Below are 224,301 nucleotides of genomic sequence, written 5' to 3' on the forward strand. Positions count from 1 at the left end.
GAAAAACAAAACAAACCAAAACAAAACCACAAAAAGCAAAGAAACAAAGTCAAACTGTCAACAATAGGAAATTGGTAAAATAAATTATGGTAGGGTAACTTAATGAGATATTATACAATCGTTAAAATGAGAAACATCAAGGCAGGAGTGCCTCAAAATGTTTTTAGAACAAGGAGGGAGTATTTATTTACTTATAAAGCAAAAAAAAAAAAAAAAAGGAAAATATGAAGCAATGTGAGAAAGTGTTTACAAAATAATATTAAGCCAAAAGAATAAGAAATTGCATAGTTACCATGCTTAACGACTTCAAGTGAAAATGCAGATTTCTTCTCAGTAAAATGGGGTTAACACCTACCTTAAGGGGTTCTTGGAGCATTAAATAAGTTATTGGAGAAAAGTGCCTGATACCTAATGGGTACTCAGCAAAAAGTTTCCATTTTCCTACTCCAGAAGAACAGATGCATCTAGAATCACAAATACATCCTCATCCTAGCCCAGTTCTGCTGGTTTGACCACCTTCTCTTCAAATGTAGGGTAAGAGAAGGAGTTGAACAAATGTTGAAGCACCAGGTTAAAGTGAAGGGGAGAATCTAGTTAATAAGAATAAATGCCTAGTCCTCCCTCAGGCCCAAATGCCCAGCAATACAAGTTAACAATGGGGGATTTGGCTCAGCAGCAGTCCATATCAAAATATCTTAGAGATTTTAGTTGGCTACCAGCACAGCCTGGTCAGTGCCCAAAGGCTGAGTTAATTCAGCCCAAAAGCTGAATGACACTGCAATCTTAGCCCGAATTTATACTCTTCAATCATCAACTTACAATTGGAGCAAAATAGTCAAATGTCTTTAAGAAAACATCACTCCGAAGAGCTATTGTTACTTCCATTTTGAAGATGAAGAAACTGGTTAAGGTGTATAGGATTGGGCAGCTAGGAAGTGGCAGAACAATGACCTGAATCTGATCAGGTTGACCACTGCCAAGCTGCTTTGCCAGTGGGTCCCAGTGTGTACATCTCCCACTAGAAGTATAGGCAATGCTTTTGAGTGGTACACAGACAATGTTAAATAACAGTGGATCACGTGGTGAAAAAAGTTATGCTCTCTTCCATTCTCTTGAACCTATGGATGTTAAGAAAGAAGTATCATTTTTGTGGTGCTTTGTCCTTACACCTCTCAACACTTGCTAATCTCCTGTTCTAACAAAGCGAGAGCCTGCCTCAGGATCAGCACTCTTGCCAGGCAACAGTTCCTGAGTAGAATTTAACATCATCACTTTCTCTTCCTTCTGATATTATTCCTTATGCTGTTAATTTCTAATTGGTGTGGGTTTTTCATTTACAAGGTGATGTAGTTTCCATTTAAGGCAAAGTTACTTGGCTAAGAAAGTTGGGTAATTTGAAAGGGAGATATTAAGGAGCTAATAGGACCAGTGATTCTTAGATATGGTAAAAAGGACAAAATGTGGAGGTGGTACACAGGTGCTTGATGTTTGGGAAATACTGCCCTACACTCTGTTTTGATCAGTGGGTGCAAGGTATGGTGAGGCGGGTTTCAGTTCAAAATGAATGAGAACTTTCTGACAATCAGAGCTGTCTAGGAAGATGAAAAAGGGCTGCCTTGGGGGTGTTAACCACATTTCCTTCACTCTGGGGGTTGAAGCAGAGGTTAGATGCCTGTTTGTCATGAATGATGCCATGAGAGGTCAAACACCAGATAGACTAGAAGCTTTATAGTTTCTGTGAACCAGAATCTGAGATTTTTGAAAGCAGAGCTTCCCAGGGATCTGACCACCTGAAAGACTGGATTTTGGAGTAAGTTACATTAACTTCCTTTGAGGACAAATCCCAAAGAAGAGTTCCAAGTGAGCTTTGAGCAATAGTGGCACCACTGTGACAACTGTATGATTTATGGAGCACTTGAAAATGTTAGGATGCTTGTTTACAATTCAATTATTTACTCTCTAATTACACTTTCTTTTGAGTAGCCTGTATTCACAACCATCCCCAAGGGCCAAGAGGGTGGGGTTGCTCCTTCCTTCCACACATCAGCATCTGCCAGCTCCAGGCTTTTGTGGTGTCTGCTTACCCCAAAGCAGCTGCCTCTGCTGTTCATTGTAACCCATTTTGACTGGAATAAAAATACGTGTGTGGTGAAAAAGGTAAATAGCAGTTAAAAAGTTACTTTGCTGTAGGAAATTTACTTTGCAACCATTTAGCCTAAAATTTATGATGTATAGACCACGTTCTGACTGCCTTAAAGTTCTAGAATACTTTGCACATGAGCTATCTTAGAGGTCACCTAGGTCCATTGCCTCAAAGGGCAGAGATCCTCTTAGGAGCTTGTTTGGCAGGTGAGCTGGAGGGAGAAGAACATTCAGAGGGCCCCATGAAGGAATAACTGCTTCCACTCGGATAACTGCATCAAGGGAAAGCTCATCTAACTGTCAGACAGCTCTTTGGGTTAGGAGGTTCTTTCCTGAGGCATTCGTGATACCTTTCTTTCCCTCACACTCCATATCCAGTCCATCTGCAAGTCTTGCTGGCTCTGATTTCCAAATACATCCAGAATCATCCTCTTTTCTCCACCTTCACCACTGCCAGTTTCTCTAAGCCAGCATGATCTTACTCTTAGAAAACCTCCTAACTGGTCCTGCATCCACCCTTGCGGATATCTCTATAGTCTATTCTTCACACAGCAACTGGATTGATAGATTTGAAACAACTTGGATGTGTAATTTCTCTGCTCAAAACCTTGTCTGTAATGGCTTCCTATCTCTCTCAGAGTAAAATCTAGTAAAGGCCATGCCCCTTGGAGACCAGCATTATCTGGCCCCTTGCTATTTCTATGACGTCATCTCCTACAGTCTTTCTTGGCTCCACACACATTGGTTCCTTTACTGGTTTTTGGATGTGCCCAGCATATGCTGCCTTGGGGTCTCTGCATTTACTTTTCTCAGTCTGGAGCACTCTTCTCCCTAACTTCTTTTGCTCTCAATTCTAAGTGTTACCTTTTCAGAGAGACCTTCCTTTGGGATTCCTGTCCTCTAATAGCATAGCCTCTCTTTCACCCCTCTTCATCACTGTTTATTTATCCTGCTTTACTATGTTTTAAAGATGTTGTAAACTTTACTGATGGTTTGAGAGCAGTAAATTTGGGGCGTGTGTGTGTGATGGGGTCATAGAGAGGTTAGAGCAAATCACGGCACGGAAAACAACTTAAAAATGAATATTAAATACTCTGTTCTTTAAAAACACTTAAGGAATCCAGCTACTGTGAATTTCTCATTGGCTGTCTTTCCTCCATGGTTCCCAGTCTCCTGTTTCATTACTGTCGGGTTTTCTCACACTCTCACTTGTAGCCCAAGTGCTCTTTTTATTCTAACCCTGCTCAGGATACTCTAAAAAGCTCAAATGGGGCCTATGTCTTTTGCTCATTTTTGTTTTAATTAACTAATTTCATTTAAGTATAACATATGTTTAGAAACATGTACAGTTTGACCAGCATTTATACCATTTTCCATCCTCTAAACCCTCCAGAAAGTAACCACTAGCCTGACTTCTAACACCATAGATTATTTATATTTATACCAATGGAATCATTCAGTAAATACTCGTTTACATCTAGCTTCTTTCACCCAATAATTTGTGAGATTCAGCCATACTGTGCAGTAGTTTGTTGCTTTTTCATTTCTGTGTCCTATTGCAATGTGTGACCATGTCACAATTTATTGATTCATTTTACTATTGATGGGCATTTGAATTGCTCTCAGTTTTCAGCTATTATTAATAATGCTGCTGTGAAATTCTTGTATATGTCTCGGTGTACATGTGCGTGCATTTCTCTTGGGCAATATGTAGGAGTAGAATTACTTGGTTAAAAGATATGCATATGTTTAGCACTAGAAGATATTGCCAAAGAGTTTTCCAGAGTGGTCATACCAATTTATATTTCCACCAGTAGTAAATGAGAATTCTTACTTATCTCCTTACCAACACTTGGTATAGTCTTTTAAAAAAATACTACTCTTGTGTGTGTAAAGTGATGTCTCATTGTAGTTTTAATTTGCATTTCCCAGATGACCAGTGAAGTTGAGTGCCTTTTCATATGTTTATTGACTGTTTAGATATTCCCTTTAATGAAGTGTCTGTTTATGTCTCTCTCCCCCTTGCCGTTTTAAAAATTAGGTTATCTTTCTTTTTCCTTACCAATATATGTTATTTTCTGATATGCTAGGCTTATATTTAGGTTTTTTGGGTCAATTATTGATATTGAAAATACCTTTTCCATTTCTGTGGTTTGCCTTTTCACTCTTTTTTTAAATTGAAGTATAGTTGATTTACAATATTGTGTTAGTTTCAGGTGAACAGCCTTTTCACTCTCTTGATAGTGCCTTTTCATGAAGAGAAGTTCTCATTTTTAATGTAGTCCAATTTATCTGTGTTTTCCTTTATGGTTAATGTGTTATGGTCCGGCTTAAGAAATCTTTGCCTACACCAAGTCATGAATATATTCTCCAGTGTTATCTTCTAGAAGGCTTTTTGTTTTGTCTTTTACATTAAGATCTGCAATCCTACTGGAATTGATTTTTGTATGGGTCAACTTTCATATTTTTCCCAATGAATTTCCAATTGACTTGGCACCATTTATTGAAAAGATCAACCTTTCTCTACTGTTCCATGTGTCACCATTGCTTTGAAGTACCCATATATGTGTGGTTCTGTTTATGAACTCTCAACTGTGTCTGGTTAGTCTATTTATCTATTCTTTTGCCAAAATACCATACTGTCTTATTTATTGTGGTTTTATAGTAAGTTGTGAAATCTGGTACAGTAAGTTCTCTAACTTTATTCTTCTTTAAGATCATCTTGGCTGCTCTTGGACCTTTGCATTTCCATATACATTTTTAGAATCAGCTTGTCAACACACACACACACACACACACTCACAAATTTTTCATTGGGATTATGTTAAATCTCTAGAACAATTTTGGAGAAAATTGACATCCTGAAAATATTTAGACTACTAATGCACAAACACAGGATATCCTTCCACTTATTTAAGTCTTCTTTAATTTCTCTCACCAATAATTTACAGTTTTTTGTGTATAAGTCATGCACATATTTTGCTGGATTATTCCTAGGTATTTGATGCTTTTTGATGCAATTGTATTTGACATCCTTTTAAAATTGTATTCTTAATTGTTTGTTGCTGATACCTTGTTATATTTATCTTCTTAGGATACATCACCTCATCACCTGATATACTATATATTTATGTGTTATTGTCTATCTCTCTTCCAAAATGTAAACTATGTGAGAATAGATAATTTTGTCCATTTTGATCACTTCTTTATGTCCAGTGCCTTAACCAGTTCCTGACACATAATAGACTTCATATATATTTATTGAATTGGATTGACTTATATTGAGCTGAAATCTTCTTGCAACTCATACTTCCTTCCTCCAGAACAATACAGAATAAGTCTCCTTCTTCTTGTATACTGTGGGTTGTCATCTATCCCCCAGCACTATTCCTTTCCCAAAGCCAAGCACTTCAGTTCTTTCAGCAGTTCCTCATGAGGCAGGTTTTAGAATTCTCTCATTACATTGTCTGCTTCCCCTTAGTACATGCTCTGGTTTGCCAATATTCCCTTTCAATCTGGGCTCCCAGAATTGATCTGATCAATGTGTATGGTAAATTTGAATATTAATTGCCTGAGCTGGATCATTTTTATTTGCTGTGTCACAATATTGATGCATAGTAAGATTGCGGTCAAACAATATCCCCCAGCCTGTATTTTTGAAATAAAGTTTAATTATTTTAATATAGATGAAGGAGTATTGCCAGAAGTACTTACACCCTGAAGCTAAAAAAGTTTAAGCTTCAGGGTCTTTTATTTGTATGGCCCCTGTGAATGTAGGGAGATGTTGGGAGTTGGATAAAGAGATCTAGCTCCAAGCCTGGGGTGATTTCTTTACCATGCTGATAAATATTCACTTTTGTATTTTATTTCTTTATTTTTTTTGTATTTATAATTTTTTTAAATTAAAGAGGCCCCTCCAAATTCTGTAGGCTTCAGGCCCCACAATTCTTGGATCTGCTCCTGCTAAATTTTAACCTAGCATTAAACTCATTGAGATCATTTTGAGTCTTGATCCTGTCATCAATCATATTATTAAACCCTTGTGTATCTAGAAAATTTGATAAGCAGGTCCTCTTATACATTATTTAAGTAACTGAAAACCTACAAACCTAGATAGGGTTAAAGACCAGGCCCTGCAGGTCTTCACTTATTTACATCTTTGGGTAAATACCAATCTCTTTATCAACTCTTTGTAGATACACTTGGTCAATCAGCTGCAGAATTGCTGGCTATATTATCATCTAGCTCTTATTTAACCATACAAGTAACATTACTATCATGAGAGACTTGCCCAACTCAAGGAATCTAATAACACCCTTCCTGTTGTAATCCTAGTAATTCTGTAAAAAAAGAAATGACATTTGCTTGTTTCAACTTGTATTATTGAACCGAATGACCCTTCATTCTAAATACTAAAAAAAAAAAGTTTAATTTTTAAAAAATTTTGTCTAGAATCAACACCTACCTTATTTGTCTTTTGTGTCCAGAATCCATTTGTTGCCCCTTATTTGAAAATAAGGAGAGTATTTGCCTTCTTTATCCATTCTTTACGGTTTCTCAGTGTGGCATACAGGGACTTTTAGATCATACCTTTAACGTTTTCTACCTCATTAGAATGAAGTTTTCTGGAATCTGAGGATTCAAACCGGTTCATAGGGGTTAGGTATCTTTATTATCTCTCCATCTACCTCAGACTTTCTTTCCGATGTTAATTCTCCCCTTTTCTGTTGGAAGGCCACTTTGATTGATTGAGAAGATAGAGGCAAAACAGATCTAGAATAGTTTTGCCTTTTCTGCACCGGTAAACAGCTACCTAGGCGTACGGTTGGAGGAAATTTAGTTTTCCTCTCTTTGCTCCAGTCCCAACACAGTGTCCTCCCTGAGCTACCATCCTTTAGGAATGTTAGGATTGCTCAACTTTTCATATTTACCAGGTTCTATTGTCCTAACCCAACTTCTTCCCACAGTTTTTCATGACTCAGCACTGATAGCCTGGTTATAAATTATTTTTGAGCTAGCTATTAAATTCCTTTTCCATAGAGAGTTTTAATCTCACTGGGAAAAAAAGACCACACTCATGCAAGTATCAGAGAATTAAAAAAAAACAAAACCCACACAATGAAGTCTTTTGTTTAGCAGAACTGGCAAAAGTCCTGGGACAGACAGACACTACTCTTCAAAGGTGTGTAATTTGCAATTTGAGACAGCTCTCTGGACCCAAGCTGTTGATCGTCACCCTTCTCCAGCTTCTATACACGTAAGAACATTCCTTCACCTTCCTAACTCCAGGTACCAGTCTTGATATCATCTGTAACAATACAGGGGCCAGCTGGGCCAGTGGTAGATGTGCTGCAGAGAACATACACCTTCTCCTGACCTCTGCTTCTCTTTCCTCCCGCTGATTCCACCTTTGCTTTTGTCTTTTCTCTCAAGTCTCCTCCTTTTCCAGCTTGGAGGAGAAGGGGGAGGAGTTGGAGCAGCTCCCAGGTACTGGAGAGAAGATGGAGCTGAGCCAAAGAAGCAATTTGTAAGTTTTCTTCCTCCAATTTTATGGTGGCAACAAAGGAGGGCTAGGAGATAACTTTTTAAAAACCATTAGAGGAAAAAAAAGTGAACAAAGAAAACTTGATTAAGCAACAAAAAGCAGGAAATAGAAAAACAAGACCCAACAAGAAAGCATAATAAATAAGGAACATAAAAGAACATGACTGGAATAGATCCAACACATCATTAATCATAATAAATTATTAAAAGACAGAAAATCTCAAGTATAGTTTTAAAAGCATCCAGCTATATGCTGTTTCAAAAGACACACCAAAAATAAAATGACACGAGGATATTTAAAATTATAGGAATAAAAATATACCTGATAAATGCTTACACAAACAATAGTAGTAACAGAAAAGGCTGAATTAAAAGCTAAAAGCATCAAATGGAAAAAAATTTACACTGGTAGAAAGTATGATCCATCTAGAAGATAGGACAGTTGTCAATTCTTTTTTTTTTTTTTTTTTAATTTTTATTTATTATTTATTTATTATGTTTATTTTTGGCTGTGTTGGGTCTTCGTTTCTGTGTGAGGGCTTTCTCCAGTTGCGGCGAGTGGGGGCCACTCTTCATCGCGGTGCATGGGCCTGTCACTATCGCGGCCTCTCTTGTTGCGGAGCAGAGGCTCCAGACGCTCAGGCTCAGTAGTTGTGGCTCACGGGCCCAGTTGCTCCGCGGCATGTGGGATCTTCCCAGACCAGGGCTCGAACCCGTGTCCCCTGCATTGGCAGGCAGATTCTCAACCACTGCGCCACCAGGGAAGCCCCAGTTGTCAATTCTTTATGCATCTATCAAGTTAGTTTTGAAATAGATCTTGTGGGTATTTTTTTACAACCTTAGGTATAAAAATTAAAATGAAACAAATTTTTCTGTAAGTGAACTTAAATTTTGTTTCAAATGTTCATGCTGCTAGATGGCAGAAATGTAATCTTATTTGGTTCAGGAGAATCTCAGTTGGTTCAGATTTTCCATATTCCATTTATTCTACCTGACAAATTCTTTGAGTTGAATTTGTGTTCCAGGGGACATACTTAATGTCAGGGGGGCATCATTTTCTGTCTGTTCTTAGCATCTGCTGAAATGCTTGTTCCTGATAGGTCTCTAATCATTGGTCCATGTGAATCAGTGAGGCAGTATTCTTCTTGTCCTCATTTCAAGACCTCTTCAGGTCCGACCCTCTCTTGGTTACTTCTATGCCCCTCTTGGGAAAATTTGGAAACCTCTACAACACTGTATGAAATATTTGCCTAGTCAGTGAATGCAGCCACCTCTACTCTACTGCTCCCATTCCATATTTCATGATAGAGAACTCTGAGTATTTGCCACTTCTTCAAGCTTCACTCAGGAAGCAACGTGCAGGTCCTCTATGCTCTGAGATCTTTCAACCCTGTCTGGAGTTTTTAGTGTGTCCTCTAACCAAAGTAAGTTAGCCCAGAGTGAGGAGGGGAGAGGGAGCTGGTCACTTTCTCAAGGAGGCACACCAGTCTCCAACTCTCTTAATTCCTTTCCAGTCTCCTGATCCTAGCCCAAGGAATACTGATCTAGTCTGAGAGAGTAAAAGCTAGCTATTATAACATCAGGAATTCTTGCAAATTTGTTTTATGGCTTTGGGCTTCTAATCCATCATGATTTAGACCTTTGAAACCCAGGTATGTGCAACTCAAAAGCTTTTGACTGATATCGGACTTTATTTTCTTCTGTTTTTGTGTAGCAGCCTTCCTCCTTCAAAGAAATGAATGATTCAAGGTCTAGTTTGAATGGGGGAAGAAACACTGGGAAAAAAGACATTACCAAGTGCAAAAAGCACATCAGCTGATGCACCAAAAATTATCTTGAAACATATAAAAGAATATGTATTAGAAGCACAAAGATAATTGTCAAATTGACATTCATAGAGGGAGAATTGACACCTTTTTTTTTTAAAGATACCTTTTTAAAGAAATTAAAAGATCAAGTAGATTAAAAAATGAGTAAGAACATATGCTATGTGAGTAGTACAATTGAGGTTAAACACACACATGTGTATGCATAAAACTTTGGGGTCCATAGAGAATATTAATTCCTTTCGCTCACTTCTAGAATATATTTTTTAAATTGTCCATGTATTAGATCACAAAGAAAATCTCAACAAATTCTCCAAAGTAGACATCATAAAAGCCACATTTCTTAATTATAATAAAATAATGAAATACACAGACATTTAAACTCTCTACAGTTGGATTTTTTAAAATCTTTATTTAATTGAAGTAGAGTTGATTTACAATTTTGTGTTATTTTCAGGTGTACAGCAAGGTGATTCAGTTATACATACAGTATTCAGTTATACATACATATATATCTATTTTTTTCAGATTCTTTTCCCTTATATGTTATTACAAAATATTGAGTATAGTTCCCTGTGCTATACAGTAGGTCCTTGTTGGTTATCTATTTTATATTTATTAGTGTCTACAGTTGGATATTAACAAAAATTATTCTAAATAACACTTAGATTAAAGAAGTAAAAACTGACATTATAGATTGCTTAACAATAGTTAGAACATACAAAAACCTGTTGAATTTAGCCAAAGCATTATTCAGAGAAAAATGTGTAGTCTTAAATTTTCTCCTTGGGAAAAAAATAAAGACTAAACATAAAATACCTAAACACTTAAGTCCATAAAAGGACAGTAAATTGTCTAAAAGTGTAGAAGACAGGAATTAATAGACGTTAAAGACAGAAATTAATGAAATACAAACATACAAAAAAAATCCAGTGCTTCAATTAAATCAGATACTATTTTTTCTTGGGGAAAACCAATAAAATAGATAAATGTTGTCAATCAAAAAAACAAAAAAAAATCATGAAGTCATTAGAAACAAAAAAGTACACGGAACTACAATGGTTGAAAGGAAATTCATTATATCAATATATTAGACAATGTGGATAAAAATGGAAAAATTAATAGGAAATCATAAATGATCAAAATTTAATCAAGCCCTTGACTTCTGGAATGACAGAGTAAGGACTTCTGAAAATCTCCATAAAAGCAATTAATTAGAACACTGGCAAAAATGGACAGACCAAGTTTTTCAGAACTCTGGAAATTCACTAAAGTCTTACAACAATCAGAGGAGTGTTTATTCAAGAAAATCTGCCGAAGCTTACTTGGAATGGCAAATCTTGTGGCATTTTACCTTGCTTTAATCCTATCTCCCTCTCCCCAGTTGTGTGGTAGCCTTGAAAGCCAAGACTAATGCAGTTATGGTAGCTGTGAAAACCAGCAGGCTAGAAGCTACTGAGTGAACAAAAAGAGTTTGGAGCTCCCCAAAGCCTCATCCCCAGAGAATAATCACCATTTTACCTGCCTAGAAACTTGTTTAAAAGCTCCATTCTCAGGGCTTGCCTTTATTAGACCTCAGAGCTCACTGCATGCAAACTGCCCTGCCTTCTGGGTATTCCTTGGAAACAAGCAGCAGTAATTAACAGCACAGCTGGCTGATGTGGCATTATCAGTGAGGCTAACAAGAAGTTGAAAAACTTGATAAAACATGGGGAATAAGATGTCCATAGGGAACTTTAAAAAGCTGTGACATATTCCTTGGACTCTAATGTGCAGGGCTGTGTGGGAAAGATCTGAGAAGGCTCTAACTTCTCACTTCTGGCCTTGAGATTCTGTGCAAACAGGAAGTGGAGGCTAAAACAGAGTTGTAAACTGCCTGTGGGAGCATTGAAGGCATATCCCAACATACAGAGCCTTTCAGCAAAGGCTGAGGCTATTGGTCCCAGGCATTTAAGGAAATCCCTGTCCAATCATTAGCTGACCACTAAACTAACTAAGAGATTTCAGTGGCTGTACACCACAAAGAACATAGACTTTACAGAATTAGTCCAGGAATGTTACCAAGCAAACAAACAAAAAATAAATAACAACAACAGACTTTGCAAGAAGCAGGATCTGATTTCCATAATTGATACACTATGTTATTTTAAATGTCCAGCTCTCAACAAAAAAATTACAAGACATGCAAAGAAACAGGAAAGTATGGTCCATACAAAAGAAAAAAGCAGTCAATAGAAATTGTCCCTGAAGAAGCCCAGGCATTGGACTTAATTAGACAAAGACTTTAAATCAGCTATTTTATATGTGGTAAGAGAACTAAAGGAACCGATGCCTAAATAATTAAAGGAAACTTTGAGAACTATGTCTCATCAAATAGAGAATATCAATAAAGAAATGAATTATGAAAAGAAACAAATAGAAATTCTGTCACTGAAAGGTAAAGTAATTGAAATAAAGTTTTTACTGGATGGACTCAACAGCATATTTAAACTAGCAGAAGAAAGAATCAGCAAACCCAAAGTCAGATTAATTGAAATTATTCAGTTCAAGAGAAAAAAAAGAATAAAGAAAAAATAAACAGAGTCTCACAGACCTGTGGGATAATATCAGGAATATCAATATACACATGATGGGAGTCTCAGACGGAGAGAAGAGACAGAAAAGGGCATAAAGGATTGTTTGAAGAAATAATGGTGGGAAACATCTCAAATTTGATTTAAAAAAAAAAACAACTATTAATCTGCACATTCAAGAAGCTCATTGCATCAAAGTAGAAAAACTCAGATAAACCATATCTAGACATCATAATCAAACTGGCAAAAGGCAAAGACAAAGAGAAAATAACTAGAGAAAAGCAACTCATCACATACAAGGGATCCTAAATGAGATCAACTGCTGATAGAATTCTCAGAAACTATACAGGCCTTCAGGCCCCACATGATAAGGCAGAGGGATGGCATGTTCAAGTACTGAAAGAAAAAAAATGTCTAACAAGAATTCTATAATCAGCAAAATCATACTTCAAGACCAAAAGAGAAATTAAGACATTCTCAGATGAACAAAAAGTGAGAGACTGGCCCTACAAGAAATATTAACTGTTATACTTTAGGTTCAAATGAAAGGGCACTAGAAGACAACTCAAATCCACATAAAGAAATAAAGAACACCAGTAAAGGTAATTACAGAGATAATTATAAGAGGGGATATAAATGTATTTTTGTTTGTAATACTTTTCTTCTCCTATCTAATTTATTATTTTTTTTTTCTACCAAGGAAAAAAATAATGTTTTTTTTTCTTCTCCTTTCTAATTTAAAAGATAACCACATAAAGAATAATTATAATGTTGTGTTGGTGAGCTTTGAAGGAATTTTATACACTATTGAAATTAAGTTGGTACTAATCTAAATTAGATTGTTTTAAGTTAGGATGTTAACTGCAATCACTAAGAAAATAACCAAAAAATATATAGTAAAATAAACAAAAAGGGACTTAAGGTGTTATACTAGAAAATATTTTATCCGATAAAAGGCAGTACTGGAGGAATAGAGAAACAAAAAGACCTAAGATTCACACATAAAACAAACAACAAAATGGTAGACATAAATCCTACTTTTGCAGTAATGTAAGTAAATGTAAATGGATTAAAAACCTCAATCAAAAGGCAGAAATTGGCAGAATGAATTAAAAAAACATGATCCAACTATATACTGTAATAAGAGACACAAGATTCAAAGACACACTTAGGTTTAAAATAAAGGGATGGAAAAAGATGTACCTTGCAAACAGTATCCAAAACAGAATTGGAGCAGCTGTACTAATACCAGACAAATATGCTTTAGGACAAAACTTATGACTAGAGATAAATAATGTTATTCTTTAGTGATAAAAGCGTCAATCTATCAGAAAGACATAACAATTATAAACATACATGTACATAACAAGAGACCTGCAAGATACATGAAGCAAAGACTGACAGAACTGAAGAGAGAAAGAGACAATTCAACAGTAATAGTTGGAGATTTCAGTACTCCAGTTTCATCAGCTGAAACAACTAGAACAACTAGGAAGAAGATCAACAAGGAAATAGTATAACTTGAGCAACAGTGTAAACCAATTAGAACTAAACAGATAACTGTTTAGAACACTCTACCCCTAAACAGCAGAACATGCAGTCTTCTCAAGTACACGTGGGTCATTCTCTAGGATAGATTGTGCTATAGACTAAATGTTTGTATCTCCCCCAAATTCATATATTGATCCCTACTAATTGATCCCTACTAATCCCTAATGTGATGTTATTTTCAGGTGGGGCTTTTGGGAGGTGATTAGGTCATGAGCGCTGAGCCTCATAAAAGAGGCCCAGAGAGCTCCCTTGCCTCCTTCCCCATGTGAGGACACAGAAAAAAGACAGTCATCTCTAAACCAGGACGCAAGCCCTCACTAGACACTAAATCTGCTGGTGTCTTGATATTGGAGTTCCCAGCCTCCAGAACTGTGAGAAATAAATTTCTGTTGTTTACAAGCCATGCAGTTTATGGTATTTTTTTTTTAATAGTAGCCTGTATGAACTAAGACAGACCATATGTTAGGCCATAAAACATACCTCAATTAATTTAAAAAGATTGAAATCACACAAAGTATGTTTTCTGACCATGATGGAATGAAGTTAGAAGTTAATTACATTAAAAAATTCAGGAAATTCACAAATATGTGGAAATTAAACAGCATTACCCCTAAATAACCAATATATCAAAGAAGAAATCATAGGGTAGATTAGAAAATTCTTTGAGATGAATAAAAATGAACAACATACCAAAATGTATGAGATGCAGGCAAAGCAGTGCTTAGAGAGAAATGTATAGCTGTAAGCAACTCTATGGGAAAGGAAGAAAGATCCCAAATCAATAATCTAGTTTTCTACAATACCTTCCATAAGAAACAACCCGCAAAATCAGGCAAACTAAATCTAGAGCAAGCAGAAGAAAGGAAAAAAGGACTGGAGTGGAAATAAGTGAAATAGAGGCTAGAAAACTAATAAAATCAGTAAAACAAAAATTTGATTCTTTGAAAAGATCAACAAAATTAACAAACCTTTAGCTAGATTAACTAGGAAGAAGAGAGAAGACACAAATTATTAAAGAATGAAAGAGGGGGTATTATTACTGACTTTACAGAAATAAAAAGATTATAAGAGAATATTATAAAAAATTATATGCCAACAAATTAGAAAACCCGGGTGAAATGTATAAGTTCCTAGAAAGACACCTACCAAGACTGACTCAGGAAGAAATAAAAATTGGAATAGATCTATAATAAGTAGATATTGAATTAGTAATCAAAATTCTTCCTACAAAGAAATGTCCAGGCCCAGATGGCTTCACAGATGTATTACACCAAACATTTAAATAAGAATTAACACCAATCTTTCACCAACTCTTCCCAAATATAGAAGAGGAGAAAAAACTCCCTAACTCATTGTATAAAGTCAATGTTACTCTGATATCAAAACCATTGAAAGAAATCACACAAAAAGAAAACTACAGACCAATATCCCTTATGAATATGGAAACAAAAATTCTCAACAAAATACTAGCAAAGCAATGTTGGGTTAACATCTGAAAATCAATTATTGTAATACACCACATTAATAAAATAAAGGACAATGTTCATCTCAATAGATGCAGAAAAATTATTTGACAAAACCCAACACCCTTTTATGAAGATAAAAACACAAAAAAACTAGGAATAGAGGAGAATTTCCTTAACCTGAAAAAGGGCATTTTTGAAAAATCCACAACTATCTTCACACATAAAAGTGAAAGACTAGATGCTTTCTCCTTCAGATAAGGAACAAGACAAATATGTCTGCTCTCAGTACTTCTACTCAACATTGTTCTGAAGGTTCTAGTAAGAATAGTTAGGCAAAAAAAAATAAAAAGCATTCAGATTGGAAAGAAAGAAGTAAAACTATCTTCATGACATGGTCTTCTATATAGAAAATATTAAGAAATTTACAAAAAACTATAAGACCAAATAAATGAGTTCAACAAGTTTGAAGAATACATGATCAATATAAAAATCAAGTTCCTATACACAATGAACAATTTGAAAATGCAATTAAGAACAAAATTCCATTTACAATAGTATTTTAAAAATGAAATACTTAGCAATAAATTTAACAAAACAAATAGAAGATCTGTACTTTGAAAATGACAAAACATAGTTGAGAGAAATTTAAGAAAACCTAAATAAATAGAAAAACATATCATATTCATGAATCAGAGGAGCTAATATTATTAAGATGACAATACTCCCTAAATTGGTCTACAGATTCAATGTAATTCCTATCAGAATCTCACCTGAACTTTTGGGTAGAAATTGGTGAGTTGATTCTAAAATTCATATAAAATGTCAAGGCACTCAGAATTGTCAAAACAATCTTGAAAAAGAACAAAGTTAAGAACTCACATTTCTTGATTTCAAATCTACTATAAAGCTACAATCAAGATTATGTGGTACTGGTATAAGGATAGACATATAGATCAATGGAATAGAATGGAGAGTCCAGAAATAAACCCATGAATCTATGGTTAACTGATTTTCAACAAGGGTGCCAAGACCATTCACTGGGAGAAAGAATAGTCTTGTCAACAAATGATGCTGAGAAAACAGGATGGCCACATGCAGAAGAATGAAGGTGGATCCTTACTTCAGATCACATACAAAGATTAACTTAAATAGATCATAGAGCTAAAACCAAAAAGCTCTTAGAAAAAAACATAGGAGTAAATGGAACACATGAAAAGATGCTCAATATCATCAGTCATTTGGGAAATGAAAATCAAAACCACAATGAAATACAACTTTATTCTCACTAAGATGGCTATAATAAAAAAATGGACAGTAACAAGTGTTGACAAGGAGTTGAAGAAATTAGGATTCCCATAAATTGGTGGTGGGAATGTTAAATGGTATAATCACTTTGGAAAACAGTTTGGCAGTTCCTAAAAGTGTTATAAATAGAGCTATCATATCACCCAGTAATTGCAGATATATATAGGTATAAGTATATATGCCTATATCTATACCCAAGAGAATTGAAATCATACCTCCACCAAAAACTTGTACACAAATATTCATGGCAGTATTATCGTAATAGTCAAAAGTGGAAACACCCCAAAATCCATCAACTAATGAATGGATAAAGAAAATGTGGTATATCCATATAACAGAATATAATTTGGCCATAAAGAGAAGTAAAGTTCTGATAACATTCTACAACATAGATGGACATTAAAATCATTATACAAAGTGAAAGAACACAGACACAAATGGCCACGTATGATTCAACTTAAATGAAATGTCCAGGATAGGTAAATTCACAGAGACAGAAAATAGATTAGTAGTTGCTAAGAGCTACGGGGAGGAAAGGAATGGGGAGTGACTGTTAATGGGTATGAAGTTTCTATAAGTAATGATAAAAATCTTCTGCAATTAGACAGTGGTGATCAATGCACAACTCTATTAAGACACTAAATGCCAGTGAATAATGCACTTTAAAAGGATGAACCTTACGATACGTGAATTGTATCTCAATAAAGCTGTTATTAAAATTTTATCAAGACAAAGTGAAAAATTTGAAAATACCAATAAAAATAAATTGAAAAGTAGTCCAGTAAATAAATGAATGGAGAGTAATGCCATTTTATGCATAGAAAGATTTAATATTATAGCAAGGTACTATTCCTCCCCAAATTAGTATATGAATTCAGTGTAGTCTCAAAGAAATTAATTGTTTAAAAAAAATGCTCTTCAGATGATTCTAAAGTTCATCTGGAAAAGTTAATACACAAGAATTACCCATAAAATTTTAAAACAGGAAAAATATCAAAGAGTAACTTGCTCTAGCAGAACAAAACCTATTATGAAGGTAATAATTAGAGAGTATAACACTAGATCCAAGGGAATTCCCTGGTGGTCCAGTGGTTAGAACTTGGCGCTTTCACTGCCAGGGCCCAGGTTCAGGGAATTAAGATTCCCTCAAGCCACGCGGCCCAAAACAAAAAAAAGCTAGATCCAAGAAGACTATGAATTTATTTTGTGATAAATGGACAATTGCTAATTTTTTTTGAAAAATAAAATGAAATCACACTTTATACAAAACTAAATTCCATATAGATTAAATAGCTAACTATAAAAAACAGAAATATTAGAATAAATCTTCTGAGAATATTTTTATAATCTTGGATGGGTAAGACCCTTCTAAAATAGGTAAAAAACACAGGTGTTCAAAAGGGAAAGACGGATGGATCTGACTACATACAAATTAAAATCTTCTGTACAATAAAAAGCATTAAAAACAAAGAAGGAAGGAAATATTTGCAATATATGTAATAGGCAATATATTTTTGTAATATTTAGAGGTCTTCTACAATCAGTAAGTAAAATATGAACAATCTAATAGAATAATGGTCAAGGTATATGAACAGGCAATTCACAGATGAAAAAAATACAAGTGGCTGATAATATGAAAAGACAGCCTCTCTAACATTTGTGGAAATGTTAAGTTAAAATAATAATAAGATATCTTTGACCATTAGATTGACCAAATTAGTTTTATGATGAATTTTATAATACCCATGTTTGCAGAAATGTGGAGGAATGAGTATTTTCATACATGGTTGATGAGAGTTTAAGTGGTATAGCCTATTTGGAAGGTAATTTGGCATTATCTACCAAAAGTTCAAATATGCATATCTTTTGACTTAGCAATTATACCTCTAAGAATACCAATCAGTCTTAAGAACATCTCCCTCCAGAGAATAAGTGGAAGTTAATAGAGAGCTTCTTTTGTGTAAAGAAAATGGGATTCCCCTAGTATTGATGGAAGTAGAAACTACTTTACCAATATTAACAAGAGTTCAAAAATTTCATATCATCTGAACTGGTAAATTCCATTGCTGGCAGTTTATCATGAGGAAATTATCATAGCTGTGAAAAAGCTTTATACATAAAGGTATTCATAGCATCATCCTTAATAGCTAAAATTTTGAATTTATTTAAAAGTCCAAAATAGGGAAATGTTAAGTAATCCATGGTAAAGCTGCTCAATAGACTATTATGACACCACTGAAAATTATATTCATGAAGATAATATTAACATAGAAAGTGCTACTGAGATTATATTTTGCAAAAATAGTCAAGGTACTAGATTTTCATGAATTATCATCACAAATGTGTTAAACAAGTACATGCCTATCACTTGGAAAGCCCCTTTCCATATAACAGCCCCAAGGCCTTCTAGCCCCATCTACCTGTTTTCCCTTCCCTGTCCCCTCGACTGCAGGGTTTCTCCTGTGTCTGTCTCTCTCTTAGTCTGTCCACACTGCAGCCAGCCTCTCTACTGTTTCCTGGCTTCTACCCTGTCTTTCAGCATCTGTAGCTGTGGTCCTGTCTCCCCCTGCTTCACCCCACACAGGCACCACCTTTCTTCCTTTATTCCCCAACTCTTCAGGAATACAAGGCGGCTGTCTATATTAGGCTCTGATTGAGGAATTAGGGATAACAGAGAGGAATTTGAAAATAGCGCTGGAAAGAGCATCAACATGAATGTACATTACTGTTGCGAGAAGTGGTTGACTCTTCCCTTAGTGGAATTCTGGTGTCAACTATTAAAATAGTAATGTGTTTTCTCCTCCTAGTGAATAAAAAATATGCATCTTTGAACTGAGGAAATATATGGTGGTTTCAATCACACATGCCTCCTGTGGTTGATGGGGCTACCAAGAGCTCTGTATTCTGAGATTGGAGCGAGGTTCAGCGAGAAGGATCCGCGCTGCATCTGTGGTGGCCCAGGGCTGGCCATCTTAGTAAGGTTAGTGTTAATAGTTTGTGATTAAATAGGTTTATATGCTGAACCCATTTCCACAGGTAAGAGAGGAAATCAAATTCTCTCGCCTCAGATTAGGGACAGCTTGTGCTGTCCCAGAACCACGTTAGACAAAATAAAACAAAATTGTGCTTTCCTGTGAAATGGTGCCGCCCTCATATCCATATGCTGGAAGAAAGATGACTCATGTGGCTCTGTGCCCTGGTCAGCCATGTCCACAGGCTGTAGCCGGTAGTCAAGGACAAGGCAGGAAATGACCTTGAGTTGCTCACCACAATTTGCTGCTGGAGAGGTAAGCGGCTGGTGTCTTCAGGATATTTAAAGGGTCTGCAATCTTATTAAGCTCCTGTTAATAAGCACAACTTCCTTATTTATCAGGATAATACGGTCTGGGATTAGAGAGAGAGCCTGGTCTTTAGCTTTCAGGAAATAAACTTTTCTTGCAGTCTTACCCCACAGCTGTGAACCCAAGATTAATCATTTTACTCTTCAAGTATTGTCCTTAACTGCGATGTACCAAGCTCATATCTGAGTGTTTAATTCTATCTCAGTTCTCGATTTTTAAAATTATTGTCAGCTGATTACTAAGAAAACCATAATTAGAAATATCAAACTTCCTTTCCAAGTAGTGGTTCAGGCTACTTTGAGAAGGAAAATTGTGGCCTTAGTTTTCTTTGTGGTAGAAGAAAATCTCCTTGAGTTTCAGATGATCTATTGATTGGGTCCATCAGAATTTCCACCAGAATATCTAGGATGATCCTTACCCTTTCAGGTGGAGATGTGCAGACTGTCTCTCTACTTCTCTGAGCAAATCCCTTCTTACTCCATGTCACAGACTGGTTTGGGACTGAGTGCAGTTCAGAGGGAGCTCCTTCTGGGCCCCCGTGAGCAGAGTTCCCTGCAGAGCTAAAGCTTCCATTAAACAATCAGGGAAGCAGCCAGAGGTGGTGCCCTTGCAGGCAGGCCCCGACCCCATCCTCTGACAGCTCATGATTTGGCGTGGGGTGGTGACGAAGCAGATGACAGAATAGAGAAGATAGTTCCTGCTGCTCCACTGGGAAAGTTAAAACATGTGAGCTGACTGAAGACCACCAGGGCGTGGGATAGAGCTCTGGTTAGGAAAGAAAGCTCCAGATCCAGGTGTGGGGCTTGGGACAGGGTCAGTGTCCAACGAGCATCATACAACCTTATGTGTTGAGCAGGTGGTTGGCAAAGCCTCTGGCCAGCTTGAGCTTTCCTTTTAGGTAAACTTGACTAAGAGTGTACAATATACATTACCCAGTGCTTTTAATTTATTCATTTAGGCAAAGCATATCCATATTGCTCTCTGCTTTTGTGACTAGGTCTGCCTAGGAAGTTGGAAGGTAAATAAGTCCAGCAAGGCACTTGAGCAGGTCAATGGAGGAAGGCTCTTCTTTTCCATCCCTGAGGGCCTTAGCTAGGCTCAGCTGTCTTTGAATGCCCCTGAGTCACTCTTTGTAGACTTATCACCAGGCCTCTGAAAGCCTCTGTGGGGTCACAGGGACCACCTACTCATTTATCTCAGAGATGCAGCCTCAGTATTTCAGAGAGACCCCAGTAATAAAAGCACAGCTAATCAAACAATAAAACATTTATTGGGTACCTAATATGTGCTCAGCACTGAGCTGGGTGCTGAAAAAATTAAATATTATAAAAGTGTAATGCCTTTCATATATTAAATATTTAAAAACCCCTAGGATTCTTAATAAAACTGGGGGGGGGGAACCATAGGAGACCCATTATTATTCACATTTTATGCATGAGGAAACTGAGCCCAGGGTGAGTAAGGTTAAACAACCTGCTCAAGACCATGCAGCTGGTGGAGCAGAGATTTGATTGGAAATGCCAGGCCCTGAGTTCAGGGAAGACACTGGAAGGCACTTTCCTGTCATTTTAGGACTTCTAAGGTCCTGAAACCCTGAGGCTATAATGGCTTGTTTCCCAGATGATGATGACAGAGAAAATGTGGATTCATTGACTGCATGTTCTATTTTCTGTTTTTTTCATAGTCCATATATTTAGGTTTGGTTTTGTGACAAGATCTCCCCTATTATTGTGAGGGCCTTTCTCAAGGTATAGGAGGCATTTACATGCCACTGCTTCAAACAGTACTCAAAATGTACTTTTATTTACCGCACTATCTGTTTGTTCATCTAAGCACAGAGTATTTTATCTGGATCAGGTTCATCTGACAACTCCAGAGTGATTTTTCCACCCCTACATGCTCCAAATCCCTTACGCTAGGAGTTTTATTTTTCTGTCACCTGTTTGTTGGCTCAGTTTTCTCAGAACTTTGTTTCTCAGAGCAAGAGTGACCCAGGCCATGCTAAGTCAGCAGGGCAGCCAGAGAGAGGGAAGCAGAGTCAAACTAGAGTCTATCCCTGTTAGGGAGGAATGGTGTCAGGCAAAATAATAGCCACAGGGATCAGACAATTAGAATAAATCATGATGGGAGCTGTTGTGGAGGTGAGCCAGGCACAGTGGAAGCTCTAACACTCATTCTCTCTCACAGCACCTTGTTTTTCTCTTGCATCATATTTACTACAATATGAAATGAATGTGCTTGTTTAATTACTTGTTTAATGTATGTTCTTTCCACTAGACTGTGAGCTCCATGAGAGCAGGGGTCTTGTGTGCTTTTCACCACTGTATATCCAAGGCCTAGCACTGTGCCTGGCACATGGAAAGTACTCAGTAAGTATTAACTGAATACATGAATGAATGCATGGCAACCATTACATCCCGAGAAGGACCAGGGATTATATCTCATAGTAGGTACAATGTCAACATGTTTAACAGCAAATTAGATATAGGTAAAGATATATTTAGTGAATTACAAGATAGGACAGAAAAAAATGTCTAGAGGAAAAAAACTGGGGGAATACAAACGAAAAGTTAAGAGACAAAGGAGGATAGTATGGGAAGGTCTAAATCAATTCATCAGAGTTGCAGTAGGAGAGGAAAGAGAAATTCGGAGAAACAATATATGAAGAGATAATGGATAACTCACTGAAAATGAAAAAGACACAGCAATATACCAACTTAAGAAGCTAACAAACATAAATAAAAAGAAATCCATACCTAGGCACATCATAATGAAACATCAGAAAGACAAAGACAAAGAGACTATCTTAAAAGAAGCCAGAGGGGGAAAAACACAGACTGCTTTCAAAGGTGTGACAGCTTGTCAGTTGACTTCTCAACTTAACAAGGAAAGCTAGAAGACAGTGAAGTAGTATCTTCAATGCACTGGGAAAATAATTGCCAAAATAGAATTTTATGTCTGTCAAGAATAAGGGTAAATAAACAAAAACAGAGAGTTTTTCAACAGCAGAGCATCACTAAAAGAAATGCTAATGTTTGAAGTGATGGTTTGACTGGAGTGTACTTATCTCCAAACTCATTAAGTTGTATACGTTAAATATGTACAGCATTTTGTATATTAATTATATCTCAATAAAGTGGTTTTAGAAAGGAAAAACTTCTAAAACATGTACTTCAGATAGACAGAATATTATCCTACAGGGAAGATCTGCAATGTAAGAAGAAGTAAAAGACGGGCTTCCCTGGCTGTCCAGTGGTTAAGAATCCGTGCTTCCACTGCAGGGGGACCAGGTTTGATCCCTGGCCGGGGAGGTAAGATCCTGCATGCCACGTGGTGTGGCCAAAAAAAAGAAAAAAAAAAAAAGAAATAAAAGGACAATAAACTAATAAATATGTGGGTAAATTGACTATATAAAACAATAATGACATCTTGTGGTATAAAAAAGATAAGATATTAAAATGCATCATAAAAACAATAAATGTTGGAGAGGGTGTGGAGAAAGGGAAACCCTCCTACACTGTTGGTGGGAGTGTAAATTCGTACAGCCACTATGGAGAACAGTATGAAGGTTCCTCAAAAAACTAAAAATAGAACTGCCATACGATCCAGCAGTCCCAATCCTGGGCATATTTCCAGAAAAGATGAAAACCATAATTCAAAAAGATACATGCACCCCAATGTTCATTACAGCACTATTTACAATAGCCAGGACATGGAAGCAACCTAAATATCCATCAACAGAGGAATGGATAAAGATGTGGTACATATATACAATGGAATATTACTCAGCCATAAAAAGGAATGAAACAGTGCTATTTGCAGAGACATGGACAGACCTAGAGACTGTCATACAGAGTGAAGTAAGTCAGAAAGAGAAAAACAAATATCAGATAATATCGCTTATATGTGGAATCTAGAAAAGTGGTACAGATGAACTTATTTGCAAAGCAGAAATAGAGACACAGATGTAGAGAACAAACTTATGGATACCAAGGGGGGAAGGGGGAGTGGGATGGATTGGGAGATTGGGATTGACATATATACACTACTATGTATAAGATAGATAACTAATGAGAACCTACTGTATAGCACAGGGAACTCTACTCAGTGCTCTGTGGTGACCTAAATGGGAAGGAAATAAAAGAGGGGATATATGTTCACTTTGTATACAAAGTGAATGTATAACCATTTCACTTTGCTGTACAGTAGAAACTAACACAACATTGTAAAGCAACTATACTCCAGTAAAAATTAATTTAAAAATAATAAAATGCATAATAAAAACAACATGTAAGTTGGAAGGGGTTTAAATGGTATTAAAAGTGTTCTGTGGGCTTTGTATTGTCCAAGAGGAGATAGTGAGTAACTGTACACTTTGGTAAGTTTGGCTGTTGTAATTTCTATAGTAATCATTAAAATAATGGGAAAAAAATTGTTTAATTTCACACCTAGTAGAGGAAAAAACTAGAATGTTGGGAAATAATCTAAAAGAAGGCAAGAAATGATAGAAAAATATACACAGAAAAGGTGGGACAAATAAAAATCACAAAATAAAATGATATAAACTGAAATATATCAACAATTACAATAAATATAATAATAATTGATAAACTGGATTTATCAAAACTAAAAGTAAATGTTTAGACACATCTAAAATATAAGGAAACTGAGAGGTTAAAAGTTAAAGGACAGAAAAAGATACAGTATACAGATACTAACCAAGAAAAGCTGGTATGTTCATTAACATCACGCAAAGAAGACTTCAAGGCAAAAAGAATTACTGTTAATGAGAATCATTCTATAACAATAAAGGGCTCAATTCACAGGAAGACATTACAATTTAAAATTTATAATGCACCTAATTATATAGCCTCAAAATATACAAAGCAAAAATTGACAAAATTACAAAGAGAAATAGAAAAATGGACAACTATAGTGGGAGATTTTAAGTTTCTCTCAGTAATTGATAGAACAACAATCCCCCCCAAAATTCAATAAGGATTTAAATGATTTAATTAACATGATTAAGAGATTTTTACATAATGAACTTATATAGAACACTGTACCCAACAACTACAGAAAGTACTTCCATTTCAAGCCCAAACAGAACATATTAAAGAATTTGACCACATGCTGAGCCATAAAGAAGTCACAACAAAACCAAAGGCTGGCAATTATGCAGATCATGTTCTCTGACCACAATGTAATTAAGCTAAAATTGGTAAAAGCAAAAAGAAACAAAAAAACTAAAAAATCCCTAAATATTTAGATAAGAAACACATTTATAAATGACCCATGTGGAATTTAGAAAATATTTTGAACTGAACAATAATGAAAATGCTTCATAGCATATTTTGGGGATACAGTTAAGACAGATTTTAAAGGGAACTTTATAGCCTTAGGTAGATCAGAAAAGAAGAACGAAAAGACAACTTATGGAATGGGAGAAAATATTTGCAAGCAATGCAACTGACAAGGGGTTCATATACAAAATATACAAACAGCTCATACAATTCAATATCAAAATAAACAAACCACCCAATCAAAAAATGGGCAGACTTAAATAGACATCTCTCCAAGGAAGACATACAGATGGCCAACAGGCACATGAAAAGATGCTCAACATTGCTAATTATTAGAGAAACGCAAATCAAAATCACAATGAGGTATTGCCTCACACCTGTCAGAATGGCTATCATCAAAAAGTTTATAAATAATAAATGCTGGAGAGGGTGTGGAGAAAAGGGAACCTTCCTACACTGTTGGTGGGAATGTAAATTGGTGCAGCCACTATGGAAAATAGTATGGAGGTTCCTTAAAAAACTAAACTAGAGCTACCATATGATCCAGGAAGCCCACTCCTGGGCATATACCCAGAAAAGATGAAAACTCTAATTTGGAAAGATACACACACCTCAATGTTCACAGCAGCACTATTTACAACAGCCAAGACATGGAAACAACCCAGGTGCCCATCAACAGACAATTGGTTTAAGAAGATGTGAGATTTTATATATATATATATATATATATGTGTGTGTGTGTGTGTGTGTGTGTGTATATATAAAATGGAATATATATAATGGACTATTACTCAGCCATAAAAAAAGAATGAAATATTGCCATTTGCAGCAACATGGATGGACCTAGAGAATATCATACTGAGTGAAGTAAGTTAGGCAGAGAAAGACAAATATCATATGATATCACTTACATGTGGAATCTAAAAATTAATACAAATGAATCTATATACAGAAACAGACTCACAGACACGGAAAACAAACTCATAGTTACTGAAGGAGAAAGGAGGGGGGGGATAAATTAGGAGTATGGGATTAACAGATAGAAACTACTGTACATAAAATAGATAAGCAACAAGGATTTACTCTACAGCACAGGGAACTATATTCAATATCTTATAATAACCTATAATGGAAAATAATTTGAAAAAATATATGTAACTGAATCACTTTGCTGTACACCTAAAACTAACACAATATTGTAAATCCACTATATGTCAAAAAAATAAATAAAAAATTTTAAAGATTTGAAAAAAAGAATAAGTGGATTCTCCAAATTATGCTGAGTGAAAGAAGCCAGTAACCAAGCCAACACACACTGTATGATTTCATTTATGTAAAATTCTTGAAAGTCAATCTACTATCTATAAACTTATCTTTAATGACAAAAAGCAGATCAGTAATTGTCTGGGATCAAAAATGAATGAGATGAAAATTGAGGTCAAAAGCCCACCATTCCCCCTCAAGGTAGTCTTCATCCTGCCTTTGTGATAAACCTTTTCTTGTTCAATTTATGGTTTTACAGACTATGTATGCACCCTAATGAATATAGTCTAATTTGCCCAGAACTCCAAATTTTATATAAATAGAGTTATACTGTATGGTTTTTTATGTGTGACTAATTTCTTTCAAACAATATTATGTTTCTGAGACTTATATAGTGTGTGTGCACCTATAGCATCCTCCTTTTAAATGCTCTATGTTGTTCTATTGTATGAATATTTTATGCAGGGTCGGTTTCATGGGGCATACAAATAGGGCAGTCACACAGGGCCTCTGATGGCAGCCTGTCTCCTTTCCCCCAGGAATACTGTGTTCTATGAGCCATCTCTAGGGATCTCTGAGGCCCCCCTGGCTGCTGTTCCAAACTTGCTGCCCATCACCTTAACTATGACCATTACCTCTGTTGTTTAAGTGCCACCCCTGGTCTCTGCTATTCCAGAATTTTGTCATTCCCATTGATACTGTAAAGCCCACTTCTGTAGAAGTGTCTTCTACTGTCAGTCCTGGCCTACAGAGAACAGATACTACTGGACTTTTGAAAACGTGTGTCCCTCTCTCACCAGCATGTTTCTCATCGCCTTGTTAATGAAGTATCTTCCAGGCCCTGCTGAGAAACAGAGACAGTGATAGGTTTTCAGGTTTATAAGCAGGCTTATTCTAGCATTCCAACTTCCCAAAGCCCTTTGAGACTTTCCTCCACAGTTTGCATCTCTACTTCATTTGCTAGGTACGTGTCATGTTTTTTTCTAATCTTCAAGCACCATCCCAGTGGTCTATTAGAACTGTCACTCAGAACCCTTTAATAACCAGATGTTAAATCCCTTTTTTAGATTTTTATTCTTCCTCCCTTGATCCAGCACCCCCAGGATCTACTCCCAGTTCCTGCCAGTACATGCTAGCCCGGTCCTGCAGTTCGTTTGGTATATTTTCTCTTTCTTCTCTTATCAAGCTTGTATTCCCTCAGTCAGGTTTTACAGAGTCTTGGTCTTAACTGTGCATCTCGTGACCAGATGGAGGTGGGAACAGATCCTGAAGAGGGCAAGGATTGCCTTGACAGTGTGGTTGCCAGATTTAGCAAATAAAAAAATAGGATACAGGAGATTAGGATACTAAAATATTATTCATTGTTTATCTGAAATTCAAACTTAACTGCACATCTTGCACATTATCTGGTGACCCTACTGCCTCAATTGAGGCCTCTTTATAGCCTTTAAGCAGCGGAAGTCCTCTCTCTTCCAACAAGGGAGAGTTGGTCACTTCGGTAGGCCGAGAGGGTTCAGGCAATTCCAAGTTCTCATTAAATCCTCAGCCGTGCCTCCCCTCCAGCTGCAGGGGAGTGAGCAGGGGCTACTCTTGTAGCAGCTCCAGTTGCAGTGAGCAGGGGCTACTCTTCATTGCAGTGCGTGGGCTTCTCATTGCAGTGGCTTCTCTTGTTGCGGAGCACGGGCTCTAGGCAGGTGGGCTTCAGTAGTTGTGGCACGCAGGCTCAGTAGTTGTGGCTCGCTGGCTCTAGAGCGCAGGCTCAGTAGTTGTGGCACACGGGCTTAGTTGCTCCGCTGCATTTGGGTTCTTCCCGGACCAGGGCTTGAACCCATGTCCCCTGCATTGGCAGGCGGATTCTTTACCACTGCGCCACCAAGGAGGCCCTCTCTCCAGGCGTAGCACCTCTCGGCTTTAATGAGCGTGTCCACGATGAGGCTGCAGCTGCTCCTGGCGGCCACGGCCAGGGCAGTCTTCCCTTGCTTGTCAACAACCTTTAGGTCACCGCCTGCCTTCCGCAGGGTTTCCACATTTCCAAGATCAGCAGCTACATGCAAAGGAGTTTGCGGCCTCTGATTTAAGATGTCAGTATCATGCTGTGCACTTAATAAGCTGTTTACCATTGTGATATGGTTGTTGATAACAGCTGAATGAAGAGGGGACTCCTTTTTAAATGCTGTGAAGGAAATACTCTGACTCTTTCACTGCTTAAAGTTGTTGATGAGTACAGCTGAGCCTGTGATTTTCTCTCTGCAAAGAATCAGTAGTGATTACCAACAACTATCTGATCCCACGGTTCTTCCTTACAGTTATTATTGCTCCCATACCCCTCAACTGCCTGACACAGTAGTTCCTAAATTGGTCAACACATTGGAATCATCTGGGAGCTTCTAAAAATACTGGTGCCTGTGTCCTACCCAAGAAATTGCGATGTCATTAGTCTTAGGTGTGGTCTTGGTTAGGAATTTTTAAGAGATTACCTGGTGACTTTAATGCTAGGACACTGTACCAGTTAGTACATCCCACTGTACCTGTATCCCTCTATAGCTCATTACAGGTAAGCCTTAGTCTACTACCACAGCATCCAGGCAGTCTCAAAATCTAGTCCTCATTGTCATCCAGCTGGTGAGTAATCCAACTACAAAATCTCACACTTAGTGTCTACTTCCTAGGACCTTTTTTGGTATCAACTATCTTAGGTAGGGGTCCCTGAAGACAGGGAATCTTATCCAAGTAACTTGCCATGAATGCTCTTAGAAAAAGAGAGTGAGGAAGGCAGGAACAGGGCAGGAATAAAAACCAGCAGGAATGTGGTCCTAGCTGAAGACTAGCTGTAGAATCTGATCCCATGGGGAGTTCTAGAACAAAGTTCAACTGCAGAGTTAGTCCTATCTTGAGGCAAGGGGGCTAACCTTTTGTACCCCTACATCAGTTAATCATTGGCTGAGGTCTGCTCCCAGAGGGGATGGCAGAGGGCTGGAGTGCAGCTTCTTAGCCAGGGCTAGGACTAGGGTGAGGTGAGCAGGGTAAAGTTAGAGGAGTACCAAAATCTCAGTAATCAAGGTGAATACTTTTTTAATGCAATATTTTAAATAAATCAAAATTAACCCCCAAAACTCACAACGAACAAAGTCAAATTTTAAATAAAGATAATTAGGGGAGGAGGTTCCTATTTGGCCAAGGGCAGGTCTTAAAGAGAGGGCAGCTGTGGCTCGTTGTCAGTCAACATTCACAGCATCTGGGGGATCCATGCAGATAAAGGGGGCCTGGGCGGGGCACCAGCAACATCCAGTACACCACCTTTCCCCAATTCCATGTATTTAAGTTTGGGTTGACTCCATTCCCCTAGCATTTTGGGGAGGGAGAAGAGGAGAATAATACTTGGACCTGTTTCATAAGGTCAAAAATCTCTGGCCATGGTGATTACTTTAGGGATGAACATGTGACCCAAACAAGCCCAATCAGCTTCCTCTCAAGGATATTTCTGCTGGAGCTAACAGAAAAGATGCTCTGGACAACATAAGTTAGAGTTGCTTGTGGATGTCTTTTCTAGCTCCACCGAAGGAATCTGCCTGTAACAGGAGAAGAGATCAACATGCAGAGAAAATCTGAGCCAAAAATGAAGCTAGAGAGAGAAAGAGAGTGGCCTAAAAATATTGATTGTGCTGGACTCAGGTGAGCCAAGGTTTTTCTGTTCTATGATGTTTCAATTAGGAATATATTTGTTGTATAGAACAGAAAGTATGACTTAAAGAATAAAACCAACTTGAGGAATAAAAAGGGTGGGAGGAGAGGAGAGGGAGAGAGAGAGAAAGAAAAACATAACTGGAGAGCCCAGGAGTACATTTGTTCCAGGTGTGGTGGGAACAGTGCCTGCATGAAATCACCAGGATCTATCTCCTGGATCTGCTTCTTAGGACTGGCTCCATCTTCTGGTTAAACATGAATCAGACCATAAGCTGAGGGACAGATACTCTGGTTTCCTCAAAATCTACTTACCTCTCTTGGCAATAGTTCCATGATTCTTGAATCAAACATCTATGCCTGGATTCTCTCTTTTTTTAGGATGAATTATTGCCTAGCAACACCAGTTCTTCCCCACCAATTCTCTCCTCATGATCACTTATACCTGCCTTAGTGTAGGACAATTTGGGTTTAGACTGCACCTCCCCAGTCTGCCCCACTACAGTAACATACTTGCTCACTGTTCTGCTGCTCTCATAATTTTTTTTCTTCTCTAAATTCTCATACTATCTCATATCACTACACTTTCCTTTTGGTTCTCCCTTCTCGTCTTAAAATGAGTTCTTAAACTTCTACAAGATGATGCACCCTTTCTTCCTTCTTCCCAAGATAATATATGTAAGCTGTTTAACACGGTGCCTGGCATGTAGTGTGCTCAATAAATAGCTATGATGATGATGATGACGATGACAATGGCAATGAGGCAGCATCGACCCCTTACCTAGTGTTGGGAAGAGTTGACAATTGTTTCCAATGCTAAACACCCTGATACGAGATCTTTTTCATATCTTACCTATATTTCCTGCTGCAAATAAACCATTTCTATTAAGTTCTTAATATAAGCAATTACTCAGGGAGAATGAAAATTCTTAAAATTCTCATTGATATGTCATCTTGTTTCTTTGAATCTTGCTACAATATTTTTTTTCCAGCCAGAGTTTAAACCCTGGGGACACTCACCCATGTTAATATGCATGGCTGGTTTGGACAAAGGAACAAGATTTATTTTTAATGTTAAAAAAGCATTCCTTCTTTTTCCTTTCTTTTTAAATGGATAATGAGAGTCTCAAATATAACTCTGAAGCTGTGACTCCAAGAGAGTTCAACAAGTAAATTGAAAACTGGAGAAAAAAAAAAAAAGTAAAGGACTGATTTAATTGTTTGGTTTGGCTTTTTTTTTTTTTTTTTTTAATGGAATGGGCTTGATGTTTTCCCATCAAGTGGACACAGCTCAGCTGTTCTTACAGAGGTTGTGAGGCCTGAAGCCTGAGGGTAAATACTTGATGTGTGCAGTTAAAAAGTGGCAGGTGTACTGGTGGAAACAGCATGTAACTAGTTTGTGTTACCAGTTAGCATGGTGACCATACCCTGGCCTGTTCTAATAATAAGCTTCAGGTATATGCTCTGGGTTGCAAATATGAATTTAAGGGAGGGCTTTAATTATTAGGTAACCAGTGTTCTGGGAGCAAAGATCCCCTGCTTTCCACTCTGTCTCTGGGCTCTCACATCTGAAATTAACCTTTGCCCTAACCCCATGCTGGGTCTATGGCATAGAAAAAGGTTTTTTCACTTTGGTGACTAAATCAAAGACTGTGATTGATAATACTATTTTCAGTCTGCCGGCTATGCCTGAATCATATAGTTTTTCTAATATCCAATGTTAGGATTTCTTTCCTCCCATTATGATTGAGTGCAGAGAACTCCTGTGGTCCATCCCTCCTAAAGCAGCTCACTTAAGTTTTCATTTCCCTGTCATTTGCATCTGCTTCTGTAGTGGAGTCTACTTGATCCTGTCTTCGGTCTGATGAGCCTGGGCACTGGGGTCCAGCCTGGAAATATCAGGAGGCTTCTCCTAGTTCATCTCCTTAGAAATGCCAAACTTGTAGGGGTTAATTGTGCCAGTTTCCTGTTTTTCCTGCACACCCCTCCCCCAACAAACCGTCCTCTGCACGACTACCCTTTAAGACGAAGTCCTCCAAAATCTTAGCAGGGAGGCCCTAGCCCTTGAGAGATCCCCTTTTTCCTCTCAGTCCGGCTGCTTAGAATCTCATGTTACACTTAGTAAGGACAGAGCTCTCTGCCACCATGACAGAGAAGTAGAAATTATTACATGTCTGGAAATAATCTTGACAAAGGAAATATAAAGGGAGTCTTAGAAAGATGGCTTTGGCCTCAGACGGTAAGGATGGAAAAGTCCCATGTGCATAACATGATTACATGAATCATCTCAGTCCCTGGGTTTAGATGCTGAGAGACTTCTTCAAGTGAGGCTGATGCGGGGGGTATTGTAGGAGCATTTCTGGCTTTCGGCAGGGTGTGGGGGGACTTCTGGGCTGAGTGTTATATGAAAGAACCCACGCCTACCCCTATTACTCCACGATGGCTTCCTGTTCCCATTCTCCTGCTTCTAATGCTCCCTCACCACCGCCAACCCCACCTTGCTGCAACAAGGTACCCAATTGCTTGTTTGCTGAAGCCCCTTCCCTTCCCTTCTCTTCTTTAACTGTATAATCCTTGTATCTTTTGGATTGCCCCTGATTCTATGAGGTAGGTAAGGAGGTAGTATTAACACTATTTTACACATAAGAAAACCTAGAATCAGAAAGATTAAGTAATTTGCCTAAGGTTACATGCCAACTATAGCAGTGTCTGGTCTACTTGACGGAAAGTCCATGCTCTTGCTGCGTTATACTCTGTCAATGCCCATTTCCCAGATGGTCCAGGTAACAGGAAGCACGGAAAGGCACAGTAAGGTGGAAAGCACCCTTGACTGAAGCTGGGGAACCTGACTTTTGGTCATAGCTCTCTTTAATGTTTGGTGAATCCCTCTCCTCTGCCCTCATTTGCCACATAAAATGGAAGGGCTCTACTGGATGCTTTCTATGTTTCTTCCATTTCTAATAGACTGTTAGGACTATTTAGTGACTCTTTACTCTGTACTCTCTATATTTAGGAAATCCATGAGTTCACAGCATTTAACCTCAGGAACAATGATTTACAATCAGATCATGGGAAGAGATGCCACTTTGCCACATGTGCTGAGTAGTATCAAGCTGGCACTGCTGCCAGGGTGGAGAGCTACTTTCTGAAATAAGTTCATGTGTATTTTTAAAAGGCATCTTTTCATAATAAAAACACTTAAAAGGTACTGAGCACTCTAATCTTTGTTGAGTTACACTTGTTTATAAAAATACTGCATTGTTCTTGTGTACGTATGAATAGGGAAGAACATAATTGGTGCCAGCATGAGGAAGGCTAGGTATTAGTTTCCTCTGAAAGTGTCATTAGTAGACAGCCTTGACCTAAGGCATAGCATCTATGGTTCCCCGAACTCTGTGATTCTGATTTAGACTCTACTAAAGTAGAGTACTACTTTAGGACACTATACATACTGAGATGTATTGCCCTTGTCCACTAAAGAAAATTTATTAATCACTCTAATTGAAAGTGTAGATTAATAAGAAATAAGTTGAGCAGTGGGAAATCTTTTTTTTTTAAATTAATTAATTAATTTATTTATTTTTGTCTGTGTTGGGTCTTCATTTCTGTGCGAGGGCTTTCTCTAGTTGCGGCAAGCGGGGGCCACTGTTCATCGTGGTGTGCGGGCCTCTCACTATCGCGGCCTCTCTTGTTGCAGAGCATAGGCTCCAGACATGCAGGCTCAGTAGTTGTGGCTCACGGGCCCAGTTGCTCCGCGGCATGTGGGATCTTCCCAGACCAGGGCTCGAAGCCGTGTCCCCTGCATTGGCAGGCGGATTCTCAACCACTGCACCACCAGGGAAGCCCGAGCAGTGGGAAATCTTATGTGCTTCTTATAAGATGTGGAAACTACTGATTCTGATCCCTTTTTGTTTCCTTCATTATCATGCCTTTTATCCTCAATGTTTGTTAACGCACTGTCAGTAGGAAAGTATTTTCTTAAGAAAGTTATAAGGAACAGATAGATAACTGCCTACATAATTAGAAGCATTTTGTTACATGCTGGCAAACAGAGTGTAGCAAGGTTCAGAAATGTTGCTCTAATGGACATTTTTCCTTTTCTAGTCTAATTTAACCTTGCCACCACCCCACCCATCTCTGAATGAATCTTCACTTTCTTCCCCATCTCTCCAGACCCTGCTTCCCAATTCCTGTGGTACCTAGCCTCCATCTCCCATGAGGGCCAAGGACTATTTGACTTCTTTTAAGCTCTAGAATTATATGATTTCATGAAATGAGAGGTTTTACTTTAGTTAATAAGGATCTCTACTAAAATTGAGGGGTAGATACAGGGTAGATACCTCTACCTCCTGTATAGAGTCAAGTATGTACCCTGTGATCCTGCTTCCTGTTGGCTGGGAAGAGCTCGTCTGGTGTGAACGCTCTGAAATAATGGGTTCTGAAGGCTGAGATGATGGGGGGATGATTATCCTGGGTGGCCAGAGGCAGCTTTTTTAAGGGAGTAAATCCAAGTCATTCTTAGAGTGGGAAACTAAAGTTCTAACCTGGGAGGTGGAGCTGATTGTCAGGTCTGAGTGTTGTGGCAAGGACAGGAGGCAGCTGGGCGGTTGAGAGCTAGGATGGTTGGGGTGAAGATGGCAGGTAGAGCATGAAACTACCGAGACCAAGAAGTTTAGGACTAAGGCTGTGAACAAGAACACTTGCTTATTCGGTGGCTTGAGGTTCCCCTTGGGATACCTGGAGCTGCTCTAAATACTGGCCAGTGGCCAGAGTCATGGTGCTTGGTGGGGAAAGGAAGTGTTGGGACAGGAATGAATTATTGCTGGAATGGGTATTCTTGGATCACAAGATACTGTGTCAATTGTGTGCAGCCTGGCTAGTGGTGAGGTATGTGACCCAACAGAAGTAGTGGTATTTGAGCTGAGCTCTAATGATGAACAAGAGTCCAATAAGCAGAAAGAGATGGTGAGAAATATTCCAGAGACACACAGAATAGCACAAGTGAAAACAACCCAGATAATACAAGCTATATTTTGGAAACTATTAGTAGTTAAATTTGGCAGCATCATGGATATCCAATATGAGAAGAGGGAAAAATAAGGTTGGTAAAGAGTTGAGTTAGTTTTGAGTCACACTGTTGATGACTTTGGATTTTAGGCTGAAGGCAGTCAATGGTAGAGTCCTTGAAAATTTTGAATAGTGGAGTTCCAGGTAAGAGTATTGATTAAATACACACATCTAATTCCATTACCTCCTGAACTTCCACTAAAACTAAAGAAAAAATATTTTTTAATTTCAAGTACAAGAATAAGAAAGGAGACAACAGTTTGGAATCTGAAAAACAGATGGATGCCTGGTAACTAACTTAGGAAGGCAGAATAGCCAAATCTTTCCTGTCAGTGTAGAAACCAAGAAACAACCCAATTTGTACCCCAGAGTCATCAAAAGCCTCAGGAAATGGCAAGACTGGGAACCAATTGACAGTGAGTGTGAGGGCCAAAATAAGGAATACTGGGTAAAAGTTGTTTGAGAAGCTGAGCTCTCTTTCCCACTCCATAACACTGGGCAACTTTCCGCTCCCACCCTGGCAGAAATCTGGAGTTTTATTATCTGGAGAGGGAAAAGCAGAAAGTGTTTGAAAAGAGGGACATCTCACACATTTGAGGATGGAGTTACCCTACTGAAAACATAGGGACAGAGTAAATTTATACATACTGAATAAAGATTGCAGAGACTCCACCACTAACACACACACACATACACACACACCCCTCTTCTCTCACTTGTCTCCCAAAATTCTGACAGCCAGACTTCTACCTTTCAGGCAAGATACTGGAAAACTACCAGCCCAACAGGAAAGACCTAAAGATGGTTTCCTGACAAAGCGCTCCTGCCAGATCCCTTTACAGTAAAGCTAAAGTTAACAAGGCCATCCATAGACTCAGATCCTCCAAACAAATCTTCAGTTCTGCACTTTTAACATGAACAGGCAATCAAGGAATATTAGATATTTAAGGAATCCCCCAACATGGATGATATATACCAAAGCAAGAAGAAACAACTTGGAGTATACAAAGACAATGCAGGAAAAAGAAAGCTTAACCTATCATTAATATCTTCAGAGAGTTGATAGATGATATTGCAACCATGAAGAACAAGGTCCTTGGAAAAAGAAATATTCAGAGAACAAAAAAGAGCTCTTGGAAATGAAAACATGATAGCAGAAATTTAAAAATACAACAGACAGATTGGAAAATTAAGTTGTAAAACCTTTAAGACATAGAACAAAGACAAAAATACAGAGAAGAGGAGAGAAAGATAAGAAAATAGGAGGATCATTCTAGGAGGTACAACACTGGAATCCAATAATCTAGAATGAGAGATGAGAGAAATAGAGGGAAAAATAATCAATGAAACAATTCAGGAATATTTTCCTGGAGTGAAGGACATGAGTTTCCAGATAGAAAAGGCCACCTCAGTGCTAATAATAGTGGGTGAATAGGTATTTCATTACAAAATTTAAGAACGCTGGAGGTAAGAGAAGATCCTAAAAACTTCCACATAAAGATAAGGAATCAGAATATCTACTGATTTTTCAAGGGCAACACTGGAAGCTAGAGACAATGGAAATGATTTCTAATCCAAAATTCTCTATTGAGCCAAATGACTGAGTGAGAGAGTAGGATAAATACATTTTCAGATACACAAAATCTCATTAAATTTAATCCCTACATACCTTTCTCAGAAAGTTACTGGTGGATATGTATGTACAACCAAAGTGAATGTACAACCAAAGTAAATAAAGACAAATACATGAAATGTAGGAAACAGGAGATCCAGTGCAGAATTTATTCACCAGACCTAGGATCTAGCTTGTTCAGATTGGAACAGGTTCGGAAATTTGTGTCTAAAGACAGTGCAGGACTCTGTATCTATATGTATTTTTTCTCCTGGTGTGAACAGGTAGCCATGGTGAAAGCCAATGGAACCTCACTTTTATAAGATCCATAATAATTCTGGCATATGGGTGAGACTGAAAACTGACACACGAAAGAAGTACGTTTTTAATTTGAAGGGTCGTACTAAAGACTGGTATCTCTCTTAATTATCTTTGCAAGATCCTTAGTTTAGGCTCTTTAGGTTGCTTAGGTATAGAGTAAAAGCAAATCTGCCTGAATAAGGGGAAAACATACACACAAACACACACCCACATATAAATGTATGTGTATGTATGTATATGTATACACATACTATATATGTGTGTACATATGTATACACATGTTAAACACACATGCACACTTACCTAGAGGCATAGTGTATCTATAGAAAGATGCATAAGAAGCGGAGATCAGTGCTGCCTCTTCGTGGCTACGGAAAAGGAATGTGAGGGAGACCTTCATTTCACTATTTATCTCCTTGTTCCTTTTGATGTTTTGGACAAAATGCAGGGTAAGAGAGATAGTAGACTGGGATTATTTGGTTGGTGATTGTCATGTTCTTGGAATGAGGAAATAAGGGCTTGAATGAGAAAACAGTGGCTGGATGCTAAAGCTGGAGGAATCTTTGCCTGGCCTGGTGATGACCAGATGTGGCAGGAGGGTGGGGGTGGGCAGCGGGCGCCAAGGGAAAGGTCAGAGGGCAGTGGTCAGAGATGACTCCTTGCTTTCTAGCCTGGGTTCACAAATGTGAGGACACTGAGTAGATGAAACTGGCTTCAGAAGGGCAGAGGGAGGAGGGTGGATTGCAAAAGTATAATAAGGGGAAGAAGTTAGAGTCAGCAACCGTAGCTCATGTTTTCTCTGACCAAAAACATATTCATTGGTCATATCACGTGCCTTATCATCCACAGCTTCTGGACTTACGAGATGATGGAATGGCTTCTGGAAAACTCAGTGATGGGTCTTCTGGAGGCACCACCTTGGAAGGCTGAGGTAGTGTAGTGTAAGATGGAGTGTAGGCACTCAACCTGTAACCAACCAAGATGCGGCCTCTTCCATGGCCAGAAAACACAAGGTTGGGAAATAAAGAGGTGGAAGGGATGATGATTCGCAAAATTTTCCCCAGCTCTGCCACTTACTAAGTTAATGACCTTGGGTAAATCACTGTGACTTCTCTGTCCCTATGTTTCCTCATCAGCAAAATGGGCATAATGGCCCAGTACCTTCATCACAGGGTTGTTGTGAGGATTAGATGGGATAGTGAGTTTAAAGGTTTATAAGAATGCCTGGTACAAAATAAACACCAGTAATATTAGCCAGTACTGTTTCACTTTTCACCTTTCTTGGGGTTCTTTCTCTCTGACTTGGCACACAGAAGGCCTAGAGAATTTAATGTACAAAGAGCGGATGTTTTCACCAGAGGGCATGTTAATGTTTTATTCAATCTTTATTTTTTATTTATTTATTTTTTATTTAATTTTTTTTAAAATTTTTAATTATTTAATTTTAATTTTATTTTTGGGCTGCATTGGGTCTTCATTGCTGCATGCGGGCTTTCTCTAGTTGCAGCAAGCGGGGGCTACTCTTTGTTGTGGTGCGCGGGCTTCTCATTGCGGTGGCCTCTCTTATTGCAGAGCACAGGCTCTAGGCACACGGGCTTCAGTAGTTGCAGCACGCGGGCTCAGTCGTTGAGGCACGCGGGCCCTAGAGTCCACAGGCTTCAGCTGTTGCAGCACATGGGCTCAGTAGTTGTGGTGCACGGGCTCTAGGGCGCACGGGCTTCAGTAGTTGTGGTGCGCAGGCTCAGTAGTTATGGCGTGTGGGCTTAGTTGCTCCACAGCATGTGGGATCTTCCCAGACCAGGGATCGAACCCATGTCCCCTGCATTGGCAGGCGGATTCTTAACCACTGTGCCACCAGGGAAGTCCCTTTTAAACAAATAGTTTTGAGGTACTACCTTAGGTGCCTGGGATCCACTGGTGAAGAAATTAGACACAGTCCTGCCTTCACAGAGCCTGGACAGTTTTCTTTTTTCCATAATTTCCATAATGACTCTTCTCACATGCCATGTATTTATTTTTAATTGAGATATAGTTGACATATAACATTGTATTACTTTTAGGTGTACAACATAATGATTTGATACAGTGTATAGTATGAAATGATCACCACAACAAGTTAACATCCATCACTACACATAGTTAAGAATTTTTCTTCTTGTGATGAGAAGAAGTTCCTTCTTAGTAACTTTCAAATATACAATACAATTACATGCATTTATTTTATAATCGAAGTATTTTCAATGAATAAATTTTTATACTAAGCTTTTGTTTAACGTACATGCAAGCACACATTACATGGTATAAAACATTACAAACTGAAAAGCAAGTATCCCTTCCTTAACTTCAGATTTCCTAGTTATCCGGAGAAACAACATCCCTTACCTGACATATGTCTCAGTAACTAGATAAACATAGAATCGTATGAGACACAGAGGAAAGGGAAGAGGAGAGGGTTTAGGGTGAGTCAGAGGCTTTTAGCTAGGTGACTGGAGAATGGGGCTACCTTAGAGCTGTTAAGAGGAAGGACATACATTAGGAGGACAGAGGGAGTAATATCAGACTATAAGTACTGTTAAAATAGAAGAAGAAAATTTAGACTTTTACATCATTTTAATAGAAATTTATTGAGAACTGCTCTGTATAAGAATAGATACATGTATATGTATAACTGAATCACTTTGCTATACACCTGACACTATCACAACATTGTTAATCAACTATACTCCAATATAAAACAAAAAGTAAAAAAAAAACATGTTACAAAACAGCAAGATGCTTAGAGCCTAAGGAAGGCAAGGGCAGGGCAGAGCACACAAATGGTACGATTACAAGTACAAGCATGGCTAGCACAGCTGTCTATAACCCTTTAGGGTCCTTTATGTAGAATAAGAAGAACTACTATTTCTGTGGCTTTCCCAAAGTTCTCTTTAGGTTTGGACTGAGGCTTCTCCATCCCTTAGTGATGCTGCCTTAGAGCCAGAGTCTCCTAGCTCATTTTTACAGGGCTAATATATTCCTCTCTTGCGCCCAGGTTTCCCATCATTGAGAATGACGCATAGACAGTCCTCAGACACAAGTTGGCTAGCCCTTCTCTGGGCCAACCATCACCTCCTTAGGACATCTGCAGGCTAAGTCAGCCTCTGGGCAATTTGTATTCTGGTCCTTTTAATTCTGCTCCAGCTCCTTCCCTCTCGGCCATTCATTGAAAGAGCCCTAAGCCTCCTTCCATTCACCCCATTATTAAGATGATAGCTCTCCCCACCCAGCTCTGCTTCCAGCCAGATGAAACATCACAACAACCTGGCTATCATCAAAACCAATCACCAACCTCCAAGGAAACTGCAGTCGGCCTTAAGTCCATTTGGACAGACTGTCCATCCGTTGCTCTTCCTATGGCTTGTCGAAGGACTGGACAGACTGAACGTTCATGTGTATTTCTGTTGGTCAAGATCTTTCATTTTCTTTCCTGTTTTGAGTGTTGCGATCTCTCTCTTGGCTCTTGAACAGTTGCCCCAGGCCATTGTCTCAGTCATTTTCTTTGAGAAGAGAAGCAGGGTTTATGATGCACAGCGCTCTCCTGCTTTATCCAGCACTCTTTGCTAAGGCTCAGCAGCAGCTTCTTGGGCAGGTGGATCCTCCTTAACATTAGCAACAGCCCAGACGGTAATGGCTACAGAACTGGTTCCTTCTCTGTCTCTAATTTCCCAGATTTTGAGTTGGTCTGCTCACTGTTGTCAGCACACTGGGCCACCACTTTCCTTACTGACCCTCACAGAGGGACAGGAACTCCTTAGCAGAGGGTGGACTTTTCTCAGTAATTACATTATTATAGTACATATTTCTTTATACTTCAAAATATTAATATTAACACTATAAGGCCATAAAATACATAACTCCCACCCGGACTGAAAAGGTAGTTGTTCAGTCACAGGTATACAGGATGGAATGAGGCACTACCTGAGATTCAGGGTAGATAAAAGCCACAATTCCAGGAATTGGGAGTTTTACATAAAACACAATTTATAACATTAAGAGACTGAATCTGAAACAGGAGGTGTTAGTCTTACACATGCTTCCTGAGCCAGGAACCAGTTAGGTGGGCTTGACCCACAAGTGTGCTCTGAAATGAAAAGAAACAGTTAAAATCTGCTCCTGGCATAGAGAGCAGAGCTGGCATTGTAGGGAGGCTATTTCACTTAGAGGGAATCGTGAAGCCCCCTCTATTATTAATAGTAATATTCTCTTGCCTTCTGGGAAGGCTTAGAGAGACAAGAAAAAGGTCAGTCAAAACTTGAAAAGAAAAGCATATAAAAACCGGATAGTCATATGGCATTTACTTTTTAATTAAAAATGTGTAGCACTTTTGTCTCCTGAGGCTGTCTTTGAAATGTTAATATCACACTGGGCTTCATCAGATCTTTCAGGTTCTTGGAGTTCTACTCTGGAAAAACAGAAAAGAATTCAGTGAGATTTCACAGTAGAGCCACTTTCTTTTTCTAGATTTCAGTGATAGGGCAGAATATAAGGGGACATTGCATTAGCAATGAGGAGAAATAAACTACTGAAGAGAGGTGGAGAAGTACCGTCCACACTTCCTAAATTACTATCTTTGATTTTTGTCTGGGCCTGCCCCTGCCCTATGCTGATTCCCTGCTGCCTTCCCTCTGCAGCTCTTCCGGACCACTTCTGAGCTAAGTCTGACAGGGCAGGCAAGATCTCAGCACCTGGGCTCACCATCCTGGATTCCGAGACTCACAGTGGCTGGTGTATCCAGATAAGTGCTGGGCACACTGGGAGCTGTGCACCCTGGGATCATGACTTGTGTCTCTGTGACCAGGTTTTTTTATAAATTTATTTAATTAATTTATTTTTGGCTTCATTGGGTCTTCGTTGCTGCATGCAGGCTTTCTCTAGTTGTGGTGCGCAGGGGCTACTCTTCGTTGAGATGCGCGGGCTTCTCATTGCGGTGGCTTCTTGTTGTAGAGCGTGGGCTCTAGGCGTGCAGGTTTCAGTAGTTGTGGCATGCAGGCCCTAGAGCGCAGGCTCACTAGTTGTGGCACACGGGCTTAGTTGCTCTGCGGCATGAGGGATCTTCCCGGACCAGGGCTCAAACCCGTGTCCCCTGCATTGGCAGGCGGATTCTTAACTACTGCGCCACCAGGGAAGCCCGGTGACCAGGTTTTTGACTTAGGGTTGCTTTGACCCCATGACTATGTGACCAGAGCATTGATATTCTTGAGAGTGCAGCTTCTCAGGGTGGATGGAGGTACAGACAATCTGATTGCATGCTGTGAAAGGATGGATCACCAGGAATCTTTGTGTATTCCATCATGCATACATTCATTCTTTCAACAAATATTTATTTTAATAGCCAAGATATGGAAGCAACCTAAGTGTTCACTGATGGATGAATGGATAAAGAAATTGTGACACACACACACATACACACACATACAGTAGACCATAAAAAAGAATGAAATCTTGCCATTTGTGACAACATGGATGGACCTTGAGGGTATTATGCTAAGTGAAATAAGTCAAACAGAGAAAGAAAAATACTATATTATTTCACTTATATGTGGAATCTAAAAACAAAGGAATAATAATAATTTTTAAAAATCAGTTTATAGATACAGAGAACAGATTGGTGGTTGCCAGAGGTGGGGGGGTATGGAGGTGGGAGAAATGGGTAAATTTTTTTTTGGTTTAAATAAACTGAATTTTTAAAAACAATCTGAAAACTTGCACTCTTAAAGAAAAAAAAGCACCTCACCAAATTTTGCCTTCCACAGCCCTCGTACGTGAACAAAGGAAAATATAAAGAAAAGGATATACACACTTCTCCCTATGCCATATTTAGGGTTACTTAAGTGCTGTTCTTATTTGGATTTGATTAGGTAAAGAATCTAGAAAGAAAGCCAAATAAATGAAAAATAAGTACAAATCAAACAAACAACTTAAACTATTGCTCAGCTGAAAGCAAACGTAAGAGAAACTAAAGCCCAGAATAATGTTTACTTTTCCACAAAACTCCTTTTCAACATGTTATATACTTATCAAACCATTAGAGTGTAAATTCTGTAAGTCCTATCATCTTTCAACCAGTATTCACCATGAAAATTACAACTACTGAAAACTGTTAGTATTATTAAAAGGCTACTTTCTATAGGTTCAAACATATCTGCTGCTGCAATTTCACAGTTTAAAAAATTTATTGAGCACTATATGCCAGGCACTGTACTAGGTTCTGGCAGCACAATGATGAGCTTCACTGATATGTTCCCCGCCCTCTATAAAGTTTGATTTAGTTAAGTTTATAGAGCTTAATAATATAATTACACCAATATATAAGTATAACCTGGTGTTATGAAGAAAAAACACAAGGATCCACATGATACTATAACAGGCTGACACAATCTAGTTTGGGAAGGGTTTTTAAGAAAGTGCAACTTGAGTCAGGATCTGAAGAATGAGGTGAAGAAGTGGCGAAGAACATTCCAAGCAGAGGGCACAGGAGATGCAAAGACACTGAGGCTAGAGGGTACATATTATCACTCCTCACTTATTTATTTATTCATTCCACACATGTAGGACACCCAGGCACTGTGCCAGGTACTGCGGTTACCATGGTGAATAAGATGCAGCCTATGCTCACCACATCAGACCCTTTTGGTATTAATTTTTTACTTGACCACAACTGAACTTGCCATGACCCTTGGGCATTGTGCATAGGGCACACTGCCATCCATTTATAGCTAGGACATTTTCCTCCAAGTCCTAACTAGTCTGACTTTCCTCTTCCTCTCCATTAGTTCATGTATGCTGAGGTCCCAGCATGCCTCAGACCAAGCCTAGTTAAATTATAGACTCTCTGGGCATTGTACCTCTTTCAACAATGTTGTAGGGTCAGGACTCACCTTTTCTCAGTCTGTTCACTCTCTTTCCCCTCCACTTTGATGGTTTCTGAAAGAGACAAAAACAACTTCAGAAAACGTATTGCCCATAAATACTAAAAGAGGGAAAGTTTGAAGAGGCTCCTAAGTCCTAGGACTCAGAGAGAAATTGTTGTTGCCATATATGTGGAATAGATGGTTCCTTGATGAAATTTCATGGGGACTGAGAAGGAGCTTCTTTCATCCAAAAAGCAAATGCCTTCTTTTGTTCATTGTGCCTTAAGTTCTAATGTTGGGAATAGGTTTTACTTACAGCTCTATTCTTTACTAAAATAAAAATACTACTGGGAGGTATAATACATTTAGTTTTAGCAATCATTTAGTGATGGGAAAAAAAGTTTCCAATCCTTTTCTGAAAGTAAGGTTTAGAAGGAGGAGGAAAAGGAAATCTTCCAGATGTTGGTGCCTAAATGGGTTAGCCAGCTGGTGCTACCAAATAATACACAAGGTTGCATGGAGAGGCTCAAGTGGGAAATTTCTAGTGGGCTGGACCTCCCAAAGCCTGAGTTCCTACTGGCATGGACTTACTACTGAAGCAACTTCGGGTGAAAATTCCTCTATGTTGACTGTTATGACCGTGCTGTTGTCCCACTCTCAGCCTTACAGCAGGCGTTGTTAACCCAGGGTCCATGGAGGAATTTAGGGACCGCAGCAATCCTTTCAACAACACCCCTGATGGTTTTGAACACTTCCTATCTTTGGCAGTTCTCTTTGTGTGTGCATGTGTGTGTGTTTAAAAATAATCAGTTTTATTGAGGTAAAATACACAGTAAAATCCAATCATTTTCCATACAGATTTTGATGAGTTTAACAAATGTATGCAGTCATGTAACTACCACCACAACCAAGATATAGAACATTTATATAAGCCCAAAGAGTTCCCTCCAGCCCCTTTTCAATCAATTCCTTCCCCCCACCCCATCCCCTGTAACCACTGATCTGCTTAATGCCACAGTAGTTTTGCTTTTTCTAGGATTTCATGTAATGTGTAGTCTTTTCATGCCTAGTGTCTTTCACGTAGCATAATGCTTTTGAAATTCATTCATGTTGTTTCATGTTACCAGTAGTCCATTCCTTTCTATAGCTCAGCAGTATTTCATTATATATATAGAGCACCATTTGTTTATCCATTCACCAACTGCAAAAATTCAGGATGCCAGGTTTTCAGTATTATGAAGAAAACTGCTATGGACATTTGTGTGTGTGTCTCTGTGAAGACATATGTCTTTATTTCTCATGGGTAAATATCAAGGATTGCTGGGTTGTATAGTAGAGCATAAGAATTTCAGTTGTTTAATAGCCTCTCCAGCATCTGACATTTATCAGTCCTTTTAATTTTAGCCATGTTAGTGGGTATGGGGTGGTATCTCATTATGGTTTGAATTTGTATTTCCCCAATGACTAATGGTGTTATGACTGTGTGGCTGTGCTTATGGGCCATTTGTGTATATTTTTATGTGAAGTATCTATTCAAGTCTTTTACTTTCTGCCTTTTGTTATATGGATTGTCTTTTCATTACTGAGTAGTATTATATAAGTATGTATTCTGGTTATAAGTCCTTTATTATATTTATATTTTGCAAGCATTTTGTCCCAGTCTGTGGCTTGACTTTTCATTTTCTTAACAAAGTCAAAAGGCAAAAATTTTTAATTTTGATGAAGTTCAGTTTATCAATCTTATCTTTTTATAATACAGTTTGTGCTTACTGTGTCCTATCTGAGATTTGCCCAACCTAAGCTCACAAAATTTTTCTTCTATGTTTTCTTTCAAAAGTTTTTTAATTTTAGCTCTTATTTTAGGTTTATGATCCACTTCAAGTTATTTTTTTGGGTGTCTAGGTTCATACTTTCCCATGTGGATATCTAACTGACCCAATACCATTTGTTGAAAAGACTATCCTTTCTGCATGGAATTAATTTGACACTTCTGTCAAAATCAGTTGACAAAATCATATTTTTTGACTTTCCATTTTGTTCCATTGATTGATATGTCTGTCCTTTCACCAGTGTCACACCTTGACTACTATAGCTATATAATAAATCTTGAAATTAGGTTGTATAAGTCCTCCATCTTTGTTGTCATGTTTCAGAATTGTTTTGGCAATTGTAGATCCTTTGTATTTCCACATAACTTTTAGAATAAGCTTTTTAATTTCCACTAAAGAGCCTGCCAGGATTTTGATTGATGGTGCATTGAAACCAAAGATCAGTTTGGGAGAACTGGTATCTTAATAGCTAGTCTTCTAAACCATGGACACGGCATAATTCTCCATTTATTTAGGTCTACTTTAACTTCTGTCAGTAGTAATGTTTTTTAGTTTTCAGTATACATACAGGTCTTGTACTTGTTTTTAAAAATTAATTCCAAAGTCTTTAATATTACTTGATGCTACTGTAAATGGTATTTAAAAATTCAGTGTACAACTGTTTGTTGTTAGTATGTAGGAAAACAATAGATTTTGTGTATTGACCTTGTATCCTGCTACTTTGCTACACTAAATCAGTTCTAATAGCTTTTAATGGATTCCTTAGGCTTTTCTACAAACATGATGTCATCTGCAAAATAAGGCAGTTTTACTTCTTTCTTTCCAATATGCATGCCTTTTATTTCTTTTTCTAGAGTTGTGGCACTGGCTAGGACCTCCAGTACAAGGTTGAACAGAAGCAGTGAGAGTGACATCCTTGCCTTATTCCTGATCTTAGGTGAAAGCAATCAGTCTTTTATCCTTAACTATGATGCTAACTAAAGGATTTTAGTAGCTGTTCTTTGCCAAGTTGAGGGAATTCTTTTGTATTCCTACTTTTATGAGAGTTTATCTTTCTTTTGAAAAATTATGAATGGGTATTAATTTTGCCAAATGCTTTTTCTGTATCCATTGACATGTATTCTGTATCCACATGATTTCTCTTTTCAGTCTTTCAATAGGTGAGTTTTATTGCTTGATATTTGGATGTTAAACTTACCTTACATTCCTGGAATAAACCCCACTTAATCATGATGTATAATACTTTTAATACACTGCTAGATTTCAGTTGCTAATTTTGTTGAGCATTTTGGCATCTATGTTCACAAGGGATATGTGTAGTTTTCTTTTCTTGTAATGTCTTTTTCTAGTTTTGGTATTAGGGCTCCCCCTGCCTTCAGAGCAGCCTAGAAACTGACTCCAGGCAGTAAGTTGTGGACAATCATAGGGCTCACCTCATCTTTTCCCTTCTCTCAGGGACTATAGTTTTCTGTAGCCTGTTGTCCAATATCTGAAAACAGTTGTTACATATATTTTGTCTGATTCTAGTTGTCTACAGCAGGAGGGCAATTCCTGTAGCAGTTAATCCTTAATGGGAGGAAGGAAAAGTCTGTCTCTTCTATATAATTTTAAAAGAGCTTTAACTGTTAGAAAAGTCTCTTATTTCTTTCTACCTTCTTATAACCTTCATCAAGATACCCTTTAGAGCCTCAGTTAAGTATGATCTTTGCACCCTATGGCAGTTTTTAGATATTTAAAGGCAGCACTTGTGTCCTCCCCAAGGCATTTTTTTTTCCCCCAGGCTGAGCATTCTGTTATTTCAGATATTTCTTTTTTTTTTTAATACATCTTTATTGGAGTAAAATCGCTCCACAATGCTGTATTCGTTTCTGTTGTACAACAAAGTGAATCAGCTGTATGCATATATATATCCCCATATCGCCTCCCTCTTGAGCCTCCCTCCCACCCTCCCTATCCCACCCCTCTTGGTCATCGTAAAGCACCGAGCTGATCTCCCTGTGCTATGCAGCAGCTTCCCACTAGCTATCTATTTTACATTTGGTAGTGTATATATGTCGACGCTACTCTCACTTCGCCTCAGCTTCCCCCACCCCACCCGCCGTGTCCTCAAGTCCACTCTCTATGTCTGCGTCCTTATTCCTGCCCTGCCACTAGGTTCATCGGTACCATTTTTTTTTTAGATTCCATATATATGTGTTAGCATACAGTATTTGTTTTTCTCTTTCTGACTTACTTCACTCTGTATGACAGACTCTAGGTCCATCCTCCTCACTACAAATAACTCAATTTCGTTTCTTTTTATGGCTGAGTAATATTCCATTGTATATTTGACTGATCTTCCAGATACTTTGTAAATCTAGTTACAGTCTATTTTTGTCAAAGTTCCTCTTAAAAATAACAGTGCTTATAGCTGAATACAGTATTTCAGGATGTCTGTACACCAACACAAATAATATTATCCTTTCATACTCATGACAAAATCACCACCGTTATTTTTTTAAAAAAAGCTTCTATTTTAAAATGAAAGTAGACAATAAAAAGACAGCTTCTAAACTTTTGGATTTGATTACAAATTTAGCTTTTGAAGAGCAGATATGATGATATCACCTGGTTTCAGTTTTTAAGCCCTGTGAAACTTTCTGTTTAAATGGTGGTTAAAAATGATTTATTTTGGAAAAGACATTTTCCCTTTAAGAAATCATTCCTGAAAGAGCTGAGACTCTTCCAAGTTTGGAGGAGGGAGGCAAGCTGTACAAATTGTAGGTTGCTAGGCACTATTACAATACAGATTTTAGTCAGACAAGAACCAAATGAGGAAGTAAAACTTCAGGAGGAGCTATTTTAGTCTTTCTCCCCACTGGGTAAGCTGAGAGGGTAACTTCTGATTGGGAAAAGACAGTAATTGAAGGTTACAATTTCTCATGCTTTAACTGCCCTACTTGACAAAACAAAAAAAGAGAAGAGAGATTAGAAACCAGCTAGAACAACCATGGCATTTCCCTTTTATTCATTTAACAGCCTAAACAGGGTAAATATGTACGGTTGAGGAATAGAAAAACTTAACTACTGAAAAATCACTGGAAAGGACTTTTGACACCAAGTTAGTTAGTTGGAGGACTGTCTCCTCTGAGAAAAGGATTAATATTGGATTAGGAGGAAGCTGCATTGTTGGAGAAATTTCTACTCATCAGTAAGCTTGTGTCTCTGTGGATGGGTCATGACTGTTTCCATGTTTGTCTACTGGCAGAATTTAGTTCCTTGTGGACTGAGATCCCCATTTCCTTGCTGGCTTTCAGCTGGGGGCCATTTCCAGTTTCTAGAGGCCACCCACATTTCTTGGCTTACGGCCCCTTCCTCCATCTTCAAGGGCAGCAGTGGTGCGTTGAGCCTGTCTCAAGCTTTGGATCTCTCCTCCTTCCATTTCATCTTTCTAATCCAGGTGGGAAAGATTCTGTGACTCACGTGATTAGATTGGGTCTACCTGGATAATCCAGGATAAACTCATCATTTTAAACTCAGTATGTTAATCACGTATGAAAAGTCCCTTTTGCCATGTAGGATAACGTGTTATAGATTCTGGGGTATATGAGGTGGATATCTTGTTGGTGGCATTATTCTGCCTATCATACAGCCAATGCCAGTGGTATCCACAAACAAGTGCAGACATTGCTGAAGTTACAAAACCCAGTTTTACAAACATCTCATATCTACGTGGCATGGTTACTTGGTACATCTCCCTCCTCCAATGATATCAAGGCTCTTCTCTTTGACCAAACTTACTGGCACATGTGACTATCTGACCAAACAACTTTTTTCTACCAATATTCTTTATCACGTTCTTGAGGGGTTCGTATATGTACTATGCTCTCTTGTGGTCTTCTGCCTTTTAATACTCATAGCTCAATTTGACCATCTCAAATGCAACAGACACCCTTACAACTCTCACATATATACAGACACACCCTCTTTAACTCCCTTATCTAGTCTCCTGAATTTTTCTGATTGCATTTTAGGGGAAGAAACATTTTACTTGGCTTTTCTCCATCCCTTTTCTTTGTTTCGTTTGTAAGCTAATCATTCCAATGCAAAACCAAATTTAGGAGACAGCTTATTTCCAAGTAGAAGGTTGCTTCTGCACATTTAGCTAATTCTAAATAGCAATGAGATTGAGAGAAAGAGAAGTTCAAAACTCTCGCTTTGAAAAGTCAAAGCCTAGACAAGCATGATATAACTGTACATCTGACCCTGCACTGTGAATTTTACACTTTTGTATCATAGAAATCTCTCAGTATACCCCGTACTTTGGCAGTTTGAATGGCTCTGTCATATGCTTTGTGTTAATGTATTGAAACTGGATTATCACTCCTAAATTTCTTGTTTTTTGGAATACAGCTAGAATGAAATGAATGACTGCTAATGTCATCCATCTATTCTCTAGATGGATCTTAAAATCAGTACCCTGAAATCTTAAGATGCTGACCAGAAGCATTACTCATCTTGTGCTTTTTACCATAAGTGAGTAAGAAGGTTTTACCTTAATTATTAGCACCAACCAAACTTTTACTGGAGGCAATTACTGAGATAAAGTCCAAGCTTATCTTACAACTTCATTCAAACCAGCCCGAACCACAAACAGGCATGGGATTCTTATAAAGTCAGGGACCACTTTGCCCCCCATTAAACACAGGGCATTTTTACAACAGAAGTCAATGGGGAGGCTGCTCAACGCAGTGCTGTTTAAAACAGCAAAACTATGGGAACAACCCAACTGTCCAACAATATGGACTTGGTTAAATAAATTAAGATGTATCCACGTAACGGAGTATCTTGCAGCCATTTTAAATGATGCTGTAGAATAATACTTAGTGACACTGAAAATATTCTTCCAACATTTAGTATAAAAAAGTTAGAAAACAGTACATGTTATATTATTCAAATTGTGAAAAACAGTCCTCCTAATACTATCCCACTTATGGAAAAATAACAGATTAATACATAGAAAACTCTGGAAGTTATACACTAAAATGTTGGCATAATCATTTTTTCTTACTAGTAGAACTATAGGTGATTTTTATTTTCAGTATATTTGGTAATGGATATGTACTACTCGGTAATCCATATGAGTTAATATTATTTTTTAAAGTCAGTGGGGAATAATTCATCTAACTTAGTTCTCAGTAAGCCGAGACTTTTAGAGATGAGAAGGCAAATCTTATGGTCACCTAATCCTCCCCTTCTCCCACCAAACATCCCTGCCTGAACATCATCAGGTCCATAATCGTGAACATTTAGAAGTGTTTTCACCATTTTACTTCATTGAATTCTCACAGTAACCTCATGAAATAAAGTAGGTAAGGCAAGGAATAATCAGCTTTGTTTGGAAACCAGAAGTACATTTGTAAACCTTAGGTTAGAAGTGTTGCCTTTCCTGGAAATCCAGGCAACCTTATCAGCTGCTGAGTCCCGTCTATATGGGCTCAAAACCCTGAGGGAACCTTTTCCTCCGAACGCCTGCTGACTTTTTGCCAGCCTGGGCTCAGCCAACAAGCTCCAGAAGGCAGCTGATTAGAAGTTAGCTGCAAAGTGGCAATCTGCAGAGAGGACAAGCACTGACTCACCACATTCTTTAGAGGGGCCAGGCCGCTTCTTCTTCCTTTTCTTTAGTGTTAGAAAGAACACCATCCCACACACAACGACCAATGTTACAAGTAGAGCTGCAATCCAGAGGATGTGGTCTGGGACAGGGGGGCTTGGCACAGGTGGCTTTGCATCTAAAAATGAACCCAAGTTTTCAATCAGCCAGGAAGGTTGATTATAAAAGCTTTATAATTGCTGCTCTTCCCTTTATTTACATGCCAGCATCTCCTCAGGGCTCTACTGCCAGAGCAGCCTGAAAGCCACATGATTTGGGCCATAGAAAATCCAAGTCTCAGGGCCTCGGCAGCTGACTGAGAACCAAGCCAGTGACTCTGACCAAGTGTCTGGACTGAGCTGCCTTGCCTTCCCTTCCCAGAGACTGAGATGACAATGACCGTGATCTAGAAGAGGGTCACCTTGGCCCTCGGTTCTGGAATCTGGGTAATGTACCTGTACTGAGGCTCTGAAGGTACAGTCATCTGGGCAGCATCCGGCTTCCTCCCCCCCCTGTGTGGTCAGGCCCCAAGTTTTGAAGTTTCTCTTATAGTAATTCCTCCATCTACTATCATCTCTAAATCAGGCTCCAGACACCTCTCACCCGGACAAACATAGCAGCCTCTTTACAGGCCTCCTATCTCCAGCTTTGTTTGTTCTTTCCCCTGATGTCTAGGTGGACTTCCTCAAGCATGGCTTTCAACCTGTCTCTTCTACTGGAAAACTTTTGATATGTCTTCATGCCCTGAGGATCAGGGTCAGAATCTGCTCCTGGGAAGTCAGGACTTACTTCCTTGCACAAGGACTCCTAAACTTACAGGAAGTTAAAAAACAGGCTTTGGGCGGAAAAATTAGGACTGAGTGGCCCATCTTATAGACATTTATGGGAAGAGGTCTGGTAGTTAATCTCAAATTACAGGAGAATAGGGCCAGCTGACCTCCCATTAGCTTAGGGGCATTTTGTGCACCCATGCCCTGTTCCTGGTACCTTAAGAAAAGGAGTTGTTGGTACTGCAGGCCACATTCAACACGTTTTGAGTCTGTCCCAGTTTAATCTCACTTGAACCTGTTTGGCATCCCAGTTAACATGGAGGCTGCTACCTTTTGATACCCAAAAAGATTCCTTGACACAGGGCCTAACCTATATCTGATCTAGCCATAGAATAGGGACACAGAGAGGCAAGCCCCATCTTCCTGAGGCAGCTAGAGCTGAAACATTTCTGAAGATGGCGACAGCTAGGAAGGTTTTGGCAGCAGTTGAGAAACGGCAGAAAGGTGAGCCACGATGAGGCTCTAGTGGTGGCGAGGCTCTGTTCCCGTGGGAGTCATGGCAGAGAGCCCCAGGGTGTGTCATGTGCGGTGATGTTGGCAGCGCCAAGAAGGTGCTAAATTTCAGGACAGCATGGGAGAGGCTTCTATCAGGCCAAGAGAGGCTACAGTGGAAGCAACCAGGACAGGCAGGGTGACCTCGCCAGTTACTGAACTGTCAAGAGTCAGAGGTGTCTGATCAGAAGGAAATCAGCACCTGCCCAGGGGACTGGCCCACTGGTACAGCTAAGCTGGCTGGTGGGGACTGGCCCCAGGGGCTGTCCGTAAGAATGCATCAAGAGGCCAAGTTATGTTTGAACAATGAAACACGAGGAGAGGGGAGGCATTAAAGCCAGAGGATGGAGCAAGGAGCTGGATGGATGCCTTAGGAGGGGGCAAACCAAGGGGCCAGAGGTGGAGGAGGGGCCAAGGCAAACAGAAGGCAGATGGGTGGGGGGAGGGGTCAGGATCAGAACAAGCAGTGTTGAAGGCAGTGTGGGTACAGAGTGCCTTTATTGCAGGAGAGACTCTTGCAATTACTGCTCCTCAAAAGTGGGGTCTCAAATATGGATGTATTCTAGGGCAAAGCCAGGAATTTAAAATGGCAGGCTCCTATTAGTGTACACTGCTTAGTTTCAACCCTTTCCCAGTGGGATTGGCCCCCATACTACACTGTCAACATGCCACAAGCATTTCTGCTTCTGCGTATTTCCTTGACACATGTGTACTGATGGCCACCACTGCCTGTGCCCATGGCAGATACTGCTAATAGATTGTGGCCCTCTCACCTCCCAAGCCTGAATGCTGTTTCAGAATTTTTCAGAAGCTACCACAAGTTTGAGTACCTGTCACCTCTTGCCCACACTTATTAAGCCCAGTTATTTCTGTTATGGTAATATAAGGTCCCATGTCCTTTAGGAAGCCTTCACTGACCCTCAAGGAACTTGCCTATCTCTGAATGCCTATAAATCTTATTATCAGTCACTCTTGTTTTTAAATTTAGTTGTATATTTCCATGGGATATAATTTAGATTCTAATTCAATCCTTTTACAATCCAATTTACCATGTGTGTCCATCGTGGAGTTCTGATTCTATTAGAAGGGCAGAGAGCGTGTCTTATACCTTTTAGTTTTCTCCCCTGAAACCAACAATGTCTAGAATGGTTTTGTACTCATAACAAGTGCTGTATGTATATATGAATGTGTGTGTGTGTGTGTGTGTGTGTGTTTTAATGAGTGGAAGAATTTTAGCCTGGAGAAATCCTGCATCTTCTAACCTAAGCTCCAGAATCTTCTATCTAAAGGTAGCCCAAAAGACTGGGCCAGTGTCAAGGCTAAGAACATGCTTCCTCAAGAGCAGCACAGGTTCATAGCCTCTTGGACCTTGTAGCACTCAGATGAAACAGGAGCCCTCTGTCTGGGTCTTTCCTAACAGTATCAAAATGGCCCAGTTGGAGGTTTCCTGGCAAGTAGGGGACATTGGATGCTCTGCCTTACCCATCTGTGTATAATACCTGATAAAAGAAACTGTCAGGCTTACCTATATTGCAAGGTGGCGAGAAAAGCAGTGTCTTCGTTGGCTCAAGTTGCAAGACACAGAAGATGCTCACGTTTGTTTTAGGAGGGATGGAAAAAGACATGCTGATAGAAACGTTGTACAGTTCTGTGATATTATTTTGAGATTTCTTCATGACAGTGTCATGCTCAGTAGTTGAATTCTTAGTTTTTAGCAATATATACATCCTCTGAGGTTCTGGGTAACCTTGTGTAGATGAGCAGGTCAAATTTATGATGTTAGAATTTTCTGTTTGATTAGGAATTAGATTTATTTCTGGTTGACTGAAGTTAGCTGAAAGCAGAATAGAGATACAAAAAAAAAAAGAAATCAGTTTAAATTTAGATGTATCTAGAAGGGAACAACAAATAACTAGGTATCCTGGGAACTCACTGGGGACACATCTGGCAGGCCTCAGGGTGTCTAAATTGTGGGCCTCAGCCCACGGTGAGAGCCACATAATGATCCCACATTTATTTTTCAGGAATGGAGTTTGGGGCCAGCATGCTTACTTCCCGCTTACCCCAATCAAGGAGGTGCTCTCTGAGCAACAAGAGGGCTAGCCCCTTGTGCCAGCCAAATCCCTTGCTCTTCTTCTGTAGTCAGTAGGTGCTGTGCAGGTTCTACATACTAATTTATAATTTACTATATTGTTTCTAAAACTTCAGTGATTCGCATGATATTGTTACAAGTTTTGCTATATCCACCCACTCCTTAAGCACTCTGCTTGTACCTGATGTGGCCGGTAGAAGGTAGATTGCCATGGTGTTACCTACTTTAAACCTCATTAACAATAATTAATCTGGACCTAGTAATCCCACACCTGGGTATCTACTCTAGAGAAAAGAAAACTTACATTTACACAAAAAATTTGTACATGAATTTTTACAGCAAATCTATTCATAATGGCCCCAAACTGAAAACAACCCAATGTCTTTCCATGGGTTGACTGGATAAACAAAAATGCTACTTAGTAATAAGAAGGAACAGATTTTTGATACATGCAACAACTTGGATGACTCTCAAAGGCATTACGTTAAATAAAAGAAGCTGGTCGTAAAAGGTTACATACTGTATGACTTCATTTATGTGACAGTCACACAAAGATAAGACTATAAGATGCAAAACGGGTTATGGGTATAGAGAGGGTATGACTATAAGGGCATAGCACGGGGAAATATTTTTAGGGTGCTGAAAATGAGCTGTATCCTGTTTATATTGCTGGTTATATAAATCTATACATAAGTTCATGTTAATAGAACTGTACACCAAAATAAAAATAATTCTACTGTATTTTAATTTTAAAAAATCTGTAGTGACATTTAGGTTTTTCAAGGCCTGGAAAAACAAGGGAGCTGGTTTGTCAGCTTTTGGATTGTGTGCCTTGGGTTATTTCCCTCCTGTCTACTGGGCTTATGGTTGGGCAGCAAACAAGTCATAAGCAACCTCCAGGAGGCTGAAGGGAAATCCCAAATCAGCCAGCTGTCACCCTTGGTAGGAGCTCCAGGCAAAGATTTAGTAGGTGAGAACTCTTGGACTAAAGGAGAAAATGAATGTAAAAGAGATTTGAGACCTATATGGTTCATATAAACTTAAGGGCCAAATCACCCATGGTTTTCACTTAGCCACATTACCTTGGTTTAGTTAGCTCTATCTGGTCCCCAAAGCAGATTCTTACAGATCATTCAGAAGTAAACTATAAAAAGTACGAAGGACTCTTAGTTCCCTACTCCCAAGCCCTGCACTCCCTTCAAACGGGCTTCCCAAAATTGGCTGTCCTCTGCCTCTCTCGAGGCAGCCCTCTCCCCCACCTATTGCAGTCTCATCTGAGAAGGCCCCGGATCTGAACGCGCCATTGGCTACATACCCAGCACTGACAGGTCAGAACTCATCTGGTAGATGGAAACCAGTCCTTGGGGTCCTTTATAATGGATGAAACATTGATAAGAGCCCTTGTCCTTGATCTGAACGTTGTGGAGTCGCAGTGTCCAATTGTCCTGGTCAAAGCTCGTGCGGCCTATATACTTGGGATGAACATTGTGAGGCTTCTCTTGGCCTCTGTACAGCTCATAGAGAACCAACTTATTCTGGTCCTGCCAAAATATCACCAGCTCATCCAGGCTTAGGTTTTCAGAGTTTGGAAAGTGGCATGGCAGGTCTCCAGTCTCGTTGAAAAATGCCTGACTTTCCAAGGAAGCAGCACCTAAAAGAAGGAAAGGTGGAAAGTGGGGAAAGAGACACAAGAGGGAAGAAAGAAACCAGAAACTCCGTTTCTCTTTATATAATACCCAGATGCTATCTTATCAGTAATGATCTTGAAGAAGTAGATATTAGACTCTGGAACTGTGCATACACATTGACGTGTGCAGAAAGGAAGGGGCTTTTGTCCTTACCCTACTGCTAACTAACTAGGTGGTCTTGTGCAAACTGCAACTCCTATGAGGCTCAGTTTCCTTATCTGTTTAATGAAGGGGTGGACTAAATGTTCTAAGGTTCTTTCCAGTACTATGGTTCTGTGAATTTAAATCCCAGAACACAGAAAATCAGCAAAGTTAGACAACTCATTCACCCATTGGTTACTTCCCTATAATCTGAATATTGATTCTCTTCACTGTAGCTGTTACAGGCTCCATTACTTCTTCACCATGACCAAAAGCTCCCTTCTCCCCTCCCTATCCCCTTATCCCTTGGCCTGCTGTGGTGAAAAGAGTTCCGATATCCCTCCTTTCATTATGCCTCGGTAGCTGGGGATCACAGTGAATAATATCTTTGAAATTCAAATAGTTCCCTTTATAGAGTTTCCCTCATGACTGCTGCTCCCATGGCCAGCTCTCCCAAGGGTATAAAACAGTTTGGAAATGACACAAATGGTCAAACAAGGCCTCTATTCTGTGACCTCTCTAAGCTCTTTCAGAGATCAGAAAGGGAACTGGGCAGATTTGATGGTTGTTTTGGGATTGTGGTGGTCAAAGACCATTTAAGGTACATGAATGAAATGCTGGAAATGAATCATAAATGGGAAGGTGAGGATGTACTTTTGGAGTACTGGGGAATCCCCAGGTACCACAAATTTGCTCTCCCCAGGATGCATTGCTTTTGGAAATGTTTTCAACCCCTGGAGAATGTGCTGGGAGAGTTCAGAGAAAGGCTTTCATCCCTGAGGGCATATTGGGGTTTATGGAGGGATTTGGGTCTCCTCACTCCTTAAATGTGATTGATTATAGGGTCTCTGTAAGACCTATTCTGGATCACAGAATTGCTTGAGACCCGGCCAAGAAATTAAGTAGTGGTGAGTGAGAAGTGCAGGGTTAGGGGAGAAATGCTGTTTCTTAGTTAATATGAAGTTAGACACCACCTTGGGGAGGGAGTTAGGATGGGTTCTAAGTAAAGCTTCATCATTCCAGACTTCAGTAAAGGGATGTTGATATTAAGGAGGAAAGGAGAAGCAGGTTGGTGAGGGAGATGAGAGGAGTTATCTGAGGTGTTCTTTCAGGGGTGGTAGGAGAAATTAAATTGATCTGATCAATAGGTTTCTCTTCTAAGAGGGAGTAGAAGAGAAATAACAGTGACATGCACTTGGTGAAATTGAACTGTGTTCAGAGTGGCCCAGTGAGAACCGTAATCAAGGGGGTGGGTGCCTGGGGTGGTCTTGAACTCTATGGGAAGGGACTCCAGTCATCAGTGAGAGTCGGCACAAGTTTGAATCACTGCCTATTGCATTACACTCACTAGAAGCCTGTGAAGCCCTTGAAAGCAGAAAGTACAGTCTGTACAAGATGCATTCCCATATTGGAGGGAGGCGGGAAAATCTACCTGGGTACCTGGAACAGTGAAAGGGGGACCTAAAGAAGAATTACTGTGTTCAGTAACTACTTATCAGGCACTCCTGGGGTGCTGCTACTCCTCTGCTAAACTCTGAATGATAATGTAAGGGTGTCACCTACTGTAAAAGCTTCTAGCAACTATCTCTGGGGAAACTCATGCTGGTTTTATCACTAACTTGCCATATGATATAGAGCAGATGACCTGGTGGAGAAACCAAACACATAGTTGAAAATTCTGCCAGTTAACAGTCACCATTATGTTATTATTCAGCAGTGCCTCTGGCCTGGAAATGACTTTGCCTTTGGCTTCTTCTGTCTTCCTGACTTAGGATTGCTTCCCTACAGAGCCTCACAGAGCCTCTTCTCCTGCCCACCCATTCTCTCCACTCACAGAGGGGTCCAAGACCCAGGCTGCCTCTCCCAAAGATTATGCGGAATTTTTCCACCCATGTAACTGCTCCCCCTCACCTGCCAACCGAAAGTGTGGTCTGTGCTCTAAAGGCATCGGCATCCCCAAGGGGATGCAGAATCCCTGGCCCCACTCCAGACCTTCTGAGTCAGAATCTGCATTTTGAACAGACCTCCAGTTTGAGAAGCTGCAATAGAGTATTTCTATCTCTGCCTCCAGAGTGGAACAGACAGATGACGGAACAAGAAAAATTTGTTTCCATCCACCCTTCCCCAAACCCTGTCTCTTCACCCTGGGGTGGAAATCACTCTGAAGTCCATTCTGAGTGGAACTGAAAGTATTTCACAACTTACACTCCATAGTTCCTCACCAACCACTGGCTTCCATGACATCACTTAGAGCTATGCATGCTAATTGCCTCTCTGACGATATGGAGAAGATTTAGCTCAAAGTCTGTTTTTTCTAAGTGGCTTCAGGCCTCCCCTGTTATGACCCCAAACCTTACGCCACCCAGCTACGGGACTTGCTGGGCTCCACTGGAGGGTAAGCATTGAGATTCTCTCTCTTCCGTAGCACTTGAGTCATAGAAATGGTCTGGGTCTAGTTATAACTGGTTGCTATGATGATGTTAGGAGCTAGGCACTCAAGAATCCACCTAGACACCTCCCTAATCAGCTGGAGACATTTCTTTCAAAGGATACTTGAGGACGTCATCAGCAAGAAACTGTTTGGCTGTCAGACAAAAACTACAGTCTTCTAACTTTGTGAGGTTTCTGACCCCACCTGGGACTTCAGTCTTCCCCAGCTACTACCCCGCATGCATGTCTTATGTATTCTAGGGTCATATCTTCCTCATATTACTATGCTTATCTGTACTCATGAATTTCCCTTCTTTTACTAAACTTCCTCCAAAGCTTTACTAGGCCCTCTGGAAGCCTCATTCCATTGTAATAAACTCCTCTATGTCTTCAACCTCTTCATCAAATGTTTCCCCCAGGGTTGTGCTTTCACTGAAATCTGGCCCAACCCAAAGAATGTCACATGCCTCCAGCCACTGCTTGTTTTATCACACGTCAGAGGGACCTTGAGCAACACTCTTCCCCTTTTGAGGTGTTCTCCTCCCTCACTGCTGTTAGCTACTAATCATTTGTCACTACTTCCTTGCTCACTGAAGATTTTTGGCATTAGATGTAAGGTCTTTCTTTCCAATCAATTATTCCTATCAAATTGGGTGACTTTGGCATGGATGAGTTTACCAACACCCCTGCCTCAAAGTTCTTTGATCTTTCCCACTTCAAAGATCTTCATCCACAGGCTATTTCAGCAACCCCTTTCCCATGACATAATCCTAAACCTTATCACCAAGAACACCTCTGCCCCTAGAATCTTAAACCTCAATGTACCAATCTCTGTCCACAAGATATTTTCCACCGAGATTTGCTCTTGATTACTCTACCTACATCTGTTCTTCAACTTTATCAAGACCTCAGCTCTGTCCAGTCTAGACCCTATAATGCAGTGCTTTCCAAAAGCAGTCTCTTAATAGGTAGCTAGTATGACTGAGAAACTGAATTTTCATCTTATTTAATTTTAACTAATTTAAATTTAAATAGCCACATGTGGCCGGTGGCTGTCATATTGGATAGCACAGTGATAGAATATTTTTTCAGTCATTCTCTTGCAAGCAACTTCAATAAACTTGCCCCTTTGTGCAGATTTCATCCCAAGAACAATCTACTTTTGATCTACATATCTGTTCTTACGACTGAATGTTTGAGCACTCCTGGAGGAAATTATGCAGTTGATCAGACTGGTGACATTACAAATTGGTAGTCTCTAGTTCCACTTAACTTGGCCTCTGGGCTGCTCACCCGGCTCTCCACCCTCTCCCTTCCTCACAGCAGTTACTTCAGCAGTACCCTCTGCTACTACTTTTAGTTTCTCTTTCTCCTATTTTTTTTTTTTACATCTTTATTGGAGTATAATTGCTTTACAATGGTGTGTTAGTTTCTGCTTTATAACAAAGTGAATCAGCTATACATATACATACATCCCCATATCTCTTCCCTCTTGCGTCTCCCTCCCTATCCCACCCCTCTAGGTGGACACAAAGCACCGAGCTGATCTCCCTGTGCTATGCGGCTGCTTCCCACTAGCTAGCTATTTTACATTTGGTAGTGTATGTATGTCCATGCCACTCTCTCACTTTGTCCCAGCTTACCCTTCCCCCTCCCCATGTCGTCAAGTCCATTCTTTAGTAGGTCTGCGTCTTTATTCCCGTCCTGCCCCTAGGTTCTTCATGACCATTTTTTTTTTTTGATTCCATATATATGTGTTAGCATACGGTATTTGTGTTTCTCTTTCTGACTTACTTCACTCTGTATGACAGACTCTAGTCAACTCTCTGAAAGAGTAAGTGGAGATTGCTGCCTCCACCCCCAGCCTCTGTCCCCACCTCTCTGCTGAAACTTCCCTGGCAGATGTTGTCAGTGGCTTCCCCCCACTGCCAAACGCAGAACACTTTTCAGACCTCATCTTCTCTGACCATGCTGTTGAACGCCACACTGTTGGCTGTCTCTCCTTCTGAAACTCTATTCTTTCCCAATCTTTGACATCCTGGTCAGTTTTCTCTCATCACTCCTTAAATGGTGACTAGGGCAGGGATGGTTCTCCAGGAGTTTTCATGGCTGAGATGGTATTTCTGTTAAGATTAGCTTTGCTTTGATCTCATGCTCACCATGGATCCCACTATAGATATAAATATGATGTATATACAATTATGTATATTTATATATTATAGATATATAATGTCTGTATATTTTATAAAATATAGAACTGTATGTTATATGAAATATGATCTATTAAAATATATGAAGCATCATATAATATAAAATGTAAATGTAAAATGTAAAACACATCATTACATGTCAAAAAATTCAGCTCCTGGTAAGTCCAAGCCATCAGATTACACTACCCACTGCTCCCAGTATCCATCTCCTCCTAGGCACCTGGCTTCTCCATCACTGCCCTTGCCTAGGCGATTTCAGCCTCTTGCACACAGTGCCTAGCTTCTCACTTTCTTGTCCTCTTTTCCTCCAGTATCTTGTTGCCCACTCTACCCCAGCCATTTCCTCCCTGGACCAGACCCCAGACCCTATTGTTACCACTGCACCCCATAAAAACTCTCAATATCAAGCGTCTCACCTTGTGACCACCACCTCTTATCTTTTCATTTCATTCTTTCTTCTACCGCCACTCCATCAATTCTCCCACCTCACTGGGGTATATTATGAATTGGAATATTTCTCACTGTATCTGCAGATACTACCCTAGGCCAAGCCTCCATTACCTCTTGATTAGATAGTTGGCAATTGCCTCCTAACTGATCTACCTACTTCCACCCTTGCCCACAAATCTAATTCCTTAAGCCCAATTGATCCTTTAAAATATGTCTCAGATGGTATAACCCTCCTGTTCAAAAGTCTCTGATGACTTCCCACCACTCTGAAAATTATATCCAACTCCTTTCCCATCACACTGAGAACTATACCCCCAATCCTTCCCATGACCTACAAAGTCTTATGTAATCTGGCCCCTGGTACCTCTCAGACCTCTTCCCTTCACTTACTCTGCCCCAGCCATACTGGCTTCCTTGCCATTCCTCCAAAATGCCAGGCACATTCTATCTCAAGGCCTCCCCCTTTCACTCTTGTTGCACAGCCAAGAAGGCATTGCAGTCTCTGAAGGGAGTTGCAGTCAAGGACTCGGCCCTGTCACTGGCCAGTCACGCTCCTTCACATATTTATATTTGTAGCCCAGGCACCTTCGTTCCTCAGTTTCTTTATTTGGGGCCTTGGGCAGAGGTCTTCTTCAGATGCTTCTGCTCAGGCTGCCTTATGGTAGGAGGGAAGGAGGACCTTGGAGACACTTTCCCCATGGAGACTTACTTTTCCCCAGCTGACTCAGTATTTCTACTCTTAGCCCTTTCCCCTCATCCTTCCCTTCCACCTCTCCCCAGGGTCCATAAAACTGCTGGAGCCTTTTGTCTGGGGCTCCCTCAACAGTGAGAAGAACCCCCATGTCTGTGATGATCCACCTGACCCTTGACTGGTGTGCTGCACAGAGAGAGAAAGAAATAAAAATGTGGAAGAACAAGTTAAGGGTCAAGAGGAGTTAGTCTGAGAAGCTCTAGTAGTTTCTAGAAGAAGAGAATGCGAGGAATGGTAGAGAACCAATATTTAAAGAGATAAAGATTGTGACTATTCAAAATGGAGAAAGACACAAGTCCTCAGATCAAAAGTGTATTCTCGGGACTTCCCTGGTTGCGCAGTGGTTAAGAGTCCACCTGCCAATGCAGGGGACACGGATTCGAGCCCTGGTCCGGGAGGATCCCACGTGCCGCGGAGCAACTAAGCCCCGTGCGTCACAGCTACTGAGCCTGTGCTCTAGAGCCCGTGAGCCACAACTACTGAGCCCACGTGCCGCAACTACTGAAGCCCGTGCGCCTAGAGCCCATGCTCTGCAGTGGGAGGGGCCACCGCAATGAGAAGCCCACGCACTGCAAAGAAGAGTAGCCCCCGCTCGCCGCAACTAGAGAAAGCCCGTGTGCAGCAACAAAGACCCAATGCAGCCAAAAAAAAAAAAAAAAAAAAGTGTATTCTAAGTACTGAGTAAGATAAATGAGAATAAATCCACACCTAGATATGTTGTGGTGAAGCTGCTAAACAAAAAGCATAAAATATTTTTTCAAATTTACAAAGAAGAAGAATTGAATTGAATCTTTTCATTCTTTAAAAAAACGAAGAAAGAATACCTATAAAACAATGACAGAATGAAAGCTCCTTAGCAACCATAAACCAAAGAAGACAATGGGGCAATAACTTCTGAATGAGTAAAACACACACACATACAAATAAAGCAAATTACAGCATTTCAACCCACTGGACTAATACAATTTCAAAAATTATAAAAATGAAAAGAATTTAGAAACATGAGAAAGTGTGTATGAAACAATATTGAATAGAACATATTCAGGGATTTGCCTATATATTGTGGTCACAACTATATATAACTATTTTTACTCTCTTGTCTGTTACACTGTAGTAAGGACCAGAGGAGTGACTTTTTTTTTTTCTATTTTTTTAAAGTTTTTTTTTTTTGATGTACACCATTTTTAAAGTCTTTATTGAATTTGTTACAATATTGCTTTTGTTTTATGTTTTGGTTGTTTTGGCTGCGAGGCATGTGGGATCTTAGCTCCCCGACGAGGGATCGGACCCACACCCCCTGTCTTAGAAGGCAAAGTCTCAACCACCGGACCACCAGGGAAGTCCCAGAGGAGTGATTTTTAAGTAGTGGAGGGAGTTGAATACTTTTTAGTGGAGACATCTATAGGGAGAATGAATGAAAGAAAGAGTGAAAATGAAACCAAGAATGGGTAAATACTCTTAGAGACTGTTGAAAGAGTTTTCATAATTTTGAGGTCCTGGAACTTGGCCCTATGACTGGCAATGGCTATAAAGGAAGGGCTACAAGTGTTTTTGTTTCTGTAAATCTTAACAGTACTGAGGGGGCCAAAATCCCGAGTTGCGTACTCTGGAAATGGTATTAAGATCTCTCACAGAGTAAAAACAAGCCACAGTCTCTCAAACTGTTGCTCCTTCCCAGAGTAGTCTGTTTGCCATTGGAGCCTCTCTTGTTCCCTACAAATTTCACTCTTGCTCCCAATCAGCCCTCTACTTATCCTATTCAGTGACCATCTTCCACTAAATTAACTTGTCTGACAGCCCATTCTCTCTGGAACCTACTAAATACTCTACTAAAATGATCCACTACTTCGGAAGTAAGATACTCCCTACTGGGGAGCAAACACCTATTTCAGAGGCCTCTGAGACAGTACCTTAACATGAAGGGGTGACTCCAATAGGAGAACTACTAGGCTCCATGACAATTCTTTGGGAATTTGGGAATTACATCTGAACTATCTATCTATTCACCTCTGTGATTATAGTGACAACTATCAACAGCAACAGGAAGTGGGAGTCAAAGTAATCATATAAACATAATCCTCATGCAGCCACCCATGTAGGAACCTGCAGAAATCTGGGAGGAAACAGTAGGCCTTTACACAAGATACGAAATGAGGGTTTGAGCCAATTTCATGTAAATCTTAAAGTGAATGAAGACCCCCAACTATACTCCTGGTACATTAATTGAACCAGAGGTATTGTTCAAGAGAAATGAGAAGCCTTAGGACCCAGAAAACCCCCAGACAATAAGAGCAACCATAAAGAGTCAAACCAGGAAGAAACTTCCTCCTGATACGTGAGCTATTGATTTTCCAAATACCACTCTGACTCCAGCTTTAAGTACTACTGGAGGTGCTGGGATAGCAGTCAACAGAGCTGGACAGTTAGAGGTGCCTTTGCAAGTGGCACTGCAACATTCCTTTAGCTTTATGAGTACAAAGCACAAATTATAACCTAATTCTGCAAGGCCATGGCTGCCCTCTCGCCCTTTTAGGTTTTAAACTCTCATCCAATTTTCGCCTCATGGGCCAGGGCAGCAACTATAATGTCTGATTTCCATGACTAGGGGAGGACACAAAACATATGGAGGGAAAAGGAGAAACGGAATTATTTCACTGTACTGTTTTATCTCTGCTGTCAAATGAATTATTCAGCCCTGCATTTTTGCTGTGGGTTATCTGGGTCAATTGCATCTCCTTTCTCCCTTTGGATGCCTGCCTGTGGGCAGGTCACTGCTTGCCAGCCCAGCAAGCAAGAGATGTGCCCTGAGAAGATACTTTTTCATTCTTTAAAAAAGAATGAAATCTGTTTTATTGTCATTTTTAATCGTGTGTTAAATATGGGCAATGTTATCTTCCAATCAGGTGTCACCATTTTCCTATCCCACTTTAAATTTCTACTGCCAAAAATATAACTACTATTCTCTCACCACCATAAAGCTTAAATGACTTCCATTTGGGGGAGTTATTTTTAAAGTTTCAATATTGATAACTCTCTTTTTAGAACTTAGGAAGTATCCAAGCAGTTTCAAATGCAAGGCAAGGGCAAAAGTGACACCTGGACTCAGTTTTGATAAGGTTTCTCAGTTTTATTCTCACTTTCCATGTGCAGAGTCAGAAAGTTTGGGGTGGTGGTTGTGGTGAATGAATGGTATCTCAATCCAGACTTTCCTGAAAAACTGTTTCCAGGACATTTTTCTTTCTTCTCTCCCAAGTCATAAGAGCTGGGCTGGTCACTGTATGAGAAGGGCCAGGGCCCGAGCTCTAGGAACAGCTAAGGTGTCAGCTGGGAAGGTAGAGGATGTACCTGGTGGGGAACTTGTGAATTTGGCTAAGGCACAAGCCACCTTATCTATCAAAGTTGTTTGAGTCCCCAAGGGACAAATCCTAGTATTATGGAGAGTTCCCTAGCAAGAGTTAGGAGGAACAGCATAATGTCAAGGTGAAGTGAAGAGAGGCTGAATCTATACCGCTGGGTGTGAATCCAAGCTCTGCCACTTCTTAGCAATGTTGTCTTAGGCAAATTACTTAACCTCTCTGGGCTTTAGTTTGCACAGCTGTAAAATGGGGAATCATAACAAGACCTAAAGCAGAGAGTTATGATGATGTTTAAGTGAGTTAATACTTATAAAATGCTTAGAACAGTACCTGGCACAAAGTAAGCACTACATCTGTGTATTTGTCAAATAAATAAAATAAGAAGTGGGATGGGAAGGGGTTCTTGCTGGATAATGTCCTGCAAAGCTTTGTTTTATCCCCTTTCTCTCTTGCTCTTGCTCACACATAACTTCTACCTCCCCAAGAGCTAGAGTAACAGGTCATATTGGTGCTGGGAGGTGGAAGCTGCTGTTATGACCTAAGTCAGTAAAGTGATCAGTTAGCCCATCTATAGATCAGGCAGCTCATCTATAGCACAGACCCAACAAGCTCCAAGGTGCTAAACAGAAAACACATCACAAAAGGCCTGTCCCAGCCAGCATCAATCTGAGGGAGCATCTCTCCCTTGTAGCCTGACTCCTTTTACCCACAGCAGGGACAAGGACAGTGGCCAAGGGCCTGGTGTGTGGCTATCGGAAGGAGGTAAGCTCGTGGCTGGGCCAGTTAGTCAGGGGCAGCCTGTGTGCCGTCGTAGCCAAACAGCAGGCTGGGCTCCCCCTCCCTGTCTGCCCCACACCGGGACCGGATGCCTTCCCTCTCGGTGCTAAGGGTGGGGAAAACAAGCGGCAGGAAGGGGATGGGCCAGGAGAAACTAAAGGCACCCAGTCGCAGGAAGGGCCACAGGAACCTGGGCCAACCCCAGTTTACAGATGAAACTGAAACTCAAAGAGAGCAGTAAACAGGGAAGATCTGAGTTTTGTGAGGCCTGACACTTCTAAAATTTCTTTTGAAGGGAAGAGCTCTTTTAGAAAAAGAATACAGAACACAAAACAAAATGCCCATGGCCACTACAGTGCCACTCAACATGGGGAGAATGTGATAGAGAGAAAAGTCGAAAAGTTGCAGTGGAAAGAGACAGTGGTCTTAACTTATTGTGGTTAAAATATCTTATTAATGAACATTTTACTAAGGCTTAAGACACAGGACCACACTGTTAGGGCTCCTCCTGGGGTCTCGGAGGGGCTTGGAAAAAGCTGTGCAAGTGAGGAGCCCTGAAGCTTAGTCCCTTAGCTTGATGGTAAATCAGCTGATACAATTAGCTGAGGGTCACTGAAGCAGGTGGTAGCAGAGCTGGGTTTCTTGATCCTCCCAGTAATCAGTGCCAACTATGATCTATGGGCACGGGCTGGTGGGGAGGGCAGTGGATTGGGGGGGTAGAGGGAAGGTAGGGAACCAGAAAAACAATGATCGCTAGTGGAAGGAGACTTTTAGAAGCCTGTCAGCCATTTCCTAAAAGTGTGAGAATGCCAGAAGTGGGAACAGAGGAGCAGAAGAGTTAAGCCTCAGGCGTGTCAGAGTAGGGACCCTCCCCCAGCTCCCTGGGCACCGATGGACAGGCCAGTCTACCCTCCTCTGTGCATCCAGGACCACGGGTGTGAGACGACAGAAGGTGTAGGGCTCCACCTCAGGCTGGGCCCGCCATCAGCTGAGATACTTGTTCTCGATTGTGATACTTCCTTCTTCTCCATGAAAGTCTTTTGCGTGTGGTATTGTGAACGCTGAATAGAAAGTGAGTAAAACCCATCAAGTCTCAAACCCCAGCTTGTAGGTCAGGATCATCGGGAGACAGTGGGAGGATTCTAGGACTTTATAAAGCCAGAGGGTGCTTACCAGACAGCAGGAGGGCCATCACAACGAGAGTGTTTCTCAGTCCCATAGTGCTAAAGTTAAAAAAGAGAAGATAAAACTTGATTAGAAAATGAAACCAAAAACCAAAATATAACAAGTGGAGTTTGAAATTCATTTCGGCCCATGGGTGTGGCAGAGATCAAACAGTGTGTACACCAAAGCCATTTTCTTTTCCTCCTAACCCCACAGACACGCCCTATTTCCCAGTCCCCCCACCCCATGTTAGGTGGGCCATGTGACTGGTTTTTGGCCAATGGAATTGTGGGCAGAAGTGACAGGTGTTACTTCCAGATACAGCAGCACTAAAGCCTCTCTCTTGCCTCCTTCCTCTGCCTTCTTGGATGCAGAGGATCCAGAGGAGGAGTCCAAGGGCCTAGAAGATGGCAAAGCCTCACTATGAAAGAAGCTGGTTTGCTGGACAAATTAATAAGACAGCTCTCAACACCCCACAGTGATCTATATTGGACTGTGACGTGAGCAAAATATAAAACTTTATTGTGTTAAGCTAATGAAATTTTGGGAGTTGTTTACTGCAGTAGCTAGCATTACTTATCTTGACCAATAAATGGGTATGGCGGGGCAAATAGAAAGTATTTATGTTTAGAAATCAATTTTTCTTTGGCTTCCTTGTGGTTTTCAAACTTTATTGTGCACAAAAATCATCTGGAGGGCATGTCAAAGCAGTTTCCTGGGCCTTGTCCACAGAGATTCTGATTTAGTAGATTGAGTGAAACCCATGACTAACAAACTCACAGGTGATAGTGATGCTGCTGGTCTGAGGACCCCACTTTGAGAACCACTGCACTAGAGTGTTCACTTATCTACATGATGGAGCCAAGGAAAATGACAGGCATTGCTCTATAAACTCCATCCTCTCTTTTTAACTCTCCTGCCCTCTGTCTTTCTTCATTCACCCACTTACCCCAACTTAGACCAAAAAGGCTGTAGAGTGGCTTACAGGGAAGCACAGAATAGGAAAGATGACCAACCTTACAAACAGGGGAAAAGCAGACCAAATGCAGGAATATAAAATGGAGCCCAGTACAAGGCAAATGCTAAATGCTTACCATAGAACTCTGCCCACTTTGCATGGTGTGGGTCACAAGTTTGGCTTGTAGCTTTTTTAACAGCCAAAGAGAAAAGGTAAACCTAATTGGTACATTAATTTACAGATCTGTCCATGAGATAAAAACAAACCAATGCTCAGGGGTAAGTGTGCAACTATTCCTGATGCAATAGCAGAAATTTCTTTCTTAGGGGTGATTTGTCTAGAAGCCATCCCTGATGACTTTGGGCTAGGCTAGACACCCTTCGTTTCTTTTCCCATAGCACCCAGCACACAGCTTTGGGCCAAAAGTGTCTGTTTCTTCCCTTCTGGACTATAACCTTTCTTTTTTAATTAAAAAAATTTTAGTAGATCATACCTGCACATGGTACTAAATTTAAAATGTAAAGGTGATAAATAGTGGAAAGCAACTCACTCCCAACCCTGCCCCCTAGCAGTCTGATTTTCCCCCATAGAAATAACTGGAGTGACCACTGATACCTGTTAGCAGTTTCTTGCCTCTACTTGAAGTTATTTTAGGCAAAACGAAATGAAAACTTATACCCATACTTTTTTTCGTTTTATTATAAAACACAAGTGTTAGCATACTATAACGCAGTTTTGCACACTAACCACTCCCCTGGAGATTGTTCTGTATCCGCACGTACTGAGTATCCTCATTCTAACATTCGCATATTATTCTGGTGTATTCTATTGGATGGCAATAATTTACTTTACCAGCCCCTATCAATAGACGTTTAGGTTTTTCCAATCTTCTGCTGCAATGAAAAACCTTGATCATATGCCAAATCACATATGTGAGAGTAAGCTATCTTCCTAGAAGCAGAATGCCTTGACCAAAAGGTCAAAAGGTAATTGCAATTTTAATCTTCACAGATACTGAGAAATTGTTCTCCCCTAAAATTTTGTGTTTATGCTCCCAGCAGCAAAACATGAGTGTGCTTAGTTTCATGTAGCTTTTGCCAACAAAGGTTTCTAATTTGCGATCTTTATCAATAGGGAAGGTTAAAATGACATATTGTAATTTAAAAAAATTTTTTGTTGTCATGAAATACACAAATAAATAAAATTTACCATCTTACTCATTTTTTGAGTGTACAGTGGTATTAAACACATTCACATTGTTGTGTAATTATCACCACCACCCATCTCCAGAACTTCTTTCATCTTGCAAAAATTAAACTCTGTACCCGTTAAGCACTAACTCCACACGCTCCCCCACCCCTTCGTCCCTGGCAACCACCATTCTACCTTCTGTCTCCATGAATCTGACTACTCTAGGGACCTCATGTAAGTAGAATCAGACAATATTTGTCATTTTGTATCTGGCTTATTTCACTTAGCGTAATGTATTCAAGGTTCAACCATGTTGTAGCATATGTCAGAATTTCCTTCCTTTTCAAGGCTGAATAATATTCCATTGTGTTATATGCCACATTTTGTTTATCCTTTCAACTGTTGATGGACATCTGAGCTGCTTCCTCCTTTTGGCTGTTGTGAATAATGCTATGATCATGGATGTGCGAATATCTCTTTGAGACCTTGCTTTCATTTCTTTCAGGTATATACTCAAAAGTGGAATTACTGGATCATATGGTAATTCTATTTTTTTTTTTTTTAATTTATTATGTTTATTTTTGGCTGTGTTGGGTCTTCGTTTCTGTGCGAGGACTTTCTCCAGTTGCAGCGAGTGGGGGCCACTCTTCATCGCGGTGCACGGGCCTGTCGCTATCGCGGCCTCTCTTGTTGCGGAGCAGAGGCTCCAGACGCTCAGGCTCAGTAGTTGTGGCTCACGGGCCCAGTTGCTCTGCGGCATGTGGGATCTTCCCAGACCAGGGCTCGAACCCGTGTCCCCTGCATTGGCAGGCAGATTCTCAACCACTGCGCCACCAGGGAAGCCCGGTAATTCTATTTTTAATTTTTTTTTGGAACTGCCATATTGTTTCTCATAGCGGCTGCACCATTTTACCTTCTCATTAACCATGCCCAAGAGTTGCAATTCTCCACATCCTTGCCAACACTTGTTATTTTCTGTATTTTTTTCTTTAGTACCCATCCTAATGGGTGTGAGGTGGTTCTCACTGTAATTTTAAAATGAATTTCTTTTATTTTGAGTATGAGCGTCTTTTCAAATGTATGAGAGATAATATTTCCTGTTCCGTATCTGTACATTTCTTTTTCCTACTATTAACTTGGGTCTTTGGCCTTTTTTTTTTATTGATTTCTAGGAGCTTTTATATTTAAAAAATTAGTGCTGATTAGTAAACAATTAGAAAATTAGTGCTTTGTGACAGTGAATTGCGAATATATTCAGTTTGCTGAAGCACACAGTAGGTGTTCAGTCTATGCTCCTCATGCTCTCTCCCAATTGCTCTGCCTTCCTTCCAGTGATTTCAGTAGGTTTCAGAACTCGGGCATTATCTGTTGGGCCAAAGCTGGCACTACTCAGTGGTAGAGTCTGGAAAAAGAGTTCTCTGTTTTTTTAATTGAAGTATAGTTGATTTACAACACTGTGTTCATTTCTGATGTACAGCCTAGTGATTCAGTTATATATACATCTATATATTCTTTTCAGGTTATTTTCCATATAGCTTATTACAAGATATTGACTATAGTTCCCTGTGCTATACAGTAGGACCTTGTAGATTATCTATTTCATATATAGTAGTTTTTATCTGCTAATCCCAAACTCCTAATTTATCCCCGCCCCCCTTCCTCCTTTGGTAACCATAAGTTTGTTTCCTATGTTTGTGAGCCTGTTTCTGTTTTGTAAATAAGTTCATTTATATCATTGTTTTTTAGATTCCACATGTAAGTGATATCATATGATATTTGTCTCTTCTCTGTCTGACTTACTTCACTTAGTATGATAATCTCTAGGGCCATCCATGTTGCTGCAAATGGCATTTTTTCATTCTTTTTTATGGCTGAGTAATAGTCCATTGTATATATGTACTACATTTTCTTTATCCATTCATTCATCTGTCAGTGGACATTTAGGTTGCTTCCATGGCTTGGCTATTGTAAATAGTGCTGCAGTGAACATGAGGTGCATGTATCTTTTTGAATTAGAGTTTTATCCAGATATATCCCCAGGAGTGGGATTGCTGGATCATATGGTAAAGGGGTTCTCTATTTGATTCCTGTGCACTTCCTCATCCTAAATCACCGCCAGCATCCTATTTATCATAGAATCTGAGGACTGGGAACCCTTTGAGTCTGAACTCCCACCTAGTGTAAAAATCTCCCATTGTTTGCAAACCAAATATCAGTATGCTTGACGTAATCAAAGATTTCTTTCCCCTGGGTGATGTGTCGAACAGGGACACACAATCAAAATTGTATTTTGTTATAAATTTAACGAATCACCCTTAATTCAAATAATTACATGAAATTGGTACGGCCTTGGGAAATCCTGGACAGATGGGCCCTGTAATTCATGCAGTGGGGAGGAGCACTGGGTATGAGAAGGAAGTCAACATCGCTTCTGACTTCTCTGTTTGGAAACTCTTTCTTCCCCTGAGTGAGAAGCTGCCTCTCCTTAACTTCCTCTCATTGATACTGGTGGTGTTCTCTCAAACTATGCAGAGTAAGCCTACCACACTTCTATCTAAGCCCTTCATGGATTTGGGGGATAGAGATCATGTTTGTTCTCAAAATCCTGGCCCAGCAGTGACATTCCTAGTAAACTTCACTAACATCAATTTGGAGACTGCCCACCATCCTGGCCAACACTTTAGACACTTAGTTTATCTGAGGCCCTATTAAAATATAGGGCTAAAACACTTAAGATTGACATGATTCTCTCTTATCCAGTATAAATGCCCCATGTAAAAAATTTCTCTCACCTCTAGCCATGGAGTGTGCGTGAGGGTGGAGGCTTGACTTAGGAAGCCAGTTTTCTTCAATGTCATCGGCTCTGAAGAAGAGCAAAAATGTCACTGCTTCCTGTGCAATGAACTCTTAACCCCAACTACGAGTCACTGCTTTTTCCAGAGGGCCTGAGAAGTAGACACTCTAGCCTTTGGAGGGAGAGAGCAAAAAGGGGAATGGGAGAGGAAAGAACCTAAGAATTTACAGGGAGGATTCTCTGAGAGGAGATTTCTGTCAGCTCTGAGCAGAGTAAAGTCTGTAGGTGTGTGAACTGGTCAAAAACCTAGAATGAGTAGCTTCCATTTAGCTGGAGGTTCACTTCAGAAACCAAAGTAAAGTACCCATCAGACACTACTTTCCCCTGCTTTACATACCTGGCCATCATAGAATGTGAGTGAGAGTCAGCTGAATGACTAAGTATATTATTATGCCTCACAACAAGGTGAGATTATTTCTCCCCATGTTACAGATGAAGAAATGGAGTTTCAGAGAGTTTAGAGAACGTTCCAAGTCACCCGGAGGTTGAGATTGAGATTGAGAGGTTGAGATCCGAGGTTGAGATTTAAACCTGCACAGCCTCCTTGCATTCTTTTTAAATTCTTTTGAGGTAACATTTATAACATTATATAAGTTTCATGTATACAACATTATATTTCCACTTCTGTCTTGCTCACCACCAAAAATTTAGTTTCCATCCGTCACTCACTGTGTTCTTTTTAACACTGGTGTAGTTCCTTTAAAAGTTCCAGCTGGGTTCAGATGTGCTGTAGGACCCAGTGAAAGGATCCCAGTTCTACCCTCTCAGGACAGCAGGGGAGCAGCACATCCCTGGGGCCAAGTGTGATGGTGGCTCCTGGAATCAGGGTGTGACACTCAGGGGGCCCGGCCGGGCTGGGGGTAGGAGGGAGCCATAGTGTTCCTGTGTATCAGGAAAAGTTCTGTCCTGAGCTGCCATTCAGTCCACAGATATTGCTTGAGCATCCACTATGTGCCAGGCGGAGAATGCTCCTCTCCACTCCAGCCCTAGACAGGTAATCAGTTTCCTGGCCTGGGCTGACCTCCAGACACATGTTACTGTGTTTCAGCTAAGCTTCACCTAGAAGAGCTCGGGCAACTACAGGTATTGGGGCAGAAAAAGGAGAGGATTAAGAAGAGCTCTTTTTCATCTCAGGTCTGCAGGAGGATGTGGGATCTAGTTCAGGCAAAAGGCAGTATGCAGAGGTGTGGTGCAGTGGTGGCCAGCCATGGCGTGGGACAGGGGAACACAGACATGATGACTCAGGAAGTGAGAGAAGGATTCCAAGGCAGAAGTTGGGGAGCAACAAAAAAAAAGTTCCCTATTTCTCAACTTTGTCTAGAGTATTAGTGGTGATCAGGGCACCAGGAAAAATGCTGATAGGTTTGCTGGTGTCTAAGGAAGGTTGTTCATTGAGACTGTCTCCTGCAAACATGTAGTGAATTTGCTCAGCGTCAGGCTTGTTCTAGAGGTTATGGGGGAGTGTAAAGATGTGCAGGCCTTGGTCTCTGACCCAGCACTAAAAGGAGAAACAGAATGTCCACAAATAGCTACCATTCAAGCTCCAGGCCAGTGTGGAAGGTGGACTCATTTATCTCCTCCTGGCACATACGAGAGTCCTTGCTCCGAGCGAAGCGGGAGACGCCACAACCTCCGTGGAGGGAGGACTAGATGGGCCTCAGCCCAGTGCTCGGGCCCTGGCCCTTTGCCTTCTGCCAGCTCACACTGTGACTGGACAAGCCAGGTGTGCTCGATGGGCACAGCCAGCCGGGTGAGAGGAGAGTGAAGGCCAGGAGGAGGACAAGGCTGCCCGGGGCTTTGGCTGGCCTCGGGGTGACGTGCTGCATGAATCACTTCTCAGGGCACCAGAACCTGAAGCTCTACCTTTAGAGCAGCTATGATAACCTCTGAGGCCCTGGGAGGAATAGGGTAGGCTTATTTCCTTTTTTACAAAGTTTCTGAACTGCAAAATAAGAAGGTTGCTGGGACTTGACTGTATCTGAATTTTAACTTCTGACAGGGTGTCTCATGATATGCTTGAGAGCAATGGAGAAACATGGGATATATACTCGTACAGTTACTTGGCTGAAAAGCTGTGCCCTAATGTCATTCATTCATTTAACAAATATTTAGGGAGCCAGGCCTTGTGCTAGGTGCTGGGAACAGAATGATGAGCAAAACCAGAAAGGACTCCTCTTCATGTGGTTGCTTACGGTTTAGCAGAGGAGCAGGATAATGATCATACAAATAAATGTAAAATTACAATGATGACAAGTGCCACAGAGGAGAGGTTCATGGTACTTTGAGGGCCCATAGTAGGTCTAGTCTAAACTTTGAAGAATGATGTGGTAGATTAAAGATGGACACATAGTCTTTGCTAATCTCCTCTCTTGAGTCTGGGCTGGCCTTAGACGCTTGTTTGACCAATAGAGTGCACTAGAAGGGATGTTTAGGATTTCTGAGGCTAGGTCAAAAGAAGCCTTGCAGCTTCTGTCTTTCTTGGAGTACTCGTGTAAGATGTCCCACTACTGAGACCACCATGCTGGAGAGGCCATGTGTAGGTGTTTGTGTCAATAGACCCAGCTGAACCCAGCCTTCCAGCCATCTCTGCCAAGCCACCAGACATGTGAATAAAACCTTGAATCATCTAGATCAGAGGTCAGCAAACTGCAGCGTGAAGACCAAATCAGGCTATCACCTATTTTTACAAATAAAGTTTTGTTGGACTACAGCCGTACCCATTTATTTAATTATTATCTATGACTGCTTTTGTACTACAATGGTAGAATTGAGTAGCTGTGACACAGACCATATGGCCCGCAAAGCTGAAAATATTTTCTATCTGGCCTTTTATAGAAAAAAATAAATACTGACCCTTGCTCTAGATCAGCACTGTCTAACAGAAATATAATGCAAGCCACATACGTAATTTGAAAATATCTAGTAGCCGCATTAAAAAATTCAAAAAGAAATAGGTGAAATTAATTTTAATAATATGTTTTGTTTAATCCAATATACCTAATATTATAATCTCAACATGTGATCAATATAAAAATTATTAATGGATATTTTACATTCTTTTTTCTGTACTAAATCTTCAGAATCTTGTGCGTATTTTATACCTACAGCAAATCTCAATAAGATGAGCTACCTTTCAAGTGGTCAGTAGCTGCATGTGGCTAGTGGCTACTGAATTGGACAGTGTACTTCCAGACTAGCCCATTCATCAGTTTAATACCACCAAGTGACCTCAATTGATGCCATGAGGACCAGAAAAATCACTCAGAAGCCTGCCCAAATTTCTGATTCCCACATTGTGAAAGAGTAAGATATTCATTGTTGTAAGCTGCTAAGTTTGGGGGCAGTTTGTGATGCATCAATAGGTAAACAGAACAGATTGAATAGGTGCTAAGTAGGTGAAGGGTTGGGGGGGTGACTTGGAAGGATGCTAGGCAAAGGAAATAGCATGTGCAAAGGCACTGAGGGCACATGAGAGGAGGTCAATGTGGACAGAGCAGTGGAGGACAAGATTGGAAAGGTCGGCAAGGGTCAGACCATACTCATTTTATGGGTCAGTTAAGGATTTTGGTCTTTATTCTGAGAGCAACATCAACAGCAGAGGAGTGACATAATCAGGTTTGCATTTTGAAGATGACTGGCTGCTGTGTAGCAAACGGATAGTAGGGAAGCCAGGGCAGAGGCCAGAAAACCAATCAGTTGACTACTCTAGTTGTTTAAGTGACAGAAGATGGCCTATGGTTGTGGTGGCAAAAGCAGATAGTAGTTTATAGGTTCAAGCAGGATTATAGCCAACAGGATATGGTGATGGGTTAAATATGGGGAATGAGGACAAGGTATTGATTGATTGATTCACTCAACAACTGAGTGCCAGGAATCATTCTTGTTTAATAGACTCATACCATGGTGGATGCTGTGGGGCTCTGTTTTTTACTTTTTCACTTTCACATATTTAGTAAAACTATGAATGAAAGCACAGAAATCATACTTCTGCTTTCAAATGTGCAGATGTGCATAAAAATGTGCACAAGAATGAGCCAGATAGCTACTGGTCAGTTGGTAAGCTGAATTAATGTTTGTAAAGCCTGAAAAGAAAGTGTGATACTAGCATGCTGAATCTCAGGGTACACATGAAGATCTGCACTTAAATGAAGTAGTTAAGTAGACAATAGAGAAGTAGCTTATCCATAGTAAATGTAAAAATCATATAAGCATTCGCATGGCAAGGCTTACCAAAAGTTAATTCACTCTTAGTGTAGAATGTGGTCACTGTGCTCTGTGCTAATCAGACCACATCACTTGTGGTATCACGGTCGGTTATACTTGAATGACAATGACAAGTTAGAGTTTATCAAGGGATTCACCAGGGAATAGTGAAAGTATGTCAAATGAGGAACAGTTAAAAGGCCTGGGGTGAACTAACTTAAAGAAGAGAAGCCTGCAAGTACCTGATGGCCCTCTGCAAATATTTAATGGCCCGCCCACAGGAAGACACATGCACTGTTGTTAAAGGGCCAGTAGTTCCAATAATTGGAAGTCACAGGGAGCCAGAGCTCAGCTTCAGATAGTGAAGAACTTTGAATAGAGTGGTACAACCAAGGACTGGACTTTCTTGTGAGGTAATGAGCTCCTCATCACCAGACTTGCTCAAGCAAAAGTGGGGTAATAATGCAGAGAGACATTTTAAGAGAGATGCTTGAATTGGGTGGGTGGTTGAACTTCATAACTTTTAAGTTTACCTTGAAGCTTCTCATTCCATTCCCAGGAGGAAGGAAAAATAGGGAGAAAACCTGGACACACCACCTTTCCCTGCCCCCACCCAATCCCATTCCTCATATTTTTAGCATAGTATATGGTAGGGTGCATTTAGAGGATCCCAGGGTCTGTGGAGGGTCTGCTGAGCTGACATGTGGTCTAAGGCTTCAGAAGAGATGGAAAACAGCAAGCACTCCTATAGTCCGGAAGGGTGGGGTGAAGATGGTGATAACTGACCTGGGACTTAAAAGTAGGTCAGATTTGGTCTCAGAACTGTCCTCTGGTGACAGGAACAGAGTGAGCTAGGGGTGTTAGTGCTTGCTGGAGAGAGTCAGGTTCTGTTAGAGCAGGTGAGGCTTCTTCCCAGTGCTCCACCTAAGCCCACTCATTCTGATACTCCCACTCCAGAGAGCTGTCAGCCTCGGCCACTGCGTAACAGAATCTTTCTCAGAGAATTTCTGTCTTCCCTCCATATTAGCAATTGTTGACTGTCCAGAACTCGATGTGGTGGCTATCTGCCTCTGTCCTTGAAAGCCTTTGCAAGCTTCCAACAATTCTTCCCAGGATAGCCCTTCAAACAGGTTCCTGAAGAGGTACCATCCTAGGCATCCAGTTAATATGTCTCAAAAAACTGCTGCCTCCTGATGAACCACTTTTAAATGTTTGATTGAGTTTAACTGGATAAACATTTTAGCCATATTCTTGAGGTGCACGCACATGTATAAGAACAGAGGCAGGGCTTCCCTGGTGGCGCAGTGGTTAAGAATCTGCCTGCCAATGCAGGGGACACGGGTTCGAGCCCTGGTCTGGGAAGATCCCACATGCCATGGAGCCACTAAGCCTGTGAGCCACAAGTACTGAGCCTGGGCATCTGGAGCCTGTGCTCCGCAACGGGAGAGGCCGCGACAGTGAGAGGCCCGCACACGGCGATGAAGAATGGCCCTCGCTCGCCCCAACTGGAGAAAGCCCTCGCACAGAAACGAAGACCCAACACAGCCAAAAATAAATAAATAAATAAATAAATTAATTAAAAAAAAAAAAAAGAACAGAGGCAGAACCCTGTGTTCAATGTTTCTTACTAGTATAAAAGTCTGGCAACTTCCTAAGCCACAATCAAATATAGTAATGTTATGACACCTGGAAATAGGGGAAGGACCATGGTCTTTTTATAGGACAGTAAGAAAATCAGGCTGGACTGGAAGAGAGGTTGTTGGTTGACTCTGGACAAATAATGGGAAATGAGTTTCTGTAAGCAGCGTAGGATAGCTTAACAAGGCCTAGAAAGTCAGATAAAGAGTTTATATTTGATAGAAAATTGGGAGTTTGGGATTAATAGTGTGGGAGCAAAGAAATTATGTAATGAAAATTTAAAGAAAATAATCCTGTCAGTGGCCTGAGGAAGGAGGCGAGGGCTGATATCAGGGTGATCAAGAAAGCCAATGTTAAAGGCTTGTAGACCTTGAGATGAAGAGGCTGAACCAGCTTAGGGGCAGCAGGCATGACATGAAAGAAGATGGGCATGAGCAATGCCTTGATGAAAACGTGAACACTTCCTGGTGTCTGGTGGACATGGGAGGTGATTGGTACGGATACACGTCACCCATCCTGAGCTCTGCTTTCCTTGAGCTTCCCCACCAGCCACATCTCCTAGCTTAGGCTGGATCATATGTCTGACTTGGTTTCCAGTCTCTTCTTGGAGCAAATCCCTTTGGGCCCTCATTGGCGGAGAAGCTTCTTGCCTAACACTGCCTTCCTTTCGTTAGCTGTCCTTTTCCTCACCCATTTGGGAGCACAGTGTTTCCACACAGCTATGAGGAGAGCAGCATCAAAGATGCCTAGGTACGAAGAGGAAATGTCTAGGCAGATTCATAAGGAGCAGGGGGATGCTTTTCTCCACTCCCCAATATTGTAGGTAACTAAAGTCTTAAAACTGAGTCCATTCCCCTCACTTGCCCAGAAGAAGGAGCGTAACATGGCAATAGTAATTAGCTTTTCCAGTCTCTCAGCAGCAGGTTTGTGTATGAGACAGATGCCCAGTTTTCCTAGTCGTGTCTAGAATTGGACCTTTCTGAGTCAAGAAGCACTGCTTTTTCAAATTATCAGTGGTTTTGGAAACCATTTTTCCCCTTGTGCCAAAAAGTTCCTATGGGTAAGTATCATGCAAAGTTTTACAAGTTCCTCTCTCTGAGTCTGTAAACATCCAATCAAGGGTTCTGCCTGCCATGAATAAGACCCACAGAACTTACCAAAAGGCAGCCATGCCAATTCCGGCAACCTAAGGGAGCCCCTTCCTGTTCTCTCAGAACCAGAATCATGGTCAAAAAGAGAAAACCAAAGTTTCAAGGGCACAATCTGAGGGACATTCCCTTCTCCCCATTCCATGTACTAACCCTACCCTGGTGCTTGGAATTCCCAAATTACTCATTCCTTGGGTAAAGGCATTTTTTTGAAAGCCCCTGTTAAAATGCAAATGCTATCTGGAAAGGAGAAATGTCTTGTGTTTTTAGCTATTAAGAGTTAAGTTTGGGCTTCCCTGGTGGCGCAGTGGTTAAGAATCCGCCTGTCAATGCAGGGGACACGGGTTCGAGCCCTGGTCCAGGAAGATCCCACATTCCGTGGAGCAACTAAGCCTGTGCGCCACAACTACTAAAGCCCGTGCTCTGCGACAAGAGAAGCCACCACGATGAGAAGCCCGCGCACCACAATGAAGAGTAGCCCCTGCTCCCTGCAACTAGAGAAAGCCCGCGCAGCAACGAAGACCCATCGCAGCCAAAAAATAAATTAATTAATTAATTTAAAAAAAAAGTTAAGTTCAAGTTAATTTATCTAAATAGGAAATGGAACTCGGAAAGAAATCATATTCATGAAAGGAGGGAGAAGAACAGGGAATGGGACCTTTCCCATTTTGATGGGGAGACAGAAAGTGCTGGACACTTTTCTTCTTCTACATATATTCAAAATGGTGTCTCTCTCCCAAACCTCAGCCTAAGTATACTCTGATGTGCAGCTCAGAAGTTCTCTATATCAGATTCGAGATGAGGATAAGGGTCTAATAAAGGGTTATATGCTCAGCCTAAGGCCTATCCATCCTTCCTGACCATGAAAGGTGAAGTGTCCCCACTTGCTTGTACTCTGAATGACTCCAGGAAACTCCCCACCACCTCCTCGCTTGTTTAGACATGTTTGCTCTAGTTCTGTGTCTTCACAGCTTCAATCTCCTGGCCCAGAGACCCCTAAACTCAACTCCCACCTCTATCTGATTTTTTTTTAATAAATTTATTTGTTTGTTTATTTATTTTCGGCTGCGTTGGGTCTTCGTTGCTGCACACGGGCTTTCTCTAGTTGCAGAGAGCGGGGGCTACTCTTCGTTGCGGTGTGCGGGCCTCTCATTGCGGTGGCTTCTCTTGTTGTGGGGCACGGGTTCTATAGCACAGGCTCAGTAGTTGTGGCTCGCGGGCTCTGGAGCGCAGGCTCAGTAGTTGTGGCGCATGGGTATGTGGGATCTTCCCGGACCAGAGCTCGAACCCGTGTCAGCGGATTCTCAGCCACTGCGCCACCAGGGAAGCCCATCTGATTTTTGAAGCATGGTATCTGAACCTTGATTTTTCTACTAAGGAATCTAGCTTGGCTCAACCTTTCACCTTTCATGTCCTCTCCCCTCCCACCCTAGCCTCAATTTCATGAAATCCAGTCCTCATCTCCACCAGGAGGGGACATCTGTTATCTGGGGATATTAGAGGAACCAAAATATCAAGCTCAAAGACATAGTTATTGAACAGTGAGCGCAATCACAAAGAACCATTTCTTCTCTTCAAAGCACTGTTGCTATACGGTAATTTTTTAGTGTGACTATTTAATTAGCACTGTTTTTCCACTAGGTTAGAAGCTTCAAGAGGACAAGGACCATGTCTTTTATGCTCCCTGTTAGAAACCCGGTACCTAGGATGTAGGAAGCATTCAATAAATGTATTTAGAACACACAAATGAGCAGAGATTTGAAAAATCTTCCATTATACACAGGATAGCTCATGTAAATAGAGTTAGTGGTATCTGTAGCAGCAAACAGAAGATATAAAACTGTGAACTTGTGCAATTAAATTGACTTATTTTAGTCCAGAGCCTGAGTCCCAAGATTGAGGTTGGGAGGAACAGGTCAACTCCTCACTTATTATAATTTGAGAGGAGTGGGAAGTTCCCTTGGCCAAAAATTATTTTCACCTGTCTCTCCAGAGCCTTAAATAACTGTTAGTGAAGTTGCTATTTTAAGCCTATTTGCAAATGCAAATATGTTCATGGTATACAGAACACGATAAACCACTGCCTGGGCTCTCTTTTGACCTCGGACTATTTCTTTCCAAATAAGTTATTGGTCTCTGGTGCCAGAAGGGGCCAATATTGGGATGGGGCACTTGGATGGGAGGAAGAAATGGGCAAAGGTTTCTGGACAGGAGAAGGGAAAGGCCAATCAAGAAAGCAGAGGCCATTTCAGAGTGTGTAAGTTTTGTCCCCGTCCTCTGGACTTTCTACTGGCACAAGGGGCTCAGTCAGGGCTAGCATACTTGGACAGCTTCTCCTGGAGCAGAGCTGCTTGTAGCCGCCAGCACTCCAAGGCCAAGAGCGGCTGCCAGTTGTTTGGTAAGTGGTGCTGTCTATTTCGTGCCCGTCATGTCTCTTAGCTCACCAAAGCAGACAGAGGGATCTGACTGGAAGAGACACGTTTCGATAATATCCCACCTCCGACGTAGCCAGTCTGAGAATCAAGCCTGATGGTCAAAGGTTTTAAGCACGTACCCCTCACCCCTTCTTACCCACTCCCTTGTTGGCTGTCAGCCCCACCTCTGAACATCTGCCCCAGATGCAGCTTGATCCCATACCATGCTCCCCCAGGCATACAAGCTTCATAAGAACATACCTGTCACAAATGCCCATCCACTGCAGCTCCCAGAGACCAGAGGCATAAGCCCAGTGGCATTCCCGAGGAACACAGAAGCAAGGTATTAAGAATAAATGAAGAGGAGCCTTTGTGAGCTCCCCATACCTCCTAACACTCCTAGTAGAGAAAGAATGTCAGGGCTGAGGCTAGATCTCAAATTCAGAAAGGGGAACTGACTAGAGAGAAATAACACCACAGACAGTGGCAGTGTTCTCGCTGGTTCCAGATAACTTCTGCTGACAGGTGGGCATTTCCACTGATGAGAATGACTACAAATGCACTCCTGAGAGCGAGTGACTGTAAAGCCCTGAGGAAACCCCCCAAAGACAGCCCCGCCACAAACATGGCAAAGACACCTTCCCTGACAGATTACAGAGGTCCACAGGTAAAGAGTCAGCTCAGTTCAGCAGACGTTTTACTGGGCAGCTAGGTGCCAGACGCCGTGTCTGGCTCGGCCGGGTTGCAGGAGACAGTCCTCAACGAGAGAGAGCAGAGAGACCCAGTGTTTCAACTGTCACCTTCCCCACAAAAGCATTCACTGAGTACCACTCCATAGAGCCTGCGAGAAGCCAATGAGCCTACACAGCCCCTATTTTCAGATTACCCTAATCTAATCCTAATTGTCGTAGCCTAGAATGTTTCTGTTACCTTGGTTTGCTATTCCTGGAAGCGGATGGTACTCTTGAGTCTGGGGAAAAGTCACAAGAAGAAGTACGAAAGCATGTGAATTCCAAGTGGATTTTTCCAAATCCAGTGCTTAGGCAGAAATAGGCCTCACATATATAATCCTGCCCCAAACGCATAGCTTCTTTTTCTGACCCGATCAGGCCCTACAATGCCCTCTGCTCAATTTTGGGGGCAATTATGTGCCTCTGAGTCTGCAGCTCAGGAGAGAGGCAGCCCCCTCTGAGCATGCCTCCCCGCCTCTTGGAGGCTAGCTGTGCCCTGCGAGGCTGGAGAAATTAAGAGAGACAAAGTGAAAACTGCTTGATGTTGTCTGGGTGGAGGAGGTCCACCCAAGCAAGGGCGTGTGGTGCAGGGGAAGTAGTGTGGGTTTGGAAATGATGGTCAGCCCAAGGGCAAATCCTGGCTTGAGCCACTGGACCCTGGGCAAGTTATTGAACGCCTCCCAGTCTCAGTCTTCTCATCTATGAATTGTCACTAGTAATAGCTTCCTTGCCACGTTGTTGTGAAAAACAAATGAGGTCTTGCATGTAAATCACCCGACACAGAGCATGCTATGCGCTATTTAGTCTCCATTACTACTTTCCTATCTTCTTTTTGGACTTTCCAATTCTCACTTTGACCTTTCCACAAAGATCTTCCTTCTATCACTGGAAAGGTGATGATCATTCTTCCCCACTACTTCCCCTCAGCCACTCTGTGTGCATACCTTGGAAACGTCATCCTTTATTCGAATAGGCCCCACCTGGGGTTTTCCTCTGGATTTTACAATCATATAGTTTTTAATTTGAAAGTGTCCATTTGGTTTCCTTATTGTAACACATGAAATTACCCCACCTATCAGAGCACAGGAGACTAATTCACATTCCACTTACTCTTCAACTTTTCTTCTCTTCCTTGTACTCAGCTATCAAAATATAAGATTGACTAAATTGGAAAGTCCTGCTATCAAAACATTTGGAATAGTATTTCCCAAACTTCAGTCATTCTAGGTACTAGTACCACTTCATACCCATGTAAAATCTGTACTATTCTCTGTAAAATATTTTTCTCTTAACTTACTTTAAGTAAATTTATTTTAAAAGGAATCCTTACGTCAATACTAAAAATTTTAAAAAGCAGTATCATTTGCCATAAATAAAGAATGAGTAAAAATAACACGTCACACTGGACTTTGGAATCACAGAGACCTGTGTTCAAACCCCAGCTCCAATAGTTAATAACTGTGTGTTCTTGGGGAAGTTACTTAACTTCTCTGAGCCTTAGTTTCCTCACAGAAGTAATACTAAGTATCTTATAAGCTTGTTGTGAGGGTCAAATAGGATGACATATATACATATATATACATGGTACCTAGCACAGATTCTGGCATGTAGTAGGTCCTTTTTTAAAAAAGGTTTTTTGTTTTTGTTTTCTTTTTTCCATATCCCTTCTTTCATCCATTTATTTTAGTTCTTGCTTAGAGCAGCCTCCTCCAAAGCTGTAACATAGAAGTGCAGGGAGATGAGACAGGCAGCAGAAATAAAGGATGATACAGTGTCATGGAATTCTACTCTATGACTTAATTTGAGTTGCAGGGTTGTTTAACGGACCTCAGAAGTCGTTCCAGTCTCTCACTCAAGTAACGACCCCCCTCGATATCATCTCTGATAGATGGATGTCCAGTCTTTGCTTTTTCACTAATATTAGAAAACTCACTACCTGATAAGACAGTTACAAGACAAAGGTCTTCTTCAGAGAAAGACAAATACCATACTATATCGCTCATATGTGGAATCTAATTTTTAAAAACGATACAAATGAACTTATTTACAAAACAGAAACAGACTCACAGACATCAAAAACAAACTTATGGTTACCAAAGGGGAAACATGGGGGGGAGGAATAAATTGGGAACTTGGGATTAACATACACACACTACTATATATAAAATAGCTAACCAAGAAGGACCTAATGTATAGCACAGGAAACTCTACTCAATATTCTGTAATAACCTATATGGGAAAAGAATCTGAAAAAGAATGAATGTATGTATATGTATAACTGAATTGCTGTGCTGTACATCTGAAACTAACAAAACATTGTAAATCAACTATCCTCCAATAAAATTAATTTAAAAAAAAGACAAAGGTCTTCTTTATAATAATCCCAAATCTCCCACTCCTTACTCCTCACCCCCATAAGTACCATCTAGTTGTCCTTGACATGTTTTCTAGAACTACCAGAATATATGTATGTGTGTGTCTATATCTACATCTATATCTATATCTGTATCTATATCTATCTAGATATAAAATCCTCCAAATAGTCAAAAGCAGATATTATAAATTTCCTTAATAGTCTCTTCTCTCAACTAAATATGGTCAGTGTCCTCAACTGTTCCTCATATGATTTGGTCTCTAGAACCCTAATCAACTTGGTGGCTCTCGCACTGGCACCCATCTCCCTGAGTTTGTCAACTGCCTCTTTGCTCACAGAATGAAAGGGGCAGTGACAAGATCACTTTTGTTAATGAGTCAGAGATCAAATTAGCCTGTAAATAGTTGCATCGGGAGGTTGGCTGACCATGATTTTTTTCACATGTCGAGTCAGATCACCACCCTCTGGCCCCATCTTGTTTGTGTATCAGTATTTGGGGCCAGCGTTCAGCCAATTGAAATTACTCTGAATCCCACGTATGTCATCCATTGTAAATTAGCCATCCCTCCAAGCCTGTGCCACTCGAAAATCTGATAAGGAGGCCTTACCAAGGGTCATCAGAGCCAAGGACAGAGAGGGTTCAACAGTGATGGTGCTCAACAGTTTCAAATGCTAAGAAGAGGTCAAACAAAATGAAGATCAGTTCCTTGTGTTTAGCGAGGAGGAAGTTGCTGGTAACCTCAGAAACCTGCCTTCTGTGTGGGGCTGCTTCCTCCACTGCCTCACTCCCAGATGTTCTAAGGTCTGAGGAGGCCAAGGCTACCAGGGAAGCAGCAGGAGGGGAGTGGCTTCTAGATGGTGGCTGAGTGGAGGAAACAGATCCCTTCCCTATGTCCTTGCTCAGCTTTGCTCAAGAGATGTTCCTCTGGGACCACATCGTTAGGGTCCACTCTGGGAGGCAAAGCTAGAAACCTGTGGTATTTGGAAACAGCCAAACACTTAGCTGAATTTTCCAATTCCATTCATATTTGTTGCTTTATATAAATGGCTTCCTGTGGCCAGTGGTCAAGAGGCACTCTAAAAGTATTCCAGGTGGTGGTTCTGATACCGGACAAAATAGTTTCCACAAATAATTGTAGAGAAATGATTTATTGAAATGTTAATTTGTGTTTGTTTTCTGAGCTTCCTTGACACAGAGATTTTTGCAGAGAAGAAAGCAGAAGAGACCTAAAGTCAAAGGCACTCCTGGACTTTTGTGAAAGCCCCTGGAAAAGACAATACAGGTGCCCTAGAGGGTGAGAGACAACACAGAGAGTGCTTTTGAGATGCAGAAGGAAGGGAGAGAGGGCAGAGGGGCACGGGGCCCATGTGTAGCGGGAATCAAACACCCCTCTCGCTGCTCCCAAAGAGACAACAACCTCAGGAGCAGTGGCTCATGCCTAGAGAGCCAGCGCCCTTGGCTCAGGGAACCCAGCCTCAGTAGGTGACCTCATTCCCCACCGTGGCTTGGGGCAAAGAGCTGCCAGACTTCACGGACCGCTGTGGGCTAGAAAGTAAGGCTGCCAATGGCAACCAATACAGACTAGGACTTCCACCACTTCTTAGGCACCAGGTAAACTTCCTGAATTCTGACTGGCCCACAAGAGGGGAAGGGCACCCCTGTATGATCAAGATGGAGTCTCCTGTCTGACTGGCAGAATGGGGGCTCAGAGTTGGGATTAAGAAATAGGAAAAGTGATCATCTCTTACACACTTGGATTCATGGACAGAAATTCATAGCCTACACATGGTATAATCCATGCAGGGGGCCCAGGATTGGACTGTAAACACAGTTTCTGAATTTTTCTTTATTTAGAAGTGATGCAGCCTAGGGCTGGGTCCTGTTCTTATTCCCAGCCTTGTCGCACAACCTCTAATAATGCAGGATGGTCAGCCACCCCAGCATCTGACTCTACTTTTAATGAAACTCTGCCGGGTCCACAGACAGGATTCCCTGACACCACCTGAGAAAGAGCATAGAACATTTGCTATGATATTTGCCTTTTACTGCTGTTGTAAAATTGTATTTTTAGAACCTTCCTCCTTAAAGCATAAACACACTAACCACTAAGAGAATGAAAAGACAAGCCACAGACTGGGAGAAATATTTGTAAAACACAAATCTGATAAAGGACTGGTATCTAAAATGTACAAAGAACTCTTAAATCTCAAAGATAAGAAAAGAAACAACTCAATTTAAAAACGGCAAAAGATCCGATTATACAAAGTCACCAAAGATATACTGATGGCAAATAAAGCATGTGAAAAGATGCTCAGTTTCATATATCATTAGGGAATTGCTGATTAAAACAACAGTGAGCTACTAACGACATACCTGTTAGAATGGTTACAATTCACAAAACTGACAGTACCAAGTGCTGATAAGAATGTGGGGCAAAAGCAACTCTCATTCATTGCTGGTAGGAATGCAAAATTATATAGGCGCTTTGGAACACAATCTGACAGTTTCTTATAAAACTTAACATAAGCCTACCATATGACCCAGCAGTCATGCTCCTAGGTATTTACCCAAATGAATTGAAAACTTATGTCCACACAAAAACCTACACATGAATATTTACAGCAGCTTTACTCATAATTGCCGAAACTAGAAGCAACTAAGATGCCCTTTAATAAGTGAATGGATGAACAAACTGTGATACGTCCGCACAATGGGATATTATTCAGTGATTAAAAAATGAGCTATCAAGCCACAAAAAGACATGGCAGAACTTTAAATGCACATTGCTTGATGAAAGAAGCCAGTTTGAAAAGCATACCTACTGTATGATTCCAACTAGATGACATTCTAAAAAAGACATAAACCATGGAGACAGTAAGATCAGTGGTTGCCAGGGTACTTGAGGAAGGATGAATAGGGGGAGCACAGGGGATTTTTAGGGCAGGGAAACTACTCTGTATGATACTGTAATGGTAGATACAGGTTATTATAAATTTGTCAAAAGCCATAGAACACAAAGAGGGAAACAATGGACTTTAGTTAATAATAATGTATCAATATTGGTTCATTAATTGTAACAAATATACCACAGTAATGCAAGATGATAATAATAGGGGAAACTGTACAGCGTAGGGGGTATACGGGAATTCTCTGTATTATCTGCTTAATTTTTCTGTAAATCTAAAACTGTTTTAAAAATAAAATCTATTAATTAAACACACACATGCACACTCACCACATGCAATGATTCCTGGTAAAGCAACCAAATGAACGATGTGACATTTTAGAGGGCTTCTAGACTAGTGGGTAAGAAATTAGCATGAATTTCACAGTCCAGAGGTTCACTTCTCCATGTTGCACACTTATCAGATGCCATGCATAAAATGTTGCAGTGAAAAATCTCTAGTTTTGTGGTTCTGCCCTCTCTTTTGACATTTTCTGCATCTTTCTGGTGCAGAGCCATAGATTTTTATGTCAATTCCTTAGGTAAATTAAAGAAAAAGCCCCCGTTGTTTTCTAAGGGCCAGATCAATTAAAAAAAAAATAGCTTTCAGTTCCATGTTTCTGGAGGAACATTCTTAGAAATAAAATGTTTCTTTTTTCTTTGAGGGGGAGATACAATCTTGACCTACACTTAAAATGGATTTTATATAGTTAAGCATCAGTCTTTTTCTCTGAGCCCAAATTCTGCAGCCTCAGTATTTATATCCTGCAAGTGGGTCGACAAGGTAGGAGAGACCCTCACCCTTACAACCTCTAGCACGGGCTCCCCTCCTGTCCTAGGCTGGCTTGTTTGGTCTCCCTAGCTGCCCCTCCTTCTATTCACTTTCTCATGATGCAAATTCACACCTATCATTCATGCATGCTAAGAAAGAGGCCATGTGTATTGTTTCTTAACTTGTATTTGATCAGCTTCTGAACACCGAAACTAGGACCCAGTGATACACTTTTGCCTAGATGTCCTCTAAGAAGTCAGAAAGGCAAGAGGCACCAACAGTTGTTTTGCAAGATTCTATCAAGTGAATACAAAGCATTCTTCTCTCAAAATCACACGGTGGCTTAATATTCAGCAGCAAAATACGTCTATTTGGATTGAAGATTACATTAGCATGTATTGGAAAGTAGGTTAAGGAAAAAAACTGTCGAAAGGGTAAGCGTCAGGGTACATGCATGTTAGAAAAAGAAGTACTGTTGTACCAGAGATGGCGGTGGCCTTTAGATGAGCTCTTACTTTAGTGGTCTGGGTGAGTGAGGAAAGGGAGGAAGATGGAGCTGGGGCGACAACCCCAGCATGTGAGGAGCCAGCCATCCCACACTCAGGGTCTGAGAGGCCTCAGTGGTCTGGTGGAGACAGGGCAGAATGGGGTGGCGGTGCGCTACGACACACCCAGAATCAGGAGTTTCTGAGAAGTGTGATATCTACAGTGCGGTGAATGGAGATGCTTCCTTGTTTGTCCCCATGGAACAGGGCCCTTCACTGCGGGACAGGCCCTAGGGACCAGCGGGGAACTGGACCACAGGTCAGAAACAAGGTTAAGCCAGAGAAGAACGGCAGCTTAAGGGAACCAAGGAATTCACAACTCAGTGCACAGAGACCAGGATTATACCAGCAAGATCACATCCAGAGCATCCGTCCTGCCTTGCCAGCCTGCTGTGTGTACAAACACCTCCTGGAAGGGCTGGGCAGAGCATCAGGGCTGGTGCCAGAGCATACATGGGAACTGGTAGTAACTATAGACTCTAGTGACATCCAAATACACACATTTTATGCTTCGCCTGTGTTCCCACTGATCTTTGTATCTCAGTTAACATTTCCCATTTTTCAATAATTCTTAAAAATCCACAGATGTAATTGCACTATTTGGAATTTCTACTTTTTAATTTGCCTTCATTCATCAACAAATGCTTAACCAGCCTTGATTAAGTACAGGCCCTGGGCTGGTCCTGGGATCCAAGGTGAGCAAAAGCAGAGGGTCCCTGTCCTCCCAGATCCTGCAGGTGAGTGCAGGAGACCTACGCAATCTAATAATGTCAAGGTACTTGCCACCAACTGATTTTCAACATAAACAACTTCAGTTACATATGATGTCCTAATGATCAAATACCATCTTAAAAGCATGAGGCAGATTCTAACTAGATCATGTAGGCCACGGTTAAGAAAAATTTCCCCAGGCCCTCCATCTCAAGGATAGGCTCTCTGAGAGATATTTCATATTTTAAATGGTCACAGTGTCTGCATGACCATTAGTCATGGGTGGAACAATTGAGAGAGCTCACTTGAGGGAGGGGTAGACTCAGTGATCCTTAACTAATTTAATAATTCTATGCTCTAGCTATTCAGTAAGGTTTACAATACAATTTTACAATCCCAGGACTTTCTCTGATAGTTTACTCAAAAGATGGCCTATTAGTTAACAAATAACAAAACCACGTAAAATCTTTCCAAGAGGAAGGAAATATATACAGTGGCAAGTTTAAAAATTGATACAATAAACTGCCAACATTGGTGATAGGACTTTTCAGAATCTAACAGTGAATATCTGATTCCAAACTTACATCCTTTCAATCTTTAGCATTACCTGGGAACATTAAACCTCAGTTCAGAAGAAGATTGTGCTCTCTGAATTTAAAGGGGCCCCTTGCTTAAGAGTATGCACTTACGCATTCTGAGAAACTGTCATTTCTTTCACAAAGCGTTTGACATTTGCCATTTCCTTTATAACCTCGGTTAGAAGAAATAAAATGAGGTAATATTCTAAACGTAAAAGATGCTAGAAAAGTTAAGTCCATGTATTTTTTCCTGTGTGTGCAGAGGAGGGAATATAATACATAACAAAACTGACACGTTTTAACAAATGGCAGTATATTTCAAATTTAGGGAAGCACAAAGACCTGAGAAAGCACCTTTTTATGCAAAATATTTATATAGGAGTATAAATAAAATGTGCACTACAAAGTAAAATAAAATAGACTGGGGCATACAGAACACAACTAATATGACTAAGCTTGTTCAAAAAAAAAAAAAAACCACTGGATTTTTTAAAGCTTCCATTTCACAGCAGGGTTGAGGGAGGGGGTACTTCATACCCAAAGGCTCACTTCCCTGTGTCATCTTTGTAACCAAAAGCAATGCACATAAGACTTCTGTGAACCCTTAAAATACGTATTTGTCAACTTGAATTTGCAATTTTCAAGTTGGTGGTGCAGAACCATAGAAGTGTAATTTTTGCAGTTCCCTTCACACACCTTTATCTGGAAAATTCTAAAGGTCCACCACCACGCAGAGGTGTTGCTATATGAAAGAAATTTTCCAGTGAAACAAGTAGTTGCTCTTCCTACTCTGCAGCAATGTTAGTAAAGCTTCCTTTGAAAAGTGCCTTAAATAGATTTCCACATATCTGGTTTAAGACTGAAAACAATTTCAAATAAGGCTTGCTCTGGTTAGCTACAGCTTTAACGTGAGGAGTTGGAATTTTTAAGAAGGACAGCATTTGTAAACCAGTTCCATCTTCATGTTTCATGGATTGAAGACAGAATATTGTATCTGTCGTCACACTTGAGTTGCATTTTCACTGTGCATGGCCTATTTGCATACAAACAAAAGAGATTATTTTTAAAAGAGGTTTTCTGTGTTTTTGTTTTGGTCCTTTGGGATGACTGTGGTAAGACGGGACCAAGCCATTTTCATACCTTGGATTTCACACGTGTTTAAGTGACCCCCTCACTTCCCCTTCCTCCCCACCCACTTCCAATTCAACGGCGGTCAATGTTAGGATCTTTGTCACCATTTGTCCGGACTATTGCAGCTGACTCCAGGCTGGTTCCCTCTCACTATCCTTTACCCTACCATTATCTTTCATCAAAAACAATCTGATTATGAAACTTCCTTGCTTTAAAGACTTACTCCCTGTTCCTCATGGGCAGAAGTCACACTTACTTAGCAAGACACATGAGGCCCTTGACAGCCTGAATCCAAGTTTTCTCTTCTGCTTTTATCAGTCAACTCATATAACTTACCCTCTAGTCACACTTGAACTGTTCACTATTCCCTGACCCTCTCAAATCCTTTCAAGACTCTTTTGCCTTCTTTGCCTTTGCACAAACTGTTCCTTCTGTCTGGAATGCCTTTCCTGCCTTCTCTGTCGGCAAAATGCTCCTCTTCCTTTAAGATCCAGATCATTCCACAGTTCACAGCTGAAACCTTTTTTTTTTGGCCGTCCTTCCCCTCCTCTTTTCACAATATCTATATCTTCCTTGCTCCCAAATCATATTACTTATTCTTCCATTATAGCTATTTCCTCATTGTGCTACAATCTCACTGCTCATATGGCTCTCCTGTCCTGGGTTCCACAAGGGCAAGGGACATGTTTCATTCCCCTTTGCGTTCCTGGTGCTTAGCAAAGGAACAGGTCCAGTAAATGTTATTAAAGTTAATATCTGTTAGCTGATTGCTTATAAGCTAGGTGCTCTGCTAAGTACTTTAAATCTGTTACTTCATTTAATCTGCACAACAAACATACAAAGTTTTACAAGTGAGGGAACTAAGTTTCAGAGAAGTTAGGCCACTTGCTCAGGGACACACAGCTGGCAACCTCAAGGTTTTAGTGGTATATAGAATTGAATCTGTTTTAATTTCTAACATCATACTATGTGACTATCATTAGAATGTCAGATGTCAGCGTACTTTTTTGGTGTGGTTTGGCACTTTTTTGAGTACATGTCTCTACTCTGCCCCTTACTAATTTTGTGATGTTGAGTAACTTACTAAACCTCTCTAAACCTCAATTTCCTCATTTTTTTTCAATGGGGAAAATAATACCAGGCTCACACGGTCATCGTAAGGATCCAGGGACAACACCTACGTAAGTTCCTAGCCCTGTCCCTGCTCATCACAGCCGTCACTGTTCCTTCCTACTTCGAGCCACGCATTTCATATTCCTCCATTAGTTCACTTAATCCTTACCCTCTGAAAAACTGAAACTATTAAACCTTTGAACAGATGAAGAAACTGAGGCTTAGAGAATTAAGTAACCTGCCCAAAGTTCCTTTAAGCAGATGTTTTTCCTAAGGCCCCCCAGAACTGAATGAGCCCCTGATATCAATAACTAAGTAGTGTTTAAAGGGATCATTGTGCCTGTATGTGTGAAAATTCAGCTGGAGGCATTAAAGAGCCTGGGTTTGAGCCTGTTTTCCTTTTTCTAACTTTTATTTTCTGGCAACCACGAACACTTAACAAGCCAGGGAATTCTCTTGGAAATAAAGTCTTGGGTGAGCCACTGAATGGGCACATTAACTTTTCTACTCCCTACTGTCTAAATTCTCCATGTTCCTCGAATTTACACCTTCTCCACTGAGCTCTCAATCAAGTTCTCCCCTCGCTCCCAATCCACTTCCTTCCAACCCCCAGGGGAAGATCTTGGGAACACTCCCAACTCAGTCAGAAGAGAAGAAGATAAGTGGCCTCTGCCTTAGGATCTGGCTTCCTTAGGGAAGTGTCTTGCTGGGTCCACACTTTCAACCCCCTTAGCTTCTGTCTCCCAGCTCTCACCTGTCTTGTTCCATCACTCACTTCTGTTATCTGAGGGTCTCAAAGGTGTTCTATGTTTGCCACTCCTGACTTAGAGTCTGTATCCCTCTAGTAGATGACTTTTTACCTTGATTTCATCCTCCTTAGCAGAGCAATGAAATCCCTATTTCTGCAATCCCACCAATCTAGAGGTAATCACTATGACTATTTTGACGTATTTGCTTGCTATCTTGTTTCTCTGCATTATTTTCTTTATAATTCCATAGCCTTGTGTTTTCTTCTGTCATCAAGAAGTCATCATCAACTTCACTTCACTTTTAGTTTACTTAACCATTCACCTACTATGAAAAATTTAGGTTGATTCTTATTTTTCATTATATTAAATAATGGTGTAATAAACATTTTTGTGCACAAATCTGTTAACATCCCTCATTATCTAATTATATAGATCCCTAAAGGTGAAATTATTAGAACAAGATAAATAAGCATATTTTTATGGTAAAGAAAAATGATAGTTTATATATCTTCTAGAATTAGAAGTGTAAATTTGAATATGTTACCCATGATGACTAATGAGCAAAAACGTCTTTATAAATTAAAAGCACGCAAGCAGAAATAAAATATTTGAGGTCCAAAAGGCTAAAAAGGGGGTTTCAAGGACAACTTCATGAAGACACTCACTTGATTACCAGTCACAGGACAGGGTTTCATTTTAATGTTTTTGGCATCCTACCTCATATAAATATATTTTAGGTGGCTTTTTTGTTTGGCTTTCACCTTATTCACTTGCATTGAGCCTGGCCTTCTCTTATCTATAATTAGGAGGTCTATTATAGCAACTTTCGAGTTACAGGTAAAAATCCATTTGCTAGAACTGAGTCAGGAAAGGCAGAGCCAAAGAAATTTAAGACTTCATTTAAAAGATAGGAAATAATAGATTTTAAAGAAAAGAATGTGAAGCCTAAAATATTTCATTTTCACAAGACTTCACGTCCATTATAAATTCTTACAGCCCTCATAGCATTGGTAAGTACCAGTAGCCTCATTTTACAGATGAAAGCACTGACGTTCAGGGAGCTGGATAGCTTCCCCAAGGTGACTTCGCTAATAAGTACAAAATTACTTATTAACTAGTTATTATTTGACACCAGCCCGACTGACTCAAAACGCTGGCACTTATCTAAGACACAATACTACCTACAGACAAACGGAAAACAGACACCTTTGTGCTCCTGGGGAACCTCACACACTTCAGTCATAAAAATAACACCACATTTAATATATTTACCACTAAGCTGAGCTCTTTCAGGACAGAAATCATATTTGCTCGTCTTTGGTATATTTCAAATGTGTGGCATAGTGCCTGAAACAAAGGTGCTGAATGAACTTAAAAAATTACTTAGAACATAGAGAAATAGGCAGTGGCCAAGTTTGCTTGTATCTGCATTTTTAAGGCTCTTGATACAGCGTCTTAAATTGCTTTCCAGAAAAGTTATAGCCATTCACAATCCCACAGTCAGTAGTATATGAAAGTACCATTCTTCCTGTATACTCTGAGCATTAATACCCCCATCCCCTAATGAAACATAAATTATTAATTTGATAAATGAATATATCTCATTGGTGTTTGCACTGGCATTTCCTTAATATTTAGTGAAGATGAAAATTTTGTCTTTTAAAATTACATTTTAAACTGTTTATTTTGAAATAATTAAAGATTCAAAGGAAGCTGAAAAAAAGTGTACAGGGAGGCCCTATATACCCTTCAACCAATTTCCCCCAATGGTAATGTCTTGTATAACACTAGTACAATGTCAAAATCAGGAAACTGACATTGGTTTAATCCACAGAGTTTATTAAGATTTCACCAGTTTTATGTTTTATGTGCACTCCTCTGTGTGTGTGGTGTGTGTGTGTGTGTGTAGTTCTATGCAGTTTTATCACACGTGTAGATTCATGTAACAACTGCCATTATCAGGATACAGAACTGTTCCATCACCACAAGGCTCCCTGGTGCTATCCCTTTGTAGCCACACATACCTCTTCCTTTCCCCACCACCCCTAACTATGGCAACCACCAACTTGTTCTCATCTCCGTGATTTTGTTGTCTCAAGAATGTCATATAAATGGAATCACACAGTAGCATTTTGGGATTGGCATTTTCACTTAGCATTATTCCCTGGAGATTCATTCAAGTTTCTGTGTGTATCAGTAGTTCTTTCCTTTTATTGCTGAGTAGTATTTCATGGTATATGTGTACCACAGTTTGTTTAATCATTCACCCAAGGAAGGACATTTTTCCCCTTAGTTTTTGACTATTAACAATAAAGCTGGTATGAATATTCATGTAGTGTTTTTTGTGTGAGCATAGGTTTTCATTTCTCTGGGATAAATGCCCAAGAATGCAATTGCTGGGTTATATGGTAAATGTATGTTTAGTTTTGTAAGAAACTGCCAAACGGTTTTCCAGAGTGGCTGTACCATTTTACAGTCCCAGCAGCAACGTATGAGTGATCCAGTTTCTCTGCATCCTGCCAGCATTTGGTGTTACCATTATTTTTTACTTTAGCCATTCTGATAAGTGTACGATAATAGCTCACTATGGTTTTAATTTTCATTCCCATAATGGATAATGATGTTGAACATCTTTTCATGTGCTTACTTATCATCTGTATATCCTCTTTGGGGAAATGTTTTTATGTCTTTTGCCCATTTTGTAATTGGATTATTTGTTTACTGTTTAATCTGATAAATGAAAACATCTCATTTGGTGTTTCTTCGATGTCTACTGAAAATGAACATTTTTTTGTTATTTGTATATTTTAAAATCACTTAATTATTAACGGCATTGGATTGCTTTTGTCACTTCATAATTGTTGTTTTCCATTCCCTATTAGATTATAAAAATTGTATGTCGGCTTTTTCTTCTGTATCCTCCATACTGCCTTAAAACTATCAGGTTCTTGATAAAGATTTATTGTTTACTTGGTTGAAAATAGTTGTAAGATGGAGATGATGATCTAGGTTTATCTTTTGGGTACTTATTTATTTCAGGTTTTACCCCATGGTTATTTCCTGGCTGCTATTGACTAATTCATTTATTTCGCTAAATGTTCATTTAAAAAAATTTTATTAGATCTTTTAGTAGAGTCACACCTGATTAATTTGATCCCCAATAATATAGAAGTGTGACATTTGCATTGCTTGGCCAATAATATCCTGAGGCTACAGAAGGCAAATTTTAGACTCACTTTGACTTCAAAGCTTTCTAAGACAACGCTTTAATACTTCCCTATTCCAATTCTACTATGTTTTTTCCTGCTTATTGACCTAAGCTATAATGATCCCCCAAATTCCACTCAGGCTTGTTTTTTCCTTTACATCATTAGATTCACCACAGTCTTACAACATCCCCCTTACAACATCAGATTCATCATAGGGTTCATCTCTGAGAAGCTTTGAAAAACACATTTCTTATGGCTTAACAAAAGAGAATGGAATCTATGTCAGTACCAAAAATCCAACATGTAAAATGACAGCTGCAGAAAGCAGAGGAGACTCCAGGTCTGGCCGATTGACTCTAGGGTGTCTCCGTGTGGCTCTTTATGGACAGCAGAGGTGAGTTTGGTTCAGTGAAGAGGTCCCCTTTCATCACCTAATGTTTTGTGGGAGTGATCTATCTGCTGTCTCTGTTCTCAGCTCTCTAAGATCTACCCCCTCTACTCAGCTGGGAGTGCTCCGCAAAGGTCACCACTGACCTCTGGAGTGACGTTTTCAGTCATTCTCCTACTTCACCTTTCTGCAGAATTTGACACCGTGACTACCCTCTACTTTGTGAAATATTTTTCACCTCTTAGCTTAGGTGACCTAATCCTTTTTTGGTTCCTCACCAACCTCTCTGAGATACTTACAGTTTCTTTCTCTGGCTATTTGCACTTTCACCAAAGGATTATGTACACCCACCAAATGTATTAGTTTGTTAGGGCTGTGATAACAAAGTACCACAAACTTTGTGGTTTAAACAACCCTCCTTCTGAGGATTTTAAGGGAAGGATCTGTTCTAGGCCTCTCTTCTTGGCTTGTAGATGGCCATCTTTTCCAAGTCTCTTCACATGGTCTTCCCTCTATGCATGATTCTGTGTCCAAATTTCCTCTTACTTTTAAGCATATTAGTCATCTTGGATTAGGGCCCATCCTAATGACCTCATTTTAGCTTGATTATCTCTGTAAAGACCCTATCTCTACATACAGTCACATCCTGAGATACCATTAGGAAGAATGGTACTTTCATATACTATTGATTGTGGGATTGTGAATGGCTATAACCTTTCTGGAAAGCAATTTAAGACTGTACCAAGAGTCTTAAAACATATAAATTTTGAGGGGACACAACCAACCCTTAACCCTTAGTCCCTAGAGTCACTTGTTCTGTATCTCATGTGCTCAGTGTAGAAATTTGGTAAATATGCTTTGTCTTTCCATGGACATGTCCTCCTCTTTTTTTAAACTGAAGTACAGTTGATTTATAATATTATGTTAGTTTCAGGTGTACAGCTGTCCTTCTCTTTCTTACATCTCTCTCCTCCCCTGGTTCCTATGACATCACTTTTCTCCTGCTCTGTTCCATTCTCTCTAGTCCCTCCTTGGTGTCTACTGTGGACTCTTTATCCTCATCTACCTCCTTAAATGTCAAAATTTTCCAGCTTCCATCCTTGGCTTCTTCTCAATTCACCATCCCCTCTCCCTAGTGATCTCACCCACAACGAGAATTTCAACTATCACCTATACTTATGCTGAAGACTCTTAATGTTTTCTGCAACCCATACCTCTTTCTTGAGCTTTACACCTGTATATCCAGTTGTCTACTTGGACATCACCATCTAGCTGCTCCAAAAGATCTCAAATTCAGCATGTTAAAAAATGAATTCAACTTCTGTCCTCTTTCCCCTGGCCCAAACCCAATCCACTTCCTATATCCCTCATTTTGTGAAGGATGCCACTATATACTTAGATGTCTCCTTCCAAGCTCCATATCTGTCAAAAACCAAATCCTATCAATTCTAGTGCGTAAATATCTCCTAAATGCATCCTCTCCTCTCTCACCCTACCATAACTGCCCTGGTTTCATGTCCTCAACACCTCTCCTTGAATTAGTTTCCTATAGTCCTATTAGTCTAATAGTTTCCTAAATGATTTCCTTGTTAACTCAGTTCTGCACTCTGCTGCCCGAGGAATTTTTAAAGCAAATTTTATCATATTTTTGCTTGTTTATGGTTCTTCAAATGTAGGCTGTGACTTTAGGATAATCACAGTGGATGCCTGGGCTCAGGGCAGTGGGGAGAGAGTGTCCTTGTTCTGACCCCTCCCAGTGTCCACCTCATCCTCTATGAGTACTACTTGTCAGGCATCTTCTCACAGCTATACCTGCAATTCCCCCATGCACCCCATTTGTCTACTTAATTACCCAGACCTTGGGTGTTTAAATTATGTTGACTTCCCATGAAGCCCACAGCTGGTGGTCTAAAAAGCCTCAGGAGGGTCTCTGAGCCATCTTTTCTCTCCTGTACTAGCTCTTTGCTCCTGGCTTCATCCTTGCATCTAACTTGGCTCTCGGCTTCCCTACCCTCATCCTCCTTTCCAGTATTTGGCTTCCCACTGTGATCAAAGTCATTTCCTGGAGGTGGCTGGTCTTGTCCTTGGGCTCTGCCTGTTTCATTGTCAGCTCCCCTGGGAGCCCAGCCTAGGGTTGTCCTGACAGGCTCAGAGGGGATTGAACACTTCTGCTGGGAAAAATCTTTCCTGAATTCTAGTCCTAGCATTGACATCAAGTAGCTGTATCATCTTGGACAAATGACCTCCCTTCTATTTCTTAATCCTAACAGTAATAGTAATAAACAACAACAATAATAATAATCACTGAGTACTTATCGCGACAAGGTTCTAAGTACCTTACGTGGATTATCTCATTAAAATCTCACAATTATCTTATCACGATTATCCCCATTATACAGTAAAACACTAAGGATTTCAATTGTTAAGCAATTTGTCCAAGGTCACACAGCTAGAAAGTGAAAGAATCCAGGACAGAAACACTAGTACTTTGGTTCCTAACCGTGGCCACTTAACCCCTGCACTGTTCTTTCACCGTGCAGCTCACTCCAGAGCCATGAGATCCATTTGTAAAATAAGGAAATGAGCACTCTGGTCTCTTCCACATAGAATATTCTATGAAAACAGGCTTATCAGGATCTAGTGATTTATGGGTAGAGTGAGTATATTTTGAGAAGGATTCAAGAGACAAAAAGTTAAACACAAAGGGCCAAAGCCCTAACAATGGAGCTCCACAAATTATGAGTGATCACATACCGCTAGACAGCTGACTGCTTTTCTGAGAGAAGCCAGCTATTGGTTACTTTTTCTTAAATATCTAATTTTATTTTTCTGCCTGCAGATGTGATCCAAGTTCAAAAGCACAAGTAGAAAATAAAAATCATCTGTATTTCTAATATTGTGTGTATAGAGGTATCATGTATAAAAGTAGTAGCAGTGTACATTCTGGTTTTTTTCTTATACAGAATACATTAAGAATTGTTCTACAATACAGTTTTTAATGATTGCATGGTATTTCATCATGGATGTTCCATAATTAACCAACTACTTATGTTTAGATATTTAAGTTGTTTCTAAGATTTTCCCTATGAGAAACAATGGCAAGAAAAATATGCTTGCGTCCTTACAATAAATTCCTAAAAGTTGAACTACTTGGTTAAAAGGCGTATACATTTTGCTTTTGGTATGTATCACTAGATTATTGTCTAGAAAGATTATATTATCATCAACAGGTAATAAGGGTGTAAATGTTCCTCCCTCCTTAGAAACACATAGGATTCTTACTTGCTTGCTTTTCAAACAAAATATTTGCCAAGTTGATAAAAGAAAAATGACATTTCACTTTTAATTTGCATTTCTTTTATTTCAGGTAAGACTAAACAGTATTGGCCATTTATATTTTAAAATTTCCTGTTCATGATCAATTTTCAGGCACTGTGAAACAAAGAGAATCTTAACAAGAACAGTGTAGACAGTGGCCTGTGGTTCTATAGACATCTGCAGGCAGTGTTAGCATAAGGTACCACTTCTATGGTTCCACAAAAATTATATATCCTGAAATTGCTCACTTCATACATGGGTAACATTTCAAAATTTCACTGGAGGGAAAAGGAGTCTTTACTTGGAAATTAAATTCTAATCTTCTGAAATAAAAGCAGCAAAGCTGTCTACCAAACCAGTAAGCACTGGATAGATGAGGGCTACGTAGATTTTCAAAGAACAATAATAAATAACCAGTGACCCCAGCTGCCACCATCCAAGAGAAGGGTGGATGTGACTTCTTCCAGTAAGTCACTGCCATGGGGGCCTGCCAGGACATGGAGAAACCTTTTGGTGCAGGACAAAGTGGAAAGAAAGATTTTTACTCCTTGTGACCAGCGTGTCCTTGAGTTAATTATTTAGCTGCTTTAAGCCATAGTTATCTCATCCATAAAACACAATGATGATATCATCTGCCTGAGAGTCACTGTGAAGATTAAAATTCAGTGAAATCACACTAGTAAACTACACAGCATATCATGCATGTTCAATACCCGGTAGCTAAATGAATTACTCTACCTCCTTCTGCTACCTCACCCTGCTCAGAATCTCCCATGGCCTCTTTGTGACTCATTATCTGGGTTCTGCATTTTCTTTTTACACCTCTTATTCCTCTTCCTTTTCCTCGGCCTCTCTCTTTCTACTTTCTCTATCTCATTCCCCACCCCCAGGCCAAACTGACCTTGGTGTCCATTGAATTTACTCCCTGTCATTTGTTATACTTGTACAGACATTTTAAAATTTCCTGATTCTTGAAATCAATAACTGTAACATTTAAATATCTGAAAAACAAATTTCAAAAATCAAAATTAAATCACTTAAAAAACCCCCAACAACCAATAAACATTTTGACATTTCCATCTCATCTTCAATTAGTAGTCAAATATCTTTGGTAGACATTTTTTAAATGTCTACTGAAGACATGTATATCTTCGGTAGACATTTTTTAAAAGCTCCCCTGCCTTGGAGGTATGGGATCATCTTAGAGTGATGGAGCAAGAAGGTGCAAATGGCTTCAAGATTCTAGCTAACCTTCCATAGCATAGATTGCTCTTTCTCCCAGATATTCCTGCTGCATAAATACGTCCTTAATACATAATTAGCATTCTTGGGCAGGAAGAACAGAAAACAGCACCATCCTCGACCTCAGCCTGACACTGAGGTCACTTAACTCATAACTGCCTTTCAAGAATAAGAATGATCACTCACCATCCGAGACCCATCTTCACTGGTTTCTGCTGTTGGGGTAACTGTCTGGGAATGACCTCGTTTGTCTGTCTGTCTGTGCTAGTTGGCAGTGGGAGGAGGAACAACCCCTCCTACACCCCTGAAAGCTTTCCTCCTCAATGACTGTTTACTTTGTAACTTTCTTTATTAAAGGCTGTTCCTCTTTTTTTCTACAGATTTTGCCAACACTTGTGGAAGAAATTTAACCCTTTTCTTGCATTTGAATTTGTTGACCTAGGTCTAAATATATTTAAAAAATAATAATTCAGTGGCTTGAGTTCCAGACATGGCATTAAGATGAAGCTGACTAAAAATCCCCCCTCTTGAAACTCCCTCAAAAAGCCTAGAAAATAAGATAATTAAAAGAGAGAAAAAAAAAAACCACTCTGCATCTATAAGATGGAATAAGAACGTTCTATAGATTTTGGTAAGACAATAAAAAGTGTGATTTATTATGGATGCGTATTGGCAGTGGGTAGCCTCCCCCTGTGATTTCCACCACAAGGATGATGGAAGACTTCACTGAACTTCAAGGGCAAGGGGGTGACCTCCTATGAGAGCTGCACAACCAAGGAGGGCAAACCAAAACTACGACTTTTATTATGTCATTCCTACTATAGCCAAAAGTTAGATTGGTCAAAGAGAGGATTCCTGAAATAGAGACCTGAAAAAAAAAGCAGAACCCTAAAATTAAAAGATGTACTTGAGAGAGAAACACAAAATTCATCAAGTGGAATCTATTACCAGAAGAAAAGAAATTTCCACGGATGATCTAAAAAAGGCACAATTAAGGAACTCAAAGGGTTCAGATGGTCAAAAAAATGTTTTTAAGAAAATGGATTTTCATCCAGAGAAATCATTGTGAGCATTTTAAATTCCAAAGACAAAGAAAACTAAAAAAAGAGGAAAAAAAATTAAAGTAGGATGACTGCAGAGAAAGTTAAACCAGCTTGGCCTCTTAATCAACCCTAAATGTCAGAAAACCACAGAACAATATCCATAGTGTTTTGAGGTAGCATTCTCTTCCCAGATAAGATGCCAGTTAAGTGTGAAGTCAGTAGAAATATATTACCAAGCAGACAAAAACAACAACAACAAAAATACCACCACTAAGATAACCTTCCAAAATAAATTACTTAAATATGTGTGTTCCCAAATAATTAGAAATGAATTAAAATTGAAAGCCTAAGAATGGAAAAGCTATGATTAAAGAAAGAAATAAAACTTTGGTAAGCTTGAAAGCCAGTAAAACATATAGAGATAACACTAAAAAAAATTGTTGTAAATTAGTTTAGAAGATCAGAATGTTAACAAAAATTATTAGAAATAGATTTCCTATATTATTTTTAATGAAGTTTGAAAATAACAGGTGATAGGATTCTGGGAAGATGGCAGAGCAGGAAGCACCAGGAATCTCTCTCACCACCTAGACAATTGCACTGGCAGAATCTGTCTGTTGTAACTATTTTGGAACTCTGTAGTCTATTGAAGGCTTTCAATTTCCAAGGGAAGGCTTGGACTGTAAATTGTGGTTAATTTCAATCAATTTCAGCTCTTGGCACAGGGGAGCAGCTACCCATCTGCCACTCCCAGTTCCACTGCAGGCAATTGTGCACAAGTTCCTGGAGCACCTTGCACACAGCTTGCATGTATCAGGGTGGGCAAAACAAGACCCTGTACTCCAAATATCTGGGATATATGTCCTGATCCCCGACTGCTGCTTCAGGTACAGAAGTGCAGACAAAGAGATGAGAAGCCGTTTTTGTTGCACCTCCCCCGCCGCCAGCTGAAGTGACTTACAGTGGATTTAAAGGACTGGTGCCCTTCCTCTTCCTTCCTTTTTCTCTTTTTCCACTCTTTGGAGCCAGACATTAAAGACTAGGAAATTCAAAAACAACTGCATATATGGGGAAAATTAGAAAGTGGGAAAGGCAAAGACTCAAAAAAGACCTGAAAGGACCTTAAGTTTATACCTCAGTGTGATCCTTGGCACAGAGACAGCCTACAACAACTTAAAAAGACAAAAAGAATAACAAAAAGCAAACAGTGGGAAAGGTGGCTAATCTGATCTCCAGAGTTACCACATTAGATTCAAATGTCCAGCTTTCAACAAAAAAATCATATCACAATGTATATAAAGGAAAATATAAACTTCCCTCTTAGAATTTTCCATTAAAAGGAAAAAATAAATCAACAGAAACTGATCTTGTTAAAGCCTTGATGGCACATCTACTTTAAAACAACTATCTTAAAGATGCTCAAAGAACTAAAGGAAGATGTGGAGAAAGTCAATAAAATGATGTATGAACAATATGGAAGTATCAATAAAAGAGATAGGAAACCTAAAAAGAAACCAAAAAAATTATAGAGCTAAAAAGTACAATAACTGAAATTTTAAAATTCACTAGAAGGAGTCAAAGGAAAATTTCAGTAGGCAGAAGAAAGAATCAATGAACTTGAGGATAAGACAAAAGAAATTATCAAGACAGAGAAACAGGAAAAAAGATGAAGACAAATTATCAGAGCCTAAGGTACCCATGGGACACCATGAAATCAATCAACATATTCATTGTGAGAGTCCCAGAAGGAGAAAAGAGGGAGAAAGGGGCAGAACACTTCACAAATTTGATGAAAGATATGAATATAAACATCCAAGGAGCTCAACAAACTGCAAGTAAGATGAACTCAAAGAGACCTACACTGAGACATATTATGATGAAGTTTCTGGAAAGCTAAATACAAAGAATCTTCAGGGCATCAGTTGAGAAGGACTTGTAATATACAAGGGATTCTCAATAAGGTTAGCACCACATTTCTTATCAGAAACTTTGGAGACCAGAAGGCCATGGGCCAATATATTTTAAGTACTAAAAAAAAAAAAAAAAAAGAAAAACCTGTCAATCAACAACCCTATATATGGAAAACCTGTCCTTCAAATGTAAGGGAGAAATTAAGTCATCCCCAGGTAAACAGAAGCTGAGAGAGTTGTTTCCTACTAGATTTTCTCTGCAAGAAATGCAGAGAAAGTCCTGTAGGGTGAAATGAAAGCAAACTAGAGAGTAACTCAAAGTTGTATGAAGAAATAAAGATCTCAATAAAGGTTAATACACTGGCAATTCTAAAAGCTAGTATTATTGTAACTTTGATCTGTAACTCTACATTTTGTTTTCTACATAGTTTAAGAGATTAATGCATTTAAAAGACTCATTAGTTTATGTTTTGGAGCACACAATGAATAAAGATGTAATTTTGTAATATCAACAACTGAAAGGGGTGGTGACAGAGTTGTAAAGGAGCAGAGTTTTTGTTTATTATTAAAGTTAAGCAAGTATAATTCAAATTAGAATGCTACAGCTTTAGTACGTTTAATTGTAATCTCCATGGTAATCACAAAGAAAATAGATATAGAATATGTATAAAAGGATATAAGAAAGAAATTTAAACATTTCACTGCAAAAAATCAACTAAACACAAAGGAAGATGATAATGTAGGAAAAGAGGGACAAAAAAATCTATAAGGAAGGTAGAAAACAAATAGCAAAATGACAAAAGTAAGTCTCTCCTTTTTAGTAATTATTGATAGTTGGAGACTTCATTAGACCACTCTCCATAATGAATAGAACAACCAAATAGAAGATAAGTAAGGAAACAGAGGACACAGTAGACTGACTAGATCCAACAGACATACATAGAACACTTTACCCAACAACAACAGCATACATCTTCTCAAGTACACTTAAGATATTTTCCAGGGTAGACCATATGTTAGGCCTCAAATTAACTTTCAATAGATTTTAAAGATGTCATACAAAATATCTTCTCAGACCACAGTGGGATGAAGTTAGAAATCAATAACAGAACCAAAACTGGAAAATTCACAAATTTGTGGAAATTAAACAACATATTTTTAAGCAACTGCTGGATCAAAGGGGAAATCACAAAGGATATTAGAAAATACTTAGAGATGAATGAAAACAAAAACAAAACACGAAAACTTATGGGACACAGTGAAAACTAGGACTGAGATGGATATTTATAGCTATAAACACTGATGTTAAAAGACAAGGATCTCAAATCAACAATGTAGGGAACTAGAAACTTTACATCTTAAGGAACTAGAAAAAGAACAAACTAATCCCAAAAATAGCAGAAGGAAGGAAATAATAAAGATTAGAACAGAAATGAAATAGAAAAAAATAGAGAAATCAATAAAATCAAATTTGGTACTTTTTAAAAGATCAAAAAAATTGACAAACCTTCAGCTAGGTGGATTAAGAAAAAAGACTAAAATTACTAAAATCAGTAGTGACCAATGGGTCAAAGAAGAAATCAAAAAAAGGAGTCAACTTTGCAGCCAGTTAAGCCGACCGTGCTCTTCTCCCCGTGGGGGCCCGGTGCGCAGTGGCTGCAGACAGCAGCCTCCTGGGTAGTGTATGCAGCCTGTTGCCTGTGTGGGTTGCCCTAAGGGACCTTGGAGACAGCCCTTTCCCGTGGACATTAATGACTGGCATGCTGTCCCCAATCTAGGCTCCAGACAGGTATGCGCGGTGCCTTTGGAAAGCCCCAGGGCACAGTGGCCAGGGTCCACATTGGCCAGGTCATAATGTCCATCCGCACCAAGCTGCAGAACAAGGAGCATGTGATTGAGGCCCTCCGCAGGGCCAAGTTCAAGTTCCCTGGCCGCCAGAAGATCCACATCTCCAAGAAGTGGGGATTTACTAAGTTTAATGCAGATGAATTTGAAAACATGGTGGCAGAAAAGCGGCTCATCCCAGATGGCTGTGGGGTCAAGTACATCCCTAATCGTGGCCCCCTGGACAAATGGCGAGCCCTGCACTCGTGAGAGCCTTGGCGCTGCCCCCTGCCTACCCATGCCCACCAATAAACTCTACTTTCTTGTCAAAAAAAAAAAAAAAAAAAAAAAAAAAGGAGTCAAAAAGAAACTTTGAACAGATAAAAATGAAAACACAAATTACCAAAACTTATGGTATGAAGCAAATGCATTTCCAAGAGGGAAGTTTATAACAATAAATGTCTACGTTAAGAAAGAAAAGAAGTTCTTTTTTAACTAGGTCTTTTAAGAACTTATCAGTAAATTTTAAAATTGTGCTATTTTATCATCTATTTTACTTTTACTCATGTTTTAAACACACTACTTTGTCATTTTTTGCTTTATATGATCAGTTATTTTTTTAGCACATTTAATTCTAAGAAAAAAAGATTTTATTTTCTTTCATTTATTCCATTTTATTTATTCTATTATTTCATTAAATTTTTTGTGTATACAGCCATACCTCATTTTATTGTGCTTTGGTCTATTACACTTTGCAGATACTGCATATTTTACAAAATGAAGGTTTGCAGCAACCCAGACTTGTCAGATAAAGGTTAGCATTTTTCGGCAATAAAGCATTTTTAAATTAAGGTATGTTCATTGTTTTTTTAAACATAGTGCTATTGCACACTTAATAGACTACAATATAGTGGAAACATAACTTTTATATGCACTGGGAAACCAGAAAATTTGTGTGACTCACTTTGTTAAGGTGGTTTGGAAACAAACCAGTGGTATCTCTGAGGTATGCCTGTTAATTTCTGACCAATACATATTCCTTCACCTAAAGGGTTTTCTGTTTGCTTGTTTTCTGCTCTTTGTGTGTTTTTACATTTCTTGGGGAGTATGCATACTGGCAATGAATTTTATCAACATTTGTCTGAGGGCTTCCCTGGTGGCGCAGTGGTTAAGAATCCGCCTGCCAATGCAGGGGACACGGGTTCGAGCCCTGGTCCGGGAAGATCCCACATGCCGCAGAGCAACTAAGCTCGTGCGCCACAACTACTGAGCCTGCGCTCTAGAGCCTGTGAGCCACAACTACTGAGCCCAAGTGCCACAACTACTGAAGCCCATGCGCCTAGAGCCCGTGCTCCACAATAAGAGAAGCCACCGCAATGAGAAGCCTGCGCACCGCAATGAAGAGTAGCCCCCGCTCGCCGCAACTAGAGAAAGCCCGCACACAGCAACGAAGACCCAACACAGCCAAAAATAAATAAATAAAATAAATAAATTTAAAAAAAACAAACAAACAAAAAAAAAAAACATTTGTCTGAAAAAGTATTTCTCCATCATTTCTGAAGAATATTTTTTGCTGAGCAAAGAATTGGAGTTGACAGGTTTTTTTTACTTTCAGCACTTTAAATATGTCACTCCATTGTCTTCTTACTTGCATGGTTTCAGGGGGAGAAAAAGAATTACAGTCTGCTGTAATTCTTATCCTTGTTCTTCTGCAGGTACTTTTTTTTTTTTTTCCTATTTTTAAGATTTTCTCTTTGCTTTTGGTTTTCAGCACTTTGAATATTGGTGTGAACTGAATTGTGTCCCCCCCTCAAATTTATATGTTGAAGTCCTAACCCCAATTACCATGGATGTGACTGTATTTGAAGATATGGTCTTTAAGGAGGTGATTAAGTTTAAATGAGACTGTTAAGATGGTTCCTAATCCAATCTGACTGATGTCCTTATAAGAAGGGAAAGTTTGGACACAAAAAGAGACACCATGGATGATAGTCATGGACAAAGGGATGACCATGTGAAGAGACAGCAAGAGGATGGCCATCTGCAAGCCACAAGGAGATGCCTCAGAGGAAATCAGTCCTGCCATACCTTGATCTTGAACTTGCACACTTCAGAACTGTGAGAAATAAATTTCTGTTGCTTAAGTCAACCAGTCTGTGGCATTTTGTTAGGGTAGCCTAGCAAATACAAATATTAGTGGGTTTTGGGGGTTTTGGGGGTTTTTTTTTGTTTTTTGTTTTGGTTTGGTTTGATTTTGATATTTATCCTTCATAGTGTTCTCTGAGCTTCTTAGGTCTGTGGTTTGAGGTATGGCATTAATTTTAGAAAATTTTTGGCCATTATTTCTCCAGATATTTGTTCTGTCTCATATTCTTTCTCTTTAGTCCTTCTGGGATTCCAATTACATGTATATTATACCATTTGGCATTTTCCTTCAGCTCTTGGTTGCTCTGTTCTGTTTTTTTTCCCCCATCCTATTTTTCCTCTTATCAGTTTATATAATTTTTATTGACCTACTTTCAAGTTCCATGATTCTTTCTTTTGCTATGTCAAGTCTATTGATGGGCCTGTTTAAGGCATTTTTCTTCTCTGTTACTGCATTTTTAAATTGATTCTTTCTTATAGTTTACATTTATCTGCTAAAATTATCTTTAAAATACCTTTTCCATGAGGTCCTTTAACATATTAATTACAATTATTTTAAATCTCCTATAAGATAGTGCCAACATATGTATCATATTTGTGTTTGGTTCTGATGATTGCTTTGTCTCTTCAGATTTTTATTTTTCTTGCCTTTTTGTATGCCTCTGCTATACAAATTTGTATGTTGAGGCCCTAACATCCAATGTGATAGTATTTGGAGATGAAGCCTTTGGGAGGTAATTAGATGTGGGACCCTCGTGATGGGATTAGTGCCCATATACAAAGAGACACCAGAGAACTTGCATGCTCACTCTCTTTCTCTCTCTTACCATATGAGGACACAGAGAGAAGGCAGCCATCTGAAAGTCAGGAAGAGAGCTCTCACTGGTACCAAACCAAACTTGGGTCTGCTTGTCCAATGCACAGCAAAGCCAGTCCATTGACACTGGGTTGTGGTGCAGGAAAGTATAGCATTTATTGTAGGGTGCCAAACAAGGAGAATAGGCAGCTCATGTTTAAAAGACCTGAACTCTCCAATGACTTTCAGGGAAGGGTTTTTAAAGACAGTGTGAGAGAGGGTGTGCACAATCCATGCACAGTTTTTTGATTGGTTGATGATAAGGTAATAGAGTGGTGTTTCGGGGATCTAGATCATCAACATTCTGGTTCCAAACAGTCTGGGGTTTACTTGCTGGTGGTCAGCATGCAGTTAACTTTTTTCCACCTGGTGGGGTTTTTAGTATCTGCAAAACAACTTAAGGATATGGCTCAGGATATTATCTACAGCTCTTGAGGAGGAACTAAAGACTTGACTTTCTTGACTTTGTTTTATGGCTAAACTATTATTATTTTGTTTTGCTTGATTGTTTTTCTTTGTTTTTTCATTTTTTTCACTTCTCTGATTAAATTTGCTCTTTGGAACTCAGGGAAGGCCTAGGAAGCTAAAGCAATTTTACGAAGAACAGATGGGGAACACAGGGGTGGGGCATGTCCCTGGGAAGGCCCCACAGGGTCCTGCTTGTCTTCATCATCAGAACCCAACCATGCTGGCACGCTGATCTTGGACTTCCAACCTCCAGAACTGTGAGAAATAAATTTCTTCTTAAGCCATCCAGTCTATGGAATTTTGTTACGACAGCCTGAATCAAGTAAGACAGCCTCATAATTTTTTGTTCAAAATCAGATGTGTTATATAAAATAATAGATGCTGAGGTAAATATGTTTTGTGCTTAGAGATAAACATGCCTTCCTTCTGCTAGGTCCTTAGCAATGTGGGGATTTGTGTTAAGTTTGTCTGGAGTTGAGTTGGGTTTGAAGTTTGTTGTTGTTATGGTTAACCTCAGTGTACCGTAGACTTCAAATTTCTCTAATGATAACTTGTGTGGGCTATTTGCCAGGGTGTTTCTCCAAATGTCTGCTCTACACCTGGCTTCATCTCTCTCTGCTTTGAGTCTTCCCTTTGAACTGCTCCCCAGAAAGAATCTGTCTTTTGCAGCTCTCCTAGCTGTATTCCATTCTTATCTTACTTGATGCTTATCAGAGTGGTTATGGAGGAGGGGCATGAGGAAGGCAGAGTTCTCTGATTCTCTAATTGTTTCAGTTTTAGTCAGACATTGTGAACCTGCTTCCTGTGGGCCTTCACTAAGTGTTCCCGTCCCTCCTCCAAATCAAGTGCTAGGCTAGAACCTATTCCTGACTTTTTCCCAGGGATGAACATGGTTTTCCTGCTTTTGTACTGGAGCGGCAACGGGCTTCCACAAGTGCCCTAAGGATATAGTTTTTGTTTTCATTATCCCTGCAGATTAAGCCTTTTGTTCCATATGGGAGACAGGATAGATGGGTTTGGGCAGAGTTTCTGCAGCAGTTTCTAATCTCCATCATCCACCCATCCCTGTGAAGAAAATTTCCACAGGATTTTCTCCAGTTTTCCTTGTGAGCTCCCGATGATGTTCTCACAGAAAAACGATGCAAGCCAGGGGCTTCGCTGTATCACACTAACCTACACTCAGTCTTTACAATTAATTGTTACAATTTTCCAGCTGATTCTTGTTACTGATATGTGGCATCTGGAGGCATCTGCCCCAAGTAATCAAATGCTCGCATCCTGTTTTTCCATATAGGAGCTTGTCTCTCCCTAAATTTTGGGTTATATTTTTGCCCTGTCATAGCAGTTCTTTTAAGAGTTCTTCATTGATTTGCAGTTTGTCCAGCATTTTCTTGTTGTTAGGGTGGGAACAACTGTCCTTATAGCTTTCTACATCTTCTGAGGTGAAACCAGAATTAATCACTGTAATTTTTCATGTACAATTTCTGGGGCTCAACAAAAATGACCAGACACACAAGTCTGCTGAATACAAGGTCAGTATACAAAATCAACTTAATGTCTATATACCAACCGCAAATAATAAGAAAATAAAATTTTTTTAAGGATACAATTTGCCATCAAACAATATCAATAGAAATAAACCTCATGAAGATGTGTGGCATTTCTACCAAAAAAAAAAACCTTAAAAATTATTAAGAGAAATTGAAAAATATAAAAATAAATGGAGATATTGGAGGGCTCAAAATATAAAAATGTTAACTCCCCCAAATTGACCTACTGATGTAAGGCAATCCCAATTAAGATCCTAGCAGATTTTTCTGGAAATTATCACACTGATTCCAAAATGTGTGTGTCAATGCAAAGAGCTAAGAAAAGTCAGTCTTAAGGAAAAAATGAGGTAGAAGGACTTGCTCTAGCTGATATCAGGACTTGTTATAAAGCTCTAATTAAAAGAGTATAAATACAAAGGTAGGCAAATAAATAGACCAATGGAAGAGAATAGAGAATCCAGAATCAGAGAGACACATGTATCAACACTTGACTTTTGGAAGAGCTAACACTGCTGAGCAGTGGATAAATAAATTAATTTTCAATAACTGGGCTTGGTCAATTGGATCCATATGAGATAAAGAAACTTAACCCACCCTGTACTTCACAACTTAATTCAATGTGGGTTATAGACCGAAATGTAAAAACCAAAATATAATCCTTCTAGGAGACAATAGAGGAGAATATCTTCATTACCCTAGGGAAGGCAAGTATTTCTTAAATAAAATATTAAGGACATTAAAGGAAAAGATTTTAAAATTTATAAATAATAAATTATTAAATAAATAAAAATATTTGTTCATCAAACAATATCATTAAGAGAGCAAGAAGGCAAGTCCTACAAATTAGGAGAAGATATTTTTAACCACGGAAAGGACCATATCCAAGACACATAAGAAACTCCTAAAAATCAAGAAATTAATAGAAAAATAAGCAAAAGATTCCACCAAAGCCAAAAATAAGATATCCAAAAGTCCAAAAGGCCAATAAACATATGAAAGTTTACTAGTCATCTAATCAACTTCATTAGTCATCAGGGAAATGCAAATTAAACCACAATACAATACCATTACACACTTACCCGTAGAGCTATACTTGAAAAGACTGTCAGTTCCAAATATTGCCAAGGATGTGGAACAATTAAAACTTTCATACACTGGTGGTGTGTGGGTAAATTTGGAAAAAATCTTTGGCATTTTCTACTAAGGTTGAACATACGCTTCCTCTGCTGGTAATCTATTGCTGCATAATAACAATATTGTTTCAGTGACTTAAAATAATAAATATATATTCTCTCACTCTTTCTGTGGGTCAGGTATTTGAAAGTAGTTTAGCTGTAGGGTTTTTGGCTCAGGGTCTCTCATGAGTTTAGTCAAGATGTCGGTTCTTTGGAAGACTTCACTGCAGCTAGACAATTTCCTTCCAGGATAGCTCACTCACATGGCCACTGGCAGGAGGCCTTACTTCCTCAGTGTGTGGGCCTCTCCATAGGACTAGCTAAGTATCCTCATAATATCGCAACTGCTTTTCCCCCAGAGGAGACAAGGAAGAAACTGTAATGTCTTTTATGACCTAGTCTCGGAGGTAACACGGTGTCACTTCTGTTATTTTATTCATTAGAAGTGAGTCACTAAGTCCGGCCTACACTTGAGGGTCATGGATTTAGGCTCCCCCCTTTCGAAGACAGGAGGGTCAAAGACTTTATGGACATATATTAAAATCACCACACATACCCTATGACCAAATAATTTGACCCTGAATTACAGAAGCAAAAAAGGGTGGGTGTATGGCCCCCCAAACATTTACAAGTATGTTTATAGCATCATTATTCATAATAGCCAAATTGTAGAAACAAATCAAATGTCTATCAACAATAGAATGCATAAATAAATTGTGGTATATTCTAACAATGGGAAACTATTCAGAAATGAAAATTAGTAAACTACAGATTCATAAACTACAGGTACATGCGAAACCATAGATGAATCTCACTAATTCTTTTGCTCACTAATATTGAGCAAAAGAGACAAACTCCAAAAACTGTACTACATTATTTCCTTTATATAAATGTTAAAAGAGGCAAAACCAATCTACAATGTAAGAAATCAAGATGGTGGTTACCTTTGAAGAGGAGAAAAGAGGGAATGACTACGAGGGGTAATGAGGCGGAGCTTCTGAAATGGTGTTAACTGTTCTGTAACTTGCCCAGAGTGGTGGTTGCGAAGGTGTGTTTACAGCGTGATGGTTCAATGAACCATACACCTCTTATTTGTGCAGATTTCAGCATTGTTTTATACTTCAAATTAGGAAAATTTTAAAAAGATACCAAGGAAAGAAAAGAATACTCTTCAGGCAAAGACAAAACAGGACTTTGTGCTGAATTTGGCTTTCAACTAGCCAGTTTATAATATCTGCTTTAGACCAGGGTTGGTAAATGTGATCTTCAGCAGGCCTCAAGGCATGTGGGTTACAGTAGCCTTTGGTGGTAGCATAAATCTATTCCTATAGAATTTGGAGTTGTTGAATGTTGGTTCTGGAAAAGACCTTCTGGATCATTTGATCCAGTGATTTTTCAAACCGGCCTCTCTGGCAGAGGCAACCCCTTAGGTATTCCACAGAACAGTTTCTCAGAACAGTTTAAAAACCACTGATCTAGTTTAACTCCCTTGTGCTACAAATAAAGAAACAGGCTTAGAGAGTGTGTGTTACTACTGCGTTATAACTGTTCAGAGTTATACAGCTATTACTTGGTGGTAATGACCTGAGATTCACTGCCATCTGAAGGTACCATATTGTGCTACCCTGATGGAGAAGCCAAAAAAGGGGAAAGTTACACATCTCAGGATCATAGTCTTTGGAGTAGAAACTCTCCTATTCTGTCACTCAAGGTGGCGGCAAAGCAAAGTTACTAAAGAGAAGCTGACATAAGAGATGTGTTGGAAAGTGTTTCATTTAGGGACTGCGCTAGGGAATACCCTGTTTGGTAACAAATATGTGGGGCATTCTTTTACCCAGCTCACCCTTCAACTAGCTTCTCAACTCTGCCTGCACATTGGAACCACCTGGGAACTTAAAAAAAAAATACTCCTTCCTGGGCCTCCCCACAGACTAATTGAACCAGAGTCTCTGAAGTGGGCTGGAAAGAACTGGATAGTCTGACCCTCACTGAGCTTTACCGAGATGTGCATAGAGTGAGCTCATCATCTTAGAGGAGCTCTGAGTCTGAATAGCAAACTGGGCCTTGACACAAGAGGAAGAAACACTAGAGAGGAAAAAAAAATCCCTCTGGTGGTAGCAAAACTCCAGGCTTTCTGCCTTTGTTGCTATGACCTGAGGACATGGACCTCTTCTCTATGGCTCCAGCCTCAGGAATGCAGCCCCATTCCCCCCGCTCCCCCCCCACCCCAATTCGTCTCTGGTTTCTCTCCTTATAATAAAATATTGAGAGAACCAGATTCTTAGGCCTTTCAATGACAAGTGCGATTAAAGTACATGGGTCTCATCCTTTGGCAGAACATGGAGTCTACCCCTTTGCTCAGAATGGGCAGAACCCAGCAGGACCCTTCTCTCAGGGAGGTCACCCTTAGAGATGCGTTGGTTCTGTATTCCTCTGTCCAGTCAAGGGACCCTAACATCTTCCTAATCTGGGTTCTTCTCACCTTTGAACTGTAGAATGCCAGAGCTGGGAGGGACCAAGGAGGTTATCTCATGCAGTTTCCCATTCGATAGATAAAAACATCTAGGCCCAAAGTGACTTACATAAAGTCACACTGAATGCCAGTGGAAATGTCATGAGACAAACACACTTGGTCTGATGCTACACCCACTGCTCACTCTCTTTTTTTGTCTTGAAAGTATTTTTTAAATACCTAAGATTCCACAGGTACAGAAAAGCACACAATATAATATAATCTCACACTTATACTACCTAAATTTAACTGATTTTACCTTTTTAGCATATTTGTTTCAAATATTAAAAAAAAAAATAAAATGTTACAGATTCAGCTAAAGTCCCTTCCAACCCATTTCTCTCCTCCCCCTCTCTCAGGAGTAACAACACTCTAATACTGGTGAATCCCATTCCCCTGAATGTTTTTATACTTCGTTCTACATATATATGAATCTTCTATAACACTACACGATATTGTTTTGTGTCTTAACATTTGACAAAACAGTATCTTGCAACTTCTTTATTCATATAACATTATATCTGTAATGTTCATCCATGGTATAGATCTAGTTAATTCATTTTAACAGTGGCATATTATCTCATTCCATTGATAAGCCCTATCTTATTATTTCCCTCCAGTAGAAAGTTGTTTCCAAGTTTTGCACAAATTGCTTTGCAGTGAACACCCTTGCACATGTATCTGTGTTCACAAGAGTTGAGAATTTCTATAGAGTGGAGACCTAGAGGGGAAATCACAAGATCCTAGGATATGTTCACCTTCAACTTTATGAGGCTTTGTAAAATTGTTCTTCAAAGTAGTTGAACCAATTTACACTTCTCACATCTTTACTAATGCTTATTTGGCTCAGACTTTTACATTTTAACCAATTTGTCAAATGTGAAGTAGCATTTGTTGTTTTAAATTTCCAGTTTTTGATTACTAGTCAAGTTGAGCATCTTTTAATAAGTTTAATACTGAATCAGATTTCCTCTAATGTGAATTGCCTGTTCATCTCCCTTACCATTGGATTGTCTCCTGCTTACTTTTTAGGAGTTTTAAAATATTTGTTGGTTATAGTTTTTTTGCCTTTTAAATGCACAGCAAATATATTTTTCCAGTTTGTGGTTTGTTTGTTCACTTTGTATATGTTGTCTTTTGTTTATAGAACTTTTAAATTTAATTTAGTCTTATGTATCAGTATTTCTTAATGAATTATTCTTTTTGTTTTCTGTTTAAGAATTCAGTCTTTTCTACAAGGTCATATGGGTATTCTATATTTTCTTATAAAAAATTGAAATTCTTGCCTTTAATATGTAGATTTTAATCAGTTTGGAATTTTGTATGTGGTATGAAGAAAAGATACACCTTATCTTTTAATACAACAGACACTAATTGTCCCAGCATCACTTACTTAATAGTTTATGGTTGTCCCATTGCATTGTAATGCCATCTCTGTTATATATCAAGTTCCCATTATTATGGGTGTCTATTTCCAGAATCTCTTTTACGTTCCACTTGTCTGTCTATCTATATGCCAGTGCCACGTTGTTTTAATTGCTCTAGCTTTATCATTTGAAGAGGCAAATTCCCTCTTCCTCCTAATTTTTCTTCAAAATTATTTAGCTACTTATCACCCTATAATTTCCTTTTAATCTTAGAAATGGCTTGTGAAGTTTTACAGAGATTCTTTTCAGAATTTTGTTAGAAATATATAGAATTTGATTAATTGGGGAAATATTATCATCCTTAGTGATATTGAGTGTTCTTATCTATGAGCATGGTACATCTTTGTATTTATTTAAATCTTTAAAAAATGTCTTCAGTATCTTTTTTCAAATTTCTTCATAAAACTGTTCCACATATATTTTTAGATTTATTCCTAGTTACTTTATAGATTTACTGCTATTGCAAATGTATATTTTAAATTCATTTCTTCTAAATGGATATTGTTGGTATATACAAACACCAGTGACATTAGTATATTGACCTTGTTTCCAGCAATCTTTCTTGTTAGTCCTTATATATAATTTATAGATTCTCTTCAATGTTTTGTGTAGATAATCATAATGTAACATCTTTATCCTTCATTTTCAGACTTTTACTTTTTATTTTCTTATTATACTAGTTATAATATCCTGTAAAATGTTGACTAGGAATGGTGATACTAAATGTATTTGTTCTCAAACTCCTTTTACTAGATTCTACCACCTCCTGCTTTTAGCCCTACTCCAAGATAAATTGTCTTGTTATATCCCACTAATCCAGAAGGTTTCTCAGTCCCTACTAACCCAGACCTCCCTATATAGTTGTGCATGTCCTACTAACCTAAACTAACCAGATCGCACTTAATAAAGATGTCCAACCCTCCATAGGATTTTCATTTGGATGGTCCACTATTCTCTCAGGTGCAATGTGTTTGAAGTGATTCAAAACCTTTCTATATATCTGTGTTCTTTAAAGGCATCACCATCCACCCAGGCTCAATAGTCAGAAACTTATATTCTTCTCTCAATTCCCACATCTAATTTATCACCAATCTTGTCAATTCTATATTCGAAATATCTGCCCAAGTATTCTCTCCTCTCCATTCCCAACACCAACGACTGGCTTAAGCCCTCAGTATCTCCCACCCTGACTATAGTATCAGTTTCCTAACTGGTCTCCCTGCCTTTCATCTCAGTTCTCACCTACCATTCTTCTTACTGCTACCAAGTTTATCTTTCTAAAATGCAAGTCTGATCATGCCTCGCCCAGCTTAAAACCCTTCACTGGCTTCCCAGTGTCTATTATATGAAGTCTTAGTAATCCAGCTGGTCACGCAAGGCCCTTTATTTACCCTGGCTAGCTCTCTAACATACTTTCCTACCACTCCCCACCTTGCTCTATAGTCTAGCAGAACTCAAGTGCTTATAATTCAGCTATCCTATTTCCTGGTTCCATGATTCATCACATGCTGGTCTCTCTGCTTGGATTACTCTGGCAAAATCTTATTTGTTTTCAAACCCAGATCACATGTCACTTCCTCCAGAAACTAAGGATTAACAGCTCAACAAATATTTATTGAGCACTACCTATATGCCAGGTACTATGCTATATGCCAGGCATACAAAGATGAATAAGACATACTCCAAATGGTGCAGCATCAGTTGGTGACTTTCTTTTCTTGCCCTCCTTTACCTTTAACTGCCTGAAGCATAATTTTTATTTACATGTTCTTTTCTTTTCTCCATTCTTGATAAATACACATATAGATGTAGAAATGTCACAGTATTCTCAAATACAGATGCATATGCACATATAGACTCAGTATTCAGAACATTCATGGATACAGTTTCAACTAGGAAGTGCAATTATAAATGGTGAGATCATAAGCTCAGTACTTTGTGGTCAGAGCCTGGACCAGTCGACACAAAGAAGCACAGCATAACTAGAGTAGTAATTAAGGCTGTGTGCTCTGAAGACAGGTTGCTTGAGTTTGCATCTCAGTTCTATTACTTACAAACTGGGTGGCCCTGGGTAAATAACTGAATCTTTGTGCCTCAAGTTCATCAGCTATAAAATGGGGTCAATGATAGTCCTTGCCTCATAGTGTTGTTGAAAGAATTATTGAAGTTAAAACAAAAAGTGCTTAGAATAGTGCCTAGCACAATGTAAGTGTTTAATAGTAGTAGCTATTATTATTTTGCAGATGAGGACACTTTTGTCTCAGTCAGTATCAGCAGGTCAAATGATTTTTACTTCTATATCTAGCAATGAAAAAACTATTTGTTCTGAGCCAAATGTATACTCTTATTTAATCTTTGTTGAATGAATGGCACATGTTGGCAAAATGACTGGCCCAGGAGAGCTCATGGCAGCGGAATGGAGTTTTTCTTTGTCTGGAGCTAAATGGCATATGTGGAAAGAAACTGCATTAGCACACGCTGATAGAGTCAACTATACACATTGAGACGTAACTAGGTGAGAGTGTATGGTGGTATAATAACTAAGAGCACAAGATCTGGAATTAGATTGCCTCACTTAGACTCATAACTCCACCACTTACTAGCTTTGTCACCTTGGGCAAGTTACTTCTTTGTATTTCAGCTTCCATTCCATAAAATGGGATTGATAATAAGTTCCTATTTCATACAGTTATTGTGGGAATTTAATGAGATAATGCATGTAAAGCACGTAGAACATTACTTGGTACATAATATGTAATAAGTGGTGAAGAAAAAAAGATGCACATAGTAGACAGAGGACCATATAAAGTTAACCTAAGTTTTCACTACAAGAGAAGAAATGGAGGTAGATGTTCAGTTGAATGAGTGATTCTCAAGAGAAAATAAGGGAATTTTCTAATTCTACTACACTTGGAATGACCTTTGTTAAAGTCATTATTTTGTTGTTGTTGTTCTTATGTAAGCCTCAACGTATTCCCCCAGTTATGTTTGGGTTAGACCACCAGGCTTTCCCAGAATATGTTCCATGGGACATCTGCCCTAAGATATGTATGAGAAAAAAGGGTTTTGTGGTTGAACAATGCTGGGAAATGCTGCATGACATATTCTCTTGGAAATTCAAATGTATATTAGCACCCTAAGGGGTTGATAGGTCCTGGAAAAATGTTTCATTTAGTTTAACCCAGCATTTCTTGAATATATTTGATCAAAGAGCCCTTTTTCCATATACTATTTATTAACATTCCATGGAACTACTGTTCCATGGAATAAACATGGAGAAATGCTGACTTCAGTGAATAGCAAAATGACCTTAATACCAAAGCAAGGGCTAAGGGAGGTATAGGTGTGGGAAGGAGAGGGCTCATACTTTTTTAGACTGGATTGAAAATTTCCCTAGAACAACTCTCAAAGCCACGAATCACACAAATCCCTCAGGGTCACAAACTCTCAAACACATACAAGGTTCCTGGGAGCACGTGCAGGGTCCCTGGAAGGCGTTGGGGGAGCACCCCTCACTCACATTGTATCCTGCTGCTCCTGCTGTGCTGGGATCCCACTGCGGAAGATCCAAAGGCTCCTCAACACACTGTGCCATCTGCCTTTGGCCATCACTTCCTGATTTTACTTCCTACTTTTTAGAAGAGAAGAGGCTACAAGAAAACTATTTAAAGTGGAGAGGCCCTATTGGGGAACCAGAGGCCAGACCCAGGAGTGGAGGGGGGAGGAGGGGATTTGGAGAGAAGAGACTGGGTTGAAACCTCCAGTCAGATTCAGGACAAGGATGCTCCTCTGGGTGGAGGCGAGATGAGGGACTCCGGTAGTGCCAAGCGAAGAGGAGCCTTCCTGGCAGAGCAAAACAGGATATACACTTAGGAGAAATAATACTGACTTCTAAGGTCGGTGAGCAGAATAGGAGGTCCCTGAGGGCAGAAACCATGTTCAATGCATTTTTATAACTATTTTCTTCAGGAAAAAGGTGGTGGCTAGGAGGAGGGGGGAACTGTGTTTGTTACAGAACGGGGAGCACAGTGAGAAATCCCTGATAAAGGAGAGGTGTATAAGGTGGCTTGCTGTCTATTTATATTGGCCAGTGTTCATGTCACTTTCCAAATTAATGTCATTGGTTGGCTGGTTCCTGAAGGCAACTGTGCCTTCCTCCTCTGATTTGCTTTACCTCTTACTTCCTACCAAGGAAGAAGGAGAGACTGGGAATACATCCTAGGTGGCCTGGTGCAAAGAGGCCTAGAATCTTTCATCTTGGGAGGCTGAGGTCTGTGAGGGGCTGCTGAGCTGCATTCAGGATGGCAAATAATAAGGCCTAAACCAATATTAACGATGCCTAACTATGGATGGTGGGAGCAGGATTTTTTCTTACTGCCATTAATTTATATTTTTTCCAACTTTTCTATAATGAGCACCCTTTTCTTTTATAACTTGGAAAATTAGGTCTATTTCTCTAGTTCACACCCCACCATCTTTATTTATAGAAAACCTGAACAATCATTACACATAAACTTTCTATTAGTGTGTTTTTAGTGGGGAAAAAAAATGTTTTCCAAGCACGTATGAGTGAATGGAAACATACGGCAGGAAATACTCCCTAGAAAGTTATATCCACATAATTCTACGAAGAGTGAGGGAGAAATTTGCTAGGGGTAAGATTTCCGAAGAACTTCTGGGGAAAATGGTAACAGGCTCTTATAGGTGGGAGGCAAGAGTGGCACGAGATGGTGTTTCGGCGAGGAGAATCACCTGGCAGCCTGCCTGGGGGCGGTGGCAGGTAGGAAAGGTGGCCGCGGGCCAGGGCGGGGCGGAGCAGGAAACGGCGGCGCGCGGAGCGGGAGGCGGAGCCGCGGGGAGCTCCCAGGTGGACTGGAGGCGGGCGGTACCTGCCCGCGGAGCTGGACCGGTCCTCCTGCCGCGCTGCGCGCAGTGAGCGGAAAGCGGCGGGGTTCTTTGGAGAAGCGGTGCGCCCTGAACCGGCCGCTGATGAAGACAGACACAGTGTCCCTGGAGCCCCTGAGCTGAAAGGGACCGGAGAGGGCTGGCATGGGCCCCGAGCTGCCCGCACCTTGGCTGCTGCTCTTCACCTGGCTCCCAGCAGGTGAGCCGTGGGAAAATGGGTCCCACCCGGGGCCCAAGGGGAGAGGAAGCCATTGTTGCCTGGCCTTGCAGAGCTGGCCACAGGCAGGACAGCGGAGGCCTGGGCCGCGCTCAGGTGGCTCTTGGCACGGGCGCCAGGAGTTGCGGGGACTGAATCGAGTTTCTGCCTGTGGGAACCTGTTGTTTTCTTCTTTTATTAGCCTAGGCCCTTCCGAAACAGGTGCAGCTAAGGAAGAAGCCAGGAGCCTCTGGGCTTCTCCTCCTGTTTTTAGGCACTTCTTGGTCTCTAAAGCCAAATTGATGGAGGCGGAAACACCACTCTTAAAATTCCTAATTGTAATTCTTAATTCCCTCTTCTGCCCCTGGGCACCCCATCCTCAGAATTAGGACTTTGTAGCCAGCAGTCATCTAGGTCAAAAGAATAATAAAAGAAGACTTACAGACAAAATTCCCATTAGGGTATAAAACCCAATCCTTAAATCACCAGCATGATGTTTTAAAAGCTGTTCTATTTTTACAAAGAATATTGAACGCTCAACATTTTTCAAACACAATGATTATAAACAAAGGGTATATTCCTTTTTTTTGGAATTTTATTTTATTTTTATACAGCAGGTTCTTATTAGTTATCTATTTTATACATATTGGTGTATATATGTCAATCCCAATCTCCCAATTCATCCCTCTTTCCCCCTTTGGTGTCCATACGTTTGTTCTCTACATCTGTGTCTCTATTTCTGCCTTGCAAACCGGTTCATCTATACCATTTTTCTAGATTCTACATATATGTGTTAATGCATGATATTTGTTTTTCTCTTTCTGACTTACTTCACTCTGTACGACAGTCTCTAGGTCCATCCACGTCTCTACAAATGACCCAATTTCGTTCCTTTTTATGCTGAGTAATATTCCATTGTATGTATGTACCACATCTTCTTTATCCATTCGTCTGTCGATGGGCATTTAGGTTGCTTCCATGACCTGGCTACTGTAAATAGTGCTGCAATGAACATTGGGGTACATGTGTCTTTCTGAATTATCGTTTTCTCTGGGTATATGCCCAGTAGTGGGTTTGCTGTGTCATATGGTATTTCTATTTTTAGTTTTTTAAGGAACCTCCATACTGTACTCCATAGTGGCTGTATCAATTTATATTCCCACCAACAGTGCAAGAGGGTTCCCTTTTCTCCACACCCTCTCCATCATTTGTTGTTTGTAGATTTTCTGATGATGCCCATTCTAACCGGTGTGAGGTGATACCTCATTGTAGTTTTGGTTTGCATTTCTCTAATAATTAGTGATGTTGAGCATCTTTTCATGTGCCTCTTGGCCATCTATATGTCTTCTTTGGAGAAATGTCTATATAGGTCTTCTGCACATTTTTGGATTGGGTTGTTTGTTATTCTAATATTGAGCTGCATGAACTGTTTATATATTTTGGAGATTAATCCTTTGTCCATTGATTCGTTTGCAAATATTTTCTCCCACTCTGAGGGTTGTCTTTTCATCTTGTTTATAGTTTCCTTTGCTGTGCAAAAGCTTTTAAGTTTCATTAGGTCCCATTTGTTTATTTTTGTTTTTATTTCCATTACTCTAGGAGGTGGGTCAAAAAAGATCTTGCTGTGATTTATGTCAAAGAGTGTTCCGCCTATGTTTTCCTCTAAGTTTTATAGTGTCTGGTCTTACATTTAGGTCTTTAATCCATTTTGAGTTTATTTTTGTGTATGGTGTTAGGGAGTGTTCTAATTTCATTCTTTTACATATAGCTGTCCAGTTTTCCCAGCACCACTTATTGAAGAGACTGTCTTTTCTCCATTGTATATCCTTGCCTCCTTTGTCATAGATTAGTTGACCATAGGTGCGTGGGTTTATCTCTGGGCTTTCAATCCTGTTCCATTGATCTATGTTTCTGTTTTTGTGCCAGTACCATATTGTCTTGATTACTGTAGCTTTGTAGTATAGTCTGAAGTCAGGGAGTCTGATTCCTCCAGCTCCATTTTTTTCCCTGAAGACTGCTTTGGCTATTCAGGGTCTTTTGTGTCTCCATACAAATTTTAAGATTTTTTGTTCCAGTTCTGTAAAAAATGCCACTGGTAATTTGATAGGGATTGCATTGAATCTGTAGATTGCTTTGGGCAGTATAGTCATTTTCACACTATTGATTCTTCCAATCCAAGAACATGGTATATCTCTCCTTCTGTTTGTGTCATCTTTGATTTCTTTCATCAATGTCTTATAGTTTTCTACATACAGGTCCTTTGTCTCCTTAGGTAGGTTTATTCCTAGGTATTTTATTCTTTTTGTTGCAATGGTGAATGGGATTGTTTCCTTAATTTCTCTTTCTGATCTTTTGTTGTTAGTGTATAGGAATGCAAGAGATTTCTGTGCATTAATTTTGTATCCTGCAACTTTACCAAATTCTTTGATTAGCTCTAGTAGTTTTCTGGTGGCTAAAGGGTATATTCTTAAAGTAAGCAAATTGCTAAATGGACAGAGACTTCAGAAAGTGGAGCTCCAGGTGTTCATGAACCAACCATGCAGTGTGAGTAGCCAGGATACTGAGGTGGTCAAATAATACAGACTGCTGTATTTGCCTGGCATTCGTTAAGTGGAAGCCTACCTGCGTGACACATTTTAGAAGCAAAGAATGCTGAACACGGAAAAATCCTAAGTCCAGGAAGAAATACAGTTTACATTGTGACATATACACACATATATGAGATTTATAAAATAGGAACAAAAGGTATACACACAGACCCCCACACACACACACACAAAACCAGTTACTATGTTGATAAAAGAATAACAAATTAACATTAAATATTACTTTAATAACATTTAAATTCATAGAAAGTAATCCCCAAATTAACAGTATTAAATAGAAAAATCCAGTAAGTTGATTTTCTCAAGACCCACTGCAAACTGAGGTATGAACTTTGGAAAACCCTGCATTAGAACGTATTCATTTTGGTCTGTCACCTTGTTCTCTTCTGTTTCTAAAGAAAAGTCAACCCAGCTCTCTGATTAGCATCCAAGTTTCTGCAGTTGCGAAGTGTGGGTCAGTAGAGAGATTATGTCAGATGTGGGTACTGGCTAGTTGGTGTGGCTTGGGGCCTCTGAGGTCAGGAAGTCCTGTGAAGTTACCACAGTCTTTATGTTTGGAGCTGTGGAGAGATGGGTTGTCAGAGGGTTTTGTGCGTGTGTAATTCTCCAAACTGTTTTTCCTTAAAAAGAAAGAAGTCTTTATCACACAAGTGAGATTTGCTTCTTAATACAGAGCCTTAAGTTAAGGCTAAAGTAAGTTCCTATAGCCCTTTGCATTATTGGCTAATAGCTCTGGTTACCTTCATCCAACCTCAAAGTTTATTCCTGGAATGAAAAGTTTAGATTCTGCCCCCCGCCCCCCCCACTGCCAAATTCTAAAAGGTTGTGTGTTGTTTGTGCTTTTGTGAATATTTAAAAAGATCTTAGAGGGGTGTTAACTTATAGATACACGTAGCTATCAAACAACTTATATTATTCTTTGGGAAATCAGACAGCTGACATCTAAGGGACAAGATTCTTAGAGAGCATCTAGACCAGGAGCTTTCCCTTGGTGGTGGGGGTGAAGGTTGGGATCATACTGAAGACCTAATGACATCTTGGTCCCTGATACAGTAGATAGTAAAAAGTAGAGCTTCTCAGGTGATGGATGGGGGACTGTCCACTCGACTCCTCCCTTGCCCCCCACCCCCCTGCCATGAGGCTCCCTGAAGTACCTCCCAGAACCCCAGTGCTCTGCGAACACAAGTAGAAATCACTCCCAGTCCTTGTCTTCCCCTCCCAGCCAGTTTTACAGATAAGGAAATCTGTGTCCCGGGAAGTCAGGCGTCTCAAGTTGACACAGTGGAGTTGGTTTGAGAGCTGGGACGACGGGAACCCTGGCATCCTCACTCAGCCCATTGCTCTTTCACCTATTTCATACCATGGAGCAGGTTTGTTTTGTCTAATTGAATCCTGGTAGAAATAGAAATTGACTACCTCCTGGATGTGTAACCAGATGTTAATCATTAAACCTCTTGCCTCAACAACAATGCAGTGGGATGAGATGCTGGGTAATTACTGTACTGTCTGCCTAAGTTTCTTTCAGCCTAATACTTTATTTCATTATTTGAAGTCCTTAGGGGAGAAATAAAATTGTGTGTTTTAAGAGTTAGGAAGACTCTGATCATGTCTTGTCTTTCTCCAGTCCTCGTTTCTGGATCTTCCAATCTACAAATCTTAGGGTAAGGTGAGGTCAGAGGAAAGCATTCTACACTTTATTCATTTCCCAAACCCAGTTAATCACCATGTGCTATTGCTTAATCCCAGCATCTTAACCATCTCCTTGCCTCTAGGCTGCTACCTCTCTGCCTAGTTCCAACCATCCTCCACCCAGATGATGGGTTAACCTACCTGGATTAATCTTTCCCACCTTCACTTGAGTCCTCCAAGAACCTCTACTGGATCCCCATAGTTTATATGAGTGGATTAAAGCTCTTTGGAATTCAAGGCTCACTCATTATGGCCTCACTAACATGGGCAGCCTTGTCTCCACTGCTATGAGCATGCTCTTGTAACCCCTCTCCCCCCAACATACACCCTTCTTCCTTGCTTTTTGTCTGGCCATATTACAAATGGTTGACTTTAACCATTTGTTTTCTGTACTTTCAGAGCACTTAAAATTTGTTCCAAGCAGCTTAGCCTGTCTTGTATGAATTTATTTGTTTGTTTATTCAGCAAAGGTTTAATGCACACCATGTGCCAGACGTACTCTCAAACAAAAGCAGACACGGCTTTGGTCCCCATGGTGCTTATGGTCTAAAGGAAATACAAGCAAATGTAGAAATACAACTACGATAGGGACCATGAGAAAGAGATACAAGGCACCAAAAGAGCATATAATAGATGGATTTTGCTCATTCAGGAGGCCCTTCCTGGAGAAATGATGCTTACACTGAGAGCTGAGGGGTGATCATCCCAAACAAATGAATAGTATGTGCAAGGCTGCTGGATAGGAGCTCAGTGAGAATGAGAGGTGGCAAGAATATCAGTGTGACTGAGAGGAGGAAGCCACCGGACGTGTGGTGGAAAGGAGGCCGGGGATAGGTAGGACCAGATATGCATGGCCTCATGGGTCATGGTAGAAGGCTTTGTATTTATCCTAAGAACAATGGACAGCTTTTGGAGATATTTAAGGAGAAAGAGTTGGGAGACGGGTGTGGAATCCACATGGAGGAAAACCAGAGTATGTGCAGGTACCAGTTAAGCTGAAGCAGTATGCAGGCTGGAAGTGATGGTAGCTTGTGCTAGGGTGATGGTGATGATGGAGAGACAGAGATTCCAGAAATACTTAGGAGACAAATAAACCCAATTTGATAATAGATTTTATATGGAGTGAGGAAGAAAGAGATGTCAAGGATGATTCCTAGTTTTCAGTCTTGTCCATTCACTGAGATGGGAAATAGGGAAGAAGCCCAAGTTTGTACAGAAGGAATAGGATTTAGATTTGGGGCCTGATTTAGATTCTGAAACAACCAAGAAGAGCTATGAGGAGGATTTGGACCCGTGTGTCCTCTTGGCTCTTATTGTACAGTAGTAGGATTTGTTATTCAAAGCTCTAGCAGTTTCTAAGCAATCCTATAAAGCTTAGCCATGACCAGAGGTACCTTGTTTATCCGTTTACTTATATATTGTTGACTTTCCCCAAGAGTATAAGTTCCAAGAGTACAGGGACCTTGTCTCTCTCGTTAGCTACTTTACCCCCATCATCTGGAACAGCACCTGGCTCATAGTAGGTATTCAATAAATGAGTGAATGAGTGACCTCTGAAGGCCCAGGGCACACAGAAATTTGTCATTCTGGTGAGACTTAAATTTGCATGTGCTCTGAGATTAGCATGTGGGGACACAGATGAGTCACTGAGTCACAGACACTGAGCGTCTGACTTTGGGAAACCCCGAGCATCTGCCTCTCAACCAGGTCTTGTTGTCCTCTACCCCTAATAACCAAAGGATATCAAATTCAAACCACCTGAGGGGCTATTTTTTTCACCTAGTAGTTTATCAGAAAATTTTTAAAGATTGATATTTCCCCTGTTGGAAAGATTGTGGTGAAACATGGGAGTGTCACACACTGTTGATGGGAATATAAATTTCTTTCCTGAATTGTCTATTAAAATATAAAAGCCTTATCCCCTTTGACCCAGCAATCTCTCTTTGAGAAATACATCCTACTAGAATAAAAGCATGCATGTGAAGAGATACTTTATATAATATAAAGGTATTCATTTCAACAAATTATTTCAGCATTGTTTGTAATAGTGAAATATTAGAAACAACCTAACTGCCCATCATTAGAAAAATGGGTAAGTTATGGTTCATCCATGTAGCGAATTTTCATGCAGCCACTAAAAAAATTAGATCTATATATACTGAGATAGAATATAATGATATCTCATTAGTTTGAAGAAAAAACAAAGTTGCAGGTCAATGTACATAATATGATTATTTTTTTTTAAAAAAACGTGTAGGAAAAGATGTGGAGGGTAGACACCAAATTATGATGCCTCTGGAGAGTAGAGTTCATAGTGAGCAAGGATGAACTTTTTACTTTATACCCTTCTCTATTGTTTGAAGTTTCTTATTATTTATCTTATAAATAAAAAGGGAAGAAAGGGGTTTCTCTACAAAATGGTTAAAATAAATTTGTGAATGTCTCTTAAAGGGTTAAACCTCCACCATTAGGAAACTTATCCAGAAGGCAAGTGGTACAATGGAAACTGTAGGATTTGGGATTTTAGAGGTATATGCTTATGTCTAGTTTTGCTATTTACTAGCTGTGTGGCTTCAAACCAGTTACTTAATCTCCCTGAGGATTTTCCTCATCTACGAAATTGAGAGAAAAATAAGGCTGATCTCATGGGGGTTTGCCAAGGTTAAACTACATACTACATAATGAAGCCCCCAATACCATGCTGACCAACACTGAAGTGCTCAGTAGTTACCAGTTTCCTCCCCACGGTAGACATAGGCTTCTGCCACCCCAAGCCTAACAACTGTCGAGAAGCACCCCCAGACCTTTGTTAAACGTGCAATGCATAGACATAATTCCTCCCCCGCCCCAACCTGCTTCTTTCTCCCCTTTTCTCCTCTCCTTGCTCTCTCCGTCCCTTACTTCTTGCCCATGCATTGCCAGGCCCTCTACCCCTTGATTCCTCTTCTGTTTGCACTGTTACCTGAGGAAATGTAACAAATACTGATGGTAAATATACTTGGGGAGATAGCTTGCCCTGACATAAACTCTGATAGGATTAAACCTGTGTACTTTTTGTTAACCTGATTAGTGGAGCAGAGGTGCCTGGGTGCCTGAAAAACAGGAATCAAGACCTTCCATCAGGGGCACCATCAGGCCACTGCCCCTTGCTGGGAAAGACCTTGCTCTCCTCCCTGCCTGCCACTCCCTTCCAAGCGAGACCCTTCATGTGGAAAGGAGGGGAAATGCCAGCCGGTCCCCTGAAAATGATTCTTAGCTTAAAAGGAAAAAAAAACTTTTGTACCTGTATCCCTATACTGTATGGATAATATGTTCTAGAAACTATAAAACATCTTGCCCACTCTGATACTACACAGGGAAGACAGGCTGAATAAATAAATGTGTAAAGATCTGCATCTATTTGGGAACACATGGCATTTAATTGTAAAGATACTCTTTTTTTCCATTGGTATATTTACCTTCCACTTCAGCGCAGGATGGTAGTCCCCACTCTGCGCAGCAGCGTAGTCTTGGAAAGTACCTCATGGCGGGAAACAGAGAATCCCCTTCTCCTTCCCTCCTTCCCATGAGCTCTGCTATCTCATCTGAAGTTACCTTTCCACCCTTACAGAGCTCCCTTCCTCTTTCACAGAGACTAACTGTGAATGGGTTTGCCAGGTAAGACGCAGCTTTAAAAGCCTTTAATGCACTAACTCATTTTGCAAAGAGAAGGCGGTAATGATAGCTTACATTTGTATCATTTTAATTCTTTCAAAATGCTTTTACATGCTGTTCTCAATTGATCTCAACCTCTTGAAGTGGGCAAGGTAAGAACAAATGATATAAATAATAGCTACTGTTTATTGAGTGTCTATTATGTGCCAGGTTCTTTGCTAAATGCTGGACATATTTATCTCATGTAACCCTCACTATTACCCTATCAGGCACATATTACCATCATCCCAATTTTGCATATATAGAAACAACTGTAGTTTGGAAATAACTTGTCAGGTCTTTTAGCTAGCAGGGGAGTGGAGGCAGAATTTGAACTCAGAAAATCAGTCTCCAGAATTAACGTTTTCAGGAGAAAATTATAGACACAACTAGACAATTAGATGGTGATGAACTGGGGAGAAGGAGATGCCACAGGATGAAGGGAATTTAAGAAGAGAAAGAAAATTTAAGAATTTGAAAACCTGTAGTACCGGGTTTAAAAGAGTAAGGATGCAACCAGGACACATATAAACAGAACACTTATCTTTTTGAATCTCTTCATATTTTCAGCCCAGATTCTGCTGCCCTTAGTCTCTTCTTGAAAACTTTACCTGCTTAGTAGTGTGCGTGCCCAGTGTGGTTAGTTTTACAGAGAGGCTAAAGGAAAAGATAGGCGGTTTCTGCCTTTGAAATGGTCTGTCTTGCTACTACCTCTCTCTTCCTCCCAATCTGGAAATTCCTCCTGCTTTTTGAGAGTCCAGTGCCTGACTTCTACTTGGAAAGTCAGGCTTGCCTTCTTGGGAAAGATTGGATTTGGTGTGAGCAAGACCCGAGTTCAAATCCTGAGGCTGAGAGGGCCTGGTTAATTATAGTCTCTGAACTTTTGCCCACAGATATGAGCAGGGCTGACCCCACCCTAGGGAATTTTGCAAGGATTAGAGACAATGTATGTACATCACCTGGTACACAGTAGATGCTGAAATCCAGAGCAACAGCTGAGAAGAAGTGAGAAGGGTTTGCTGGTTCCTCGGTACTTTTTGCCCTGAGACTCTCCCCCACTCTCCATGTGAGGCTGGGCGAGGGGTGAAGGTCTGGGAGCTGTTCAGGATGCTGTAGGGCCAACAGACCCCTGGAGGGAGTGTGAGTGAGCTCATTATGGTCAGATATGTGGGAACCTGCCGTATTTCAAGGCTTGAAATTCACCTAAGGCATGAAATTAAAGAGAGGATAAAAGAGAAATACCAGGCAACAAAGCCAGTGCTGACGTTGGTAAAGGTGAGTCAAGTCACCCCACGTGTAGTTTGTCCATAACAAGAGCATTCATGGAAAAGAAGCTGAGTGAGCATTTGGTAATGAAGGTGATCACCCTTGTCCCCATTCTTCTTCCTCAGGGTGTCAGATTCAGCCATCTTCAAAGCTACCCCAGAGCAACTTCTGGCTCCAACCAAATACCCTCTCTGACTCCCAGCAAACCTGCACTACCCCCCTGCAGATATTCCACCTCTATACAAATAATGTTGACTGGAGCCCTTTGAATAAACTGTCATTTGTATTGAATTACCATTCAGCAAAATAAAGAACATGTAGTTTATTAATCACAGTATTAGAGTTAACTGCTGCCCGTTGTATATTAATTATTGCTCTTGTAGCCTGGCCCCGTGCTCTGATTATTTGCAAGCTATTGAATACCAAACATCTTCCTTTATTTAAAGAATAGCCAGGTAGAGTGGCAAGAGACTGCTCAGGGGCAGAATCTTGGCTCCAACCCCCTTAGAAAATGAATGACCACAGACAAGCCATTTGCCTTATCCAATCCTAGATTTGCTGTGTATGCACCGGCACAACTTGTTTCCTCCCAGGGCTCATATTTAGGGAATAAAAGAAAATATTTGAAAGTGCTTTGTGAACCTAAGATTTTGTTTACACCACAAATCAATGTTTTTCTCTCTATTCCAATCCATGCATGTTACTGAACAAAATAAGCTAGTGTTGACAGTGCCATCCTATTCATTGTCAAATCTTACCTGTACCTGCTTCTGGTATTCAGTTAAAGCTGTGTTGGGTAAAAGCTCCAAGGTCTACTTCAGGTCAGTTCTGGAAAAAAACAAAGAGGTGGTGAAGGTGGAGAAGCAAAAATAAAAAATCAGATTATGAATTAATCCTCATTAGGCTGGAGATACTAGTCATTAGCTCTTCCATTCTGATTGGACTGATTTCCAGGAATCCTACAGCTAATAGAGACAGCAGCTATTTCCCCCAAACTCCTCAAGGCTTATTTTCAAAATGATATTCTTTTTCCATTCACAACTAAATAAGGAAGTCATCCATCTTCCTAAAAACATCACTTTCACCTTATTACTCTTCTTCAGGAAAGCCTTCAGTGATTATCCATTAACTGGAAATAGACTCTGGAGTGCAATTTACACTCCACCCCATCTCCCCACTTCCTACTCCCCACCACCAGCTCGCCTTATTTATCCTCTGTCTCTAAAGCCAGAGGCACCAGCTGGGTTGGTTCCCTCCAGGTTCTCCAAGGAACTGCCCCTTCCTGATAAGGGCCTTTGCTCACTCCTTTCTTCCATCCTGACACAGTGAGTCTCTCTGCCCTCTCCCTATTTTTCACGTATCGTCTAAATCCTACTTGGGTTTTAGGGTCTAGCTTAAATCTCTTCCTTCTGTGATGCTTCCCACCCACAGGTCTCCCCCACACTGCTGCAGACCCTCTCTAGCATGGCTGTCACTGGCATGTCCTCATTACAGCCCAGCCCTGGAGATGGCTCAGGTCATTTCTGGGGACCAGAGCCTGTCCCAAGCAACATTCTGCTACCTCTCTGTGGACATGAGAAAAGTGGCTGCTGGTGGCCATCGTCTTATGAGGGTTGTGTTCAGAAGGCGAGGCAGGACCCAGAACCCTGTGGCTCTGGCCATTGAGCCAGGCCCACCCAGCTGCTCTATAACGGGGGTGACTGTATTTATTTTGTTTATGGGAGTAACAGTCAAAATGAAGGTAGCTCTACCTGAGAACTCTATTGGAGGGACTCCCAGCTTGTACCCCTTTCTCCTTGGCCCTCATAATTAGGGAAAAAAGGAAAAAGACTCATACAGTGTCACTAACATGGCAGCATATATGCCAGCACCTTGCCAGGTACCATGCCAAGTGCCAGGAGTGGGTTATCTCATTGCATTCTTGCAAGGACCTGATTAGGTTAGTACTGTTATAACCTCCATTCATAGCTGAGGAAACACAAGCTCAGAGAGAGTAAATAACTTGTCCAATGTCCAAGTGAGTAGTACAGTTTGATTTGAACCCAGTTGTATCTGAGTCCAAAGCCTGGGTTTACTTTAGCTAGTCTACACCAGTGGTTCTCAAAGTATGGTACCCATCAAAGTAGTATCAGCATCTCCTGGAAATTTGTTAGAAATATAAGTTCTTGGGTCCCACCCAAGTCCTACTGAATTAGAAACTCCTGCTGACAATGATCTGGGCTGTCACGAGTCCTCCTGGTGGTGCATGCTCAAGTTTGAATACTACTGCTCTACACTAAACCTCCTATGAGAAAGCCCCTATAACTTGGCCTAGAATCCATATTGACATAGGAACATTTGAAGATGCTGGTTACGTGTGGACTTCTGACCATGTCAAAGTCCCACCTGACATTTCTGTGCCACTTGGTTCCTCGTCAACACAGACTTGGAGCTTTCAGTATACCTGTAGATTTGGAGGGTAAGGGGAGAAAGTTTTTAAAAAGTAAAAAGAAAAATTGTTAGTTCCTTCAAGTCTTTCGTGATAAAATTTGTCACAGTCTGATCATTTTTGTTTTATTTTCTTTATGCTTATGTCAACCAGCTGAACTGCCAATTTTCACTGGTCATCCATTCCATCATTTATTCAACAAACATTTGTTGGGTGCCAAGGAGGTGACAGGCACAGTATGAGGCTCTTGTGTTTGAACAATGAGTCAGAGGCAAACCCAGTTGGCCTTCTCAGAGCCTACAGTAGACAGGCCATCCCCAGAAGTGTGAAATGCTCTGCCTGGGGGTAGGATGAGGCACTCTGGGAAAACAGAGGGAGGCCCCTCTCCCAGACTTGCAGTCAGAGGTGGCTTCTTGAGGAGGTAAGGGTGCAGCTGAAGACCTAAGAAATAAATGGTACTTAGCCTGGGGAAGGGAGTGGAGTGGCAGCTGGTGATGTGGAAGAGTGCTCCAGCCAAGAGACGTACATGTGGGAGGACCTGGGGAAGACAGCACGCCTAGCGCGGGGAGGACTGAGGCCAGTCCGGAGTGGCTGAAGCCCCGAGTGGGGGTGGGCACGAAGGGAGATGAGGCCGCAGAGAAAGGCTGAAGGCAGACGTGACTGGCCTCCTAGGCCAGGGTACAGAGGTTGAACTTTATCCTTAGGGAAATGGGAAAACATTTTAAGAAGAGAAGCGACATGAAAAATTATATATATTAGCAGAGTCACTCCAGTACCTACATGGCCTTCTTTTAATATCGTTTCTTTATCATTGTCGGATGTGTTATCGCTCCCTGTGGACTGGGAGCGACTTGAGAGTCATGGTTTTTGCTCTTTTTCTCCTCCGTCTCCTCCAGGGTGTCTGTGCAGTTTCCGTCCCAACCCTGCCCTGGCTAAGTAAGAACACAGGCAGCTTGTGAGCTGCTCCCAGCCAGTCAGGCGGTGTGTTTGCTTGCGTGCAATGCTTTTATTGCCCCATGAATAGAAGTAGGTCACCCCTTAGAGACCTACCTAAGGTCTGCCTTCAGCATTGTCTCCCGCTCTTGGCCGCAGGGTGTGTGTCCTTGCTGGTGACAGTCCAGCACACGGAGCGCTACGTCACCCTGTTTGCCTCCGTCGTTCTCAAATGTGACTACACCACCTCTGCCCAGCTCCAGGATGTGGTGGTGACCTGGCGCTTCAAGTCCTTCTGCAAGGACCCCATCTTTGATTACTACTCTGCATGTGAGTGCCCTCCTCCCTACCTCCTGCTCTCCCGGAGCCTTTCTGTGAAGTACCGCCATTAGGGTGTAGGAATTATTTAGGATCACAAATCCTTATAGTGAGAAGAAGCCAGAAAGATCACTTAATACTGTCCCCTCGTTTTATAGATAAACGGAGGCCAGGTAGATGACATAACTTATTCAGGGTCACATAATATTTATTTATTTTAAAATTTATGTCCCGCCTTGTTCTAAAATAAATTAAGGCAGCTTAGACATTAAGTAAAAGGCAGAGCAAGTCGTGACTCCTAGTTCATTCCTGGTTGCCCACCCATGCGCTAAGATGAGGATGTAGGTCTGCCTCTCATCACCCCCACCTCCTCCGAATGCAGACAAGACTCCTGCCCGCCCTCCGTGACTCATGAGGAGTGGTCACCTGTGAGCCTCCCGCCCACTGCCACACTCCCTTCTAGAGCCAGCCTTCCTGGTGGACGGTCAGTCCTCTGTGGACTAAACACTCTCAGTGCTGGAGCGCTCCCTGGCCACAGGCAGCCTGTTCGTTGCTGGACATCCCGGAGTGCTGTGCAGCTCTCCCCACGCTTAGCCAAGTCCTACCTCTCAGTAACAGCTGCCCTACTCACGTCAGTCCTGCTGTCTGGAACCAAAGCTCTTCCCTAGCTGCCCACCTCTGCCTCTCTCAAGAAACAAAGGAACCCTGATCCCCACCACCAGCCTGGGACAATTAACCGTTAGAAATTTGGAGAATAGAACTAGATACCCTGTTCACAGGAAGGAACTGAGCTTCCTGAGATGAGGAAGAGCAGGGCAAGACATCAGCTTTACCTTTTTTAGCCCTAGTATCTTACAATATGAACTCCAAAACCTAACTGTCTGAGCCACCCACGGAGCCTGACATTGTCCCCAAAACACCCCTCTCTAAATTGAGGCATTGTTTCCTGGGGGTTACTCTTAAAATGCCTGCATTAAGTGGGAAGGTAGGAGGGACCGGCTAGTAGACATTTATCACCAGCAGATTTAACAGCTCTCAAAACTTTTATTGTAAGGGCAGATGGATGAACCATATGGGAGCAGATTCTGGGGTGACTTTGAAAATGAGGCAAGGGAAACTGGGGTGGGAGATGGGGATGCAGTCAGGATTTGGAAATGATGGCCCATTAGAGGGGTCTGGAGTCTTTCTGCTCAAAGTGTGGGTCATTGGTGCCACCTGGGAGCTCATTAGAAATGCAGAATCTCAGATCCCCACTCCAGAATCAGAATCTTCATGTTTAAGAAGATTCCCAGGGGATGCATAAGCTCAGGAAAAATTGAGAACATTCATTGCTCCAGAAAGCACTAAGGGCACCTTTCTTCATGGGAATTCCCCACTGCTGTGTGACTTAGGTGTGTACTCTTTCCCCAGCGTACCAGGCGGCTTTATCCCTGGGCCAGGACCCGTCCAATGACTGCAATGACAGTCAGCGGGAGGTTCGCATCGTGGCCCAGAGGCGGGGGCAGAACGAGCCCGTGCTGGGGGTGGATTACCGGCAGCGCAAGATCACCATCCAGAACCGTGAGTGTGGAGGCAGCAGGGAACTGGGGGTGGAGAGGTGTGTAGACCAGGCCCAGAGGTCTGAGTCATTGTGGGGATTTCCCTTTTTTTCTGCTGCCTGACAGTCTACTTGGTCACTTTCATTTTTTGAGGAAAGTGTGAAATACACAGAATGTGCTATACCATCTGAAGTCATTACCCTGGAAGTTGGTCTCAGGCAAGAAGAAATCCTACAGCTTTGGCTAAAGGTCAGGGAGTGGGTGATTTCCTTTGCTTTTCCAAGATGCAGGTCTAACGTGTGGCTCAGGCTCCCTTAATTCCTTCTACAAATTGCTCTCAGGGCCTGCTCGAACCCCAGGCCCCTGAGTTCCCCTCTGGCTACTTCTGTTGCCCAAATCTAAGGAAATAGGGGTTTCCAAGTAGATGGCCACCATAGACCCTCGCCCTCCATTGGTAGAGGAAAGAGCATTGTGCTTAGAATCAAAAGACAGGGTGGGTGCCCCCATGCTTCCACTCCCTTGCTTAGTGACCAGCAGCAGATCCATTCTTTTCTCTGGCCTCTGTTGCCACATCTGAAAGATGGGCATAATGGCCTCTGTCTCCCCACACCGAAGTGAGTGTCAAATGTGATATCTGAGAGCTATGTCTGAAGCATATGCATTCTTTGTGGGAGTACAGGGAGCAGTGGTCAGCCCCGGCTCTGGAGTCAGACTCAGGTGTAGGTCCCCGTTCTGCACTTACAGGGTGTGTGAACTTGGGCAAGTCCCTTCCATTTTTTTTAGCCTCAATTTCTGTAAGATGGGACTTGCCGTAGCACGTATCTCATGGAGAGTTGTCAGGATTAAGTGAGATAATACGTATAAAGCACTTAGCAAACATTAAGTGTGCAGTAAACTTCAATTATGATCACACAACACACTTTTGAATGGATGGGTCAGCGCCCCACATTCCTGTCTTGTAATCCAGGACTGCTGCAATGGATTATTGGCACAGAATTCAGAGCGTATTTCAATGAGATTTATGTGCAGTTTTAAATAAATATTGGCTGGTTAAAAGTGAAAAAAAAAAAAAAAAGTGGGAGAATACACCTAGAAGGCCACTCAGGGTACTCATAGCAACAATGTGAGGAAATCAGTGAATATTCTATGACTGTTTAGGTAGATCAAGCCAGTTTAAAAATTGCTTCCACCTTTGTATATAATACTTTGGCTATAATACATAAGTCTGATCCATTTACATTCAACCACGGACCTTCCCAAGTCAACCCTTGAATGCTCAGCCTTAGGGAACATCTGTCCTTTTCCAGTTTCTAGGTGCATCCTCAGAGGTTCAGGGTGACTCTGCTTTCTCCAGAGCCCACAGAATTAGCTCCGATCTGACCCCAAAGTTTAAAGTCTCCTTTACAGTTTTTGAAGGATGAAAGTGCCCATAGGGGATAGTCCCTGATTTTCTGTCTTTTTTTCTAGTTTTGAGCAGCACTGTCTACTACTTCCCCTCCCAACCACGTTTGGGTCAAACTCTGCCTCCTTCTTACTCCCATGGGAAAGTGGTATTTCCCCTTGGTTTTAATTTTTAACCCCAGGCTTGTTGTGACTTCTTGGAGCCCTTGTTTTCCGATACTTTTATGCCTGTGTTTGCATCATTTGAGAAGACCCTGTCAAATCAGTTCTTGGATCATTTAAAATATTAACATATCTGAATGTCCTCATTACTCTGACATCCCTGAAATAATCCTTATGTCTCTAATAAAATTGGGGCGGATTTATAATACACATTAACCTTGGAGGGGGAATTTCCTCCTAAGCACTTTCACCATTCTTCCAAGTCTGGGGCAAGCTTGTTTCTGGGAAAGGCAGCGGGTTTGGAAAATCATGGGGTAGGAAAAAACCATAGGGATTGACGTAGAAAGAGAAGGAAACAGAAGTCGAAGTTAGCTCCAGTGGTGCGTGACCTTGCATGTTTGTTTCATTTCCTCAGTAAATATTTCTTGACAAAGAGATAATAAAGAATTGCAGCTAGGACTGCCAACTGAGCAGGAGCAAGTCTATAACTAAGGTCTTTAAGAATTTGAAGGTGTCCTCTGGTACTTATTGTGGCTGAAGTAGCAGGGACGTGGGAGCTGCCCTGATGCCTTTGACTGGACCTTAAGCCCTTTGAGGACAGAGATAGGTCTTGTTTGACCTTCCACAGAGTCTGATATAGTGCTGGACCCACAAAAGGTCTTTAGTGAACATTTGTTGCATTTAGTAAGTGTGAACATAACATTCACCTATCTTAATGGGGTAGATGCTTGGTGCTCATGAAAACTGAAATTCTTTTCTTGAGTAACATTTACCCTTAAAATATTGGCATTTCATCCTTACTTATTATTCAAGTTCATCTCACCTGTCCTTTCAAGATTCAGAAGTATGTGTTTCCAGCTTGTGAGGAATCCAGGCTGTGGAGTTATCCACCCAGTTAGGAGAGGACAGTAGAGCTTGGTGGTTAAGGGCACCAGCTTTGGGGCAGAGACATGAGTTTGAACCTACCTCTGTTACCTCTCTCTGTTCTAGCTTCCTCTAGTCTTAGTTTCCTCATCTGAAATGCAGCTAATAATCCTACCCACTGTATCAGGATTAAGTTTGATTGCAAGTAAGCAAAAGCCCAAAATATTAGTGACTTAAACAATAAAGAAGTTTATTTCCTCTCATGTATAAATTTGGAGGTAGACAGACCAGAAGTAGTGTGGTGGGTCTGTTCCATTATGTCCTCAGGGACCCAAGTTCCTCCCAGCTCACCAAGAATGTCGTCTCCTTCCTCATGGTCAAAGATGGCAGCCATCACATTTGCTTTCCAGATAACAGAGTCGAAGAAGAAAGGGGCAAAGAAGTTCCTAAACTGTTTTTTAAAAAGTTCCTGGGGGCTTCCCTGGTGGCGCAGTGGTTAAGAATCTGCCTGCCAATGCAGGGGACACGGGTTCGAGCCCTGGTCTGGGAAGATCCCACATGCCGCAGAGCGGCTAGGCCCGTGAGCCACGATTACTGAGCCTGCGCGTCTGGAGCCTGTGCTCCGCAATGGAAGAAGCCGCGACAGTGAGAGGCCCGCGCACCTCGTTGAAGAGTGGCCCCCGCTTGCCGCAACTGGAGAAAGCCCTCGCACAGAAACGAAGACCCAACACACCCAAAAATAAATAAATAAATAAATTTAATAAAAAAATAAAAAGTTCCTGGGAGCCATCATGTGACACTTCTGCTTATATTGTGTCCACCAGAACTGAGTCTCATGTCCGTGTCCATCTGTGAATGAGGGTGGGAAATAGTGATTTTATTCTGGATGGCCATGTACATGACCAGAACTTCTATGATCGTGAGAGAAGGGGAGAATAGACATTGGGAGATAGCCGGTAATCTCTACCTCACCCACTTAGAGTTGTTTTGGGAAGTAAATGCGGTGATGTATCCAAAATCCTTTCAAGGTACCTAGTAGGGCTCAATGAATGGTAAATTCTGCCACCTTTATATTGTTTGGAGAAAGAAGAGAGTCTCAAAGGAAGGAATTGAGGCCTTTCTCTGAACTATGAGAGGCCCTCTTGGGATGTGGAAGTACAGTGCTGGGGACTTGAAGCTACCATAGATCAGATCCCTCTCCTTTAAACACTGGCACCTTCGCCTCCCCTGTTGCAGGAGCAGATCTTGTGATTAATGAAGTGATGTGGTGGGACCATGGAGTGTATTACTGCACCATTGAGGCTCCAGGGGACACGTCAGGAGACCCAGATAAGGAAGTGAAGCTCATTGTCCTGCGTAAGTGCTCCTGGAGCTTTCTGTTCGGCCACCCCACTGTGACACTTTTACATACAGAAAAAAAAGAAAAACAGAAACAAGCAAGCCTAGGTTATTGTTGTCAGTAGCCAGCCTCTGAAGTTCCCTTAACAAAGATAAACTTTTTTTTTTTTTTTGCCTGTATATTGCTCAGCCTTAACCTATAGGTCAAGAGCTGTGTTGATCAGACCTCTATAATGTTACAACCTGAAGCACGCACCTGCATGTTTAGTTCAGTCGCTGCTCCGCTTCTCTCCTGCAGACTGGCTGACAGTGATCTTCATCATCCTGGGAGCCCTCCTCCTGATCCTGCTGATTGGAGTGTGCTGGTGCCAGTGCTGTCCTCAGTACTGCTGCTGCTACCTCCGCTGCCCCTGCTGCCCCACCCGCTGCTGCTGCCCCGAGGAAGGTGAGAGGGGACGGACGAGCAGTGGGGTGGGGTGGTGCGGGAGCCTAGTGCCCCAGGCAGATCAATTGCCTATGCCCAGGTCAAAACCTTGGGTTCTTCCAGGTTCTCCTCCATGCCCTTCTCCCGTCAGAGGCTCAGAGGTCTTTGGCCTCAGCCCGGGAAATTATGCTCAGGGAAGCTATGGAGCAAAGTGGGAGGACTTCTGCCTGTTCACCTCCTAGCCTGCCTAAGGCCGCGTTCAGATGTCTCTGCCTACATATCAGCGGCCCTGATGTGCCTGTGCTGCAGTATTTGCTCCCAGCACTGACCTTGCTTGGACACGAGGTGGCTGGAGGGAGTGATTTGCATGGAGCCGTGAGAGAGAAGGCCACTTCTCAAAGATGACTTGAGAAGAACAGATGAGAAGAGAGAGGTGTTGGAGCAGGGGTTCTCAAACTTAAGAATCTCCTGGAGGCCTCCATCTCCAGAGTTTCTGATTTAATCGGTCTTGGGTGGCCCTGAGAATTTATATTTCTCAAAAGTTCACAGGTGATGCAATGCTGCCAGTCTGGGGGCCACACTTTGAGAGCCTCATTTTTAGACAAAGGAAAGAGGGGGCAGAAGAAGATCTTGCTCTAATGTGATCTTTCTTTGGGCTTAAGTTTGACCTTTTAAAACAGAATTGTGATATGCCGTAAAAAATTTGGTGAAGGCAAAAGAAAAAGAATTATTCTACAAAGATCTTTCCTTACTAAAGAGATGGAATCAACAGCTTTAAATGGAAGGAGTTTTTGTGTTTTCAAAGTAAGATTTCCTTTTCCTGATGATATAAGTAAAGTATTACATTGTAGAAAATTTGAAATGTAGGAAAATGAAAGGACTAATCTAAGCACCCAGATATAACCACTCTTATCATTTTGGTCCATTTGAAAGGAAAACTTTTAAAAGAAAAAAATAAGAAATTGGCTCTTAAGACAGAAACAAAACCTAATCTACAAGGTCAAGAAGGCCAATGGTCTGAGTCTAGTTTCAGGCCTATATTCTGAGGTTGCTGTCTTACAGGAAAAGAGAACTAACTTTTATTGGATGTCTGGTGTGTGTGGGCCCTTTGCATATATTTCCCTTTTGAATCCTCACAACCCTAGAAGGCACGTATCATCATTATTTAACAATGAGGAGACTGAAGGTCAGAGGAGTCACACAGCTGGTAAGTAGCAGAAGCAGTGCAGCGTTGCATTCGTGCTCATCTGATTTATGAGTACCTGAATTTCCCGTGAGAGAGGCTGCCACGACCTATCTGTGTAGATCACTACAGGATTGGCTGAGATACCAATGAACTCCTTCAAGAGAAGAAAAATAGCAGAGAACTCAATATTGGGCCATGGCGCTCCCTACCTTTCAGAGGCCTCTGGGAGACATGCCACGTAGAAGTCACTGCCACTGGAGCAGTAATATGCAGACTGAGAGGAGAGAAACTCTCCCAAGATACTTTCTTGGAATCCCTAGGTCTGTGGGGTACTCAAAACAGTCAGGGCTAGGGACCCAGTCAGCCCAAGCGATAAATGTATCCACTGTCAGTAAGCTGATAAACAGGTTCTGGGAGAAAGTGGTTTCTCCTAAGTGGTTAGAGGTCATTTAGAAGAACTGGTAAAATAAAGAAATGTGGGCCACAAATAAAGATCCCTGAACTTGAGCAGATGAGATCACTTTCAAAGTGAGTCACCTGGGGAGTCTGTCCTGAGAAATTCGGTGATAAGAGGAGATTACATGGAGGGGGCAGGAGTTGTCAAGGAAACAACTTGGGTGGGGAAGAGGGTGTATGTGATCGTTGATTTTTTTTAGAATAAGGTAACCCTAAGCATATTTGTAGACAGAGAACCAAGGCTAATAGAAAGAGAGTGAAGGGAAGCGTTGTGAAGTGAGGCGATGACTGAGAAGGGATGGAGCCAGTGGGAGAGACATCAGGCTCACAGTGAAAGGATCACCTTTAGAGAGAAAAGGAAGAGGAAACCTGCCCTCTGAAGAGAGAGGGGAAGTTGTTAACACCTGGAAGATGATTAAAGTGTAAGGGAAGGAGCTGAGGGGGCGAGCTCACGCCAGCCTGTCTCGATTTCAGCACATCAAAATTCTAGACGCAAAAGGCAGCTTCGAGAACGATGCCAGTGATTCTTGAGCTTCCGAGACCACAGCCCACCTCTCCAACCTGCTCCTACTTTCCAGTGAGAGTTAAAAGAGGACCAGAGAGGAGAAAAATGAAAATGACACCAAAGTTTAGTAATCCTTGGTAATTCACTTACTACTAGTAAACAACCTACAGTAGAACTTAAAGATGGAAGTTATTGACACTGAACCTTATTTTTTTTCCGTGGGAACTGGAGAGACAACTTCCATCCCTAGATTGCTTGTTGACCCTCCTCCCCACAGAACCCCTAGGTGCACCCTGCAGTGGGCTATAGGCCGCACGGAGAATCTCTGATCTATGCCACCCACCTCCCCATCCCCTCAGCTGAGGGAAGTGAGGCCTAGAGAGACTTTTCCACCATTACACACAGCTTGTTAGTGATGAGCCCTGGACTAGACCTAGATCTCTTGATTCCATGTCCAGGGCTGGTTCCTCTTCCTCAACAAAGACATGTCATTAGCTGAAAGTTCATAGGGAGGGGAAGACATGAGAAGTTTAAACTGCTGCTCTGGAGGAGGGCAGCAGGGTCGCTAGATGAGTCAAGGAGATATACGCACATTGGGAGAAGGGCTATATGAGGTCGGTTGCTTGACTGTGCAGCCAGTGTGGGCCCAGGAAGCATTGACTGGTGGTTCCCTAAAGCTGAAATGGCAAGAGTTCAAGGGGCATGAGATTCTAGGGTGCTCCTGAGGATGTCAGTGAAAGGACTGCCAGTTAAGTTGCTATACTGTGTATACTGCCAGTATATGTATGGAAAAAAGGAATGTGTGACCATGGGTCAGAGAGGGTGAAGAACACACTGTAAGAGCAGAGAGGGGGTGGTAAGGAATAGTAAGAAGTTGGAGGTCCTCAGGGGCACCATGGGTGATGCACACAGAGGATGCTGGCTGCAGGTCTCTGCCGGAGGGGAGGTGTTGAGTGTTATTTCCGCCACAAAAGGGTCATCTTAAAGAACATGCCCTGGGTTTTCCTCAGAAATGAGGATGAATATGCTTTTGGTGGTTTAGTCTCCAAATGTGTACTTTTTGTCTTCTATGAGATCTAAGGTGAAAGAAGCGACTTATTTTAACAATTTATTGTAACAGTGAGAGCCATGAGCTATTGACTGTCTGTCATGTATTAGGCATTTCATGTGCATTACCTCATTTAACTTCAACAACTTTGTGAAGTAGGTATTATTATCCCCAGCTCAGAGATGAGGAGATTGGGCTCAGACACTCTGGAAACTCACTCAAAATTACACAGCTAATACATGCTGGGATTCACGTTGAAGTCCACGTGACCCTCAAAGCCTGTGTTTAAGGAAACCTATCCCTGAGGACCATAATTCTCAGAATGTTGGTGAGAATCCACAATAGTCAACTCCAGTTTGACTCCCTGCATTAAAGTCAGAGAGCTTGTTGAAAACATGGATTTTCTTACCTTGTATTAGACTGAAGGTCAGTCTGGGAGCAGGATCCAGGAGTCTGTATATTTAACTAGCTCCTTAAAGGTGACCAAGGCAGACTTTACACCACTGAGGTTCAGAGATAACTTATTAGGAGTCTTGAAGCTTTGTTAATTTCTCCGTGTTTCTTATTTTATTGCCTGATTCCCCCATTAGGTGAGCAATAGAAACCCCTGATAGTCTAGACTTCCCCATGGAGCTGTTTCCAGGGGCAGGAGGGCAAGGGAGAAGCTCAGAGGCTGTGTTTTTCCACTCCCAGCTCATCAGTTCCAGTGAATCAGGGAAAGGAGGGACGCTGGGAAAAAGTTTGTGGCAGCTGAGAAAGGAGCAGGTGGGTTAATCTTGGGAATATGTAAAAATTTGACAGGAAAGCTCGTGGAGGATCTGGGAGGGTCTCTAGGGAGTCATCTCTGCAGGGGGTCCCATTAATTAAAAAGTCATTTGGGGAGCAAGGAGTTAAGCCCAACTCTCCTTTTCCCTCCTATTGAATTGGAGGAGTTGAAGAAGGAAGTGGCCCAAAGGGGGAATGGTACCATCTGGAGGAAACCAAGATTCAGTCAGAGGGGCAGGGGGTGGGTAGGGTTGTTCCCAATGGAATCAGATGTCCCCAGGCCTTGGAAGCAGAGATTAGTCTGAAGTGGGTTTTGAATGGTGTGGTGCTGAGTGGAGAGAAATAAAGTGAGGCACTACCACTAGGGAAGGGGTTTTTTGTTTTTAGGTTGGTTTTTTTTTGCTTTATCACATAAATAAAGGAGTCTGGGGACTCTGTGGTTTGGCAGAAAGAGTACAGGCTTGAGTGGCAGACAGACACCGGGTCACATGCTGCCTCTGCCAGTCACCAGCTGCGGGACATTGGGCTGGGAAGGTAACCTCTGTAAGCCTAACTTCCTCATCTGATTCTCATATTAAGAGATTTCTCTGAGGATTAGTTAGCTCATGTAAAGTGACTGGCGCATATTAAGGAGGGCATTGCGTGTGCTGAAGATGCCACGTATAGGGAGCTGGGGGAGGCACCTGTTAGCAAGAGGGAGAGGAAAGTGCTGAGCAAGTGAACCTATCTTCAGAGGGTCTGAAGTGCTGTCCTTTGGCATGAAGATGTGGCAGCTGGGTGAGCTGCTCTAAGTTTGCATCTGATTTCCTCCATGCTGGGCTGTGACTCACCATCAGGGCTGGGGCTCCAAACATTTTTGGGGGCTTGGCTGAAACCACTTCCTATTGTGCTGGAAGTTGGTTTCATACTAGAGCCATTGGGTAGCCTTCCAGATGGCCCTTTAGCTGCTGGCCTCAGCAAATCCCCCAAGCTATGCAGCTGGGTCCAGAATGCCTGTCTCCTACCTCTTCCTACTGTGGTAAGAGGAAGCCTCTGGCAGAGCCCTGCTGCTTTAGGGGTGGCCACAGGGCTTGAGGAACCCAGGAGGAGGTGAGAGTGCCAGGCTGGCAGGCACTTCCTGCACTTAAGCACACAAGTACATTTCCTACATGCATGGATAGACAGGGAGCTTGGGAGACATGTGCCCTTGGTCACAATTACCTCAAAATAGAAATTCATGAACAAAAACAACTAGATGCGTTTGTTTTTCATTTGTACTTGCTGTGGGTTGTGTGCTTCAGACCAGCTGCACCTAAGGGACTGGAGAAACATCTCTATGGATCCCTTGTGCTGCTTTTTTCTATTATTTTCTTTGCCCTGAAAGGAAATGGTATTTCCCTTCTCCCTTCTCTGCCTCTACCCCACCCATTAGAGATTCCCTCTACTTAGGGAAAACCCCAATACTTAATAAAGTGAGGAGAAGAGTAGAAAGGATCCACTTCAACTTTTTTGCATTCTCTGCCTTCTTCCCCCTGGTTTTCTCCCACCCAGGGCTGGCATTACCAGCTAGAAACGTTCTTCAGTCCCTCTCCCTTTACCAGTAATTCTGCCCATTGACCTCAGCATCTGCGTCCTTCTCTTTTTCCACTCTGAGCAGGCAGTCCTCCCAAGCAGCCCCTGACTAATGCCTCCTCTAAGCCCTTTGCATCTGTACCTTCTATATTTGGCCTATGGCCTGAAATTTCATTGCCTGCTAATACCTATGTATCTACCTATACATTTTAGGTGACCTTGGAAATGGGCAGAACAATGAAATGTTTTCAAGACTAGGAAGTCCAGTTTTAAGATATATTTCCTAGTGTGCAGGAGTTGCAGTGTTGGCTAGGGAATTTATTCCCAGCTCCTTGCCAAAGGAATAGTTGATTCACTACTTCCCTTAACTCTTACTCCCATGTGAGAGAGGTCACAATAAACTTTGAAGAGAGAAAGTGGCCTCTTGGCAAGGCTGCTAGGTGGAGAGAAGTGAAGTGGGAGGTGTGGGCCTTGCCCTGGCTGAGGGTCTGCATTTCTCCTTTTCCCCCTGCAGCCCTGGCCCACCACCGCTACATGAAGCAGGCTCAGGCCCTAGGCCCTCAGATGATCGAAAAACCCCTGTACTGGGGGGCGGACAGGAGCTCCCAGGTTTCATCTTATCCAATGAACCCACTGCTGCAGCGAGGTAAACCTTGCCAGAGATTTGGGGTGGGAGAGGGTAAAGGGCAAGGGTAGGAGCATGGGCTGCATTGGGGCCTTCATGACCAATATGGTGGGCATCTTTACGACTGAGGATGGGAGGGGGTAGATGCAAGCTAATAAGGTGGCACTTTGGTGCCCTGATTCTGAGGAGCGTGTTTTGGACCAGCAGTTCTGCATGTTCTTTTCCTTATTTTCACTCAGATTTGTCCCTGCGATCCAGCCTCCCAGAGGTGCCAGTGACCCAGACCACCGCTCACCCTCCCATCACCAACGGTGTCCTAGAGTATTTGGAGAAAGAGCTGCGGAACCTCAACCCAGCCCAGCCCCTGCCGGCTGACCTCCAAGGCAGATCTGGCCATCCCCGCAGCATGCTGTCCTCCCTGGGCTCTGAGGTCGTGGAACGCAGAATCATTCACCTGCCCCCGCTGGTCAGAGACCTGCCGTCTTTGCGGAGGACCAGCAACTCCTCCCGCCAGCAGTGGCTCCCCCCGCCTCCCCCTGGACCCTGGGATCTGAGGGAGGGGAGGAGGCAACACCGCTACTCTGATTTCCAGCAGGAGCACCGGGACCCGGAGCCTCAGCGCTGGGCGTTGGAGCAAAGGGAGCTGGGCCGACTGCGGAGCGGAAGGCACCGCGGCTCCAGGCAGCGCGGGTCACCCACGCCCTGGTCAGACAGGGACAGCCTCAGCGACGGCCCCTCGTCCAGCGAGGCCCGCTGGCCGCCCAACCGCCCCCCTCTCCGGAGCCGCTACCCAGAGAGACCCCGCGGGCCCAGCCCCCGGGGCAGCGCCCGGGGCCACCAGAGGCGCCGGCACCGCAGCTACTCCCCTCCGCTGCCCTCCGGCCTCAGTTCCTGGAGCTCCGAGGAGGAGGAGGAGAAGGAGAGGCAGCCCCGGAACTGGGGGCCCCGCCGCCGCCGCCGCTCGCGCTCCCCAAACTGGCCTGAGGAGAAGCCACCCAGCTACCGCTCGCTGGATGTCACCCCAGGCAAGAATGGCAGGAAAAAAGGGAGTGTGCAGAGGCGCTCGGTGAGCCTGGGGCTTCCCGCTGAGGGTCGGGCGTGGGCAGAAAGGACCCTTCAGCCAGGCTGACCCAGGCCACGTCCCCTGCCGCCGCGGAGGGTCCCTCATCTCTGTTTTGCCCCGCTGGCCCTCTGGGCGTGGTGAGACCCCTCTTGCAGAGCCGGAAGGGACCCGTGCGTGCCAAGAGCAGGGGTGGGGGGGACTCCGGGCGCGATGCTTCACGGTCCGCTGAGGCCAGTCGGGCCGGGTCCCCCCGTTTCACGAGCTTCGAGGAGACGAAGCTCCAAATAATTAAGCGCCTTGGGAGTAGTGGAGTTAGAACTCCAGCACAGGCTTCCACCGGCTGAGGCTTTACTTCCTGTCATAGCTGCCTTGCTTTACTTAGCAACAATTTCCATACCCCAAATTAGAACCGTGGGCCTGACAGGACATTTGTGCCACTTCTGGGTGCTGCAAGTCAGTGTGCAAGGGCCTGAGACCCACCCCCAACCCCTCCGGAAAGTATCGTTAAAGTGATTTAGGGAAACAAAAACAAAACAAAACAAAACCCCAAAAAAACCCTGATATCCCAAATACGGGTCAAAACTTTAGGACTCTGTGAACAGGCAAGGTGCCGATGGAAAGGGGCGCAAAGAGGGATGCAGGCTTTTTACGCCTCTGAATATAGACCTTTTTTTCCCCTTTAAGATGTGACTTTAAAATATCATCTTATAGTTAATATACCCTAATGATAGTATTCCTTCTATGTTGTCACTTTGCAAAGTTATGCTGGCTGTTGCTCAGAAATATTCATGAACTGCCTCAGAACCAACCTACAGGCTACCCACAAAAATCTATTTCTCTATTCGACTAAAATCCTTTTTCTGTTTTGCTTCTGTTGAGATAAAGGGATATGTAGTAGGTTGTGAGGGAAGTTCCCAGAGTAGAGGGATATTAGAGGAATAAGAATTTTAATCTCTCACGCACTTTGAAGGATACAACTCTCATTTGGAAATGCAAGTTCTGCTGTGAACTTGCTTTAAAACCAATCATCTGCATAGTGTGTACAAAGAAACAGGCACCTTATGAGAGCCCTAGTGCTGGTCTTTTTAGGGAAGAACCTTGGTGAAAGAGTGATTTGTGAGGAAGGTAGCAAAAGCCTGCAGGCATTTCTGAAATAATCAATGGCAATTATATTCTCACAGATGTCCCACGAGAGAGGCAAAGACCAGTAATAATGAAACTTAGTAGTATCCTTACTAAGTGGTACTGAGCTATGGACATTTAGGCAACATCTCATTTAATCCTTTCAACACCCTGTGAGGTTTGTACTATTATGTTCATTTTACGGTGGATACAACTCTTTCTTCCATGTTACCAGTAAGAAAATTACACCCTGAAAGAAAATACAGAATCAATCAGAGCCAGGACAACCACTGTTAACTTTGGTCATATGATTACTAGACAGTCTCTTATCTTCATTTTAACAGAAAAATGTAATTTAAAAGTCAGCTTTCGGCTTCAAATCCAAACCCTATTTTCTTTTAAGTTAAACTTTTTCTTTATTTTCTTCTAAATTATATGGTTTCTTGCAAGTGAGAGAAGGGTAAAAGGAGCACCAGTTATGTTTTGGATACCAGAATAAGCCCTTTCCAAGCCTTATTTCATTTAATCCTTGCGATAGCACTGTGAGGCTCAGTGAGGTTAAGTAACATGCTCAAGGTCACACAGCCAATAGGGAGTGAAGCCAGAATTTGAACAAAGCCCTCTGACTCAAGACTATGCCCTTTTCAATAACTCATGCTGCCTAATTAGAAGAAAATTATGTGGGGCAATGATGTTTTCTTGTGACTTGATTTCTTCCTTATCATCAAGATGTACACACCAATAATTCTATCACAAGCAAACCAAATTTTCGATTGTAAAGTTGCTTGTGAGAGGCAAAGTCGCTTAAGATAATTGTAAAGGCCTTCAGTGTTTTGGATTTCTCTGAGCTTATCTCCAAAATAGTTATCACTTTACTTTATCACATTCAACTGTCCACTCATACTCTGAGTGACCAGAGGCCCAAGACCAAAGCTTGATTTGGAAGGTTGATTCGTTTGAAGGGCACCGTGTTTTGTTTATTTTGTTTGTAACTTGAATTTTGAATGCTTTTAGTGGGCCCAAAATCTCTCTTCGCTCCTCTCCTTGGCGGGGCCAGATGCTTTCCACACACCTTCTAGCCTCTGAAGTCTTTGGAGCTTGCAGCTAACTTTAGAAGTTATAGTACAATTGGGCCACTAGGTGGTGATCTTTGATTATATATAACTTGAGTTTCTTAAATTGAGCTGATAAGATGTATCACTATTTTCTTAAATCAAGCTTTCAGCAGTTACAGCTTTACCATAACTTTTTACAAAATACTTATTAAAAATACTTTATTGAATATTCAGAGTAATATGAATTAATCAAAAAATCTTTTGGCTCAAATGGAGTCTCTCTCTAGAGTAATGTTTAACAAGTAGGTACCAACAGGCAAGGCCTTGCATGTAAATGATCTCATGGGAACTGAACTAGGTAAGGAGTATTGTCTGCACATTCTCCTGAGAAAAGGGAAGTTATGTTGAGGTATCTTCCATTTGACTCCAGAACCAGGACTCCAGCCAAGATCTCATTGCGTGTCTGGTGGTCTTTTCACTCCACCAAAAGTCAACAGTCTCAGAAATATAAGAAGCAGTAATATCAAGCTTTAAACTCCAGGGGTTTCAGACTGAGTGGCCCCTGTGTTTCTGGTATCCTTCAAATTGATCGTCTTTCTTTCCAGTCTTGCTCTCTCAGAAAGGGCTTCCCAAGGCATTGCTGATTTGTTCCAATCTTGGCCTGTACACACCTGTTCTAATGCAAGAGAAAGCTACTGCATTCTTTCCTCTCCAAGCTAAACTCAAACTTGCTGTAGAGAATCCAAGATTTTTTTATTTTTTCTTGACTCTTTGATTTAATTTACAAAATTTTAGATTATGGTACTTTCTTCTACTTTCAGTAAAATGTCTATTCTTTGTTAATGTCTTTTCTTTAGAAAGCCCTGTACAACTTCATTGGCCCCATTTTGTTGCTTTCCTTTGTGTCAGAGAGCATTCATCCCACAGCATTTTTGTTCCAAGAAAAATTTTTTTTATTGAAGTATAGTTGGTTTACAATGTTTCAGGTGTACAGCAAAGTGATTCAGTTTTATATATATATTCTTTTTCAGACTCTTTTCTGTTATAGATTATTACAAGATATTGAATATAGTTCCCTGTGCTATACAGGAGGTCCTTGTTGTTTATCTACTTTATATATAGTAGTGTGTATGTGTTAATCCCAAGTTCCTACTTTATCCCCTGCCCCTTTCCCTTTGATAACCATAAGTTTGTTTTCTATGACTGTGGGTCTATTTCTGTTTTGTAAATAAGTCCATTTGTATCATTTTTTAATCCCACATATAAGTGATATTATATGATATCTGTGTTTCTGTGTCTGACTTACTTCACTTAGTATGATAATCTCTAGGTCCATCCATGTTGCTACAAATGACGTTATGTCATTCTTTTTTATGGCTGAGTAATAGTCCATTGCATATATATACCACATCTTTTTTAAAAAAATTTATTGGACTTCCCTGATGGTCCAGTGGTTAAGACTTCATGCTTCCACTGCAGGAGGCATGGGTTTGATCCCTGGTTGGGGAACTAAGATCCCACATGCTGCGTGATGCGTCCAAAAAAAAGAAAAAAATTATTGAAATATAGTTGATTTACAATGTGTATTAGTTCCAGCAAAGTGATTCAGTTTTATATATATTATTTGTGTATATATGTGTGTGTGTGTGTATATATATATATATATATATATATACATATATATATATATATATGTATATATATTCCTTTTTAGATTCTTTTCTATTATAGTTTATTACAAGATATTGAGTATAGTTCCCTGTGCTATATAGTAGGTCCTTGTTGGTTATCTGTTTTATAAATATATAGTAGCGTATTTTAATCCCAAACTCCTAATTTATCCCTCCCCCACCTTTTCCCCTTTAGTAGCCATAAAGTTTGTTTTCTGTGTCTATGCATATATACATCTTCTTTATCCATTCATCTGTCGCTGGACATTTAGGTTGCTTCCATGTCTTGGCTATTGTAAATAGTGCCGCTTTGAACATTGGGGTGCATGTTTCTTTTCAAATTAGAGTTTGCATCTTTTCCAGATATATGCCCAAGAGTGGGATTGTTGGATTATATGGTAACTCTATTTTTAGTTTTTTAATGAACCTTCATACTGTTTCCATAGTGACTGTACCAATTTACATTCCCACCAACAGTGTAGGAGAATTCTTTTTTCTCCACACCCTCTCTAGTATTTATCATTTGTAGACTTTTTTTTTTTTTTTTTTAAATTTATGGCTGTGTTGGGTCTTCGTTTCTGTGCGAGGGCTTTCTCTAGTTGTGGCAGGCGGGGGCCACTCTTCATCGCGGTGCGCGGGCTTCTCACTATCGCAGCCTCTCTTGTTGCGGAGCACAGGCTCCAGATGCGCAGGCTCAGTAATTGTGGCTCACGGGCCCAGTTGCTCCGCGGCATGTGGGATCTTCCCCGCCCAGGGCTCGAACCCATGTCCCCTGCATTGGCAGGCAGATTCTCAACCGCTGCGCCACCGGGGAAGCCCGATCATTTGTAGACTTTTTGATGATGGCCATTCTGACCGATGTGAGGTGATACCTCATTGTAGTTTTGATTTGCATTTCTCTAATAATTAGTGATGTTGAGCATCCTTTCATGTGCCTGTTGGCCATCTGTGTGTCATCTTTGGAGAAATGTCTAATTAGGTCTTCTGTCAATTTTTTGATTGGGTTATTGGGTTTTTTTTATTGAGATGTATAAACTGTTTGTATATTTTGGAAATTAATCCCTTGTTGGTCACATTGCAAATATTTTTCTCCCATTCTGTAGGTTGTCTTTTCATTTTGTTTATGGTTTCCTTTGCTGTGCAAAAGCTTTTAAGTTATTTAGGTCCCCTTTGTTTATTTTTGCTTTTGTTTCCATTACTCTAGGAGGCAGATCCAAAAAAGAAATTGCTGCGATTTATGTCAAAGAGTGTTCCACTTATGTTTTCCTCTAGGAGTTTTATAGTATCCAGTCTTACATTTAGTTTGCTTTTGTATATGGTGTTAGAGAATTTTCTAATTTCATTCTTTTACAGGTAGCTGTCCAGTTTTCCCATCACCAGTTGTTGAAGAGACTGTCTGTTCCCCACTGTATATTCTTGCCTCCTTTGTTGTAGATTAATTGACCATAAGTGCATGGGTTTATTTCTGGGCTTTCAGTCCTGTTCCATTGAAGTATGTGTCTGATTTTGTGCCAGTACCATATTGTTTTGATTAGTGTAGCTTTATAGTATAGTCTGAAGTCAGGGAGTGTGATTGCTCCAGCTCTGTTCTTCTTTCTCAAGATTAGTTTAACTATTCAAGGTCTTTTGTGTTTCCATACTAATTAAAAATCTTTTGTTCTAGTTCTGTGAAAAATGTCATTGGTAATTTGATAGGGGTTGCATTGAATCTGTAGATTGCCTTGGGTAGTATGGTCATTTTAACAATACTGATTCTTCCAATCCAGGAATATGGTATATCTTTCCATCTGTTTCTGTCATCCTCAACTTCTTTCATCAGTGCCTTATAGTTTTCAGAGTACAGGTCTTTTGCCCCCTTAAGGTAGGTTTATTCCTAGGTATTTTATTTTTTTTAATGGTATTGTTTCCTTAATTTCTCTTTCTGATATTTTGTTGTTAATATAGAAATGCAACAGATTTCTATATGTTAATTTTGTATCCTGCAACTTTACCAAATTCATTGATGAGCTCTAGTAGTTTTCTGGTAGTGTCTTTAGAATTTTCTATGTATAGTATCATGTCATCTGCAAACAGTGACAGTTTTACTACTTCCTTTCCCATCTGGATTCCATTTATTTCTTTTTCTTCTCTGATTGCAGTGGCTGTGACTTCCACAACTATGTTGAATAAAAGTGGCAAGAGTGGGCATCCTTGTCTTGTACCTGATCTTAGAGGGAATGCTTTCAGCTTTTCACCATTGAGTATGATGTTAGCTGTGGGTTTGTCATATATGGCCTTAATTATGTTGAGATTTGTTCCCTTTATGCCCACTTTCTGGAGAGGTTTTATCATAAATGGATGTTGAATTGTATCAAAAGCCTTTTCTGCTTCAATTGAGATGATTGTATATGGTTTTTATTCTTCAATTTGTTAATGTGGTGTATCACACTGATTGATTTGTGGATATTGAAAAATCTTTGCATACCTGGGATAAATCCCACTTGATCATGGTATATTATCCTTTTAATGTATTGTTGAATTTGATTTGCTAGTATTTTTATTTATTTATTTATTTATTTTTGGCTGCATTGGGTCTTTGTTGCTGTACACAGGCTTTCTCTAGTTGTGGCGAGTGGGGGCTACTCTTCGTTGTGCTGCATGGGCTTCTCATTGCGGTGGCTTCTCTTGTTGCAGAGCACAGGCTCTAGGCACACTGGCTTCAGTAGTTGTGACACATGGGCTCAGTAGTTGTGGTTCACGGGCTCTAAAGCACAGGCTCAGTGGTAGTGACGCATGGGCTTAGTTGCTCCATGGCATTTGTATCTTCCCAGACCAGGGCTTGAACCCATGTCTCCTGCATTGGCAGGTGGATTCTTTTTTTTTTTTTTTTTCATAATTTTAATTTTGTCCTTTAAGTGACTATTTTCTTTTTATTTATTTATTTATTTATGGCTGTGTTGGGTCTTCGTTTCTGTGCGAGGGCTTTCTCTAGTTGCGGCAAGCGGGGACCACTCTTCATCGTGGTGCGTGGGCCTCTCACTATCGCGGCCTCTCTTGTTGCGGAGCACAGGCTCCAGATGCGCAGGCTCAGTAATTGTGGCTCACGGGCCCAGTTGCTCCGTGGCATGTGGGATCTTCCCAGACCAGGGCTAGAACCCGTGTCCCCTGCATTGGCAGGCAGATTCTCAACCACTGCGCCACCAGGGAAGCCCCGGCAGGTGGATTCTTAACCAGTGTGCCACCAGGGAAGCCCGATTTGCTAGTATTTTGTTGAGGATTTTTGCATCTGTGTTCATCAGTGATATTGGCCTATAATTTTCTCTTTTGTGTGATATCTTTGTCTGGTTTTGGTATCAGGGTGATGGTGGCCTCAGAGAATGGGTTCAGAAGTGTTCCTTCCTCTGCAGTTTTTTAGAATAGTTTCAGAAGGATAGGTGTTAACACTTCTCTAAATGTTTGGTAGAATTCATCTGTGAAGCTATCTTGTCCTGGACTTTTGTTTTTTGGGAGTTTTAAAATTACCGATTCAGTTTCCTTACTGGTAATTTGTCAGTTCGTATTTTCTATTTCTTCCTGGTTGAGTCTAGGGAGATTGTACTTCCTAAGAATTTGTCCATTTCTCCTAGGCTGTCCATTTTATTGGCATAGAGTTGCTCGTAGTATTCTCTTATGATCCTGGATAAGTCTGAGTAAAGGCTTATCAATTTTGTTTATCTTTTCAAAGAACCAGCTTTTAGTTTCATTGGTCTTTTCTATTGTTTTTGTGGGTTTTTTGGTCTCTATTTCATTTATTTCTGCTCTGAACTTTGTGATTTCTTTCCTCCTACTAACTTTGGGTTTTGTGTGTTCTTCTTTCTCTAGTTGCTTTAAGTATAAGGTTAGGTTGTTTATTTGAGATTTTTCTTGTTTCTGAGGTAAGCTTGTAATGCTATAAACGTCCCTCTTAGAACTGCTTTTGCTGTGTCCCATAGGTTTTGGATCATTGTGCTTTCATTTTCATTTGTCTCTAGGTATTTTTAAAATTTCCTCTTTGATTTCTTCAGTGATCCATTAGTAGCATATTGTTTAGCCTCCATGTGTTTGTGTTTTTTGCAGTTTTTTTTCTTGTAGTTGATTTCTAGTCTCATAGTGTTGTGGTCAGAAAAGATGCTTGATAGGGCTTCCCTGGTGGCGCAGTGGTTGAGAATCTGCCTGCTAATGCAGGAGACACGGGTTCGAGCCCTGGTCTGGGAAGATCCCACATGCCACGGAGCAGCTGGGCCCGTGAGCCACAGCTGCTGAGCCTGTGCGTCTGGAGCCTGTGCCCCGCAACGGGAGGGGCCGCGATAGTGAAAGGCCCGCGCACCGCGATGAAGAGCGGTCCCCGCACCGCGATGAAGAGTGGCCCCCACTTGCCGCAACTAGAGAAAGCCCTCGCACGAACCGAAGACCCAGCACAGCCAAAAATAAATAAATAAATAAATAAATAAATAAATAAATAAATAAAAAATTAAAAAAAAAAAAAAAACTTTATAAAAAAAAAAAAAAAAAGAAAAGATGCTTGATAAGATTTCAATTTTCTTAAATTTACCAAGGCTTGTTTTGTGGCCTAGCATGTGATCTATCCTGGAGAATGTTTCATGTGCACTTGAATGTGTAACCTGCTGCTTTTGGATGGAATGCTCTATAAATATCAGTTGAGTCCGTTTGGTCTAATGTGTTATTTAAGACCTGCGTTTCCTTACTAATTTCTGTCTGGATTATCTGTCCATTGATGTAAGTGGGATGTTAAAGTCCCTCACTATTACTATGTTACTGTCAGTTTCTCCTTTTATGTCTGTTAACATTTGCCTTATATATTGAAGTGCTCCTATGTTGGGTGCATATATATTTACAATTACTTTATCTTCTTCTTGGATTGATCCTTTGATCATTATGTAGTGTTCTTGTCTCTTATAAGGACAAGGACACTTGTCAGTGTCTTTATATATATATTTTTGTTTTGTTTTGTTTTTTTTAACATCTTTATTGGAGTATAATTGCTTTACAATGGTGTGTTAGTTTCTGCTTTATAACAAAGTGAATCAGTTATACATATACATATGTCCCCATTTCTCTTCCCTCTTGCATCTCCCTCCCTCCCACCCTCCCTATCCCACCCCTCTAGGTGGTCACAAAGCACTGAGCTGATCTCCCTGTGTTATGTGGCTGCTTCCCACTAGCTATCTATTTTACGTTTGGTAGTGTCTATATGTCCATGCCACTCTCTCACTTCATCCCAGCTTACCCTTTCCCCTCCCCGTATCCTCAAGTCCATTCTCTAGTAGGTCTGCATCTTTATTCCCGTCTTGCCCCTAGGTTCTTCATGATCATTTTTTTGTTTTGTTTTGTTTTTTAGATTCCATATATATGTGTTAGCATACTGTATTTGTTTTTCTCTTTCTGACTTACTTCACTCTGTATGACAGACTCTAGGTCCATCCACCTCACTACAAATAACTCAGTTTTGTTTCTTTTTATGGCTGAGTAATATTCCATTGTATATATGTGCCACATCTTCTTTATCCATTCATCTGATGATGGACACTTAGGTTGCTTCCATGTCCTGGCTATTGTAAATAGAGCTGCGATGAACATTTTAGTACATGACTCTTTTTGAATTATGGTTTTCTCAGGGTATATGCCCAGTAGTGGGATTGCTGGGTCGTATGGTAGTTCTATTTGTAGTTTTTTAAGGAACCTCCATACTGTTCTCCATAGTGGCTGTGTCAATTTACATTCCCACCAACAGTGCAAGAGGGTTCCCTTTTCTCCACACCCTCTCCAGCATTTATTGTTTGTAGATTTTTTGATGATGGCCATTCTGACTGGTGTGAGGTGATATCTCACTGTAGTTTTGATTTGCATTTCTCTAATGATCAGTGATGTTGAGCATCCTTTCATGTGTTTGTTGGCAATCTGTATATCTTCTTTGGAGAAATGTCTAGGTCTTCTGCTCATTTTTGGACTGGGTTGTTTGTTTTTTTGATATTGAGCTGTATGAGCTGCTTGTAAATTTTGGAGAATAATCCTTTGTCAGTTGCTTCATTTGCAAATACTTTCTCCCATTCTGAGGGTTGTCTTTTCGTTGTTTATGGTTTCCTTTGCTGTGCAAAATCTTTTAAGTTTCATTAGGTCCCATTTGTTTATTTTTGTTTTTATTTCCATTTCTCTAGGAGGTGGGTCAAAAAGGATCTTGCTGTGATTTATGTCATAGAGTGTTCTGCCTATGTTTTCCTCTAAAAGTTTGATGGTGTCTGGCCTTACATTTAGGTCTTTAATCCATTTTGAGTTTATTTTTGTGTATGGAGTTAGGGAGTGTTCTAATTTCATTCTTTTACTTGTAGCTGTCCAGTTTTCCCAGCACCACTTATTGAAGAGGCTGTCTTTTCTCCACTGTATATTCTTGCCTCCTTTATCAAAGATAAGGTGACTATATGTGTGTGGGTTTATCTCTGGGCTTTCTATTCTGTTCCATTGATCTATATTTCTGTTTCTGTGCCAGTGTCTTTATATTTTAAACTCTATTTTGTCTGATATAAGTATTGCTACTCTAGGTTTCTTTTGACTTCCATTTGCATGGAACACATTTTTCCATCCCCTCACTTTCAGTCTGTAGATCTGAACTGAATCTCCTGTAGGAGATATGCTGCCTATATGTAGGCAGCATATATATGGGTCTTATTTTTGTATTCATTCAGTCAGTCTGTGTGTTTTGGTTGGAGCATTTAGTCCATTTACATTTGAAGTAATTACTGATATGTGTGTTCTTACTGACATTTTGTTAATTGGTTTGGATTTGTTTTTCTGGGTCTTTTTTCCTTTTCTTCTTTTGTTCTCTTCTCTTGTGATTTGATGACTACCTTTAGTGTTATGTTTGGACTTCTTTCTCTTTTTTGTGCATATATCTATTATAGATTTTTGGTTTGTGGTTACCATGAGGTTTTTATATAGCAATCTATAAATAAATATTTTTATTTCAGTTATTGTATTCTTCAATTCTGTTTGGTTGTTCTTTATATTTTCTAATTCTTTGTTAAAAATCTCTAACTTCTCACTCTGTGCATCCATTTTCTTCTTGAGTTCCTTGATCATCTTTATGAGTATTACTCTAAACTCTTTCTCAGATAGATTGCCTGTCTCCACTTCACTTAGTTCATCTTCTGGGGTTTTATCTTGTTCCTTCATCTGGAACATATTCCTCTGCCACCTTATTTTGTCCAAGTTGCTATTTGTATTTTTGTGTATGTGGTATATTAGTTATGTTTCTCAACCTTGGAGAAGTGGCCCTCTGTAGGAGGCGTCCTATGGGTCCCAGCAGTGCATTCCCCTCTTGTTACCCAAGCTGTATTCTCTAGGGGTTCCCCCTAAGAGGGCTGCATGGGTCCTTCTGTTGAGGCAGGCTATGTGGGCAGTCTGGTAGGCTTGGTTGGCCCCTAGTTTGGTTGGTGTCAGCCCCTGTCTTGTACAGATGCTGCTGGCTGCTGTTTAGTGTGATCTGGTCATGAGGTGCCTGGTTGTGGAATCCAAGTGGGCTCCCCAGGGCTAGTGCTGGCTCCCTGGTGGGCAAAGTCAGGATGCTGAAGACTCTGGGGCTGTTGCCCACCCACTAGCAGGTGAAGCCAGATCCTGGGGTTAGTGCCAGACTACTGGCAGGCAGAGCTAGTTCCCAAGTCTTGCTGCAGGGTCCAGGGATCTCAGTGCTTGTTTCAGACCATTGGTGGAAGGGGGGCAGTTCCTGACACAGTTGGGTATGGGGTCTGGGGTGTCCTGAAGTTTGCATTCACATGATAGTGGGCAGGGCCAGGGTCCAGGTGGTCCCAGGGTAGGATCTGGCCTGCATTGCAGGATCGTGGGTTTCTTGCTTCTGGTGTCTGCTCCCTGGTGGGTGAAGCTGACCTAGAGGCTTGTGCAGGCTTCCTGGTGGGAGGGGCTGGTACCTGCCCACTGGTGTGTGGAGCTGGGTCTTGGCCCTTTGGTGGGCTGGGCTATGTCTAGAGGCTTTTGTGGGCTCTGTGGTCTTTAGGCAGCCTGTCTGTGGATGGGTGGGACTGTGTCCCCACCAAGTTAGTTGTTTGGCTTGAGATGTCCCAGCACTAGTGCACCTACAGGCTGTTGGATGGGCCCAGGTCTTGACTCTAATGAGCCAATATGGCAGCTGCCAGGAGTGTTCATGTGGCTGAATGTTTAATATGTCTGCAACTAGTGTCTATATCCCCAGGGTGAGCTGTGGCCACCCCTACCTCTCCAGGAGACTCTCCAAGACCAGCAGGTAGGTCTGGCCCAGGCTCTTATCAAAGTATTGCTTTTGCCTTGCATCCTGGTGAATGGGAGATTTTGTGTACTCCCTTTAAGAGTGAAGTCTCTATTTCCCCCAGTCCTGTGGGGCTCCTGCGATTAAGCCCAGCTGGCCTTCAAAGCCAAATGCTCTGGGGGCTCATCTTCCTGGTGCTGGATCCCCAGGTTGGGGAGCCTGATGTGGGGCTCAGAACTCTCACTCCTGTGAGAGAACCTTGCAATATAATTATTCTCCAGTTTGTGGTTCACCCACCCAGGGAGTATGGAATTTGATTATATTGCAAGTCTGCCCCTCCTACCTGTCTCATTGTGGTTCTTTCTATATATCTTTAGTTGTAGGAGATCTTTTCCTGTAGGTTCCAGTTTTGTTTTGTTTTGTTTTGTTTTTTATTGATGGTGGTTCTAGAGATAGTTGTGATTTTGGTGTGCTCATGAGACGAGGTGAGCTCAGGGCCTTTCTACTCTGCCATCTTGGCTACAATCTCCCATCCCACAGCCTTTTGATTAGAAACCATGCTCTCAAAACTCACTTTCTTGATAAAATGGAAACACACAAAATTTTTATAGCAACATGAATATAGTACATACATATACATTTTGAACAGTATGTTTTGAGGCAGATACCTTATCTTGCCATTTCAAACAAGAAAGGTCACATTCATAGATGACACTGTAGATATTCAAAACTGAAATAAAAATAATCTCCTCCAATACAAAGTTAGAGAAATACGAGAAATTAAAACCATAGTTCTTGAAGCCCTCATAGCGCAAGATGAGAAAGCCAAAAGATCAAGTGGAATAACTTCTGAAGAAAAGCCACCGCATTTGGTCAGGAAGAGGCAATTAGTGATCTGAACAAATAACATCAGAGAAATATCAAGGTGTGAAGCTTAACTTTTTAGACAAGGGCTGAGAACAAATGGTTCAGGAGAATATAAATGGGAAAAGGAAAACTGGGCCATATCTTCATGAATAAATGATAGAGAGAGGGGCTGATGAATGGAACAGGGTACCTTGTTTTTCGATCTAAGAGAGACTTAAAGATGTTAAAAATCAGCAAAAAGCAGAGTGAATGAGACTCTAAGAAACTTTCAGAAATTAAAGGTGTTTGAGGGAGGCTCCAGCGAGGTAGAAAGATGAGAAACATAAGCCAAGGGGAGAAACTGGCTTCATGACAAGTCAAGAAATAATTTTTAGACTCAGAGCTGCTGTCCCAGCAGCCAACACTCACTGAGGATTTGCACCAGAATCACTACTTGTGTATTGTATACATAGACAATAGAGCCCAGCTGACTGGATTTTTGTATATTCTTCTATTCCCCAGGAGAGAGAGAGCTCCCATAGTGGAAGGAGTGTGGTCATTTAGTCACCAGGCACAACACTGCTTCTGTGGCTACTTCTCAGCTCCTGCGTGTCATCAGCATCACCTAGATTTCCAGCTGACTTGGGAGGGGCCATTCCAGCTGACTTGAGATGGACACCGCAAGTTTGTATCTAACAGTTTTGGCTTAGGTTCTGAGAATCAAATAGAAGAATTTTATAAACAAAATTTGAGGAATTAATGACTGTAATTTTAGCCTTGGTACACACCCTGCATATTTAGATAGTCAGACTTGTAATGAATTCTAACTGGGATGTGATCCCTCAGGAACTTAGTAGCCTGAGTCTTCAACTAGGTTACACTGCTCAGAACTGTGGCCATTCTCAAAGTGAGAACTCAGGAATCTTTAAGAGGAAATCAAACATTTCCTGCTCCTCTTAGGAGCAGGAAATCTATGGAGTACTATAGGGAAATTTCCATGGAAACTTGTCTCCCCCTATAGCATATCTAGAGGATCCCTCCATGTTACGAGTCCACTTTACTGCCCCCAAGCCTGGTCCTGAATGCCTTTGAGGGTTCACTCAGAGATGGCACAGGAAATACTCCAGCAATGTGCCCTCTCACAGGCTATTTATTGCGTGTGTAGAAAGTCACAGAGAAGCACTTTTGCACCAGTCTTATTCCTGTCCTTTGTTTTCTTCTTGCCTTTTTTTTTTGCCTATATGTAATTTATATTTTCCTATATAACATGCATCCATTAAAACCACTTTAAATGCTTCTTGGGAACAACACAGTACATAAGTAAAGAAGAAGTAAGTGAAACCTACTGGCCTGAGGATTCTGCCCCAAACATCTATTTTGATGCACTTGATGAAATTAAGCCTTCTTCCCAACTAAAGCTCAGAGAAGAGCCAGGCCAACCTGATAATTTTGGAGTGACCTTTCTCCTGGCACCACTCAGCCTTGCAGAGTTATTCCCCAAGCAAAGGCATCCAGGCAGGTTTTACTACTCAGTGCCCCAGGAGGAAGGGTCTGTGCCTCTCTGTAATAGGCCCTACCTCTCTCTCTCATTTTCCTCAGCCCTTTCTGGTGGCTTCATCAATCCATTTGTGCTTCATGTAGAGACTCTCCTTGAGCAGACTGTAAGTAGATGGCCTGAAAGGAAGTATGTGCGTGTGTGTGTGTGTGTGTGTGTGTGCGCGCGCGCGTGTGTGCGTGTTCAACAGTATCTTTATGTGTATGGCCTTAAGCTCATTTTAGATCCTTTTGTATTAACATCCGTTGTTTCTCCCAGTCTCATTAATTACATATTAGAGAATATTGTTTAAATACCTGCACTGTGCAAAGGTGTCTTTGGGATTTTTACTATCCATAATGTAACTGAGTCTAAATTGGTAAAACAGAAAAAATAAAATTTTAATGGATAATTCAGTAGCTGAGGGACTTCTGGTCTGGACAAGATGGCATAGACCTCTTTTTCCCTGCTCCTCCTCCCTAAGCACAACTTTATATATCCTAGAAATGACACAAGAGACAAGCAAAAGATGACTCTGAAGGGTGCTAAGAAGAAGACGATTTGGTTTGGGAACCCAGGACCAGATGACAACACAGAGGCAGGGCATCTTGTGTCCCCCAACCAACAGAAGGCAGCCACCCAGACCTGATGTTTTTCTGACTTCCCACTTGGCAACAGAAAGTAGTCTAGTAGCTTGTTCTTCCCCCTAGATGTAGTGGGAGTCCCTCTGACAACCTCAGGCAAGGGGGAACAACTGGGAGTCCTGCCAAAAATAAGTGACCAGGGGAAGCATTCTCCTACCCTGCTGGGCCAGAGACTCCTCTCTTCTATGGAGAGATACTGATGTGGATGGGAGGAACCAGTAAGAGACACCCAGGTAAAGCAGGTGGCCCACCTGGGGAAGCCTCTTTGTCCCCAAGGGCCAGAGACTCTCCTCCTCTGCCCAGAGACACTAGGGCTGACTGGCGGAATCATGAAAAAGAACCTGTCACAGCTAGCAGCCCTGTAGCTAGCAGCCTGGTCCCAGAAATCACTTTATCTCTCCTCCCTGCCCAGAGAAACCTGGGTAGCTGGTGGGGGGCTGGGGGGGATTACTAATAGAAGGATTTCCTCACCTGCCTCCCTCAGGCAGTCACAAAGTCTCTGAAAATTAAACTGTTGTTGGAATCACAGCCCACAAAAGTAGGCTAAGACTCATGTGTTAAACTTAGAGTAAATTCCTGTAAAATAAAATATTTAAATAGGTCCCAGATTGTCCTAACACAATAGACAAAATGTCCAGGATATAAATCAAGAACCTAGAAAATCGCAACTTGAATGAAAAGTGAAATCAACTGATGCCAACACTGAGAGGAATCAGATGTTGGAGTTATCTGATAAGAATTTTAAGGCAGACATTATAAAGATGCTACAACAATCAATTACAAATTGTCTTAAATTAAAATGTAGAAAATCCCAGAAAAGAAATAGAAGTTATGCAAAAAAGAAACAGGTGGAAATTATAGAACTGAAAAATACAATAGAAATTTAAAACTTGCTGGATGGGCTCAACAGAAGACTGGAGATGATGAAGAATAGAATCAGTGAACATGAGGACAGAACAGTAGAATTCACCCAGTATGAATAATGGAAAAGAGATTGGGAAGAAAATGACCAGAGCCTCAGGGACCTGTGGAACAATAACAAAATATCCAACATTCATTTCATTGGAGTCCCAGAAAGTAAAGGAGAAAGAGTGGGGAAATGAATAAGCATTCAAAGAAACAATGACTGAAAACTTCCCAAATTTGATGAATGACATCAACATAGAGATCCAAGAAGCTGAATGAACTCTAAACAGGATAAACCCAAAGAATCCATGCCAATACACATCATAATTAAACTTTTGAAAACTAAAGACAAAGAAAAAAATCCTGAAAGCAGCCAGAGAGAAACAATGCATTCCCTATAGGGAAACACCAATTTGAATGGATTTCTCATGTGAAATCATGAAAAAGGAAATGGCCAAATATTTTTTTAAGCACTGAAAGAAAATAACTGTTGACCCATAATTTTATATCTGGCAAAACTAGTTTTCAGAAATGAAGGGAAAATAAAAACATTCACAGATGAATGAAAACTAAAAGATTTTGTGACTAGCAGATACACCCTGGAAAGACTGGACAAAGGAAGTTCTTCAAACAGAAAGAAAATGATAAAAGGAAACTTAAGCATCAGAACGCAAGAAGAAACAATAGAAAGATCGGAAATATGAGTCCATACAGTAGACATTTTTTGAGTATTAGATGGTATTATAATTTGTTTCAATCATAAAATATGATTTATAAAACCCAAAAGGAAAAAAATCTCACAAAAGAAATAGAAGTTATGCAATGAGTTAACAATGATATGTAAAGGTGGGGAAGGTAAAGAGACCTAATTGGAAGTGAGGTTTCTATATTTCATTTTAAATGGTAAACACTGTGATACCAAGTACAGAGTTACAAGCAGCACCCAGAGCAACCACTATGAAAACTGCAGAGATGAACTCAAAAGTGCTATAAACTAAGATGGAATCCTAAAACATGTTCAAATAACCTGCAGAAAGGCAAGTAAAAAGAATAAAGAGCAACAACAACCAAAGGAAACAAGTAGAAACTAAATAATAAAATAGCATTGTAAAGTGCTAACATATCAATAATTACCTTAATTGTAAATGGTCTAAACATACCAATCAAAAGACAGAGATTAGCAGAGTAGATTAAAAAATTTAAAAACTGAATCCAACTATATGCTGCATATAAGAAACTCACTTCATATTCAACCACAGGTAGGTTGAAAGTAAAAGGATGGGAAAAGATATACTATGTACAGATTAATAATAGAGAAATAAAAAGCAGTGACAATATTAATAGCTCATAAGGTAGCCTTCAAAGCAAAGAAAATTATGAGAAAAAAAGGGATATTATATAATGATGAAAGGATCAATCTGCCAGGAAGACACAATATACTAATGTGTATAAACCACAGAGCCTCAAATACATGAAGCAAAAACTGTTAAAGCTGAAATGAGAAAGAGAAGAATGTGTGATTATAGTTGGGAACGTTAACACTGCTCACATTCAGCAACCAATAGAACTGTTAGGCAAAAAATCACAAGGATATAGAAGATCTGAACAATACAATCATCAGGATCTAATTAACATATATAAAACAGACCATCCAACAACAGTAGACTACATTTTTCTCAATTTCCTGTGAAACATTGACCAAGTAGGGAAAAAAAAAAAAAACACATAAAACATACCATAAAACAAATCTTGACAAATATAAAAGAATTGAAATAATAAAGCATGTGTGCTCTGACTATGGTGGAATCAAACTGGAAATCTGTAAGAAAGACAACAGGAAACTCTCAAAACACTTGGAAACTTAGCAACACACTTCTAAATAATTATGGGTCAAATAATAAGTCTCAAGGGAAATTAAAAAGTATGTAGAACTAAATAAAAATTAAAACGCAACTTAAAGTATGTCGGATGCAACTAAAGCAGTATTGAGAGGGAAATTTATAGGTCTAAATGCTTACATTTAAAATGAGGAAAGGTGTCATATCAATAACATCTGTCCTCCAGAAACTAGAAAAAGGAGCAAAATAAACCCAAAGCAAGCAGCAGGAATGAGATAATACAGAAAATAAAATTGGAAATAGGAAAAAATTACTGAAAAAAAACCCCCAAGGAAACAAAAAGTTTGTTCTTCAAAAAAATAATGAATTTGGTAAACCTCTAGCAAGACTGACAGAAATAGAACACAAAACACCAATATCAGGAATGAAAGCAGATATATCATTCCACATAGTGCAGCCATTAAAAAAAATAAGGGAGTACTACATATAACTGTATGCTCATAAATATGACAACTTAGAAAAAAAAATGGAACAATTCCTTAAGAACCACAAACTGCTAAAATTCAAGTAAGATGAAATAGACAATCTGAATAGCCCTATAACCATTAAGGAAATTGAATTTTTAATTGAAAGGCTCTCCAAAATGAAATCTCAAGGCCCAGATAGTCTCACTGGATAATTGTATCAGACCTTTAAAGGGTAGTTAAAACGAACTTTACACAATCTCTTCCAGAAAATAGAAGAGGAAACATTTCCCAACTCATTCAGGAAGACAGTACAGAGCCAGACAAAGATATGACCAAAAAAAAAGAAAAGAAAAGAAAAGAAAAGAAAACTACAAACAAACATCCCTCATGAACTTAGATGCAAAAATCCTTAACAGAATATTACCAAATATTTTAATACACAAAAATAATTATACACCACAAACAAGTGGGATTTATTCTAGGTATGCAAGACTGATTATCAGAATAGTCAAAACAATCTTGAAAAATACAGTTGGAGGACTTATACCTTCCCATTTTAAAATGTACTATAAAGCTACCATAATTGAGACAGTGTGGTACTGACATAAGGATAGAGACATATTGATCAATGGAACAGAATTGAGAGTCCAGAAATAAATCCTTATATTTATGGTAAGTTGATTTTTGGCAAAGCTAGTTAGGCAATTCAATGGGGAAAAGATAGTCTTTTCTACAAATGCTGCTGGGTCGTTTGCCAATAGCCACATGCCAAAAAGTGGATTTAGACCCTTAATTCATAGCACACAAAAGCAGTTAACTCAAAATGGACAGTGGACTTAAGTGTAAGAGCTAAAACTGTAAAACATTTAGAGGAAAAGGTAGTAGAAAGCCTTTGTGTCCTTGGATTACTTAAAGAGTTCTTAGCTATGACACCAACAGCATAATCCTTAAAAGAAAAATTTATAAATTGGACTTCATCAAAATTTAAAACTTTTGCACTTCAAAAGACACCATTAAGGAAATGGAAATACAAGCCACAAACTTAGAGAATATAGTGACAAACCATGTTTCTAATAAAATACTTCTAACCAGAATATATAAAGAAATCTCATAACTCAATAAGAAGACAAAGAACCCAATTTTTAAAAAGACAAGATTTGAATAGCGATTTCACCAAAGAAAACAAAGATGGCTAATAAGCACATGTAAAGATGCTCTTTATCATGTCATTAGTCATTAGGAAAATACAAATTAAAACCACACACCCACTAGAATGATGATAATAAAAGAGACAGACAATAATAAGTGGAGGCCCAGACATGGAGAAATGGGAATCCTCATAATTGCTGATAGAAATGTAAAATGATGTAGCCACTTTGAAATGCCTTTTGTCAATTAAAAAAAAAACACATTCTAAAAAAAAAAAAATCGTTCTGAAGAACCTAGGGGCAGGACAGGAATAAAGATGCAGATGTAGAGAATGGACCTGAGGACACAGGGAGGGGGAAGGGTAAGCTGGGATGAAGTGAGAGAGTGGCATGGACATATATACCCTACCAAATGTAAAATAGCTAGTGGGAAGCAGCCACAGGGAGATCAGCTCAGTGCTTTGTGACCACCTAGGGGGGTGGGATAGGGAGGGTGGGAGGGAGATGCAAGAGGGAGGAGATATGGAGATATATGTATATGTATAGCTGATTCACTTTGTTATAAAGCAGAAATTAACACACCATTGTAAAGCAATTATACTCCAATAAAGATGTTAAAAAAAAAAAAACAGACGTTAAACATAAATTTACCATATGACCCAGCAATTTCACTCCCTGGCATCTACCCAAGAGGAATAATATATTCATGTAAAGACTTGTACATGAATGTTCATAGGAGCCTTATTTTTAATAACTAAAAATGTAGAAAAAACTCCAAATTTCCATCAACTGGTGAATCGATGAACAAAATATGGTATATCCATACAATGGAATTCTATTCAGTAGTAAAAAAAGAACAAATAACTGATACGTGCTACAACATGGATGAACTTCGAAAACAATATGTTCAGTGAAGGAACCCAGATGCATAAGACCACATATCATATGATCCAGAAAAGACAACTCTGTAGAGACAGAAAGTAGATTAGGGGTTGCCTGAGATTGGGGTGCGAACAGGAATTGACTGCAAGTGGACAAGAAATTTATGCCTGTTGTCCCAGCATATTTATTACTAGTGCCCCCTTTACTCTCAAGACATTCCTAGTTTGAATGATAGATGATTATTTATGACCAGTGAGTCCAATGGTTTGCAAAATACCTGTGACTGATCAAGATACTGTATGGACTCTGTGAAAGCCCTGATAGGAGATTCAGAGTAGAGGCCCATAGGGTTTTTGAGTAAAATCACACCTATTTTGAAAAGTTATTATCCTTATTTTGAAAGAGAACTCTTGGCTTCCTATTGGGCTGTGGTAAAGACTGAACACTCACTTGACTGTAAAACAACAGGTGCCCCACCTGAATTGGGTGTCCAATCTACTAAGCCATAGAGTCAGGCATGCCCAGTAACACTCCTGCATCACATGGTATATTTGGGACTGGGCTTGAGCAAGTGTAAATTGGATGAGCAGGTAGTTCTCACTCCTGGGTGCTACTCCCATTGCATTGCCATCCTGCCCTCATACTATACTTAAGCCGCATGAAGTGCTCTCCATGGCCAGTTGATTGAAAAAGAAAAATATCTGAGCCTAGTTCATAGATGGTTTTGCATGACAGCTGGAGATGACTTCTGCAATGCAGCAGCCCCACCAAGGAGTGACCCTTCAGCAAAATAAAATGGAAATTCCATCCAATGGGCATAATTTTAAACAGGACATCTCATTTTGCCCACAGGAAAGCAGGCCTGTGGAGAAGCTCTATAGTAATGCATGGACAGGGGCTAATGATTTGGCAGGATAGTCGGGGACATGAAAGGAATAAGATAATGAGGATTGGTAACAAGTTGGTCTGGAAAAGGAGGTATGTGATGGGATCTCTCAGAATGAACTCAGAGTGTGAGAATATCTGTGTCCTATGTAAATGCTCACCAAAGGGCCTTTACTTCAGAGAAATTTTTCTTTACCCAGGTAAGCATGATGATCCTCCTAATTTCAGCGCTAGTGACCCTATGATCAGTTATTCAATGCCAAATGTTCCTGTGGGTCAAACCAAATTGATTACCCACACCAGCTCTTCTGCCTATTAAAATAACCAGCTCCAAGTTGTTTCTGGCAATTTGGTGCCACTTATTATCTCTTTGATCCCAAGCTGCCATCATCCTTATTGAAATCACAGAATCTATTTCAATATCAGTATTTTCCACCTTCATCTCTGACCTACAGAAGGTAGCCACTGTGGTGCTTTTCAAATACGTTGGTACTACCTTCATTAATGCATTTCTCAATGTTCTTATGACAGCTGTGTCCTCAGGGTTGGGATGGCTTAGAGGGTAGTACATAAATCCACACTGGCATTCTCATCTCCCTAGATCTTTCTATTCCTTCCTCTATAAGGGATTTCTGGCATCTCAACTCAGCCTAGGTGAGAAGTGAATCCAATTTTCAGTCTACAAAAAGATAAAATTATTAGAACTCTACCAACTGCATGTGATAGCACATTGAATGCAGACTCTCTGATAAGTGCACCTATATAATCATTTTTAACCTAACTGAAATTCTTTTCCTCCATTTCTAGTGTAGTACCCTCATAATTCAGTTCCATGTTTATTCCTCTGGGGTTTTGCTGATAAACATTAGTGCAGTTTTGCAACTCTTTTACCATGCAGGCCTCTTGCTCCCAAATTTGACTGTGTAGTTGGCCCACATGCATTTTAGGATCTGCCTCTAGCTGTAGATGTGGAAGCAGATGTGAGGGAGAGCTGGGGAGTGTGTGAGGAAAGCTGGAACTCACTTGCCTGGTAATCACCTCAAGTAGGGTCATTACAGGGTCTTCAGACAAGGCCGGCACCATCAATCAGGTGTAAAGCGGCTGCTTCTGGCAACAGAGGCTCAGTGGTGTTTGCAGCTAACACATTCCTAGAGTCATCTGAATTCTTCTAGGTTGAGCATTCCAATTCTCTGTGTTCCTGATATCCTGTCCCCTTTTCTTTCTCACTTTTCCCTGGATGTCTGTCCTCTTGTCTGTTTTTGTCTCTTTGTTGCTCTTTTTGTTTTCCTTCCAAGCTGTGTGTCTTCATACTTAAGCTTTTCTCTCTTTTGCTCATCTGTCCTCTCAGCTGACCACATTCTTTTACAGGATTCTAATCTCACCCCTGTGTAACTTCTGCTTACACAAAAGTTGCCATGCTGCCACCACCCCTGACCCCCCAAAACCCACACACCCTTCAGTTTGAGTGTCCTATTCCATCTGACTCTCTGAACGTTTGTCTCAATTCTAAATTCTTGAGAGACTCTGATGAGCCCTACTTGGGCCAATGTTCTGCCTTGGTCCAATCTCCAAGGATGGCAGAGTCGCTTAATACCTAGGACTTCCCCTCTTCTGGGTGTGGCTGGTGAGCTTCTCTAAGAGAGAGGTTTGGGCAGGGAGGATCCTCTGGAGAATGTAAAAGAAATATAAGATATGATCCTTGTCTTCAGGGAATTGAATATCATGGACTCAGAACCTGCTGTGCTTCATTAGTAGAATTCTGGCTCCTTTTTGAATTTCTATAATTGGATATTGCAGAGAATATAGATGAAGTTAGCCCAAGGCAGGTTTATACCAATAAAGTTCTAACTTACTGAAGATCTGAACTTTCTTTCCTAAAGATTAAAACTTAATGTAGTAGACTATAGTATTTATGGAGTACCTACTGTATCCCCAATGTTTTGCACATATTTTATTTTATTCTCTTCTCTGAGAAACACTATGAACAGTTATTATCACCCTTTACCCAAGTCTCAGAGATATTAAGAAACTTTGCAAAAGGACCCACAGTAGTAAATAGAGTAGAGATTCAAACTAGAGTTTGCTAGTCCAGAGTCCATGTTTCTTCTGGTAATAATACAAAGCTGTCTCTCTAACCAGAGCAATAAGAAACTTACCTTTAGTTAGAACTAAATCCACCTCTTCTAGAGGTCCTAGTGTCTCAGAAGGCACCAGAGCAATGCAGAAACCAGACATGTTAAAAGTGAATTGTGCTGGCTTTGTTTGTTATGGCATAGCCTAGGAAGGAGGCCACATGCCACTACTCAAGCTACACGTTGCAACATGGTCTACGTGCCACCATACAGGACTCATAATTTCTCAGGGACCACACAAGACCTTATAAACCCTCCCTAGATGCCATACCAAACATTAATCTCACCCTTACGAAGGCCTCTACTATAGTCTGTGGAAGAAAGGAAAGGTCAACAAAACAAAAATCACATTATGTTTGGGTTTTTAGAAAGTAAACTCACAGGAATTCCTAGGTTTCCTTTTGTTTCCTATGTATCTCAGGCAGGGTGCTGGAGAAGCCTACAAACTGCAACCACCAACGGGTGCAGCAAAAAAAGTCCTCCATAATGACTGTTCACACAGCCAAGGAACCAGAAAAAGAGCAGGTTAGCAGAACAGAAAACATTGTTTGCAATACCAATCCTATTCCACCCAAACACCAATGGAAAACTCTCTCCTCCACTGTAATGTCTGTGGGACTGAGCAGGGAGTTGAACTTTCATCCCTCAACCATTGCTACCATTCTGCTTCTCCCATCAGGGTGGTGTATGCAAGGTCAGTGATAGCAGGCAGTACTCCAGTTCCACCACTGGGGTAGTGTCAGCATGACTAAGCAAGGAGCTGAGCTTCCAACACTTACTTATCAGCTAGGAGGCAAAAGGAGGTTGTTGAAGGTGGTGCTAGTCAGCACTCTTCTTCCTTCCTGCCCTTGTGTCAGCAGGGCCCAGGGGGTTGCTGAACTTCTTCCTCTACCAGGCAGCAATGAGATGGAATGAAGTAGGACATATTGGTGGTCCACATTCTCCACTCTCACCATCTTTCCATCCCTAGTTTAAATGGAGCTCAGCAGAGAACTGAACTGCCACACCCACCCACTAGCAATGAGGTGGAAGGGGAAGTATGAGGTGGAGCTATATGGCACTCTAATCTCCCCCCTGCTGTCAGTGGGGCCCAGCAGGGAGCTCAACTTTAAACCCAGCAGCAATGAGGTAGTGCCAGTTGGTATCATAGGACACAGGGTTGTCACAGGACCCAATGGGAAACTGAATATCCACCTCCACCTGACCTGAGCACTACTCTTAAACAGGGTGACTTCTTGCCAAAAAAGAAAAAGATTGCATGTAGAATCTAACAACATAATAACCAAAATGTATGAGATACAATTGAAAATAATTCATCATTCTAAGCACCAGGACAATCACAACTTGGATGAGAAAAGGCAATTAGCAGATGCCAACAATGAGATGATTCAGATGTTGGAATTATTTGGCAAGCACTTTAAAACAGCAATCATAAAAATATTTTAACTACCAATTACAAACATTCTTGAAACAAATGAAAAAATAGAAAGTCTCAGCAAAGAAATAAAGCTATAAAAAAGAATAAAAAAGAAATTATAAAACTGAAATTTACAATAAATGAAATAAAACTCACTAGATGTGCTCAACAGTAGACTAGAGATGACAGAGTAAAGAATCAGTAAACTCAAAAACAGGTTAATAGAAGCTATCCAGTCAACAACAGTAAATGAACAGAGCCTCAGCAGCATGTGGGACAATAACAAAAGATCTAACATTTATGTCATGAGAGCCCCAGAAGCAGAGGAGGAGAGTAGGGCTGAAAAAATATTCAAAGAAATAGTCAAAGGCTGAAAAATTTTCAAATTTGATGAAAGATGTTAACTTACAGATTCAAGAAGATTAGAGAGACAGACCTTCAAGATGGCAGAGGAGTAAGATATGGAGATCATCTTCCTCTCCACAAATACATCAGAAATACATCTACATGTGGAACAACTCCTACAGAACACATACTGAACGCTGGCAGAAGACCTCAGACTTCCCAAAAGGCAAGAAACTCCCCACGTACCTGGCTGTGTGGCTGAAAGGGTCTTGGTGCTCCGGTGGGGTGTCAGGCCTGTGCCTTTGAGGTGGGAGAGCCGAGTTCAGGACACTGGTCCACCAGAGACTTCCTGGCTCCATGTAATATCAAACAGCGAAAGCTCTCCCAGAGATCTGCATCTCAACGATAAGACCCAGCTCCACTCAACAACCGGCAAGCTACAGTGCTGGACACCCTATGCCAAACAATTAGCAAGACAGGAACACAACCCCACCCATTAGCAGAGAGGCTGCCTAAAATCATAATAAGGTCACAGACACCCCACAACACACCACCGGACGCAGTCCTGCCCACAACAAAGACAAGATCCAGCCTCATCCACCAGAACACAGGCACCAGTCCCCTCCACCAGGAAGCCTACACAACACACTGAACCAACCCTACCCACTGGGGGCAGACACCAAAAACAAAGGGAACTACGAACCTGCAGCCTGCGAAAAGGAAACCCCAAACACAGTAAGTTAAGCAAAATCAGAAGACAGAGAAACACACAGCAGATGAAGGAGCAAGGTAAAAACTCACCAGACCAAACAAATGAAGAGGAAATAGGCAGTCTACCTGAAAAAGAATTCAGAGTAATGATAGTAAAATGATCCAAAATCTTGGAAATAGAATGGAGAAAATACAAGAAACGTTTAACAAGGACCTAGAAGAACTAAAGAGCAAACAAACAATGATGAACAACACAATAAATGAAATTAAAAATTCTCTAGAAGGAATCACTAGCAGAATAACTGAGGCAGAAGAACAGATAAGTGGGGCTTCCCTGGTGGCGCAGTGGTTGAGAATCTGCCTGCTAATGCAGGGGACACGGGTTCGAGCCCTGGTCTGGGAAGATCCCACATGCCACGGAGCAGCTGGGCCCGTGAGCCACAATTGCTGAGCCTGCGCGTCTGGAGCCTGTGCCCCGCAACGGGAGGGGCCGCGATAGAGAAAGGCCCGCGCACCGCGATGAAGAGCGGTCCCCGCACCGCGATGAAGAGTGGCCCCCGCTTGCCGCAACTGGAGAAAGCCCTCGCACGAACCGAAGACCCAATACAGACAAACATAATAAATAAATAAATAAATAAATAAATAAATAAATAAATAAATAAATAAAAAAGAAAATCCTTAAAAAAAAAAAAAAAAAAAAAAAAAAAAAAGAACAGATAAGTGACCTGCAGGATAAAATAGTGGAAATAACTACTGCAGAGCAGAATGAAGAAAAAAGAATGAAAAGAATTGAGGACAGTCTCAGAGACCTCTGGGACAACATTAAACACACCAACATTCGAATTATAGGGGTCCCAGAAGAAGAAGAGAAAAAGAAAGAGACTGAGAAAATATCTGAAGAGATTATAGTTGAAAACTTCCCTAATATAGGAAAGGAAATAGTCAATCAAGTCCAGGAAGCACAGAGAGTCCCATACAGGATAAATCCAAGGAGAAACACACTAAGACACATATTAATCAAGCTATCAAAAATTAAGACAAAGAAAAAATGTTAAAAGCAGCAAGGGAAAAACAACAAATAACATAGAAGGGAATCCCCATAAGGTTAACAGCTGATCTTTCAGCAGAAACTCTGCAAACCAGAGGGAGTTGCAAGACATGTTTAAAGTGATGAAAGGGAAAAACCTACAACCAAGATTACTCTACCCAGCAAGGATCTCATTCAGATTCGATGGAGAAATTAAAACCTTTACAGAGAGCAAAAGGTAAGAAAATTCAGCACCACCAAACCAGCTTTACAACAAATGCTAAGGAACTTCTCTAGGCAAGAAACACAAGAGAAGGAAAAGACCTACAATAACAAACCCAAAACAAATAAGAAAATGGTAATAGGAACATACATATCGATAATTACCTTAAATGTATATGGATTAAATGTTCCCACCAAAAGACATAGACTGGCTGAATGGATACAAAAACAAGACCTGTATATATTCTGTCTACAAGAGACCCACTTCAGACCTAAGGACACATACAGACTGAAAGTGAGGGGATGGAAAAAGATATTCCATGCAAATGGAAATCAAAAGAAAGCTGGAGTAGCAATTCTCATATCAGACAAAATAGACTTTAAAATAAAGACTGTTACAAGAGACAAAGAAGGACACTTCATAATGATCAAGGGATCAATCCAAGAAGATATAACAATTGTAAATATTTATGCACCCAACACAGGAGCACCTCAATACATAAGGCAAATGCTAACAGCCATAAAAGGGGAAATCAACAGTAACACAATCATAGTAGGGGACTTTAACACCCCACTTTCACCAATGGACCGATCATCCAAAATGAAATAAATAAGGAAACACAAGCTTTAAATGATACATTAAACAAGATGGACTTAACTGATATTTATAGGACATTCCATCCAAAAACAACAGAATACTTCTCAAGTGCACATGGAACAACACTTCTCAAGTGCACATGGAACATTCTCCAGGATAGATTATATCTTGGGTCACAAATCAAGCCTTGGTAAATTTAAGAAAATTGAAATCGTATCACGTATCTTTTCCGACCACAACGCTATGAGACTAGGTATCAATTACAGGAAAAAATGTGTAAAAAATACAAACACATGGAGGCTAAATAATACACTACCTAATAACCAAGAGATCACTGAAAAAATCAAAAAGGGAATCAAAAAAAACCTAGAAACAAATGACAATGAAAACACGACAACTCAAAACCTATGGGATGCAGCAAAAGCAGTTCTAAGAGGGACGTTTATAGCTACACAATCCTACCTCAAGAAACAAGAAACATCTCAAATAAACAACCTAACCTTACACCTAAAGCAATTAGAGAAAGAAGAACAAAAAAACCCCATAGTTAGCAAAAGGAAAGAAATCATAAAGATCAGATCAGAAATAAATGAAAAAGAAATGAAGGAAACGATAGCAAAGATCAATAAAACTAAAATCTGGTTCTTTGAGAAGATAAACAAAATTGACCAACCAGTAGCCAGACGCATCAAGAAAAAAAGGGAGAAGACTCAAATCAATAGAATTAGAAATGAAAAAGGAGTAGTAACAACTGACACTGCAGAAATACAAAGGATCATGAGAGATTACTACAAGCAACTATATGCCAATAAAATGGACAACCTGGAAGAGAAGGACCAATTCTTAGAAAAGCACAACCTTCCGAGACTGAACCAGGAAGAAATAGAAAATATAAACAGACCAATCACAAGCACTGAAATTGAAACTGTGATTAAAATCTTCCAACAAGCAAAAGTCCAGGACCAGATGGCTTCATAAGCAAATTCTATCAAACATTTAGAGAAGAGCTAACACCTACCCTTCTCAAACTCTTCCAAAATAGAGCAGAGGGAGGAACACTCCCAAACTCATTCTACGAGGCCACCATCACCCTGATACCAAAACCAGACAAAGAAAAAAGATACAGGCCAATATCACTGATGAACATAGATGCAAAAATCCTCAACAAAATACTAGCAAACAGAATCCAACAGCACATTAAAAGGATCATACACCATGATCAAGTGGGGTTGATGCCAGGAATGCAAGGATTCTTCAATATACTCAAATCAATCAATGTGATAAACCATATTAACAAACTGAAGGAGAAAAACCATATGATCATCTCAATAGATGCAGAAAAAGCTTTTGACAAAATTTAACACCTATTTATGATAAAAACCCTCCAGAAAGTAGGCATAGAGGGAACTTTCCTCAACATAATAAAGGCCATATATGACAAACCCATAGCCAACATCGTTCTCAATGGTGAAAAAATGAAACCATTTCCTCTAAGATCAGGAACAAGACAAGGATGTCCACTCTCACCACTATTATACAACATAGTTTTGGGAGTTTTAGCCACAGCAATCAGAGAAGAAAAATAAATAAAAGGAATCCAAATTGGAAAAGAAGAAGTAAAACTATCACTGTTTGCAGATGACATGAGACTGTACATAGAGAAGCCTTAAAGATGCTATCAGAAAACTACTAGAGCTAATCAATGAATTTGGTAAAGTTGCAGGATACAAAATTAATGCACAGAAATCTCTTGCATTCCTATACACTAATGATGAAAAATCTGAAAGAGAAATTAAGGAAACACTCCCATTTACCATTGCAACAAAAAGAATAAAATACCTAGAAATAAACCTATCTAAGGAGACAAAAGACCTGTATGTAGAAAACTATAAGACACTGATGAAAGAAATTAAAGATACAAACAGATGGAGAGATATACCATGTTCTTGGATTGGAAGAATCAACATTGTGAAAATGACTCTACTACCCAAAGCAATCTACAGATTCAATGCGATCCCTATCAAACTACCAATGGCATTTTTCACAGAACTAGAACAAAATATTTCACAATTTGTATGGAAACACAAAAGACCCCAAATAGCCAAAGCAATCTTGAGAAAGAAAAACAGAGCTAGACGAATCAGGATCCCTGACTTCAGACTATAGTACAAAGCTACAGTAATCAAGACAGTACAGTACTGGCACAAAAACAGACATATAGATCAATGGAACAGGATAGAAAGCCCAGAGATAAACCCACACACATATGGTCACCTTATTTTTGATAAAGGAGGCAAGAATATACAATGGAGAAAAGACAGCCTCTTCAATAAGTGGTGCTGGGAAAACTGGACAGCTACATGTAAAAGAATGAAATTAGAACACTCCCTAACTCCATAAACAAAAATAAACTCAAAATGGATTAAAGACCTAAATGTAAGGCCAGACACTATAAAACTCTTAGAGGAAAACATAGGCAGAACTCTCTGTGACGTAAATCACAGCAAGATCCTTTTTGACCCACCTCCTAGAGAAATGGAAATAAGAACAAAAATAAATAAATGGGACCTACTGAAACTTAAAACTTTTACACAGCAAAGGAAACCATAAAGAAGACGAAAAAACAACCCTCAGAATGGGAGAAAATATTTGCAAATGAAGCAACTGACAAAGGATTAATCTCTAAGATTTACAAGCAGCTCATGCAGCTCAATATCTAAAAAGCAAACAACCAAATCCAAAAATGGGCAGAAGACCTAAATAGACATTTCTCCAAAGAAGACATACAGATTGCCAACAAACACATGAAAGGATGCTCAACATCACTAATCATTAGAGAAATGCAAATCAAAACTACAATGAGGTATCACCTCACACCAGTCAGAATGGCCATCATTTAAAAATCTACAAACATTAAATGCTGGAGAGGGTGTGGAGAAAAGGGAACCCTCTTGCACTGTTGGTGGGAATGTAAATTGATACAGCCACTATGGAGAACAGTATGGAGGTTCCTTAAAATACTAAAAATAGATCTACCATATGACACAGCAATCCCACTGCTGGGCATATACCCTGAGAAAACCATAATTCAAAAAGAGTCATATACCACAATGTTCATTGCAGCTCTATTTACAATAGCCAGGACATGGAAGCAAACTAAGTGTCCATCGACAGATGAATGGATAAAGAAGATGTGGAACATATATACAATGGAATATTACTCAGCCATAAAAAGAAACGAAATTGAGTTATTTGTAGTGAGGTAGGTGGACCTAGAGACTGTCATACAGAGTGAAGTAAGTCAGAAAGAGAAAAATAAATACCGTATGTTAACACATATATATGGAATCTAAAAAAAAAAAAAAAAAGTTTCTGAAGAAACCAGGGCAGGACAGGAATAAAGACGCAGACGTAGAGAATGGACTTGAGGACACGGGGAGGGGGAAGGGTAAGCTGGGATGAAGTGAGAGAGTGGCATGGACTTATATATACTAACAAATGTAAAATAGATAGCTAGTGGGAAGCAGCCGCATAGCACAGGGAGATCAGCTCCGTGCTTTGTGCCCACCTAGAGGGGTGGGATAGGGAGGATGGGAGGGAGACGCACGACGGAGGAGATATGGGGATGTATGTATATGTATAGCTGATTCACTTTGTTACAAAGCAGAAACTAACAAACAATTGTAAAGCAATTATACTCCAATAAAGATGTTAAAAGAAAAAAAAAGAAAAAAAATGTGTTGAATGGATAAACCAATGAATAAATGAACGGATGCAAATAAAGACCGGCTCAATGTGGGGGGAAAAAAAAAAAAGAGTAGCCCCCGCTCGCCGCAACTAGAGAAAGCCCGTGCACAGCAACGAAGACCCAACACAGCCAAAAATACATAAATAAAATAAACTTATTTAAAAAAAACCCCACTATTATCCTAAATGTGTATATTATATTAAAAAAATGAACCAAGTATCTATATCAAGAAGTTAGAAAGAGCAAAGCAAATTAAACCCAAAGAAAATAAAAGGAATGACATTTAAAAAAGAAAGATTCAAGGTTGGGAAGGCTCAGTACGGTAAAGATGCCAACTCTCCCCAGACTGACCTATAGATGTGATAAAATCCCAATTAAGATCTCAACAGATCTCTGTGTGTGGGGGGGTGTGCAACTTGACAAGGGCCAGTGGCAGGATGAGACTAGTTAGGTAGGTAGGGACAAGGTCAGATGGCCTTGTTGAGAAGTTAGAAGTTTAGATTGAATAGGGAGCAATGAAGTGTTTTTAAGCAATAAAGCAATATGGGTTACATTGTAAGAAAGATCATATTGCTAGTAGTGTAGGAAAAATTGGAGGCCGAAAAGTAAACTTAAAAGGCTGTTGTAATAATCTACAGATATGATGGCTTTAACTGGTATAGTGGCAGTGGGAAAGGAGAGAAGTGGACAGATTCGAAGCCTACTAAGTAAGTAGAATCTCCAAGACTTGTTGATCAGTTGAGTATGTGTGAAGTGGCAGAGGGAGGAATCATGGAAAATGCCTAAGTTCCTAATTTGGAAAATGGGTAAATGATGTAGATTTTGGAACTACATAATCAACGTCTTGTGACTTTTTCCTGCACTCCCAGGCAATCCAAAAATAGGAATAGAAATAATGGATATATGTGCCTAGTGGTAGAAGAGATTGGCCAAGACGTTGGAAGGTGAAGAAGGCCAAAAATTCTGAGGTGGTAGCAAATGCATAATTAAAATGTGGAGCTATAATAACTGATCATGAGGTCCAAGCTAGTTTCATGGCCAGACTAGCACACAGTATGAGAAAACTGAGATGTGTCAATTGGAGGTTAAAATGAAGATGAACAATGAGTTCAATAGAGAGGGGGAGGAAAAGTTGTAGAAGGATAGAAGATCTCAAAATTGGAGATTTTGGAGGTAGAGTCTTTCAAGGTATGTTTAAGTTTAAGATATAGTTGAGTTTGAGGATGACTGAGTTACCCTAGATAAAGTAAAATGGAGATCACTGGCATTAAAAAGGAGCCAAAGAATTGGTGTTAATGTTTATGTCTATGGATGTGGAAGACTCCAACATATTTTTATATACTTCTCCAGCCTTATCTCCCACTACTACTCTGCACACACTCTACTCCACACAAATCAGGCTACTCATCATTTTCCCAATGTTTTGTATTCCTGCCTCTTCACCTTTGCTTGTGAGGGACTCTCTACCTGCAATGCTGTCTTGTCCCTTGCTTCCATGTCCAAATTCTAGTCACCTTCAAGGTCAAGCCTAATACACTATCTACTCCATGAATCCTTCCCTAATTCCCGTGGCCAGAAGTAATCTCTCCTTCTTATGAATTTTCGTAATATTTTGTAATTTCCTTGGTATAGGTGACATTCTATCTTCAGTAAACAGGATTGAAATAATGCATGTGAAAAGTAAAATGCTAAACAAATGAAAATTATTACACTAATTTTTATTTACATGATAGTTATTTAGGTACATGCCTTATCTTCCTACTGCAAACTCCTTACGAGTAGGGACTCTATTTATTCCAATTGATTTCTCCCATAGCTTCTGACATAATGTCTCTCAGGTTAAAAAAAAAAAGTTCCATTAAATTGAATTAAACCATGGAGGCAAAAGAATTCAGGTAAACTTACATAGAAAAGAGGAACATGTGCTTCCTTTAGGTCAAAGATTTTCTTTTTCATTTTAGTTTTATCTAATTGTAATAAACAATGTATAATTAAATCACATTCTCCTGGTTTTCCTCTTACTTCATAAATCATTCATTCTCATCACCTTTTCTGGATCCTCCTCTTCTAGATCTCTAATGTTGGGAAACCCCAGGATTAGACCTTGAACCTCTTCTCTGTATACGTTTACTTCCTAGGATATCTGCTCCAGTGTCATGCCTTTAAATACCGTTTATATGCTGATGACTCTCAAGTTTATATATCCAGCTCCAGGCTCTTAACTGAAATTCAGACTCATAAAACTGCCAGCTCAACATCTCCAACTGGATACCTTATTGGCATCTGAAGTTCAATATGCACAAAACTCTTAGTTACTTTACACCCCAAATCTATTCTTGCCCTAGTCTTCCCTACTCTCAGAAAATTGCACCATCATTCATCCTCATTACTCGAGCCTTCAAATCTAAGAGTCAGCACTGATTTCTTTCTTTCAAATCATATATGCAAACCATATTCAATTCATGTCAGTCCTACCTTAAAGATAATTTAATTTATTCCAAGTCAAGCCATTTCTCCCCACCTCCACTGCTACCACCTTGGCTAAATAACAATCATGTTTTACCTGGACTATTATAAGTATCTCCTAATTGGACTCCCTGCTTCCATTCCTTCCTGCTTACAGACAGTTCTCTACTTAGCAGCCAAATTGGTCTTAGAGAATGTCAGATTATGTCATCCCCATGTTCTAAACCTCCAACGGTTTCATATCTCACTTAGAATAACATCAAAATGTCTTATCATGGCCACAGGCCCCACATAATCTGGTCCCTAGCTTCCTGGGACTGCATCCTCTACCTCTTTGCACCTTACTTACTCCAGTCCTGTCATACTGTCCTTCTTGCTCTTCCTCAGTATTCCATTACTTCCTCAAGCCCCGTGTACCCTCTAAGATCCTGACAGCTAGTCAAGATAAGTGAGGTAACCTTGCACACAGGTATAGCAGATTACTCATCTTTGTTTTTCCAACACCTAACTCAATGAATGGCATATAGTGAAACTCAAAGATGTATTTGAATAAAAAAATAACTCTCTTAAAAAATTTTGAGGTTTTAACCAACCATGTGATTAAAAGGTAAGCCTACATTGTGATGCAGTTGCCAAAAACATCTAATGTTACCTAAGGCTACATTAACAGAAGTGTATTGTTTGGAGAAAAGCAGGTTCTTCTGGTCCAACCAATTCTGGAATGCTGTACATATTTGGCTTCAGATATCACATATTAAGAGGGATTCTGACCCACTGTTACATTTCGGGGAAAGGATATTTTTCAGAAGTGGAAAAACAGTTGTGAAAGGACTGGACTATGCCCTGTGAAGAGCCATGAAAAAAAACTGAGAATCTTTAGCTTGATGAATACTTACTTGATGACTGGGGAGGCGACATGAAAATTCTCTCCAAATAGCAGAAATTCTGCTGCATAAAAGAGAGGTTTTTGCTTATCCTTGTTAGCCATAAAGGAAAGAACCAATGGTAGGAGGTTCCAAAGAGAAAGCTTTCAGTTCAACATAAGGAAGAATTGCCTGCCAGTTTTTCCCAAGTCAGTGTTCTGCAGAACACTATACCATGTGAGACTAAACAAAGTGTCTTGTGTCTTTACTGAAGGATATCTCAGAATCCTTAATATGCAAATGTTAAGAAGATATATATGCTTCATTTCCAAAAGTTATTTATCCATAAAAACTTTTATTCACAGAGCACTGTTAATATCTCTTGAAACAATAGTTCATAGAACAGATTGAGTTAAAGCTGCTCAAAAATGAACAGAGAATCTTCTCAAGAAGCACAGTCAGGTTCACATTAAGATATCTGTGGAAACTGGATGGTGTTGCTGTCACTTCGGTACTTCGGAAAACTTGGTAACTAAGACTAGAGTATTAAAGCTTGGGAAACTGAAGCAACTTTCCTTGTTACATTTACAACATGAGACTGACTCAACACAGTTCTAGATGAGAATAATGGAGCAAAACCAATGGAAATGAGGCTCTCTAGGACAACTGTTCTGAACTTTTCCCCCAGCAATACACTGTAGAGTCATGATATTCCCATGTCTGTCCACTGATTCATTGTGTGCAAGGTAATATTTCTCAACTTTTTTCACCAACACAGCAACAAACAAAAACCTGTCATGTTCTACCACTCCTTCCCTCAACCCCCAGATTTTGTTAGAATCCTAATATGGGACCATGTCCCCCATTGAGCATTGCCATTTTAGAAGCTCAAACCTAGAGTATTAATATAACTTTTTTTTTAATAAACAGGAAAATCCAGGCCTAAATGAAGAAATGGCATTTAAAAATTTTGGGAAAAGTAAAACAGGAAAAATTATCAAAACAGATCCACTACTTTCAGGCCGAGGGAAGTACTAATAAAAAAGGAAGTTGTATTCATAAAAATACTGTCGTTATTAAATACTTGTTGCAATAAGCAAGATGATGTAATAATAAGAAAAAGCTGGTCCAACAACTTTGAAAAGGCAGGGGTGGAAAATTATAATCAGTGTCTACACAGCTGTCCACAGGAGGGCGCACTCTAGGGCTGAAACATTGTAGTCCCTAAGAAGAATGTACACTGTAGAAGAAATGGCTCATCAGGACTTCTGCAATTTATACTTGTTCTCTTTTCCAGAACCATGTTTACTATCTTTAATTTGGTTTCCAAATATCTATCAGTACTGAGAAAGGGGATTTGGGTTAGTAGATAAAATACTGTAATTATCAGAAAGATATATCTTCTCCTATGTGTTAATAAAATGTCATTTTGTTTCCCACTATCTGTACTGAAAAATTAACTAAGGTCTTATCAAATCTGGATACCTGAGAAGCCAGGCCCTGGACCAGATCACACCAGACATACCAATTCTTGAGGTCCTTGTACACAGTACAATTACACTGCTAATGAAGAAACTTGAAATACCATTTCTCTGTTATTCTGCAATTTTGCCTCTAAATCAGCACTTCAAAAAGTGGGGTCAGCAGTTCTAAATGGCAGGTAAAACAATTCCTACATAACTTTGATAACCACAGAGACTAACCTCAATTATACACTTGTGTTTTTCATGGCCATTTGGAGGTAGCAGGCCAGCTTCAGCAACACTACACAAGGTTTACCGAGTTCACTGACAGATGGGAAGACATAGAGTCTCAGGGGCCTTGCTATAATGTACTGAAAAACCCAGTCCTAGAACTGCCTCTATCATGGGAGAAAAGTAGAGGAGATTAGCTCAGATATGATACTACTTCTCTCTTCTAACCAAGTCGGAGTAAAAAATGCTTGAAGATGGTGACGGCCAAGACCAGAGTCAGGAATTGGGGTCTGGGCAGGGTCCAGGGAGTCATTAGAGCTTTGTCTTCTTGGTCTCCAGGTTGATCATGTTTCCTTGGATTTTGGGAATCTGCTTATCTGCTGACCCCTGAATATCCTCTGGCTTTATAGGAACATAGTAGTGGCCCATGATGGAGAAGATCAGGCAGACCACCAGTAGGAGGCAGGAAAACAAAATGAATTCGGCCCACTGCAGGAAGAAATACATATAAGAGAAGAATATGGAGAACCTGAAACTAAAGGGATCTTTATAGGATGAGGACTGGGGAGCAGATTTACCCAGGGTCACCTGTTTAGGAAGAGCTTTGGCAGGAAAAGACAGGGCTCACTGGCCTCTCCTTGCATGGGCCTATTGTAGTCATTATTGCCACTTACATGTCTATTTTTCTGGCAAAGTCTGTGGGTATCTAATCCATCTCAAGTCAGAGGGCTGAGTGGGGAATGTGGGAGACAGAGGGGAGGGGGAAGAGAGAGCAGAGGAAGTTGGAGGGAAATTCTTGGGTAGACACGTGCTCCTGCATCCCTTAGGTCCATACCTGTACCAGGCTGCTGAACTGTGCCACAATAAGCACGATGATGTTCCCAACTGCAACTGTCAACAACCAGGCTGCCTGGAGTACAGACTTCATGCTAGAGGGAGCCTAGAGAGGACACAAATTTGTTAGTAAACAAACTCCCTACACCACCCTCATGCCCCATGCATCTATCCAGAAAACTTCTCCCACAAAAACTTCCCCTACTAAGTTCAGCTATCACATTGATTCAGGGGATGGTAATAATGTTCAAAGTAACAATAAGATGGAGCTCTTAACTGAATATTTTAATTCATTATATCATATAATCTTCATTACAACCCTAAGGGATAAGTTCTATTACTATTATTTTTTACATAAAGAAAAATAGCATTAGAGAGATACACTTGCTCAAGGTTACACATTAGGTGTGCAGCCAAAATCTGAATGTGGGCAGTTTGATTCCATAGCCCTTATTCTCAGTGTTTAAGTATCCTTTTCTGGATCCCAAACAGCATAGGGATCCAGCCTGCCATTACCCTAGGAGTCAAGTTGATACTCTGTTCAGGACCATAAGGAATCTAAGGCCAAAAAATATGGAGGTCTTGGCCAGGGTCACATACCTAATTAAGGCAGTGCCAGGATTAAAACTCCATCCTCTGAGCAACAGCTCCACCTCCACCTTCCACTTGCAAAAACCTACCTGAGAATAAGAAAACTCAAGTCCTGTGACAGAGAACATGACCTCCCCAGCTGTAACAAGGGCATATTGTGGTAGCTGCCATGCGATGGACATTTTGTTGGCTGGGATATATTCCATCTTCCAGGCCTGAGGACCCTGACTGGTGCTCTTAGTGAGGGAAAGAAGAAATGGGCTTGTCAGGAGTCTCAAGTAAATATTCCTGGCCTACAACATTTTATGGTCTTATATCCATCCCCTCATTGTATTTTCATCCTTGTGCTACCAAGCAATTTCTACACAATTTCAGTTTTTTGAAATTCCTTTCACTAACACTGAACTCACTTCCCTGACTTCAGTCAATCAAATACCATTACTGCAGAGCCCTTAAATGGTAGACTATTTTGATACTGTACTTTGGATTCCCACCATTTTGACCTACTGGGTATTTTGATCCTGACCAACATTTTACATGTAAAATGGCATCTGAATTATACAAACACAATGAATTTTCAGAAAAGCATGTACTTAAGAAAAGTTTAACTCCTTGTTAAATTTTCTATGTAAATACAGTTAAACTATTTCTAACATTTTCCATTTAAATATCTATTTTACTAAAATTACTTTTATCAAAATGAGTTATTTTCTTGGTAACCCTTACATTGAAGATTTTCTTGATCAATGTTTTAAAATCCATATCAAATACCACTTGCTATGTTGAATTCTATTTATTAGCCATTATTTTTGAACTCAAATCTTACACATTCAAATTTTGTCAAAAAGATGCAATTTTTCTGTAAAATTTTGGTCAAAAAGAATCTTTTCAGGGTCAATTTTTTGTTATTAATGTTACCAATATACACGATTCTACAATTCTTTTTTCATCTAAAATTACTTTTATTACATGCAGGTTTTTAGCTGTAGTTGGTTTTATTTTATATAGATTATATTTACTAATATTTCTTACAATAATGGAATTAAATTTTTGGAATTATGTATTTTTGTTGGAGTAAAACCAAGTTATTAGGTAGTAAGTGTTATTAGATAGCCAGTGTAATATCTGGATATATCATGAGATAAAAATAGCGGAGCTAAAACATATAGGTCAAAAGTCCCTGAAATCAAAAGTCTTTGATGTCCAAACGCCCTTGATTCTCTGAGTCAAAGCCCATTGCGTTTGAAATGTAGTAAGGCAAATGTTGTTTTAGTTGGTATTGTGAACAATACCTGGGCATATATTTGGGTTTTCTTAGCCTAAGAGAAGACTGTGACCTGAGCTTGTAAATCAAGGTCACATTCTCAAATACCCACAGGCAGGTAATTAACTAAACAAAGCAGGCTGAATGGTAATGATAGGGACTATGGTGAACTGGACAGCCCAGCCCCATCTAAAGTGTACAGCCACTATAGCACCAGCCAACTGACATGGTAATACCTGTTATAGAATCTTCTGATTTTGTTTTTAAGAAATGTAAGGATTCCAGTTTCTTAGGTAAAATCACTAATTTTAAATATTGTCAATTAATAATAATTATTTTTATTTTTGTCAAGACTGTACAGACCAAACAAAACAGGACTACGTGAGGAACTGGGCCCTCAGGCCTCTAATATATGATCTCTACTCTAGATGCTTATTATCCTGGCATTCAGAAACAATATATATAGCCTCTATCTTGAGCAGTATATGAGAGACAGAAGGAAAACACCAGGAATGCAAGTGTTATGGGTTGAGTTATGTCCCTCTAAAACTCATGTTGGAAGTCCTAACCCCTAGTACCTGAGAATGTGACCTTATTTAGAAATAGGGTTGTTACAGATAGAATTAGTCAAGTTAAAATGAGGTCACTAGGGTGGGCTCTAATCTAATGTGACTGGTGTCCTCATAAGAGAAATTTGAACATAGACAAACATACAGGGAGAACTCCATGAGAAGATGAAGGCAGAGACTGGAGTGATTCTTTTACACATCAAGAAACACCAAATACTGCCAGAAAACCACTAGAAGCTAAAGGAAGCTAAATGAAACAGATTCTTTCTCACAGCTCTCAGAAGGAACCAGCTCTACCAACACCTTGATCTTGGACTTCTAGCCTTTATGACTGTAAGGAAATAAATTTCTGTTGATAAAGCCACTCAGCTTGTGGTACTTTGTTACAGCAGCCCTAGAAAACTAATACAGCTAGGTCGGTTTAACATCAGAAAATCAATTAATATAATATACCATATCAATAGAAAACCATATGATTATCTCAATAGACACAGAAAAAGCATTTGACAAAATTCAATCTCCCCCCTTCAGAGTAAAAAACAAACAAAACCCACAACAAACTAGGAATAGAAGGGAACTTAACCTGATACCTGATAAATACCTATGAAAACCCCACAGCTAACATACTTAGTGATAAAAGACTGAATGCTCTCCCCCTAAGAGGATGTCTACTCTCACCACTTCTATTCAATACTGTATTGGAGGTTCAAGCAAGAGCAATTAGTCAAGAAAAAGAAATAAAAGTCATCCACACTGAAAAGAAAGAAGTAAAGCTTCTTTATGCAGATGACAGGATCTTGTATGTAGAAAGTCCTAAGGGATCCACTAAAAAACTATTAAAACTATCAAATGAGTTCAGTAAGGTTGCAGGACACAAGATCAATATCAATTGTATTTCTACATATTTGCAATGAACAATCTAAAAATGAAATTAGGAAAATGATTACATTAGCAACAGCAAAATAAAGAATAAAATACTTAGGAATAAATTTAACAAAATAAATGTAAAACCTATACTCTAAAAACTACAAAATATTTTTGAAAAATTTAGGTCTTAAGGAAGACCTAAATAAATGGAAAAACATCTCATGTTCACTGACCAGGAGACAATATTGTTAAGATAGCAAAACTCAAAATCACCTACAGATTCAGTGCAATCCCTCTCAAAAATCCCAGCTGGCTTCTGATCCTAAGCTGACCCTAAAATTCATCTGAAAATTCATGGGACCCATAATAGCCAAACCAATCTTTAAAGGGAAGAACTAAGTTGAAAAACTCATACTTCCTGATTTTGAAATTTACTACAAAATAACAGTAATCAAGAGATTATTGTACTGGCACAAGAATAAATATATAGATCAATAGAATAGAATTGAGAATCCAGAAATAAGCCCTCACATTTCTGGTCAATTGACTTTTGACAAGAAATGTCAAGACCATTTAACGGGAAAAGATGAGTCTTCAACAAATTGTGCTGGGACAACTGGATATTCACATACAAAAGAATGCAGTTAAGCCCCAAGCTCACATCATATACAAAAATGAACTCAAAATGGATTAAAGACCTAAATATAAGAGGTAAAACTATAAAACTCTTAAAGGAAAATAATGGGCATAAATTCTCATGACACTGGATTTCGCAATGGTTTCTTAGATGTAACACCAAAAGCACAAGCAATCAAAGAAAAAAATGGATAAATTGAACCTCATAGAGATTAAAAATGTTAGTACTTCAGTGGACACCATTAAGGAAGTTAAAAAGACAACCTATTGAATGGGAGGAAATATTTGCAAATATATATCTGATAATTGACTTATGTTTAAAATACATAAGGTAGGGCTTCCCTGGTGGCGCAGTGGTTGAGAATCTGCCTGCCAATGCAGGGGACACGGGTTCGAGCCCTGGTCTGGGAAGATCCCACATGCCACGGAGCAACTGGGCCCGTGAGCCACAATTACTGAGCCTGCGCGTCTGGAGCCTGTGCTCCGCAACAAGAGAGGCCGCAATAGTGAGAGGCCCGCGCAACGCGATGAAGAGTGGTCCCCGCTTGCCGCAACTAGAGAAAGCCCTCGCACAGAAACGAAGACCCAACACAGCAATCAATCAATCAATCAATCAATCAATAAGAACGTGAATTTCTAAAAAAAAAAAAAATACATAAGGAATGCTCACAACTCAATAATTAAAACATAACCCAATTAGAAATTGGGCAAAGAATTTGAATAGACATTTCTCCAAAGCAGATTACAAATGGCCAAAAAGTACATAAAAAGGTGCTCAACATCATTAGTCATCAGGAAAATATAAATAAAAACCACAATGAAATATCATTTCATACCTACTAGGATGGCTATAATTAAGAAGATAGAAAAACAAGTGTTGGCAAAGATGTAGAAAAATTGCCACCTTCTATTGGTGGGAATGTTAAATGTACGCTCACTTTGGAAAAGTCTAGCAGTTCCTCAAATGGTTAAACGTAGAGTTACCATGTGACCCAACAATTCCACCCAAGAGAAGTGAAAATATATGTCCACACAAAAACTTGTACATGAATGTTCATAACAACCTTATTTATGTTAGTCAAAAGGTGAAAACAACCAAATGTTCATCAACTGATGAATATATGAATAAAATGTGTTATACCTATAAAATGGAATACTATTGGGCAATAAAAAGAAATGAAGTACTGATGTATGCTATATGAATGAACCTTAAAAAATATGCTAAATGAAAGAATCCAGACACAAAAGGCCACATGTTATATCATTCCATTTATACGAAATAGGCAGAATAGGCAAATTTATAGAGACTGAAAGTAAACAAGTGGTTGCTAGTGCTAGAGGGTATGGGGGGGAATAGTGAGTAACTGCTAAGGCTTCTTTTTGGAATGATGAAAATGTTCTAAAATTACACAACTCTGTGAATTTATTAAAAACCACTGAACATACATTATTGAAAATATATTCTATATATGTATTGAATATACAATATATATTGAATATGTTAGTGCATTGAAAACCATTATACACTTTAAGTGGGTGAACTGTATGGTATATGACTTATATCTCAATAAAGCTGTAATAAAAAATGGCATACTAAAGATATGCTAATTAAATTAATTAAAATAAAAAAAACTTTACAGATTATTCTCATCACACTTCTAGAAATTTTCCATCTTTTTCTTATTCACTGTCTTCTTTTTATATTTAATACAATGTCAAAAGTAATGAAATAAAATTAGAATCAAGATTCACATCAGAATTAAAATTCAGAGGTGTCATGTCCTGAGTGCTGAGACAATTGCTTTTGATGGAGCACAGTTAATTCATCCCCTAAACTTTGTGTAGAGATTGACATTTGCTACCAGTCTTGGTATTTCAGACTGTGATATGCTAGCAGATCAGTTTCCAAGGAGCTAGGAGACCCGCATGTGGAGTCAGTCAAGAAGACCTAAACAATTATTGTTTTCTTGGGGCCATAATGAGACTGCAGCAGACCATGTCACCTCATAGCAATGACTCAAGATAAATTATGTCTACCATTCCCCAAGACCCTGTGCCTGTTGCCAATGTTATCTCTTTTAAGTCCTCATGGAGACCTTAGTAGGTTTTCTAAAGTCACTACAGAAACTATCACCTTACACTAGAAATAAGTATGTGATGCTGTCTTGCCACAGAGTCTTCTTTGGGTCCCAGGATAGATACAGATTCAGATAGATATAGATTTATATATATATATATATAGATATGATATAGTTATATAGACATAAATATAGATACAGATATGTGGAAGGAGAGAGTAAGGGTGGCCATGAGCTACTTACATTAGTAATAACAAACAGATAAGCTGCACCAAAGTCTAGTAGACCCAAATTCAGTGAAAAGTCCTCATTTTTTGTTCTACAAGGCACTGCAGGATATCTGGAACAGGATAAATTTAGGTTAGAATAAACATTACAGTTTAGAAAAGCACTCCCATCTCCGGAGGAAAGAGTGATTTCATCTCTCTACTGATGGTGAATCAATCAGCAAAGCTACCATTTCTCTTTGAGGAGAGGAGTCTCAGAGTGAATTATTTTCATGCCAGGTTTTTTCTACCCCTGATCTGAGCTTTTCATTGTCTGTTGGCTAATTTTTTTTTTCACCTTAAACCTGAATGCAGAAGGCACAAATTCTCTTCTTTTGTGAACTTCAGACTCTAAGTCTTCTCATCTAAATTTTACGAATTTTTCTCTTCTAAGTCTTATGAATTAGTGAAACAGCATGAAACAGTGAACCTGAAAGGATAAGCTTGAAGGAGGTGTTAATAGGAGTTACCAAAGGGTAGGAGTGGAAGCCAATAATAAACTGGCAAACCTCCCAGAGATGGCCTGTTGACTATACAGTATGGCCTTTACAACAAGCATGGTCTCAATATATCTGTGCAGAAAAAGGTGAGACTGAGGGAAGGAGGCAAAGGTCGAAAGAGAGCAGGAATCTGTGTGTATTTAAAATTAGCTGAGATATACCTAATCCTCCCACCTATATGCAAAGAAAGCATTTAAAAAACAGTTGTTGATAAAAGTAAAATTACAAGGGTAATGCTCTTACTCTCCTCTTCGCACACTTCTGTAAGCAGACACACTATAGTCTTCTTCAACATGGAGGGAGCTATCTGTACCCAGGGAGATGTTGATCTCTTCATGCAAAGTGTTAACAAACCTAAGGGTAGAGACATTGTTACAGATCAGACAAACTCTCCCACCTGATAAAAGGGCAGGGGCCTTTTCTGTTTTGTTTACTGCTATATGCCTAGTGCCTAGAACAGTGGCTGGCACATAAAAGGTATGTGATGTATATTGTTAACTGGGTGAATAAACGAACTCACATGTAAGAAGCAATCAGTAGTCTTAGCTGTCCCTAACCTTTTCTTTCCTCAGGTATTAGCTTTTTATCTGCCACACTCTCACCTGATTTCATCTGGGATGACACTATTGTGATCACCCATGGCAGTCCGAGTCTCCTTACTAACCCACCTTAGGTGCACCTAATTTCTTTCCCTCTTCTAATGGTGTAATTCATCAACTGAGACTCCACTAAGAAAAATAATTATGTGTGTGTGTGTATATATATATATATATATATATATATATATATATATATAAATACATACCAGTATTTATATAAAACTGATACTTTATCCTCTTACAAATGAAGTCTGATTTGACTTATGCAAAGCTCAGACTCCCAGCCCACAGTAGGTTGAACTATCATTGTTTTGGGTCTGCAGATAACCCTGGACTCTTCCAGAACCATCTTTCTAGTCTTTTGAACCCGGGCCGCTAAATTGCTCCCTCAGTTTGGGTTTCTGGTAGCATTTGTGTTGGTCCCTGGCCCATGGGATTAGAAGGGCAGTTCCCTCTAAAATCCTTGATATTGATTTCTGGACATTCAATCATCCTGCACTAACCTAGAAATTGCTCCCTTTCATCCTTCCTGGAGGTTCCCATTGCTCTCTGACCCAGGGAAGTCCTATCCTCATTGTTGTCTTACTTATTTTGATCTGTTTACTTTTTCTGAAGCTGCATATGCAAAAGCAGATTATTATGACTGTTCCACCCTTCAGTGAAATTCAAACTTTTCATTGAAAGTTCTCCTCTAAAATGCTATTCTCAACAGCAACCATCTAATAGGCACATGCATCTGTCTATTTCATGTCAGATTCCTGCCCCAGTGAGCAGGTGACCCCTTCAGGGCTCCATTTCTGTAAATGTCCCAGGCTGTCTAACAAGACCTTCAGCCTTATCTAGATTCAAAACCACGTCTTTTGACTCCAAGTGTGTTGCCTTTACTAAACCATGAGGCTTCTATAGGTTTATTTTAAATTTCACTTTAAAAACACAGTAACTATAAAAGATATTCAACTACCAATAACGAAGGGAGGATTATTTGCTTACTTCTAAATTTCTCTCTGGTGATCACAGAGAGGAAAGAATTCAGTTATTTTCCTAAGAGCAAGATAAGTGGATACAATTCAGCAGAAGAGATTTATGTTGCAGAGCACAGGGGGCATACATAAATACAGGGTCATCTTTGAATACCACAGGGGAAAGCAAGCCAAAAGACTTGGTTTTGAATCTATGCTTCTCACTGCCCTGGGAAATGCCTTCTGACACTAATTCTCTTGACATTCTAGGAAGAGAATCCCTGTACAAGACAAGTAGAATGTGAAGTCTCTTTATGTGAAGCCCCACAGATCAGAAGAGACCCAAGATTCAAGAGAACAGAGAGGCCTGGGTCTCCTTGGCATCCAAACCTCATGGTTGTCATCCCATTGGTTGTTTTGTTTTCTTCATCCTTTACCTACAACAGAGGGAAGTAAAAATCAGTTACAGCTGACAAGAGGGAACTGATAATCAGAAACTTTGATCATCAGTCATATCCTTGGTAAGATACTGATGAGCCCAGTCATCATACTCTAAGATAATTTGGAAACTAGGCCATTCCTCAACTTACCATCATGCTAGAAATACTTTTCCCATCTTCTCGAATGATCAGAGTGTACCATTTTTTCTCCTCCACAGAATGCTCAGTGTAGACAGACAAATTGTGATATTTCAGTTGGAAGTGGAAATTCTGGCTTTTTGTCTTCAGGTGGAGTCTGGAATAGTGTGGCATTTTCTATAGAATGAAGAGCCTGTCACACTCACCTTCTACACCATCTTGGACATCACAATCTCATAGTAACCCAGGGCAGGTGGCCTCATTAGATACTTTCAACATTACCCTTTAACCTAGTAATTCCATTTCTAGAAATATACCATAGGAGTAATTAGAGGCTTGAATAAAGATTTATGAGTAAGGATGTTCATTATAGAATTATGTATAATAACAAAAAAAATTAAATACCTATAAGGAAATATTTTACTAAACCATGTTATAGCCACAGAATAGAATATTATGTATCCATTAAAATCACATTCTCAAAGTTTACCTAAGGGCATGGGAAAATGCTTATGATGCAGTTAATGTTAAGAAAAAAATCAAGGTCAATACAACATATAGTGTTTCAACACTTTTTAAAAATTTGTTTATTCATTTATACAAAAATGCTAACTATGATTATCTCCGTGTGATGGATTTATAGGTGGTTTTTATATCTTTTGACATACTCCCCAATTTTCTACAATAAACGTATATTACTTTTATTATTTAAAAAATATTTTTAAATGAATATTTCAGAATATGTATAATATAGTAGTGAAAATATGCAAGCCAAACTCTTCCACAGGGTGTGTGTTACAAGGCAGTTTGAAATAATAAGACAAATTACAACCTATTGAGAGCTTACAATGTCCCAGACATTATGCTAAGCACTTTACATATAATATTTATCCTTACAACAGCTTATGACATAAAAATTATTGCCATTTTACAGATGCTAAAACTGAGGCTTAGAGATCAAATAACCTGTTCAGGGTCTTATAGCTAGGGAGTGGCAGAACCAGGAATTGGACTGGGGCAGTTTGACTCCCCAAGTGCACGCTCTTCACCACTGTATTATGCTGCTGCCTTGGCGCATAATCTGAATGTATTTCTGATTCATTCAAGTCCATACGTCACCTGAAAGGATTTGATGGACTCTGCCAACAGAGAGTTGTTTTCATCTCCCAGCACTGTAACCTCCACCTCATTATCTGCCAGATTCAAGACTTGTAGGAAAATCTCTTGGGAATCTGGTTGGGGTGGGGCCATTTCCTTAGGACAGAGAACACATGTTAGAATTACCAACAAATAACCCTTCAGATACCATGAGAACACATACCTCAGTCCTTTCTCGACAGCCTAGCTCATCTAGTCAGGAGGACACAGTTTTCTACCTCTAAAGAGCATTTGGCTTAGAAAACTCTGAAGGCAGTTTGGAGGGGGAAATACCAGCTCAATATAGCAAGCACTGATGCCAGGTAACAAACTCCATGCTTTTTGACTCAGCCGTGGCCTCATACATCATTCCCTAATAGTGGCTATTCAATCTGCCAAAAGTTATTTGTTTGAGTGTCTGGTAAGCTATCTAAGAGATGGTTATATAACTTGGATACCGGTGTTTAGAAATTCCTTGACAATATACTCTGAATCACTCAGGTGGGAGGTGGGCTTCATTTTGCACTGCTGCTCTACCCCTGTATCTACTCATTTACCACAAACACTTATTATGCACCTTCTTTAAAACAGGTACTGTGCTTAGGGCCCAGGGAATCAAGATTGAACAAGTCAGAAAAGTGAACAAAATAGGTATGGTCCTGCCCTCATGGCTTAAGATTTATTGTACTCACATTAATTTTTATCTCTACAGTAGCAGCAACTGCAAAGGCCAGGCATGCTAGGATCATACCAACAGCCATTTTCCTAAGTGATCTATAGGGGAAAGAAAGAGACAATTATAGCTAAACTCTAGACTCTAAAGAATAAAATCTAAACCCCCTAAGCTTAGCTAATTTGGTCCCAATTACTTTTCAAAGTATTGCCTCCCCTTCAAACAACCTTCTTTCTACTTTTACCTGAGTCATACTGAATTGTCCTCTGTAATGCACCAAATTTTTCCCTCTATCTTTGCTTATGATTTTTTTAATCCATTATGTCATAATAACAAAAATAATAGTAATATAGCCAGATTTACTGAACATTTACCATATACTAGTCACTATATATTATTACCTCCTTTTCCTCTTCTTCAGAAGTCTTTCTTGACCCTGGCCTCTCTCTTCCATCTCTCTTCCATCTCTGCATTTCCCTGGCACTTTGCTTTCCTTCTTAGGGCACTTAACATATTTCACCTTGTTGCAATAATTAACCTTGCATATTTTCTAGCTTCCTTACTGAAGAGTAAACACCTTAAGAGCAAGATTTGTGCTTTTACATTTGCATAGCACTTGGTGCTGAACTCAATAAACTGCTCAATGAATGAGTAAATGACAAAAGGTCATTTGAATATGGTAAGTGGTTATCAAAAGAAAATTGCTATTAAATCAGAAATTAGAGAAGACTTAACACCCTCCTCTGTCAAACTTTACAAAGAATAACACTTCTATTTAGAAGGGGGGGAAAGCAGTAATTAGGGACAATTCTATCCCCACTCTTATGAGGTCCCCCATTTGTTTCATAGGGACAGTAGAAGATTTAAAGGGATTAGTTATCCTCAAAGGCTTTGGACTTCTTTGAAGAGGCAACTTTCAAGAACAAAGCAACAAGTTGGTTTAGGAGCCTAATCTCACATACTTTTGACTTTCCATGAAGTATAGTCCTAACTCTTCAACATCACATATGTAAGTCTGCAGTAATGGCTTGGACTCTCTATCATAAGAATTAATTAGATCTAATTCCCGTCCTCCAGTATTAACAGGCGTTTAATCTAACATGGATAAACAGAAGCAGAAAAATGATAAATCAAAACAAATCATCACTAAGTAGAAAAGATATTGACTCTTTATCAAACTGGGCAAATGTTGAGTCAGTTTGGAGTAACATAGGCATAGTGAGCACTTACGTGAAGTTAATGCCACACTTGGAGACCAGACGATAAATGACAAGGTCAAACAATGGGATGAAGATAAGAACCAAAAAGGGATTTAGTACCTGTAACACCATGGTAAAAAGGATTAGTTACAAGTGTTCTTCTATCATGAGTGTGAGCATGTGCTCTCATTTGCATGTGTGCACTCTCTCTCACATCCAAACACACTTTCATCATACTATGTACAGAATGATTCCATATCTTTCAGTCTCTTTACACCCAAGACTCTATTTCCCCTGTATAGCACATTAGCTTCTAAATATCCCAAGGAACCAGTTTCACTCTGAACCTGTTTTTCTGTCAATCAACTGGGAGCTTTCCCCTCCCATTTTCACTTATCTTCTTCAGCACCACAGCCAAGGGAAAAATGTCAAGGCCAGGAGAAAGGAATGAGAGAAGGAAGAATTGGGGATTGTTGAACAAGAGTTTTACAAAATACCTGGGAGTCACCAATAAACAGGGATTCTGATTTTGTTGCTCACACAACAAAGCCTTATACTTTCTTTGACAATATTTCCATGATACTTGACATGGAAAAAAATCCAGTGCTTATACTTGCCCTGTGAGCTCAAAACTCAGTCTCCCTTGAGTTGATCAGGAGCTGCTTACTTAACAGAGGATGTGAAAGAGAAGTGTGGGGCTTAAAGAGAATATTTTCATCCCTATGTTTAGCTCTCCTCAGCATACAAGGAAAAAAACATCAAATTATGGTTGGTAATCCTACTACTACAGGCAATGGTGTAGATGAGGAAAGAAAGAAGTACCCGGCACTATAGAGAAGTCTCCTACCTGCATCTGGTCAGGCTGAAGCACAAAAAAACCCTGAAACATGATAACAAATGACATTAAGATGGTGGCCTAAAGACAAAAAAAAAGCCTAGATCAACCATCTTGCTAATTAGCAGGTGAGAAGCTGTAAGGTAAAATCCATCAGGTCTTTGGTTCAGGATCACTATTATCCTTGTAAGAGTATGTGGGGAAAGAGACTGGGAATGGCTTTAGGCTATGTCACCTGAAGGCAGATGGGCTTAAGGGAGAATCTTATTTTCTGTGCATTATACTTTCTTTAACTTGAAAGAGAATAGAGTCAGTGTGTTTTTTATTCATCTCAGTAACTGCAGTCGTAGGTGGTAATAATACGAAGGACAAGACATCATGGTTAGGGTGAAGACTCCCACTGACACACAGTGTTTCTGAAGTTGTTCTCCAGGAGGTCAAAAAGAGGACAAACATGGTAAATCCTGGACAGCCAGGGGAAGGAAAAAAGTGAAATTATATTAAGCAGGCTCCAAACAGACTGGCATCATAAAACCCTGGCATCATTCTACCCTGCCCTCTTCACAACTGAGACGATAGAAGAACAATACAATAATCTAGGAAGTGGGAACAAATGAGAGAAGACTTTTTGCCAATGAATGGAAATTGGAAAAAGAGGAAATAATGTTTACAATTTTCCCGTTATTTCTGTATCCATGTACAAAATATCCCACCTCTGGGTCCTCTGCTGTTAGCCCTGCCTAAGAGATGGTGCCAATTGTGTTGTAGCAGCAATCAAACCCGCTGTGCCCTGGCCAGGCTTAGATGGAAGAAAACATCCACTCCCCTAGGCTCTATCACTTCATTTACTACCCTCTCAATGCTTCTTTGTATACATTTAAACCTTTCCATCCTTACATTTCTGATTTCTAAAGATAAGATTCTGTTTTTTCTTTCTAGATTTGCTTTCTTTACTTTGCCTACTCAGGATCTTCATGCTAAAGACACATCTCTTATGATCTTATGTCACTTTTCAGGCAAAAACACAAAGAAATTTCTCCTTAATATGGATTATAAAGAAAATGATAGACTTCTCTGGAAAAATCTCTTCTATACTCACCAAATTCCCATTCATCCTGGTGGCTTGCAAGGTCCATCGTGAGCCCTAGGGCAAACAGATGCTATTAAAAGAAATCCCTTTCTCTGAGAGGGAAGGGGCTGGAAGAAGGGGTAGCTTTCAAAAGAACTATTCTTTTTTTTTTTTAACATCTTTATTGGAGTATAATTGTTTTACAATGGTGTGTTAGTTTCTGCTGTATAACAAAGTGAATCAGCTATACGTATACATATATTCCCATATCCCCTCCCTCTTGTGTCTCCATTCTTACCTGCTGATCCAAAAGAGCCCAGAACATGGGCAACGGGATATAAAGAAATAGTACCCTGGTCAGTGCCTTCACATCCATAATGAGCTGCCTCTGCAAGAAGGGGTGAGAAGGAACAGGCTGAATTGCCAGATAGGGTTTTCTTGCTTAGAGTAGAAGTGGCCCAGAACAGTAAGAGAAGAGGTCAAATACAGCAGGAGGGAATCAGTTTGGACATTAGGAAAGACTACATGGAGGCATCAGATGTTTCTGCAGTTCCAACTTACTGGGTATTTCTCAGCTGCCCAGTCCAGCCAGTGCTCTCGCTTTGGAATGTCCGCAGAACGGTTCTTGAAACGGTTGGAAATGGCAAACTAGGGCAGAGCGTAGATATCAGAGGAGAGACCAAAAAAACCATCCCCTGCTTTTTCCAATTCATTATCTCTTCCCTCAAACACACATAACTCTTAAGTGACTTACTCCAACCTTTTGATTTCATCAGGCATTGAATTTCAGAATATTTCAAATCTAATTTTACCTATCCTTATTTTGTTGGCAACATATATAACTACATTTCAGAAGACTTTTGCCCATTTTTAAAAACGATTACATTATTTTTAACTTAATGGTTAAGTAGAGGCACAGAGGGAAGACCGATTAATCTCAGTTTGCCAAAAGGCACAGAAGTAGAGCAGAGGTCATTGAGAAAAGCCATGTTTGAAGGCCTATATGCTCAGCACAGCATCTCTTTCCCTTTGATTGAAAAAGGCAGGCAAATAATTCATGGACTTACCCAGATACATTTGACAACTTGAGTCACTATGTTTCCTTCAGGAGGTGGTTTTCTGTATATTTTGCTTCCCATTGCAAACACAACTGCAGTTGATAGACAAATAAGGTTCTTAGCTTCTCATTTAGCACGTTCAGTATGTAAACACTAAGGACAGAATGCTGAAATATAGGAGCAACTGGCACATCTCATAAAGGGAGGGAACTGACTGACGCTACCTGACTTTGGAGTTATAAAAACTATGGGAGCCAAAATGGTCAGTGTTGAGACTTTCCTGTTATCACAGAAATGAAAGTCACCTTTGAATTCTCACTCTTCTTTCTTCATCTCTACATCTGACATATTACCAACTTTCACTGACCCTCTGTCTTCAGTGCATTTCCTGCCTGCCCCCTCTTTTGCATCACCACTGCTGCGACTCTTGTGTAGGACCTCACAACTTCTACCCTGTATTAACAAAACGGCCACCAACTAGTTTCTCAGTCCTGTTCTCTTCTTCTTTTATCTGATGCCAAATTAAAATCTTTTTTCCTGGACCTACCTAACAAGCCCAAACTCCTGGCATGGAAGGCCTTCCCAAATTCATTATTATCCTGGTGGTTATTATTATCATTAATGATCTCTTGAAGATTTATTATTATATGTGAAGTGTTAGGCATTTTACATACAGTACTGATTTAACCTGACAAAATATGTAATACTCTATTTTACACATGAAGAAATCAAGGATTAAAGAAATTAAGCAATTTGTACAAGAAAGTGCCAGAAACTGCATTTTTGACCTGAGGCCTGACTCAAGAATCTATACTCTTAACCACCATAAAGCACCTCATTCATTCATTCTTGCATTACACACTGTGCTAGATACTACTGGTAATAAAGATAAAAAAGAGGTGGCCCCTGTCTGCAATGGAGCTCCCCTCAACCTACCACTTCCCACTTTACCTTTCATTATTCTCCATTTGGCACCTTATCCTCTAACCACTATTTATCATGCCTATGAAAAATTCTTTTCTGTTCTATTTCTGTTCTTGAGCTCATTCTCTTTCCCTCAACGCCTATCTTTATCCTTTAACCACATCTCCACAGTTATCTATAGGTGAATTTAATTTTCTTATTTTCTCCTTTATTTTCCAAATTACCAGCAATGAGATATTACTTTTACAATTATAAAAAAGTAAATTTTTTTCAAGTTTATTAAATTTAACTAAAATCCGTGGGAAACCTCCATCTTGGTACCCTCCCAGATGTACTTTCCTCCTGAATGGACTTCCCAGCGCCAGCAAGATGCCCCTCTAGTAGATCTTCTACCCAAGATGCTTTTCTCAGTGACCAGTAGCAATTTCCAATATCCTTACATCCAGAATGCCTGAATCACCTTACTTTTCTCTATCTTAACTTTCTAATTTCTCCATTCCTCTCAGTCAGATTCACTCTACCACTTTTTCTTTATTTATCCTCTCAGTTTCCACAAAGCTTCTCCAAATAGCACCATTTACCTACCACAGCCTTCTTATTGTTGCTAGAAAAAATAGTTCAGAGAAAGAATGCTAATCCTGGGAGACCAGTGGGCAGATAAAGAGGTATCTAGATAAGTGGAAGATTTTGGACAGGAAATAGACTGCTCTTGAAACTAAGAATGATCCCAGAAAGAGGCTGAAATTCTCAGGAATTCTGGTCTAAAAAGTGACAGTGAAGTGATAAAAGGAAGACCTTGACAAGTTCACACTTAAATTTCAAGGCCACTTAACTAAAGAAGATGAGTAGGGACCTTGAGTTTCTCTACCATCTCCTCCCACTAGTAGACATTGCCTCTTACTTCACAAAGAAGATAGAAGGCTTCAAATGAAAACTCCCTCAACTTCTTGCCACCAAATCTATTAACTTCTGTATCCACACCCATCCTCTCCTTTCTCCATTTAGGTGAGGGTGATTGATGTTCCTCCTCCTGTATAAAGGCAATTGTGCCATGTGTACTTTCGTACTGATTATACTGTCTTATATTACATCTTCAACATGTTTCTTTACTAGAGTCTTCCTAATGACATTCAAGCATGCTCAATATCCTCTCTTGACTCCATGTCGCCTTTTACCTATAAATACTGTCTTCCCTTTCGTCCCTCTTATTCACTTCCCAATCTACTCTAATTAGTCTCGAATCTCCACCAATCTACCATAGCTGATATCATCAAATCAATGACCCTCTTGTCGCTATATTTAATGGACATTTTCCACCCTTATCTTGCTTTCCCAGTCAGTAACATTTGTTACTCTGAATGAGTCCCTTCTTGAAATCCTCTTGGTAGCCAAGATAGAACAACTATCACTTTGGTCATTCCTTCTTAGTCTCATCTGTGGGTTTTTCCTCTTTGCCTGTCTTTTTTTGTTGTTAACTGTTGAACCCTTTACCTAATCCAAATACAAAATTTGACCCTTAACACATTTTCATTGTAAAGGAAATACAAGAACTTACAGGTAAATGCTGGCTTGTATAAAGGTATGCTCAACACTGAATAATCTCATTTAATAATATAAATATATAACAAAGAATTGACAATCTATATATTGGAGAAAATAATCATTATTAAGTTTTCATTACATTAAGACTCATTCCCATACAAATTTGAAACATTATTCTAAAGGTTTTTGCCATAGAGATTGCCCCTTAGAGATTTGATTCTGGCATTAATGAAATCACACTGGTTCTCAAAATACGATGTTCTGTTTTCTGCCTCTCCATTTGCACTGTTTTTTTCCTACCCGGAGAGCCCTTCCCCAACTTTTCTTTTGTGAATCTTTATTTGAATAACTTCAGTGCAACCTAGTTACTCATGCCTTTGCTGCACTTCCTTGTAGATATCTTTATTTCTGCACTTATCACAGTAAACAGAACTTCATTGTTCACTTATCTGTATCTTCACCAGGAAAATAAAATTCCTTGCAAATAGGTACCATAACTTGTTTATCTCTAACTCCTGGTGCTTAGATCATTTGACTGTCTTTTTTTTTTTTTTTAACATCTTTATTGGAGTATAATTGCTTTACAATGGTGTGTTAGTTTCTGCTGTATAACAAAGTGAATCAGTTATACATATACATATGTTACCATATCTCTTCCCTCTTGCATCTCCCTCCCTCCCACCCTCCCTATCCCATCCCTCTAGGTGGTCACAAAGCACAGAGCTGACCTCCCTGTGCTATGCGGTTGCTTCCAACTAGCTATCTATTTTACATTTGGTAGTGTATATATGCATTTGACTGTCTTTTAAATACCTGTGTTCCTCATGGTTCTATCCTTGCTGTCTTTTTACCCTACTCTTATTATCTCTTAGTTATTCCATCTATTTTCATGAATTAATTGCTATCCATATATTAATAGCTCCAGATCTTTATAGCTGAAACATTTCTTCTGAACTTTAAACCTGTATTTCCAAATAAATGTTTGATACTCCCAATTAAATGTTTCAAGGACATCTAAAATGTAATGTATCCAAAACTAAATTCATTAGTATTGCCCCAAACCTATTCTTCCTTATTATCAGTTAATGACCCTACTATCCACCATTTGCTCAAGCCAGAACCCTACATTCAATCTTGGCTTATCTTCTCCCTTACTTTCACACATCTAATCATATCAAGTTTGTCAATTCTGTCAGGGCCAAGGAGGGTGAGCTAAGTGAGGCACTCACCTTGAGCACAAAATTTAAGGGAGTACCAAAATTCAGTAATCAAGACAAAGGGTATCCTTGTCTCACCCTTAACCCATTCTTTCTCCACATTACAGTTAGAAATACCACTGAAAAATAAAAATCTAACAATCATTCCTCTATTCAAAATCCTTTTGAAGCTCCCTACTAGTCTCCTGATAAAGTTCTAATTCCTTAGTAGGTTAAAAGGCCCTTTATTATCTAGTTTCTGTCAATTTCTCCTCTCTATCTTTCCATTTATGCTCCAGGCAATTTGAATTCCTTTAAGGCCTTCAAATATGTCATACTATTTCTCACCTCCTTGTCTTACAGATACCGTGTCCTATTTCTGTTTCACTTTCAATCTTTTCTTTGATTAATCTTTGAATTAATTGCTGCTAATCCTTTAGGTCTTACCTTACACATCATTTCTTTCCTGACCCTCGAAGTCTTAGTCAGATATCCCTCCTATGTGTTCCTATAGCTTTCTCTGTATTTCACCAGCTGTGACAGTGATCATACTATATTGAAATTTCCTGTTTTCTTATCTGTCTCCCTCCTCCTGCTGGACCAAATAAATTCTTTGAAAGCATGAATTCTGTAGCTATCTAATTCACCAGTGTGACCCCAATATCTAGCACAGAATCTGACACATAAACGGCTCATTAAGTCAATGTCTATCAAATTAATGAGTGAAAAAAAATCAAATGAATAAATTAAATTATAGTGAAAAGTCAGAGAACTGACTTATTTATTAGTACCCAGAAAATTGAAGCAGCTGACTAATGATGACAGCTAATACTTATTGAACATTTCATAATTTATTAAACATTTCCATTACAGCATCTCTTTTGATCGTCATAATTACTCTGATATGTAAATAATATTATTGTTCAATGATCCAGAGAAAAAGACATAGTACTAATCAGAGGAAAACCAGGAAAATATTTGACTTCAAAGGGAGAAGGTCACAGGGAGATCAGCTCGGTGCTTTGTGACCACCTAGAGGGGTGGGATAGGGAGGGTGGGATAGGGAGGGTGGGAGGGAGGGAGACGCAAGAGGGAAGAGATATGGGAACATACGTATATGTATAACTGATTCACTTTGTTATAAAGCAGAAACTAACACACCATTGTAAAGCAATTATACTCCAATAAAGATGTTAAAAAAAAAAAAAGGGAGAAGGAAGCAAAGAATGTATTATCACAGGGCTACAGGAATTACGCATAAATTTCCTTGGAATTGGAATTGCAATCTGATATAATAATATTAGCCCTCCCCAACCCCCGGTAGAAAATAATCAGATGGAACATTGAGTCTCTGGGCTCTTTATCCTCTATTGAGCTCTTTATGTGTTTGGACTGGATATCTTCCAGGGGGGCGGTGTCACCCAAAGGCTCAGTGTGAGAACAGGTTTCCAGGTCAATGATTAGAAACAATCATGTCCAAGTTTCCCCTTAGGCTGTGTAAATTAAGCAACACACACATCCCCGTTCCACTTCCATTCCTGGGTTCCCTGTGGTAAAGAGAATGCCACTTGATCTAAGTTGCATCAGTTTCCCCCTACTTATCCAACTCCTCTTATTCTCTTTGCTTAAGAGCAAACTTCTTGGGAGCATTGCAGAGCAGGGCAGAAATGACTAAACCTAGAAGCTACTTTAAAAGGCCCAACGTGCTGGGGCCCGCGTGCCTAGAGCCCGTGCTCCGCAGCGGGAGAGGCCACCGCAATGAGAGGCCCGCGCACTGCAGCAGGGAGTGGACCCCGCTCGCTGCGGCTGGAGGGAGCCCACGCACAGCGGTGAAGACCCAATGCAGCCAAAAGTAAATTAAAAAAAAAAAAAAAAAAAGAATGAAGTGTAGAGGGACTTCCCTGGTGGCCCAGTGGTAAGAAATGCACCTTACAATGCAGGGGATGGGGGTTCAAGCCCTGGTTAGGGAACTAAGATCCCATGTGCCACGGGACAACTAAGCCTGTGTACCACAACTACTGAGCTCACTCGCCTCAACGAGAGAGCCCGCGTGCTGCAAGCTACAGAGCCCACGCTCTCTGGAACCCAGACAGCACAACTACAGAGCCCACATGCCTGGAGCCTGCCCGCCACAACTAGAGAAGAGAAAACCCACATGCCACAACTAGAGAGAAGCCCGCACACCATGAGGAAGAGCCTGTGCGGCCACAACGAAAGATCCCGCATGCCTCAATGAAGATCGTGTGTGCCGCAACTAAGACCTGACGCAGCCAAAAAATAAATAAATAAATAAATAAAATAATAAATAAATCTTAAAAAAAAAAAAAAAAAGAATGAAGCGTAGAAACCTGCCAGCCAGAGTCTGATCTCCTGCAGGTGGGTGCTATCAGGTAGGAGTTTACCTAAAAAGACTCCTGTGGATTATTTGTTTTACGAGTGTTGAATCAAGGCTGAGTTAAGACTGCATCCTGACGCAATTCTGGTTCTATTTTCCTTTACCTTCTCCGTGGCAACCACTCAAGACAGACACTTCAGAAGACACTCCCAGTTACTGGCTGGGATAGAACCTTCTAGCACTACGATAGTACCTTCAGCCTCCACCCTCAGAGGGACACAAGATTCTTGCTTCCAAATTTGAACTGACTTCACTTCCAAATTTGAGACACCAAATATGAAACATTGCCTCACCTGGGCCTTTTATGATGACAATATAAAAATTTTTTTAGGTAAAAAAACCTTTAAATATGAATATCTGTTAAATAATTTAGTTAGTATTTAGTTCATTTTTTTAGCAGATTACATTTTAATATATATAAAAGTAGAATTTATTTATATATATATATTCTTTCCAAGCTGTTTAACTCCTGAATTTTTAAGTATTCCATTTAAGTACATCCTTGAATCATTAGCAAACATTTTTGGTTTTTGAATGTTTTCTCAGAGTTTCATTGATTTCAAGGTAGCTGTTGAATTTTAAGCAGTATGTTAAAAATTATATGTCCATAAGAGATATGAAAATTGTTGCTTGGTTATTCATATATGGCTAAGAGATAAAGATATCAAATCTCTTAGCAATGAAGGTATTATCTTTATCTCTCAAAGACACAACTACTGAAACACATTTCTCTTCCTTAATATTTTGTAAATGCATTAAGGTTAATGGATGTTCTAAACAACCTTGAGCCTTTTGGAAGAGTGCTTTTAAACAACGTTGTTTATCTCCCACAAAATAAACACTCCAAAGGCCTTGTACGTCTATCCCTAAGCCAATACATTCTGGAAATAACTCAGTCATAAAATTCTATTATCCCTCATTCAAATAAAATAATCTCTGGAGCAGAAAGGAAAAAAAATAAAATAAAATAAAATAAAAGGCCCAACGAATTTTAAGTCTTCCAATTACCAGATAAATAACCATCAGATGAAATAAGCTAGTTCAAAAGGAAGGATTAATTATTTTCCTTGCTTCATTATATACTGTAGTGTAGATCAGTACATCTCAACCTTGACTACACATCAGAATCACCCAGATACTTAAAAAGTTACAGATGCCAAGGCCCTATCCCACAGAGATCCTGATTTAATTAGTCCTACATAGGGTCCAGGGATCAGTTTTTTTTAAAGCTCTCTAGGAAACTTCTTATTAGTTATGTAACCTTGGGCACTTTTTTTTAGGTTTCTGACTTTATTCAATTAATTTATCGCCAATGTCTAGGGAAAACCCCTACAATAACACTTACCTAATAGGTTAGTGTGAGGACTGAATGAAATAGTTTGTGTAAAGTGCTTACATCATGCTTTACATGTGGACGGCATCAGTGGCTATTAGTTTCCTTTGCCCCACTGCACTTACCAAGAGCTATCACCATAAGCAATCCTGGAACTCCAAAAGCCAATGCATAGCAGTCTTTCCCAAAACACTGCACATCTCCTACAGGAAAACAAAACAAAACAAAACAAATTAATCCTGAATCTTAAGTCTTTGATGTTCTATTCTGTAAGCTCAGGTTTTTGAGGTCATAGACATAGCCATCCTCTTTCTTCCCATCACCTAATCCACAATCCTTCTTTTGGGCCAGACAAAGCAAGATTAAAAGAAATTTTCTCAGATTTTCAAACCCTTATAAAAGGAGAAGATGGACAGGAGGAAGCCTTGAACAGATTTCTGGCTGGCCAGAGTAAAGCTTATACCGAGTCCCTCAGAAAAGATCCCAACCTCTCAGCATGGGTGTGACAAATGTAGAAATCAAGCTCCCTGCATTGATGGAGAGGTAGAAGACTGAGAAGTATCTAGTCCGTTCCTCTGCCTGAAAAATTAAAAAAAGGACAAATCATCAGTGCAATGTGCCTCCTAGCTCCACCCCCCACCTCATGTTCAGACTAAGCAAGAGGTACATACACAGAGACAGATTCAGGCACTGCCTCCATGGTATGTGAATATCATATTAGATATTTTAACACATATCTCGCTGACACCAAACATTTCCCTATCTTTCAAACCCTAGTACAAGCATCTTTAACATTGTTTTACCCCTTTATCTTGGCAAAAATGATCATCTTGTACACTATGCCTATGTACTGTGTCCTATACATATCTATTCTAATATTAGTTTATTTGCATTAAATGTCTGTTTCTTTCTGTAGGTTGAGTTCCTTTAGGGCAGAAATTGTATCTTATTATTTTCTGTAATCCCCACTAGCATAGTACCTGTTATACTACAGACTCAGTAAATGTTTATTAACTGAATTTATTAAGTGACTAAATTAAATAATTGATTTTGTGGAATGTGTGGTAGGAATAGGACTAGAACATGGGACAGTGGAGTAAATTGTCCTTCAAACAGGATAATTTACCTAATGTTTATGGGAAGTCTGCCAAAGAGTATAAAAGGATGTCTGTGGGCTTGGAAATGGCTGGTGGAAACCTGGAGGTGGGTTCGTACTATTATTGAAATATCTTTGTGGAGCAGCTACAAAATGAAGCAATTTTCAAATACAGTTACTGATGCTTTATTCATTGTGCACTTCTGTGCTTCATTCTGACACCTCGGATCTTTTCCTGACACATCAGCACAATCCTCATTTTCTATTTATGGTGTGTTTTGCTTCCTCTTCTGGTCCCCATTTAAACTCGTTACACCAATCTACGTGTATAGTTCATTGTGCATAGAATCCCACTTGCCAGAGGTTGGTTATTTCTCCAACGTCAGCAAGCAATTATGATCTATGGACCCTCAGGCAGATAAAGAATATAAAATAATTCAAATGGTCTGAAGGGTTAGAGACATGAAGGAAGACAGGACACAGAGAAAGAACAGAGTGAAAACCCAGAAACATGGTAACTAGCTACAGAAGAGGGAATAACACATGAAGACAGCCAAAAAAGAAAGCTGAGAGGAAAAAAGAGGAAGCTAGAAATGTTGGCTGATCTAAGCATAGACTACTTCCCTTGCCTAGTTGTCACTGCTTCCTTATACAGGCCCATTTTTACCTTTATTCATACTGTTTTCCCCTCCCACTGACAGTGGCAAGTATTTAGGAAAAGAAAGAATGATCATCCAGACAGGTTCATCTAGAGAAACTCATTCTGTTTTATTCCAAATGGTCCTTTTCCCCTTTCATAGAATCTCAAAGCTAGAGATGCTTAAATCATCTCCATACTACTCATCACCTCCCATTCCCAAAGTGATTACCATGTATCTTCTTAAGTACCTCAAGTGAGAGTAAACTCACTACTTCCAACTATTTGAAGTTTTTCTTTCCATCAAGCCAGAAGCCAGCTTCCTATAGCTTTCAGCCATTGATCTTTGGTTTAATTACTGATATCCTTCAAATATCTATAGACAGCTAAAATATTCTCTTTAATTCTTATCTTATCCAGGCTATAAATATCTCCATTTCCCTCAACCTTTCTTCATAAGAGCATCTTTTAGTCCATGTACCACCCTGGTCACTTTCCTTTGAAATGTTGCAGTTTTCCCCTCTATTAATGACCAGTACCCAGCACTGAACACAGCTCCTCAGATATGATCTGACTAGTGGATCACTTCAATCTTGGCAAATGGTTACCTGCCGTTTGATGCCTGCTCTACATTCTTGAAAACACAGAAATTACAGGACTCTTACATGTTTTTCTTCAAACTGGTCTCCACCAAAAGCTGCCACACAGGGTTTGATACCTCCTGTCCCCAAAGCTATTAGACTCAGGCCGACCATTGATAGGACTCTGAAATGGAGAGGTGAGAGTACTAACCATATTGATACTAAACACAACTGCAGAAATGAAATATAGAGCTACAAGAGAAAAAAAATGTGTACAAGGGCAAAGACCTCCTTCACATTTCTACACTGTGGGCATTTTCCATATGCCTTCACTCCTAGGGGAGACTCAGGTACACTTATAATCCTTGAGTTTCTGCCAGAAAGTATACACTACGTGGTGAAATTTGTCCCTGATAGTTTCATTTACCCCTTGTGCACAACAGATAGAAGCAGATACTGAAGGAACTCCAAAGTTAAAGCACTGGTTCTCAATCTTGTCTTAGTCAAAGGGACACTTCAATAGAATGACCTTGTGAACCCTTATCCCACATATCCTTAGTAACCACAAAATAAAATGTTAAACTAGTCATAACTAATAGGCGAAGTGTTACTGATTTCTGAGGGGACAACAATAAGGAGGTATCTAATATTTATTAAATTTCAAACAAAATTCTTAACTCATTGGAAAATACACATATAGGCACAGTATAAACATGAACATGTATGACCTGCTTCTTGAACAACTCTAATCCTCTCTACTGACTGAACCAACAGACATCAGAATCTATCAAGAGTCTCTGGCATCATAAACATCAAGAGCTTAATAAAGAGGGATAGAGCAACTGGAATATATGGAACTACACATAAATGGAAATAATCTAAGCTTTGAAAATAAATTCTACAATGTATTACAAGGAAATATCACAGACATTTTTTTTTAACTCTGGTAAATGTACAATGTGTGGATGGGTGAATAGATGAGGGAATATGGAGGGCATGAAGGTTTTAATGTCTTCAAGCACATGAAGAGTTTTTATGAAAAGGATACTAACTGGGCATTCTACTAGTCCCCAAATATTTAATAAAAACAAATGAGCTCAGATAAAGCAGGAAAGAGTTCAACTGGTCAAAGTTTTTTCCTTAACCGATTTGGTATTAAAACAGATTGGAAAATAAAGGGACATCATTGGTAAGAAGACAGAAAAACATCTGTAATGAATGTGTGAGACATTTACCTGCCCAATGGAGGAAAAGTGGTTTAGTTTATTCCATGATTTTACTCACGTGTGTAACATTTGTCCCCCCAGTATTGGTAAGGCACCCATGGACTTGATCACATGGCCAAGCACATACACCAAGGAGAGATAGATGATTGTCCTGTTGAGAGAGTTAAATCAGTCAGTCTACAAACAGAATTCAGAGATTTGAGTAATTACAGACTCAGAGTTCATACTGTTCTCAGTGCCAGGATAAAAGGAGCGGCAGGAGGAGGGGGTGGAGGAGGAAAGAATTACCTGAGATATGCAAATAGAAATAATAATGGTGAATGAAACAGTCTAGAAAAAGAGACAGTAACTCTTTACCCTGTAGTGTTAGAGATAATGGACATTCCTTTCTCATACCTGCTCTCTCTTTTCCCTCACTAACCCCACACAAACACAGAGTACCCCTGATCTTGTGTAGATATGTCATGACCAGGTTGGATTTGTAGCCAGTGATAATGTTTTAAGTAAGGAGAACCAGAAGAACAGAATACTTTGACCTGAGGTTTCTTCCAAGGAATGTCTTTGGCTCTAGAAATCCATCAGGGTCAAGAAAGAATGTCACATAAACAGGAAAAAAGGGATGGTTAACACAAAGAACTTTCTCTAAACACAATCACTGGGATATATAGAGAGGTAAAGGGCTCTCAGGTTCAGTCTGAACACTTGAGTTAATTGTAATCCACACCACAGTTTCCTCATGGACAATTTCCCAAGGGTAAGAAAGGAACCAGGGTCTTTGAACAGACTGTCCGGTGATATAGCTCATGCAGTTGATAGGGACTTGTTGTTATGTTGTTTTTCCAAAAAATCTGAATGACAAACAGGAAGTAGAAGAGTGAGGAATTCCAGTAAGAACATATGTAGAGATATACACACTGAAACATGGCATACTACCAAATACACAATGTGTATTATTTGTATTAGGACACCAGTATTCTCTTTATATATAAGTAGAATATTAATACTAGAAGGAACCTTGGAAATTATATAGCTTACTTCTGTGATTTTGAAGTGTTATATGCTAATGTGGAATATAAAGAATGGAATGAAGGTAGCAGAGAGAGGCCAGAGATGTCAGAAATCTCAGAATGTGGATTTCTCATTCTAAATGCCTAATCTTCCTAGGTTGGCTCTCCAGGGAAGGGATCTTAGAGGGTTTATAATGGGAAGCAGGGGATAAGAAAGCTGAGTGACTAAACCAGGGCTAATTAATATTAGGGGAGGAGGCAGCCTTTTCCAAAAGGCCTTGTAGCGTCTTCTGGAGAAAAGTTCCCTTCATTGGAATAAAAAGAATGAATAGAAAGAAAGGGAATAAAAAGGGACTGAAAAAAAGGCCAACAATTGTGAACACAAAATAGATGATCTATGCTAAATCATCACAGAGAAAAAACAAAAGGAGTCTGAGCTGGAGTGATAGTCTGCATTGGGAGAACAGGGCAATATCAGGTTGCTGGACTAAATGAATGAGAGAAGTGTAAGTGCCTTAAAAGGAAAACGGGCAACCTTCTAGGTGAAAGATTCAGGGAATTAGTCTAGAATGTGAAGAATATAAGACAGGAAGCTAATAGCAGAGAACTTTAACAGAAGGAGAGAGAAGTCAAGAGAGACTTGGAAATTCTGCATTTGAAATGGAGTCATTAGGGTCATTACAATCCCAACCACAGGACACAGTTCTGTTTTCGATAGACTTGACCAATCTTCCATTTGCAAATGAGGAAAGTGAAATCCAGAGAAGTCAAAGGATATTTTTAAGGTGACATTCTAATTAGTATTAGGATTAGGTCTAGAACTTCTACTTTCTTACAGCCCAGCATTCCTTCAGTTTTATCATGAACAAGTTAATGTGGAAAAAGGAAAGGGAAGAGAAAGAAGTTTTAAATTTTATTTAACCGTAAGAATATCAAAAGCCAGAGACATTTTTAATTAAAGCTTAGGAACTGAGAAGGAGTATGTGCAGTAGGCATATATTATTAAACATACTTCCTCTGATGGCAGAGGAAGAGACCTAGCATAAAGAGGGTCAGCTCTGACGAGACAAAAAAAAAAAAAAAATAGTGGGGGAAGGACACGCTATAGACACACTCAAAAAAAAAAAAAACAGAAATTGTAGAGAAGACATCCAAAAGCATATTTGGCAATAAACACATTTAAGAGAGTGGCTTTTAGTGATTGCCATGATCAGGAGTCCAGAGTGATAGGCACAGGTCACAAGGTAAAAACCAACACTAGGGACTATGACTAAAAATGTTATTCTCTCTTAAAAGCAACTAGGCATCAAAAATTGCATCTGAGCATGTAATTAATCCTCTCAGTAGATGTTTATAGAAATCATAAAAAGCCAATGTCCATGCTTAAAAATTTTCTTTTCCATTGTATATCCACTGGCTACTCTTTCCTGTGTGTAGCCCTGAAGGAAGGTTCACCTCTTTCCTGACATAGGGAGTTCCTTATACAAGAGTCAGGGACCCTGGGTACCCATTTTCTCTTAACAAAACTATGATTCTGGGACTACAAACAGAGGAAGCACTTTTAATAGAAGTTGTTTACTAAATTCAGATGTTTCTAATGTTATAGGATGTTTTTCATCCTGAAGATAACATCTGAAGAAAAGGAGAGGAGTTTTAAATACTTATATTCTTATGTTGCTGTCATCATTGTTTTTGTACACGTGAGCTCACACACACCCCGACAAAACAAGTTACTCATGTTTTCTCCAACTCACTTTCTCTCAGAAAGAGATACCAATTCATCCCCCAAAGAGTTTTGTTATTTAAAAAGCAACCACAGGGCTTCCCTGGTGGCGAAATGGTTAAGAATCCGCCTGCCAGTGCAGGGGACACGGGTTCGAGCCCTGGTCCGGGAAGATCCCACATGTCACAGAGCAACTAAGCCTGTGCACCACAACTACTGAGCCCGTGTGCCACAACTACTGAAGCCCATGCACCTAGAGCCCATGCTCCGCAACAAAAGAGCCACTGCAATGAGAAGCCCGCACACCGCAACGAAGAGTAGCCCCCGCTCGCCGCAACTAGAGAAAGCCCGCACACAGCAACGAAGACCCAACACAGTCAAGATAAAGATAAGATTGGAGCTGATTTCTTTGATTTGCTTTGGTGCTTTCAAGGCAGGAAATGCTTTCAAATCATTTTCTGTGTGTAATCTGAATGCAGGTAAAGAATTCCTCAACTTGTCAGAATGCTAATTAAATGTAATAATAATTTGTGTAGCCTGCTGTGATACTAAAGTGGTTAATGACAGTCACTTCGGTTTCCAACCAGGAAGGGTTTGTTTTAATGCACATGTCTAATTTAAGAAGTTCACTACTTTATTATCACGTAATATTGTCGTTTGCTTGAAATAGTGCAAAGCTAATAGTTGACTGATCACTCCTTAAGAATTTATGGTTTCTTATAAAATCAACAGAGAATCTATTTCCAAAGAAAGAAATATCAAAATTAAGTAAAAATTTAAAAATTTATGGGGAAAGTATCTCAGGCAACTCATAACAATTCCTAGATGTTTTTTATTAGTCCATGATGTTTTCACAATACGAAAGGCTCTAAATTTATAGATAAATGCTGGGCCTGCTACCTTAATATGTGAGTGTGGTTGCCCTGGATGCAGTGCAGAGGATACACAGAGGCGATAATTTCGTGCTCCAAGAGAATTAATGGTAGAAAGTTACATGATGCTCAAATAGCTCCTTCCTTAGGAAAAAGGAAACTATCCAGAAAGTCACACACCTAGCAGAATCTATTGGAACCTTGGGACTTAGATATTTTTATAATCCTATTTCTTTTTTTATAGAGCTTCAAAAAATCATCTTTGTTCAAAAAGAGGAAATATTTTCTTTACTATAAACGGACAGAACTTTTCTCATATTTTCACAAATGTCAGTGTTCTTCTATTTCAGGAATTAATTTAAAATGTTGTCATCAAATAAAAATTTCCATATTATTTTAAAATATTTCTTTTATTATTATCAAGTGTCAAAGGTAATCAAGGCTATTACTCTTGAGGCACAAAGCAGATGTTGACATAAGAATGCTCTTTGTCACTACCCCTTATTGTCGTATGCCATGGTGCCAGGCAGAATTGCTGAAATCCCACCCCCCCCAGTGATGTCTCACCCTAATCCCTGGAACCTATGACTATAATGAGATGTCACTTCTTTAATTATGTTATATTATATGACACAATTGACAGTAAGATAGGGAGATTAACTAGATGAGCCTGATATAATCATATGAGCCCTTAAAAGCAGAGACTTTTCTCTGGTAACAGAAGGGGAAGAGATTCAAAGTTCGAGAAGGGTTTGATACGCCATACTGATAGCCTGAATATGGAAAGAACCACGTGTCAAGGAAAGGGGACACCTCCACCTGAAAGATGGCAAGAAAATAAGCACCTACAATGACAAGGAAATGAATTCAGCCAACAACGAATGAGGCTGGTGGTAGATTATTCCCCAGAGTCCAACCTAGGAGACACCCAGACCTGTGAGCCAACTGACTGGCTCCAACTTCTCACTTACAGAATTGTGATATAATAAATGAATCTGGTTTTAAGCAGAAAAAATAAATAAATAAATAAATTTATTTTTAAAAAGTAGCTGAAGTAGAGATTAAAAAAAAAAAAAAGCAACCACAATACCCACAACAAAATAAGTCATCTTCACACCTGCCCACACCTACCTCAGTCTTGTGCCTACATTGGAGTATCTGAGGGTGAATAAATTTATTAATTGAAACACTTGCTGTGGGCCTGTTATATACCAGGCACTGTTCTAGGTGCTGTGGATAAAAATATAAATGAGACTTTGTCTTCTAAGTGTCTGAAGAAGGTATTAGATTCATATACAATAGTTATGATAAGACAGAGTTTGGTAAATGTCACATGAGCATAAAAAATAAGGAGTTTAGAGAACTTTAGATTACTTCTGGCTAGCGGTGAAAGGTGAGGGGCAGAGAATACTCCATTGCATAGGTGGAATTAGAACTGAGCCTTAAAGGGTTTGGACATAGAAGGCTGGGGAGGAAGGAGATTGCATGAAGTAGAAACTATGCAAACAGACATGGAAAAGAAATGTCCCTGGTTATCATTAGGTAAATATTAGTATTTGGTTTTTCTCTAGTGTACATTTTTGAAAGGGAGTATGACAATAAGAGCAGAAAGGTAAGTTGGATGAGATTAGTAGACAGTGTGTTAGCAGAAATTTTGAGCAGAGTAGTAATATGAACAGAGATTTCTTTTAGGAAGATTAATTTGACAGTAGTGCATAGACTCAATTGTGAACAAAAGATATGGGAAGCAATGAAAACATCATACACGTCCATTTCAATAGCCCAATTTAGAGGCTAATGAAAACCAAAACTAGAGTAGTGGTGATTGATGGCCGTGGGATACAGTGTTGAGGAGGGAGAAAGTGACAGAGATTATAGAAATAGAATTGGCAGAATTTGAAAACTGATTGGATGTGGGAGTATAGGAAAGCTAGGAGAGAGGATAAGGTGGAATATCCAGGAGATGAATGCTAATGTGTAGTTATAATGCATAAGGGCGCTTGAGTGACAGGTTAAGATTACAGAGTTTGAGGAGCCATTAGCATATAGGTAAAATGGACACTGCAGAGCTTGCTGAGGGAGAATCTGGAGAAAGGGAAGAGGGTAAAAGGTATACACTGGGGAAATGCCTACATTCAGGAAAGAGTAAAGTAAACAAAAAGCAAAAGAAAAGCCAAATGAGGAAGAATCCAAAAAAGTAAAAGAACCAGAAAATACAGTGTTAGAGAAGCCCAGGAAGTTTCAAGAATTTAGGAGTGATAACAGATTAAAATGTTAAAACACGTTCAAAGTGAATAAGAATTTAGAAAAGACCACTGGGTTTGATAACAAAGAGATCATTACCAGTGATCTTAGAGAGAAGAATTTCAATAGGATAAAAAGATGACATACTATATATTATTTCACTTACCGTAATCTGCTTTGTATTAAAGCTAGTTGAATATGAACAACATGAAGCAGGTATTATGTCTTATTCATCTTTTTATCCCTCATGGTTCTTTGGACAAATAGAAGTTGCTCAATAAACATTTACTGAATTAAACTCAATCAGCTTAAGTTGAATCTAATTGGATTCTACTGCACTGCATTACATTACTCTACCCTAAGGAGCGATAATGAAGAGTGAGAAAGGAAGGCAACAAATAATAAATGATTCTTTTAAAAATCTGAAGGTAGTGGTAATAAGACAAAGAAGATAGAAAAAGAAAGGTTAACAATAATTTTGTTTGTTTAAAGGTCTCATATTTGCCCTTGCTTCTAGGTACAGGACAAGAGTGTCTCTGAGGAAGAATTTGAAGGCAAGAGACGGAGGTATTGAGGGTACAAAGACACCAAGGAGAGTGATCTAGGTGACGGTGATACATTTGTAAAAATTCATCCAGCTGTACATTTAAGACTTTTGGATTTGTGTACTTTATGTAAGTTATACCTCAATAAAAATAAATTCAAAAAAATTTAAAAAAGGATTGAGGATTGAGATTGAGGGCACAAGTGGAGGTTGCTAAATTTCCTCTGAAATAGTCAGGAAGCTATTGCTTACCAAATCTCGGATCTATACTTTTTCAATCTTAAAGGAAGTCATTTTAAAAATAAATAAAATTACTACGTGATATATGTGAGTCTTTTATTCTATAACTGAATGAAGACTATATACCATGGTTTATACTTTCTTTCTGCACATAGTGCCAACCCTCTATCTGGATGGACTCGGTAACTACTACTACATAAGGAGCAAACATAGATCTCAGCCACCTGCCATACCTTTCCCAAGGCAAGAAACTGTGTTTAGCACTAAGTTGTGGTTGTAGCGCTATATTGGGTGCTGATTAAAAACTTTAGAAGAATGAATATATCTAGGCCAAAGTGAGATAGAAACCAATGTTTACTAAAGAGGATTCCTTGGAACACTAGGTCCACAAGGAATCCTGAAAAAATATTCCACGGTTAAATAAGTTTGGAAAATACTACATACCATAACCTCCTCTTGGATATTTTATAGTATGAATTCACACGTTAAAGGCTGTAAGAAGTCATGCAGTAAAGATACCTTTTTAGCTTTATTCAGCCTAGCATTTTCCAAACTTATTTGACTATGAAAGCTTTATGTTCCCACATAACATTCATTAGATCCTATACAACCAATTTTCAACAGAATGCACTTTGAGAAATGCTAATTTAGACAATTCCATAGATGGCAAGTCCACAGAAAATACCTGAGTGATGGATATCTAAGAGCCATCTCTAGCCCATGAGGATGATGTTATAGGGGACAAAAATAACACTATCCCAAACATATCTCTTGGTGCTATTTTCAGGGACTTAAAAGATACTGAACTGAATAGACCATTATTCTAACTCATGAAGATATTTATTATATTCTTAAGAAAGAAACTACAGAAGGAGGTTAGAGAAGAGAAGCAGAGATGGTAAAAGAGCTAAAAAGAGGGATTCATAAGAAGATAGTAAAAGTGTTGGGATGACTCAATCTAGAGAAGAGATGGATAGCATATTAAATAACTACATTGAATTATAAATTTTCTTGTGGGTAGCAATCTCTATCACCTGAGATCAGAACAAGAACTAGTCTTACATTACAGAATGGAAGATTAAAATTAGATAAAAGAAAAAAACCCTGCTGACTGAAAAGGGTATAAAAATATTGGAAAAACTGATAATGAAGAGACAAAACCTTTCTGTATTGTCAGTCTGAGAGAGATTCTTATTTGTCATGGATGACATAAGTATGTTCTTGCTTGGATGCAAGAGGCTAGAAGTGATAGTCTCTGCACAATTAATATGTGCAGCTTCTTGGACTGTGACCTCCCATCATCCTTACTTGAATTTTCCCAACCATGAGTCAGCAATGGCTGCTCCCAGGATGGGAGTGAAATAACAGAGGCTGCTGAAGGCATGGTATACAGATGTGGAAGTGTCTTCACTCCAGTGCAGGAAATACAGGAAATACAGGGTCAGCACAGCTGAAGCAAAAAAAGAGAGACAAAACAAAATAGATGCATTAAAATGATTTATGGAGCAGAAGAAGATTTGATATGGTCTTTGAAGTTGATCTTGACCTTCAACACTCCTATCAGTGAAGTGATGAGGGGTGATTGCTGGGCAGTAGAAGCAGGGCCCTTTGGAGTTGTGGGAGTGAATGGGGCTATGCTTAGTATACAAATGCAATACTCCTCCCTTCAGTCTATGTGTACACAGCATCATTTAGGCCAATCCAAAAGATAACATGGGGCTTCTAATATCCCTTCCTTCTCCTTCCCAGCAATGATATAATCCATAGACCTGAGGAACAGAAATGAAGAATGGATGTCGATGATGAGAGTTTTTCCACCTATATTCTCATAGGCTGTGTTCTGATTTCCACTTGGCCTTTCTGTTCTTGGCCTGTATGAGTTAGTAGGTGAAATCCCATGAGGCATTTTTTGGAAGTCTTCCCCAAAGGAAAGGACCAATTGGATGAAGGCAGAAAGAGTAGATAAGGGAAATAAGTGCATATGAGACAGGCTGTTACAAACATGGGGTGAGAGTGAGTGGAGAAGAGTAGGACTCGGGGACACAAAATTACCTTTCATGCCATAATAGGAAAAGCGCTCACAGAATTCATTCACCACAATGAAGACAATACTCAGTGGATAGTTGGAGCCACAGATTTTCTAAGAAACAAAAAGGCAATGGTTCAAGCATGAACTATATTTCCCTGTTTAAACCATTAGATTGTTCCACAACAGAAAAAAATCATTTATTTTAGGTTGCCATGATAGGTCATGTGAAACAATGGCCCCTGCTCTTCATGAAACAGCCAGTATCACATTAAAAGTGCTTGCATTGCTGATTTAGCAGTGCGAAGCCATTCTGAATATTACTTTGTTCCTCAATTCATTTAACATGAAACTGCTCAGGCATTCCTTGATACTAGACACCAGGACCTGTTCATCTTCCCACAAGTACTAAATGAAAAGCCTGGGGCTCTGGGTAGGAGAATAATCATACTTATTTTCAGGAACAGAACAAAGGGTTGGCCTCTGGAGCACTTGATGTCCAGGCAGTCACACTCAGATGTCAGTATCCTGCTTAGCTCCACTGTGCGGATTAACCTTTCTGTTCCCACTTGCCCCATTCACTGTGCTGGGAGAAATCCTAGCAATATGAAGGTTTCCCATTCAGTGGCTACTGAAGCCAGGCACAGAGCCCAGTACAGATTCTTAAAGGTAAGATGATTGATCACCTTGACCTTGGGCAGAGAGTTCTTAAATCTTGTCAAATTAAGTGTCCATTCTTTCTATGAAAGAGAGATTCTATAACATTTTCATGCTAATCCTTTTGGGCATTAAAAGGACTACGCTATTTCATGCACTGTATCAGTCAGAATAAAAGGAACATCATGTTTTATTTCAAATCCCTACTCATTATGATAGCCCAGCCAATACGAGAGGGGGATGGAGATATGTGTCCTTGGTTCAATCGAATCTTATCATGAGATTTTTATTGCCTTTTCTTATTCATAAGATGTACATACATCTTTGTAAGCAGCCTCATATTCTTTGGGACCAGAAAACGTATAACTAAATAAATTAATGTATTCATTCTTTTATCCACATGGATATATAAAAACAACCCTCCAAAATATTAACATACATTAACGTATGATAAAAACTTGCTTGAAAGACAATATGAATTAGTCTTATTACCTTCCCAGCTCACAGCTCGAGAATCATGCAACCTGAAGTTTAGTTAACACATTTCTACTAGCTATGTAACACTGTCACTGGCTGTGTTAACATACTGATCCAGGCCATGTCACTACACTTGGCTTTATACTTCAGTTTTGTTATTCCAAAGAAACTACCACCTCTAGAATACTACTACAGCTACCTCTTTGCCTGTAGTAAGAATTCAGTAAATACTGGCTAGTATGTCTATATCCTCTCCATTTACAGGATTTTTATATGAGGATTGAATAAGAATTGGGAAGTGCTTTAACAAGTGTATAAAGTAAAACATTATTACTTCCTTGTTTCTCTGTCCTTTCTCCCACTGTAAACTGGAACACAGTAACAGAGACTAGATCTGTTCTAAAACTTCTCTTGGTGGTCAGCATAGATTCTGTGCACAGGGGAAACTAAGGGCTGAGATTTTTTTTGGTGAAGAAAACAATCACACACAGTTCTCCAGAAAGGAGTACTTGCCAAGTTTCCCTGGACATTCAAATTGCTTTTTTTGCACCCCAGAGAAACTCAGAATATACAATGAAATACAGCCAAGTCCTGGATACCAACTGAAGAACTCTGACTACCTCTTCCTGCTGCTTCCTCTCCTAAGTTAAAGGAAACTTCTGTTTAGGTTTGGTTTACAGGTTAATTCTAACTCCAAGAGAGAATAGTTTTTAATACTCTAACACAGCTCAGCATGAAGCTCCAGGGGCCAAGGAGGAGAACCAAAAGAGTAAGTCTGTTCCTACCAGAGACAGAACCGAATCTGAGGACTCACCGGAGATGGCTTCTTTGGAAAGCTGGGGGGTCGAGGTGGTACCTCTTCAGGGGAGACAGGTAAAAAAGGAGTTTCCTTGAACTCATTTTTCTGGAAGAGATTCATGGCTGGCTCCTTACTCTCTCTCTCTCTTCAAGCATTTGGCTTCGGTAGGCAGTTGGGACAGCTGCCAGGCTACTGTGAAAGGGGGACTGGGAGGGGAAGAGGGGGTGGCTTCAGCAACTAGGTTTAACCCTGTGGGTGTCAGGCATCAGCAGCTGCCTGCAAAGCAGACAGTTATAGAAAAAGAAAGGATTGGGTCTCAGAGACTAGTTCAAAAGAATGTTTATGTCACAGGGAAGTGAGAATAACACATCATGGGATGAGACAGTATAATGCTGGAAAATTTCAAATGAGTGAAAATTAGTTAACACAATGCCTGGAGCATAGCCTAGAGTAGATTTTGAGATCGATTTCAGGGTAATAATAGCTACCATTTATTGCACACCTATTGTGGGGAAGGTTTATACACACATACACACACACACATATATATATTATATCTACATGTTCTAATTCTTACTACTATCCCCATTTTATAGGAACTAATGTCTCAAGAGGTTATGTAATTTGTCCAAAGTCATGTGGCCAGTAAGTGGCAGAGCTGGAATTTTCACTATGCCACTACAGATTAGTATCAGTAATGCCTGTGGTCATTACTTAGGAATGGAAACTATGGAAATAAAAACATAGCAATGTAGGGGAAATGAAATGCATCGAAGAGGGAAAGTTATCTCCAAACAGAATTTGGAGAGATACAAAAAATGTTGATTTTTGGTTTTCAACATAATAAAGTTCAACTAGAAATGTCTTATAAGCAATTAAAGAGGTGGAGCTGAAGAAAACAAAAGGAAAGGGTTGGTGATGTACATTTGGGAATCATTCTTCTCCTTTGCTAAATTCATTCTCTGTGTTTTCATTTTTTTCACTTCAAAATGAATCCATCATTTCACTAGTAAATAAAATTTAATTTGTGTAAAAATTATGAGCCAGTTATTTTCTAGGAACCATTATAAACATCATATTTCTTAATTTTCAGTGAATGGACTCCCAAATGACTCCAGAATATAATATTTAGTTCTTATCAGAGGAGGAACAAGAACAGAGATGACAATGATAGATACATTTTAGACAGTATTATTTTTGCTAAGTTAAAGAGGTAAAAGAACAAGAGAGTATGGTGCCCATCTAGATATCAATCAAAAGAAAAAGGAAAAGAATGGCTAGAGAGCAATAAGAAAAATGAGAACTAAACGAAAAAAGAAGTCAGGAAACAGAAGAATGAATTATTTTATTTTAGAATATGAGAACCTATGACTCTATCCCTCATAAAATTCTTACATTACCTATTTGAGTTAGTGACAAATAAGACCAGGAGAAACTCTACCCTTTCCTCCCTAAACTCCATCTTAGACTTTGACCATGTTTTCCCAGCTTCTATTCACTCCTCCTCCTGCTTCTCTTCCACCAACCTTTACCCAAAGAAGGGTCCAATTCATTTCTGTTTGTGACCTTAATGATTAAGCTACAGTTATTCTTTCAGGAAGTACTGCCCTTTCTGACCTAGTTTGGTTAATGACTCTGGATACAAAACAAATGAACAGTCAAAACTTACTAGTCAAGTTAACCACTAGAGGCACAGATGCTTTTAAGATCTAATTATATCACTGGCTCCTCCTGCTCTGGCCTTGTACCTCTGGAATAGCATTTGATCTCTCAGAGCAGATGGAATAGCACCGGTAGGCAAGGCACCAATTCATTTGTGCTTATAGGTGCCCTAAATACCAGACTTTAGAGTATTGGCATTGGTTCTCTGATACTCATTTGTTTAAGTGAAATTCTTCTTTTGATTATGGCAATACAATGCTAGCATTTATAAAATCGAATAGTATCAGAGATGGAAGGAATCTTAATCTTGTCCTACATAAACTAAACTTCCCAGATGCTAAAAATCACTTAGGGATATATATATTTACATATATATTTATATTTGTATATATACTTATAACTACAAATTTCCACAGCAATTCACACACACACCACACATAATTTACAGGACTTTGCTTTGAAAAGTCTTATTCAATAGATCTAAGTAGGTATCTAAGAACTTGTATTTTTAATAAGCATCTCTGGTAATTCTTATAATAGGGATTTGGTGAATACTGGTTTGAAATCCTTTTCCTAGTCTAGCCTGAAGAATATTACAGAAGAGCCTCCCAGTCTCCAAGACCTATTCTAGAACCTTTCCTATCTTATCAAGATGCCTCTTGTACACCATCATTTTTGCTAAGTTGAAATCAGATAGAAGGATAAAAGGGAAAAGATCAAAGAGAAAAGCAACTCCTGAATAGAAATGAGTACAAACTCTTGAAAGATAAAAAAAAATAGAGTGAAAGAATCTAAAATATCAGTGATAAGAGTAAAAAATATTTGTGACCTCAGTGATTATAACAGAAGAGAGTGATATTTTACAATCATGTACAGAAAGGAGGCTGAAAATGACAGATACTAATATAGTCAGAGAGAAGAGGCAAATATGAAATTAAAAGGGAACATGTGTTTAGCAAGGTGTATGAATACAAAATCATCACATAGAAATAAATTGTATTTAAATATCAGCAAAAACAAATAGAAAAGGGAATTTAAAACATTATACCAGCTCTAATAGCATAAAAAATACCTAGGGGGCTTCCCTGGTGGCGCAGTGGTTGAGAATCTGCCTGCCAATGCAGGGCA

At 40.0% G+C, this 224,301-nt stretch overlaps 4 protein-coding genes and 1 non-coding gene across 14 annotated transcripts; 3 read left to right on the forward strand and 2 right to left on the reverse strand.

The window, feature by feature from the left end:
• Window positions 1-39,016: 39,016 nt before the first annotated feature.
• On the reverse strand, window positions 39,017-102,244 carry CD86 (CD86 molecule). 3 transcript variants are annotated; one of them, XM_007175607.2, is made up of 8 exons: window positions 102,126-102,244; window positions 72,669-72,739; window positions 67,737-67,786; window positions 56,076-56,411; window positions 54,194-54,502; window positions 51,333-51,485; window positions 43,913-43,958; window positions 39,017-41,436 (listed from the first exon to the last, which is right to left on the reverse strand). In XM_007175607.2, the coding sequence occupies exons 3-8, from the start codon at window positions 67,780-67,782 to the stop codon at window positions 41,340-41,342; spliced, it is 987 nt and encodes a 328-aa protein (XP_007175669.1). In that variant the 5' UTR covers window positions 67,783-67,786; window positions 72,669-72,739; window positions 102,126-102,244; the 3' UTR covers window positions 39,017-41,339. The 3 variants fall into 3 exon arrangements, with proteins under 3 accessions (XP_007175669.1, XP_007175668.2, XP_007175670.2); XM_007175606.2 differs by lacking the exon at window positions 72,669-72,739; XM_007175608.3 differs by lacking the exons at window positions 51,333-51,485; window positions 72,669-72,739.
• Window positions 102,245-106,491: 4,247 nt separating this feature from the next.
• LOC130708173 (small nucleolar RNA SNORA70) lies at window positions 106,492-106,626 on the forward strand. Its single transcript, XR_009008275.1, has one exon. It is a non-coding gene; the product is annotated as a small nucleolar RNA SNORA70 (small nucleolar RNA).
• A 17-nt stretch (window positions 106,627-106,643) lies between these two features.
• Window positions 106,644-107,056, forward strand: LOC130708132 (60S ribosomal protein L10-like). The gene has a single exon (XM_057545697.1). It carries the CDS (start codon window positions 106,684-106,686, stop codon window positions 106,984-106,986), a length of 303 nt encoding a protein of 100 aa, XP_057401680.1. The 5' UTR covers window positions 106,644-106,683; the 3' UTR covers window positions 106,987-107,056.
• Window positions 107,057-121,816: 14,760 nt separating this feature from the next.
• On the forward strand, window positions 121,817-194,036 carry ILDR1 (immunoglobulin like domain containing receptor 1). Of its 7 annotated transcripts, XR_009008173.1 has the most exons (10): window positions 121,817-121,953; window positions 134,725-134,895; window positions 136,294-136,443; window positions 140,085-140,204; window positions 140,485-140,631; window positions 146,636-146,767; window positions 146,986-147,812; window positions 161,276-161,437; window positions 162,353-162,414; window positions 193,714-194,036. XR_009008173.1 is itself a non-coding variant. In XM_057545554.1 (9 exons), the coding sequence occupies exons 1-8, from the start codon at window positions 121,899-121,901 to the stop codon at window positions 162,392-162,394; spliced, it is 1,644 nt and encodes a 547-aa protein (XP_057401537.1). In that variant the 5' UTR covers window positions 121,817-121,898; the 3' UTR covers window positions 162,395-162,414; window positions 193,714-194,036. The 7 variants fall into 7 exon arrangements, 4 of the variants coding, with proteins under 4 accessions (XP_057401537.1, XP_057401535.1, XP_057401536.1 ...); XR_009008171.1 differs by lacking the exon at window positions 193,714-194,036 and adding an exon at window positions 162,792-163,096 and having other exon boundaries at window positions 161,276-162,414; XR_009008172.1 differs by lacking the exon at window positions 193,714-194,036 and having other exon boundaries at window positions 162,353-163,096.
• On the reverse strand, window positions 182,922-221,692 carry SLC15A2 (solute carrier family 15 member 2). 2 transcript variants are annotated; one of them, XM_007175604.3, is made up of 22 exons: window positions 221,527-221,692; window positions 219,605-219,692; window positions 218,861-219,002; window positions 210,981-211,073; window positions 209,781-209,880; window positions 207,871-207,961; window positions 207,508-207,585; window positions 200,002-200,084; window positions 199,496-199,582; window positions 199,233-199,322; window positions 198,965-199,009; window positions 197,878-197,910; window positions 197,062-197,150; window positions 195,851-195,932; window positions 195,141-195,275; window positions 194,034-194,198; window positions 193,834-193,880; window positions 192,129-192,239; window positions 191,363-191,459; window positions 185,795-185,941; window positions 185,116-185,220; window positions 182,922-184,769 (listed from the first exon to the last, which is right to left on the reverse strand). In XM_007175604.3, exons 1-22 carry the CDS (start codon window positions 221,629-221,631, stop codon window positions 184,593-184,595), a joined length of 2,190 nt encoding a protein of 729 aa, XP_007175666.1. In that variant the 5' UTR covers window positions 221,632-221,692; the 3' UTR covers window positions 182,922-184,592. The 2 variants fall into 2 exon arrangements, with proteins under 2 accessions (XP_007175666.1, XP_028020678.1); XM_028164877.2 differs by lacking the exons at window positions 182,922-184,769; window positions 185,116-185,220; window positions 185,795-185,941 and having other exon boundaries at window positions 191,370-191,459; window positions 192,112-192,239; window positions 221,527-221,688.
• Between the last annotated feature and the right edge of the window lie 2,609 nt (window positions 221,693-224,301).

The sequence above is a fragment of the Balaenoptera acutorostrata genome, chromosome 4 (assembly GCF_949987535.1).
Source record: "Balaenoptera acutorostrata chromosome 4, mBalAcu1.1, whole genome shotgun sequence".
NCBI lineage: Eukaryota > Metazoa > Chordata > Mammalia > Artiodactyla > Balaenopteridae > Balaenoptera > Balaenoptera acutorostrata.

Excerpts from the sequence above, each read along its gene's own strand:
- CD86 (XM_007175606.2), bottom strand. Across the intron at positions 51,486-54,193 it reads CTCGCCACCTTGCAATATAG|ATGCAAAGCCACCTGTGCCA; the intron begins GTAAGCCTGACA and ends GTTCATTTTTAG. Across the intron at positions 43,959-51,332 it reads TGGCCCCTCTAAAGAATGTG|AAACCATCAAAGTGGAGGGG; the intron begins GTGAGTCAGTGC and ends TGTCTCTTTCAG.
- LOC130708132 (XM_057545697.1), top strand. The coding sequence starts at position 106,684 with ATGCGCGGTGCCTTTGGAAAGCCCCAGGGCACAGTGGCCAGGGTCCAC.
- ILDR1 (XM_057545554.1), top strand. The coding sequence starts at position 121,899 with ATGGGCCCCGAGCTGCCCGCACCTTGGCTGCTGCTCTTCACCTGGCTC. Across the intron at positions 140,205-140,484 it reads AGTGAAGCTCATTGTCCTGC|ACTGGCTGACAGTGATCTTC; the intron begins GTAAGTGCTCCT and ends TCTCTCCTGCAG. Across the intron at positions 146,768-146,985 it reads GAACCCACTGCTGCAGCGAG|ATTTGTCCCTGCGATCCAGC; the intron begins GTAAACCTTGCC and ends ATTTTCACTCAG.
- SLC15A2 (XM_007175604.3), bottom strand. The coding sequence starts at position 221,631 with ATGAATCTCTTCCAGAAAAATGAGTTCAAGGAAACTCCTTTTTTACCT. Across the intron at positions 219,003-219,604 it reads TTCCTATTATGGCATGAAAG|CTGTGCTGACCCTGTATTTC; the intron begins GTAATTTTGTGT and ends TTTTTGCTTCAG. Across the intron at positions 195,276-195,850 it reads CTGTAGAGATAAAAATTAAT|GAAATGGCCCCACCCCAACC; the intron begins GTGAGTACAATA and ends CTCTGTCCTAAG.